The 207,840-nt window shown below is 55.9% G+C and overlaps 8 protein-coding genes, 1 long non-coding RNA gene and 2 other non-coding genes across 24 annotated transcripts; 4 read left to right on the top strand and 7 right to left on the bottom strand.

Moving 5' to 3' along the window:
• The first annotated feature begins 29,684 nt into the window (after positions 1-29,684).
• On the top strand, positions 29,685-37,869 carry LOC122487123 (cartilage oligomeric matrix protein). Its single transcript, XM_043587114.1, has 19 exons — positions 29,685-30,373; positions 30,617-30,702; positions 31,105-31,156; positions 31,615-31,784; positions 32,475-32,612; positions 32,872-32,946; positions 33,044-33,202; positions 33,301-33,405; positions 33,493-33,600; positions 33,829-33,988; positions 34,562-34,680; positions 34,870-34,922; positions 35,026-35,207; positions 35,371-35,549; positions 35,660-35,708; positions 36,014-36,210; positions 36,834-37,006; positions 37,436-37,575; positions 37,665-37,869. Exons 1-19 carry the CDS (start codon positions 30,295-30,297, stop codon positions 37,709-37,711), a joined length of 2,271 nt encoding a protein of 756 aa, XP_043443049.1. The 5' UTR covers positions 29,685-30,294; the 3' UTR covers positions 37,712-37,869.
• A 448-nt stretch (positions 37,870-38,317) lies between these two features.
• CRTC1 (CREB regulated transcription coactivator 1) lies at positions 38,318-114,793 on the bottom strand. Its single transcript, XM_043587112.1, is given in 16 exon segments — positions 38,318-44,030; positions 45,400-45,580; positions 46,203-46,289; positions 49,330-49,434; positions 51,608-51,759; positions 51,762-51,918; positions 55,166-55,299; positions 60,027-60,247; positions 60,735-60,775; positions 64,714-64,799; positions 66,811-66,905; positions 68,744-68,805; positions 69,808-69,945; positions 71,471-71,518; positions 72,712-72,828; positions 114,631-114,793. Coding segments are annotated over 16 exon segments (1,962 nt in total). The 5' UTR covers positions 114,757-114,793; the 3' UTR covers positions 38,318-43,818.
• Positions 64,426-64,527, bottom strand: LOC122488807. Its single transcript, XR_006298730.1, has one exon. It is a non-coding gene; the product is annotated as a U6 spliceosomal RNA (small nuclear RNA).
• An 8,941-nt stretch (positions 114,794-123,734) lies between the features above and the next one.
• On the bottom strand, positions 123,735-152,226 carry KLHL26 (kelch like family member 26). 2 transcript variants are annotated; one of them, XM_043587111.1, is made up of 4 exons: positions 151,957-152,226; positions 150,216-150,313; positions 128,820-129,002; positions 123,735-126,635 (listed from the first exon to the last, which is right to left on the bottom strand). In XM_043587111.1, the coding sequence occupies exons 2-4, from the start codon at positions 150,245-150,247 to the stop codon at positions 125,054-125,056; spliced, it is 1,797 nt and encodes a 598-aa protein (XP_043443046.1). In that variant the 5' UTR covers positions 150,248-150,313; positions 151,957-152,226; the 3' UTR covers positions 123,735-125,053. The 2 variants fall into 2 exon arrangements, with proteins under 2 accessions (XP_043443046.1, XP_043443045.1); XM_043587110.1 differs by lacking the exon at positions 150,216-150,313.
• Positions 152,227-165,075: 12,849 nt separating this feature from the next.
• Positions 165,076-170,201, bottom strand: TMEM59L (transmembrane protein 59 like). Of its 2 annotated transcripts, XM_043587108.1 has the most exons (8): positions 169,921-170,188; positions 168,791-168,947; positions 168,580-168,689; positions 167,280-167,432; positions 166,596-166,698; positions 166,177-166,294; positions 165,958-166,075; positions 165,076-165,710 (listed from the first exon to the last, which is right to left on the bottom strand). In XM_043587108.1, the coding sequence occupies exons 1-8, from the start codon at positions 170,086-170,088 to the stop codon at positions 165,582-165,584; spliced, it is 1,056 nt and encodes a 351-aa protein (XP_043443043.1). In that variant the 5' UTR covers positions 170,089-170,188; the 3' UTR covers positions 165,076-165,581. The 2 variants fall into 2 exon arrangements, with proteins under 2 accessions (XP_043443043.1, XP_043443044.1); XM_043587109.1 differs by lacking the exon at positions 167,280-167,432 and having other exon boundaries at positions 169,921-170,201.
• A 6,033-nt stretch (positions 170,202-176,234) lies between these two features.
• On the top strand, positions 176,235-189,387 carry CRLF1 (cytokine receptor like factor 1). 5 transcript variants are annotated; one of them, XM_043587102.1, is made up of 9 exons: positions 176,235-176,392; positions 181,016-181,297; positions 181,595-181,724; positions 181,899-182,068; positions 183,101-183,258; positions 183,335-183,503; positions 185,599-185,786; positions 185,900-185,942; positions 186,483-186,820. In XM_043587102.1, the coding sequence occupies exons 1-9, from the start codon at positions 176,281-176,283 to the stop codon at positions 186,494-186,496; spliced, it is 1,266 nt and encodes a 421-aa protein (XP_043443037.1). In that variant the 5' UTR covers positions 176,235-176,280; the 3' UTR covers positions 186,497-186,820. The 5 variants fall into 5 exon arrangements, with proteins under 5 accessions (XP_043443037.1, XP_043443038.1, XP_043443034.1 ...); XM_043587103.1 differs by lacking the exon at positions 186,483-186,820 and adding an exon at positions 189,304-189,387 and having other exon boundaries at positions 176,248-176,392; XM_043587099.1 differs by lacking the exon at positions 186,483-186,820 and adding an exon at positions 187,077-187,389 and having other exon boundaries at positions 176,248-176,392.
• TRNAK-CUU lies at positions 183,776-183,848 on the top strand. The gene has a single exon. It is a non-coding gene; the product is annotated as a tRNA-Lys (tRNA).
• On the bottom strand, positions 187,122-190,232 carry REX1BD (required for excision 1-B domain containing). Of its 5 annotated transcripts, XR_006298311.1 has the most exons (6): positions 189,733-190,232; positions 189,556-189,638; positions 188,968-189,196; positions 188,496-188,590; positions 187,978-188,057; positions 187,122-187,362 (listed from the first exon to the last, which is right to left on the bottom strand). XR_006298311.1 is itself a non-coding variant. In XM_043587107.1 (5 exons), the coding sequence occupies exons 1-5, from the start codon at positions 190,102-190,104 to the stop codon at positions 187,344-187,346; spliced, it is 783 nt and encodes a 260-aa protein (XP_043443042.1). In that variant the 5' UTR covers positions 190,105-190,215; the 3' UTR covers positions 187,122-187,343. The 5 variants fall into 5 exon arrangements, 3 of the variants coding, with proteins under 3 accessions (XP_043443042.1, XP_043443039.1, XP_043443041.1); XM_043587107.1 differs by lacking the exon at positions 188,496-188,590 and having other exon boundaries at positions 189,733-190,215; XM_043587104.1 differs by lacking the exon at positions 188,496-188,590 and having other exon boundaries at positions 187,122-187,343; positions 189,733-190,196.
• A 1,586-nt stretch (positions 190,233-191,818) lies between these two features.
• UBA52 (ubiquitin A-52 residue ribosomal protein fusion product 1) lies at positions 191,819-195,081 on the bottom strand. 3 transcript variants are annotated; one of them, XM_043587096.1, is made up of 5 exons: positions 194,968-195,081; positions 193,764-193,877; positions 193,406-193,492; positions 192,112-192,214; positions 191,819-192,015 (listed from the first exon to the last, which is right to left on the bottom strand). In XM_043587096.1, exons 2-5 carry the CDS (start codon positions 193,864-193,866, stop codon positions 191,922-191,924), a joined length of 387 nt encoding a protein of 128 aa, XP_043443031.1. In that variant the 5' UTR covers positions 193,867-193,877; positions 194,968-195,081; the 3' UTR covers positions 191,819-191,921. The 3 variants fall into 3 exon arrangements, with proteins under 3 accessions (XP_043443031.1, XP_043443032.1, XP_043443033.1); XM_043587097.1 differs by having other exon boundaries at positions 193,764-193,874; positions 194,968-195,056; XM_043587098.1 differs by having other exon boundaries at positions 194,873-194,972.
• A 50-nt stretch (positions 195,082-195,131) lies between these two features.
• On the top strand, positions 195,132-199,512 carry LOC122487116. Its single transcript, XR_006298310.1, has 3 exons — positions 195,132-195,254; positions 195,737-195,921; positions 199,324-199,512. It is a non-coding gene; the product is annotated as an uncharacterized LOC122487116 (long non-coding RNA).
• On the bottom strand, positions 195,753-203,596 carry KXD1 (KxDL motif containing 1). 2 transcript variants are annotated; one of them, XM_043587095.1, is made up of 5 exons: positions 203,460-203,596; positions 200,794-200,915; positions 199,674-199,826; positions 198,039-198,085; positions 195,753-197,095 (listed from the first exon to the last, which is right to left on the bottom strand). In XM_043587095.1, the coding sequence occupies exons 2-5, from the start codon at positions 200,892-200,894 to the stop codon at positions 196,866-196,868; spliced, it is 531 nt and encodes a 176-aa protein (XP_043443030.1). In that variant the 5' UTR covers positions 200,895-200,915; positions 203,460-203,596; the 3' UTR covers positions 195,753-196,865. The 2 variants fall into 2 exon arrangements, with proteins under 2 accessions (XP_043443030.1, XP_043443029.1); XM_043587094.1 differs by lacking the exon at positions 203,460-203,596 and adding an exon at positions 202,789-202,908.
• Positions 203,597-207,840: the final 4,244 nt, after the last annotated feature.

Below are 207,840 nucleotides of genomic sequence, written 5' to 3'. Positions count from 1 at the left end.
CAAAGGTGGTCTCGGAACACCCAGTTGCGGTATACCTCAAACTCTGGGAGAAGCTTCCTGGGCCTCAGTTTCTCCATCTGTGAAATGGGGGGGGGGGGGGGAGGGGAGTACCTGGCACAAAACAGGTGGTCAGCATTCATTGGTTGAATAAAAGAATAGGGACAGCCCTTATCATGGAGGCTGGCCCAGGGCAAAGGTGGTTGCTGCTGCTTTTTAGGACAGTAATCATCATAACAATAATGTTAATATATTAGCTATACTAACGTTATAATGCTATATTGCAATTATTAATTACATTAGTTATAATTACATAATTGTAATCGTTATTCAGAGGTAGTATATGGCAAAGTTGATCGGGAGCACTTGCTCTGGGGTGAAATCCAGACCGAGACACCTTCTGGCTGTGTGACTTTGTACAAGTGACTTCAACTCTCTGAGCCTAGAGTTTCCTCCCTGGGGAAAGGTTAAATACTATCCATTATGATAGGATGAAGAGGAGCCCCGGGCTGGCTCAGTCGGTGGAGCCTCCGAATCTTGATCTTTGGGTTGTAAGTTTAAGTCCCACGTTGGATGTAGAGATTGCTTAAAAATAGAAACTTTAAAACATATAATAAAGCAGATGGGATGAAAACTACATTAAGGAAAATTCCACATGGACAGGGATTGGCTTTGTTCACATCACACAGTCTTCCCCAAGGGGATAATAATAACCCACACATGGGTGCTAAGTAAAAGTTTGTCCCAGGCTCAGCTACTGGTTTATGAACTTAACTCCAAGCTTCAGCTTCCTTGTCTATATAGTATCTCAGAGAACCTCCCCACCTCCAATTCCCTATTTGTCCCGAGATTCTGGGGCTCTCCAAATGCTTGAAGTCAGTTCATAGGGCTCCTGGTTTGCACAGCTACACTAAAAGTTCCTGATCCTGAATGGCTCTTCATTTTCCAATACTCCTGTCACTACATGATAAGAGGTTCCTTTTTCTTTCTTTACATTTTTTCTGGCCTCCTACCGTGCACTAAAATGTGGGAATACAGAAATTGAATAATTAGGTCCCCTCTCCAGGAAGACACAGTTGAAGAGGAAATCCCAACAAGCCAATGGATGGTTTCAATAAAGCATAAAGCCCTCTTTGGAAAATATCCAACTGAATTGGTAGAAGCATTTAAGACCAATCTGGTAACACCCATCAGAGTTTTAAACACATCCCCTGCCCCTCGTCCTTTGACCTCCCAATTCCACTTCTAAGGATTTCCTCTTATTTTCTACATACAGTCACATCTGCAAAATGACATTCGGATGGTACACTCAAACATTATTTAACACAAAAGAAGTTGGTAATGGAGGAATTGGTGGAGGGAGAGACACAGACACATAAAGAGCCAATAGCCACATGCCAGAAATAAGTACTTATCGGTAATTATTTAAATGTAAATGGATTAAACTTTTCACTAAAAGGGCAGAGATTATCAGATGGATTTTTTTTTAATTTTTTTTCAGCGTTTATTTATTTTTGGGACAGAGAGAGACAGAGCATGAACGGGGGAAGGGCAGAGAGAGAGGGAGACACAGAATCGGAAACAGGCTCCAGGCTCTGAGCCATCAGCCCAGAGCCCGACGCGGGGCTCGAACTCACGGACCGCGAGACCGTGACCTGGCTGAAGTCGGAGGCTCAACCGACTGCGCCACCCAGGCGCCCCAGATGGATTTTTTAAAAATGATCCAGGGGTGCCTAGGTGACTCAATTGGTTAAGCGTCTGACTTTGGCTCAGGTCATGATCTTGCAGTTCGTGAGTTCGAGCCCCACATCGGGTTCTCTGCTGTTGGCACAGGGCCTGCTTCAGATTCTCTGTCTCCATTTCTCTCTATCCCTCACTGTGCATGCAAGCTTGTGCGCATGCGCTCTCTCCCTCTCTCTCCAAAATAAACATTAAAAAAACACATTAAAAAAATGATCCAACTATATGCTGTCTACAAGAGACTCACTTTAGGGGTACCTGGGTGGTTCAGTCGGTCAAGCCTCTGACATCGGCTCAGGTCATGATCTCACGGTTCATGAGTTCGAGCCCAGTGTTGGGCTCTGTGCTGACAGCTGTCAGCCCTGGAGCCTGGAGCCTGCTTCGAATTCTGTGTGTGTGTGTCTCTCTCTCTCTGCACCTTCCCCACTCACGCTCTCTCTTTCTCTCAAAAATAAACATTAAAAGAAATTTTTTAAAAAAAGAGATGGGGCGCCTGGGTGGCGCAGTTGGTTAAGCCTCCGACTTCAGCCAGGTCACGATCTCGCGGTCCGTGAGTTCGAGCCCCGCGTCGGGCTCTGGGCTGATGGCTCAGAGCCTGGAGCCTGTTTCCGATTCTGTGTCTCCCTCTCTCTCTGCCCCTCCCTCGTTCATGCTCTGTCTCTCTCTGTCCCAAAAATAAATAAACGTTAAAAAAAAATTTTAAAAAAAAGAGAAACTCACTTTAGATTCAAAGACACAAATAGGTTGAAAGTAGAGGGATGGAGAAAGACAAAAGACAGTCCATGCAAACAACAACCAAAATCGAGCTGGATTGGCTATACTAATATCAGATAAAATAAATGTTAAGATTAAAATTGTTACTCAAGACAAAGAGCACCATATAATGATAAAAGTTTCCATCTATTAGGAAGATATAATAACTATGAACATATATGGACCTAACAACAAAGTCCCAAAACGCATAAGCAAAATGTGATAAAGTTGAAAGGAGAAATAAACAATGTAGCAGTCTCTATGGCTTAGAGAAAAGAAGTCAAAGGCTTACCAGAGGTTAGAATGTTAGAGTGGATTGTAATTTAACACAATCCTCAGAGGGTCCAGAGGACACACCTTCCACTGGGACTTTGAGAAGTGAATTTGCAGGGAGGTGGGGGAGGGGCCCAGCGTCCTTGAACTCTCTGATCACTCATTTCTGCAGACCAGAACTTACAGTGGTGACTGCTGCCACTGAATTGAGAAACCTAAACGAAATGAGAGTAACTGGACTCTAGTGGTAGGGGCCAAGTGGTGGCACTCAACCACCAAAGGCAAGGCAGGATGGTTACCATAATGGATAGCAGAGTCGAAGCAGCCATGAGAAAAGTCTGACCCACAGACTATTCTGTGGCTTTAGCTAGTTGATCATTCTACTCCCAGAAGTGAAATAAATGTGAAGCTTACTCAATTCTTATTTGCTCTGTACAAGCAGAAGAGTTCTAGATCAAGTGAACAAAAGTCCGTCTTGAATCATAAAAAACAGAGTCGCAGCCCCTCAATCAACTTCCAGACTTGAGCCAGTTCACAAACCCAAGTCCTTTGAATGAAGGGGAGGCTGGGTCACCTTGAGGAAGGACGCCAGCACACTAGTGAAAATTTATACTGTTCATCTTTCTCTCAGCCTTCCACCACGGGACCTCTGGCCCTTACCAGGGTGACTGGGCATTGGGGAAAAGGCAATAATCAGACCTTTCAGGGATTACTGGACGTTGGCTCTGAACTGACATTAGTTCCAGGAGACCCGAAATGTCACTGTTGTCCACCAGTCAGAGTGGCCCTCCATGGGCCCTTAGGGAGGTGAGATATGGGTTCAGTGGTCCCCAAAACCATCCTGTGGCTCTTCACCCGGTTCTGGAATGCACAACTGGAATGCACACTTAGCAGCTGGCAGAATCTTCATATCCGTTCCCTGATCTGTGGAGTAAGGGCTCTTATGGGGGGAATAGCAGAGGGAAAGCCACTGGAACTGCTTCTGCCTAAGAAAATGGTAAACCAAAGCAATACTGCATTCTTGCAATTCCAGAGATTAGTGCTGCCACCAAGGACTTGAAAGAGGCAGGGGTGGTGATTCTCACTACATTCCCATTCCACTCTCCTCCATGGCTTGTGCAGACGACAGATGGAGCTTGGAGAATGACCGTAGATTATTGCAAGCTTAACCAGGTGGTAACTCTAATTGTAGCTGCTCTACCAAAGTGGTTTCATTGCTTAAGCAAATTAACACCCTCCCCTGGTACCCGGTACGCAGCTATTGGGCTGGTAAATGCCTTTTTCTCCAGCCCTGTCCATAGGGCCCCCCAGAAGTAGTTTGCTTTCGGCTGGCGAAGCCAGCCATACACCTTCACTTTCCTATCTCAGGGGTGTAGCAACTCTCCAGCCTTATGTCATAATTTAGGTATCAGGAATCTCGATCGTCTTTCCCTTCCACGAGATATCACACCAGGCCATTACCCTGATAGCGTTACGTAGATTGAGCTTTGTGAGTAAGAAGGAGAAAACGCTCTACCCTTATTGGTAAGACAGTTGCATGTCAGAAGATGGGAAATAAATCTGACAAAATTTCAGGGACCCTCTCTCTCTGTAAAGCTTCTAGGGGTGCAGCGGTGTGGGGAACGTCGAGACTCCCCTTCTAAGGTGAATGATAAGGTGTTGCATCTGGCCCCTACCACAAGCCAAAAAGAAGCACCATGTCCAGTGGGCCTCCATGATTTTGGAGGCAACCGATTCCTCCTTTGGGAGGCCCACTCCGGCCTGGGTGACTCAAAAAACTGAGTTTTAAGTGAGGCCCAGAACAAGAGAGAAACCTAAATGACGGCCCCAAAAGTTGGCCTGCCACTTGAGCCATGAGATCCAGCCATCTCGATCACTCTGGAAGAGGCAGCGGCCGATAGAATTTGCTGTAAGCAAATCGCAGTGCAGGCCCTTAGGATTTGGGGGAGAGGCCTGCCGTCCTCTGCTGATAGCTACTCTCCTTTTGTGAAACTGCTGTAGGCCTGCTACCGGGCCTTAGTAGACACTGAATGCTTCACCATGGAGCCACCAAGTTGCCATGTGACCTGAGCAGCCCAGCATGAACTATATATTGTCTGACACATCAACCTGTAAAGGTGGATGTACACGGCAGCCCTCCACCGTCATATGGGAGTGGTATATACACGATCTGGCCCAAGCCGACCCCAAAGGCACAAGTAAACGCCACAAAGAAGCAGCCGGTTGGGGCACCTGGGTGGCTCAGTCAGTTAAGCGCCCGACTCTTGGTTTCAGCTCAGGTCATGATCTCATGGTTCATGGGTTTGAGCCCCGTGTTGGGATCTGCGCTGACAGCACGGAGACTGCTTGGGTATCTCTCTCTCTCTCTCTCCCTCTGTCCCTTCCCCACTCACTCTAAGTAAATAAATAAATAATAGGGGCGCCTGGGTGGCTCAGTCCGTTAAGCATCCAACTTCAGCTCAGGTCATGATCGCATACTCCGTGAGTTCGAGCCCCGGGTCGGGCTCTGTGCTGACAGCTCGGAGCCTGGAGCCTGCTTCAGATTCTGTGTCTCCCCTCTCTCTGACCCTCCCATGCTCATGCTCTCTGTCTCAAAAATAAATAAAAACATTAAAAAAGGTTTTTAATAAATAAATAAGTAAATAAACTTAAAAAAAAAAAGTGGCCCAAATGCCCCTGGTCCTCACCTCTGCTATATGGTCTCCTCTCGCCTGTAGCGGTATCTACGGCCTCATATGAAGTTTATTATGGTCAGCTGGCAGAGCAAGTGATCTCGGGTCTGGATTATACAATTTGCAGGCACCACCTAAAGGGGACAGCTGCAACACTACCGTCCCTCTGGGACATCCCTTAAGGACAATGGTGAAGGGCAGTCTGCCCAGTGGCAAGACTTCAAGCAGTGTACTTAGTTGCTCATTTTGCTTGGAAGGAGAAAAGGCCAAACATGCAATTTTATGCTGATTTATGGGCTGTGCGAATGGTTTGCTTGGATGGTCAGAGAATTGGAAGGAAGACAATCGGAAAATTGGTGACAAAGAAATCTGGGAAAGAGGTATGTTAATAGGCCTCTTTGAACAGGGGACATGTGAAGATATTTACGTCCCATGTGAATGTTTACCAAAGGGTGACCTCAGCAGAGGAGGCTTTTATTTTGTTTTAAATGTTTATTTATTTGAGAGAGAGAGAGAGAGCGAGAGAGCAGGGGAGGGGCAGAAAGAGAGAGAGGGAAAGAGATTCCTAAGCAGGTACCACAATGTCAGCACAGAGACCGACGCAGGGCTCGATCTCATGAACCGTGAGATGGCAACCCGAGTGGAAATCAAGAGTCAGATGCTTAACTGACTGAGTCACCCAGGAGCCCCAGCAGAGGAGGATTTTAATAATCAAGTGGATAGGATTATGCCTGTTCTGTGGATACCAGGCAGCCTCCTTCCCCAGCCACCCCTGCCCCTTATCCAGTGGGCTCATGAACCATGGGGCCATGTGGCAGGAATGGAGGTTATATATGGGCTCAACATGAACTTCCACTCACCAAGGCCGGTCTGGCTTTAGCCACCGCTGAGCGTCCCATCTGCCGGTAGCAGAGACCAACGCTGAGCCCCCGATATGGCGCCATTCCCCGAGGTCATCAGCCAGCTACCTCGTGGTAGGTTGATTACAATGGTTCCATTATGGAAAAAGGAGCATTTTGTCCTTACTGCAATGATACTTACTCTGGATACAGAATTGCTTTCCCTGCATGCAACGCTTCTGCCCAAACTACCATCTGTGGGCTTCACAGAATGCCTTATCCACCATCATGGTGTTCCACACAGCATTGCTTCTGACCAAGGAACTCACTTGCCAGCGTACAAAGTGCAGCGATGAACCCATGTGTATGAAATTCGTTGTTTTTTTCCCATGCTCCCCACCACCGTGGAACAGCTGGTTTGGCAGAGCAGTAGTGGAACAGCCATTTGAAGACTTGGGCGGCGGGGGGGGGGGGGGGTGCCAGCAAGGTAGCAATACATTTCCGGGCTGGGGCACGGTTCTCCAGGAGGCTGCATGTGCTCTGAATCATCACCCAATATGCGGTGCTGTTTTTCCCACAGGCAGGATTCACGGATCTGGGAATCAAGGGGCGGAGATGAGAGTGGCACCACACATCTTCACCCCCGGTGTCACCCTCGCAAAGTTTCTGCTTCCTGTCCCCGTGACCTTCCGCTCTCCTGGCCTAGAGGTCTTCATTTCTCTCTTTCCTTTTAATGTTTATTTCTTTATTTTGAGAGAGAGAGTAGGGGAGGGACAGACAGAGAGAGACAGAGAATCCCAAGCAGGCTCCGTGCTGTCAGTCCAGAGCCTGACGCGGGGCTCGAACTCAGGAACTGTGAGCTCATGACCTTGAGCCGGAGTCGCAAGCTCGACTGACTGAGCCACCCAGGTGCCCCTAGAGGTCTTCATTTCAAAGGGAGGAATGCCTAGACCGGGAGAAACAACAATGATTCCACTGAACTTGAAGTTAAGATGACCACCCAGCCACTTGGGGTTCCCCGTGCCTTGGAGTTAATAGGTGACGAAGGGAGTTACTCTCCTGGCTGGGTTATTGATCCTGACCACCAAGGGGAAACTGGCCAGCTACCTCACAATGCAGGTAAGGAAGAGTGTATATGGCATGTAGGAGATCGCTGAAGTTTTCTCTAAGTATGACCATGCCCTTAGGATCACCATGAAGGTCAATGGAAAATGACAACAACGCAATTCAGCCAAGACTACTAATGGCCCAGACCTTTGAGGAATGAAGATTTGGCTCATCCCATGAAGTAAAGAACCATGCCCACTCAGGTGCTTGCTGAGAACAAAGGGAATATGGGATGGGTGGTGGAAGAAGGTAGTATATACCAGCTATGGCCACATGACCAGTTATAGAGATGAGGACTGTCATTGTCATGAGTATTTCTAACTTCTTTTGTTCCGCATGTGTGTGTATAATGTATACAGCAAATATCTTTGTTTTCTTCCTTATCTCCTCATCATGTGATGTGATGTATTGACTTTATATCATAGTATTTAAGTATGGTTAGCTTCTCGTCACAGTAATCAACTTACAAGATATCGAGGTCAAGAATAAACATCCCCCAAAGACTTTGCATTCTTTCTGGAGAAAGGATTAGTTCATTCTCAGTTGTACTCAGGAGAATTGTATCATGTTTTGTGGTAACAGCCCAAGCAGACGAAGATAGCACCCTTCTTGAAAATCAACGGATCACGAACTTCAGGCTTTATTTCTGGATTCCCCAGCCTATTGCATTAATACATTTGTTTGTTCTCATGCTAGTACCCCTCCATCCTGATTACCGTGGTTTTTTAGTAATTTCCAAAATCAGGAAGTGTGAGTCCTCCAATTGTTTTTAAGGTTGTTTTCTGGAGGAGGAATGTCTACTCAAGTCCTTCGTCTCTTGTAAATTATTTATATTTTTATTAGCATTGTAAGAGTTCTTTCTGTATTCTGGATACAAGTCCCTTGTCAGACACGTGCTTTGCAAATGTTTTCTCCCAGTCTGTGGCTTGTCTTTTTCACTCTCCTGACGGTATTTGTCATAGCAGAAATGTTTTAAATTTTGGTAAAGTCTACCCTACCTGTTTTCTGTTTTGTTGACTGTGCTTTTTATAACCAACTAAGGGACTAGTGCCTCATCCAAGGTCACAGATATCCAAGGTCTATATGGTAGGGGTCCAACCTCATTCTTTTGCATGTGGACATCCGGATGTCCCAGCACCATTTGTTGAAAAAATTGTTCTTTCCCCACTGAATTGTCTTGACACCCTTGTCAATGTTTTTTTTTAGTGTAAGTATGTGCCATGCAATATTTGGAATACGCTTAGGCTAAAAAAATTGTTATACGTTCATCGGAAATTCAGATTTGCCCTGGGCGTCCTGTATTTGTATTTGCTGAATCTAGCAACTCTACACTGGCATCTAGTGGGTAGAGGCCAGGGATGCTGCTAAGTGTCCTACAACCCACAGGTCAGTCCCCTCAACCTCAACATGAAATCTGGCCCCAAATGTGAAAAGTACTATTCTCCTGCTGTGAAACAAACATGGGGACAGCATCACCTGACGACCAGCGAGTTGGTGGCACTGGCCCGTTTTTCCGGGAGTGGAAACCGAGGCTCAGAGCAGTGAAACACACTGCTTTAGAAATCCAACGCTAGGGGAGTTGGGGGTGGGATTTGCCTGGATAGTCTTTTTTTTTTTTTTTTTTAATTTTTTTTCAACGTTTATTTATTTTGGGGACAGAGAGAAACAGAGCACGAACGGGGGAGGGGCAGAGAGAGAGGGAGACACAGAATCGGAAACAGGCTCCAGGCTCCGAGCCATCAGCCCAGAGCCCGACGCGGGGCTCGAACTCACGGACCGCGAGATCGTGACCTGGCTGAAGTCGGACGCTTAACCGACTGCGCCACCCAGGCGCCCCTGCCTGGATAGTCTTAAAAATGGTCCAGGAGAAATTGGCCCAGAAGGGAACCATGAGGCGTTTCAAAGGGGCTGGGTATCCCCCTTGCTGCAGGCATCTCAGATTTGAAGGACTCGATCTCCAAGGAGCCCACCCCACCCCCCACCAGGCACTCAGATTGAGAAGGTTCTGGATGGTCCCAGATACCTGCATTGTTAACACTGACCCCTCCGCGCCACCCCCCCCAACCCCCCGCTGAGGGCTTTTTTTTTTTTTTAGGATGTCACATGGAAAGGATGAGAAAAAAATAATGCTTGGTTTGGCCATATTCTCATCACTGGGAGTCCTGCGACCACTTTTGTTGACTTGGTTACTGGTTGTTTAAAAATCTAACAAGCGGGGCGCCTGGGTGGCTCGGTCGGTTAAGTGGCTGACTTCGGCTCAGGTCATGATCTCACGGTTCGTGAGTTCAAGCCCTGCATCAGGCTCTGTGCTGATGGCTCAGAGCCTGGAGCCTGTTTCAGATTCTGTGACTCCCTCTCTCTCTGACCCTCCCCCGTTCATGCTCTGTCTCTCTCTGTCTCAAAAATAAATAAACGTTAAAAAAAAATTTTTTTTTTTTAAATAAAAATCTAACAAGCAAAGGATGCCTGGGTGGCTCAATCGGTCAAGTGTCTGACTTGGGCTCAGGGCATGATCTTGCAGTTCATGAGTTTGAGCCCCGCATCGGGCACCACACTGACAGTGCAAAACCCGCTTGGGATTCTCTCTCTCTGCCTCTGCCCCGCTTGTGTGCACATCCTCTCTCTCTCTCTCAATAATAAATAAATAAACTTTAAAAAAAAAACCTCTAACAAGCAAAAATTAACATTTGCTTCCTGTAATAGGTTGAATGGTGTTCCCCCAAAAGATATGGCCAAGTCCTGCCCCCCCAGGACCTATGGATGTGACCTTATTTGGACAAAGGGCCCTTGCAGACCTACTTAAGTGAAGGACCTCTAGAGGAGATCGTCCTGGATTTAGGGTAGTTTCCTGACTCCAATGACAACTGTCCATATGAGAGACAGAAGAAGAGGCACACATAGCGAGAAGGTCATGTGGACACAGAGGCGGAGTTTGGAATGATGGGACCACAAGCCGGAGAATACCTGGGGCCCCCACAGGCTGGAAGAGACCACGAAGCATCCTCTGGCTTTGGCAGGAGCACGGCCCTGCTGACACCATGAGAGGATAAATTCATGGCCTAAAAGCCACCCAGTCTGGCGTGACTGGTTACAGCAGCCCCAGAAAACTAATACCCCCACCAGGTACCCCTCATCTAGAACACTCCATTCAACTTATGCTCTATTGGGGGGGGGCGGGTAACTCTATGTGTTACTACAAATGCATGTCCATTTTTAGCTGGATTGTGTTTAACTTTATAAAGGTCATCATGCTATCTGTGATCTTAGGGACACTTACTCTTTCTCACGTGGTGATTCTATTTCTGAGCTGTGGCCATGTTGGGGCCCATTTCTCAAGGCTTCTGATGGCTTTCTGGTCTCCTCTAATCAGCATTGAGCCATGTGTTGCCCAGCTGTGGACACCTCCAACATATCCAGCAACTTCTCTCGGCCAAATTGCAGGGCAGGTGAATATTCCGCTGGAAGAGGGGGAACCGGCTCCTGGTTCAGCACGGCCACCGTAACACCAGCAACCCCTTCCGGCCCCATCTGTGAGGTTCCCCAGGGCCCCCATTCTCACCACGCTGGGTATCATCTCACTTGGTCATTTTTTCCAAACAGCTGGATGCGAAGTGGTATCTCACTGAGATATTCAGGTTATTCTGACGCAACTTTTTAAAAGATTGAATTGAAAAAATTCACATAACAAACTTTACCGCCTTAGCAATTCTAAAGTGGACAATTCAGTGGCATTTAGTGCATTCATGACGTTGTGCAACCATCGGCTCTATCCAGTTCCAGAACATTTTCGTCACTTTAAAAGGAAACCCTGGGCCTTTCATGCAACTTTCAAGTAAAACTAAGCAGCTGTTCAATTGGCGTTCAATCTTTGTTTGTTTTTCCTGTTTGGGAGAAAACCAGGTTTGTGTGTATGAGACAGAGGGTCCCTGACTGTGAAAGTAGCATATTCTTTTTTTATTTTTATTTTTATTTTTATTTTTTTTTTCAACATTTATTTATTTTTGGGACAGAGAGAGACAGAGCATGAACGGGGGAGGGTCAGAGAGAGAGGGAGTCACAGAATCGGAAACAGGCTCCAGGCTCTGAGCCATCAGCCCAGAGCCCGACGCGGGGCTCGAACTCACGGACCGCGAGATCATGACCTGGCTGACGTTGGACGCTTAACCGACCGCGCCACCCAGGCGCCCCTATTCTTTTTTTAATTTTAATTCTAATAGTTTAAAATTTGTTTATTTTGAGAGACAGAAAGCGAGCAGACATGTGAGCAGGGGAGGGGCAGAGAGAGAGAGGAAGAGAGAGAATCCCAAGCAGGCTCCACGCTGTCAGCACAGAGCCCAATTCAGGGCTCGATCACACACACTTTGAGATCACGACCTGAGCTGAAATCGGGAGTCGGACACTCAGCCAACAGCCACCCAGACGCCCCTAAAAGTCATTCTCAGTATATTCTTTTTTTTTTTAATTTTTAAAAAATGTTTCTTTACTTTTGAGAGAGAGACAGAGCACAAGCAGGGGAGGAGCAGAGAGAGAGGGAGACACAGAATCTGAAACAGGCTCCAGGCTCCGAGCTGTCAGCCCAGAGCCCGACGCGGGGCTCGAACTCACAGACCGCGAGATCGTGACCTGAGCTGAAGTGGGACGCTTAACCTTCGACCAAACCACCCGGGCGCCTCCATTCTCAGCGTATTCTTGATGCTGACAAAGAAAGAAAAAATCAGACAACACAAAAGAGTGGAATATAAAACCACCTGGAGCCTCACAACCCAGGACACAAGGTCGACCCTGATCTCCCGCCCGGACGGTAACATGAAAAAAGCTGACACGAGGAAGTGATGGCAAAGATGAGGAGAAACCAGAACTCTCTGGCACGCGGGCTGCTAGAAACGCAAAACGGCCCAGTGGCTTGAAAAGGCAGGTTGGCAATTTCCGCAAAAGGTAGTGACGGACGCACCACGGGGCTCGACTCTTCCCTCCTTGGTGTCTCCCTGACAGAAACGAGAGCGGGTGCCCATCAGAGATCTGGGACGTGAATGCTCACAGCATCGTCCCCTATGGGAACAAGCCCAATGTCCGTCATCCGGGCAATGGATAAACCACAATGAACTAGGGACACTCACCACAGCGCAGATGTGCCTTCAGGGCATTACGCAGAATGAAAGAAGCCAGGCCCAAAAGGTCACGTACTGCAAGGTTCCGTTTATTTGCCATTATAGAAGGTGGAACGTGATGTCAACCGCCAGAAAACAGATCAGAGGTGGCCCGAGGAGAGGCGAGAGAGAGGCACGACAAAGGGCAGGAGGGAACGTTCGGGAGTGACGGCTGGGTTCACTGTCTTCGCCACGGGGACAGCTACGCCAAAGGCATCAGATCGTTCACTTTGGCCACGGAGGGCGGCCCGTCGGTGAGCTAGCTAGAGCAGGCCCGGATTCACATCCCTGCCCCGCCACTGGCTTGCTGTGTGTGTGACCTCTCTCCGATGTCTCCGCCTCCCGATGCCTCACCTGTGAAATGGGATTCTGGTGGCCCCAACACCCCACGGAGTATAACTTAGGGCAGCCCCCAGCCCGCAGCCATCAAGCACTGGCCCGTGGCGAATGCTCAGCTCTGCTTTGCTTTGTCCACATTTTAACAACTCATCATTGAAATTAAAAAAAAAAAAAAAAAATTCATTTCAGACCATGCCAAAGTCCCATCGGGTTTCCACCACGGGTGCGTATGGTGTCTCTCTCTCTCTTGACCCCTGGCTGGGTCCCCCCCCCCCCCCCGTAGGTCTTGGCCGGTCCGGGCCCATCCCACTTGGTGACTTAAGCCAGCGTGGGCTGCACTCCTGAATCCGCCCGCCAGTCTCGAATTCAGAGCTCTGCCCCACATCCTGGTCCAGCCCCTCCTCGAGTTCCCTGCCAGCCTGCGAGTCCAGGAAACTGGAATTCTTCTCTCGCACCAAGAGAGGTCCCTCAAGGGTAAGCAGCGGCCGTGGCCACAGGGAAGTTCCACAACTCCGGGGGAAGGCTACTTGGGACTGCAGCCGCTTCTCCCAGCCCAGCCGCCAGCCTTTTTTGCAAGCCCCTCTCATTGGGGTCCCGGCTTCCGCAGATGTGGCCCTCACCCTGCCCTTGTTGAGACGGGGCCAGCTCCGGCAAACCTGGACCCCAATTAGGGCCCCCCCAAGAACAGTGGGCTCTTGTGGGTTTCTGTGGGCGCCCCTCTGGGGCCCCATTCTTGCTTCAAAGGAGTTCTTTGTGAAACATGGATGTGTGGCCAAGGCCCCAGCGATGCTGGTGGGGAAAAATAGACATGTGTGTGTATTTTATAGCTCTTCTCTGCTCCCTGAACGGCCTCTTTGAAGGTGACGATGGGTCACAGCAGGCCTCGGGTGGGAGGACAGCTAGAGGCCACCTTGATTCTAATTTGACCATACGTTGCTTTTTTAGGGGATGTGCTGGGGTGTCTGGAGAGGTGGGTTTTGGCTTGGCCTCGAAGCTCGGTTCCCACAGAGACTCAAGGCTCCGATTGTGGGTGGCAAGGCTCCGAGGAGGAAAGGCAGTCCCTGGGGACCCCCTTCGAGCCTCGCACGAGGCTGCAGGCTGGGAAATGTCTGGGCTGGGATTCCGCTGTGGCCATTTTAGAAGGTGTCGGGGTGGGAAATTAGCCCCTTCTCGTGGGCCCCGACGGCATGTCGCTGCCACCGGTCCCCAGAGAGCTGTGTGGCCTCTTCTAGCAGAGAGATGGACAAGCAGGGTCCTCAGGAGCCAGGAGCTGGGGTATTGTGTTTGAGGGGTTACCAAACGAATCAAAAGGAAAACGGACCACATCACATCCACTAGGACGATCATCATCTAAAGCGGAAAAGACCCAGCGTTGCCTCCCGGAAGTTTGTGTGTTGGTTGGTCGGTTTTAACATTTATTTATTTTTCAGAGACAGAGAGAGACAGAGCACGAGTGGGGGAGGGGCAGGGAGAGAGGGAGACACAGAATCGGAAGCAGGCTCCGGGCTCTGTGCCGTCAGCACAGAGCCCGACGAGGGGCTCGAAGTCACGAACGGTTAGATCCTAACCTGAGCCGAAGTCGGACGCTCGACCGGCTGGGCCACCCAGGCGCCCCTGAATCTTCTGCTTTAAAATGGTGAATTGTGGGGCGCCTGGGGGGCTCAGTCGGTCGAGCGCCCGACTTCGGCTCAGGTCACGATCTCACAGTTCGTGGGTTCGAGCTCCGCATCGGGCTCTGGGCCGACAGCTCAGAGCCCGGAGGCCTGCTTCGGATTCTGTGTCTCCCTCTCTCTCCGCCCCTCCCCCACTCACGCTCTGTCTCACTCTGTTTCTCAAAACTAAATAAATGTAAAATGAAAAAAAAAATTGTAACGGTGAATTGGATGTTATGTAAATATCATCTCAACAAAAAGAGGACAGAGAGTGCTCGGAGAATCGATAAGGTGTTACCTGCGGGATATGTTGGAAGTGAAGAAAGGGTCACGGGGCATGCCGGAATAGAGGAAGTGACCCCCCCGCGGACCCCATGTGCCCAGAGGTGTGAGAGGTGGACACGGGTCATTCCGAGAATGGATGATGTCTGTGGAAGGACCTTATACCCAGATGCACCTAGAAGGGAGTAGATGGGCTAGAGGTTTGTGGGAGCTGATGGAGGCTGGCAGGGCCATCAGACCACTCAGCTGCCACCCCGAGAAGGAGGGGAGGAAGGGGGGTGGGGAGAAGCTTGGGGTGGGAGCCATGAGAAGGTTCAGGCCAGGTTGAAGGAGTGCTCCTATTCCGGCCCTGCTCTCTGTCGCTGATAAGCAGGACTATTCCAGAAGCAGTGGTAGCCGGATCATCATTGTAAGCGGGAGTGCCTGCTGCTGACCTATGCGTCGCCCGTTTCTGCCCCATGACCCCTCCGTTCAGGAGCCTCTCACGTGACAAATGATAAAGGCAGCCAACCTCACCTGGCTGAGTCATGTGGTCTGTGTGGCTGCTCCGAGCCCCTTCATGGTGGATGCTTTCCGGAAGGTGTTGATGCTGATACGAAAATCCTCACGCCTGGTCCAGTCCCGTTCGCCCGTGGATGCCTCTACCCCTGACTTCCGTGTCTCTGTCCTTTTCCTTATGGCCCCGGCCCAGGAATCCATGTAAGCTCTCATCCTAGGTCACCTCCCCCTCCCACAAAGTGGGGGGCTCAGGGGCTCCCTCACAGATCTGCTTACGGGGAAGGGTGCCTTTCCACTGTCCTTCAGGCCCCCCTGCACGAGGCTGGACAGCAGCCACTGGCTTGTGCCTATGTGCTCAGAGCAGGCTCCAGGCTCTGAACTGTCAGCACAGGGCCCGACGTGGGGCTTGAACCCACAAACCGCGAGATCATGACCTGAGCCAAAGGCAGCCGCTTAACTGACTGAGCCACCCAGACGCCCCTCAATTTTTTAATTTTTATTTATTTTTTTTTTAAGTGTGTATTTATTTTTGACAGAGAGAGAGAGACCGAGTATGAGTGGGGGAGGAGCAGAGAGAGAGGGAGACACAGAATCTGAAGCAGGGTCCAGGCTCTGAGCTGTCAGCCCAGAGCCTGACGCGGGGCTCGAACTCACAAACCGTGAGATCATGACCTGAGCCGAAGTCGGACGCTCAACCGACTGACCCACCCAGGCGCCCCTCAATTTTTTAATTTTAAAGGCTGCTCAAGGAACCAGCCCTTTGTTCCAGCAATGCCCGAAGGCAAGCCCCGTCTCCCAGCCTCTGGGGGGTGTAGGAGCGAAACTTCAAGAAGCATCCCTTAGCAAACGCAGATGGGTTTCACAAGGACCAAGCCCTCCCTGCTGTCAGCTTTTTGCTCATTTCTCTATGAAGCCCACTTCCCTGTTCCCCCAATCTCCCTGTGAAAGCCAAATTGATGTTGAGGTCATGCCACACTGGGCCCTTTTCTTCTTGCAAGAGTATGTCCTGACTTTAGCTAGGGTCTGGCTTCATCTCGGACAAGAGGGAAACTTCAGTTTTGCCCTTGAGACCTTTCAGCCTACTGGATGAGGCCCACCCCAATTCCTTAGGGCCAACTGGTGTGGATGTTAATCACATCTACCAAAATGTCTCCACGGCGACACCCAGGCCGGTGTTGACGACTTAACAGCTTAGCCACGTTGAGATGTAACAATGTCCATTGAACTGTCTTGGGATCATCAAGGGCTCTGGCAGGATGAGTCCCTTCTTCTTCTTCTTTTTTTTTAAAGTTTATTTTATTTATTTTGAGAAAGAGAGAGAGAGAGAGAGAGCGCACAAGTGAGGAAGGGAAAGAGAAAGGGGGGAGAGAGAATCCCAAGCAGGCTCCGCACTGTCAGCGCTGAGACCTATGTGCGGCTCAAAGTCCTGAACCATGAGGTCATGGCCTTAGCTGAGATCAAGAGTCAGATGCTTAGGAGCCACCCAGGAGTCCCAGGACGGGTCCCTCTTGTTCCCACTGTGTCCCCAGCACCTGACAGGGACCGGTGCACAGCGGGAGAAAACAGGTGTTTGTTGAGTGAATACACAATGGAAAATATAGCAGCTCCCGCCTTTAGCCCAAGCCTCTAGGGAATTGTTCCCCAGTCTGGGGGACAGGGGTGAGGGGGGTTTGCTTAGCTGGAGAATCTGCAGAACCTGGGCCTCCGAGGAGGCCAAAGGAGGGCGGGTGGGGGTCTGAGCCACTCTGCAGAAGGAACAGTGGGGTGACAAGGCCTTTCCACTCTGCGGTCAGACTCCTGGCCTCGAGAGCCATAAAACAGCCCTGCTTGGGCTGGAAACATTTTCCTTTAATATGTTCCTGGAGGCGTTGGCAGGGCCTGTAAGGAAAATTCCAGGGGAATAAGGAGAGAGGTCTTCAGCATCCACCGAGGGCTGAGAGGTGGTGGCTAGACCCGGGGCTTTGGGGGGACCCAAAGGGACCTGAGGGGTCCAAGGGACCCCGGGCAGAGCCAGGCAGCTGTCAGTGCGTTATCTGGGTTCTGGGAGGATCCCTCCGACTGGCGGACCTCCCTGAGCCTTGTGGTGGCGGCGACGGCGGGTGGCCTCACCGGCGGGTGGCCTCACCGGTCGGAGACAGCTTTCCGCAGGAATTTGCATAAGGCTGCTTGGAGATGTTCTCAGCAAGCATGAGCATGTTGAACCCACAGGGTGCTGAGGTCTGGGGAGGGAGCCTCCCAGGGCCCGGCACAGGGCCACGGGGGTATGGGTCTTATGTGCCTTCTGCTCATTTACCTCCTATGGCTCCCCACTGCCCTGGGATGGAATCCAGACACTGTCATTCCGCGTGCTGCCAGACCATCCGGCCCCACTACCCCAGGTGAGCTGGGCCCCACCAGATCCAAGAACGCTTCCTTGTTCTCTGTCACCTCCAGGCCTCTGCTCACACCGACGCCTACCACCCCAAGCACCCTCTGTGGCCTCTGACCTGGCTTACCCTCACCCTTCCTTCAACTGGAGCTTACAGGTGCCTCTTCCTGGCCCCCCACGGCTACCTGTGTATTCCCCATCACAGCTACACCCTCCCTGGCCAGTACTGAGAGCAGTTCTTGGTTATAAATCCTGGGGTGTTGCTGCGGGGAGTGAGGGGACCTCGGAGGGGTAGATGCCTCTCCAACTTTGTCACTGGGGCCGGTATGTCCCTTTGTGCCCAGGAAGACACAACCCCACCTACAACGTGCCAGGCACAACGGGATGCACTTGGGCGGTGGCGGGGGGGGGGGGGGACGGTAAAACACAGTGTGTGTCGGCATGAACATACAAAGATGATAATTTCAAAGATTGGAGAGTATTTGGAAGAAAGTTGGGTGGTGGTATTTATGCGCAGGGGTTGGCGGAGACCTCCTGAGGTGGTAACATTTAAGCTAAGATTTGAAGGGTGATAGGAAAGTATCTTGTAAACATAGAGGATGAGGATTCCAGATAGAAAGGATGACTGGCTCGTGGGGCCCCGGGGGCAGGAAAGGGCTTGGGAGCTGGAGGAACAGGGAGGGGGCTCGTATGGCTGGAGCAGAGTGAGTGAAGGAGGAGGAGACAGGCCAGAGGGATGGGCTGAGGCCACGTCACGTGGGGCCTTGCAGGCCACAGAGAGAAGGTGGGTGTTATTTTGAGAGAAATGGGGAACCATGAAGGGTGTGTGAGCGGGAGGGAAACACGATCCGATTCATGATTTTGAGACATTCCCTGTGGCTGCTTTGGGGAGGAGGCTGGGGCAGCGTCCAGGCAGGAGTCAGGAGGGCAGACACTGGGGCCGGACGGCAGAGGAGAAGTGGTTGGATTTGTGTATTTTGGAAGCCGAGGGGACAAGAGCTATTGAGGTACTGGACAGAGGGGGCCAGGGAGGAGTCTCAGACACCACCCAGGTCTCAGGCCCAGCACTGAGTGAATGGTGGGGTCGCTGCCTGAGACAGGAAGACTTGGAGAGGTGACGTCAGGGACCAACAGCCCCACCTTGGCCGTGAGCTTGTGGTGTCTGGTTGGACCCATGTGCCTGGGATGGCTGGCCAGACTCCAGATGGAACCGTGGGCTTTGCAGGCAAAGAATGGCCTTTGATGTCTGGGCCTGGATGGCGTCCACCGGGGAGAAGCAGGCAGGGGGCACGGGCCAAGCCCTTTACGCCCAACTTTTGTGCAAGCAGGCAGGGCCCGCCCCGGGCCCTTTTATTCCAGCTGGAAACCGGGACCAAATTGAAAAGTCCAGATGTGGAGTTGGACGCAGTCCCGTGACCGTGCGGTCTGGGGAGGCCCAGCGGCCAGGCGTCCAGTGGGTCAGGCCTCCGTGTGGCCTCGCTGGCCACCGCCCGGCCGGGTGTGGGGGGCAGGATGGCTTCGCCTTGAGTCTCTGGCTGCAACAAAGGTTAAAAAAATAATCACCAGGCCCGAGACCTCGCCCCTCCCGTCATCAACCCCAGCGCCGGGTGGAAAACTGGGCCCCGGGACCCCCGCCAGCCCACAAAGCTTGAGACTTGCCCAGGGGCCTGTTCAGGAGCAGGGGCAGGGGTCAAGAGGGCAGAAAGCTGGATCCCAGTCTTTCTGTACCCATGAGAGGTGATTCAGTTTTCCATCTGGAAAACGGGGCATTGTTCTAGAACCACATCATCCTCAAGTTCTGAAACACCTACTGTGCACTAAGCCCGGGGCCAAGTGCTGGGGACTTGAATGTTGGACAAGCCAAGGCCAGTTCTGCCCTCACAGCTTCCTAGGTGGGCTGTGGAGGATTCGTTGGGGCACCTGGGGGGCTCAGTCGGTTGAGCGTCCGACTTGGGCTCAGGTCATGATCTCAGGATTCGTGGGTTCGGGCCCCATGTCGGGCTCTGTGCTGACAGCTCAGAGCCTGGAGCCTGCTTTGGATTCTGTGTCCCTCCCCCCCCACCCCCGACCCCTCTCTGCCCCTCCCCCACCTCTCAAAAGTAAATAAACATTAAAACAATTTTTTTTTTAAGATGAAGGATTTGCTGGACAAGGGCTGTCACACCCTTGGGACTTGGTTGTTCCATCTCTATGATAGGGATAAGAATAGCCGTCACCTCTGAGAGCCACCATTATTCCTGGGACAGCTTCTTCTTGCTGGACTGTGTATGACCCAGCTTGGAGCACCACGGTTAAGACCCCCATGGTCCCAAATGTTCCAGGCCAAGGGGGCAAGTTGACTGTTGAAAATCAGGTCTTCTGCAGTGCCCGGCTGGCTCAGTCAGCGAGCATGTGACTCCTGATCTCGGGGTTGTGAGTCCGAGTCCCATGTTAGTTATAACGATTACTTAATTTTTTTTTAAATTTTTAATACTTATTTACTTCGAGAGAGACACAGACAGAGCGTGAGCGGGCAAGGAGCAGAGAGAGAGGGAGACACAGAATCCGAAGCAGGCTCCAGGCTCCAAGCTGTCAGTACAGAGCCCGACGCAGGGCTCGAACTCACAGACCGTGAGATCATGACCTGAGCCGAAGTCAGACGCTTAACCGACTGAGCCACCCAGGCACCCCAAAGCTAATTTTTTTTTTAAAAGGGTGGGGTGGGGTGGGGGTGGAAGGTAGAGATTGGAATCAGATCCGCCTCGTGTTGACTGTGTGGTCCTGGGCAAGTGTCTTACCCTCTCTGGGCTCCCTGCCTCCCTCCCTCCCAGCTCTGGATCATGGTCACCAACCTGATCTTAATGATTCCCTTCAATTGGACATTTTCCCATTTCAGCCCTTTGGGGCTTGAGGCAGGGCTGGGAGCAAGGGAGCCAAACATCATTTGAGCTGCCTTGGAACTGGCGATGGTGTGAGGAGGCCCCTCCTGTGGGCTCCTCCACTATTCGCCAGCCATTGGGAAATAACAGGCTGGCGGTGCAGCCGTTCTGGGCGAAGCCCGTTTCCGGTGATGTTCAAGGTTGCCTGGTACCCGGGAGAGGTCAAGAGGCCACCAGAGCAGGGAAGGGCCTTGACGGGGCCTGGAGCCGCCCTCGGCGGCACCCTTCCGGCACCCTTCCCGGGTCAGATCTGGGACTGTCCCCCTTCCCAAGGGCAGAGGACAGCAAGAAGGGCTTCTGACAGCGATTGGAGATGGAGGTGGAGGACGAGGACTTGGCACACTGCCAGGGTCGTCCCCATTAAAGCAGGTCAAGCCTAACAGCCTGGGATCCAGAAAGCCCACGGAGGCAAGAGTGAGGGGTGGGGGATCCCGTCTCTACCGTTTGCCTACTCAGAGTGGCGTCCAGGAGGGGCTCACCGCCACCCCTAGGAACACACACGCACACCTAGAGAGGCCGGCTCAGCCCAGACCACAGTGATTGGCTCGGGGAGGGGCGTGGGACGCGAGCTGGGCCAATGAGAGTCAGCCCTGAGACCCGCTGGGCCTATCAGAGGAAAGATGCTCTGTTTCCTCCAGACCTTGGCTGGGACCAATGTAAGCCTGGCCCACCTTGCTGCCCCAAGGGGCCTGAAGAGCACCGACCAGGGAGGTGCAAATCAGAGCTACGAGGAGATACCACCTCACACCCGCTAGGATGGCCATAATCACAAGCCTGAAAGCGAGTGTTGGCAAGGAAGTGGATAAACTGGAACCCTCGCGAATGGCTGGCGGGGCTCGTCAAGTGGCGCGGCCACTGTGGAAAATAGTGTGGAAGCTCCTCGGAAAATTAAGCATCGCGTTGTAGAACCCAGGAAATCTCACGCTCAGGCAGGAGACTCAAGAGAACTGAAAACAGGTATCCAAACAAAACTTTGCACAGACACGTTCCGGGCATTCGTTATTCGCAATTGCAAAAAAAAAAAAAAAAAAAGGTCCAACAAACCCAGACGTCCTTCAGCTGGAGAATGGATAAACAAAACGCGGTCTATGCGGACGATCAAATGCTATTTAGGCATAAAAAGGAATGAGGTTCTGATACCTGCCGCAACACGGATGAATCTTGAGGACGCGCTCAGTGAGAGAAGCCAGACACAAAAGGACACATGTTGTATGATTCTGTTTATAGGAAATGTCTAGAACAGGCAAATCCATAGGGACAGAAAACAGATTAGCGGTTGCCAGGGGCTGGGAGAGGGGTATGGGGGGAGGGGTGCCCGCTAATGGGTACCAGGTTTCCTTTTGGGAGGAAATGAAAATGTTCTGAAATAGATAGAAGGGATTATCGCGTGGCATCGTAGAGGTACGAAAACCCACTAAATTGTACACTTTAGAACGTCGAAATGATACATTTTACATCATGTGTATTTTACCACAATTCTTTTTTTTTTTTTTTAAGGAAGAAGAAGGCAGCTGGCAGAGAGATCCTGGAGGCTTGGTTTGGGGCTCTAGATCCAGCCATGCCTGAAGGCAGCCCTGCCGTTGAGGTAAGGCAGCAAGAAATGGGTTCTCTCTCTGCCTAAAACTTGGCGTTTCAGAAAGTCAGCTGTGTTTGTTCTTGCCCACGTCCCCATCAGGAGGAGAAGAGCCTCACCGAAGGTGCTGGGGGCCTCAGGAAGGGCCAAACCCCACTCCCTGGCCCTCTGCTGTCCCATCTATAAGAGGAGAGGGGGCAAGGTCCCGCCATGCCAGCAACAACAGGTCCCAGTAGGGACTCACTATGGGGATGTTTCATTGCCCATCACAGGCCTGTGAGCAAGATGTTCTGAGCTCAGCGAAGGAAAGAAATGGAGGAGGCCCACGTTCCTGCCTTCCATGCGGGGCCACTTTTGGAAGCAGACTGCTGGGGCCTCAGGAGGAGGGTGGCTGGGGCCCCAAGAGGCAGCCCAACTGGGTGCTTATGAGCTCGCACCTAGCCTCTGATAGCTGTGGGTTCAAGTCTTGGCTCCGGCCCTCTGTGATCCTGGTCCTGCGGTTTCTACTTCTGGGCCTCAGTTTCCCCTCTCCAAAACAGACTGGCTGTTCTGGGTATCAGGTGCAGCGTCTGCTGGGTGCATAGCTGCTGTCTCAGGGGAGCTCATTAATACATGGATGTGCCTGGTGGAATCCGAGCTGGGCTAGGACTGCTGGCATGGGCAGAGGTGGGTGCTGGGGGGGGGGGAGGGAGGGGGGACAGCTTACCAGTTTACTGCCACCCGGAGGGGGATGCAGCCAGGGTACAGGGTACAGCCTCCCCTCCATGCCGTGTTGCTGTTGGCTTCCGAAAGGATACGGATGTAGAAGTCACTCCTTGACTCTTTTTCCACTTGTTGCCCAGCACTCAGCGTTCCGGCGCGCCTGGCCGGAGGCTGGCACTGTTTCTGGGCACCTGGACAGCCTCACTTGGCCCTGAGACAAGCACTCACTGAGTGGCGGCTGGCGGGCTCCGGGCGTCGGCAGTGGCGTGGCCCTTCTCTCCTGTGGCTGCTCCAGAGCTGGGGAAGAAAGGGCCTCGGAGCTCCCGTGGCCTCCCGGGGCATCCTTGGGCAGCCGACAGGTGAGGGTATGGCCAAGAGGGAGGTTCTGTTAGGGTCAACTCGGAGACTCCTTCCTGTGGCACCTCAGATGTGGGATGCCCCAGTGCCATGTCTCAGCCTCCCTGGGGTCCTGTGGCTTCCTACGGCTCTGTGTTTTCATTGAATGGTAGCCACGTCACCCTAGGTCTGTGGCTCCGCACCATCTTAGCCCCGTGGCTCGAGGGTCCCCACGATCCGACGGCTTTAGCAGACTGTGGTCCCACGGCCCCATCAACCCATGCTGTTATGACTTCGTCCCTCCTCAGTTCTGTGTTTCCTTGTTCTGTGGTCCATGACTCTTGGATTATTTGCAACTTCATGGCTCTAGGAAAAGGTGAGTTATTCAACCCAGTGGGAAATAGACTCAGGAAGCCTCAAGGGGTGGGTGTTCCAGTGACCCCCCCCCCCGCACTTAGCACCATGTGGACCAACAGCAACACTGACATCACCCCTTTTCCAGAAGGCTCCATGTGCTTGTTACTGTTCTACAACTCCCGTTCAGAGTATGCTGACGGTTGCTATGGTCTGGCCGTTCCTGGAGGGTTTTATTAAACCTCAGTCTCCCTCTGTGGCGCAGGAATATGGACACACAGAGACCCTGGTCTGGCCTAAAGGAGTGACCTTTAAGTCAGGGTAAGAAGGGGTCAGCCATGTAAAGGAAGAGTGCTCCAGGCAGAAGGCACAGCCTATGCAAAGGTCCTGAGGTGGGGAAAAGCCTAAAAGTAAGAGGCACAGAGAGGCAGCCAGTGAGCCTGGGCTGAAGGCTAACTGTTCACCTCCCCTTTGTCTCATGTAAGGCAAAGGGGGCAGAGAATGGACAAAAAGCTCCTACTGTGTGCTTCAGTTTCATTCTCTCATTGACTCATAGTGATCTCTGAATGGGGTGGCCACAGAGCCAGAGAGGTTCCCGGGGGTCCAGCCCGCCAGCCACCCACCGACCCATCCAACTATTCACCCACCCACCCACCTATCCACTCACTCCTCCATGCATCTGCCCACCCATCTGTCTGGCAATCTATCCATCCACCCAGTCATTCCATCCATCCATCCATCCATCCGTCTACTCATCTACCCGCCCATCCACGCATCATCCTTCCTATCTGCCCACCCATCCATCCATCTATCCATCCTTCCATCCATCCACCTATTCACCCATGGACTGCAAACATGGCTCATGGCTCTGTCCCTGCGCAGGGACACCACACCCCTTCCTGTGTTCCAGCCCTCCTCCCCCTCCACTGCTCCCTCACCCCTCTGTTCCAGCCACACCTGCCTCCTCCGTGAACCTCCAGTGCATCAGGCTCGTCCCACCTCTGGGCTTTTGCCTCTGCTGTGCCCTCTGCTGGGTGCCCCTCATCAGCCGGAACCCATTCATCTGCCCCGGTCTTGGCACCAACATCCCCCCACGGTGGCTTCCCTGACCCCTAGGCTCCGTTTCCTCTGGCCCACCCGGCTCCTACTTCTGTGTGGCAAGCGCTCCGGGCCACTGTATGCACTTGTCCACCCTCAAGGCCGCCCACCTCGGGGCTGAGAATCAGAGAGCACCTCCTCCCTGTTGGCTATGAGGCAAAGGGTCTGTATGGTGGATGAAATTATTTGCTTTCACCCCACTGATCGATAATCATTTATTTGGCCCCCATTGTGTGCCAGTCTTCCCACACTGGGGCTGGGGCTCCTCCCCTCCCAATAACCTCCCTCCCCCACTGGCCCAGGCCCTGGTCTGGGCCTCTGCCTGCCAGGCAGCCGGTGAGTAAACACACCCCGCCCTCGGCCTCCTGCCCCATCCATCACTGACCTGAACAAGGGCCTCCTGTTAATGAGCTGGGGTGGGGGCCAGAGAGGGGCAGGAGGACGGAGAATGAAGAATCGGGATCAGGGCTCTGGTTCCTGTGCTCCCTGCTGCCCACCCACCCATCGTCCCCAGACAGCTGCAGAACCCTGGGTGGCGGACCCTCTCCCTACAGCCTTCACGGGGAGGGGAGCGTGTGACTTCCTTCTCTGAGCATCCAGTGCCCAAATCGAGGCGACAGGACAAACCTGCCTCTCTGAGCCTCCGTTTGCCCATCTGTAGAGTGGGGGCATTAATGATTGCCACCGTGGAAAAGTCTTCACTTTTTATGGAGTAACTTACTCACTTCTGGTGACGACCCTAAGATGTGGGGGGGCTCTTGTCCCCCCATCTCATCTGGGTTTTTACTGCTCCTGTTAAGGTGTGCAAAACTTTAGGTATTTCCATCCGCCACTTCATTAAACAGAGAGAGAGAGAGAGAAAGAACAAAACTTGTGTAGTTAGCCACACAGGCGGTCTCTCTCCCCGTAACACAGACACAGGTTTGTTTTACTACTACCTACAAAACTCTCATTAAATGTCAGAGGAAAGGAGAGAAGGGCGGGGGGGTCATTTGCCCCTTCCACAGCTATCTCTGGAAACTTATGAAAATAACGCCTGTGTAATTTCATTCTCTAAAATCAATACCCATTGAACGCCGCCATTGGTAAATTCCAGTAGGTTCTTAGTGACGCTCTTTCTCTCTTGTAGCAACTCTTCAGTACGCTGGCTGACCTTGAGACTTAAAAATGTACATTATTTTTTTTTTCAACGTTTTTTATTTATTTTTGGGACAGAGAGAGATAGAGCATGAACGCGGGAGGGGCAGAGAGAGAGGGAGACAAGAATCGGAAACAGGCTCCAGGCTCCGAGCCATCAGCCCAGAGCCTGACGCGGGGCTCGAACTCACGGACCACGAGATCGTGACCTGGCTGAAGTCGGACGCTTAACTGACTGCGCCACCCAGGCGCCCCAAAAATGTACATTATAATAAGCGTTTGAACGTGGCTCTTCTCCCTCTCCGCCCCCACCCCGCCTCCCCCCCCAAAAAAAGGAAAGGAAAAAGAATAAACTGAGGCACAGGCAGGTTAAGCAACCTGCCTCAGGCCTCACAGCAGAGCTGGGGTATGAAACTCACGGTCCCCATGCCAGAGAACAGGACCTTCATCACTGTGCCCTGCTGCCCCCTATGGTGATGAGTTCCTGCCTCCCGGGGCTGGGAAAGGGGGAGCAGAGAGGGGAACCCCACAAAAGTGGCTTGGCAAGGCTTTTGAACGTTTGGCACCTGCTCAATAAAATTGTAGCCACTCTATTTATTGTTCTCTCCTTTATCGTCACCTTCCTGGGAACCTGGGATGGTATGGGGACCGGGTTGGGGCAGATGGAAAGTGGGAGTGTAGGCAGGGCTTCTTGAAGTTCACAGTGCAAGTCAGGGTGGGTCTGCCCGACTCCAGTGCCTGAATATCCCCCCCCCCCCGGCGCCCATTCCCACGCCCCCAACTCCTTGGTCCTTCTGGAGAGGTGGGTCCAGGGGGGCCGTCCGAGGCAGGCTGGGTCAGGCTCCTCAGTTATGGATGTAGCAGTGGCCAAATGGCTTCCCTCACTGCCCTGATGAATTCCCCAGACCCTGGGCCTGTGGCCGGGGCCCGCCCAGGGCAGGGCAGCTGCCTTCCCGACATACTTTCCCTCTGGATTCACGAGGAGAGGCGGCTGGGTGAGCTGGGGGCGCCCGCATGTCTCCTGGCCCGGCAAACCCCTGCCAGGAAGGGCCCCGGGGCCCCATCACACAGGCACCAGCCCCTCTGCCCCAGCCTGGCCAGGCTCCCGGAACCACTGGGTCTGGTGTGATGGGAAGGGGAGCTGGCTGGGGCGCCAGCCGAAGAAAGGCTCGGGCCAGGAGGTCCTGGGCAGCAGAATCTTCACAGCTAATGAGGGGCCTGGGCCAGCATTTCTCGTCTGGATTCTGTGGCCAAGGGCAATGAGGGGGGTGTGAAGGCCTCAGGGGTCCCGCCTTCCCCAGTTCTAATTCCTGCTGTGTGACCTCGAGCTGTCTCGTCTCTTTTCTACGGAAAATGTGAATAAGGACAATTTGAGGTATAAGTGACAGTGTGTAAGTTCCATAGTGTATGGCAAGGCTAATACCGCAGCCAGACGTCGGGCACACGGTAGCTCATTCAATTCTCTCAACAACGATCGCTCCCGTTTTCTAAGCGAGGCACAGAGGGATCACGCAACTTGCCCGAAGTCACACAGCAAGGCTGTGCCCAGCCAACGTTTGAACCTAGACCATGTGTCCCCCAAGTCTGTCCTAAAGTACAGTGGTGGCAGTTACAACTATTATTAATGGTAATGATGTTCCACTAATGATAAGGAATAAGAACAGGATATGCTAATCCTAGTAGGTAACTTCACAGCTCGCCAGCCCCTTCTCTCTCTGAACCGGGAGATCCCCAGGCTGTGAGAAACAGAACAAAACACAATCCCGGGGCGCCCGGGGGGCTCAGTCGGTTACGCGTCCAACTTCGGCTCAGGTCGTGATCTCACGGTTCGGGAGTTCGAGCCCCACATCGGGCTCTGTGCTGACAGCTCAGAGCCTGCTTCAGATTCTGTGTCTCCCTCTCTCTCTGTTCCTCCCCAGCTTGGACTCTCTCTCTCTAAAAAATAAACACTAAACACACACACACACACACACACACAATCCCAGTTCCCAGAGTCAGGGCATCCCAACCTTCTCTGCCAAGAATAGTCTGCCAGGGGTCCCAGACGGCTGTCATACAGCCAGCCGCCAGCCCCTGAGCCCTGCCCAGGAAGAGCTGGGAGGGCTTCACGGAAGAGGGGGCATCAGAGCCCAGACTTGAAGGATGGAAGAAGGAGCCCAAGCGTCTTTTTTTTTTTTTAATGTTTATTTATTTCTTTTTGAGAGTGAGAGAGAGAGAGAGAGAGAGACCGATTGTGAGTGGGGGAGGGGCAGAGAGAGGAGACACAGACTCCAAAGCAGGCTCCGGGCTCCGAGCTGTCAGCCCAGTGTCAGGTTCAAACTCGTGAACTGTGACATCATGACCTGAGCCGAAAGTCTGCCGCTCAACCGACTGAGCCGCCCAGGCGCCCCCGGAAGGATGGAAGAAGGTATTTGGGGCCAGGGGGAGCAGTGGGGGCAAAGACTCGGAAGGACACGTAGAGAAAGTTATTCTGTAACGTGAGGCCGTGTGTGGTGTGCATGAGAGAAGGAGCCACTGCCGGACAGGGGATCTCAGGGTTGGTGAGATCCAGGAGGTAGGAACACGAACCCAGACTGCTCGCCCCTGGGCCCCCGTGGTTCGATCTGCAGGCTGGGACATCCTCAGGACCTCTGCCTTTGCTGTTCCCCCTGCCCGGAATGCCCTTCCCCGCATTTCCCCGTGGCCTGGCCATGAACAAGGCCACGTGTGTCCAAGTCTCAGCCCCGTGCCCAGCCTGTGGCAGGGGCCTGGTTTCCATGTGCCCTTGTCTCAGCTGCATGAGGCGCACGCAAGCCCACAGGCCCCGCCGGAGTTTGTGGTTTTCCCAAGAATTCCAGTGCCGGCCAGGAGCGGCCCCCAGGTGTGCTGGACGCCAAGGAAAACAGGAGGTGAGCTCATGGCCCGGCCGCAGGCAGCAGGCAAGGTGGGCACTGTCAGGGCACAGGCTTCGCTAGAAATGCCCAGGTTGGAGCTGACTGTTCCCACCCAGCCTCCCCACCAGGCCCGCTCCTCCTCCCTCACCCTCTGTGGCTCCCTATTGCCCTCGAGGACAGCCTGAGCTCCACACCACTGGCACTGCATCTCCTGACCCCCAACATCTCTCCACCCTGAGATCATTCCTGGTAACAGACCAGACTCCTCTCTGTCTCAGAATCTTCACATATTCTGTTCTACCTGGAATGCCTACCACCTTTTTTTTTTTTTTTTTTTGCCTGGCCATGTTCTCCTCACCTTCCTGGTCCCAGTTTAGCATTCCCTCCTCCTCTGAGAAGCCTACCCAGATTCCCCCCACACACCGGGCTGGGTCCAGCACCCTGGTGGAGCTCCCACTGCTCTCCGTGTATCCCCATCACAGCTCTGGCCCCTTTGGGTGATTATGCAAGCGGCCTCCCCACCAACCTGGGCTCCCCTAGAGGAAGGGGCCCCCTCTGGCTTGTTCGTCCTGTGTCAAGAGTCCAGCGCAGGACGTGACACACGGTAGGTGTTCAATGTGTGTTTGTGGAGTAAGTCGATGTGTCTGAAACGCCCCCCTCCCCAAGCCACACGTGCTTCGCTATGTCAGAACTGTCTTCACTTCGCTCTGCTGAGCTGAGTCCTTCTTTTCCTTTAGCTTTCCCTTCCACCTCCTCCGGGAAGCCCTTAGTGACTTCTCTGGAACCTCTCTGATTTCACCCTTGCCCCTTGCGGTGGCCTTGGGCTAGCCACTTCCCCTCTCTGGGCCTCAGTGTTCTGATCCATACGACAGAGGCTTTGAGCACTTGGAAAGCGGGTGGAGAGGGTTAACTCCAGAAAGTCAAAGTGTTTTGTAGCTCAGGAGCGAGGCTGAGCTGGGAGGGACGATTTTCCTGATTAGAAGTAATTTTTATTTTTATTACAGGCTGTTCCCACAGCAGCTGGAGCGGAGCTCGGAAGGTATGGCGAAGTCTCCCCAAACAGAAGTCCCGGCCACCCCCCTCAGACCTCCTCCAGCTGGAGCCCTTTAATTTGCGCACTCCTCTGCTGGGGATGGAAACAGGCACAGAGAGATGTCATTTGCCTCATTTTGAAGCAAGTGAAGAGGGAGTGGAGGGCCAGTCGGCCTGACTGAAAGCAGAGTCGGGGGTGGGGGTCCTAACTTTCAGCGTCTCTTGACTGGTTCCCCAGCTGTGAGCTGAGGGGAGCCGCTGTACGGATCGCTTCGTACTCAGTTAGGTCCCAATCTTGGCATACAGCAGGCACTCAATAGAGAAGTGAGAGAGAGGGCTGGAGGGTGGTCCCACTGGACTCCCTGCCCTATCGACCCCTACCCCGGCTCCCCGTGACTCAGTTTCCCCGCCGTGTCCGGGTTCAGCAACACCGGGCGGGGCCTCGAACGCAGAGGCCAGCGCCATCTGTTTACCTTGCGGCTGGACGCTGGGCAGGGCCGCGGGTGGGCCGTCCCCGGAGCCGGCTGAGCCGCCGGGATAAATACGCCCCGCGGGCCTCGTGGGCAGCAGAGAGCGAGCTGCAGTCCAGCTCCCCGCCGCCGCCATGGTTCCTGCCGCCGCCTGCGTTCTCCTGCTCACCCTGGCAGCCCTCCGTGCGTCGGGCCAGGGCCAGATACAGATAGGTAAGCCGCCCCTTCCCCCACGCGTGGCCTCGACCCTCAACCGTACCGGAGGACCCGTGAGGCCTGGGGTCGCGGCTTCTTGGGGGCTCAGGGACTGCTCATCGGGGCATGCAGGTCGGAGAAACCAGGCAGCAGGGCTGACGCTCAAGGAATGAGGGAGTCCCAGGGCCCTGCCGCGGTAAGGACTGGTGTGGCGGGGGTCCCCAAACCCCGACGCCCCACCAGCGCCCCCTGTCGGCACAGGTGCAGATCTGGGCCCGCAGATGCTTCGGGAACTTCAGGAAACCAACGCGGCTCTGCAGGATGTGCGGGAGCTGTTGCGGCAGCAGGTGCGGACGGGGGGGGGGGGGGCGAGGAGTGCGGAGGAGGGGAGTGAGGCCTGGAAGAGGAGGAGAGGCAGGGGGATGGGAGAAGGAGGTGCCGGTGGAGATGGAGAGGATCGTGGGTACCAAGGTCCAGGGAGGAAGTTGTAGAGAAGAGGGAGAAGGGAGTCCCAGGGGTAGAAGGTTCCGCGGGAGATGACAGGGGTCGGGGGGGGGGGGCGGGGAAGGGAGTCCCAAGGAAGGAAGAGAGGTGCTGGGAGGATAGGGAGTCCGAGGGGGTGGAGGGAGGGTCCGAGGGGAGTGGGTGGGTCTGTGGGGAGGGAGTCTGGGGGAGGGGAGAGGAGACTCAAGGGAGGAAAAGAGGGATGGGGCCTCGCTGACTACACCCCGTCTCCCCCTGCACCGCAGGTCAAGGAGATCACGTTTCTGAAAAACACAGTGATGGAGTGTGACGCGTGCGGTGAGCACAGCTGGGGCGGCAGAGGCGCGGCAGGCGGGGAGATCGAGAAGAGTTGGGGAGACAAAGACGGAGACAGCGAAGGAAAGACCGGGAGGAAAAGGGACAGGACGAGATGGAGGCTGCCAGATGGAGAGACTGGATGAGGGATGGAGAGAGACGAACAAGGAGGGGGAGACAGGGACTATGGGAAGGGAGAGGGGGACACACGAAAAGAAGCAGAGGCCGTGCGAGAGATGGAGGGAGATGCAGAGACGCTCTGGGAGAAGCAGAAAACTGACGCGCGCGGAGATGCAGAGACTGGAAAAGCCTAGCGGGCCTGGAGCGGGGTCCGGGGCGGGGTCGCAGAAAGCCCGGGATCTCGCCACGCCCCCAGGGGCGGCCCTCCAGGAAGGGGCGTGCTCCTGATAGACTCCGCCCCCGGGGCTGGGCCCTGACCAGCCCCACTTCACCACCCGCAGGGATGCAGCCGGCGCGCACCCCAGGTCTGAGCGTGCGCCCCCTCTCCCAGTGCGCGCCCGGCTTCTGCTACCCAGGCGTGGTTTGCACTCAGACGGCAAGCGGCGCGCGCTGTGGACCTTGCCCCGCGGGCTTCACTGGCAATGGCTCGCACTGTGTCGACGTCAACGAGGTGCGCCCGTCCCCCACCCCGCCGACGACCCCCCTATAACACCGGTCCCTACAACTACCGACCTCCCCAACGATTTCTTCCTCGGCTGAAAGTGCTCACCCGGAGGCCCTCTTCACCTCCGGGGGCGCCCGTCCGGACGACCCCCTTGACGCCGGGGCGGGGGGGGGGGCACTCATCCAGACCACTTCCCTTACCACCAGTGACGCCGGTCCCGCCAACCCCCTCCGTAGCCAGTGACGGCCGCCCCGACCACTCTCCTACAGCCGAGAGTGGTCCGCCCCAAAGGCCCCCCTCACCTCCGGGGCTCGGAAGCCCCAACGACCCTTCAACCACCGCGAGGAGCCCGCTCGGACGACCCTCCCACGGCCGGGCACGCACGCCTCGACGGCCACTTCCCCCCTCTGCTGGGGACGCCCGCCCTCACAATTCCTTCCCCCGCCCTTGAGCACCCAGCCCTTCGGCTCCCAGGAACAGCCCCTCTCTCCGCCAGGTCGCTCCCCTGCCCCCATCAAGGCGAAGTCGCGTCTGACCCCTGGGATAATGGCCTTTGCCCCACAAGCCCCCCCCCCCCAAGTGCTGGCTAATGGCCCTTGAATTTTCTAAGTTCAAGCCCCCAAAATCTTGAGGCGCCGCTCTCGACGGGGCTCTCCTCCTGCGTCCTCTGACCCTCCGTGGCCTTTCCTCCCCCAGTGCAACGCCCATCCCTGCTTCCCGCGCGTCCGCTGCATCAACACTAGCCCCGGCTTCCGCTGCGAGGCTTGCCCGCCCGGGTTCAGCGGCCCCGCCCACGAGGGCGTGGGGCTGGCCTTCGCCAAAGCCAACAAGCAGGTGAGGGCGGTGGAGGGGTGGGCTTCATCAGGGAAAAGGCCCGCTAGCCTTGAGGCTATTTTCCTGCCTGGCTTCAGTGGGAAGGGGTGGAGCCCGGGGCCCGGGGGATGGATAGAGGAAGGGTCCTCATCAAGATGGTGGAGGTTGGGGGAGGAATGTAGGTAGGGGAGAGGTAGGATGCAGAGGAGACGTGAACCGGGTGGGAGGTATGAGGGTTTTCTGGGCGGGGGCGGTGACCTCTGCGCTCCCTGCCATCCAGGTTTGCACGGACATTAACGAGTGTGAGACCGGACAGCATAACTGCGTCCCCAACTCCGTGTGCGTCAATACCCGGGTAAGGCACGGTAGGAGCGGGGGAAGGATCGAGACACTGGGGGAGGGTGAGAAGTGGCAGGCAGCCCGAGCTCACTGCCCGCGCGGCCCGGGCCCAGGGCTCCTTCCAGTGCGGCCCTTGCCAGCCCGGCTTCGTGGGCGACCAGGCATCCGGCTGCCATCGGCGCTCACAGCGCTTCTGCCCCGACGGCACGCCCAGCCCGTGCCACGAGAAGGCCGACTGCATCCTGGAACGCGATGGCTCGAGGTCGTGCGTGGTGAGTGCGGGCGAGCAGAAACGACCTTGGCATGGGGTACGAGGGGGTGGGGCGGGTGGCGAACACGCCGGGGCACCTACTCACCACCCCACCCGCAGTGCGCCGTTGGCTGGGCCGGCAACGGCCTCGTCTGCGGCCGAGACACGGATTTGGACGGCTTCCCCGACGAGAAGCTGCGCTGCCCGGAACGCCAGTGCCGCAAGGTGGGCGGGGTCTGAAGGGCCAGAACGCGCGGTGGTGGGCGGGGCTCCCTAGCCACGCTCCTCACGCCGGCCGTGCCCTCCCGCCAGGACAACTGCGTGACGGTGCCCAACTCAGGGCAAGAGGACGTGGATCGCGACGGCATCGGAGACGCCTGCGACCCGGATGCCGACGGGGACGGGGTCCTCAACGAGCAGGTGGGGCCAAACGTCGGGGCCTAGGTTAGGCAAGGTGGGGCTGTGGCTTGGGTGAGGGAAGTGGCCTCAGAGGATGTGGACTGGGGGCGGGGGGGGTGCCCAGGAAGGATGACCGCTGCTCTGCGGAGGAGGCGGGGCCTCGGAGCGGGTCTGGTCTGGGCAGTGACATTTGCCCCTCCAGGCCTGACCGGCCCCCCCCTCCCCCCGGTAATCGGCCCTGTCCCCCAGGACAACTGTAAACTGGTGCGGAACCCAGACCAGCGCAATGCGGACGGCGATAAGTGGGGTGATGCGTGCGACAACTGCCGGTCCCAGAAGAACGATGACCAAAAGGACACAGATCAGGACGGCAAAGGCGACGCCTGCGACGACGACATCGACGGCGACCGTGAGAGCAGCAGAAGGGAGGGGGGGAGGGAAGGGCAAGCACCGAGGGGCGCGGCTTGCCTGAGGGCGGAGCTCGGCTAGTTTTTGAAGCTGCTGCGGGTGAGCTCGGTCCAGGGCTCCAGGGACCACGGACTGTGCTCCTGCGGGCAGAAAAATAAGGCTGGGACACGACGCGAAGGGGAAGCGGCAGGAACATTTGGAGGAGGGGAGGGGGGCCCTGTGTCAGATGCTGCAAGGAGTAAGTAGTTGAACAGAGACGTGAGCCTGCAGTTTAGGGCCAGGGAGGTGCCAGGTTTACACCTGGGGCAGACACTCAGCATGGTGCATTCCCAGGGCCAGCGGAGGGTCCAGGCTGAGCTTCCTCTGTGAGTGAGAGCCAGTCCCTTCACCCGCCGTCCACCAAGTCTCTGAGGCTTGGGCCAATGCCCTACTTGATTTAACTTTGTAGCGCTGGGAGCCCCGAGAGGCGCAGGACTGTGTCCCAGGCCAGCCCCAGGTTTGCTGCTGCCTTGCCGAAGTTAGCCTGGTCCCGCCCCCAACCTGGGATCCTGTGCTGTCCCCCTGCTTCTCGCAGGGATCCGAAATACGGTGGACAACTGCCCAAGGGTGCCAAACTCAGACCAGAAGGACAGCGATGGTGATGGTGTAGGGGATGCCTGTGACAACTGCCCCCAGAAGAGCAACGCAGACCAGGTGAGCGCCGGAGGCACCCCAGCTGGGTCAGATCCCTGAGGTGAGCTCCAGACTAGTTAAGGAGACTGAAGCGTGGTCTAAGCATGGTTCCTTGGGGTCAGGAGGACCTTGGTTCTGGAACTCGGGATCGGTGGGAGGCTTCTGAATTCCTCTGCCTTGATTTCCGACTCATGCATCCACCTTCCCTAGAGTGATGTGGACCACGACTTTGTGGGAGACGCTTGCGACAGTGACCAAGACCAGTAAGGAGGCCATCTGGGGTGGGGGTGGGGACTGAGGGTGGGCGACCCCGACGCAGCCCTCTGGGAAATCTCACTGTCTCTCTGTCCCACCCACCAATTCTAGGGATGGGGATGGGCACCAGGACTCACGGGACAACTGCCCTACAGTACCAAATAGTGCCCAGCAGGATTCAGATCACGATGGCCAGGGTGACGCCTGCGACGAGGATGATGACAACGACGGGGTCCCTGACAGTCGGGACAACTGCCGCCTGGTGCCCAACCCAAATCAGGAAGATGTAGACCGTAAGGGCAGGGGGCAGGGCCTGTGGTGGGTTAGAGGCTGTTGTGGAGACCTGGGCGTGTATGGGAGGGGCTGGGACGTGGTATGGGCGGGACCTATGGCAGATGTGGGCGTGACTAGGCCCTGGGCGGGGCTGGCGCTGACTCCACCACGGGGGTCTCTCAGGGGACGGAGTGGGCGACGTGTGCCAGGGCGACTTCGACGCGGACAAAGTGGTGGACAAGATCGATGTGTGTCCGGAGAATGCCGAGGTCACCCTCACTGACTTCCGGGCCTTCCAGACGGTCGTGCTGGACCCCGAAGGCGACGCTCAGATAGATCCCAACTGGGTGGTGCTCAACCAGGTGGGGACAGGGCCCCGCGGAAGGTGGTGGGGTTGGGTCCTCAGCTGGGGGCGGGGGAACCGAGGACCCATGCGGCCGACCTGAGGCCCTTCTTCCTTTGACCCCATCAGGGTATGGAGATCGTGCAGACTATGAACAGCGACCCTGGCCTGGCTGTGGGTGAGACACGGAGAGGGGTCCAGGCCGTACAGCTAGCCAAATAGGGGGCGGGGCCAGGGGCGGGCCTGAAGTTAGGAAAGGCGGAGCCAGGTTGAGTCTGGGCTCTGGGGTCCAACAGTTCTGGACTCTGAAGGAGCGTGACCCAAGGCATGTCACAGGCCCAGGGATGTGGTCGTGGCTGGACTCGGGGGCGGGTATATGGGTGGGGATCTGGGCCTAGGGGCAAGTTGGACTCCAGAGGGGCGGGGCCGGGGGGAGGCAGGGCCCCAATGGGGAGAGCCCCACCGCTCCCTTCTCTTCCCCAGGTTACACGGCCTTCAATGGCGTGGACTTTGAAGGCACGTTCCACGTGAACACGGCCACGGATGACGACTACGCAGGCTTCATCTTTGGCTACCAGGACAGCTCCAGCTTTTATGTGGTTATGTGGAAGCAGATGGAACAGACGTACTGGCAGGCGAACCCTTTCCGTGCAGTGGCTGAACCCGGCATTCAGCTCAAGGTGTCCGCGGCCCTGCCTGACCTCCCTCAGTCCCTGAGCTCTCTAGGAGGCCCCAAATCCTCCCAAGGTCTCCCAAAGCCTTTACAGCCCCCTAGCGTCATCCTGTGGACCTTAGAGTCCTTTCAGCACCCCCTGGATTCCTACAGGCCCTCAAACACTCCCCTAGGGCCCCCAAACTTCCTTTGGGCCCCGAAACCTCACGGAGACCTAAACTTCCCCTCGGGTTCCAAATCCTCCTGCAGAACCCCTAGACCCCAGTAAGTCACTGAAACCCTCCAGCAAATTCCCCAAATCCTATAGAGCCCAGTTTATCCCATGGACACCCAAAACTTTCTATGGGTCACTAAGTCATCTCGCAGACCCCTCCAAATCCTCTCAGACTCCAAACCTGTCCACGGACTCCCAAATCCTCGCGTGCGCTTCCAGACCATCCCTGCCCCCCCCCCCATACCCGACCCACAAATCTCCACGTGGCCCCCAAGAAGGCTTCCTTGCAGGCATCCCATCCAGGCACCCGAGAGCCTCCCACCACTGCCAAAACCTGTCCCACCAGGCAGGGTTCTGCAGGGCTCCGATAGCCTGGGCAGTCTCTGACTCTGTTGCCCTGTCCCTGGGCATGGCAGGCTGTGAAGTCCTCCACAGGCCCCGGGGAACAGATGCGGAATGCACTCTGGCACACGGGGGACACAGCGTCGCAGGTGCGGCTGCTGTGGAAGGACCCCCGCAACGTGGGTTGGAAGGACAAGACGTCCTACCGCTGGTTCCTGCAGCACCGGCCTCAAGTGGGCTACATCAGGTGGGGACCTCGCCCCTTGCCAGTGGACCAGAAGTCCCTTGCTCTGTCCTGGCTCCTGGAGGTTCAGGGGACCTCGGTACCCTTACCTGTAAAATGGGAATGATACGGGCAGGTAGAATTAACTGTGTCTGGCTCTGGGACATGACACTTCTCCTAGGACGCAGGACACAGCAGGTCCTCAGACGGTGGGGTCCTGCTTGTTTCTCAGTCCCCACTGCACTGCCAGGAAGTCCATCCTGTCACACAGGGAAGCTGAGGGTCAGGTCAGAAGCCCCACCTGCCCTGAGAGTGGCCCAGGCGGGGGGGGGGGGGGGACACACGGCCTCCACTCCCAGAGAGGAGGGGACTCGTCTTCCAGGGCAGACGCCAAGGCCTCAGAGGGGAGGGCCTAGCCCAGGGCCCCACCTCGCTGTCCCATCCTCCCCCCAGAGTGCGGTTCTACGAGGGCCCTGAGCTGGTGGCTGACAGCAACGTGGTCCTGGACACGACCATGAGGGGTGGCCGCCTGGGGGTCTTTTGCTTCTCCCAAGAGAACATCATCTGGGCCAATCTGCGTTACCGCTGCAATGGTGAGGGGAGAGCCCTGCTTGGGGGGCGGGGGTGGGAGTCCATCCTGCCCAACCTCACCCCCTCTCACTCGCTGGCCCTTTCTCCACAGACACCATCCCTGAGGACTACGAGACTCAGAGGCTGCTGCAGGCCTAGGGACGGGCGTGGGGACCCACTGCTGGAAGAAGGTCACCCCCAGGGCTGCCCTCAGCACGCCAAGCAGGGAGCTCAGTGCCCGGCTCCGAGGGGTGGCTGGACTGGGGGAGGGAAGGCTGAGGGGCTCAGAGAGGACAAAATAAAGTATGTGCGGTGGAGTGGCTGGCTGTGGTCTCTGCTTCAGGGAGATCGTGGGGTGGGGCCAGGAAAGGCTGGGCCGGGGACCCCAGACCTGCTAATGACTACCCGTCCCCTTGCCCCGAGTGGCTGGGGACCAGCGTCCTGACTAGGAGTGTCCAACACTGACTGGGGAGGCCCCGGGCCTGCCACTGCATCCTACCCACTTGAGGTCACAGGGCTGGATCCCCACCACTGAGTGCCTGCCCCCAGGATCCTGGGGTCCTTCCCCTTCCAGGCAATAGGCCCAACTAGCTGGCTAGGGGTGGGGGTGAGGGGCTCACACCTGGGTGTCCACGTTCATGTGTGTGTGTGTGTGTGTGTGTGTGTGGCGGGGGGCCTGTGTGTGGCTCCCACTTGATATACCTACTGGCCCACGTTCCATCCCCAGTGTAGGGGAAGGGGCAGGAAAAAAGGAGAGGAGGCAGGGACGAAAACATTGGATTTTTATTATGTTTCATTACAAAGGATGCAAAGGTACAAAGACAAAAGCGTCCACGCCAGAGAAGATGGGCAGGGGCCGGCCGAGTGCGCCCTGAGCCGCCCGCCCCCACCCACCGTGGGCACCCAACCCACGGCCCACGGACATCCACAGCAGAGTGTACATGCTGGGGGCAGGGGCAGAGCCAGCCTGGGGACAGAGGGAAACAGGTGGAGCAGGGCTTGGACCGGCAGGTTTGCATATATCAGTGGTGCCGCCCAGCCCCTTGGGGGGCAGTTTCCTATGGGGGGGGGCACAGCGGGGCCAGTGGACCTTGGCTGCCAAAGCCCTCCCTCTCAGGGACTGGTGGCAAAGGCCACAGCTGTGTCCACTTGTCCCGAGTGGACAAGAGGTCAGAAGTGATGGGCTAGGATGGGCTGGACATTGATTGGCCCCAGAGTCCAGAGCCCTGCGAGATGGGGGCAACACCACGCCCTGCATGTGCCACATGTCCCTGGCATCTTGGGACGGGGTGTTGAGGGCTGGCCAAGAGGGCAGGTGGAAAGAACTATTTGGAGCCAGCATCACTCTGATGTCCAGACCTTAGCCCCCACCCTGTCGGGGAGGACCCTGAGGCCCGAGACCCATGGGTCTGAGTCAGTGACAAGAGGGAAACTGAGGCCCAGGTCACGAGGGTCTTTTTCTCACCGCCGCCCCACCCGCACCCCCACCCCCCGCCAATGCCTTTGAAGAGCATCCCGGCGCCCAGGCCTGGGGATACAGGTTGCCCCATCTCCCTCTCCTGGGAGTGGCCACTTTGGAGAGAATGTGTCTGTGGCCAGTTGCCTGTGGCTAAGGGATATGAAAGGGCACTGAGCCCCACCCAACCAGGAACCTTGGAGGCCAAAGGCCAAGAGAAACCAAGGAGAGTCAGCTCAGGCTGAGATGGTAGGGCAGGGCCTGATGGAGGAGTGTACCAGGAACCCCTAGTCACACACTATGAGGCCCCCAGAAGGTGGAGGCACAGGTTCCAAGGAGAACGGGAGCAGAAACAGACCTAGCTGCCCACTCACCCCGGGCAGGCCTCCAGCAGTGGGGGGAGGCACACAGTCCTCCCCACAGTTCTGCAAGCCAAGTGGGAAGGGCTCAGGGGGCCACAGCTCCCTCTCCTGGAGCATCACCTGAAGGGGTGATGGGTCAAGACCAGGGGCACCGGATACCCTTGACCTTGTGGCCCCCCTACCCTACCCCCACAATGAGAGCCCCTGTGGCCTCTACCTACAGGTCCATCAGAACCCAGTGAGGGTGGTGGGTGCAGGTGCTGCTTTGTCAGGACTGGGGGTGGGGAGTGGAGGGCTCCCCAATAACCGCCAGGCCTTACCACACCCAGACTGTACCTAGGAGTGGGGATGCTTTCTTTGGAAATGCAGAAAACCCAGAATCCAGATGGGGCTGGGAGTTTGGAAGGATGCTTGGTTATGAACCAGCTCAGGGTCGGCTGAGATGTGGAGGTCTGGGGAGGGGGCACGTTCCCATGTGTCCTCGGCTGCCCTGGGGGCCCCTCTAAGGATAGTCCCTCATGGGGGCTCATTGGGCCCAGGATGCTGGACGGTGGGGAAGGCAGTCTCTACTGCTTGAGCCCCACTCAGCCCCCCAAAGACCCGGCGCCTGCTCCCATCCTGACCGGGCCACAGCTAGCACCTGGCATACAGCTCAAAAACTGGACACCCACCGCTGGACATACGGATGGACACAGAGCCTCTCACCCTCCATGTGGGGGTCTCAGAGTGTTCGATGTCCGTTCTCATCTGCCCCACTATGACACACGGGCCTCACCACAGGGCCCACTTGGCTAGGCATCCTCCGGGGAGCTCAGCCACCCAAAGAAATCATGCCAAACACACAGACATCAGAACCCTCCTTTCCCAGCCCCCCAAAAGCCACAAGTAGACAAGAGCAGAAAGAGGCTGCAAAGGCCAGCCTGAGTGTCTCGGGACCCCTGTGCTCAGTGCACACCCTTGGGGCAGGCAGGTGGCTCAGAAGCCAGCAGGGAGGTCTGGGTGGAGGTGCTGCTGGGGAAAGGCCCCAAACACACACGGCTGCCCTCCCCTTAGGCCTTGCTAGTCCCAGGGAGTCCTATGGACAGCAATGGCAGGGGGGACTGGACCCACCACAATTAGGGCTCCTTCTCTGGCTTATCCCCCACAGGAGAGTGTAGACAGTTTTTGGATACTGTCAGCTGTGGCCCCTAAATTTCGCTAAAGGGTCAGCTTGCCCCCTGAGCTTTCCACTGAGGGTCTCAGGGCCTCTTGCCCCAAGGGGCCGCCCCACCCCACCCCCACCGCTTCCTGCCCAGAAGTATGTCAGAAGGAAGCAGGGCATGTGAGGAGAATGGCGGGGGTGGGGGGAATGCGGGATGCCCCCGAAGAGTGCTGCCTGTTTTCTCCCTGGTAAGGACATAGCGGGGAAGGAGGTTGGCATGGGTACCTGTGACAGGGAACACGATCCCGACAAGACCCCTTCTCCTCCCCCACATCAGCCCTGGACACTGCGTGTGGGGGGTGACTTTGATGGGTGGTGGCATAAACCCTCTTCTCTGAAGGACACAGAGAGGGGCTGATCCCGGGCTCTACTTTGGCCCACAAGCCTCTGTGGGGGTAATAAACTCATTGCCCTGGGGGCTTGGAGGACAGAGGGTAAACTGAGGCAGGTGGGAACACACTGTTCGGTTTGTGTTCCTGGGGCAGAAATTCGCACAGCTGTAGGGGACTGAAATCAGGAGCACTCGGGGGGCAGCAGTGGGGGGACAGACAGGCCTAGCCTCTGACTTCATGTGGGCTGAGCATCCAGGCCTGTCCAGAACGAGCGAGCGAGGACACAGGCGGCGGGGTCTATATACAATATTCAGGGGCCCCGGCCCACCCCTCACGGCGCAGCTCGCCTGAAATCACAGTATTTTCACATCACAAGTTAAAGGGCTGGTTCCCTTAGGCTGTCCTGTTTCAGGAAGTCTTGGCAATTCAAGAATATTTAGTAGAGAAGCAATATTTAAGAAATAAACAAAATCCCCTGTTGCAGACCTCAGGAGGCCTGCCCAGGCCCAGGCAGGGGTATGAACCCTTTGAGGACACAGGGATGCCTGGCCACTGGCTCCTGGCTGGGACCCCCTCCCTGGGAAAACTGCACCTATGCCCCTCATGAGCCGAAGTGGCCATGTAAATACAATGTCACCTGTGCCCCTGGCCAAGAGGATGCTGGAAACAGGCTGCAGGGGTGGACACCCTCCCTCTCCTGCCCATCTGCACTGAGAACTGGGTGCCGGGCAGACAGGAAATACGGGCTGACGAGGCTCCCACATGGGGTCCACGATGCCTTGTTTGAAAATTGCATCCAGGAAGGTTTATAATTTTATTAAGGCCATTTTTTAAAAAGTTCTACATACAAGTCTAATGGTAATCAAACTCTTCTATGTACATGTAGTTTTCTTAAAAAAAAAAAAAAAAAAAAAAAAAAAAAGTCTCACTCTTTGCTCCCAGCCCCTACCTCAGTAAGAGGCTGGGCCCTTGACCTGGACGGACTAACCCCGGACTAACCCCGTGTCCCTTAGCCCAGACGAGGGTATCAGGGGCCAAATGACTGAGGAGGGGGCCTTCTTACACCTGTGGCAGCCCAGTCACTTGGCCACGTGCTAACAGCCCGGCCCAGGAACAAGAGAGATGGATGTCATTAGATCAAATCTGGCTCCCACGGACAGAGGCGAGGGCTCTTGAGACCCAGAGGCAGTGGCTGCGACGCCACAGAGAAGAATCACACCGGGCAGAAGGTGCGGGCCCGGCCTGCAGGCCAAGGAGCCAGCAAGAGCTCAGGATGCGGCTTCGGAGGGACTGCAACAGAAGTTCCTATTTCAAAGCAGCTGACGGGAAACAAAGACAGCCCCGTCACCCCTCCTGGGGCCTGGAGGGTACAGGGACAGCCCCCGGCACGGTGGCCGAGCCCTGATGGTCACCACGGCCTCCGGAGGCACTTCAAGAGGCACCTGGAAACCTCCCGCTACGACAACACTGCTCTTTGCCCCCCGAATCCAGCCCTGCCGGGAGGAACCATGAAAGGGGTAGCTGAAGGGGACGAATGTCAGCTGGCTCTCGGGGTGGGGGGCAAGAGGACAGCCTCATCTTGGGGATGTCAGGACAGAGGGGCTGCAGTTGCCACCAGTCTCGGGGTCTGGGACTAGTCCTCCCTGAAGACCAGCGGGCACCTTGAGGATGGCCAGGCAGAGCTGGGTCTCGGAGAGACCCTTAATAAAAGCCGTGGCTCCCTCCTGGAATTCTGCCTCTCACGCGGCTGGAGCGGAGGCACCTCTAGCCACCTCAAGCTTCTGCCAGAGAGCCTACGAGGCCCAATCCGCCCTCACTCAGCCCTTCCGTTTTGAGATAATGTGGGCCTTAGCTAAAACGGCCAGAGACACAGCTCAGATCCGGGCAGGCAGCAGACTGCTTCCAGTTAGCTTAAAAAATATATAACATGGGATTTCTGGAATAAAAACATGCTCTCAGGCAAGTATTGGATCAAAAGAGTCAGCTACTTGTCTACAACCAAAGTGTAAATACAAACCAAAAGAAACAAACAAACAATAACACAACAAAAATGCCCTGGCCGCCCCCTCCCCACCCCATTCTTTAAATAACAGTGACAGTGACCAAGGTACAGGGAAGAAAAGATGAAAACAGGTTGAGAGATGAAAACAACCCCCAGAAACAACCCCTGCCCCCACATGCATCCCCTGGAAGGCCCTTTCGTCCTGGCCGGGGGCTTCACTTTCAGGGCAAAGGCGGCCACAGAGGGACCTGGCTGGGGGTGGGCAAAGCGGGAGCAAGGGCCCCAGGAAGATTTAGCTGCTTTGCATGCTCTGTTCACACCTTTTATATTCTACCTCCATGGGATGGATTCTAGCATTCTCTGAATGTGCTCAGAAATATAAAAGACAGCAGTCAAAATAGTGTTTATTTCGCTTTGTGTCTGCCCCTCTCTCTGGTGCCTTCTCCCCTTGGCAGGGTGGGGCTGGCTCTCTACCTAACCTCGGGCTGGGGGTGGCGGGCAGGTCGGGGGACCAGGAACGAAGGAAGGCAGTGAGAGCTGGACAACAGTCGGAAAATGCACCTCAGCCCACCGCCGCCGTGGACCACAGCGCCCCCTCCAGGCCGGCGGCCCTCCCCAACACGCTTTCCGCATTTTACAGGGGGACGGCTCATGGCCCAGGGTGGGGGGCGAGAGAGCACGCGCAGGGAGGCTCCGCGGGGGTGACACGCGGCCTCCCAAGGGAGGTGGACAGCTGGGGGGCGGGCGGGTGGGCAGGGGGCGCTTGGCGGCATTGCAAGCTCAGAATCACAAGCTCGGCCGTTTGCGAAGGACGGAGCGCGGCCGTCCCTGGGCTCAGGGAGACGCCGTCGGGACCACTGACCGGCGGGGTGATGGAGCCGGGGGCTGGGCGGCGATGTGCCGGGTGTGCAGCTCACAGACGGTCCATCCGGAAGGTGTCCTCGGTGGCCGGGTCGGCCAGGACCATGTCGGGGTCGTTGAGCATGTGCAGTCCATCCAGGGTCAGGGGGTCAATCTTGAGTTCGTCCAGGGGGAACTGGTTGTCCGAGTCGAAGCTGACATCACCGACCCCGGCCAGTGTGCTGGTCAGTTCTTTAGAGAGGCTGGGAGGGGACTCTCCTGTCACTGGAGCCGGGGGTAGAGGGGGAACACAGGACAAACAAGTCTCAGCGTGGCCCTGGCTCTCTGACCCCACGTCCTGTGCCTCCGTGGCCCCTGTCAATGCTCAGGGAAGAGGGGCTTGGGCCACACCAGGGGTGCTTACGTGGGGGGTTGCCCTCTAGGGGACACTGGCAACGTCTAGGGACATTTTTACTTGTCATGACTAGAGAAGAGGGAATGCTACTGGCATCAGGTGGGTGGAGACCAGGGATGCTGCTCAGCACAGGATGGTCCCACCACCCCAGGGAAAGATCTAGCCCCTCGTTATCAGCAGTGCCAAGGCTGGGAAGCCCTGAGCTAAGAGCCAGGTCAAATGTTTAGTGTGACCTGGCAGGAGCAGGGGCCTTTCCTGCTCTGCCAGGAGGTCTCCTCCACGTACGCCACAGAGAAGCAAACCGGGGTGTGTGTGCACGTGTGTATCAGGGACCCTCCCTGTGGGTTGGGGGGATGTCTGAGTTCTCCCCAGAGAGACCCGGATTCAAACCTAGGCTCTCTCCTCTACTTGCAATGAGACCTTAGGCCTTAGTTTCCCAGTCTGAGACAGGGGTATAAAAGTCCTTCTGGGCTGTTGTGGCCATCACAGGAGCCTGATCCTTCTTTCGAGTCTGAAGCTTCCACCCCCAGAGCATCTCCTGCAGACCACTGCTCACAACCCTGGGGTAGGGAGGAAGCACTAGGCCTCTAGGGGTCCTGGCCACGGACTTCTCCGTCCTGGAGATGTCAGTGGAACCACCAGGGGGTGTCACCCTCAATCCTGAGACAGTCCTGGCTTATAAGGAAATTGCTTCTTTCTTCAATAAAACCCACAATCTACAGGGTGGAGCAGAGGCAGCAAAGGGTCTGGGTTCTATGCCACGTGGAGCAGGGACTTACTCACGTGTGCTATGCATGTCCCTAGGAGCCTGGGCGCTGTGCTCGTTGGGATGCTCATTGCCGTGTGGCCTGCCGCATGTATGTTGGCTGCATGTGACAAGCCCTGCCGTGCAGGGCCCACCCCCTAGTCACCTGCAATCCCACTATTCTCAGCTAATGGGGTTCAGGGACCTGGGGAGCAGATGCGGGGCCGGGTGAGTGACTGGCTCTGTCCTGTTCTTGCTCTGAGCATGGGACGCTGGAAGCCTGGTTCAGGGTCCGGCGTGTGTCCCCCTGGCCTGTCCCACAACCCGGCAACGAGTCAAAGTTGGTGGGGTCTGGCCTCCTCTGGCCCAGTCCTGTCACGACTCATCGTGCAGGGCGGGGGCGCCGTCTCTCCCGGGGATGAGGCCTCTCGCAGCTGCCGGGTCCCCCACTCTGCCCAAGACCCCCGCCCGGGATGCCACACACGTGGCCTCACCTGTGAGGATGATGTTGGGGATGCTGCTATGGCTGGGGTAGCCAAGCTGCTGTGTGTCTGGCAGGCTCCCGTGGCTGCCCGTGAGGCCCATCATGGCCGCCTGCGAGTAGTTGAGCGTCGAGCCCGGGCTGTACAGGCTGCTGGAGCTGATGGCGTTCTCCATCATGTTGAACTGCTCCAGCTGCCAGGGGAAGCACACAGGCGTGAGGCCGGCCCTGCTGAGCCCCTGGCTATTGCCGGCTGGCCTGCCCTGTGGCAGCCGGGACCACCTCCTCTGCAAGACGCCCAGCACCCACGCTCAGACACTCGGGGCTGCTGAGCATGAGATTCTATGCCCAGGGTCTCCCCCTCCGCCCTCTCTGAACCTGCCGAGGCCTGCCTGCACACGGCCCCCTCAGGGCTCACTGGATGGATGGATGGATGGAAGGAAGGAGGGACGGGTGCGTGACCTGCTCCAGGAAGCGGCCAACCCTTCTCATGCCCACACGCCCCAGACCCTGGCCTCCACGCGGAGCCAGCTCTACCTCCCGGCAAACCCACATGCACGGCCCACGCTGAGGCACCGATGCTACAGCCACTGCCTGTCCCTGCCAGTGTTCACCGCCCACCCTTCCTCCCCCTCTGCTGTTGGCCTCATTCTGTGGGCCAGGCACAGATGCCTGGGGAGGCAAAGCCAAGCCACCCCTTCCAAGGCCTGGAGACAGGAGGGAGCCTTAAGAGCGAAGCTCACGCCCGAGGGGCGGGCGGGGTCCGGGTAAGCGTCCGGGTAAGCTGTGGGCGCTGTGACCCGGGCACCCGCTCACCTGGTGGGACAGAGCATTGGCCTGCCTGGCCGCCATCTGCTGCTCATAGTACGAGTCCCCAAACACGCTGCCCAAGGTGGAGGAGTGCTGCAGACAGAAGAGAGGCCTGCTGTCATCACGGTCCCCAAGACCAGGTCGGGGGCTTGCTGGGGCTCAGGCTGGTTGTGCCCACAGGGAGGCCCCTGGAACTTCCTGGAGGATGCTCAGGATAAAGAAGGCTGAGCATCTACCTTAGGCCTCTTGGGAAAGCCCACAACTTCCAGGATGGAGGGGTGCCTGGCTCACTCTGAGCAGAGTGCTCCCCAATCTCAGGATGTTTCTTTCCGCCACCTGCTCCTGGGGGGCCTCAGTACCCCAATAGCCCCCAAAGAGCCATCCCCCATCTCCTCTACTTGAACCCAGGAATGGGTGACCTGGTTTCCATCAGATGGAAGACAGGGGGGCCACAGGGATTGGGAACCCCGCCTGAAGGGTTCCAGAGTAAAATATGTGACCGGGGCCAAGGCAGTAGGTGCTCTGAATTTCAGGATGAGAAGCGTACTTGGCGAACCTTGTCAGGCCCCCAGGGAGACATGGGACATGGTAGCAGGCCATACATGTGGACAGGACAGGCGCACAGAGCCAGATGCTGGCCAAGCGAACATGAGACAGGCACACAGAAAGCCCCGTCTACCTATCTGTCCATGGCTGCCTGCCTGGGGGACCTGAGGACCCATGGGTGGGCAGGCAGCCCAACTCCCATTCTTCCACGGCTAGCCAGGAGACAGGTCTGCTCCCAGCAGAAGAGCAGGGGACTGGGGACCCTCATAGGCAGAAGAGATACCAGAAACAAGAGCTTGGAGCCCCTGCTTATTCCTATGATGCCAGAGAGAGAGAGCAGGATGGAGCCCGGTGGGACATGGACGGGAGGAGGGACAGCCAGTGCATCGTGGCCAGACCTCACATGAGGCACCAGGCCGCAGGAAACAGATCCCCAGCCCGGACACAAGTCTGTTTCCTCATTGGTCAGTGGGCTGAGAGCAGAAAGAAAAACGGCCAATGTGGCAAAAATGCCACCTTTGCCCTAAATATAGCCAGCTTCAGGTTTGGAAAAGGGGGCTGCAAGGTCGTGGATGGGTTTCCCCATAGAAGAAGCAGCAGGTCTGTTCTGGGGTACCTGTTTCCAGCCCCGTGGCTTTGGACCCAAAGAGGCCCAACACAAGCAGGGGACCCAGGCTAAGGTTTAGTTTGTGAGGCTGCCATCAGAGTTTGCCAGAAAGGTCTGCTCAGGATGGAAGGGAGGAGCACAGCACACAGTACCAAAGGCCAGCTGCCTAAGGCCCGAGGTGCAGCCAGACAGACACAATGTCCACTCGAGGCCGGGGAGGTGAGGGGAGGCCCCGGCCCACGGGGCCACTGAGTGCAACCTAGGGATCCAGGTGCAGCATGAAGCCATGCCTGGCGCCGCCCACCCAGCATGGTCTGCCCCCTAGTGGGCCTCTTGGCCATGTCAGGCCCATGTCTGGCTCGGTCCAGGTGACGTGACAGCCCTGACCTCACAGCCACTTGAGCGGCCCACCTCCCTTGCCAGCACCCAGCGGATGGATGGACAGACCAACACACAGACACGGGCTTCACAAGACGGCAACACGCTTTCTGCCGAGGATGGACCAACCCGCCTTGGTCTAGGCAAATCTCTACTGAGAAATCTGCTCCACCCCCGAATTCCTCTCCTGCCTCCTGTACAAAAAGAGACATTATTCAAGGACCAGCCTCAGGAATAGGCCCCACTCACCATTTCCCCTGCCTGGACCAGCTTCTCCCCTCCCTCGGCATCCCATGACGCCACGTGACCAGACTAGACACTTCTCGGGAGCCACCAGGGCTCAGAACCGGTGTCGATGTATCCAGAGCCCACAGATACCAAACTGACCTCTGGCCTGCCCTGAGCTCACTGGTGCCCTCCCCACCTGCCTACGGAGCAGGAAGCTGCACACAGATGGTCCCAGCAGGACCCAGGCCACTGTTGGGTGGTGGGGGAAGGATCCTAGGAGAGCTCCTCCTGCAGCAGATGCAACCATGAGAACAGCCTTTCCTGAACAGGACACCTGCCATCTCAACACACAGGGGCCCATGTGGGCGTACTTCTGAGAGCTGGGGAAATGGGGACAGCGGGCCACACGTCCCCCGGACCAGGGAACTCAACACTGTTCTTGCATGGTCCTGCCTGGTGAGACGGCTCTTCTCCTTCTTTAGGAGGGGAGGAAAATCCTTTCTCTTTTGTGCCCTGGACCAAAAATGAGGCTTCAGGGCCTCGGGCACTGCTAAGAGGCTCCTAGGAGCTTCTCAGCTTGGTGACATTTTGGGGACGGCGTGGTGGGGTCCTAAGGAGGCTCTACAGCCTGGAAATTTCGGGCCCTGATGTCAGCTCTGTGGGCACCTCTTCTCTGGTGCAATGTTGCAGACAGAATTTGGTTATAAGCTGAGAGTTGTGCTAAGGGGACTCCTGAGGAACCCAGATGGGGGTATGTTGCATGTATGTGTGTCACAGGTTGGGGTCCAACCGCGTTGGGGAAAAAACCCAAATCTGATGGATGTGGTCGAGTCCTGCCTGTTGCCTGGGGCAAGCCGCAGTCTCCTCATCTGTGAGATGGGGACATGGACCCCACTCAGAGAAGCTTCCTGTGAGGACACACCCTTCTGTGAGGCAGAGGGAGAAGAGTCTGAGGAGTCAGAGCCCCAGTCACAGGCCAGCCACCGCCTCAGCTGTGCCCCAGAGCAGGTGGAGCCCTCCTCCACTCTGGGGAGCCTCGGGCGGGCAGGCCCGCGTGGGGATGTGTGCACAGGCTGTGGGACCCCGGGGTGACCCTGGCAAGAAGCCTGGGGGTGTGGCCAACACCGAGGTCACGAAGGCAGGCGAGGAGCCCACCGCCTCCAGCTCGGGCTCCGCACCGGCCACAAAGACACGGTGGGAACGTGGCAGCTCCTGAGCCGGGCCTGGTGGGGCGGCGCCTTCTCCTCCCCGCCCCAGCGGAGTGGACGAGATGGGATGGAGCGAGGCACAGATGGTGGGGGACGCGGGGGGGGAGGGGGCGCGAAGCAACGCTGGGGCGCGGGGTGCCGGGAGGGGGGAGGCGGTGTCCCTTACTTGCGGGGAGCTCCCGGGGGAGAAGCCTTGATTGGAGACAGGTGAGGTGGGAGACTGGTTAGCCGGGGAGCCGGCACTAGTGCGGTACTGCTGCAGAGCCGGCGCCTGCGACGACAGACAGGTCAGGACGCGCGAGGGGCCCCGGGCCTGGCTTCCTGGGACTGGCCGTTCCCCGCCGAGCATCCCCCCGAAGACCCCCCGCCCAGCGGGTGAGCACGGTACCAGGAGCACCTGCAAGTGGTGCGGGTCCCTGAGCCCTGTCGGAGCCCGGGGCCTTTCGGGCACATGTCTCCAAACCCAGCTCCCGGAGGCTGGGGGGGGGGGGGGGGGGGCGTGGTCAGAGAACCCAGCTTCACGGAATGGCGCCGGAGGACCGTGGCGGGGGGGGGGGGGCGGAGGGGTCCACCTTAGCTTGGCAGGCTTCAGAGCACCCACACGAACACACACCCGCACCCACATACACACGTGTGCACACAGCCATACCTGTGTACACACAGACACACCCACACGCACGTGGGCAACACAAGGCCCAGGGCCGGGCAGGCAGCCGCCGCCTTCTGCTGCCGACTCTGGGCAACAGCACATCCTGCCCACCTCGAGGGATGGTGGGACCGACAAACAAGGCCATGCGGGGCACACCGCAAGACGTCCGGTACCCGGCAGTCACTACACCGGCACCACTTGGGACGAGCCTGATGCATTTGCTGTCCAGAGACCTCCCAGGGGCGGCCACCTCCTCACCTGAAGGATAGAGGGCCTTAGCTTCTCACCAGGGGCAGGACGGGCTGGGGCAGGACCTGGATTTAGCCCCTGCTCTGGTCCCAGTCCACCCAGGACCTGCTGTGTGCCTCTGGGCAAGCTCCCTGACTTCTCTGGGCCTGTTGTTCACTGAGGCCCGGCTGACCAGCCCAGGGCCCCATAAATGCTCGGTCTCCTCCATTTCCTCAGTGGCCTGTTCTGAGTAGTCTGGAATAGGGGTTGAGCCTGGGAGGGGCACCGGGGTACAATAGGCAAGGTATCAGTGTGGGAGGCGCCAGCACGGTCACTCGGCAATGACCGGTTCGGGCCTTCTCAGAGTTGGAAAGAGGAAACCGTCCAGAGGGATGTTCTCCTTGCTCATTGGAGGCTGCACGAACTCAAGAAAGAGGCAACCAGAGCCCTTGTTGCCCCCAAGGGGCACAAGGCAACAGAGAGCCCTGGGGGTGGAGGGGTAACATCTGTGCACCTGGCCCAGACATCCCTGCCTCCGTTGTCTGCCCAGCTCAAAAGTGAGGCATCACCGCTGGAGGGCGTCAGGGAATGAGGTACTCCAAGCAGGCTCTGCCATCAGAGCTGCCCCCACACCAGCCATGTTTCTGACAAAGAAAAGGCTTGTGCGCATTCTTGTCCGGGGGACCCCTGGGGTTTGCCCTCTGAGGGGTCAGAGCAGCTTGGAAACAGGTCTCTCTTCACCTACCCCACCCAGCTCAGGGGGCCTAGTCTCTGCAGAGCACATCATGTTTTGATGACACTTATCTTGGGGTTGGCAGCCAAGGGCTGAGTGGAGAGGGCTTGCTGTACCCTAAACGTAGTCCCCATTGCTCTAAATATAGTCAAAGATAGCCGAGACCACTCCCTTCCCACCAGGGCAACCAAGGTGAAAGTCTGAACACTCGAGAAGGTTTGGGGGTGCAGAGGTCAAAATCAAGCACCCATTACCCTGAGCCCAGGTCCAGGCAAAGGGTCCCATGGTCTGAGCTGTAGGACCCCAGGCCCCAAGCAGGGAGTCCCATGGTCTAAATTGCACGTCTCTGGCCCAGGGCACTGTGCTGCATGAACCACAGGGCTGGATTCATCCCTTCTCCTCCAAGTTCAACTCTGTCCTCCTAAGTCCCAGCAGTCTGTTCCCCAGGCCCTGAGAGTTCTGTGTCCTCCCTGCCTCCAAGGGAGCCGTTTTTGGATGGGAAGGGTTGAAGTACTGGGCATCAAAGGGTATGGGAGAGGCTTTGCAGTCAGACACAGTATAGTCCATCTTGAGTGAAGTTTGGGACAAATGATCCCTGCTTGTGTCCCAGCTTCCCCATCGGTACAAGGGATGACAACCTTGGCCCGGCAGTGCTTGCTTCAGCCCTGACCCCTGGCCAAGCTGGTCTTGAAGGGGAGCCTTGAGGAGGCTTCAGCCAGACACACCTGAGTCTTTGGGTCTTGGGAGCCCAATGAGGGTCTCCCACAGCCCCTGGGATCCATGAGCCACCCCCCCCCCCCAGCCAGGCCCCACACGACCCCATCTTAGGCTTACCGAGGTGATGTCGATCCCCATTGGCGGCTGGCCCGGGTTCTCTGGGGGGGACTGGGGGAGAGAGGACGGTACCGTGACCGCGAGCGGGGGCAGCTGGGGCCCCCGCGTCAGGCTGGCGCTTGGCATCAGGGGGCCGCCTGGGGGAGGCCGACGGGCACCTGTGGGGGTGGCGGGGGCGGCTGCTGCTGGGACGCAGGTGGTGGTGGTGGAGGGGGCTGTGGCTGTGGCGGTGGTGGCTGCTGGGAGCCCGCCTGGGTGAAGAAGGCGTAGGGCAGCTGCTGCTCCAGAGACAGGGCATCCATGGCCACAGCCTGGGGGAAGAGGAGGGCGTCACGTGGGAGGCCACTGGGCAGAAGAGGCCAGACTATGAGTACCTGGTCCCCAGGGGGGCCCCATGGCCTGGCATGCTCAGCAAAGATGTTATGGATAAACAAAGAGACATCCAGACCTTGGACCCCCTAGAGAGGACAGGCCTTTCCCAGGGCCACAGAGGGTTAGGCTGCACCTGGACAGGACCTGGGCTTCTAATCCAGCTGTTTGTGCCCTGCACCCAAGGAGCCTTTCCTTTGCCACACGCCGAGAGGCGGGCACTACCTTCCATACCCGCTCAGGCTCAGGGCTCCACGCTCCGGCAACCCGGCAGGCAGCCTGTGCCTAGACCACTCTGGGTGATGGAGATGGTGGTGTGGCCACTCAGTAATGATCAGCTCAGGCCTTCTTGGAGTGGAAAGAGAAATTTTTCCTGGTTAGAGGGAAGTTTTCAACATTTGTGAGTCTATATGGACAGTTCCTGGGGCAGGCTGGGGCTCCTGCCCTCTCAGGGAGGTTGGATGTGACCAGGAGCTACAGGATATAACACAGAACAGAAGGCCCAGCCTCTAATAAGTGGCGGTTACATGAACAAAAAACAGTTTCCAGAAAAGGCAGGCAGGTCTAAGGGAGAAGGCACAGGGGTCACAGATCGAGAGACTGAAGACACATTGCCAGAAGCTACCCATGGCTCTGTCTGGATCCTGATCTGAACAAGCAGGCGGGAGACACAGAGGGGAACGGGCTGAGGCCAGGCAGTGGAAGGTATGCCTATCAGTTGTGTTATAGGTAGATAGTGCCATTGAGGTTATGTTAAAAAACAGACAACAAAAATACTACCTATTAGGGATTTAAAAAAAAACAGGCAAAACGGACAAATTCCTGGAAACACACAAACTACCAAAGCTGATCCAAGAAGAAATAGAAAATCTGAATAGACCTATATAGCAAGAAAGGAGATTGAATCAGTCATCAAAAACCTCCCAATAGAAAATATGTGGAAATCACATACCCAATAAAGGGTTAGTATCCAGAATATATAAAGAACTTACAAAATTCAACACCCCAAAACCACACAATCCAATTAAAAAATGGGCAGAAGACATGCATAGACAGTTTTCCAAAGACATACAGATGGAAAAAAGACACATGAAAAGATGCCCAACATCACTCATCATCAGCGAAATGCAAAGATCTATCACCTCGCACCTGTCAGAATGGCTAAAATTAACCACACGAGAAACAACAAGTGTTGGCAAGGATGTAGAGAAAGGGGAATCCTCCTGCACTGATGACAGAAATGAAAACTGGTGCAGCCACTGTAGAGAGCAATATGGAGTTTCCTCAAAAAGTTAAAAATAGAACTAACTACCCTACAATCCAGCAATCCCACTACTAGGTATTTAGCCAAAGGATACACAAATACTAATTCAAAGGGATGCATGCACCCCAGTGTTTACAGCAGCATTATTTACAATAGCCAAATTATGGAAGTGGCCCAAGTATCCATTGATTGATAAATGGATAAAGAAGATGTGGGGGCTCCTCGGTGTCTCAGTGGGTTAAGCATCTGACTCCTGATTTTGGCTCAGGTCATGATCTCACAGTTTGTGGGCTTATGCCCCAAGTCAAGCTCCAGGCTGACAGTGTGGAGCCTGCTTGGGATTCTCTCTCTCTAGAGTCTCTCTCTCTCAAAATAAATTTAAAAACTTAAAAAAAAAAAAAAAAGGAATACTATTCAGTCATAAAAAAGAATGAAATCTTGGGGCACCTGGGTGGCTCAGCTGGATGAGTGGCCAACTCTTAATTTTGACTCAGGTCATGATCCCAGGGTCACAGGATTGAGCCCTGTGATGCTTAGCATGGAGCCTGCTTGGGATTCTCTCCCCCACCCCCAACACCCCGCTCAAGCATCTCTCTCTCTCTCTCAAAAAATGAAATATAAATAAATAAGTAAAAATAAATTTAAAGAAAGAATGAGATCTTGCCATCTGCAATGACACGGATGGAACTAGAGAGTATCACGCTAAGTGAAATAAGTCAGAGAAAGACAAATACCATTTGATTTCACTCATACGTGGGATTTAAGAAACAAAACAAACGAGCAAAGGAAAAAAAGAAGAGAGAGAGAAACCAAGAAACCAAGTGTTAGCCACAGAGAACACACTGATGGTTGCCAGAGGGAAGGCAGATGGGGGGACGGGGGAAATAGGTGATGGGGATGAAGACGTGCACTTGTGATGAGCAGCGGGTGATGTATGGAATGCTGGATCACTGTATCATACACCTCAAACTAATATTACACTGTACGTTACCTACCTGGAATTTAAGTTAAAACTTAAAAAAAAAACCCCTTGGGGCGCCTGAGTGGCGCAGTCGGTTAAGCGTCCGACTTCAGCCAGGTCACGATCTCGCGGTCCGTGAGTTCGAGCCCCGCGTCGGGCTCTGGGCTGATGGCTCAGAGCCTGGAGCCTGTTTCCGATTCTGTGTCTCCCTCTCTCTCTGCCCCTCCCCCGTTCATGCTCTGTCTCTCTCTGTCCCAAAAAATAAATAAACGTTGAAAAAAAAATTAAAAAAATTAAAAATAAAAAAAAACCCTCAAATTTCCCAACAAGGATAGGCTAAGACCCAGGGGCTTTGCTGGTGAATTCTACCAAATATTTAAAGAATCCGCACCAGCGTTTCTCAAATGCTTCCAAAGAAACAAAAGAGGAGGGAATGCTTCCTAATTTAGGGCCATAAAGGCCCTAAATTGACTAAGTAAAAAAGAAAAGAATCAAATTACTGAAACCAGAAACAAAAGTGGGAACATTACGACCAACTTCAAAGAACAGAATTAGGAGTGCTATGAATGATCATATGACAGCACACTGTACAATCTAGATGAAAGAGACCAATTCCTAGACACATATGAGCTACCAAAAAAAGCAGAGGAAACAAAATTATGGTAAACTGAAAAAATAAAAAACCTCTCTAAACATCTCATTTTGGAGAAATTCAACTAGATCCTCAAGAAGGGAAAGTGACATAAAGAAGGACACCCAGTCACACAAATCTGCCCATGACAGCTACAAGAGACTCCAGGCCAGTACTTAATACGTTTTCATGCGCTTGAAATTTTGACAAATAGCCAGAAATGTTGGGAACGTTTGTCTTCAAGGTTCTATAGGCCCCTGGAAGGAGAGGGAGGCTTCCCTGAGGGGCAGAGCAGGCCACGCCTCCCCGCCCCACCCCACCACGCCCTCACACCTGAGTGATGGGTGACAGCTGGGAAAGGGTGGGCGACACCTGCTGGGCCTGCTGTCTCCTTGCCTCTGTGTTCAGGGACAACGGACTGACGCCAGCTGGACGGTGCTGTGGTGAGGAGCCTGGCGTGCTCATTCCTGAAAGGGAGGACAGGAGAGAAGGGTGGGCATGACTCTGGCCTCCAGAGGGCTGCTCACACACCTTGGTCACTGCTGGGAGCAGCCCAGGCACTCAGACAGAATCCATTGTGTCCTAATCACCAAACCCAGGGTGCTCCCCTCCAAGGCCCCGATACCTGTGTAGACTCTGTTCTCTTTCCTGCTCCATCCCCATGCTGGCTAGCACTATCCCACTGATCCTGCCATCCCTCCCAGGGACGTGTCCCACAGGCCCTGCCAATCAGCACTTCCCTGCCTCTGCACCACCACATGATTGGCCCCCAGATGGACATGTGACCAGACTGGCCCAATGAGAGACTGCCCTGGGACTTCTGATGGAACGCCAAGAAGGGAGGTCTGGAGCTGTGTGAGGAGAGCACCATATGGCCGCAAAGGGAAGAGCCAGCTGGAGAATCAGGGGCTGAGGAGAGGCAGCACCTGAGCTCTAGATCCAGCCACAGTGGTGCTTCCTGGTTTGGGGAGATGATCGGTGCCCCTTTTTTTGCCTAAACTGGCTTGGGTTTTGGTTAGCTTCCAGCAAGCTGGTCCTGCCCAGATGCTTCAGTTTCGCCTACAGCTTCATGCTCTCAAAATTGTACCACCCTGTAACGAACTATTCCTTCAGCCAGATCTCCTTTCAGCCCCAGACCTGTGCATCTGGCAGCCCCTCCCCCATCTCATGTCCACAACCTTCTCCTCTCACCTCATGTGCTCTCCGTGCTGGACCATCAGCCCTGCTGGGCTGCCCAACCTAGAAACTCAGTTACTCTCTCTCTACTTCCAACACCCTTGCTCCCGATCGAGCTCCTGTCAGGAGGGCTCCGTGTTGCCCCTTCCGTCACCCTGGCCCCCTCCCCCTGGAATCCCATCCCTGGACGTGCCTGTTGTGAAGGAGCTGAGTGAGGTCAAGTTCAGTATGGAAGCAGTTGGGGCCTGCTGGGTTATCCTGGGGCATGGTGCCAGGGAGAGGCCTCCTGATGCTTGTGGGAGCCCTGGGGGATTGGCTTGATCTCCCAGTCGGTCTCCTTGTCCTTGAGATGGAAACGATAACAGCCACCCTCAAGAGTTCACTGTGAGGCCCTAATGAGGTTGGGAGCAGGCTCTCAAGACAGTCTGCCCTGCAGTCAAGGCCGGTGGTGTAGAAGCCTGACTCACCTGGGGTAGCTGGCCCCATTCTGCCGAGGGCCGTCAGATTAACCTTGTTCCAGCAGGTGAGATGGCAGGTTCACACGCCAGTGTGAATGCGCCCAGCACACACTGAGGGGAGATGACGGGCGGCCTTCTCTCCGCCCAGGGCGGCTGCTCACTGGCTGTGTCATCTGTGCGAGGCAAGCCTGGTCACGCCTGCACTTCCCCTCAGCCGCCCTGGCAGCTCCACTTAGCCGTGCACTGCAGGAGGGCCTGGCAGAGTGCTCCCAAGGCAGAGCCCCGGGTTCCAAGTTATACACAGAACTTGGGCCCCAGAATCAAGCTGCCGCAAACACAGCAGCGTCAAGGGGGGCACGGACAAGAAGCCTGAGCAGGAAGAGTCCGGGAGATGCCTAGTCAGGGAACACAGTCGGGACCACAGGCTGCTCCCTCCTCTTCTCTGAGCATCCACTGCCTCTGACATCCTTCGGGTTGTGAGCACTCAATACCCCGGGAGCAGATGTCAGGGCTCAGTGAGCAGCAGAGGCAAATACCAAGAGAGGGTCAGTGGGGCAACAGGGGCAGGAGGGGCCTGTGGCATACGAACTCGACCCACCACTGCTGGACCTTCTGATTCTTCAAGAGAAGCCAGAAGTCTAGAGTTTTACACACACTCTCCTGATTTTCGGATGTTGATTCAAAGCATCACGCATGCAATCATGGGCCAGACAAAACACACCGGTAGGCTGGATTTGGTGCTTGGGTTGCCAGCCTCTGTCTATCTTGAGTACAAGGGAGTTTTTAATCCTCCACTGGGCTGCAGAGTGAGCTCCTGGTCTCACACTGGGCGGCCACCACCCCAGGAGAGGCCAGTTGGGCTGGGAGGGCGGACGGACGCCTTGCTGTTGAATTCCTTTTGGCAACCTGGATCACCTTTGGGAAAAGGAGTGAGGCCAGCTGGAAGGGAAGTCTGGGGCGGGCAGGGAGAGCTGCCAGGGGAGGGCAGGCCAGGTGGCAGGGGCCCAGCCAGAGGCACGCAAGCCTCGTATGCGGGGCTGGCAGGCCTTGGAGCTGTGCCAGGAAGGAGGACCCGGGCCTGCCCTCCTCCAGGTTCTGGCCAACGACCAGGAAAACGACCTCAGCAAATGTTTAAGAGAACGAGAGGGGCCGCTGTCTCCTTGGAGGCAGAAGCCTCCCATTCTTCCTCGAGGGGCTCACGTTCCAACTGGCGGGTGGGCTGGGGGGGCCATCTCCACGTGTGCCAGGGGCCAGCGGCTCGGCTTGATTTAAAATGCGCCCAGAAAGCGGAGCCCCTGCCAGGCGAGCAGCTAGAGCGGCAGGTTCGCAAACAACCGAACACATGTCAGACATTACTGGGCTGACGCTCCCAGCCAGGCGGGCCAGGGTCTGGGCCCCACGCTCGGGGTCTGCGCTTGTTCCCGCGTCTATGGCTTTCACATGTGTTGTGTTTTCCTGTGCTTGTTTAGACTCGGCATGGGCTGGAGGTGCACAGCTCCTGGGCGGGTGCTGGGGGGCTGCCAAGGACCCTCTGGAGGAGGGGGTGGTGCTCTGGAGGCCACAGCAAGACGTGAGGAGAAAAAGGGGGGCCAGGAAACAGTGGTGCCTACAAAAGGGGGCCCCTCCAGTGTCCCCAGAGCCAACCTGCTGGTTTCTTGCTTTGCATAGGCCTGTGTGGACCCTCCCTGCCCACCCACCTCTCAGGGGGCCATGGGTCTCAGGATCCCCTGAATCTGTTCACTTTGTCCCGGGGGTGGGGGGGACAGTGGAAGCTGACGCCCTCTGCCTAGTGGCTGAGCCTCGGTGGGCACGGGGCCAGGTATGTACACGCAAGAACAGAGCCTCAATGCTCTTAGGCCGGGGTCCTGCCCCGCTTTTCACTGTTCTGGCCTCTATTTCCTAGTCTAGAAACCTACGAACACTTGCACTGTCCTTAACACCCCTCACCTGCCTCTGGTCCTGTCAGCACCAAAGCCCGGAACAACTCCGGCTCAAGTGCCTCTGTTCCCTATAACGTGGGCCAGACAAGTTCACCTGGAAGTCTCTCTACAGTGTTCAGTGGGGCCCTGCCCTGGCACTGGCACCCCTCCTGATAGCCTATTCTCCCTGGGTGGTTAGAAGGGCTGTGGCAAATGTGAATTAGAGCGTGTGATTCTCTCTCAGAAAACCCTGCATGGTGCTGCCCACCACGCTTGGGACAGAGGTAAGACAGGCAGATGGACTGGGCGAGCATCGGCTCCTGGGCAGGATGCAGGGCAGCAAGGTAGCGCTCTCACCGGTCACCAAGTCCTGACATGTGTGGACTCACAGAGGGGTCCACATTCTGCCCATCCCACCATGAGGCTGTTGGGGCTGCCTTGTGTCCTCCCTGGATGCAAACCCACACATCCCACAGTCAACATGGGTGCAAGAATCACACTGGGGACATGCGGGTCATAGTGGGGACGTGGGAGAGCCAGGCCTGGCCCAGGGAACAGATGAGAGCAAAGTAGTGACTCAACAGCAGCAGGGTAAATGAAGAAAAGCAAGAGTGAGAGGCTGGAGGTAAGAGTGTGGGCAGGGGGCCACAATGGCTCATTGAGAAGAGGTGTGAGCAGGGATGGGGTGGGCGAGGGGTCCTGCAGCCACCTGGAGGAAGAGGACTGTGGAAGAGAGGTGGCACATGCCAAGGCCCTGAGGTGAGCTCGCTGGCCAGAGAGGAGATGGTGTGGGGGGCGGGAGACAAAGTCAGAGGGTGAACTGTAGTTGATCTCCCGGGACCCAGGGGTCTCAGGTTTTCACTGGGAGGGAACCGAGGACCCGTGCAAGATCCTGAGCAGACGAGAGCCATGAGGTGATGGCCATCCTGGCTGAGAAGAGGCTGAGAGCTGGTGGGGGAGGTGGGCAGGCAGGTGGAGGCCATGTAAGGTAGAGAAGGTCCAGGTTGGCCCGGGTCCCAATGGTGGGGCTGACGGGATGCATTGACAGGTCAGGGCAGGCAAGAGAACAGAAGAGGCAAGCCACTGGGAAACCGTGCTGCTCGTCCCCAGAGAAGCAGGGTTGGGCAGCACTGGGAGATATTAGGAAGGTGAGGGGCCCATGGGATGTCCCCATGAATGTGGCCTGGACTGGAGTGTCCCAAGCAGGTGGAGTGTGGGGGGAGCAGGTCAGGACTGGTCCTGGCCCTCCATGAAGAGCTGAGGACAAGGAGAGGTGGGGGGGAAAGCCTGGCACACCCCGGCCGGGTCAAACTCTTGGGGGCTCCCCTCCTAGAATGTTCTGGACTCACCCAGACTCTCTGAAGCCCCCAGTACACCCTCAGAACCACTGTCTGATCCCTGGGGACACCGCTGAGTTTTCCCACCCCCAGGCCTTCACCAAAGCCATGCCCTCTGCCTGGGATGCCTTTCCTGGGCAATACTGGGAAAGCCCAGCCCCTGTGGTAGGTTCTGCCTCCCACTCCATGCCCAGCATTTTGGATGTCACCCTGCTAAATCTTCATCCAAACCCATGTGTTGTCTTCACTAGCTGCTCAGCTCTGCCAGGGAAGGAAGTTCTCCCGCCTTCTGGCCTGGCCTTACCCTGGTTGGCGCCGCCGATGCCCAGATGAGTCAGGTTGGCCGCGAGGTTGCCGGTGCTGCTGGAGCTGCTGAGCGCGGGGAAGGTGGGCTCCTCAGGGTCCAGTGGGGTCGGGAGGGGGGAGGGGAAGTGTATGTTGGTCAGGTCAGGCAGGGAGCCCCCTGTGTTGTGGGTGGCGGGGATCAGGGCTGTAGTGTTTTCCTGGTCAGCGGATGGAAAGATGCTGGGGGGAAGGCCAGACAGAGGGGGGAGGTGAGCTCTCGCCGGCCCATTCTTCCCCAGAAGCTGTGGCGGGGGAGCGAGGTGTCGGGGGAGACTGGTGTGAAAAGATTAGGTGCTGCCATGCTCAGAAAAGGACTGTCAGCCTACACCTCCAATGGGACCTTAGGAAGCAGCCTACCTATCTATGCAGGATAGGAGGCTGGGGTGAGGGTCCTCCTGCGGCTCAGGGACAGGGGGTGTCTGAGGAGCGGGCAAGCTGGAGCTGAGCAGGGGTGGTGGGGGCGGGGCTCGGCCACCTCAGGCAGGGAAGGGGAGCAGGGCCCCATATCCCCCCCCGCCCCCTGTGAGGCTCGTTGACTGGCGGCCAGCGGCGGGGCGCCCCTCTTGTCAGGACTTGCAGCCTGTGAGCTAGCGGACAGGAAGCCCTGGGGTCATCTGAGCGGCCCTGACAGCCCTGGGCATGCAGGGTGGGCCCTGCTGAGACTTACTTGATCCCGGGGACCTCGCAGGACTTGGGCCTGGACCCCGTCTGAAAGAGAAGACAGCGGACACTGAGCGGGCCTCCTGGCGTGCTGTGGCTCCTCAGGGCATGGCTGACCATGCCACAAGGGCCGGAGACGCTCAGCAAGAAGGGAGTTTATCAGGTCCTGGAACGTCTCACAAACCAGAACCAGGCAACCTCAAAGGCAGAGGGGCCTGTCCCAGACATGCCCAGGGGCAAAACCAAGAGTTATGTGCAGAGGGGTCTCTACAGCCCCCACCTCCAGCCCCTGCCCTTGGTGGCAAGCAGGCACATCCAAGCCTAGCTGTCTGCCCGTAAGCTGGGCACAGCAGAGGAGTGACATGGTCCCTTGTCAGCAGGCATTTGGGGAAGACGGTGGTTTGTCCGGTCTATACACCCGAAAACCCCAGGCACCACCTCAGCAGTGGAGCCACTGGAAACGTGGGCACCCCAAACCAATCCCCCATTCCATTCCTGGATCAGAGTGGGAGGGGATCCCGGGGCAGGGGCCACCTCTGCTCAGCATCCACTTGTCTACGGCAGGAAAGTACATCATGTGGGGCAGCATGAAGAGGCTCAGACTGGGCACCATGAACACACAGAGGGCGCTCCCCATGCCCCTAGCTGACCCACCTTCCTGTGGTCCCTCAGCTATGGCTCCCACAGGGACCGTGGTGCTGTGCGTGCTCCCACGCACCCACCACCTGAGGATGAAGACTTTGCCTGCCCTGTGGGGCTGGGAAGGGGGTCCCAGGGAAACCCTGTTGGCAGCAGGACCCTGGCTGGTTTCCTCCTCTTCGAGCTGGGGCCACTATGCCAGCCGAGAACTGTAGGCTCTAGGCAGAGCCCCTAGACTCTCATTCAAGGACAAAGGAGGAAACCCGCCGGATGGCGGCAGACATGACCGGACAGAGCCCGCGTGCTGACGGAGGACTCCGGCTGTGTCACCTTCCCTCATTCTCCATCCGCCTCACAGGCCCTCAGGCTGATGTGTTCTTTAGGGATTATCAGATAAGAAGGTGGATGCACTGGCGGAGGGCTGTAGACTCCATGTGCACACCCAGTGTGTGTGGGGGGCGGGGAGGGGCTGGGGGGGGGCCCACAGTGACTGGGGACCCTGAGGGGTGGTGTGCGACCAGCAGCATTAAGCCTCTGCAGAAAATGCCAGAGGGACAGGTTTGTACTTGGCCACTGGCTCCTTAATTCTGTGAGTAAACACTTGCTTCATTACCGGATTTTTTTCAAAGCGTGATGACAATGACTTTCTAAAGAACCTTTCAAAAGCATTCCATGAACATTATGGAGATAACCGTGGATTTCTTAACAGTATTAAAAATTCACCCATCGTTGCCCCCCCCCCCCAGCCCACCCCACTCCCCACAAATCCAGTGGAATTCCTTTACTGACATCCTTGCAGCCACATCATTTTGCGTGGTAGTTAAAAGTTTAGCCATGATGCTGGGCTCTGCCGCCCTCTTTTCTCACTCCCAGGATGTCGAGTGTGTTTGCACCAACCCCCACCATCTTCCCTGTCTTCATGGTTCAGCAGCACATTCGGCTGCTTGTAACCCTGATGTCTTTCCTTACCCACTCACCTCTCTGCGACTAGGTGTTTCAGTGGCTTCCCGATTTTGTTCGGGTTGTCAGAATTCTTTTCGAATTATTTTTCCCCCCGAATATGAAAATCCTATGCCTCTTTGTGCAAAACTGGAACATGCAGACACGGATAAAGGGCTGACAATGGCGCCCGCACCTGACACTCGAGGGGACACGCCCCGTTTGCATGTCTCCCCTGGGACTGGTCCTATCACACCCAGGCATCTGTGTGTACACCCTGGCATACCTTGGAGATACTGCAGCTTCAGTCCCAGAACACCCCAATAAAGCAAATATCACAGTAAAGCAAGTCAAGTGAATTTTTTGGTTTCCCAGTGCACAAAGAAGTTATGTTTACACTATCCTGCAGTGTAAGTATGCAATGACAGTGTTTTAAAAAAACAAGTTATGTGCCTTTAATTAAAATACTTTACTGCTGGGGCGTCTGGGTGGCTCAGCTGATTAAGTAACGGACTCTTGATTTTGGCTCAGGTCATGATCTCATGGTTTGTGAGATCGAGCCCCACATAGGCCTGACAGCGTAGAGCCTGCTTGGGATTCTCTTTCCTTTCTCTCTGCCCTTCCCCCACTCATGTTTTCTCTCTCTCTCTCTCTCTCTCTCTCTCTCTCTCTCTCTCTCTCTCTCTCTCCCCCCCCCCCCCCTCTTTCTCTCAAAATAAATAAATAAACTTAAAAAATACTTTATTGGGGTGCCTGGGTGGCTCAGTCAGTTAAGCATCCAACTCTGGGTTTCAGCTCGGGTCATGATCTCACAGTTTATGAGTTTGAGCCCTGCATCAGGCTCTGCGCTGAGACTGGAGTGCCTGCTTGGGATTCTCTCTCTCCCTCTCTCTGCCTCTCCCCTGCTCATGTTCTCTCTCAAAGTGAATAAATTAAAAAACAAAACAAAACAAAACAGTTGGGTGCCTGAGGAGCTCAGTTGTTAAGCATCTGACTTTGGCTCAGGTCATGATCTTACAGTTCATGAGTTGGAGCCCCGGGTGAGCCCCACTTCTCTCTCTCTGCCCCTTGTTCACTTGCACCCTCTCTCTCTCTCTCAAAAAAAAAAGAGTTAAAAAAATGATTTCTAAAAATGTTAATCATCTGAACTTTGAGTTGTGATCATTAATCAAACGTCACATAACAAATAATGAAAAAATATGAACAATTCCAAGAATTACCAGAATGTGACACAGAGACACAAAGTGAGCAAATGCTGTTGGAACAATGGTACTGATATTCTTGCTCAACACGGGGTTGCCACAAACCTTCAATTTGTAAAAAAAAAAAAAAGCAACACAATAAAGCAAAGCGCAATAGAATGAGGTGTGCCTGTCTATCTCGAAATGTTTGATGCTTTATCCTGTTCTTTCCACAGGACAGTACCATCATGAGTGTCACTCATGCCTTTAAAATTCCTTCAAAAATCCCAACTCACCATGTGGAGAACTTTCCGCATGGGGGACTGAGGATGTTTTCATCCTCAGTTATAAAACCCCCCTACTGTCGAACATTCAAGTTCTTTCCAGTTGATTTCGAAAGTTCTGAACACCTGCCTTTGAGGAACACATCGCTGTTTGTTCATTTGTCACCTCCCTACGATTTCCTGGGTGGGGGATGAGCAATGCATGTTGCTGCCCCTTTCACCACACCCTGACCAGCAATGGGTTTTTAGTTTTTTGTTGTTTTTTTAATATTCAAAATAGATTTGGTGTTAAGTGTATTTTGTTCTATTCAAATTCTTTGAAATTTGTACCCATGGCACAAATTCTATCTTACCACTAGACATCTTATAGGTTGTTGGGAAATTTGTTTCTGGACCTGGAGGTAATACAGAGATTTCAACTCAACTGAAAATTCCAAGTAGACTTAATGGAAGTTTAAGGATGACTGTAACCATGTATAAACAATGACAATTACCCAATACTATGGGTTAGCAGAAAGATCACAGGCTAAGAATTAGGAGGTATAGGTTCTAAACCCTGAGCATCTTCACAGACTTGGACAAATAGGTTCACTATTTGTATGTACTGTGAAATGATCACCACAGTAAGTCTGGCTCACAGCCAACGCCATACATAAAAATAACGGCGCACTTCATGAATCTGCGTGTCATTCTTGTGCAGAGGCCATGCTAAGCTCTCTATGGTTCCAATTTTAGTATAGGTGCTGCCACAGTGAACATGGGTTTTAATTCTTCATGGCTTCTGACCAGTATAGCAGGTCTATTTAACCCTAATGGCACGCCTGGTCAAATCTGAGTGAGGTTCACACTTCAGGGAAGGTGTGCTATTTCTCTACCTTTGGCTAGGCTATTAAAAAAAAGATCAAGAAGGAAAACCGTTTTTTGAAAGCCCTTAGACTCTTACCTTCTTGGTATCCCATGCTTGCTTGGGAAGATTCTTATCTGTCTCCGATGTGGTTTCCTCCATTCCTGGGACTGTTAATAGTAAGACTGGGGTGGGGTGGGAAGAGAAAGAAAATCAGAACCTTTTCACTTTGAAGCTATGTGGCACCAAAGTGGGGAGCTTCCCTGACATACACAGGGTCATAACCATGACACAAGTGTAACTGCCCCAACAGTAACTTCTGGGGACTGCACTAGAGTACAAAAAAGGGTTTTCATTCAAAACAAAACAAAAAACACTTAAAAAACAAAAAAACAAGCCAGAGACCCTGTGATTCAAAAAGAAATGAAAACGGGAGCTCTGGAGCTGAGGACATGTATCGATTCTGCCTCCCATGGCAGGTCCTGGAGGCCTCAGGTTGCAGAGAACAGCAGAGAATTTCTCCCGGCCTCCTCACCCTACCTGCCTCTTTGTGGTCACCTGCATCCATGCTGCTCAATATGAGCCGGGGCTGGCTGGTCTACTCATGGTAGCTGTGGCCTCATGAATTAGTCGCAATGCCAGCCAGCCCCAGAGGAGGAGCGGAGGGCAGGGAAGGTCTGAAGGACTGGATGGGCATCATTTAAGGCCCTGGAACCAGCTGTGCCTGAAGGCCCCTTTCTTAGGACCTTTTGGTTAAGGTGAGATTAAACACTTTCCTTATGAGACCCAGTTTCTTTACACCTATTGGAGGTTCAGTCTTTCACTTTCAATAGAGCCACATTGAACACAGCTAGATGGGTCAACTCCTCCTTCTTAAAAACCAGAGAGACTGAACTGTGGGGGGGTGGGAGAGAAGCCAGGCTAACCACCTCTTCCCCCCCCCCCCCCGCCCCCATCACTTCTTGGGCCCCTCGTGGAGAAACAGGGGCAGGTAACATGTCTCCCCTCTCCCCAGGCCAAGGACAACTGGACTCCGAGCTGCCAAGGGCCTCCTGGGTTGCAGCTCCTTTCCCTGGTCACAGAGTCCCAAGAGATGACACTTGCCCTGGAGAGCCTACCCTGAAAGCCCCATTTTCCTGGGGAACCCACCAAGGAGACGGCCCCTTCAAGAACAGCTCCCAACATTGGGAACAGGAGTGAAACACCAGATGCCCTGTTCTCTTCACCCCCGGACATTTGGAATCCTCACTTTTATTATAGAGACAGTTCCTTCTGCAATCTCACCTTTGCTGTCTGATGAACAGGGATCCCAGGAAGATGGCATGCGGAGAGCCCCCCCCGCCCCACCTCCCAAGGGGTGAAATTCTGGTTGATAATCCTTACTCTATAGCAGAAGCTCCCTGGTATGTTTACGCGTTCACACAGTGCAATGCTACTCCAAAATGGGTGTTTGGACCTTAACTGTATGTGATCAATTCTCTGGTTTCAGTGCCTCTGGGCAGATCAAGCCTGCTGGGGTTTCCTGAGGCCGGCCACACAGCACTGTCCTTCTCTTTAGGTGATGGTGCCCCAGTTTTTCAGATGGCATGCACCGTCCTAGAAGGTCCTGGGGACACCGCCCCAGTGCCCAGCTCTCCCTGAGGAGAGACCAGGGGCCTAGGCACCGATCTGCCCCAGGGGTGTATGCATGGCTCGGTCAGAGAGGAGCCTGGGGAAGAGGTGGGAAAGCAGCAGCCCCTTTCCCACCCACAGTAGGCAGAATGGGCACATTCTGTGTGAATCAAGAGGGTTCTGAGCAGCAAAGCCAGGAAGTGTGAAGCCCTGGATAGAGCTGCACCTAAAGCCGAACCTCTCTAGCTCCGGACTGCTTGGTCATGAGCTGATAAATGCCTCCTTCTGCTTGGCTTGCTGCCCACTACAACTGACAGAACGTGGAAGGCCCCCATCTGTGGGGCTATGGCCTGAATCCATGAGTGTTTGCAGAGGCTGTTTTCTCTGCCTAGAAAACTCCTGGGTACTCTTTAAAACCCAAAGCAAGCAGCACCATCTCTACAAGTTTCCACACCCCTCCCCTTGTCCCATAGCACTCACTGACTCTTCCTTTGCAGGTCTCTCCATCTTTGAGTTTGTGACCTCTGGGAGCATAGGGGCCACCCACTGGACTCGCCTGACCCAAGGAACGATGCCCGTCAATACCTCTTTTCTGGTGTGCATCCTGGGACCCGCCCGTAAAGGGCTCTGGTTGGGTGGGTGTCATTGTGCTCTGGTGCAGGGCAGAGTCAGAATTGGTCCTGAGGAGAGGAGAGAGACAGTGAGCCTTGGCCCCAAAGCGGACGATGGGACAGTCCTGGCTCCACTCTATCCAGGACATGATCAATGGGACAGGGTGGGAATAGTGGGTCATTTTTGTGAGCTGTTGCACCTGCATAAAACCCTAAGGACATTGTTCTCAAAAGAACCACAGGAGTGACCGTTACTTTGATCTGCAAAGCCGTTGAAGACAAAAGCTGCAGCAGAGATGTCCCTCCGTTCCTAACCAGCTCCTCCCTACCCCCATCCCCTCTGTAGGCTTCTCAGCTTTAGGGAAAGGATAGTGCCTTCCTGCTGATACTCTCTGGAGAGGGGGCCCAACGGTCCCACAGTGGCCCAGTCTTGGGGGGTACAAGTCCCCAGGCCATCACTGGGTCTCCTTCTGGTGACAAAGACCAACGGGCAACCCTGCCCCCGAGGATAATCAGTTACAAACCAGGTGTAATAGGCAGGAAGGGGAGGCAGTGATATGAGGCTCAGAGAATGACCCAGAAAGAATGCAGCCTCTGGGGAGGGGAGGTGGCATGAGGCAATATTTGAGGGGCAAGGTCTTGGTTCAACCAGCCCAAAGGCTGCCAGGAGCCCTGCCTTCTGCACTGGGGACAGAGTAACTCAATGTGCTTCCAGCTGCCAGCTGCAGGTGCCTGCAGAGAAAGTCCCAGAAGACCGCCTCAGGCACCCAGGAAAATGTGGGCACCCACGGGGAGCTGAGCAGATGAGCAAAGGTGGATCCAGCCACATGGCTGGCACTCTGGGGATGAAAGTAAGAGCAGCATGAATCCAAAAGGGACATGCCAGCCGCTGAGAGTGACATGGAGGAAACAATTCAAGGAGAAGAGCAGGCTATAAAGGACTAGGCTGGCTGAGTCTCTGACCCTGGGGCCAGCCCAACAGTGAGAGGCTGGTCTGGATCCTGGCTCCCCTACCGGCTGTGTGTCCCTGAGCAAGTATTCTGACCTCTCTGTGCTCAGTTTCTCTATACTGAAAATGCAGAGAATAAAAGCTCACCTACTCCACAGAGCTCTGTGTGTTTTATGTTACTAAATGAATATGATGGTTGAAATATGGCCCGATATATAATACATGCTTGGTAGGAATTTAATTACGTTATTGAATTACACATTACATTATATATCGTATTTCATACTTTTTTTTAACAGTTTGCTTACTTTGGTCTTTGTTTAATGAAATCATTCATATATATATATAGATATATCTATATATATACATATATATATACATATATATATATAGATATATATATCACAAAATCTACCATTTTAACCATTTTTAAGTATACACTTCTCTGGTATAATTGTATTCAGACTGGTGTGCACCTATCACCCATTATTTATTATAGGTATTAACTATGGTATTATTATTCTAGACCTCTGCAGACGAGGACATTATTTTTTTTTCCTCTTTCAGGTACATTTTTGTGTATTCCTAATCTTCTGGTAATAAATATAGAATACTTTTATAATCACACTTTCAATGACTGTTCAACAATGTGGGAAACCACTCAATATAGTATGAAATGGAAAAAGGCAAGTTACAACACGGACTATCTAATGTAATCTCAACTCTGTCTATGAAAGAAAAAAAAAAAAAGTCATGGAAGGAGGAAAAAAAATTCCTGGAAGACTCCAAAGCTATGACCTTGGTGTTACAGGGATAGAGCTGATTTCTAGAAACTTCTGGATACTTCTTAGTTTTGTCATCTTAAAGTGACTGCATATTGGTTTTCCAAGCACAAGCATGATGTAAGTTTGTTTTTGTTTCCAACAAGAGGGCTGAGGGCCGGCTCTGGGTCACTGACCTTCTCCAGCTGGTGTCCGCGGGCGGCGAGAGGTACACGGTGCCGTATGGGCAGCTGTCCGCTTGAGTGTGAGTTAAGGGGACAGCGCTGTTGGCTCAGGCCCCACCCCGAGCCCCAGGAACCTCGTGGCCAGGCTGCTGGGAGCCTGTGAACAGCTGGGGCCGCAGGGCGGGGGCCTTTCCTGCCTGGCTGCGAGCAGCCCCCGGGGTTCAGCCCTATCCACCTAGCACTCAGCACTCACCCCCTGCAAGCACACGTGCAGGCTGCACCCTTTCCAAGAGGGGCCTCGGCTGTGAAACTGGGGCCCATGGGGGGCAGTGGGGAGTCTGGTTCAGTTGACCTGGGTCTTGACTCTTAATTCTAGGCTGACAGGGCGGCTCCCGGGGCCTGAGGGCTCTGTCTGAGGCCCAGCTGGTCAGGCTGCCCCAGCCACGGAAATGAGAACCGGGAAAGAACAGGCTTCTCTGTTCTAGAATGCTGGGGGTCCCGAGAGCAGCCACTCAGGCTCCAGTGATGGTCGGGGGCGGGGGGCCTGGCTGGCCAAGCACCAAGGGGCGGCCAAGTCTTAGGGGGTGGGGGAGAAACTCCTGACGATCTCTGCTTGGCCAAGGTGCAGAGGCGAATTCTCTGTCTTCAGATGGAGCCTCCCTTGGATGGGTCTGGGTCTGGCTCAGACCCCCCTCAGCCCCACTGCCTGGGCTGGGCTGCCTTCCACATGGCCCCAACATGTGGACACCCTGCTCACAGCCTTTCTGGGTTCCACTGCCCAGACAGACGTCCAACACAGTGTGGTCCGACCTCACGTTACCCAATCCTCGCCTCACGCTGCGTGCTCCAGCAGCCTGTGTCCCCGTTCCCTGTGTGCCCCCCAGCCCCCAGCCACAGGCTCTTCAGCCAGCCACACTGCCTGCCTCCTCCAGGGTGGCCCTGCAACTGCGCCCTCTCCTGGTGCTGCCTGGGAGGGCTGGGACAGCCCTTACTCCATCTCCAGAGCTGGCAGCTCAGTCAGCTAGACTCAGGGTCCTGCAGTCATCCCCCACTCCCGTCCTCTGGGTAAAAGATATCTGCCGTCCATGTTTGTCCACTGACAAGGGCCGGCGATGTGGGGAGCCGAGCCGGCCACGCTCTCGGTATACTCTGTCCACCAGCCCGTGGTGCCGGGTGGTTCGGCTGGTGTCCAGGCCCGAGGACTGGAAGGGTGTCTGGGCGAGGGGAGGGGTAGGGGAGAAGGAGACCAGAAAAGAGAGAGAAACCCAAACAGTTATCAGCTGTGGCCTAAGATCCAACCCAGCTCTGCCCCCAGGATCTGACCTCAGGGCCCCCCGCTCCTGAGACACCCTTTGTCACCACTCTGCAGCCCAGACGGGCTTCCTCCTGCAGCCAGGGCCCCCAGCCTTTAGCACTGCCAGGGTAGGGGCGAGCTGGGGATCCTGGGTGCCGGGTGGCAGGCGTGCAGTGCGGCCGGCATGCACGGGCCAGGCAGAGCAGCACAAGCTCGGGGCCCGGTGCCGGCTGGGGTGCCAGGGGTGCAGACGGCCCAAGCGCCCCCCAGCCTCGCCAGGTGCAGACAGGCCTCCGCCTTCTCTCTCTGGGCCCGGCTGGCCTCCTCTCCCCACCTACGTCATCCCCGGAGGGGCCTGCCAAGAGACAGCCCCCAGGGCTTCCAGCCGAGGACGTCAAGGGGCCCACCTGGCCAAGTGCTGGCTCCCCAGAGGCTCCTTATTGAGCCCTGGCCGGTTTTGATTGAGATAAGCCCCCACTCGCCCTCCCCCAGCACCTCATCCCTTTACCACTGGAGCCAAGTGCAAGCACTTTCCGGAGCCCTGGCCCACGGCTTGGTGGAAGGGGCTTCCTTCCAGCACCTGGGGCTGGCACGAGGCCCCCGGCCAGACCCTGCTCTCTCTCCCAGCTCCATGCCCCTGGGGCCCCTGGGAGCCTGCTCCCTGCCTTCCCTGGTGCCACGGGGCTCCTCACCACCTGACTGGGGCGAGACTGGCAATCTTAGCCAGCTCCGGAGGCAGCCGGTCCCCCCACCCGGCCATCTGGCCCTTGAGCCCTTCTGTCTTCTCTGGGCAGCCAGGCAAAAGCAATTTCCTTCCGGAAGACTGCCACTGGCTGGAATCACTGCTCTTCCCTACCCGTCCAAATGCCTGAGCCAGTGTTCAGGGCTGACTGCTCTCCCTGGAGTCTGGGGCCCCCTGTCTCTCTCTGACCCAGAAAGGACCCTGCCAGCTTGGGTCTTTTTACACTTTTTGCCGCCAAAGGGCCTTGGGCCTGAGAGACTTCAGTGGCCGAAGGAAGGTGGGAACCTTGCCATCCAGGCACAAACAACAGAGGGCAGGGGCTGTTCATCTCCTCCCAGAGACGCCTAGAAGGCCAGAGGGGAAACCAAGACAGCTGAAGCAGAGCCAGAGGCAGAGAGAAGCTCGGGCCCGGCCACAGCCCAGCTCACCAGGCTGCACCTAGGATCCACACACACGTAAGTGTGCATGTGTCACAGGAACGAACCATGCAGCATTGATGCCCATGCTCGGATCCCCCGGGCGGGGGTCTCTCGACGCAACCACACGCACTTCCCCATACGGGGCAGGGGGAGGTGCAGAGTGGATCCACTTCTGTTTGGCGGACAGGACACATCCCGCCAGGCCACTGGGGGACCACGCAGTGATACCCAGCACCCGCGCACGTGCCAGGGACGCCGAGGCCTCAGCCCAGGGGCTCATTTACCAGAGAGACAGGAGCCGCTGCCAGGGCCTCCCCCAGATATCCGCTGGGCTGAAAATGCAAAGAACCGAGACTTTGAGACACTCCTGCCTCATCCGGCCCCCCAGTGGGATGCCCGCCAGGCCCCAGTATACCCTTGGCCCGAGGGGGCTCCATGCCAGCCCTAGGCAGGGCCGTACTGGGGGGCTGCCCAGAGAGATGCTCTCCTTGAGGGAGAAGGGGATGGGGGAAACAGAGGAAGAGGAGAGGCGGGAAGAGGGGAGAAAACTCGAACTAGGAAGGGCCTTGACAAAGAGGTCAGGCTCCTGGAGCACGTTCAGGATCAGCACAACGGCTCCACGTGTCTGCTCCAGCGAGGAGGCCATCTGAGGAGGGTCATGCTCCGAGGTGCCCAGGGGAGGCAGAGCTGAGCCAGGTGGACCCAACCTGAGTCCAGGTGCCCTGCTGCACTCCAGCAGCGTTGTGGGAGGAGTAGGAGCTGGGGAGTGACTCGGGTGGGTGGGGGACTGAGCTCCATGAGGGACGAGTCTGGCTACACCTGGCCTGTCAACACATGGACAGACGTGGCTGTTTCTGAGGCCCTGTCCCAGCAAAGGGGCGGGTGTGTGGCCGTCTGATGGACCTGTCCCTACAGAGCCCAGACAAGCGGGGGATGGCCCCGGCTCTTGGCCCTGCTCCCAGGCCCACCTTGCCCCTGCTTCCACCTGCAGACCAGGGTCAGGGCAGAGCTTGGGATAAGAAGCCAGCCCTGAGCCCAGGCAATGGGCCTTATCTCTCATTATTTATGATAAGGACGTGCACAGCGGCTGTGTGGCCTCCGGGAGCCGCGTTGTGTGCGCCTCTGCCAAGAAACGTTCGCAGACAAGTGGGGTCAGGCCACAGGGCCTCCTTCTGAGAATTGCTGGGCTTGCGGATTAGTGAGGCAGGATGGAGCCAAGCCCCAGAGGCCCCGAGCGGTTCCCGATGCCGCACAGCCGGCCAACAGGTGTAGCGGCTGCCGAAACACTCTCGGCCAGACCACAGCCTTGCTGTGGGCTCTGCTGACAGGGGACAGGCAAGGGCCGGGCCATCTCGGGGACAGGAAAAGAGTAGGTGGGGGCAGGGTGAGGCGGGCTGCGGCAATTATTTGGTGACCCCAGCTATCCACTGCGGCCGACACACACGCTTTCTTGCTCTGTGACCAGGGTGGGGCCCAGATGTGACACGTGCCAGGTGGGAGGCTGTGTGGGGGCGTGGGGGCTCACCTGGAAGGGCAGATCCACGGTGCCACTCCCGATCTGGTTCACGTTAGGCAGGGACCCGCCGTAGTACTGGCCACGGCTTGGGCCCAGCTGCAGGTACTGAGACTTCTGGAGCTGGAGCTGCAAAAGAAGCCCGCAGCTACAGTGGGGGCTGGAAGCCCACCCGTGCAAATCATGAAGAGCGCCACCCCAGGGGCCCAGAAAGGAACCAAGCGGTGGGCCAACGGCAGCAGTCACAGAGGGCGCGGGACCCTTTGACTCTGATACGCAGAGGAGCCAGGTGTCTCTCCACCCAAAATGGCAGAATCAGCAACCCAGGATGCCCCAGGCAGCTCTCCCTAGGTAGGGGAGTGTGCCCTGTGGGCGGGGGGCTGCCTCCAGGAACTTGGGGAACCTTGCTGGTTCACTCGCACGATTTGTGAATGAGCAAGAGAGTATCGGGCAGATCTGGAGCCTACAGCCTGTGGAGGAGGCCCCTCACCCACCCAGGGGAGCCATTTCTCATCACAGCCAAAGGCTGCATTCCCGGGGCGCGGGCCAGAGGCTGCGAATTGACACCCGGACACAGGAGAAACTGTCTTTCCAATGGCCTGAATCAGAGGGGCCGTCTCAGAAGCACAGCCCTGGCTTTCAAAGCGCAGGATGTGTGATCCCTCCGGCAGCACACACAGGGCAGGCAGGTCTGCCAGACCCCGCCTGAGTTCTAAGGGGTCCTGCCCAAGCCCCCGGGCTCCATCTGCCTGTCTCGCGGGCCTCGCCGGAGCTGGGGCCAGTGGAGGGCCTTCATCTGGGATGGCCGAATGCCTGCACGGGCCTCTACCCATCACTCACGTGGGGATCTGTCCCACTGGGCCACACCTCAGAACCAGCAGCCCAGCCCCCTGGCCAGCCGTGGCTGCCTCGGAGTGAGGCTGGGACCTGGCCTCGTCTCCCTTGAACAGCCGATTCCACTTTCCTGGGAATAACAGCAGATGCCCCTGACATGGTCAGTGCCACTCATGGCCCCCCGGACTGAAGGCTGAAGGTCCACGACGCCTGTCACGCCCGCTCTGGGAGACAGACGTCATGTCCGAGGGGTGGTGGCTGGGCATGCAGGGAGGGTGGGCGTCTGCTCCGGCCCCGGCTGGGGCGGTTGCTAGGGTCGACACTGTGTACACAACAAGGCCGGCTCACGTTCCTTCACAAACGGCTCCTGGCAGCGCTCCGTGAGCTGGCTGCCCGCGCCGCCCCGCTCTCCCACGCCGGCCCCTGCTTCCTGGGGGGCCTGGGATACTGGAGAGGGAAGCGAGGCTCAGGAACTGGCCGCCCGCCCAGCAGAGCACCTCACCCAGGTAAACAGCTGTTTCCTGCAAGCTGTGGTGGGGTCAGAAGGGAGAATGACCTTGTTCCATCCTTCGCGGGTGGTTCTTGGGGTCTGCGGGGCCCAGCCCAGGGTCTGTCTCCAATGGCTGGAGACGCTCACCGTGAATACCCCGCTGTGTCCCTCTCACCCCACAGTCATGCAAGATGAAACAGGCCAGCCTCCAGCCAGGGGGAGAGGGAGACTAAATACAGGGGGCCCCCACTCCCGCCTAGGCACAAGTCATCTCAGACCCAAGACACTCCACATGCTTCCTTGTGTCTGAGCCTTATGGCAGAAGCCTGCATTGCACCCACCTCTCAAGAACCATGTGGCCCCCTTCTTGGCCTTGGTTTCCCCCTCCCTCCTTGTCCAAGAGTGTGTAGGAATGCATGGCATGTGACACAGAAGTGCTTACACTACATGCATTTTTGTCACAGGCTGAGCTGCCAGCTCTGGGACCCTAGCATCCTGTCCAAGCACTCCACAAAGCTGCCATGTTCCAGGCCTCTAGAGAGCCTGGCGTTGGGGATGATCTACAGGACTGGGAACTGACAGGATGCTCTTGACTCACATGCTGCTGCAACACCAGTCCTTCCAGGCCCCACCTCTATCTGAGTCTTTCTTTCCAGCAGTGGCCTCCCCACCCAACTCCCCTTTGCTATAGGACTGTCAGGCTTTGGAGTACAGCCTCTGGGTTTGGAGTAGAAGCTGTGTGGGGCCCTGCTCTTCCTTTGGGGGACCTTGTGCCTGTCCTTGGTTGCATATTGGCTATGTAGAAAAGGCCTAGAGAAGTCTGACCTTTGTCCCCAGCTCCTGGGAGGTGGAAGCCCTCTGAACATCCTGCCTGGCAGGACTATCTTTGTTTGCCTGGGGTCTTGGGCCACACCGGGTGGTCTATGCCAACAGTGTGATGTAGGATCTTGCGCCATGTGGAATCAGCTCGCCCTCTGCGAGGACTAGACGTGGAGGTCACCCATGTGGCAGTCAGCCAGGTCGCTGTGAGTCCAATAAAAACCCTGGACACCGAGGCTCAGGGGAGCACCCGTGGCTGGCAGTACACCATGCGTGTTGTTCACACTTTGGTGCTGGGAAAAGTACAAGCTGTCCACACGACCCCACAGAGAGGGGACGACTGGAAGTTCCATGCATGGAACGCTCCTGGATACCACCCCAGACACCCCTTCCCTCTGCTGACTGTAATCTGTGTCCTTTCACTCGTAATAAACCGTAACTGTGAGTGTTAACAGCTTGAATCCTGAGTCCATCCTCCCAGTTGACCTGAGTGTGGTCTTGGGGACCCCCTCACTTTGCAAGAGCTGCCTGCCCTCCTGTGCCTGGCCAGGAACTCCAAGGAGCAGAGTACTGAGGTGCGAAGATGCCAGCCCAGGGCTCTGCCCCAAGGACCTGCTGCCTCAGAGGGTGCAAAGGAAGGAAAAACAGCAGAGTGAAACCATCAGGCAGGACCTGATGAGCTGCTGAATGTTAAAGCTCATGCCTCTTCCTGTTGCCAAGCCAGTCTCTCATGCGTCCTTCCACACAGCAGCCCTCACTCTGTGCCCCCACAACAACACTTGCCCCCGACCTCGCCAAAAGAGCTCTATAAACCCAGCATCCAAGCCAGGGCCTGTCGCTCAGCAGCACCTGCTCATGGAACACACAAGTGTACGAACATGTTAGGGAATCAATGAATACCACTGTTCCTGCTCTCAGGGGCTGCCTTTCACAAGCCAGGGGACAGCCCATCTGGAGGCACATAGGACTTTTCAGAAGGCCAACACAACTCCCCAAACTATTAGAGACTCAAGGTCAAAATAGGACTTGGATGCCTTCTTCTCCCCCCACCTCATCCTCATGGCTGTTGGAAAAGGGCAGTGCAGACAGCGAACTGAGGCCCAGACAAGGCTGTCATATGCTGGAGGCCACCTGCTACAATAGGAGACCTGCATCTCCCAGGGTTCCTCCCTGCTTATGGCCTGTGGGTCAGATAGCCCAGGGTCTGAGTCCAGGCTCCCCGATTATGAGTGGACCCCATTCCAGATATAGAGAGCCTGGGCTGAGGGTGTGTGGGTACCCCATTACCCATGCTTTTGCCATAACCTGACCTCTGCTCTCCCCACTCCTTGGTCCCAAAGCACCCTGAGTTTGTACACCCCCAGGGCCTTGGCCTGTGATGGCCCCCCTTCCATGCCCATCCCACAGGGCCTCCCTGACACCCCACTCAAGGAGCTGTCCCCCCTCCCCCCACCCCAGTCACTATCACATCAGCCTCTGGTTTTTTAAGTTTATTTTGAGAGAGACAGAGTGCAAGTGAGGGTATGTGGGGAGGGAGGGGGGAGAGAGGGAGAGAGAGAGACAGAGAGACAAAGAGAGACAGAGAGAGAGAGACAGAGAGAGAATCGCAAGCAGGCTCCATGATGCCAGCACAGAGCCCAACATGGAGCTTGAACCCACGGAACCATGAGATCACGATGTAAGCCGAAATCAAGAATCGGACACTTAATTGAGCCACCCAGGTGCCCCTGTTTTTGTTGTTTTTAATAAAGTTTTCATTGTGGAAGTTTTCGATTTACAGAAAACCTGCAAAGATGATACATAGTTCCCCAACATCCCTCACCCAGCTTTGCCTAAAAGCCATCCTCCTGCCTTACTGGGGCAAAATTAAGAAAGTGACAGTGGGGCAGCACCCCTGGATGACCCAGACCCCACTCATGTAAAGCCTCCCAATTCATCTAATAGTGTTTGCTGTATTGGAAATGCCCTTGACCCTGTCCACCACTCCCTCTGGTCTCCACCAGACAGCAGGTACCCAAGACTCATGGTCTGCTGGTCACACTGTGTCCAGTGCCAGGCCTCTGTGTAGTCATGCTGGACCTCCAGTAAGTACTGCCACATGTCTGCCTCACCTCCCACCATCACTGGTCCTTCCAGAACAATATTCCAAGACCAGGGCTCTCAAACCCTCTTGCTCTCAGGTTTGAACCAACTGACCAAGCAGCATCAGGCCCTGGGGTCAGAGGTATCTCAGGGCCGAGGCCAGCAGGGCCATGATGGATGGCCAGGAAGCACAGTGCAGACCTCGGCTACCTTGTGCTCAGCATCTTCCCACTCCAAGCATTTCAGATGGCACCCCAGGGGTCCCTGAGCCCCCCTCATGGGCACAGAGCCCTTCCCAAGTCTCAGCACACTTGCTATCACACGAGTCCTACCTTCCGTGTCCCGGGGCTACCATAACAACTGACCACAAACAAGGTGGCTTGAAACAGGGTAGCTTAGAACAATAGGAATTTACCGTCTCACAGTTTAGGGGGTAGAAGTGCAAAGTCAAGGGGTGGGCAGGGTTGGTTTCTTCTTGAGGCTCTAAGGGAGAGTCTGTCCCAGGCCCTGGTAGCTCTGTTGTTCCTGTGCTTGTGGCCACACATTCCTTCGGTCTCTGCCTTTGTCCCCATGTGGCCTCCCCCAGTGTCTGCCTCAGATCTCCCTCTCCTTTCTCTAACATCTGTCACCAGATTCAGGCCCCACCCTAATCAAGAATGATCTCGGGGTGCCTAGGTGACTCATTCGGTTAAGCGTTGGACTCTTGACTTTGGCTGAGGTCATGATCTCATGGTCATGGGATCGAGCCCCACATCTGGCTCTGCCCTGACAGCGTAGAGCCTGCTTGGGATCCTCTCTCTCTCTCTCTCTCTCTCTCTCTCTCTCTCTCTGCCCCTCCCCTGCTTGCTTGCATGCTCTCCCCCCCAAAAAAAAAATAAATAAACATTTAAAAAAATGATTTCATTTTGAGTCCCTTAATTGCATCTGCAAAGACCCTCCTACCAATAAGGTCACATTCCCAGGTTCTGGGATAAACATACAGACACACCTTTTGGGGGGACGCAATTCAGCCCTAAGACAAGTCCTCTGAGGGGAGCACCAGCACACTCCGCTTTCCGGATGTGAAAAGTGAGGCTTGGCAGGCAACGGGACTGTCCGAGGTCACCCAGCTTGGAGGCGACTGAGGAGGGCACAGACTCTACTCCTGGAACTTAACCCCTGCATGACCCTGCAGACCAGCAGGTGGCTGGCACCACGGAGTGTCAGAGGCCACGTGGCATCGTGGATGAGAGCACACCAGCTCCTCGAAGCTTCCAGTCAGAGCATGAATCGCAAGTCCACACACTGACTCCGCCAAGGTGGGATCCAGCGCAAACTTCTCTGTAAAAAGCCCCTTTGGGTCCTGCCTCAGCCCAGGGCCCCTCGTTTCCAGGCAGGGCACCCCCACCTCCTGATACAGCCCGGGCCTGGGACACCTCACTCCACTAGCCCACACAAAGTCCTCTCCCCTCTCTCCCACACTGACACCCATTCCCTGTGCAGAGCCCTATGTAAATGGTGGCTTCTCCAGCCTCTCCCAGCCCCATCTTGCTGATCCTCGGGCACCGCGCACGTCCCCCACCTCCGTCCATGCCCACACCCCTGCTGGACGCCTCCCCTCATCCCTGGCAGAGTGGAAGCCACAAAGCTGGGGAACGGGGGCGGCCAGGAGCCCTGGGAAGGTGTGCCATGACAAACACAGACACTTCTCCAGGGCAGCCCCCAGGCCTCCAGGGCCCTGCAGACGATGCAGATGCACCCCTACCTGCCAGCCCCTCCCGTCCTCTCTAGATGAAGCTGGCCTTGGCTCCCCCCACCCACCACCCCTCCCAGCAATTGCCATGGCAACAGGCTGGCCTTCTAATGAGATTAAGGGGAGCGGGCATGCTGAAGGTTGAGCTCTGTCCTCCTGCAAAGCCAAGCAGGCTTGGGGGCCATACTGCCGAGGGCCAGGGAGGAGCTGTGTGCTCTGAGCAGACCTTAGTTTCCCCCTCTCACCAAAAAAAAGGCCTGCACAGTCTGGCCCTCTGCTCGCCACCAGCCAAGTAGGACGATGCCTCAGGCTGTTTGCAGTGGCACTTCCTCCTCCACTGGGCCAGCCCAACACTACGCACCTCAGCTCCGCCTCCACGGGGATCACCTCCTCCACAGTTCACTGTCCAAAACCTCCTGATGGAGCACTGCCTGTCTCCTCTCATCAGACCGTGGTATCCACATGAGGAACCTGCTGTCTGGATGAACATGTGAGTATACAAACAGCTGGTGGATGCACTCAGAGTCCCAGGCAGGGATGATTTTTCTCCTGCATCCACATGGGGAGTACCTGCCCCCTCTCAGGGAAACTGAGGCCCAAGGGAGAAGGGCCAGCTGCCCAAGTGCGCAGGCAAGGAACCACCCACGCGAGGAAGGTAGCGAGTGAACGCCTTCTCGAGTGCAAGACACTTCGGGGACCAGAGCACAGAGCAAGACCCCAGGAGGTACACACACCTGGCCCAAAGTCCTGCACCTCAAGCCTCCCCTGGTGGAGCCTTCAGAAGGCTGCCAGCAGCAGAAAGGCCCCTGAATGGGCCACCTGTAGGGGATGCTCCCTGAGACGAAGGGACCAGAGTTTTGGCAGGTTCTCCCAGCAGCCATGGTGGCATGCGGACGGAGCCCCCGAGAACCCCTGAAAGGATGTGATTCTGAGTCACGTGGAGCTGCCAGTGGGTTTTCTGGGGTCACGGCTCCCTGACACGTGTGCACACCCCAGTCTGTGTGGCTATGTCCCTCCAGGTTCCTTCCAAGGCCTGACCCCAAGAGGCTCCCCAGTCTCAGCTCAGGCACGAGGCAGTGAATTTGGGGAGGGCAGACAGCCCCTCCCAGGCTCCACTCATCAACCTGGGCCCCGACGCTGCACAGATGATTTCAAGTGACGTGTGCTGTGGACACCTCATTGAGGCCACAGAGGATGGACTCCAAACACCCCAGGCAGAGTCACCCCGGGGAAAGAAGAACCAAGGGCCGCTCGCTCCAACCAAGGACTCTCAGCCCCTGCCCTGTGGCCACTGAGAGACCAGCAGTGTGACCACTCATGTCACATGTCCATGGGACACACCATCTCTCCCACGGCTCCCCACGCCTCCCCAGCCCTCTCTGGAAAGGACCGGAAACCTGGGGTTCTGAGGGAGACAGCTGTGCACGCGCAGGTGCCAAACCAAGAAGGCCCACGACTGCTTTTTCTGTCTTCCTGAACTTTTTTATCAAAGTAAAATTAATATAACGTAAAATAAACCATTTTCACATGTACGATTCAGTGGCACACAGTTATATGTTATATATGAGGTCATACGCAACCATCACCTCCATCTAGGTCCAGAACACTTCCATCGCCCCGAAAGGAGGCTCCATCCCGTTGCCTGTCATTCCCTCTCCTCCTCTCCCTCCCCCACCCCGTGGCAACCACCAACCCGCCGTCGGTCTCTATGGATTTGCCTGTTCTGGACGTTTCACATAAGTGGAATCACATAACGTGGCTTTTTGTGACTGGCTTCTTTCACTTAACACAACATTGCTTTTGTGTTTGTTTTGTTTTTTAAAAAATAATCTCATGCCCAACATGGGGCTCAAGCTCATAACCCCAAGATCGAGTCACTCACTCTGCTGGCTGAGCCAGCCAGACGCCCTCACCCAGCCCAGTGTTTCTAAGGTTTATCCATGTTGTAGCACGTGTCAGTGCTCCGTTCATTTTTGTGGCCGAGTTATAGTCCATGATACAGATGGACCCCATTCCGTCCACCAGTTCAGCTGTCGAAGGACATTTGGGTCATTTCTGCCCTTTGGTGATTGTCGACTGGCACTGCTGCGAATTGAACAGGCGAGTACAAGCGTCTATTTGAATCCCCGTATTCAAGTCTCCAGGTATATAGCTAGGAGTGGAGTGCCTGGGTCACATGGTAGTTCTGTATCTATCTCGTTCAGGAACTGCCAGACTTGTCCACTGCACCATTTTACATTCCCACCAGTAGTGGTCAAGACTTCCATTTCTCCACATCCTCACCAACACTTGGTTTCTGCCACCTGATGAGTGTGAGGTGGTCTCTTGTAGTGGTTTTGATTTGCATTTCCCTGATGACTAACGGTGTGGAACTTTGCATGCACTTACTGGCCATCTGTGTATCACCTTTGCAGAAACGTCTATTTGAGTCTTTTGCCCATTTTAAAACCGGGCTGTTGGGGTGCCTGGGTGGCTCAGTCAGTTAAGCATCCGACTCTTGATCTTGGCTCAGGTCATGATCTCAAGACTCATGGGTTCGAGCCCAATGCCAGGCTCTGCGCTGACAGTGTGGAGCCTGCTTGGGATTTTCTCTCTCTCTCTCTCTCTCTCTCTGCCCCTCCCTCGCTCATGTTCTATCTCTCTCAAAGTAAATAAATAAGCATTAAACAAAACAAAACAAAACAAAACTAGGCTGTCTGTCTTTTTCTTGTCGAGTTCCAAGAGTTCTATATATATCCTGGATATTAATCTCTCATTGGCTACGTGGTTTGCAAATATTTCCTCCCATTCTGTGGGTTGTCTTGTTACTTTCCTCGTGGTCTTCTGACACACAAACATTTTTAATGTTGACAGAATCCAATTGGTCTATTTTTCTTTTGTGGCTTATACTTTCAGCGTCCTGTCTAAAAACCCATCACCTTATCCAGGTCCGGGACTATTTACACCTATGCTCCCTTCTAGGAGTTTTAGAGATTCAGTTCTTACGTTTAGGTCTTTGGTACGCTGAGAGTTAATTCCCGTGTAAGTCTCCTGCTGCCCCACTCTCACCCACTGCCGGCCGAGAGGGCTCTGCAGCAGCGAGGAGCGCCAGGCTGGCCCCGCGGAAGCGTGCTGGTACGCTGGAGTTGCTCATCAAGCGTCCGCTGGGCGCGGGAGGGAATGCTGAATGAATGAGGGAATGAATGAAAGCGTCACAGGCGTGTGGCCGAGCGTGGATTCCAGGCTGAGTCACCCCTGCCCCCGGCCCCCTGGCCGACTGAGACACTCCCCAGCTGCCTCCTCACTCGTTCCCAAAGTGTAAATACAGACCCAGATACACAAACACCGAGTGCGCCTCGGAATGCCTTTAATCAGGCTCTGTTGCCGCTGCCAAATTCCCAACCCTGGCTGAATCAGAGGGTCCTCTGTGAGCACGTCTTGTTTCCCTTGTTGGTGGCGGTTGTTGAGCACAGACGTTCCGGCTGGGATGTGTGAAGGGTCTCTCGGGGCCTGCGCGCAGCACAGCTGGCTCACGGGGGCCTCTTTCCCTGTGAAGGAGACCCCGGCCCTGCCAGCCGGCCGCGAGCCAGACCTGGGTGGGGACTTGCAACCGCTCTGAGACGGGGAGACACGGCTTCACCTCCATTTTGCAAGTGGGGGAACTGAAACACTGAAGGAAGCACAACGGGCCTGTCCCGAGGTCACCCAGCAAGAGGAAGGGGCCTCGGTTACAAGCCAGGGTCTTTCTCCTGCAAATCTCAACCTCCCACGGGCGGCCCGCAAGGCCCTCCCCTGCTTTCTGCCCCCGGACCCTTGCACCCAATTCATTCTTTTCTGGAACCTTCCATGGAGCTCCTTCTCATCATTTAGGTTTCAGCTCAAATATCGCTTCCCCCAAGAAGCTCTCCTTGACCCCCGACTTCTAAAATAACCCTGTGTATTAACTCTGACCACCATAACTAAATACCACAGACTGGGCAGCTTAAACAAAAGACACTTATTTCTTCCAGTTCTGGAGGCCAGGAGTCCGAGATCAGGGTGCCGTCTCTGTGAGAGCCCTCTTGCTGGCTTGCAGAAGGCCCCCTTCTCCCCTTCTCCCTGTGTCCTCACGCGGCCTTTCCCTGTGGTGCGTGTGGGTGGAGAGAACTCTCTCTTCCGCTTCTCACAAGGACGCCTGTCCTATTAGATCAGGACCCCACACTTATGACCCCAGTTCACCTTAGTCACTTCCTCCTTGCAGACCCCATCTCCACACACACTCACACTGGAGATGAGGGCTTCTAATAAATGTGAATTTAGGGGACACAATTCAGTCCACAGCACCCTCTCATGGATATGTTGTCTGCCTGTGTCTGTCCAGCGGGCCGGCTTGCCCAGACAACTGGGGTCCTGCTTGTCAGGTCTCTGTGGGCACCTCAGGGATGAGTGCCTACCTCCAGGAAGTGACCGGGGAGAGCTATTATCTGGAACTGGAAAACTCAGCCTGAGTCCTCTGGGAACACCACCGACAGCCAGTCAGTCCCAGGCAAAGCCCAGGGGCCCCAGGAATGACCCAGCAGGAGCCCCAAAGGTCCCGGGGGGGGGGCCTGTGGGGAGAAACCTTCTCGGGGCCTGGCCCTGGAGAGCCCAAGAGTCAGTGAGATGAGGGTGACAAGCAGTGTGTGCTCCTCCAGGGCTACAGGGCTACCGGGCTACCAAGACACGATGGGTGGAAAGTCGAGGCACCGTTTCCAGAATCAGTTGCCCAAATACAAAATAATGCACCTGCTCACCAGGGTTGCGGGCTGGCAGATGGACGACAGTGCTGGACAGCATCTCGGGCGGCTACAAGGGAATGTGACAAAGCAGGAACAGCCCAAGGTGAATCAGCTCAGCCCCTGTACTGGGCTGACCAGTGGCCCCCAAAATTCACACCCACCCGGAACCTCAGAGTGTGATCTTGTTTGGAAATAGTTTTTGCAAATGTAATCAGGTAAGACTCTTGAGATAAGGACACCCCGGATTTAAGGAGGTCCTTAAATCATACTACCAGAGGGGCACCTGGCTGGCTCAGTCGGTAGAGCGTGTGACTCTTGATCTCGGGGTGGTGAGTTCAAGCCCCACAGTGTGTGTGGAGATTAGTTTTTCAAAAAGTCTTGAGAAAAGAAGAGGACACAGAAACAGGGAAAAAGCCATATGAGGACGGAGGTGGAGAGTGGGGTGACACAGCCACAGGCCAAGGAACCCCAAGGACTGCTGCAGCCACCAGAAGCTGGAGAGAGGCCTGGGACAGATTCCCCTCCGGGGTCCCCAGGAGGATCCAACCCTGCCCACGCCTTGATCTTGACTTCTAGACTCCAGAACCGTGAGAGAATAAACTTCTGTCGTTTGAAACTTCCTAGTTTGTGGTTCTTTGCTATGGCAGCCCCAGAAAACTAACCCACTGGGGCTCCGGGGGAGGCAGGGCCAATCAGAGCCAAGCCCACAGCAGGTGAAGACCCTAAAATTAAACAGTTGGGGAGGGCCGACCATGGGGACCCTCAAAGAACAAGCTAGTAAGGGTCCGGGTAGAGGGAACAGCAGGGGCAGAAGTGGAGGCCCAGGGAGAGAGGGACAAAAGACAAGGCCAGGTCAGCTCTGGGAGGAAGTCACTGCAGAGGGGCAGGGAGGGCGACACTGGAGCCCAGACCAGGACAGCACAAGGGGTGGTGAATGCCCGGCTGGCGGCTCGGGGGCTGATGATACCACAGTGGGCTCACCAGGCAGGGGTGGCTCACCACAGTGGCAGCTGCAGAAGGGCCCATCCCCAAGACACAGCTCCCTGTCGGCTCGTGGGAGGACTCATCGTGACCTCACACCAACCCCACCCCCCCCCCGAGATCCTAGGGGTCGCACCACGTGGAGCAACTGACCAATACCAGAGCTCAGCCCTGGCTACACATGCCTCCCTCTGGCCTGTGTCTGGGCACCACGTCCTACGGGGCTGGGGTGGGATCCAGCGAGCAGGGCCCGGGCAGCACGACTTGCCCCCCGCCGCAGCCCCTCACTCACATACCGACTGCAGGGCTGCGGCACATCAGTGTCGGACCCACAGGGGGCAAGGCACAGCAGGCCAGGAGGCTCCGGTGCCACTCACACACCTCTGCCTTGTATGAGGCCAGGCAGGCCCAGGGGAGGCGTGAGGGCCCCAAGTGGGAGACGGGGTGGTACTTTGCGGGGTCCACACACGGCCCAAAAGCAAAGCCCAGTGCGGCCAGCAGAGCCAACTGCACATGCAGGCTGCCTGCTGCCGTCATCTGGTGGAGGCCATGGATGACCCTGGACTGCTGAGGTGGCTTTTTACATTTCAGATTATCTGTTCCCCCTGGTTCCACGTCATGGTGTCCACGGGAGAGGAGGCCGACTGCCCCACAGGGGACAGGATGACCAGCACATGAGAGCCACCCCACACCCCATCTGTCTTTTCGCCAGGTTCCCACAGCACAACGGCGCATGCTCCTTGTTGGCCAGCATCTCCGGAGACAGGCGGCCGACCCTGGCACACATCAAGGCCCCGTCCAAAGGGCCAACAGCAGCTGGCTTCACCTGTGACTTCTGGAAGCTCTCCCGGCCTCCCAGGGCCTGCCCGGCCCTGGCCCAGCAAGAGGCTCCGGGGAGGTCACAGGGCTAGAGGGCTCATGGCCAGAGGGGCTTCGAGAATGAGGCAAACACACAATCAAGTCAACTTCTAAAGAAGATCAGGCTTAAATAAGTTACTTGGAGCTGCCAGTTATGACTACGTTCTACTGTTACTTGCTTTCTGGTGCTGATAAGATCTAGATCTCTGATATTTTTAAGTCCAAACCGCTTGGACACTGCAGCTCTTTCCGGGTTTTGCTTACCCACAATTCATTCTGTACAGCTAATTAAGCTGAAGAAGCCTGGGAATAAAGTTTCGAACAAGGTTAATAAAGTTCCTTGCCTAATAACAGAGGGGCCGGGGGGAGAGAGAGGGGTGTCAGGACAATGTGGGTGGCAGGGCACCAGGGGAGGGGGTGCTTCTCCAAGAGCAGAAACCCTGACCCCAGAGGCTCTCTCCATCCACCCCCACTCTTGGACACTGTACAAGTTTTCTGGGGCTGCCATAATAAATGACCACAAACCAAAGAGCTTAAAACAACAGGAATTTATTCCCGCACCATTCCAGAGGCCAGATGACTGAAATCAAGGTGTGGGAAGGATTGGATCCTTCTGGAGGCTCTGACGGAGAATCTGCCCCAGGCCTCTTTCATCTGGCTGCTGGTGGCTGCCGGCAGCCCACGGTGTTCCTGGGCTTATAGACACGCCAGTCCAATCCTGACCTCTATCTTCACATGGCCTTCTGCCTGTGTGTCCCTGTTTTGTCTTCTTGTAAGGACACCAGTCTCTGGATTTAGGGCCCATCCTACTCCAGGAGGACCTCATGCTGACTTGATGACATCTGAAAGATCCTATCTCCATAAAGGTCTCATTCACAGGTTCCGGCTGGACATAAATCGGGGGGGTGGGGGGGGGGACGCACAGAGGTCCCATGCTAAGAACCTCCCACAATGGCCACACCTTAAACCTCAAGCCCCAGTCTTTCTCCCATAGCCCTTGGGCCCCCCAGGTGGCACTGTCCCCTCCTGAGTCTCCGTTTCTCCCACTGTCACCTGAGAGCTGAGGGGTGAAGCCAGGTGGCACATGGATCCACCCAGCACACATCAGCCACAGCAGAAACAACTGGGATCTTGACAGGCAGGTGGTCAGCAGCATCTGCGGAGTCATTTGGCAGGGTCTGTATGGAGCCTGAACAACGTTCCTGCCCTCTGACCCAGTAATCCCACTTCTGGGAAGCTCTCCTGAGGGAGATCGTCCAAATAACAGATTTATGCGCAAAGATGTTCCTGCATCATCAGTCGTCAGAGCAAGGAGCTAAACTGTGCTGCAGGATCAGGCCAAGCCAGGGCGTAGCCTCTACTCTGGAGAAGTACAGAGGACATACACCCCCGAGCTGGAGATGGATGGTAGGGAAAGCGCCCTCTGCTGAGATCAGTCCACGCGGGCACAGGCAAACCTAGGATAAGGCTGGGCCGCCCCCATCCCAGGACATCCCCTAGTGGGGCCGGACACTGAAGTACAGGGGGCAAGGCGGGAGAGCAGGGTAGCCGGCAGCCCCATAAATGCCCCCTGTAACAGGAAAGGAATTCTCCAGAACAAAAGAAGGGCTGTGGAGAACCATGTAACAGGGGTGACAGAGGCACCTGAGTTCAAAGTGGGGCCCAACACTCCATGTTATCCCCCCAGGACAGAGACTGACACAAACCCAAAAATAAGCCATTGCAATGATCTGGACAGTGAGGGGTCCCGTGAGAATGGAGAAGGCTCCCTAGAGACCATGGGGAGGGACACGCCAGTTGGATGGAGCCGGGAAGGCGGTACTTGGGGTGCAGAGGCCCCACAGAGTTTAGAGAGGAAGTTCTCCCTACTCAGGCTGAGGGGCCTAGGGAGTGGTGGGTGATCTCACATATGGACAACTGCTCACAGACATCTGCCTGGCGTAGTCAGGACAGAGGGGCACCCCACGCTCTGGGTAGCCCTCTCCCCAAAAAGGACACAGATATCATGGGATGAAGAAATCTTCCTGTGTTGTGGGGGGGGGCACTCAACCAATGGCAAGTGTCCTTATACGAGACACACAGGGACGAGGCCATGTGGAGATGGAAGTAGAGACTGGGGTCACATGTCACAAGCCAAGGAACACCAGAGCCCCCAGGAGCTGGAGAGGCCAGGAAGGATCCTCCCCTAGAGCCTTCAGAGACAGCAGGGCCCCGCTGACACCCTGACTTCAGGTTTCTGGCCTCCAGAACGGTGGGAGAATAAACTCCTGCTGTTTTAAGCCCCAACGTCCCCACCCCTCCCTCCCCCCCGCCCCCACTCCGGTCTCTGGTCCTTGTCACAGCAAGCCCAGGACGTGCAAACCACGGCTCCCCTGAGCCAGGACAGATGTCACCATCTCCCCTTCCCAGGGGAAGCTGAGGCCAAGTGAGCGGTCTCTGAACCCCAACCTCATACCAGGAAACCCACTCTCCCCACCCTCCCCGCCCCAAGCACAGAGAGCACCTCATTACCTCTTTCTTTTCATGTGAAAATGAAATTGAATTCCAGAAAGCACAAAAAACAACATACCTCCACCCCAGCCCAAGACCTAACAGCTGTCACTACCTCGTCATCTCAGACGCTCCTCCTGCAAAGTGGTGGACGAGGGGCCCTGAGAATGCCGCCAGAGGCCTGTCTGTGCTTCCCTCCAGGTGATGCTGGATGTCATTACTGTTGATGCACTGACTCACGTCCTGCCTTCCAGGGGTTCTGAGGGGATGGTGGCCAGGTGGCAACCCTCTCACTCCATCTGGGCCCCGCATCCTTCCTCCTCAGGAGCCCCTCTGACCATCCAGAGCTCACAGCTCTTTTAGGCATCCCCAATTCCAAAGGGCCCTAAGGCAGGAAACACCAAACAGATAAGCACATGTCCCAGGGTTCCCCCACAAGGTCCTCTGTGCAGCCGGCACCAAGCCTATTGCTGGGAACGCTGCCCTGCACCTGCCACATCACAAACATCAGACACTTTAAACTGCAGTGTGGTGGCGCTACACGTCCCCAGGGGCCAGACAGCCCCACAGCTGGGTAGAGCTCTACACTTGCTGGCCTTGGTAGGATGGACGCCTGCCCTTCCCAGGGCCTCTTGCATCCATTCCTGGCTCACAGGAGCTTCTGGGGCAGGAGGACTGGGGCAGACAGGGATAGATGTGGGGAGACTGAACGTCAGAACGAAACCAGTGTATAAACTGTAGAACCATTCGTAACTGCCCAAAGGCAGAAGCAACCCAACAACGAAGGGGTAAATAAAACATGGTCCGTCCATACAGTGGAGTATCACTCAGCCATAAAAAGGAAGGAAGCACTGACTCACGTTACAATACGGGTAAGCCTCAAAAACATCGTGCCGAGTGAAAGAAGCCAGACACAAAAGGCCACGCGGTGTATGATTCATTTATATGAAATGTCCAGAACAGGCAAATCCGTAGGGACAGAAAGTAGATTAGTGGGTGCCAGGGGCTAAGAGCGAAGAGGTAGGGGGAGCGGGGAGTGACTACTAATGGTGACGGGGTTTCCTTTTGGAGTGAAGAAAATCTGTAACTAGCCAGACATGGCTACAACACCATCGTGAATATACTAAATGCCACTGAACTGTTCACTTCAAAATGGTGCATTTTATCTCGGTTTAAACATTGGTGGCTCTTGGCCATCCTTGGTGTTTCTTGGCTTGTGGCTGCATCACTGTAATCTCTGCCTCTGTCCTCATGTGGCCTTCTTAGAAGGACACAAGTCACTGGATTCAGGGCCCGCCCGACTCCAGATGATCTCATCTCCAGATACTCAACTTAGTCACATCCTCAAAGACCTTTTTTCCATCACATATTCTAGGGGTTAGAACCTGGACATATGTTTGGGGGACACCATGCAACCTCCTCCACCAGGGTTGCTGTAAGGATGTTGGGGAAGGGGGTGCCGAGCGGACATATGGCCCGTGTCTGTGGAGCACAGCCCAGTTCGTAATCACTTGGGCTCAGTTTCCCCAGCTGCAACATGGGGCCGGGAGTGCCTCCCTGGCAAGATGGCGGGGCGGTCAGTAGGATTCTCACACAAGAAGTGTCACACGGTGCCTGGGACACAGAAAGCCTATGCACAGACACCAGGGGCCCGCCGTGCACGTCCACAAAACCCACAGCTCTGCGCCCAAACACTAGAGACCCCCACCCACCTTCAGCTGAGCCCCTGGCCTCACCGTGACCCAGGTACACTCGTGTGCTTGAATGTAAGGTGGGGTACGTCACTGCACCTCTAGGGGAGCTGGAGCCTCACTGATGGCCAAGGGACCTGCCTGGCAGAGGGTCTGCAGTGGGCTGAACGGTGTCATCCCAAAATATGCATCCACCTCCTAACCCCTGTACACCTGGGAATGTGACCTTATTTGGAGATGTCTTTGAAGAGGACGTTAAGACAAGATCACAAAGGAGTCGAGTGGGCCCTAATCCCATCACTGACTGGTGTCTGTAGAAGAGGAGGAGAGGCTGACACAGACGCACGGACACACAAGGAGAAGACCATTTGGAGGCAGAGGCAGAGGCAGAGGCAGAGATTGTAGTGGAGCAGCCACAAGCCGAGAAACGCCAGAGCTCCCGGAAGCTGCAAGAGGCAAGGAAGGGTCTTTCCCAAGGGAACCTTCAGAGGGAGCGCGGCCCTGCCAACACCTTGATTTGGGACCTCTGGCCTCCAGAACTGTGAGAGAATATGCTTGTGTGGTTTAAGCCCCCCGCTTTGTGGTTATTTGTTACGGCGGCCCCAGGACACTAAGATGGGCACAAGACCCTACCCATGCACGCGTAGAGAAAACTCTGAAACGTGTCATTTCTCCGCCCTGACTCTGAACACGCCCCTCGGTGTAGGCAGCCCCTGAAGCGGGCGAGCACACGTCTCTACCTGGAGCCGAGGGAACAGACCCCTTGCAGCCTGATGCTGAATCTCGCCACCAACTGGGTAACACAAATCACCAGCCGGAATGCCGGTCACGAGAAGCATCAGCCCAGGCAGGGAGCCGGACAGGGACACCTGCCTCCATAACAGGTCCTGCATCCCACCTTGAAAACCTCAGGCTGAGTTTCTGACAGGGGCCCGACGTGCCTCGGGGGAGTGGGGTCCCAGACTCGGCAAGGAAGCCAGCATTTCTCTTGCCAGGGGGTCAGAGCCCGCGGGCCTCCGGTATCACAGGAGCCACAGGGCGGTCTGCCAGCAGCTGCCTTGGGCTGATGGCAAACAAATGCCTTTCGAAAATGGCATCCACATGCTGACACACGGCCTTGCTCGGGTTCTGGGTTGAAACCACCTCTTGCGAGCAGCTCCTTCAATGCTGCCTCCCCCCAGGATGGCTGGCAGGGGCCCCGGGAAGATAAGACAAAAGCGAGATGCCCTCATTACCATGGGCCCAAAATAGCTTTATGCTCCATTTTTTAGACATAGCACAACTATGGAGTTACATAATAACAATGAGAGCCATTTTGTGGTCCAGACCCACTCTGTGCCCCTTGGGTGCCTGCCCTGAGCCCCCCAAGCCCCCACATATCCTGGGCAGCAACTGCTCCAGGCATGGGGACAGGGCAGGGTTGGCCCCTTCACTGCCTCACCGCCCTCAGACCACATGCTCGGCTTGGTGAGTTGGGCCCTGCACAGAACCGTGTGTGGCCCAGTGGACACTTCCCACAATAGGCCTCACCATGGAGTAACTGTGACCTGTCCAGGGCCATGCCCCCCAGGGAAGAGAAAGCAAAGACGAGGATTCAGAAAGGTGAACACCATGGTCTTATGGGGAAGAGACCACTGGTGGCTCCGGTGGCTGGACAGGTGACATGGCAGAGAGACTGTGAAGAGGTCAGGCCACAGGGATAGCCAGGACAGTCTGGAGCAAGGCCTGAGTGCTGGACTGAGGAGCTGAGGCCCTGCCAGGGGGACACTGCAGAGTCTCCTCAGACCCCCCTTTCCCGCTCCCCCTTGTCACTTCTGTGAGAAAATCCCAGCAGCTCAACCTCCAGGGCCGTGTGTGACCCTCTCCCTGGTCCCAGTCCGTGTCATCTCACACCAGGACACCCACACGGCCTCCTCCCCAGTTCTCCCGCCCGAAAGCCTTCTCTGCACACGGCTGCCAGGAACCCTTCCTTTCCTTTTCTCGATTAATTACGTTCAAGTCATCTCACCCTCCTGTTTTAAACACACCAGTAGGTTGCCATCCTATTTAAAATAAAACCCGACCCCAGTTTGGAGGTTCTGGAACAAGTTAAACTGAGTTACCACAGGACACAGCAATTCCACTCCTCGGCATACATCACAACGAAATAAAGACTAATGTCTACATCCACACTTCCACACACGTGTTCACAGCAGCCAAAAGATGGAAACAACCCAGGGGTCCATCGATGGAAGAACACATAAACAAAACACAGTCCATCCGTACAACGGGACGTATTTATTCAGCCATGAAAAGGAATGAAGCTCTGAGACACGCTACAATGCGGATGAACCTCGAAAACATCGTGCCGAGTGAAAGAAGCCGGTCATAAAAGACCACGTGCTTCATGATCCCATTTATACAAAACATCCAGAACAGGTAAGTTCATAGAGACAGAAAGCAGATTCGTGGCTGCCAGGGGCTGGGGGTGGGGGGTAAGGAGTGACTGCTCAAGGGGACAGGGTATCCTCTGGGGGTCACAGAAATATTTCAGGATGAGATAGTGGTGACGGTTGCACAACACTGTGAATGTACTGTCATTCAGTTGCTCACTTTAAATGGCTAATTTTATGTTATCTGAAACTCACCTCCGTGATAAATAGATCATCAATGAAAATCAAACCTGACCCCACCGCCAGGCTGGCTGGGCCATGCCATCCTCTCCCTTGCCCCCTGCCCCACCTCCTGGGTCGTCTTCTTGCTTCCGGAGATGGCCAAGTCCCTCTCCCCTCAGGGCCTCTGTCTGTGCCAGCCCCTCCTCCTGCCTGAGCTCCCCCCAGCTCTGGGGATGGCCACACCCCATCCTGGGGTGGCATGCCGAGCCCCCTCCTCCAAGAAGCCTTGCCTCACCCCAAAGCCTCATCTGCTCCCTACCCAGTACGCGGCCCTGACCCGTCCCTTGGGCCCAGGAGGACTGGAGCAGTGTCCACAGCTACCTGGGGTCTAATGGGGGATGCCACCGAAAAGAGGAACACGATGTGTTCAGACACACCCAGGTGCCCAATGCAAACACACACACTCTTGTGTGCACAGCTGCTCACAAATACGTGTGCTCACTCACTCGTGAACATGGACATGCGCGCATTCACGTCCTCCCCCAGGACTGCGTCTCTCACTGTCGCACCCCCAACTGGCTCCCACATCTGCTCTAGCACCAGGCCCAGCTGTCACCTTCTCCCACCTCGATCCACCTGGTCCAAGCCCCACCATCTCTGGCCCCACAAATGTATAAGCCTCCTGCCTGCGTGCCCAAATCAATTCTGCAGCCTCCAGTCCTCTCTGCAGCTGGCAACCAGAGTCTCGCCAAACCGCCAACTTGAGTAGGTAGGTCCTACAGCGCCTCTCCTCACTGGACCTTCTGGTCCTCACTTCCCTAGCAGCCTCTACCAACACACAGGCCCTGCTCCCCACCACGCACCCCTGCCCTAGGCTCCAGAGGAGCTGCATCCCAGCACCACCTCCAACAATGATCCTCAGACCAATGATCTGCAGGACCCACGAGGGTGGGCCACGGCTCACCATGGAATGAAAAATCCTCAGCGTCCCCAAGGCTTCTCCCTGCCTGCAGCCCGACATGGGACCTGGCCCTCAGCATCATTCCCCCTCGGTGACCACCCCCCCCCCCATCACACAGCTGCACACGTGCCCGGGGTTATGACTGCAAGAATTCAGGTGGCAGTTCCAAAGAGCAGCAAAGCGGAAGCTACAGTAGGAGTATCAACCAGGGCAAACCCGACTAAGGAACGCGATACGGTGCTGAGCAATGCTGGCTTACTCACTCCTCTACTGAGACAAACCTCAAAACCCAGTCCAACTCAGAGAGACGCCAGCCCTGAGGGTCCATGTGAACACAGGCAAATAGCACTCTAGTCTGGGATACAAAAATACCATGACAAGAGCAAAGGTGCACGGGTATCCTGGAGGGTGTCAGGTGATCGAGGGGGAAGCGGTATCCCCCGTGCTGGGATCAGAGCTTTCACTGAGGTGTTGCCTCATGCACGTATCTTTCTGTTGGGGGTTGAATTATGTACCCCCAAAACGAGACATCCAAGTCCTAACCACTGTACCTGGAATGTAACTTCGAAAACGGGGTTATTTGCAGACGTGATCAGGTTATGACAAAGCCATGACGGAGTGGGGTGAGCACTAACCCAATGATGGGGGTCCTTATAAGACAGGACAGACATGGGGCGCCTGGGTGGCTCAGTCGGTTAAGACTCCAACTCTCGACTTCGACTCAGGTCATGATCTCACGGTTCATGAGATTGAGCCCCGCGGCGGGCTCTGTGCTGATGGCATGGAGCCTGCTTGGAGTTCCCTCTCCCTCTCTCTCTCTGCCCCTGCCTTGCTCATGCTCTCTCTCTCTCTCTCTCAAGATTAAACAAATAAACTTAAAAACAAAACAAAACAAAAAACCAAAAAGGATGACAGGACAAAAAGGAAGGCGGAAACTGGAGAGATGTGGCTACAAGCTGAGGACGCCCAGAGCCACACCAGAAGCTGGAAGACACAAGAAGGCTCCCTCCTGGAGTTCCCAAAATGAACCAACCGGCCCTGGTGACACCTTACTTTCAGGCTACTGGCCTCCAGAATATGAGACAATAAATTCCTGTTTTAAATCACCGGGTTTGTGGTCATTTGCCGCGGCGGCCCCAGGAAACTAATAAACACAGTGCCTGAACTGTCCCTGAACACTCCCAGGGGACCCTCCGCAAGACTGCCCTCCGCCTGTGTGCCCCAGAGCACAGTGGGAGCAGGAGGGGCCCTGCCCTCAAAAGGCACTGAAGGAGGGTAAGGAAGGTGCAGGCAGCAGGCAGCAAGAGGTGGCCAGGGGGACGGAGACCCCTGAGGTCATCACCACCTCTCAGAGCTGGGAACGATGCCCCAATCGTGCCACCCTGAAAAGCTGAGAACTCTGCAGAAACCCTTCTGATGAGCGTGGTACAAGCCCACCAGCAGTGACATCTGATCTGTGGATGGAAGGCTGCCTCGGTCTGTTCTCAGAGCGTCAGTTTTGCTGCAAACAAATTACCAGGTCCATACCATGAGGCTGCCCAAACTCTACTGAGGGTGTTCCCTAATGTCTGCATGTACACTATGCCATCGTCCTAGAGATGGAACCAGTATGATTTCTGGAGCACCCGTGACCCCTTGCTTCAGGAGGTCTGCCTGCGTGAATGGCTTGCCTAGCATCGTGGCCCAGGCTGGAAGCCAGTGGGGAGTCGTGTGGGCCCTGACGAGCACTTCCACTCCGAGGCCTCTGGGTGGGCCCCAGTGCAAGCAGAGGAAGCCAGCACAGGCCGCCCACAGGAGGCACATGGCTGCTATTTTCAGGGTGGGTTTCCACACTCACAGGCCCTCCCTCTAGGACAAGGAATGGACTGTGTGGATATGGGGCACAGCTAAGCTGGGGACTCACGGGCAGCCATGGCACAGGCATCCAGGAGCAACCCCTGGGTACACAAAGGGGTTCCCCACTCTGGTCCATGCCCTGAGGCTCTGCCCTGGGCGTACTCTGGAACATCCCTGGGCCTTCGCTTCTTAGCACACAAATGGAATATTCCAGATGCACCAGGACAGAAATCCCAGCCTTGGGGCGCCTGGGTGGCGCAGTCGGTTAAGCGTCCGACTTCAGCCAGGTCACGATCTCGCGGTCCGTGAGTTCGAGCCCCGCGTTGGGCTCTGGGCTGATGGCTCGGAGCCTGGAGCCTGTTTCCGATTCTGTGTCTCCCTCTCTCTCTGCCCCGCCCCCGTTCATGCTCTGTCTCTCTCTGTCCCCAAAAAAAAAAAAAAAAAAAAAAAAAAAAGTTGAAAAAAAAAAAAAAAGAAATCCCAGCCTTCATCGATTCCTTGGACACTGAACTAAGACTAACCAGCAGCGAGCTTTACAGTTACAGGGCCATGAGCAAATGCCACAAACCTCGACAATGTAAAGTAGTAACACGGCCAATAGAATCAGGAGTGAGTGGGGAGTGGAGGGGAGACCCATAAGTGGGCACAGAACCCCAGCTCCCAAGGAGGGATGCAACCAAGAACACGGAAGAAGTGGTTTACAAAACCAGTCTGCTCTTGGAAGACCCTCAAAAAGTGAAAACACAGAATTACCACAAGACCCAGCATTTCCACTCCTAGATATAGACCCAAAAGAACTCAGGCGTCCAAACAAAAACTTACACACACATGTTCGCAGTAGCACTCGTCACCAATTGTCAAAGAGTGGAAACAACCCAAGTGTCCATCCATGGATCGGTGGATAAACAAAACGTAGTTTGGCCATGCAATGGAATATTACTCAGTCATAAAAAAGGATAATGAAGCCCTGACACAGGCTACAATGTGGACAAACCTCAAAAACATCACACTGAAAGAAGCCAGACACAAAAGGCTGTATGTTGTACAATCCCATTTATGCGAAATATCCAGAACACACAAATCCATACAGGCAGCAAGTGGTTTCCAGGGGCTATGGAAGGGAGGAGGGATGTGACTGCTAACAGGGACCAGGTTCCTTCTGGGGTGATGGAACTGTTCTGGAACCACAGTGAGGTGGTGGTTGTACAACGCTGTGAATGTACTTAATGCCACTAAATTGGGTCACTAAAAAATGGTGAGTTTTATGTTACGTGAATTTTACCACAATAAAAAAATACAAACAAGAAATGAAAAGCATCCTCAACGTCCTGGCTCAGGACAAAGCACACATCAGCGTGAAGGTGAGCAGCAGGCAAGGCCCAGAGTGTCTCATCTCAAGTCTGTGCCTTTGGGACAACAGCATAGGTAGGGAACTGTCACCGAGCACTGAGCAGTGTCCCTGCCCTCAGAGCAGTATCATCAAACTGGGAAGCCACTATGGCCCTATGTGTGTACCCAGAAGAAGAGCATGGCCTGTCAGAGACCCTCGGCCACGTGGCTTCTTGGCCACTGCACATCCCCTCTGCAGGCAGCCCAGGAATGGGCGGATCCACACGGCACCCATCCCAGGGGTGGCGCGGCCGCCTGTCCACTGCAGCCCAGACAGCCTCGGGGTCCACTGGCCCACATCAGAGCCTGCAACCTGGCAGGCAGGAGCACGGTGGCCGCAGCTGCGGCCTTCCTGAGGTCTGAGAAGCATTTTAAAGAATGTGAACTGGTGGCCAACTTTTAAAATTTTTTTTGAAATTAACTTAAACATCAGAACTGCTGGCTTCTCCTGAAACACCAGAAGTGCCAACAACTTGGGGCCTGGATTCCTGGCTGGTGAATTTTTATCAGACAGAGCAGGGCCAGGCATAAAGGCACCATGGGTCCCCTCACACCCCACACCCAACCCCAGGCCTCCAAGAGGGTCGGCACAGCCTGAGGTCACCCAGCTGGCCGCAGACCCAGGGCCTCCAAGCCTAGCTCATCCCTGCTGCCCTCACTCCAGCTGCGCGGCCTGACCCAAGGCCTGGAGGGAGGAAGCCCCCACCCCACCCTAAGAAGCAGGCCAACTGGGACGGGAAGGTGTGGAGCTAGGATGCTGCATGTGGGCCAAGCAAGGCCCGGAATGCAGGTCTCACCCTGAGCCAAAACCCCAAAGAAATCCACTGTTGCCTGTTCAGCATTTAACCATTAGCAGCCCAGCCCTGAGTGGATGCCAAGAGGCCTGCAAAGCCCTAAGGAGGGGACAGCAATGAAGGCAGAGGGGTCAGCAGCCAGGCCTAGGCAGAGGCTTGCTCAAGAGCCAGAGGTTCCTCAAGGGCAGCCCACACTACACCCACACCAAAGCACCCACCTGAGAATAGCTCGACACAGCCCAGGAGCCCAGGCTGCTCACACCGGCTCCTGTCTTTGCCCTCCTGCAGTCCCTGAAAATCCTGCATGTCTGGCCCAGCCATCAGGGCCACTCCCCTCCAAGGAGGGTCCACAGGGCATTGCCTGGGGCCAGCAGGATGGGAGACCTGGGCAGGCAGTTGGAGACAGAGGGAGCCCATCTCCCAAGGGTGCTAGAAAGGAGGCTGGCAGGGGAAGCCAGCAGGCCCATGCTGGCTGGGGATAAGCTCTGCAGGCTCATGAGCTTGCCCCAAGCATAAAGCACAAACAGGTCGTGGTGTGCTCCAGGCAGAGAGACCAGTGGAAAAGAAAGAAGGCTGAGGATTTCCGAGTGAGAAGGCCTGTGTTGAAAACAAGCAGGAAATGGGGGGGGGGCGCGTGGGGGGAGCAGGCAGGTGGCCAAGGAGGGGACACTGGAGCTGGGAAGAGGACTCCAGGCAGGAGGCCCAGCGAGTGCAAAGGCCCTGGGGTCAGAATGAGCACGATGGGGGGAGGACCAACATGGAGGGGACAAGGGGGCCAGACCGCCCACCAGTAAGCAAGGAGGTGGGGGGAGGAGGGCTCAGAGCCTTGTGAGGCCTCACTGAGTATGATGAGAAGCCACTGCAAAGATTTAAGCCGAAGTGACCTGAACCACCTTCCCCTGCATAGAGTCCTCTGTGCTGGGAGGAGCTGGATTGAGGGGCCAAGTGGGGTAGGCAACATGGGAGTGGGTGGTCCATCCTTGGCCGATGGGGCACAGACCAGATGGGGGTGGGACCCCTGACCCCACCGCCTCCCAGGATGGGGCCCAATGAGACATCTGGACAGGTAGTTACTGTCTAGGTACAAGGAAGACTGCCTAGGCAGACAGAACCTGGAGACACTGGTCCCAGAGACTGAGTACTCCCAGGTCGCACCCCTGGATGTACTTACAGCTTCCCAAAGGGTCCGAGGACGGTGTCCACAGCCTCTCTGAACACAGCCCCTGCCTAGGACACTCTGTCCCTCTCTCATCCCCCATGCAGGTGCTAGACATCCTTCCTCCTGATGTCTCCCTCCTTCATATCCAGCCCCAACTCAGACCATGTGGCTAGTAGATAATTATGAAAGGTGCTGCAGCTCTTCTCAGTTCCTGTCACTCTACCTGTCCCCTCAACCGGAGGCTGTGCCCACTGCTGTAGGCTTCCCACTGCCACACTCGGATGAAGTCCATCATGCCTGCAGGAACATGAGGCCAAGCCAGGGGCACTCCCAGCATCCTGTCCCCTTGGGCTCTACCTTCTCACGCCCACGCACCCCACAACAAGCCTCTGCAGCTGCCGTGCCCCCTACCAGGTGCACCTTCTCCTACTCCCTGGGCAAACCTCAGGGTACCGCTGTGCTCAATATGGCTGCCCCATGCCCCATCTGGCACCTACTGCTCCAGAAGTGGCTGCCACACCTGAACCTCCAAGCACCAAGCAGGCTCGGAGCAGGTACTGGTCAGACGTTTGTTGACCGGAGGAGCCTCTCCAGCCTGGCACCCGTGGCTGCCCTCATAAGGGACGCCCTCCCTCATCCTGCTGCTCCTCCTCCAGCCTCTGCCTTGTGATCCCCTCCTAGCTCTTTCGAACATGAGTCTGCGTGGATTCAGGCCTCTGCGCCCCTCATGTGTCACCCCACCTGGGGAGGCCCCGAATGCCAAATCAGCCAGCAGCTCACGAGCGCCACCTGCCCCTGCCCTCAGAATGCTCTCCAATGCTGAGGAACCTCCTCTATCCCAGCAGTCCCCACCAATCCTCCCCTCCACACTCCTGCTCCTCCTGGCGCGGGCCAATGGCACCATGGTCTTCCTGTGTCGCAGCCTGTGCCTCCCTCAGGCTTCCCACACTCACTGGCCTGGCAGGCACCTCTCAGCTCCTGAGCCCCCCAGCACCCTATGCCTTCCAAAGCCGGTCTCTTGCTCCCCCTGACCAATCTTTTCTCAAGCTCTGCCTAAGACTCAAAGCTAATCTTGGGTCTGCCCCTCCCTACCCCATCAGCTAGTTTCTGGATCATGTCCAAGCTCCCCAGCTTGGCTCTTGAGGCCCTTCCAGATCTGACTCCCACCCCTCTCTCTCTCTTGCCACTCACCCCCTACCCAGATTCACCTTATAGAACAGTCATGCCCCTGACAATCCCCCTCCAAGCTTCTGTGCCTCCATACATGTCATTCCTCCTCTTCCCAAAGACCCTTCCCCTCTCTACCTCCCTCCTGTCCCACCACAGAGCTCTCCTCTTCCAGGCAGCCCTCCCAGCTTGGCCCCACCCTCCTGCAGCCTCTTCTCTCCTCTAAGTTGGTAGCCTCTGCAGGGCAGTCAGCAGACACAACTTCCTACATAGAGCACCAACTGCACACAGGTATAGTCCTAAGGGCTATCCATGCACTGACACAGATGACCCCCTCCACAAGTGCACCTGAGGAGTCACGATGGGGAATCTGACAGGACCCGGGTATATGCTTGCCCAGGGTCACACAGCTGGGAGGAGGACAGCAGGACTTCATGTTGTTAAGAGGCAACACTGCCCAAAGTAATCTAGAGTCAATGCAACCCCTATCAAAATCCCAACAACGATTTTTGCAGAAAGAGAAAAATCTACCATAAAATTCATATGAATCTCAAAGGACCCTGAATAGCCAAGACAACCTTTAAAAAAAAAAAAAAAAGAAAGTTGGCCGACTTACACTTCCTGACTTCTAAACTTACTACAAAGCTACAGTGATAAAGACAGTGTGGTACTGGCATAAAGACAGACATAGAAACCAACGGCATAGAAAGCCCCGAAATAAACTCTCACATACATGGTCAAATGATTTTTGACAAGGGAGCCAAGACCATTCAAAAGAGAAAGGACGGTCTTTTCAACAGGCGGTGCTGGGAAAACTGGATCTCCATAGGCGATGAACGGAGTTGGACCGACACCTTATTCCATATATAAAAATCGACATGGATCAAAGGCTGAAAGCTAAAACTATAAAACTCAGAAAAAAAAAAAAAAAACAGAGGAAAGACTTAATAACATTAGATTTGGCAATGACTTCTTGGCTATAACACCAAAAGCATACTCCACAAAAGGAAAAATACATAAATTGGACTTTATCAAAATTAAAAACACTTGTGTAACAAAGGACACAATCGACACAGCGAAAAGGCCCCGTTCTCATGGAACGCGAGAAAACATTTGCAAATCGTAAATCGGATAAGGGATTAATATCCAGAACGTCTACAGAACTCCTAAAACTCAACAACAAAAAAACAAATCAAAAACGGGCAAAAGCCTTGAATAGCCGTTTCTCCAGAGAAGATCTACAAATGGCCACAGGCACATAACAAGACGCTCAATGTCACTAGTCATTAGGGAAATGCATATCAAACCACAATGAGATACCACCTCACCCCCATAACGATATAATAAAAAACACTATAAAACAACAAGTGGTGAGGATGTGGAGAAACTGGAACCCTTGTACCCTGCTGGTGGAAATATAAAATGGTGCAACTGTCGTGGAAAACGGGGCAGTTCCTCAAAAAAAATTAAACAGGGAACTGTCATATGATCCAGCAATCCCACTTCCGGCTATATATACCCTGGAAGCAGGGATTTGTTCACCCGTGTTCACAGCAGCCAAAAGGTGGAAGAGACCCAAGTGCCGACCGAAAGGTAAGCGAATAAACAAAATGGGACACATACATACGACGAAATATCATTCAGCCTAAAAAAGAAAGGAAATTCTGACACCGATGCGTCCTGTAACACTGAGGACAGCATGCTAAGTGAATTAAGCCCATCACAAAGAGACAAATACTCCGAGTCCACTTATATGAGTGGTCCGATACACAGAGACAGGGAAGTAGAAAAGCAGGAGCCAGGCGCAGGGGGAGAGAGGACGAGGAATTAGTGTTTAATGGGGACAGAGTTTCAGTTTCGCAAGATGAAAAAAGTTCCGGAGATGGGGACGGTAGCACCACCACAATGTGAACGTGTTTTATGCCCCTGAACCACACATTTAAGAAGAATTAAGATCAGTAGGCCCCTGGGTGGCTCGGCCGGTTAAGCGTCCAGCTATTGATTTTGGCTCAGGTCATGATCTCACAGTTCGTGAGTTCAAGCCCCGCACCCGGCTCTGCACTGACAGTGTGGAGCCTGCTTGGGATTCTCTGTCTCAAAATAAATAAATTGACTTAAAAAATTAAAGTAAGGGGCCCCTGGGTGGCTCAGCTCAGATCATGATCTCACTGCTCATGAGTTTGAGACTCTGCTGACAGTTCACAGCTTGGAGCCCGGAGCCTGCTTCAGATTCTGTCTCTTCTCTTTGCCCCTCCCCCACGCGTGCTCTGTCTGTCCCCCTCTCTAATATAAATAAACATTAATTTTTTTAATTAAGATAAAATAACAATTTTTAAGATGATGAATTTTATGTATGTTTTAGCACAATTTAAAAAAAGGAAAACTATAAAAAGACAATTGGCACTATGGGATTCCTGCCCAAAACCCACCACCTCAGCTCAACTGCAAGAAAATACCAGAAAACCACCCCGAGCAACAAAAAGATAGAGCAGTTCTCATCAAGGGGTTGAAGGTCACAGATGACACAGAAACCCTAAGCAGTGGCCCTGGATCAGAGACCAAGGACACACGACGACCAAATGCGACACGGGAGCCTGGACGGGATCCTGGGCCAGAAAAAGGTCACGCTGGTGGACATCTGGGGAAATCCAAAGGCAGTCCAGAGTCTAGTTAATAGAACCGTGCTGACACCCTCACTGACACGTGACATGTTCAAGGTGGTGAGGAGGTAATGAAATGGTCTGTGCTTCTCGCTGAATCCAAAACTATCTCAAAAGAAAAAGTGAAGAGAAATGAATAAGCCCACAGCACCCCCCCCCCAAACAAATCTGAACAGCCATGTGGTGGCATCTGTCACATGCCAAACCATGGCCCATGGGTGCAAAGGGTGAGACCCTGCCCTCACAGCTGTCCCACGGGGCACCCTGATGCCAGTCAGGCACAGAGCTATGTCCTCATCTGTACAACTCTACAGATGGGAAACTGAGACACCGAGAAGTGGGGTCATTTGAGGGAAGCCAGCAGAGGCAGGGCTTGAGCCAGAGAGAGCCACTTGGCTAGTCGCTGGGGTGATAGCGGGGGACACAAGTGGTCCCCAGCAGGGCCCTGTTATGGACCCTCAGGGCTCCTCCCTCTGCAAGTGCTGAGCCAGCGGTGAGGGAATTAGCATCTCCTTGCCACCTGCAGGCAAAGACTGAGGCTGCCGGGCCTACAAATCACTCCCGGGGCTGTGCATTGATTCCGTGATGATTTAATGAGCCGCTCCCGTCCTAATTACAGCTATCAAACCCCGCCTGCCTGGGAGGACAGAAGGAATGGAGAAGGCACGATGCTCACAGGTGCAAAAGGACCCATAGAAGAGGGCAGCAGGTTCAGTTACTTGAGAAACACTGAACTTACTGAGAAAAGCTTTTTAGCCAGGCTGGGCGTGGACACAGTGACCCCTTTGCGAGACACGCTCTGTTGCCCCATGTCCCCAGCCCTCGGGTCCGAGGACTGGCTGGCCCTGCAGAGCTAGCCCCAGGCACTCTGCCTGGCTGGGCCGACACTTCCTCCCAGAGATTTCCAGGCAAATGACCAGCTGGCAGTCACCCCCCCTGCGCCCAGGTGAGCCGTTTCAGATGCACGGAAGAAACAGGAAGTGCTTTAGGTTTTCTGTTTTCAATTTTCATCAGTTTTGAGACACAAATGACTTTTTTTTTTTTTAAGGGAAAAAAAGGTGTGGTGGAGAGCTTCCCTGCAAGCCCAGCAGCAGGGAAGGCAGGCTGCAAAAGTTCTCAAGGGACTCCACCCCTGGACAGGGAGCCCTAGGCAATGAGGGAGAGACCATGGAGCATTTAGGCTGTATCTGGGAATGAGTGCTGGTCCACTAGCTGACTCAGGAAGTCTGTCCTTCCAGGCAGAGACTCACCTCTCTGGACAGAATGCCACATCCCAGCTTTGGGTTGAAGCCCCCATGACCAGTGGGGTGTCAAGCTGGGACCACAGAAAAAGAGGAATTTACGTATGAAATTAGGACTCCGGGTCTCTTGCAAAAATGCCTTTCCTCAGGACAGGGGCCCCCAGAGCACAAAGTCAAGGCTATTTAATATACGCCCCCCCCCCACACACACACCTCATCATCTGCCTGGGGAATCAGATTCCTGATTCTTAGATGAAAGAACATGTGCCAAGTCAGCAAGTCCTGGTTTGTAATGAATCTAGCACCCATGACCTCTGGGGGGCGTGCGTGGAGGGAGGAGACTCCTGCTCCAGTCTCCTCTCAGGTCCCTGCAACCCTTCATATGGCAGTCAGAGGAATCTTTGCTAAACCTACATCTCACATCACAGCCCTGCTTAAAACCTTCCTAGAGCACCCCACTACCAGACCCTGACCAGGGCCCACAAGGTAGCATTCCCTGAGCTCGATCAGGTCGGGATTCCCCTCTATGACAAGCTTCAGGGTCTCCATTCCCATGGCTCGTCCTCATCCCCCTGGCTCAGTTCAAACATCGCCTCCCCCAAAGGGTGCGCACCCCATTTCACTCTCTTAGAGCCATGACCTGAGGGCTGGGGACCAGCTGGCCACTGTTTCCAGTGACTTGTTCAGCAAGGCATCCCCACAACACAACACCAGGTAGGTGCTCAATACATACTGACTGGAGCAATGGACCTTCCAGTCCAAACTGTGGCCACTGCAGGGAGACCTCACTGGGCAACCTTGACACTTCTTAATGCTGTTTCTCAGGGCATCATGCTGCCCCAGGCCCACTGGCCCCAAGCCCACATGCATCTGCAGTCCATCCCATAATACACCACGCATGGTCAATACTCAAACCTTCTCCCTGAAGTTGTTCAGGCAGACTGAAGCTCCAGAAAGACCACCATGTTCCCACCTGGGTCCTTGGCCCCTCGGCACCATGTTACGTGTTCCAGATTGATAACAGGAATACACAACACATTCTTGGTATTTAAGGGGGGTAAGCCTGACTGTGTGGTGGGAAGTTGGCCCTTTTAAAGGACGCTTGCACCTAGGCAATTCCAGAATGAACTGGAGACAGGCCTGCCCTCAAGGAAGTCACAGTCCAGTGTCTGCTTAGCACCTGCTGAATGCCCACTACGTGCCTGCTCAGTATCTGCTGAGCATATCCTGTGTGCCTGCTGAATTCCTGCCGAATGCTTGCTGAACACATACTGTGTGCCTGCTGAATGCTTGCTTAAGTACTTACTGTGTGCATGCTAAATGCCTGCTGAGTGTCTGTGGTGTGCCCACCAAGAGTCCACTATGTGCCTGCTGCCAGGTACCTGCTAAGCACCTGCTAAGTACACACAGTGTGCCTGCTGAACACCCGCCATCTGAAAAGTGCCCACTGAGCGCCGCCATGCGTTCACTGTGCACACACCTCCAGAAGCTCAGCAGCAGCGACCACGCAGTGAGCATCTATGTACTGGCCCGATTCTGGATGCCTTACGTGCATTAACCTAAATCCGACCACAGAGCGACCAGAGACCACCGTGACCTCTGCTTCACAGAGAGGAAGTAGAGCACAGAGGAAACTCACCCGGATCTAAGCTCACCCAGAAGGAAGCAAGGAGAAGCCTAGCAGCCATGGCCCTGGCTTGGCACCAGGTGCTACAGAATCCCCCCACATTTTCTGTACTTTGTTTCCATTTGGCAAATAATAAATATTGACTCTATGTCCCTGGCCCGTGAGGCAGGCAGTGGCTTCCTTGTTTGTGCACCTGGACCCCCATCCGACTGGCAGCACCATGGCTACGCCCAGCCGGGGCTGGGCACCCACCTCTGGCATTGGGCTGGATGTGGTAGCAGGAGGAAGGAGAGGGGGTCAGAGACACCCCAGCCAGAAACAGGGGGCCATTCCATCCCATGAGCTCCAAAGCAAAACAGGACTCTCCCACCCCCACCCCTGGTTCTCTGTGGTTCCCCCATCACAGTGAGCCCCACCTTGCCCTCCTTCCTCTGACCTCCTGATTAACTCTGTCACTATTACCCCCTACATGTCCCAAATCAGCCCTCCCTTTGTCCTCACCATGGCCCACCCTAAGCTGCTGCATACCCCCTCCCTGCTATGGAGCACAAGGACACACAGGTAAGGACACACAGGTGAGGCCACACCTGGTGCGTGCATGCATGGGGACAAATGTGATGAATGTCTGGTTTGCAAAAACCCAGGGACAACCTTCATGATCCTCAACAGATGGATATGAACTAAAGTCCAGCATACAAAAGGGTCCCTCTATGCCTACGTTAAGAAAAACATGAGCCCCAGAATCAGGCATGGGTTCAAACCTGGCCCCTCCACACACAGTGAGCCATATCACCTCTCCCACCAGTTTCTCATATCTGCAACAGGAAAAGCAGCAGCTCTTTCTCGTGGGTTACTGCAACAACCCACTGGCCATACACACGTGGGCTCTAGCAAGTCTGGCTCCTGCCACTCCCTGCATCTTCATGTCACTTATGTTGTCATCCTGCTGGAACCTTCCATGGCTCCCCATGGCCCACATGCAGGGTCTGGCCCAGGGCTCTCCACCACCTGCCCCACCTCCCTCGCCGCTGCTCTGCCCATGAAAGTCTATGCTCCTAGAGCACAGGGTTCTAGGAGCCCGGAAGGCTCTGCTCCACCCTGACCGGCTGGCAAACTCCCAGAGCAGCGTGAAAAGAAAGAAAACATACAGGACACTGGGTTAGTCCAACTCGGATCGAACCCCAACTCACCTGTTTCTAATGCTCTGTGACATTCTCCAAGCCTCAGTCTCCCCCTCTAGAAACTAGGGAGGATATCATCGCTGCCCGGGGGTGGTGTTACCTGTTGCCAGGCTTGACGCTCGTATCTCATGGAACCGGGGCTCCACCCAGCCCTTCTGCGCCCGCACAACCCCAGCATATCGAGGGCTGCAATAGCAGGGTTGCTCAGCCTTAGCACCGCAGACACCTGGAGCCAGATTATCCTCTGGGAAGGGGCTGTCGGGGTTGGGGGGGGGGCACCACAGGTGGGGTGGAGCTGTCAGGGCACTGCAGGGTGTTGAGCAGCATCCCCACTCCACCCACCAGATACCAATAGCATAGCATCCTCCGGCTCTAAGTCCTGACAACCAAAAACATCCCCAGATGCTGCCAAATGCCCCCGGAGGCAGAAATGGATGGGGTGAGCACCCAGTAGGTACCACACATCTTTGATGCTTCCAGGCCACATCCCACCCCTGACATCACCACGGCATTTTGAAAAAACTCCCTAGCACCAAGTAAGTACTCTGAATCCTGACCGCTGAGCCTGCAGAAACAGAAATCCCCCAGCACCGGAAACCAGAAAGCCCCCAACACAGAAAGCAGCAGAAAAGAGCTGACACTTAGCCTCCCACAATACCTGCAATGGCCCAGCTCTGACCCAGAGATATCTAATTAACTCCAACCAGGACCAGAAGGCCCACTGCAAGGACAGGAGTCACTTTGCACTGTACCCCTGGCCAGCTTTAGGAACAATGACGGTGGAACACCTTCCTTGGCTCTATGGACCAACAAATACCACTGTGCCACCAACCTACCGCCAGACAGCTGGTTCACACCCCTGACCAAGGCTGGCCCTCTCCCTCTGCTTGGCACAGCCCTGGTGACCACAGTGCACAGGCCTCTTAGAAAGGCCTGCACGACAAGGTCTTCAGGTCCCCACTCAGAATTCAGGCTCCCACAGTGGATCTTCAGAAGCAGAATCTGGGAGGAGTCCAGGAGTTTGCATCCTTCATCTCCAAGGTGGTTCAGGGGCCCCGGAAAGTGAGAGAACAACCGCCCACCATCTTCCCAACCTTCCCTGTTGCTCTAAGTCAGCAGGTCTCAAACTGCAGGACAAACCCATTGTCCTGGGGCCCGCAAACTCCTTCTACAAAGCGCCAGACGGTACATATTGTCGCCTCTGCAGACCAGGTGGTCTCCGTCAAAATGACTCAACTCTGCCACAGATGAGACATAAACGAATGGGCGTGGTCGTGTTCTAATAAAACTTTATTTACAAAAACAAGCGCAGCTTACCGATCCCTGGATTGGCAGGTTAAAAAATCAATTCAGCGGGTCCCCACTACCATTCTACGTTAAATAGAAGAAAACTGATTAGATCTACTTTCCCCAGGTGTTGACAGGGTCAACAAAGGGAGGGCTGGACTCCTTGGAGAAAGTTGTTTTGATTTTATGTTTGCTGCTGGGTGCTGGGAAGCCACAAGACACAGATTTCTAATCATGAGTCAGTCAAGGAAGTGAGCAGGTATCTTCGGGACTAGCCCTCAGCTCTCATCCTGTCCCTCGGCCGGTCACACGCTCCTCTTGCCCAGCAAGTGTTTGCTTGAGCCCATTTTCACTGTGCGGGCACATGCTCAGGAGCGGAACTGCCATGTGTATGGATTCAGCAGGTGGTGGCAGGTGGTGACAGGGTGCTGTGGTAGGGTCCACCTGTTCTGGGGAATCCAGGAGGACTTTCTGGACCTGTAGTGTGCATGGAACCAGGGGTGTCTGGGACCGGGCATGAGCTCTGGGAAGGGTTCTCTGCCCAGGACCTCAGGCTAGTGGGGGACACTCAACAGTCACCTGTGGGAAGCACGCATGGAAAGGCTGGAAACAAGGCTGGGGCTCCCTCCTTTCAAATGACAACTTAGAAGCTGGTCTCTTGCAGGCTGTGGAGACTGCAGCTCCCAGCCTGATCTAGGAAATGACTTTCATAGGGAGAAGAGCCATGGGTCACACACAAAGGGCCATGTGATGCACCCCAGAGCCACCACTTCTGTAACAACAATAGTTAATGACAGAAAACATGTATTCCCGGGTCTAAGCCGCCAGAGGAACGTGGGTTTAGCTGCAGAAACAATCACATCTCAGAGAAGCCAAGACCCAAGTGGGACCAAGCATGCTCTGGCAAGCGATAGAAGGTTCTAGTTTATGGTTTTAATTCCTTGTTTTGGACACGTTCTGTGCGATTGTCTCAGGGCTGAGCAGCAACTCTACTTCCCAGCTAGGACACCACTCTGGGCCTCAGTTTCCCCATCTGCACAATGGGGAAGACGACACCTCCTCTCTGAGGGGGGCTGAGCATCAAGGATCAGGGACTGAGTAAAGGCCACATGGTGCCAGGCAGGGATCAGGAACCAAGGGTGCAGAGGGCAAACTCTACCCACTGCCTTAGGATACGACCCCAAATACTCATCTCGCCCCCCGGGCCTTGCTCCTGGTGTTATCCCTCTGGTTCAGTCACCACTGGCCTGGGGGCCAGCAACGGACTGTGGGTCTCCAGTTCCTGATGACAGGCGAATGAAGGGTGCGCTCTAGGCCACACGGCCTGTGCCAGTGAGCCAGAGGAGGACAGATGTGTGCATCTGCGGACAGCCCCCAGGCCCACTGTCCCAAGGTGGTTTCAACAAGGCACCCAGACTCTGCCTTAGCCAGGGGAGAGAGTGACCTGGGGCCGCCGTCACAAACGACCACAAACTGAGAAGTGTAAAACAACAGGACTTTATTCCCTCACAGTTCTGGAGACCACACGTCTGGAATCTAAGTGTCAGCAGGGTCGCATTCCTTCCGGAGGCTCTAGGGGAGGACGTTCCTTGGTCTCTTCCAGCTCCCGGGGGCTCCAGGCATCCTCGGCTCACGGGTGCAGCACTCCCGGCTCTGCCTCCGTCATCACATGGCCTTCTCCCGTATGCGCCTGTGTGTTCTCCTCTTATGAAAACACCAGTCACTAGATTTAGGACCACCCTAAATCCAGTATGATCTCATCTCGAGTTCCTTACCCTGATTTCATCTACGTCTTTTCCAAATAAGGCCACAGCCACAGGTTCTGGGGGGCAGGACGTGGGCAAATCGTTTTAGAGGCCCCTATCCTGTTCAACTCAGTGTGCAGCTCACAACCTGGAGAGCAGGAGACTGCTGGGGCTTTCTGGGGGCGGGAGATGGCTCACTCCATCCTCTCAAACAGAGCAGCTCGGGGAGTCCTGCGTGCGTGTGTGTTGAGGCTGCAGATGGCACCAGACACTTGAAGCAGCCGGCACAGAGGCAAACAGTGCCAAAGCCAGGACTGGGGCCAGGACCGGGGGCGGCCTTCACGCTCAGCTAACCCGAGCCACCGCTGCGCGATGCCTGCCGCCCAGGGACCCGTTTTCCTCCAGCCTGTGCAGAGCCACCCCCATAACAGGGTAGGGCCAGGAGAACACCCTCCTTCGGTGCAGCCATAACTGGCAGCCCTGGCTGGGCCGCCACGGACTGCTTGGCGTGTGGGCTTTCTCTGGCCCAGGTGCTGCTCCCTGGGATGCTCAGTGATCAGTCACACGCAGAGCCTGCTGTGTCCTGAGTCCCGGGCAGGCAGGTGACACACCCCGTTCCTTCCCCTGGCTCCCGCCACGAGATCTACCCGCACATTCAGACGGCTCTGTTGCCGAAATATCACCAAAAGCCACCGATCCTGGTCACTGCCACAGACACCTCCTTGCTCAAGTCACCTCTGTCCAGTCCCCGACGTAGGTGCTTAAGCAGCCTCTCACCAGCTGCCTGCCCTTGCCCATTCAGCTCACAGCCATCTTTGTGAGACACGAAGAGTCCTCGAATGGTGAAGCGGGGAGTTACTCTTCGGCCTAGCACCTAGTTACTCTCCGGCCAAGCACCTCCGTTCCTTGGTACACACTCAAGGGAGAAGACCCGCAGCCACACAAGCTCCTGGGCGCGTATGTCCGCGACAGCGATACTCACAATGGCCAAAAGGCGGAAGCAACCCAAATGTCCCTTGATGGATGAATGGATATATGGAAAGGAGCGGAGCCACAAAATGGAGTATTATTCAGCCTTAAAAAGGAAACGACGCACAGGCCCAACATGGTGGATGTACTTAACGCCGCTGAGCTGTATGCACAAAAAGGGTGAAGGTGGTAAATTTTATGGCCTGTGTATTTTACCACAATTTTTATAAAAGGAATGAAGCACTGACACACACGACACTGTGGATGAACCTTGAAAACATCGTGCAGAGTCAAAGAAGCCAGACACAAAAGGCCACACCTTGTGTGATTCCATTTACATAAAAAGTCCAGAACACACAAATCCATAGAGACAGAAAGCAGATTAGTGGTTGCCAGGGGCTGGGGGAGGGGGCATGGGGTTTCCTGCTGGAGTGATGGAAATGTTCCCAAGTTGACTGGCGATGGCTGCACAACTCTGTGAACATACCCAAAACCCCTGAATAGTACGCTTTAAGGGAGTAAACTGAATGCACCGGGAATTGCACCTCAATAGGCAAAGGCTCGCCATTCACCATCACAAACCCTCCCGGGGCCCCTCCCAGGGCCCCTCCCTTGGTGAAATCCAGGGCTCGACAAGCCACTCCGACCTCACCTCAACTCTTGTTCTCTCTACATGCCAGCCTCACAGTCTTCCCATGTGTTTTCTCAACCTCACCAAGCCCTTCCCACTCGAGGGCCTCTGCACCTGCCTGTCCCCCACCTGGGGAACTCTTCCCCAGTGTGAGGGGCTCCATCTCACCACCAGGATGTCAGCCCCCCACCCTAGCCAGTACTGGCACATCACTCTGTTGCCTCTCTCCAAGAACATATGTTTTTGTTCATTTGCAGGGATTCTCCTATCCCCCTTAAAACCACACTCGCTCCCCCAAGAGCATGGCCCTCACATGCCTCGTATGCTGCCGGCTCCCCAGCACCCGAGATAGTCCCTGAACAGTCCCTGAAATGTGCCGCTGCAACTTTACAGGTCAGGATTCTGAGGCCCAGAGAGGTTAAGAGACCTGCCCAAAGTCACACTGCAGAGCACCACCGCCCTCCCTGCACCTCGGGCTGCCCCAAGTCTGAGGACAAGAATGGAATACTCATGCACCCACCCCTCTACCCTGCGATTTCAACGTTTATTTATTTTTGGGACAGAGAGAGACAGAGCATGAACGGGGGAGGGGCAGAGAGAGAGGGAGACACAGAATCGGAAACAGGCTCCAGGCTCTGAGCCATCAGCCCAGAGCCTGACGCGGGGCTCGAACTCACGGACTGCGAGATCGTGGCCTGGCTGAAGTCGGACGCTTAACCGACTGCACCACCCAGGCGCCCCTACCCTGCGATTTCAAAGTGGTCTCCCTGACATCACACCCCATGCCAATACCAAATCTGGTCCTCAGGGTCCCTGTCCCCGGGTGAGGTGACAGCATGGATTTATACAAAAAGGCTGCATGCCTGCTTTCACACGATACTGACATGCCTACCATCACCAAGGAGTGTAGGCTGACACATGGGAACTTAAGTAGCCCTGCTCATTCCAAGAGTGGACATGCTGTCAAAGAATTCACGGGAAGGAGCAGGTACCAAACTGGCCATGTGCCGCCTGTTCACACGTAGAGGTGAAACTTCAGCATCTATCACAGGGGAAGGCGGTGTGGAAGGCTGCAGCCACGGGCGGGCAGAGGGGGTGCCTGAATCAGGTGTGTTCACTTCACCTGCACCAGGCACCGCAGATACGCCACTCATCACATGCAATGGCCAAACGGGGTTGGAAAGACTTTGCTCATCCCGGCCCCAGGTGTGGGAAAAGCCATCAGCCTGTCCAAAATGGCACAGCCATACAGGTGGGTAGAGAGCTTTGAACTCTATCTGCCCAGGTGCAAAGGTTGCACCCCCGTTCATTCAACCTTTCCTCCAAACTGAAGGATTTTTAGCCTAAGCACTGCTGACATTTGGGGCTGGATCACTCTCTGTGGTGGGGGACATCCATGAATTTTGAGGTGCTGAACGGCATCCCTTCTTTACCTACTAGATGCCAGTAGCACCTCCTCCCCCAGACGACACGACCCAAATGTCTCCAGACATTGCCCAATGTCCCTGAGGGACAGAATTGCCCCCAGTACAGAACGGTGCTCTGTCTCACAAAATCCAGTGTAAGCTCACCTCCACCCAGGACTCACACCCAACTCCCAACGTAAAAGAAGACAACAGAGAGGGAGGTGGCAGACAGAAATGGTTCCCAGGACCGAGAGAACTCCTATCCACGTATCTTAAAAATCTCTTCTAAATCCATCAATAGATGACAGAAAAATAAACGTGGCCCTCCTAGTCAATGGAGTATTACTCAGCCATTAAAAGCAATGAAGTTTTTTTTGATAATACGCTACACTGTGCATGACCCTTGAAATTATCGTGCTGAGTGAAAAAAGCCAGACACAAAAGGCCACATGTCGTATGATCCCATGTATATGAAATGTCCAGAACAGGCAGATTCATAGAGACAGAAAGCAGACTGGTGGTTGCCAGGGGCTGGGGGAGAGAAAAATGGGGGGCTGGGGGAGAGAGGAATGGGGAGTGACTGCTGGTGGGGATGGGAATTCTTTTGAGGGTGATGAAAATGTTCTGGAATTCGCCACCGGTGATGGTTGCCCAACTCTGTAAATACACTAAAAAACACTGATTTTTACGCTTCCAACAAGTGAATTATATAGTACGCGAATCAATAAAGCTGTTATTTTAAAGAAACCTTTTCAACAACAATAATACATTTCCAACCCCGACACAGAACCCAGACCTCCAATCATGAAGACAGACATCAGCCTTGTGTGACCCCCTTCTTCTTCCTGCCACACTACATACAGCTGAATGCGAACACATGCTACATGCTGGAGACACGACGAAGTAGACATTCCTGCCCTCAGAAGCCCTGATTTATGGGGACACTCGAGGCGCAAGCTTGCTTGCTTGCTTGCTTGCTTGCTTTACTTCATTCATTCATTCATTCATTCACCAATTATCTCTTCTTCGACATCCTAAGCAAAAGCACCAGTGGCTGGAGCAGGAACAGGCAGTACCCGGTCAATGGTGGGCACCCCGTCAAGAGGTGCCAAACAAATACACAGAAATAGAGATTCGCATTCTAGCCCACACAGTCACGACCTCACAGACAAACAAGCAACTAACTGGTAAATAACGTGACCCGAAAGTTGCACCTGAAGAATCAGAGACTGAGGCTCATGTCACAGAGGTATGTCTGCCTGGGACGGTCAGATCAGAGGCCAAATCCGGACACCGCCTATATAGGGGTCTGCAGCTCCCATCCACACCCTCCCCAAGGCCCCAGGGTGCAGGACAGGGGGAGGGTCCCACCACTCTGCAGGAAGCAGCAGAGACTTACTGTCACCTGTGCGAAGCGTGCTCTCCTCCTTGAACCAGAAGGAAGGACTTGCTAGGCACCCTTGACAAAAGAGGATACTGAGGCCCGAGGAGACTGGCACCTCAGTGCGGTCATTGGGCCGGAGAAACGGGCCCAGGAGAAAAGACAGACCTCCAGCTCCAACCCTGCTCAGGGCCCGCAGTGGCTTCCCAGGTGAGGTTAGTAACCTGGTCTGCCCCTGCGTGCCAAACACACCCATCAACCTGAGGAAGAACTGTCCCTCCACCCTGGTCCTGACAGGCCAGGAGCCATCCACGGCCAGCTGTCTCTTGTCTCAGTGGGAGGAACACAACCTGGTCCCCACCATATGGGCTACACGGGGAAGGGGTAGCTGTCTCCACTCCAAGCTCTAGAATGGAGCACAATCTGCCTTCCTGACCACCCTCAGGTCCCCACAGGAGAGGACGCCAACAAAACTTTCCCTCGGGTAACCCAAAAGAGAGAGGTACCGATCCCACCTCAAGTCTGCAAATGGGGATATACCTGTCCTTCCTCCAACACCCAGGGAGTGAAGGCACAGGTGACAAAGATGCAGAGACACCTGTCCCTTCAGATAGCAATGATGTCGGGGCAGCTGTTCCCCTCAGGCGGCAATGATGTGGGGGCACTGGTCCCACACCAGGTACCAACGATGTGGGAGCATGTATCCCCCTCCCCAGGTAACAATGATGCGTGCAAGCAGCGCCCAGTTCATACACCTCAGTGTCCTCCTGCCTCCCCTAGGTAGCAGTGATGTGGAGGCACCTGTCCCCCTCAGGTAGCAAGGATGTAGGGACACCTGTCCCTCCTCAGGTAACGATGATGTGGTGGCACCTATTCCCTCCAGGTAGTAATGATGTGGAGGCCCCTGTCCCCTCCAGATAATAATGATGGAGTGACACCTAGCCCAACCTCCAGGTAGCATAGATGTGGGGGCACCTGCACCCTTTCAGGTATCGGTGATGTGGGGGCACCTGTCCCGCCCACGATGCCCGGGGCGTCGGGACACCTGTACCCTCCGGCTGTGCCAAGCCCCGCCCCACGGCGCGCGCCCCGCCCCCGCGGCGCGCGCCCCCCGCCCCGTGCACACGCCGGACACGCGCCCCCTCCCTCCCTTCCCGGCCCCGAAGGGTCGACGCGGGCAGCCCCCTTACCCGCGCGGCCCGCGTCAGGCTCAGGTCCTTCATGACCTCCTCGAAGGCCGCCGTCTCCTCTGCCTGCTTCTGGTTGTGCAGCGCGATCTTCTCGCTGAATTTCCGCGGATTGTTCGAAGTCGCCATCTTCTCGCCGCCACCTCCTCCTCCTCCTCCTCCTCCACCTCCTCACCCCCCCCCCCACACACTCGCCAGTGGCACCGCGCAAGCGCCGGCTGGGCCCGCGGGCGGCGGGCAGTGCGCAGGCGCCTTAGCGGTCGTGAGTGCGGCGCAGGCGCATGGAAGTAGCGCGCGGCGCGGGGGCGAGAGCGCATGCGCACGCCCCTCCGGCGCGTTCGTGTCCAACAGAGGAGGCGGGGCGGGGGGGGCGGTGCGGAAAGAGTAGGATTTGAGCACATGCGTAGTGTGCAGACTCCTGGCCCGCTGGACAGCGGCCGTCTGGCCATCGGACGTGCATGGTTCGGGGACGGGTCCAGGCGCTGGAGCCCCCAAGAAGGAGACCGCCGAGCCCAAACCCTTCCAGTTGACAAGGATGGGGCCAGCAACCCATAAGGACAGATAGCACCCCGAGGCTTGCCGGGGCTCGAACTAGTTCAGCTTTGAGACCAGTTGAAGGAGTTGCTCATTCATGCATTCATTCATTCTACGAATATTTATTGAGAGCCTGTATGTGCCAGGCACACTGGAGAAAAGGCGGGAGCAAGCAGACGTGGTCCCTGACCTGACGGGGTGTGCAGTTGGGGGGAGGGGGGGGCGGGGACAGACATAGCCAATAAATGACCCAAGAACATTTCTGATGGAGATAATTGTGATGTGGAAAATAAAACTAGCGATGGACTGGCAGGATATTGATGTTAGGGAGGGAGACTCCTACCGCCACCACTGTCAGGGAAGTAGGGGGCGTCTGAACTGAGCCCTAAACCTTGAGCTCAGCCCCCAGCCCCAAATCCCAGGCATCATCTTTAACACGTTGCTTTCCCTATCACCTTACATTTGACCAGTTTCTACTCTCTCTATCCTTAAGCCCAAAGAACCAGAACTACAGGGCTTCAGCCTCTCTCTGCAAATTCCTCCAGTCTAGTCTTACTGAAGGAATGCAGCTTTGCCATGGAGTGCTAAAGGAAAGGTCCAGAAATCCCACCCAGACCAGACCCGGCAGTGAAAAGGGTAACAGGATCTTCCCAGTTGGCAGAAGAGTGACCCAGGGAAACGAGAGGTTCTGACATCTAACTGTCCCTTCCCAAGCAGAGGGACGACAACCACCAATATCAAAAGGTTTATATTCGGGAGGCTCCAGGAGTTTCCCATCATGGACAGGGCGGGAGCCAAGAGGGGCAGCTGGAGGAAAGTGGGACAGCTCTCATTGCACGGAAGTACTTTTTACTAGGGCAAGGGATGGCTGGAGGGGATGCTGGTGGTGATCACAGAGGAACATGAGTACTTTCTGAACATGCATTTATTTACACATGACAACAGTTTAGTGAACTGTCCATATTAAATATATATAAAACAGGATTTTTTAAAGTTTATTTATTTTGAGAGAAAGAGAGAGAGAGAGTGAGCAGGGGAGGGGCAGAGAGGGGGAGAGAGAATCCCAAGCAGGCACTGCACTGTCAGCACAGAGCCTAATTGGGGGCTTGAACCCACGAACCAGGAGATCATGACCTGAGCCGAAACCAAGAATCAGACACTTAACCAACTAAGCCACCCAGGCTCCCCTCTATATAGGTTTTAATTTTGAGTCTCCTGGGCACTGCCACTACTTTATTTTATCCTTTTTGTTCGTATGGTTTTGAGCACTTTCGTGGACTTCTAACCTTTTCCCCTAACAAGCATCTGCCATCCCCTTTTGGGTGCCAACAACCAACTGCCCTTCATGGAACACTCTGTAATTTTCAGTCCATGATGTGGGGATGAATTCACATCATTCAGTCCATGTGTGGGCTTCACTACCCCCTCTCCCCACAAATACCCCATCCCAATTTGGAAGTCTGCCAATCAACAGAGCACATTGCTTTGCTCTCACGATTGGTTCAGGGCAGGCGTGTGATCCTGTTTATCCAATGAGATCCAGTTCTGGAATTTTTGCTTGAACCACGAGACAGAAAAGCATCCTTTTTGCTTGGATGGCTGGTTTGAAAGAAAACACAAATTTGCCATTCCCGAGGCCACCTGAAGAGAGATGGCCCAAGAGAGTGATCCCACGCAGAGCAAAAAGAGCCAAAGATAGAGAGACACTGAGGTCCTGGATCCGGCCATGCCTGAAGCCAAACACTCTGGCGTTACCATTTATATGAGCCAATAATTTATTCTCCTTTTTGCTGAAGTCGATTTGAGGTCCATTTTCTGGTCTCTGGCACTGACTGAGACTACAGCTTCTGTGAATCAGGTGCCGAGCTGGGCGTTCTACAGATATGGTTTCCAGTTCCTGCCACCATCCTGTAAGATTGGAGAGGAAATAGAGACAGAGCAAGATGGCAGCTGTCTGTAGCAAGTTGAGTGCCAGAGCCAAGCCTCAACCCCAGGGGTTTGTAAGGTTTAAATGATGTTAATACATGTCAGGTGCCTGGCTTATAATAAGTGGTCGAAATTGCTGGTTACTCTGATCACTTACATACATGCCTGCACCAAGCCAGTTTCCGGGCAGAGAAAATAAAAAAATCAAAAAGATTTGGTAGGTAGCAGGGGTTATCAGGTCACCGAACCGGGCCATGCCCACAGAACAGAGGTGAAGAGCCAGTGCTCACCCCCAGTCACCCCACACCCAGGCAGTAACTCAATCCGTCCTAAACCCTGGTGATGAGTCAGAGGAAGCTGTGAGCCTGCTTATTGCGCAATGGCCGGACAGTGACCCAAGCCCTCCTCCGGCTCCATTGACCCCCAGCCCCGAGGAAGGCGAGGCTGAGGCGTCTGGTGACCAGGGTAGAACCCAGCCCTGCCGTTTTTGCTTTCCTCCCTCATCAAAAAAAAAAAAAGCTGCTAACACTAGTGTGGTCTGGATGGGCTTCTCAGAGCAGCCCAGGGTCTCTGTAAATCAGGGCGGATCTCATGCTCCCCATCACACTCACGAAAAAAAATCCACCCTCCTCCTGGCGGCTCAGGAGGCCCCCGTGCCCCTTTCCCCCTCCCTGGCTTCTCACTGCAGCCACTCTCTAGTCTCCTTGCTGCACCACCTCCGGATCTTGACGTGTGCTGTTGCCTCTGCTGGCTGCTTTTTCATTGTTGTGGCACCATCACAGTTGGCGCCTTCTCATCTTTCAGGGCTCTCCTCTGAGAGACCCTCCCTGAGGGTCCATCTGAAATATGCCCCTGTGTGCGTCCCATGACCCAGGAACATCCCACTCTCTGAAGGCAGCTGTTTCTAGGGTCCTATCTGCTCCCTGCTAGATCGACTGAGATCAAAAGCTGAAAGTATGTTCACCCTACCCGAACATTCCTGGGCTCAAGTTCCCTGTGTGATGCACAAAGGACACAGACACACCAATTCCTTACTCGTAAGGCTTATTCTCTATCCCTTGAAGGTTCTGAGCACTTCAAGCCTCATTTTATTTTTTTTTTAAGTTTATTTCTTTATTTTGAGAGAGAGTGTGTGCGGGAGGGGCCAAGAGAGAGAGAAAGAGAGAGAGAGAGAGAGAGAAAATCCCAAGCAGGCTTTGCACCATCAGCATGGAGCCTGATGAGGGGCTCGAACTCACAAACTGTGATATCATGACCTGAGCCAAAATCAAGAGTCGGACGCTTAACTGACTGAGCCATCCAGGAGCCCTAAGCCTCATTTTATACTTGCCTGTTGATTCTGTTTTCCTGGGTCCCCAGAGCTAACATAAAACTAAGCACAGAGGGAGGATTAGGAAGTGTTTGTTAAATGAATCGTTTTCTGCCTGGGAAACTCCTATTCATCCCTCAAAACCCACCTCAAATGCCTCCCCACCACCCCCCCCCCCCCGAAAGCCTATCCTCACCCCTAAGGAGAGCTGTATTCCTTGCTCTAGGGTCACCCAGTCCTGGGTCCTTCTCCAGCCAGTCCTGACCTAAAGGGGCTGGGAGTGTCCAATTGTTGGATAGTTTCACTTTATTTACAGAGCACATCCAAGTGTGAGCTAAGAAGTGAGTCCTTTTAAGCCACTTCCTGCTGGCTGCAGGATATAGTTTTCTCTCTCGGCTTCATAGCTCTGTCTAGCTCTCTTTGTTCCCAGTCGGCTTCTCCAACGTCCTCTCCCACTCTTCCCTTTCTCAGGTCCGCCACTCCAGCCTTGCTGCATTCTGCCTCAGGGCTTTGCTAAGGCTGCCTCCCTGCCTAGAATGCCCTTCCTCTGCATCCAGACCATAGCACCCCTCAACATAAAGCTTCTAAATACAAGCTAAATTAAAACCTAAACTCTAGGGGCACCTGGCTGGCTCAGTTGGAGGACCACGGGACCTTTGGTCTCAGGGTTGCGAGCCCCACGTTGGGTGTGGAGATTACTTAAATAAATAAAACTTAAAAAAAAAAAAAAAACCCAAGGGGTGCCCGGGTGGTTCATTTGGTTAAGTGTCCGACTATTGATTTCGGCTCAGGGCATGATCTCACGGTTCATGAGTTCGGGCCCCACATAGGGCTCAGTACTGACAACGTGGGGCCTGCTTGGGATTCTTTCTCTCTCCCTCTCTATGCCTCTCCCCCTCTTGGCACTGTCTCTCGCTCTCGCTCTCTCTCTCTCAAAATAAGTAAATAAACTTTAAAAAAAAAAAACAAAACTAAACTCCTGAACATTCCTGTGTGGTCCAACCCTTAGGAATTCTCCAGCTCTGTGAAAAGAGGAAGGTAACTTCACCTCTCTGAGCCAGGCTGTCCTGTGTTAAATGTGGATGGTGGTACTCTTTCCCGCAGGCTCTTGGGAAGATTAAATAGATAATGCACGTAAAGCACTTAGCTCAGCGCCTGCTTCCTCGCAAGCATTCAATAACTGTTAGGAAAGAAAACCCTACCTCGAGATGTTAGTTTTCATGCCTTGCTTTTCTGCACTGCCTTATATGGAATCTTAGTCAATCCGGGGTACCCACATCGGGTAGAGGTGAATTCGGGCCATCGGAGCGGGAAGGCAAAGAGAAAAACCATCCAGGGCCCGTCTTTGACTCCCAAACCAGGCCCCCATGAAAGTTTTGAAAGGCAAAGCAAGAGCCAGGTTTGATTATAAAGCAAGAGGGGAGAACCCGAAGGCAGCCAGAAATGCCAGATGTGGGACTCACCCTTTACCCTTGAATAGGAAGAGGTTAGATGAAGAGCCGGACCCCTTCTCCCCCCATCCCGGGCTGAGTTAGGTGAAAGGGGGGGACAAGGTGGGGTTGCCAAAGACCGAAGGAAGAAGCTGGAGCTGAGGGGCAGGAACTCCAGTCCCTCCCTGGTAACCACCCATGCTGAGGGGATGCCTGGTGTAGGTCTTCCGGTGACACCTTAGTGCCCTGCGACTTGGACAAGCTCCCACCGAACTCCCACACAGACCCCCTCGTCACAGTCCAAAAGAACAGCCCCAACCTACCTGACAAAAAAAAGGAGGGCTGGCCACCAGGGGGTGGATTGGCTGCAGGAGTCGTAGAGCAGGCTTTTCTTTTTGGTGGCCCAGCATCTGAGTCCCCATCCAAGTCTGGGGAGTCCCCATATGCCAAGGTAGACCCTCCCCCAGCGACACCAGAAGCCTCCGAGCCAACAGTATGACTGATCAAACTACGGGCCTCAGTTCCCCCTCGGTCTCTGTGTCCTGCCCTTTGCAACACTACTTCATAGGTCGTCCTCCTTAAGCCGGAGGCTGTTTCCCCAGTGCTGATTTTGGACTTGGCCATGTCAGTTGCTTTGGCCAGACAACGATTTCCAAACCTGGACCTTAGAAGGCTCCCACGATTCCACTTGTCCTCTGGGACCACTGGAGAACCCATGTTGGCTAGCTGCTGGTCCGGGGATGTGAGACAGGGGGATCTGTGCCTCCTGGATATTCCACAGCCTCGTACCCAGAAGCAAAGCATGCCCAGCCAGCGGCATCCTAGAACAAGCACCCTTCAGCCGAGTCATAGACAACACGAAAAATAAACATTCGTTTCTGCATGCCATTGAGGCTTGGGGTTGTTTGTTACCCAGCAGTAGCAGCTAATACGCCGATGTACTCTTTTCCCAGGCAGCTAGGGCATACTGACACAGGACGTGGGCTAGGCCAACAGGACGTCTGCGTTCTGGAACAAGTGGTACAAAGAAATACCATTGAGCATCTGGTTTTCAGGGGCAGCTACGGCTGAGTGCCAAGGGCAGATGGCAGTACCAGCTGAGGCATCTGGATTCTGTGCTGAAGGCAGAAGTGTCCTCACCAGCCAGTTCCCTGGCATGATTTCAGGTGATCACTCTGGCTGCCACCCCCCCTTGACCTCTACGTTTTCTGAGCCTGGTTTTGCGGCCCTCCTGCCACTTCCGTGAACAACTGAATGGTCTTCCAGTACACGCTTTTGCTAGTTAAATTAGCCAGAGGCAGTTTCTGTTGCTGGCAAATAGAAACCCTGACTTACATAAGATGGGGAACTCCCAGCATGTTACATTTATAATATAATTTTGAAACTGTTTGGGGTACAACTATCAGAATTACCTGAGCACTAGTATCTTAAGCGACACAAACATCGTGATTTCTCATAAAAAGGAGTCCGGAGGTCAGGAGTTCCAGGGTGGGACAGGTGGCCCTGTGATTTCAGGGCTTTGGGAGGTGGCATCTCTGCACCTCGCTTAACGTGCTCCTCGTGGCCACAAGATGGCTGCAGAAGCTCCTGGCATCATGTCCTCACAGGAAGCAGTAAGGGAGGAAAGGGGGCAATAAGGCCTCTCCCTTGTCCAGAAACCCCCACCCCGACCTCCCCTTAAAGCTGGCTGGCCAGATCTGGGAAATGTGCCCAGATCAAAAACAACCCCGGCAAAAGGCATTGCCAAGAGTGGCTCAGCCAAATCCTAAATTAACCCCCGAGGCTGGGCACGCTGTTGCTGGCACCAAATCAGGGCTCTGTTGGTGAGGCGGGAGAAATGGCTGCCGGAATGGCAATAAGCAGGGTCAGCGACAAGACATAAGCTGGGGCCTTGTAGGCAGGAGCACGGCTTCGTGGCCCTCTTGCCCTTGGGACCCACAGGCAGATGGTGCCCGGGGACACTGGAGTGGATGAGGCTCTGCTCCCACCTCCCCATCCCAGGACCTCTCATTTGTGCAGCGAACATTCGGGCTGCGCTTCCAAGGCCAGGTGCCCCTAATAAAACCCGTGCACTGAGGCTCCACCATGAGAAGCAAACTCTCCGGGGCCTGTGAGAACACAGGAGATGGAGCTACGTTCTCGGAGACAAAGCCAGGGGCGGGTTTCCAAGCTGGCCAGGTCCGGGGCAGATTCCCACCTCACAGAGCTCCCTGGAGGCCCCCTTGGCCTCGCTTGCTGCGAGGCCCCAGAAGTCACACTTGGCCTGCCTCTAGCGGGCCTGAATCCCACCATCCCGGGAGACAGCGTTTTCCCACAGCCCGAGCCCAGGTGTGGAGGGAGGCTCCTGCCGGCCGCATCCAGGGCCTTGGTGGGGAAATGGGACATCTGGAAGCAGACGGGCTTTCCCCAGGCTCCGTCCCTACACGCAGTGGCTGGCCATTCGTGGCCCAAGCCATCCTGGATGAAAGGTGAAGGGAGGAGATGAGCTGACAGGACCCAGAACCCTTTAGGATACCATGCAGAGAGGCCCGGGCAGGTCCAAGGACGAGTGTGGGTGTATTTGTGTGAGCAAGTGCGTGTGCATGTCACTCAGCACACGAGCAAGGCTGCGTGTGAATACCAGTGTGACCATGTCAACGTGCATGTCACAGTGCACGAGTGCAGGTGTGCATGTGAGCTTATATGCATGTGCGTGCATTTGTGCAAGCATGTGTGTGCAAATGCATGTTCCGCCTTTCTCTGAAGGACACAAACGTTCACCAAGTGAAGATTCAAGCCAGTTTCTGCTAAATTAAAAACAGCTTTTTCGTGTTTAAAGTTTACAATACGAAAAATAATTTTCCTTTCTTCCGGGGGGGGGGAGGTGGTGAAGAGGGAGGGGCAGGGGGCCCCTGAGAACATTCCATGAACCAGCCCAGACGGTTATGCACAATCGACCCGGTTAGATACGGCGCACACCCCCCCCCCCACAACCCCACCCCCTGCGCCGGCACCCCTGCCAGCTCATTGGGGACAAGATGTTCTGAGGTGTGAGCTGATCTGGGGGGACTTGCAGCTGGCAAAAGATTCTCACTGCCCCCCTGAAGGGGCCATGCCTCTAGCAGGGAAGGGTTCTCTTTGGGGGAGCTCAGGTTGGGGAGGGGGGTGAAAAGGGACTGGAATGTTCTGGTAAGTCCCCAAGGGCTGCCGCTTTTATTTCAATGCCCCTGGCAGCATGGTCTCCTTCCTGGTTCCCAACCAAGTTTTTATTTCAACACTGCCCCCCACCCACACATCCAGCTTCGCTCTGGGGCCCCGAAGGCTGCTGCACAGGAGCACCAGGCCTGTGGGTGCATTTTGAGGGTGATCCGGGAAGCCTCCCATCTCAGAAAGCTGTCCGTGAACAGCAGGCATCCTCCACCAACATACAGCCTGGTCCGTGGCGAGGCCAGGCATGAGAGCCGGGGTTGGGGGCGATTCACGGAGCTCTCAGGCCCATATGGAATGGTGATGATTTCATGCTTCCTTTAGGACTGCCCTGCGTCTCCCCCATCATGGCCTCCAGGGAGAGGGGCTCCCTGGCTCCCCAATCTCACACCCCAGGACTGAGCAGATGGAGACAACCTGCCAGGAGCTGGGGGCTGTCTGGTGGCCGGGGACGAAGCCAGCAGGCGCATGGAACAACCTGGAGAGAGTCTCACCGAAGGCCACCCAGCCCAGGGCGGATCTGTCTTCTCCTCCAGTCCCTAGGTGGAAGTTCTGGCCACACTTCCCACTGCCCCACGCCGCTGAGCCAAAGGCCAGCCCCTCTTCCAGCCCCTCTGCAATGCTGGAAAAGGGTGAGGAGGGGAGAAGAGCCCCTAACCACACAGAGGACGTGAGGAATCTGTGACCCATCAGGCCCCACAAGCTCAGCGCTGGGCCCTCTCCATCTCTTCACCATAACATTTTTATTAAATGAAGGAAAATATTAGGAGACGACATCTGCTAAGATATGAGGTTAATTCTTTACACGGTGAGTGGGTCACAGAGACACAACATCAATCGTCCGTTAGCAGCAGAAGAGACACTTTAAGTTGCCCCGAGGGTACAAATCCCATTTATAAGATAGCAATGCCGGTGTCTTAAAAGAAGCAAAACAGAACCAAAGGAGAAAACAAAAAAAAAAAAAAAACAAAAAGAACACTAAAACAGCAAAACCAGACCAAACCAGCTTTAGAGGTTTGACACCAAATCAAATGTGGCCAGAGATGCCGCAAAGCCCTTGAAGGGAAGAGCCTGCACCACCCGCCTGACCTCCCTTGCTGAGGGCACAGGCCCTGTGGCCTGACAACCGGAACATGGGATGGGTGGGGCGGGGGTGGGGGGGTGGGGGGCTGGAAAAAGGGAGAGAAATAAAAATCATCAGACTTGTGGAATGCAGACACACTGAGAGATTCTAAAGGTGTCCCCCTAGCGTGTCGGCCCGCTCCTCACTGAGGACCCCTGAGACGCCCGGCACCAAATAGAAGGCTGGGAAACCATATGGACCCTCTCTGAGAGCCGGCTGTGTTTTCTCCTTCTGAAAGTGGACGACAGAACACGTTGAGGGAGTTGGGACAGGAATGAAGATAAGCGCGAGACCCTCGTCCAAGGCCATCCTCCCCACCCCGGCGGCTCAGGCTTATTGGGGGCAGGAACATGCCCGCCCTTGAAGTCAACCCTGAGCAGGGCGCACCCCTGCCGCCTTACCAGCTCCTGGAGGTCTGTGTGTTCCAGAGTTTGGGGGGTGTTTATTTTTTAAAAACGCACAGTGCAAGAAACTTGGGAGGGGGCAGGGTGCAAACCATGGGTTTGGGGCTCGACGCTAATGAGCTTGCATCTGAGCGTCTGAGACTGCCGAGCTGGGGGAGGAGAGAGAAGTGGGACGTAAGCCACACAACAACACCCCAAAGGAGACCCCGATTCCCTCCATGAGCGAGGATGTGGGGCGGGTGAGGAAACCCCCGCTGCCGTGACATGTCGGCCTCAGGGCCGGCAGGCTCCCTCGGTGGGCACGAAGCCAGGATCTGCTTCGGGAAGGAAAGAGGGAGCCCAGGGGGAGGGGCCTTATCGACGCAGCAGGCCCCAAGATGTCAGGCCGCGGGCCGGGGGCGGGGGGGGGGGGGGGGGGGAGGGTGGTTCTGTGGTCCTCAGCCCCGGTGTGCGCTCACCAAAACCCCTGGCAGAGACGGCATGAGGCTGGGCCAGGTCCCACGGGTCCCGGGAGCTACCTCCTGGTCCCTGACCGGGGCAGCAGGACGGGGGCACAGGCGATGCCCGCGAACGACTCTGGGAAGTGCAGGTCGCGCTCCCACTCGTCCGTCTCTGTGTTGTACACCTGCACGATGCCCGTCACGTTGTTGAGACGCCAGTTATAGCCCCCCACAATGTAGATCTTCCTGTCCAGCAGGCAGCAGCCGGCCTCTGACTGGCCAGCCCGCATGGGGCTCACGCTGGTCCACTGGTCTGTCTCAGGCACGTAGTACTCCACGGCCAGCACGTCAAAGCAGCGGTCCACGTGGTCCATGCGGCCCCCGAGGGCGTAGATGCGGCCGCCGGCACCCACCATGGCGTGAAGCACGCGGGGCTCGCTCATGGGCGCCTTGAACTCCCACTGGTCAGCGGCGGGGTCGTAGCAGTGCAGCGCCTTCTTGTCCTCCACCGAGATGCCGTAGCCCCCCGAAATGTAGAGGCGGCCCCCCGCCGAGGCGCCGGCATGGCCCCAGGTGCGGCGCTTCAGAGAGCAGGCGTAGCCCCACTCGTTGCGGCGCGGGCAGTACCTCTCGACGGAGGCCAGGCTGCCGGCCCGGTTGCGGCCACCCGTGGCGTACACCATGCCGCACAGCACGTTCAGCTGGAACTGGATGCGGCTCTCCTGCATGGCCTGCAGCCGCAGCCAGCGGTTCAGGTGGGGGTCGTAGCGGTAGCAGGCGTCCACCGCGCCCTCGCCGCTGCGGTACTGCAGGTGCTGGCCGCCCGCCACGTACACGAAGTTGTCCAGCACGGCCACGCACGTGTGGCTGCAGCCCACCTCCATCTCCGTGAGCTCACGGAAGTGGCGGGCACCGGGCTCGGGCAGCTGGTACACCTTGCTGCTGACGGAGCGGTCACTGTCCGTGTAGGGCGTGCCGCCGAAGGCGACCAGGGAGGGCACGTCCGAGCGCACGGCCGTGCGCGGGGACTGCATCTCGTGCTGCCGGAAGGGTAGCACCTGGTAGTTGAAGGCCTCCAGCAGGTACTGGCGGCACAGCACATCCTCCACCATGATGTCCAGCGGCTGCACGCTGTCCACCAGGTCCGACGACCGCATGAGCGGGAAGCGGATGTGGCAGAGCACGTGGCTGGCGCGCGGCCGCCGGGCCGGGTCGTGCTGCAGCCAGCGAACCGCGGCGCGGAACAGGTCGATCTCGGCACAGCTCTGCAGCCGATTGCTCTGCAGGAAGAAGACGAGGCGCTCCAGCGGCAGGTGCAGGAAGTCCTCCTCCTCAGCGATCTGCAGGAAGTGCTGGAAGGTGAAGGCATCCACCGACTCCTTGAGCGAGGCCAGGCTGAAGGTGGTGGCCATGTGGCCGATGTTCAGGCAGGTCTCCACGCTCATGGCGGCCTTGAGGAACTCCTCGCACAGCTCCACCACGGGAAGCATCTGCAGGAACACGGCCGCACCCAGCACGTCCTGCACGCAGTCCAGGTCTAGCGTCACCTCGGCGCTATAGGCAAAGTCGATGATGTGCCGCAGGCCGCGGGCCGACACGCCTTTCAGCTCGATGACATCCTGGCTCGCCTCCCTCATGCCACCCGTGAACATGGCCCTGAAGTTCGGAAACACAGCATGTAGGCTCGGGGCTGCCAAGGGGCATCGTGGCCACCCAGGAATAGCCTGGCCCCTGGACACCATGAGCAGGGCACGGCCAGCCAGGGGAAAGAGGCCAGATGCTCATTGAAGACACGCAAAAACAAAAAAAAGAAAAGAAAGATTTTTAACCCACCCGAGCCACATGCCTTCCTACAAACGGCAACTCCCCACTCTGCCCCTCTATTTTGGGGCCGGGCTCAGCCCACCCAGGGGTGTGGAGTGCTAGGGCCCGCTCATGGCGGGGCAGGTACGGGTGGGCAAAAGAAGGCAAAACCTTGGTTTTGACGCTGGAGACAGGTGCAGCCCTACCTTGGCACCCGGCCCTGGAAGACCACACACACAGCAGGCTCAGGAAACAAGGTGGGGACCCCAAGAACACCGTGCACCATGGTTCTCAGAGCCCAGCCCCTCACCAGCAGGCACACGTGGGCCCGTGGCCCCACCTTCCCCAGCCTGAATCTCAGCCCTGTCACACGGGGACGGGGAGAGGGTTAGGGTTCCCCGGTCAGAGTACACGCTAGGAGGCCCCACCCAAGGTCACTGTCATTTCCAGAGAGAGGCCAGACAGTCAGGAAAGCACCCTCCCCCCGCCCGCCCGAGGTTGACCCACAGGAGCCCTAGCCCACCGTGAGACTCCCAGTGAGTGACACCAGCTGTCAGCCTTTCTGCCTGCTCTGGAAAGCAGTGCTAGTGTGAGCACCAGTGACAGAAACAGGACCTGGGTCAGAGCACCCCGTGGCTTTTGGGGTCCCCCGTCAGGAGGAGGGGAAAGAACCCCAGCACCTGCTGGGAGTTCATCGGAGGTTCCTCTCACGGGGCAGATGTGCACTGTGACGGCTGACCAAGGAGAAGGAACTCCCCTCATCCATTCACCCAACGGATACCTGTCCTGAAGTCACACAACCAGCGTGGTCTGGGGTCAGGTCCCAGAGTAAAGACAGTTGAGCCACCAGCTAACAACTGCCCGCCCCTGTGAGCAGCAGCGCCATGGAGCCTTCTAGGAGCAGAGCTCGGGCAGCCCCCCGGACCCTGCCTCTTCTTGTCCCCATGAGTCCCATCAGCCCATTGAAGACAGAGGCAGCCACGGCGACGGGAGGGAGCTTTGCCTTTTAAGGCCTTGCCGGCTGCAGTGCCAGCGCAGAGGAGCCTTTAAAGGGCATTTCTGGCTGGGCCGGCCCACCCGTCCCCAAATCCAGAATAAAAATAGAAACGGCGCCCCAGATGGCTTGGCTGCTCCGTCTCCCCAGAATGGCCTTGTTGGGCCGGGGGGGGGGGGGGGGCGGGCAGCTGGGGGGCGCACCGGGCAAGCCATCCCAGCCTCGCCACCCTGGCCTCGAGGACCGTACGGGCCTCGGAACACGCCGAGGCTGGAGCTCCGAGACGCAGTCTGCAGGGGCACTTCAACCACCACTGGCAAAGTGGGGCCAGAGAACCACCCCAGGACAGCGCCCCAGCTCTCTCTGGCAGGGTCACAGCCTGGCAGGAGGAACCGGCCAGCTGGTCACCGAGGAAATGAGGAGACTGTCCTCAGCCCGTGACAGCCCCCAGCTGGTGAGAATGGCCCTCGCCCTTCTCCAAGGGGCCCTCACCCCCCTGCCCAGCCCAGCGTAGGGAAGGAGACTTTAGGAGAAGACCCTCGCAGCAGACTGACCAGTACACCCAGCAAGGCCTCACCCGGCATGAGGGGACTGCAACACAGTCCCAGGTACAGGCGGGGACCCCCATCTAGGCATCCCTCCTATCCCTCAGCCTGAGTAGAGGAACCACGAGGACGGAGACTTATGTCTGTCTTCTCCCTGCTGGAACGCCAAGGCCAAGCATAGTGCCTGGGACACGCCAGTGTCAAACAAAGACAGAGTGAAAACTTGGCCAAGCCCTGCCACTCCCCCAGGGCAGAAATGGTTAATCCAGTGCCCACGGGCCACCTCCATCCCCCAGGCCTGTTCTGCTTGCCTGCACCATGGGCCCCAAAAGTTTGAGAAAGTTACAAACCTAAACAAAGCTACAGGTTTACCGAATGTGTGGCCAACGCCAGCCATTTTCCCTCAGCGACGTGCTGGCTGGCTGGCTGGCACTGAGATCACACTCCCTCTCAGTAGGGTGGGCGCTCTCCAGCCTGTCCCCCGAGACCTGTGCTCACCTGAAGTAGTCGCTGCAGGCGGCCAGGACCACCTTGTGCGCGTGGAAGGTCTCTCTGTTGATGGTGAGCACGACGTCCAGGAGCTGGCCCTGGGCACGGAGGGCAGCGAGGCCCTGCAGCAGGCTGGTGCTATGGCCGGGCGCCGAGAAGGTGCACTTGAGAGCTCCATTTTTGTCAGCCATGCTGCAGGAGAGCAGAGGTGGGGGCTCAGCTCAGCGGCCACAGGTCTGTCTGGTCTCTGCCCGGGGACACTGGGCTGGCTCGCCTGGGCTCTAAAGATGCCTGAGGCGCCAGCTCGCCAGGACCAGCCCCGGAGAGGCAGAAACAAAACCTGGGTCCCGGCCGCGTCTGCCACCTGGCCACCAACTGGCCTTGGCAAAGGACACCGCTTCTCCAGCCTCCATTTGCCACCTGTGAAAGGGGCAGGGTTTCTGCTCGAACTGAGGAGGCTCCAATGTCCCTTTTGTTTTTTCATTGAGATAAGAGTCACATAGCATAAAATGCACCATTTCAAAGTGAACAATTCACTGACATTTACTACCGTCGCCTCTATCTAGTGCCCGAACATTTTCATCCCCCGAAATGAGACCCCGTCCCCAGCAGCAGTCACTCCCCCTCCCCCGCCCCCTCCCCCAGCCCCTGGCAACGGCCAATCTGCTTTCTGCCTCTGGATGTGGCTCCGCTGGACACTTCGTGCAAATGGAATCACATGCCGTGTGGTCTTTTGTGTCTGGCTTCTTTCACTCAGCATGTTTTCGAGGGTCATCCACGTTGCAGCGTGAATCGATGCTTTGCTCCTGTTCAGGGCTGAGTAATGTTCCGTCGTGTGGCCGGACCACAATTTCTTGATCCCTTCACCCATCTGTGGACATCTGAGTTCCTTCCACCCCTCCTCTTAAACTTTATTTCATTATTTTTCATTCTCAATGTGTCTCCTGAGTGCACGTTCTGCAGTGCAGGACTCTTCATGTCACATCACTGTCCCCCATACCCTAGCAAGCTGCCCTCCCCCCCCACCGAGGGCAAACCTCTCTTCTCTCCCCTGCAGGGGCTGGGGGTGGGATTACGGTGCCGGCACAGGGCCCCAGCACAGGCGTGGAGGAGGAGCTCTATGACTGACAGCTTCCAGGGCAGCTCTGGTCCCCAGGGTTGGGGTGTCGCAGGCCAGGAAAGGCCAACCTTCTTGGAGGCCCAGCTACTCTGACACCTGCCCAATGAGCTCCTTGTGCCCAGCACCCCAGGGGAGGGCAACCACATGACCACAAAGTCATTTGCTGAAGAATTTGCTTCTAGGCTATGGTGACTGCCCAGTCTTAGGCGAAAGGCCCATTGGTCCTACTTTCCAGGGACAGGGACACAATGAGTGGCTTGTCCATAGTCCCAGAGCTGTAAGACAACACAGAAAGATTTGAGCCCAGGCCCAGGACATGACAGAGTAGGTGGGATCTCCCTGTCTGTCAGGGTCAATGAAGCACAGCAAATTGTGGGTAAGTCATAAAACCAAGAACATCTGCCCTACAAGGACGGGTTTACCTGTGGGGGTGGTTCGATGGGGGGGATGGGGACAAGTGAAACAGAGGTTCCTGCACCTCAAAATAAGGACTCAGGAGGCAAAGGTCATCTTAGAACGAACAACAAAGCTTTAAAAAAGAAAGAGGTGGAAACAACCCAAAGGTCCACCAAAGGGCAAATGGAGAAACAAAATGTGGCCATCCACACAATGGAATATTACTCAGTCACAAAAAGGAATGAAGCTGAATCACGCTACAACGTGGACGAACCTCAAAAACATGACACTGAGTGAAAGAAGCCAGTCACACAAAGTCATAAATTGTATGATTCCTTTTGTATAAAAAGTCCAGAACAAGCGAATCCATAGACACAGAAAGCAGATTAGTTGTTGCCAGGGGCTGGGCGTCAGGCGTACGGGGGATGACTGCTGACAGGCACAGGTCTCATTTTGAGGTGATGGAACTGTTCTGGAACAAGTTAGAGGTGATGTTTGCACAACACTGTGAGTGCACTAAATGCCACTGAATTGTGCATTTTAAAATGGTGGATTTGGGGGGCGCCTGGGTGGTCAGTTGGTTGAGCGTCCGACTTCGGCTCAGGTCATGATCTCGCAGTTTGTGGGTTCGAGCCCCATGTCAGGCTCTGTACTGACAGCTCGGAGCCTGGAGCCTGCTTCAGATTCTGTGTCTCTGCCCCTCCCCTGCTTGTGCTCTGTCTCTGTCTCTCTCTCTCTCTCTCTCTCTCTCTCAAAAGTAAATAAACGGTTAAAAAAAATTTTTTTAATAAATAAATAAAATAAAATGGTGGATTTGGGGCACCTGGGTGGCTCAGTCTGTCAAGCATCCGACTCGTGGTTTTGGCTTGGGTCATGATCTCGTGGTTCATGGGTTCAAGCCCTGCACTGGGCTCTGCACTGACATTGTAGAGACTGCTTGGGATTCTCTGTCTCCCTCTCTCTCTGCCTCTCCCTCTCCCTCCCTGCCCCCAAGATAATTAAAAAAAAAAAAAATTAATGGGGCGCCTGGGTGGCTCAGTCAGTTTAGCGGCCGACTTCAGCTCAGGTCACGATCTCGCGGTCCATGAGTTCGAGCCCCGCGTCGGGCTCTGGGCTCATGGCTCAGAGCCTGGAGCCTGCTTCCGATTCTGTGTCTCCCTCTCTCTCTGCCCCTCCCCCGTTCATGCTCTGTCTCTCTCTGTCTCAAAAATAAATAAACGTTAAAAAAATTTTTTTAAATTAAAATGGTAGATTTTAGGTTATGTGAATTTCTCATAAAATTTAAATAAATAAATAAAAATAAACAAAAGGACATCTGGGCCTTCTCGGGTCCTGCATAAAACCCTGCCGTAACCACCAGCACCCCCACAGTATACGAGGATCATTGCTTCATTCACCCCCACATCCCCTCCCTTCCAGCATCACTGTCCCCTCTGCCGTCTCATCTTAGAAAACTTGTTGAACGCATTAAAGAATGAATGGCTTAGGCGGCCCTACTACATCATTTCACCTCCCAAACATTAACAGGAAGGAATAATGCCATCACCTCTAGGGTCAGGCCCCTGTAGGGTCAAGAACCCCTGCCAGGACTCTCCCAACCCATGCTTCACCCCACCCACCCCAAGGCAAGGCCAAGTATTCTGCTCTCTCCCCAAGGCCCCCAGCTCTCTGGAACTTGCTTTCCCATTCCTGGGACTAACGCCTGCCCACAAATGAGGGCCAGGAATGTGGGCACTGGTCTTTCCAAGAAAGCAGGAGAAAGAAGGCTCCTCAGCCCCCACTGTCCAGCAGCTCCCCAAACAATACCACGGATAAAAGAGCTGATGCCCAGCACGGGGCATACTGTCAGCACTCGATCAATGCAACTGCTACCAACTGGAGGCCTCTGCCCTGGCACAGGCTACAGCCTCAGTGGCCCTTCCAAGAGAGCCTCAGGAAAGGGAGGCAAACCAACCAAGGGGCTGCAGGGCCCTGGGGTGCTGGCAATAGGCCTGCAAGGTCCCAGACCTTTGGGGCCCGGTGTGTGGGAGAAAGGGACATAAGACACAGCATAGGGGACATGGGACACGGCAGGGAGGACATGGGGAAGTGGAGGGGATACAGGACACGTCTGGGGGACATGGTCTGCACTTGGCAGAAGGCTTTCCCATCCCGGGAGGAGGGAACGCATGTTTCAGAACCCAGCACCACGGTCATCTGGGCTGGTAATGCTGGGATGCCGGTGGTGCCCGTGGCCAGACCCTGGGTTTGCCTGCGAGGTTTGACACGCAGCCCCGCTGAAGGCCACGGAGGGAGGGAAGGAAAGGGGCCCAGAAAGACCCCAAGTCTCTAGCTTGGTCTGGCCACCTCTCTCTGCCAGGTCGAAGGGATGCCCATGTCACATGCCCTGTGCCCCTCCCACATTGCTACATCTAGCCCGTCGTGCCTGACCAGGCCACTGCTGGGACTTCAAGTCTCTGTTCTTCCAGTTTCCCGAGACCCCACAGTGGCCCCAAGTTCTGAGGATCACAAAGAGAATGTCACTGGCTCACAGATCCACCGGCTTCAAAGTGTGGCCATCCTCTGGCCAGGGCTGCCCGATGGGGTCTCACTGTGCCTTCTCACTGACATCCTCCAAGGCCACATGGCGCATGAGCCTCTAAGGACCCTTGAGGTGCTCAGATCCGTGCATCCTTCCCCTGACCCTCCTCTCACCTCACTGGCCTGTCAGCCCCTTGTCCCTTTCTGGTGGCAGGGACCATACAGAATGAACAAGATGGAGAGGGCTTGCCCTCGCTGGGTGCACAGTCTGGGGAATGGAGACCCAAAGTGGTCGAACCGTCCAGAATCAGCTTCGCACTGCAGCTCTGAGTACCTCACAGCTGGGGAGGGGACAGGAGCCTGCAGCAGAGATGTGCAGAGGATAGGGTGCCCCTAGCCCCACCACATCCACAGTTAAGACAGGGACACCCAGCCTCTCCCTTGGAGCAGAGGGCTTGGCCGCATCCTGGGGATTGGCCCCAAAGTCCCAGCTTCCACAAAAGGCCTGTCCTGAGAAGCCAACCCTCTCCCTGGGGCCCCTGGGGCCCAGACAGCACAGGGAACCTCCTTTCCCCACAATACAGGGCCCTCTGGCCTGGGGCCAAGCACTCTACCTCTCTGTGGAGCAGAGTGGCCCAGGGGTCAGGGATAGCTGGTGTGACCCCTCAGAGCCTCCCTCCCAGGGCCAGGGAGTGGAGAAGAGGCGCGTCTCCAACTTCACCACGCGTGTGAACAGGGACTATGTCGAGACACAGACTCACACTCAGCAGCTAGGGGCAGCCCCGGGGATGGCAGTGCCACTCTGTGGACACCTTGCCTCACAGACTTTGTACATGTGTGCCCCTACCCCAGCCTTTGCCGTTACGCTTCATTTTTTTCTTAGAACCTGCTGGGAGATTGTGCGGTAGGGCAACAGGACTTTGTGTGCTTCCTCTAAGCCCTAAGAATTGTCGTGCCAATGCATGCTTCCAGCAGAAGAAAGATTTCACACCAGGGGCAAGTTCATCCTGGAACTGGTCGGTTCCTGGCCGTACGTATCTACTATGGTTCTTCGTATATAAAGAGCACCAAAAAATCAATACAAAGTCAGCAACCTCACAGAAAGATGCACAAAGGATGGTTCATAGGAAAGGAAGCGCAGCTGGCTGGAGAGACCTAAGAGTCAGAAGGGCTCACGATAAAATACGTGCACACAGCAAGGGACCGGCTTCACCCTTCACGTGAGCAGAAGCATTGTGTCTGGTCGCAAAGACTCACATCAGTTCCCAGTGGGAATGTGAAGTGAAACGACACCCAGGAAGGCAGTTCAACAGACCTAGCAAAATTCTAAAGGCTCACGTCCTTGACCCAGCAACTCTACTTCTGGGATTTATCTGAGATATACTTACATGTGCAAGATGAGGGACGCAGGAGGATATTCACCAAATACCGTCTCTGGGGGCCACAGATGAGAAACCAGCTAAACACCTTCCAAAGGGGTATGAAGAATTATCGGACCTTCTGACCAAGGGCTGCCCTCAGCTGAGCACAGAGTCCGCGTGCACCTCAAGCATTAAAATGCTCCTACACAGGAGTTAGCCCAGAGCCCCCGACCAAGCCCACCGCACAGCTGCTTACAGGGTATGAGACCTGAGCTGTGCTGAATGGGGGGGGGGGGGGAAACGGCCCCTTTCTGCACACACCTCGTCCTCCTCCAGGCCCTTCTCCTGATGCCCCTGGCAAGGCTCACAGTGCCCTCCAAGGCTGTTTTCCCCCTCTCATCTCGTAGATGGCACAGCTGTCCCTGAAGCCCCCATCAGCACCCACCACACACACCTCACAGCCTCTGGGGAGTTCGGAGAAGGAGGGAGAAAGCCAGCAAGAGCTGGAGTCCCCAGGACAGACAGGCTCGGCTGGGCGGAGGTGGGCAGGAGGAGGAGGGAGGGCTGAGGCCTGGGACCGATGACTAAGGGTAGGACCCATTACTCAGGCCAGCCCAGACAGGGGGCGGCCGGCGCGGCGGGGCCACGGGCCCCCAGGAAGGCGGCGGCGGCGGCCCTGAGCCTGTCCGAGTCTCCAGACGGCCACCCGAGCCACGGTCACCCGCACTGAGTCATCGGAGCCAATGCGTCAGCAGCCGGGTCAGGATGTCTCTGGAGGCCGCTTACTGCCGCCCCAGCTGCACCCTTGGCCTGGATCTGGCCTCTGAGGGGCTACACATGCCCCCCTCAGGCCTGGCCTGAGCTCAGGGCTGTCCTGACCCCATACTCCCACACTGCATCCCCCAGCACTGTCACTGGGCACCTCTGGCCAGGCCTAGGCCTGTACCGGACATGGGGACACAGCCACTGCCTCCCTTGGAGTCTCCCCTACCCCAGGGCTAATGTAAAGTGGGACCGGGCAGGGTGACGACCCCAGGTGGACTATCTGTGGCAACATCTCCACAATCCCCTGGGGGTCCACGGCCAGCCAAGCCCTTTGCCCACCTCGACTCCAGCTCCTTGCTGACACCCCCCCGTGTGGTCTCCTTCCCCCCACAGAGCAGTCCTTCGTGGGGTCACCCCCAGAATACATCATGGGCTGGAATCCTTGTTTGAGAGTCTGTTTTAGGGGGACCCAACCCAAGACAAGATGGCCAAGCGGGGAAGGCCACAAGAGGTGCAGGACCACACCAACTGCCGTCCCCACGCCCCACTGACAGGGCCCCACAGTGGACGTGGGGGCTGCCCTGGAAGTGACACCTGGTGGGGTGGGTGCTCCCCAACTCCTGCCCTCATCTGGCTGCTGGCCCTGGTCCCCATAGTTGGTTTCCCGACCCTACAGGAGAGATCTGAAGCCCCGGAACAGTTCTTTTCATTGGAATGTCAAAAAAAAAAAAAAAAAAAAAAAGGAAAGGCAAGGCAAGGCAAGAACAAGAAAGAATTTCATGGAAACATTTCTTTGGGGTTTTGTAAAATCCTTTCCCACCCCCACATGGAGCCCAAAGCTCGGGCCAGAACAGAGTCTGACGGTATTGCCCCTTTAACATACTGTTCTGACATGCAAATTCCCTCACTTCCCCTCAAAACGGAGAGCACTTCCACTTTCAAAGCCAATTTCGGTTTTATTGTCCATGTGGCTCGACAGAGCGCAGCAGCACAGCACAGCTGGTTGGCTCACACCCCGGCCGACGACGTACCAGGGAGCTGCAGGCCACTCCGCCCGAGGGTCCCGGGTGCGTCGGCAGGGAAGATGCTGCATTTCACAGGAGAGAGGGGGACAGAGACTCAGAGAGGGGGACAAAGACCCAGAATGAAGGGGAGAAGGAGACTTGTGGGGGGTGGGGTGGAATAGAGACCCAGAGAGGGAGACAGAACCCAGGGTGGGGCGGGGGGTGGGGGTAGTGTTGGGGAAGCTCTGGCGGCCAGCTGGTCCACCTCTCTGCCCTATTTCACACAGCACCCTCCCCTACCCCCTGTCCTCCAGCCATACCGGAAACTTCTCTGCCTTCTCTCTCCCGTCCACCTCTGACTCTTTACAAGGCAGGCCCACTGACTGAGCACATGCCGGGCCCGGTTCTTCACACGCAACCTCATGAATCTCCCTTCAAGACAGGGAAACTGAGGCCCAGCACAGCCCTGTGCGCAAATGTAGTCGCAGGCGACTCCAGCTTCTTGCTATACCGCAGCCTGCCGACTGCCAAGGCCACAGCACCGGCTCCTGGACATGCAGCTCCGTGGGTAAAAAGTGCATCTAAGCCAGAGGCCCACATGCCCCACAAAGGCAGACGCCCCCAGCTACTGTTGCCATGGTTCCCACAATATTTCACAGCTCCGGGTACTGTGCTCCCAGCCCAAAGGATAGAGTCACCGTGTTTTGGCACCTTGCACGGGCCCTCAAATGCTGAGGCTGGCCAGCAGCCTCCATGCTCACGTCAGTGAGCTTTCTCCTGGGACTGCTCGCCAGAGGCCAGCCCGCCCTCCTCACCCCTCAGGCGGCAACAGGCCCATTCCTGGGGCTACCCTTCCTGATAAGCTCCAAAGGAGCTGCCCGCAATTGTCTCATGAGGCTTGACCCCGGGGCTCCCAGGGGAGCAGACAAAAGACCAGAGCTTCTGGGTGGACAAGCGTGGAGCCCAGGGGTAGATGCAGGTCCTTCACTGCAGCGTCCCAGCAGGCCAGGTCACCAAACCACTAACAGAGACCCAGAAGGGACAAAGACTCAGAGGGAGAGGGAACAGAGACCCAGACAGAGGAGGACAGCCAGCCAGGGAAGGAGACAGAGACCTGGAGAGGCAGAGAAGAAATCCAGCCAGGGCCCCCGGACCCCACGTGCCCCCACCAAGCCTGGGCCCTCTCCATGCCACCAGTGGTTGTTTATTTCTCACTCCTAGTCATCATGCTGGTTTTTCTCCCATGTCTGCTTCAATTATATAAAACACGATGCCCAGAGCCAAGGCCTACTATCTGTGCACCCTGTGAGTAAATCTGTCTATCCCGGGAGGGCAGGTGCACCAGGCCAATGGGGTCTCACCCACTGCCGCCTACCCAACCTGCCTCCAAGAACGAGAGGCGTGGGCATGACTAAGGCCCACTGTGAGCCCATCCTGGAAGCATGTTGCCTGTAGAGATGCCCTCCCTGAGCCCTGCAGAGGAGCCCCAGGCCACACCAGCCTACTTCACCTTCTTCATGGCATCACCATCACAGCCATCTCCCTATGTGTATATCCTTACCTCCCGTCCGTCGGGGTTCGTCAGGCAGTAACAGGGTGACAGAACAGAGGGGTTGTCAGGGAGCTCCCAGCAGGAAGTGACCATGCAGCCTGCAGGCCCCTGGGGCTGGCCAACTCCTGAGAGCCCCCACGTGACAGCCAGGGAGGCTGAGGTGGGGAGGAGGTCATCGAGGCAAGCGGGCAGAGGTTCCCACATCCACCTTGAAAGAACCATCCTGAACCTCCCAAGGGCCCGGCAGGGGGAGAGAAGTAAACTCCTCAGTAAACTTGGCGTAGAGGCTAGGTTCTGCCCCCACACAGCACAAGCCTGCCAGTCAGAGCCCCGCAAGCCCACATGGAAGCCCCCCGCGATTCCAAGTGCACAGAGCCCGGCATGGGGTGGCCACGCTCAAGTGCCGGTTCTACTCAAGGCGGGCCCTGACAGCTTGGCCATCCTGCCCTTCTACGACAGGGACAAACCACATGAACCCCTGCCTCCCCAAATATTTACTGGGTCCTTGATGAGAACTCTGCAGACACTGCCCACCCTCCCACCGGGGTAAGGCAACAACATCAATCCCCATCTTTCTCCTGCCTAAGCCCCCCATGGCCCTCCACAGCCTCATTCTTCATGGGCCGCTGTCAGCCCAGTGCCCCTCAAGCTGGGCTGTGACCTCCTGCCTGGACCCTGGGCCACATCCCAATCTCTGAGTGAGCCCAGAACACATGGGGACCTGGCCACTGCTGATCGGCCAGAGGACCCTGTGGGCGGCACCCCTCTGATCCCATACCTGCCCAATTCTGGCCCTTCTCAAGCCTAGAAAAAAGAAAAGGGGACGCCCAGACCCTACTTCCCTCACCAGCAGCAAGCTCTCTGCCTTCACAGTACCTCCGCCCCTCCCTGTCCTGGTGAGTGAGCACCCACTCCATACTGGGCTGGAGTAGGTACAAACCTGGCTCCCAGCTCACCTCTCGGTAGGCAGTTTGGAAAGGAGGATACCACTATTATCTTACAGATGGGGACACCGAAGCACAGAGAGGTTCAGGCACCCAACCAAGGCCACAGAGCACACAAGAGGCCTGGTGTCAGCCACTCCATAGCCCCAGGTGGGTTGCCCCGTATCAGCTCCATGATACAGATGGGGAGACCAAGGCTGGGAGAGCTGAAACCACTCCCTAAGGACACTGAACCATGCGTGAACATAGAGCTGGATAGCGGGAAGATCCAGATGTGGCTCCTTAGTGTTGGCCAGGGCCAGGGTGTAGACTATCCCACTAATCCTCCAGCCACTACAAGGGATGTAATCCCATCCTGCCAGGTCACTGGGAGAGTGGGAGAGCCCCATCCAGGCCCCGAGGCTTCTCTGACCCCCAACCCAGCTCTATTTGCCCCCTGACTATTGCTCCATCGGGCACACCACCCATCTGTTCCCAGCCTATCTCCCTGAGGCCGAAACAGGAACCTCACCAGGGCAGGGCAGGATGGGTTCTGTCTCCTGCTGTGTTCCAGTACCTGGCACCGTGCCCAGCACGTGCTCAGAGCTCAGTCATGCTCATTGGTTAGATGGCTGGATGGCTGAGTGGGTGGATGCGTGGGTGGATGGATGGATGGACGGACGGACGGACGGACGGACGGACGGGTAAGTGGGTGGATAGGCAGGTAGATGACTTGGTGAGGTGGCAGGTGGATGGCTGCCAGGTGGCAGCATTGGCTGGAGCCCGACTCATATCTTTGCTTGCTGCAGATAGCTACTGCATACGTCTGCCCTCTTCATCCCATTCATTCAACCTCCTGGTCCTAGTTCTGGGACTATGTTGTCCTTTGATTGGGCTCAATCAGGAAGCCCTCAACAGGACGTTTTCTGGAATGTCTGGCCTCCACACTCCGCTCATACTGTCCACCACGTTGAAGGGCTGACTCCTCCTGCCTCCCCCCAACCCTCCTCCTTATGCCACCCTTCCAAGTCCACCAACTCTTCCATGCACTCTGGCGCATTACCCTCCCGCCTTCTGAGAGTAGAAGGTCTCCCCATGGCCACGTTTGCCCTCGCGCCCCAGCCGGGGTTCTCCACAGCCTCCCTTTCGCCTCAAAGCCCAGCCAGGGCCTCCAAGGTGAGGGGCAGCAGGGGCAGACTCGTGGACAAGTCTCAGGTTGAGGCCATGCCTATTTCATTCCCACCCACTGACACAAGGCTGATCCCAGTCCGAGCCCATCCCCCCCACACACATATTACCCCCACCACACTGGGCTTGACGATGGAGCCACTTAAATAAGCAAAACCTCTGCAGATCAGGCAAGCAGGTCCATGGCTCCATGGCCCCAAAGCACCACTCAAAAGCCCAGTGAGATTCTAGCACTGCCAAACCCCAGCATCTCAGTGCCAGCCCAACCACCTCCCCTGGCAGGGCAGGTGTTAAGGCCCTAAAAGGGACAGTTCTGCCAAATGGCACATGCTCATGACCAGCGGTGCTAGGCCAGACACAGGCAGATGCAGACATGGAGATGGCTCGGCCTAGACCTTCCAACAGCAGCACAAATTTAGGCAGCAGAAGGAGCCTGTCATGAATACCTCCATTTTAGGGGGTGCCAACATCCCTCCCCTCTTCAGATAAGGGTTTCCTGTTTTCCTCAGGGAGCCTCCTATTCCCCGGTGGTAGGAATCAGGAGACCCGATCCCTGGGCTGAAAAGGGAGACTGATGACCAATTAGAGCCTCCCAGATCCCTGCCTACACTGATTGGTGCCAGGCTGGGGGTGTGACCCATGTGATCCAATCAGAATCCTCCCTGGGACTTTTGCTGGAGCCACCAGAATGGAGATTTGCCTTCCCCCTGTGATTGCTAGGATGGTGGGGAGCAGGAGGGAAGGCAGGGCTGAGAGAAAGGAGTCACAGATTCCAAGGGAATCGTCTGAGCCCTGAATCTCAGTGTACCTAAAAGTAGAACTCTCTCTGAACGTTTTTTTTATGTGAACAGTGAGCTTTTCTTTTTTTTAACGGAACACTTTATTATCTATTTAATTTTTTTTTTCTTTTAGAGAAAGAGAGAGAGCACATGCAAGCAGGGGAGAGGGGCAGAGGGGAAGGGAGGAGAGAGAGAAACAGAGAGAGACAGAGAATCCGAAGCAGGCCCCATGCTCAGCACGGAGCCCAATGCAGCACACGATCCCACAACCCCAGGATCATGACCTGAGCCGAAATCAAGGGTTAGACGCTCAACTGGCTGAGCCACCCAGGCGCCCCTGAACTTTCATTTTCTAATTGAAGGCAGAGAGTTGAGTTTCTAGACTTCATAACCAAAGGGGGCTTTCGACGTCAGAAATCTCTGATCCAGGGCTCCTGTCCACCACATTGCAGATGAGCCTCTAAGAAAACCACCATGGAATTAACACTTCTCCAGCTGCTGCCTCTCCCTACCCTGCATTTAATCTTCCCACCCCGGGGGTGGGGGGGGGGGGATGGGAGGAGCCTGGGGCGTTGAGGAAGTCCAACCTGGGCAATTGGCAGCAAGTGGGTAGTGGCCATACTCAGCCTGAGTCCTGTCTGCCTGTGACAAGACAGCTGGCTCCCCACGAAAGGTCAGCAAGCCACCCGTGGCCCCCACTGCGAAAGTTCAGCAACTCTAAATGCTAAGATGCTGGCGGCAAGCCTAAGGCTGGAGCTGCAGGGCGATGCGAGGCCATCAGCCTCGGCAAGAAAAACACCACCCATTGCTGCTGCAAGTGACTCACGTGGAGCATGAACATTTGTGTGCTCCCAACTGCCCTGCCTTGCCCCCTTACAGGACAGAGAAGGGGAGAAAAGAGAGCGAGAGATGCCCTCCAGGGACCCACCAGACTTCACCAAGGCAAGCACGTGGTTACCACTTTTAAACACAGTCCTGTAAGTTGTCCATGTGGAGGCTGCCTCGGGGATCCTCAGTGGGGCTCCCGTACCCCCCGTCCCGTGGGGCTCACTGTGTCCCTTGAGCCTCAGGCCTGAGGCCTCAAGGGACACAGTGCCACCCCCTAACCCCCGCCTTGGGAGAGTGCCCTACTCTGGGCTCCGGTCTCGGAAGATTCTGGTGATCACGTCTCTCTGCTCTGCTTCCTTCAGCAGGCTGCTTCAAATTCTAACATCCCGTGGAGAGGAGAGCTCTCCGGATATGCAGCCCAGCCCGCTCCGGCTCCCGGCCGATCCGTCTTTGACCCCTGTGGAATTCTGCAGTTGTGGCGTTAGAAAACATCTTCGGCCTCAACTCGGGTGACCCCCCTCGAGGCCTTTAAAAGCCCAAAGGTCCACCCCTCAAGATTTCCTCCAGGCTGAGCTGTTCAATTCCGGAAGCTGCTTCCCTCACAGGAAAGGTCTGCGATTCCCCAAAGGTGCCGGTTACTTCCTCCCGAATCACAATATTTTCAGTGTGCGGTGAGGCGGTGTGCGCGAAGCAATCGGCCCCTCGGCTGCTCGGGGTCTGAAACCACGCTGGCTGTGCCCCAAAACCCGCTCCGCTGAGGAGGAATGCTAGGGAAGCGCTCTCGTAGCCGTGGGGGATGAGTGGATGAGTTCTGCGAATCCTGAGCGGTCCTCTCTGGAGAGAAATGGGAAAGGGGCGGGGGAGGAGGAAGAGACTGGAGACTCGGGGTTAACAAGTGTTAAGAGCTCGTCTGCACAGCTGCGGAGCGGCTACCACAGGAGGAGGGCGGGGCTGCCGGCAGTGGGGACCCTGCGGCCCGGGCCCCCACTTCCCACTGCAGGCAGCTGGACAGGGAGAGCGGCCGGCCGTTTCCCGTCCTCCGCACACAGCGCTGAGATCCTGTCCGTTAACTAAGTGAAGCACACGCAGAAGGGGACCGCTCACTGGCTTCTCTCTAACGGGCTGATTCACTGACCGACAGGCCCGCTTCTGGTTCCCTACCCAGACCGTGCCGTTAAATAAAGCGAGGGAACGGAGGAGCCTCACCCAGCGGAGTGCGGAAGGCTGTTCCAGAAGCCTCTGGGTCAGGCCAGGTCCCCTCGAAAACCTATCCCAGGCTATGTGGGGGGTATTTGCTGGAGCAAATCGGAGCCACCACAGGGAGGCTCTGCCCTTAGGAAGCATACATTCTAGGGGACACGGGTCTTTAAGCACACAGAATGTACTGTGATCACAGGGCGCGGGATGCAGAAAGGCAAGTGGACAGAGCCACCAGGCCCCAAGAAGGCCACCCGGGGGCTGTGCAAAGCATAGGGACGGGACACTCCAGCCAAGGAAGAGCCAGGTGGAAGGCCCAGGAGGGGTGGCAGCAGAGTGCTGTTGGAAACCAGCAGGGCTGCAGAAGCACAAGGACACAGCGGGTGGGCAGGGCCTCACTGTAGGGTGGGGGTGGGGGTGGGGGTCCCATGGAGAAGTAAAGTTTGTTCTGAAAGTGAGGAAGCCCCCAGGCAGGAGGCAGGCAGAGCCACATGGTCTGATGCCTGTCTTGGGAAGGACCCCCTGGAGTGCAGGGCAGCAGCCGCTGGGAGGGCAAGAGCCGACGATGGCGGCTCAGAGCAGAGATGAGGAAGAGATGGAAGAAGGGGCCAGACAGGGATGTGGCTCAAAGGTGGAACCAACATGGTGGGCCAAGAGATGAGGGGAGGAGACAGCAAATAAACGTGTGCGGGGTGAGTGCTCTCAAGGCGAAGCTTCCAGCAGGGGTGCAGAATCCAAACTGGAGAGACCTCCCTGGGTGGCTAAGACTAGGCCAAAGCCTCTTCTCAGGAGAAGGGACATTCCTGGGACCAGCAACTGCTCGCTGGAAGACCTGGGGCCCTTGAGCAAGGAGAGGCACAAGGGCACAAGGGCTTTCCAGAACAGAGACAAGCCCTCAAGCCCTCCGGGCTGCTGTCCGCCTCTGCCCCCCATCTCCACTGGATGCTCACAGGCAGCACATCCTCAGGCAAGTGGGGCCTCATCCTACCTCCTGCCAGCTCACCTGCCCACCTGTCGATAACCAGTACTCACTCCCCGGTCTCTGGAGGGAACCTGAGAGCCAGTGACTCCGTGCCTGGCCTCCACCGTCCATCAGCACACGGCACAAGTTCAATCTCGACTCTTCCCCAAACTCATGCCCACCTCACCATCTCCACGGCTCCTAGCTAGGTCCAGGCCCCCTTGTCTCTCGAAAGAGGGATCCTTCTAAAACATACATCTGACCCAGGCTCCCCTGACTCAAATTTTGCACCCCCTGAGTCTCCTGGCCTCCTCCTTCCCACTCTCTCCAGCTCCTCTCTGCCCTCATGACTCCTGAAAAGCCAGGCTGCTCCTCCTTCAGAACCTTCACGTGCCACTTGCCCACCCCCAGAAAATAGTCTATCTCCCACGACCCCCTTCCTCTGAGCTGATGACACTAACCGTCAGACTCAGCTCAGCCACATCCATGAGGCTCTCAGAACCTTCCAGAAAAGGCAGGAACCTCAGGATCATTTATGGCAAGTGCAAAGAAACGACTACACAACTGTCCTGCTAACCCTGCTGGCATGCGCCACGTGGGCAAAGCCTGTCTGTCCCGGGGGCCCAGGGCTAGCGTCAGGCACAGCAGCAGGCACACAGGAACCATACGACAATCACCAGAGGAAGAGAAAGGCGTCAACCGAGTCCCGTCCGCGAGAGAAAGGAGCCAGAGCCAGGGATGCCAGAAGCCGCCTATGTGGAGGAATTGTTTCTATCTGGGCCTTCCTCCCCTCCCCCTCTCCAGGGCCTTCAACCCCAAGTCTGTAACACGCCCTAAGGCCAAAGGGTAGCAATGCAGAGAAAGCCCCGCTTTTAAAGTGTCTGGGGTGGGCCATACGAGCGCAAACCTCCGACCTGGTCTCGCTAAGCTCTCCCGCGTGGATCGGCAATAAAAAATAATCGGCGTTGAGAAAAGTGGGATGACACACCGCATGGGCTCCCTGGAGATGGCACTATGATAGCAGAGGCTAATAAAACCTTTCTACCCCTATGGCCGACGACAAGAAGGCCGTCCCCCGGGGGGGTCGCAGCTACCAGGCGGAAGCCGTCCAGCTGTGAGACAAATGCTCCACAATTCGGGGTGAAGCGCGTGGTTTTCAGAGCAATTTCACATCGTGAGCTTGCAGGACCCTGCTGGCGAGGCGGTGAGGAAGGGGGCGGTGAGGAAGGGGGCACCTCGCTGCCTGAGGAGGAGCTGAGCTTCTCGGCCCCGGCCCTCCAGCACCTCCAGCCCAGCGCTCCCTCCAGCTTGCCTCAGACTCCACTGCCCCCGCCCCAATACTCTGTAGAGACCCACAGAGCTGTGCTCTGCCCTCTGTTGCCGGGTGCGAGGCTCGCCTGGAAGCGCCTGCCCTCTCCATGTTGCAGAAGCAGCTTGGACTTGATGTGTTCCATCCTCCTACTGCCCCTGCCACCGACCCTCTCACGGCCACCAAGTAAGAGTGCCACCATCCATCCTCCCAACCGCTCAGGACAACTGCACGTTTGTGTCCCCCTAAAGTTCACATGTTAAAAGTCTAACCCGTGATGTGATGGTATTCAGATGGCCGAGGGGGGTGCTTTGGGAGGTGATTGGGTCATGAGGGTGGGGCCACGAATGGGATCAGTGCCCTTATAAAAGGGAACCCAAGGGTGCCTGGATGGCTCCGTCGGTAGAGCATGCGGCCCTTGATCTCGGGGTTGTAAGTTCGAGCCCCACGTCGGGTGTAGAGATTACTTAAAAGTAATAAAAATCTTAAAAAAAAAAAAAAGAAAAAGAAAAAGGGGTCCCAAAGAGCCCCCTTGCTTCTTCCATCATGAGACGACACAGTAAGAAAACAGCCATCTGTGAGCCGGGAAGTGGTTTCACCAGACACCAAACCTGCCGGTGCCTTGATCTAGGAATTCCTAGCCCCCAGAACTTTCAGAAATGTGTGCATTATTTGTAAGCCACCCAGTCTATGACATTCAGCAACCAGGATGGACTAACACACCAGCTTTCTCTTTTCCCACCTGCCACACTGACGCGTAGGCGAGACTTGCCCAAACCCCACAACCCCCTCGTGCCCCCTGCGGCTGCAGCGGCCAGAATGTTGGCAGCCATCAGGACTGCAGGGTGACATCGCCATCTCTACATTAACATTTCGACGCACACGCCACATCCAGGTGCACCCTCACATAGGTCACTTCGTCCCAGATGCCCTTCCCAGTCGGCCTTCCCAGATGAGCGATTTAAGGCACGAAGGGTTGCAGACATGCCCAAGGTGCACGGTGGGTACCTGGGGCCGCCCTGCTTGCCAGAAGGAGGGACCACAGACACAGGTGGCTCTGATGAGGCCCCCGATACCACCAGATCTCCCAGAATTCTCAAGAGGAGGAGCTGAGGCCCCATCTCTGAAGAGTCAACACTCCCTCTCTCCCTCCTGGCTGAAAAGAGGACAAAGCCAAAGGAACAAGAACCTTCTCAAAAGGCCAAAAGGTCCCCCAGTCTTTCACACAACGGTTGGGGGGCTGGACTCTCCTAGGGCCTCGGGGCTGAGTGGGGACAATCTAGGGCACAGGCAGAGAGGGCTTGGTAAGAACGTTTAAACAAGCAAAGGTCACCAAGCCAGAAGCAGATGCCTCGCTGAACTGCCAAACCCGCTCACGCTGTGTCTGGGCCATAGCTTCCCATGCAAACACCTGTGGCCGGCACGTCCCTTACCGGATACCCTCGACTCAGCCCCCGGGAGCAGCGTGAGTCAGCGAGACGGGGCCCCATCCAGACGCTGTTAGGGAAGATGGGCCGAGGGCTGAGGATGCCAATGACCCAACATCTGAAGAGCCTCCGTAGCAAGAAGGTCCCTCCAGAAGTCAACCGGCCCGGTACCTCACAGTCATGGAATTTTAGCCGGGGAAGTGCAGCTCCCAGGAGAATTCCTCCACCCCCTCACAACACCCCGAGTGGCCACAAACCTCCTCTCCCTCCCGAAACCCAGGCCTTCGTGGAAGGCCTGAGGTGGAGCTGGGAGGGGGCCCACTAGAGAACAAGTGTCTTTTGTGCGAGTGAGTCTGCAGCTAGGACCCCACCTCCCGTCTGCAAGCCCTCGGCTGAGACAGCCACGCTCCATCCATCCCGGAGGTTCAGCTTGGTTATTAACGACCATCTCTACTAGGCAACGAGTTTTTTGTTGATCCCTCGAGATGGGAAGGAAGGAGAATAAGCTTTTCTCTTTCTTTTTTTCCCCCTTGGTTGCAGAAAAGTGAAGTTGGAACAAACAAGTTATATAATGCTGGGGGCGGTGGGGGGTGGGGGAGCTTAGTCCCTCCTGAGGACAGTTTCTTGAGTTGTGGGACCGTTGGAAAGGCCAAGGGGAAGACAGGAACCACCCCCACCCCTGGCCAAATGACAAAACCCTTCATGGGACAAAAAGGCAGATGCAGGCGCCTCCTGGCAGACTGGAAAACCACCTCACAGACAAGGCTAGCCTCCCCCAGCCTCAGCAACCCCGCGAGTCTCCCTGAAAAGGCGAAGGACTGACCCAATCCCACGGAGGGGACTTCCTTCCCGCCAGACTGCAAGCTCTAGAGAGCTTTGCCACACCCCTTTCCAACCCATCCCTTCCTCTCTCCCTCCCCGCTCCCGGCCATATTTCTCGAACACTTACTTCCTCTGTGCAGCCTTGCTCCAGGCATACAAGACAGCATAAGGCAGACATGCTCTCCAGCCTCAAGGCGTGCCCACTAACAAACATACCAAGTAGTGGCAGGTGGTGACAGCGTGATCGAGGACACACCACAGCCATGAGACCCAGCGACTTCACCCCTGGTATATGCCCCAAAGAGCTGAACACAAGTGTTCCGACAAAAACTTGAACGTGCATGTCCACAGCGGCAGTATCCAAAGTAGCCAAAAGGTGGAACCAACCTAAATGTCCATCCATTGGTGAATGGGTAAACCAAATGGGCTATTTCCACATGGCGAAATATTATACAGTCATAAAAAGGGATGGAACGCTCATACACACTCCAATGTAGATGAACCTGGAAAACGTGCAAAGTGAAAGAAGCTAGACACAACAGGTCACATGTTGTACGACTCCATTTACAAAACAGGGAAATTTATAGAGACAGAAATTGGATGAATAGTTGTGGGGGGCTGGGGGGGGGCAACGGGGGGGGTGTGACTGTCAATAGGTACAGAATTTTCTTTGGAAGTGATGGAAATGCTCTGGAACTAGGCGGATGTGATAGTTCCTCGACATCGCGAAGGTACTAAATGCCATTGAATTGTTCGCTTTAAGGGAGTGAGTTTTATGCTATTTAAACTTTACCACGTAATACGAAGTGGCCAGAAAAAAGTGTCCTTGGGGCTAACTGAGCTCAGGTGGTCGGGCAGATGGCTCTGAGAGGCCATGACCTCGGAGTGGGGAAGTATGGAGAAGATGAGGCACGGGCATGTCATACACTGGTCCTCACTGGCCCGTTTGGAATAAATGAAGGAACGAATAAATGAACAATGCTACAAAGGCCATTAACCTCAAGGGAGCCTTGGCAAAACACTGTATATGCCACAATCTCCCTCAAAACCTGATCTCTTTCTACACGTTCCTTCTCACCATATGAGGGATTCTGGCCCCTTCTCCCCATACCAGCACCACAGGGATAAGAGCACCTTCCCTATCAGTTACTCTAGACAATGGTAATTTTTCACTGGGATGGACAGAAGGGGGCAAATGGGCATCTCAGAGGTGGGGGGGGGGATGTCTTTTTAAAAAGTGCCTCCATTGGGGCGCCCGGGTGGCGCAGTCGGTTAAGCGTCCGACTTCAGCCAGGTCACGATCTCGCGGTCCGGGAGTTCGAGCCCCGCGTCGGGCTCTGGGCTGACGGCTCGGAGCCTGGAGCCTGTTTCCGATTCTGTGTCTCCCTCTCTCTCTGCCCCTCCCCTGTTCATGCTCTGTCTCTCTCTGTCCCAAAAATAAATAAAAAACGTTGAAAAAAATTTTTTTAAGATTTCTTAGATATAACACTAAAAGTGTGATCTATAAGAGAAGAAAACTGATAAACCAGACTTCATCAAAATGGCAAAATTTCCAGGGTGCTTGGGTGGCTCAGTCGGTTAAGCATCCAACTCTTGACTTCAGCTCAGGTCGTGATTTCACTGTTCGTGAGACAGAGCCTGTTTGGGATTCTCTGTCTCCCTCTCTCTCTGCCCCTCCCATGCTCACATGGGCATGCGCACATACACGCTCTCTCTCTCTCAAAAAATAAACATTTTCTTTAAATGACAAAATTTTGCCCCGTGAAAGATATCATTAAGAAAAAGAAAGAAAGCGGGGCTCCTGGGTGGCTCAGTCAGCTAAGTGTCCAACTCTTGGTTTCAGCTCAGGTCATGATCTCACAGTTCATGGGATCGAGCCCCAAATTGGGCCCTGCACTGACAGCGTGGAGCCTGCTTGGGATTCTCTCTCATTCTCTCTGCCCTTCCCCTACTTGTGCATGCGTGCACATTCTCTCTCTCAAAATCAATAGATAAAAACTTTAAAAAAGAGAGAGAGGAAGGAAAGGAAAGGAAAGGAAAGGAAAGGAAAGGAAAGGAAAGGATGAATCACAGAGAGGGAGAAAATGTTTGCAAATCATATATCTAATAAAGGACTTGTACCCAGAATACATAAAGAATTCTTTTTTTTTTTTTTTTCAACGTTTATTTTTGGGACAGAGAGAGACAGAGCATGAATGGGGGAGGGGCAGAGAGAGAGGGAGACACAGAATCGGAAGCAGGCTCCAGGCTCCGAACCATCAGCCCAGAGCCCGACGCGGGGCTCGAACTCACGGACCGCGAGATCGTGACCTGGCTGAAGTCGGACGCTTAACCGACTGCGCCACCCAGGCGCCCCCATAAAGAATTCTTAAAAATCAACAATAAGAAGACAGCCCAAATAGAATACGGGCAAAAAAATCTGAAAAGACATCTTACCAAAGATATGAATAGCCAATGAGACCATGAAAAAGTGTCCAACATGAGTATTTATTAGGGAGATGTAAATTAAAACCAAAATCGGGGGGTGCCTGGGTGGCTCAGTTGGCTAAGCATCTGACTTCGGCTCAGGTCATGATCTCACAGTGTGTGAGTCTGAGCCCCACATCAGGCTCTCCGCTGTCAGCACACAGCCTGCTTGGGATTCTGTCTCCCTCTGTCTCTGCCCCTCCCCCGCTCACGAGCATGCACACTCTCTCTTAAAAATAATAAAACATTTAAAAATAAATAGGGGCGCCTGGGTGGCGCAGTCGGTTAAGCGTCGGACTTCAGCCAGGTCACGGTCTCGCGGTCCGTGAGTTCGAGCCCCGCGTCGGGCTCTGGGCTGATGGCTCGGAGCCTGGAGCCTGTTTCCGATTCTGTGTCTCCCTCTCTCTCTGCCCCTCCCCCGTTCATGCTCTGTCTCTCTCTGTCCCAAAAATAAAAATTAAAAAAAAAAAAGTTGGAAAAAATAAAAAATAAAAATAAATAAATGAAAACAAAATAAGATACCAGCATATATACTGAAAGCGGCTAAAATTAAAGACAGGCCACATCAAGTGTAAACCTACACCTACCATCCACTCCTAGGTATTTACCCTGGGGGATGAAAGTCTACGTCCCCGCAAAGACACATTCCCGGATGTTCACAGGGACTTTATTTGTAATTGTCAAAACGGAAACCCAAACGTCCACTAACCAGTAAATGAGTAAGCAAGTCTGTTCATCCATATAATGGAATACTCTGCAGCAATGAAAAAGAACAACCTGCTGATACCTGTGACAACACGGATGAACTTCCAAAAACATTCAGTTAAGGAAAAGAAGCCAGACGTAAGAAGCCACATATTGCAGAATTCCATTCATAGAAAATTTCTAAAAGGGCAAAACCAGAGAGCAAAAGCAAATCAGGGTGTGTTTGGGGCAGGGGGTTGGCAGTTTGGTTGACCGCAACAAGCTTGAGGGAATTCTTGGGGGTGATGGAGGCCTTCTAAAAACCGGATTGTATTAAAGCATGCACAACTCTGTGAACTTATTAGAACTCAATCAACTGCTCAGCTAAAATGAGTGAATTATGTGGTATGCAATTCGTTATACGTTGCTCTTGCCCCCCAGGTTATCCCCTCCCTGGGCCCAAGGCAGGGGCCCAGAATTAGCTGCCCCTTTTTATGTGTTTCTTACATGTCGCCTCATGCCTGGTCAACAAGCCCTGCCAACTCTACCCCCTGAGTGTCTTACAAATCTTCTGAGCTCTCCTCGCTCCCCACTGCAGGCCTCTAAAGCCCAATTCATGCGCCGACCCATCAAGTCTTTCGGGTCAGCACCAGCCCAAGTCTCCCCAACGAGGACTGCCTCCACAGCTCACAAGTAGTGAACAACTTCAGCACTTAATCACACTGAAATTATTCGCTTCCATAAGCTCACCATCAAGAAGAGCCCAGACTTCCTCCTCGGCCAGCCAAGGGTGGTAGGGGTTCCCAGGGGGCCAGGATGGGAGGATCCGGGCCACACTGGCCTTGTGCAATGGGAAGAGGGAGGTTGTGCTACTTAAAGCACGTGTTTTCCCCCTCTGAGAATCCAAAACAATGCATACAAACACCTGCCATTTTTACACCAGTTCTGGGATTCAGGCAACCAGTCTCAGGACTCGGCCAAGGGGGGGGGGCCTCCCTGTGACCAAAGAGGGTGAATTCTGCCCCCTTGGTCTGTGGGGAAGACCTTGCTTCAAGTCCTTTCGCCTGCGGGAGGATTTGAACCCCGCAGGGATGGGAGGAAGGAGCACCCAAGATGCATGCTCCTTGTGTTTTCTTTAGACCAAAAGCTCCCCAAGACGCACCCCAGGCCCTTAGGACCCCGGGGAACTCCAGACCCCTCCTTGCCCATCAGAACTCACTGGGACCTGGGGAGGCAACCTCAGCCTCCCCTCTCAGGTTCCAAGCCCTTTAGGCCTCTTTCGGGCCCTCAGGTTCATTTGAGCCACCACCTCCGGCCTTCCACAGTCCTCATCCCTGCCAGGACCCCACAGTACGCCCCCAGGACCACATTTAGACACCTCAGGGTCCTACAACACCCTCCAGTAAGCCTTGGACCTCAGCCCCTCAAGCTCCACTCCTAAGGGTCCCCAAGACTGCCTCAACAAGCTCAAGACTGCCCACGGTCCTCTGCTGAGGCCCTCTCTGCCTGCCAGACCCCTTGGCATGCCCAGTTCCCCCATGACCCCATCACAGCCTGGAGTCCATGAATTTTCCTTCAGACTCCCATGCCCCTCAATGCCCCCGCAGACCCCTAGGGCCACAGGCAGATGCATCGAGGTCCTGCGGCCCCCAGCCTGCCCTCACCTGCCCCTCAGCAGCCCTCGGTCCCCCTCAGTACTCCATGACCCCCTAAAGCCCGTAGTCCCCCGCAAAGACCCTCGAATCAGCCCAGGAGGCTCCTCAGCCCCTCAGGATCCCCCGGACTCCCCACACGTTACCCTGGCCCCGGGGCAGGTACCGGCCCACCTTGCGGGCGGGTCTCACCTGCTGGGGCGCTCGGGGCCCGGGCCCGCTCCGAAGCCGCCGCCACCAGCGCCACCACCGCCACCGGACTCCGCCATCTTCCCGCCGCCGCCGCCGCGCGTTCAAGTGACGGGAGCCGCGCGCGCCGGCCCGGGAGACAGAAACGCGGGGGTGGGGGGACGGGGGCGGGCGGCACCGGGCCTGCTCTGCAAGGAGCGCGGCCCTGGGCGAGGGGTGGGGCCCAGTCTAATGAGGGGGTGGGTCTTGGGCGGAGAGAGGTGGGGTCTGCGGAAGGGCTGGGGCGGTGAAGGCATAGACCGATTCAACACAGGGTAGAGGGGCGGGGCCTGGGTGGGGGGCGGAGTCTGTAAGAAGGGGTGGGGCGTGGCCTAGGTGGCTGGGCCTAGGCTGGGAAGGGGCGGGACAAAGGCGAAGAGTGAGGGGTGGGTGGGACCCGGGAGGGGGCTCGGAGAGTAGATGCTGGCCCGAAGGTGAAGTTCGGCTGGTCTGGGGCGGGGTCTGTTCCAAAAAGGGGGAGGGGCGGGGCCGAGATGGGGAGGAGCATGGAGAAACTGGTCCAAGAGCTCTGAGAACTTCCCCTCCCTTTCCAGGGTCACTCACTCCCCAAGACCTCCCTCAAACGTGGGAATTCATCCCCTGCCCCGGCCTGAGACTGCCAACCAGGCTTTGGGTCCTAACTCTCCTCTGACCCTCCCAGAGCCTCCACCCTCAAACCCAAGAACATCCACCTTCAGACTCCAGTCACCGGCCCTCATAGCCCCAAACCTGCCTCACCCACATTTCTGGTTTTGACACCCCAAAACCCCTGTCCTCTACTCCAATCCTAACTCCCACTCCCCCAAATCCTTGCCCACAGACCCTTCAAAAGCACACTTATACCCCCAAAGTCCATTCCACCAGACCCAAGGCCCTTGGACCCCAAAATTCCAACCCCCCCACAAATACCTAATCTTCAGCCAAGGCTTAAAGCTGTGCATCTGTGTCCCTCCTTTTTCTCTTTGTTCTCCTTCCTTCCTTTCCTCCCCTCCCTTCTTCCATCAACTCCCACTGTAGACTCCATGGAGCCCAGGGCCAGCAAAGCCTTTGTAAAGCTTCCAGAGCCTTCAAGGACAGCCCCCAAAGTGTAGCCTAGAAAGCCTAGAATCTCCGCCCCTCCAACCCTCCCTTGTGCAGCCCCCAGCAGGGTCCAGGGGTCCAAATGCAGTTCAGAGCTTTCCCTGTGCGATCAGCGCGAGGAGAAGGGGGTACACATGCAAACGGCAAGGAGGAAGCAAGGGGCCTGCTTGAGCAGGCTCCTGCAGTTAGAACCACACTCTGATCCACCTGCAGCAGAGGATCGGGTGGGTACACAGTAGATACTCAGTCATTTGTGTTAAATGCTCAGGAGTTGACATTGTGCAAGTTGACAGATATCAGGTGCTGAGAGGTCCCGCTGACTTCTCTAGCACACAATAAGCGCTCAGTAAATGTTAAATATGTGCACGCATGACCAGCTCAAGTTCTGGCAAGCTCTGCACACGCACACACCCTTGCCCGCCCGCGGTCGGCCTGCCACTTGAGCCTTTGTTCCAGATGAACCACATGCAGGCATCAAACCCTGCTCAGCAGAGACCTACAGCTCGCACGCCCGCCACACATACGGCTGCAGTCAATGGCATCCATATGCACTCACACTTCATAAACACCAAGATCCGCCCCACATGTCAGACATACAGACATACAGCTGAAGATAAGCGAGAAGAGGTTCACTGGGCCCCTGGCACACTACAGATGCGTGGTACGATGGACATACCAGGCATTCCAAGATCGTGTGGCACCGGACAGCCAGTGCAACAGCCCCGAGGCAGGATCATGCTTGGAGTGTTTTCTGGCGAGGGAAAATTGAAGGAGACGGAGAGGGGAGGAGAAGGCGGGGTGGGAAGCAATGAGTGGTGCTTTAGGTCACAGAGAACCTTGTGGACCATATCTTGAATTAGGGACATTATTTAGGAGGCAAGTATTTAGTCCAAGTGATGGGACTCATCCCAGGGAGAGGTGGGAAATGGTCCTAGCTGGGATGTACGTTGCCGGCGGAGCCAACAGAAGATACAGCAGATAGAATGTGAGAGTGAGGCAGAGCGAGGCCAGGGACCTCCCCCAGGGTTCTTGACCTGAGTCTGATTGGCTGCTGTACCGGGGAGGGGACACAGGCAGGTGGAAAACCTGGCAGGTGGGGGAACTGGAGGGCCCGCGAAGGTTACCGCACACCCTCATCCAATAATGCTGACCTGTGGTCTGGCAGAGCTTGGAGGCAGGACACGGCAGACAGCGTCCACAGGCCTGGCCGCCATCTGGCCCACAGCTGGCATTGCTCTCCCAGAGGCGGGGGGCCTCACCACCTGCTCCCCTGCTCCGGACCAGCTGTGGGACTCGCGGCCCCAGGTCAGAGCTCTGAGGCCTCCTTGTAACCCCCAGGTGTTGCAGAGGAGGAACAGGAAGCCTGGAAGCCAGCCTCGGGCTGGGGCCAGCGTCCACCCTGTCTGCCCTTCACCACTGAGTGGTCTCAGAAACAAGCTGCTGATGCGCCCAATGCCTCCGTTTGCTTCTCTGTAAACTAGACAGTCAACATCGAATAAATGTCACTAACCTTTGTTGTTACCCTTAGTTCTGCACCTACTTCTTATAAGCCTCAAGGCCTTGGGCGGGACACTGCAGCACTTTACCCCTCAGTTCTCCCAAGTTTAAAGCGTCCCTGTGGGACAGAGCAAGGCCAGGATGAAATAAACAACACACAGCACTCAGGGCAGCTCAGGTAGTGGGCTTCAAGCCCAAGGCAGCTCCCAGCATTTTTCCTCCCCTACTCTGGGTCCCCAAGCCCTGCTTGATTTTTTCCCCCTATTTTAACAAACTCTGTATGGTAGTTCAGGTTTCCCCTGTTTAAAATTGAGACAAAGGGGCATCTGGGTGGCTCACTCTTGTGTCTGACTCTTGATTTCAGCTCAGGTCATGATCTCACGGTTCATGAGTTCGAGCCCTGTGTCGGGCTCTGTGCTGATAGTGTGGAACCTGCTTGGGATTCTCTCTCTCTCTGTCTCTCTCTCTCTGCCCCTCCCTTGCTCATTCTCTCTCTCTCTCAAACTAAATAAACTTTTTTTAATTTTTCTTAATGTTCATTTATTTTTGAGAGAGAGACAGAGTGTGAGTGGGGGAGGGGCAGAGAGAGAGGGAGACACAGAATCCGAAGCAGGCTCCAGGCTCTGGGCCGTCAGCACAGAGCCCGACGCGGGGCTCGAACTCACAAGCTGTGAGATCATGACCTGAGCCGAAGTCGGACGCTAACCGACTGGGCCACCCTGACGCCCCTAAATAAATAAACTTTCAAAAAATATATTAAGAAAATAAAATTGGGGGGCGCCTGGGTGGCGCAGTCGGTTAAGCGTCCGACTTCAGCCAGCTCACGATCTCGCGGTCCGTGAGTTCGAGCCCCGCGTCGGGCTCTGGGCTGATGGCTCAGAGCCTGGAGCCTGTTTCCGATTCTGTGTCTCCCTCTCTCTCTGCCCCTCCCCCGCTCATGCTCTGTCTCTCTCTGTCCCCAAAATAAATAAACGTTGAAAAAAAAATTTTTTTTTTTAAATTGAGATGTATTTCCCATACCATAAAGTTCACCATTTTATAGTGTACAACTCAATGGCATTTAGTGCATTCACAATGTCATACAACCATGACATTTGCCTACTTCCAAAACATTTCCATTGTCCCGAAAAGGAACCCCCATCCCCATGAGCGGTCATTCCCCATCCCCTTCTCCCAGCCCCTGGCAACCACCCACCTTCTTTCTGTCTCTACGGATTTGCCTGTTTGGGACGTTTCATATAAATGGATCATACAATATGTGTCCTTCTAGGCGAGGCTTATTTTACTTAGTATAATGCTTTCAAAGTTCCCCCACTTTGTAGCGAATATCAGTGCTTCATTCCTTTTAATGACTGAGTAATATTCTGTAGTGCGGATGGCTTACATTTGCATGTATTCATTCATCCATTGATGGACATTTGGGTTGTTCCCTTTTTGTGATTGTGACTAGCGCTACTGTGCACATGTGTATACAGATATCCTGTTTTCACTTCTCTTGGGCACATCTCTAGGCGTGGAATTGCTGGGCCAGAGGGTAGCTCTATGAGGAACTTTCTGGGGAATTGTCATCTATTTCCATCCTCCCCCTAGAATGCCGACTCCCCAAGGGGCGAAGACTCTCTTCTCTTCCTAGCTATGGCAGTTGCATAACACTGGGAATGCCACTGAATTGTCCACTTTATTTTTTTACGTTTATTTATTTTTGAGAAAGAGAGAGAGACAGCAAGCAAGGGAGGGGCAGAGAGGGAGTGGGGGGCACAGAGGATCCGAAGCAGGCTCTGCGCTGACAGCAGCAAGCCCGAGGCGGGGCTCAAACTCACAAACCGTAACCTGATCTGAAGTCGGACGCTCAACCGACTGAGCCACCCAGGTGCCCCTGAATTGTCCGCTTTAAAATGGTGGGTTTTACATCACCTTTTACCCTTGGTCTCGTGATGACCTTGCAAAACAGGGAAGGTGGGGCCCAGACAGTGGAAGCAGCCTGCCAAGGCTCAGGATCAGGAAATGGGAACCCCGCTCTCCAATCTGAGTCTCAAGCCCTTTCCAGGGACCCATGCTGACTCCCTTTCTCCTTTCTTTTATTCAGGCATTCAGCGAGTACCTATTGACGGTCTGCTGTGCACCAAAGGCCATGGTGGGCATGGGACACACGCGCCAGACAAAACTAAGAGAGCCCTGCCCCTGGGTGAACAGTCTCACTGAAAAGGCATTGAACAAACTCTCAGGAGTTGCATGGTGTCCTCCCCAAAAGACATACCTAACCTGGAACCTCAAAATGACCTTCCTTTGGAATAAGAGTCTTGGCAGAAACAATTAAAGTGAGGATCTCACACTGAGATCATCCTGGAGTAGGGTGGGCCCAAAATCCACTAACTGGTGTCCTCATAAAGAGAGGGAAACTCTTGGGGCGCCTGGATGGCTCAGTCGGTTAAGCGTCCGACTCTTGATCTTGGCTCAGGTCATGATCTCGCGGTCCGTGAGTTCGAGCCCCGCATCGGGCTCTGTGCTGGCAGCTCTGAGCCTGGAGCCTGTTTTGGATTCTGTGTCTCCCTCTCTCTCTGCCCTCCCCTGCTCGTGCACTCTCTCTCAAAAGTAAGTAAACATTAGGGGCGCCTGGGTGGCTCAGTCGGTTAAGCGTCTGACTCTCGATCTTGGCTCGGGCATGATCTCGCGGTCCGTGAGTTCGAGCCCCGCATTGGGCTCTGTGCTGACAGTTCTGAGCCTGGAGCCTGTTTCGGATTCTGTGTCTCCCTCTCTCTGACCCTCCTCCGTTCATGCTCTGTCTCTCTATGTCTCAAAAATAAATACACTTTTTAAAAAATTTAAAAAAAATAAGTAAACATTAAATAAATAAACAAACAAACGAACTCAGTCCCTTTGTCAAAAAAAAAATAGATAAATAAACTAAAAAAAAAAGGGAGGGGAATCAGGGGTGCCTGGCTGGCTCAGTTGGTGGAGTGTACAACCCTTGATCTCAGAGTTATAAGTTCAAGCCCCACGTTGGGTATAAAGGTTACTTAAAAATAAAATATTTTTAAAAAAAAGAAAAGGGAGATTCAAACAGAGAGAAGCCCGTGTGAAGACAGAGACAGAAATTGAGGTGAGGCTGTCACAAGCCAAGGAACACCTGCGGCGACCAGAGCTGGAAAGAGGCAAAGAAGCATTCTCCCCTAGAGCCTTCAGAGGTAGCCTGCCTGCCAACACTTTGATTTCAGACTTCCGGCCTCCAGGACGGTGAGGGAATAAATTTCTATCGCTTTAAGCCACCGGTCTGTGGTCGTCTGTTATGGCAGCCACAAGAAACTGTGCACTCAGGCATGACAGAGGGGAAGGTCAGAGGGGTCTCTGCACATCCTTCCACATTTTTCACGTCCGCTGCAGGTCTCCTCCTCCAGGGAGCCTTCCTGGCCGCCCAGCACTTAGGGTGATGGGATGTTCTGCTATCTCGGTGATGGAACAACAGGGAGGTTTACGTTGTCAAAACTCATTGAACTGGGTATTTCAGAACGGTTGTGTTATTGGATGGCGATTATGCCTCATTAAAGCTGACTTATTAAAAAACAAACAAAACAGGAAACTGGTCAGATGGAGCCAAGGTGGTAGAGGTCAAACCTGGGGCTACCTCTAGGGGGTAACCAACTGGAAGGGGGCGTGAGAGGGGCCCCCCTGGAGCTGGGGGTGTTCTGTATTTCCGTCACAGGAGAGTGTAAACGTTCATGGAGCTGTACAGTGAAAATGGGCTCACCTTGCCATTTGTAAACTACACCTCAATTAGAAAGGAAGAGGGGCCCCTGGGTGGCTCAGTCATTTGAGTGTCCAACTCTTGATTCAGGCTCAGGTCATGACCCCAGGGTCATGAGATCGAGCCCTACATCGGGCCCCACGCTCAACATGGAGCCTGCTTAGGATTCTCTTTCCCTCTGCCCTACTCTCTCTCTCTCTCTCTCTCTCTCTTTCAAATTAAAAAATAAATAAATGGAAGAAAGACCCTGTGGCTCACGGAGATAAGTAATTCTCCCAAGGCCCCAGCAGGACGGTGTCAGAGCTGTCCTACTTTGGAGCTCAGCACCAACCCCTGGTCTCATCCGTGACCCCCTCCATTCAGTCAACACACGCTTATAATGCACCTCCTGTGTGCCAGGTACTGGGAATTCAACTGTATGCATACCAGACAAGATCCCTGCCCTCATGCTCCAAGATACTCTGCAATAACATATTCTTTTTTTTTTTAATGTTTATTTATTTTTGAGAGAGACAGAGATAGAGTGTGAGTGCAGGAGGGGCAGAGAGAGACAGAGACACAGAATGCGAGGTAGGCTCCAGGCTCTGAGCTGTCAGCACAGAGCCGGGCGCAGGGCTTGAACTCACAAACTACGTGATCATGACCTGAGCTGAAGTCGGACCCTCAAGTGACTGAGCCACCCAGGTGCCCCTATAATGCATAAGACACACCTGAGACACATGAAAGGATCAACGACCAAGGCCTTCCCAGATGATGGTAACTGTCATAAAGGCAATGGGCTGAGGGTGACCAGGTGAGGTAGACTGCTTTAGCCAGAAGGTTAGGGAGAGCCTCTTGGAGAAGGTGATGTGCCAGCTCTAATAAAAGCCGGGGACAAAATGTTCTAAGATGTTCTGGGACATTCCAGAACATTGTAGAAGGGCCGAGGATGTTTCAGAACATTCCAGGTGGAAGTGATGTGTAGGGCCCAAGCCTGGTGCCAGAAGGAGCCTGGGGGACAAAGATGAGACCACATTGTCTGGGGTGATGTGGGCAAGGCTTGGAGTGAGAGGGAGAGTGTCGACAATGATGTATTGAGAGCAGCCTCCTTGGTGTGTGGGACACAGCTGTGACTGAGGCTGCTAGCGCGTCGCATCTGGCAGGGGGAACATTTATTAAACCAATCATCACACAAGCAAAGAAGCAATAACTTAATTGTCAACATGATAGAGGCTTGATTTGGGGCGTAGTGACTTAGAGGGGCCAGGCTGAGCCAGGAGGTCAGAGACGATACTCAGGCTGAAGAGTTGGCCAGGAGGAGAGCAGAAACTTTTAGGCAGAGGGAACAACGGATGTGGGGACCCTGAGGAGGGAGAGTGCCGCGAGCTGCACGGAGCCTGGCAGGACCAGGTGTGAAGGGATAGTGGGCAGTGTTACGTGACATAGGACTTCTCGAGGCCCCTCGGCTTCCCCACTGGGCGGGCGCTTGGCTCTGAGAAGGAACTTGGGCAGCCCCTAACTGGGGCCTGCCCTGAACTCACACCACTACCCCTACCCCAAAGGGGAAAAGACACGAGTCCCCATTCTTTCCTCCAAGTGTTTATAAATGTTGCCAGGGACACCTCCCTCCCTTCCTCCCTTCCTCTGCAGATTACCACTTCTGGGCCCAGAACTCAGGCCGTCACCAGGGAAGCAGGACCACCAGTTGCCATGGCAACACTGCACTCCCCAGACACATGGGTGCTCCTGCCTTTTGCCATGATGCCAGCCAGCCACCCACCCTCCATCAGGTCTGTATCAGTGCGGGAGGAAGGCAGAGGAAGGGGCAGAGGGGGCAGCTTCCCAGATGACTCACAGACCTGGGGGGGGGGGGTGGGCACAGACAAGGGAACTGAGGCTCAGAGAGCTATAGAGAGTCAGAGCTCTTCCACGAGGTCACTCCTGCGGGCCTGTACTCCTTGGACGAACCCCGGACAGAGGCAACGGGCCCTCTCACTCCTGAGACTCCGAGAAGGGGACAGGGGTGACTTGGAAGAGGGGCCCAAAGGCGTTTGTCCGGCACTTGACGTGTCTCCCCCAGCGATTCCAGGCGGCCCTGCTGGGGCATCCCTCAAGTCAGCCAGTAGGGATGCTGGGGCCACAGCAGACCCAATCATGCGTCTGAACAGAGCCTGGAATGTCGCAGCATGTCCAGTTTGGGGTGGGGGAGGAGACAGATCATGAAGCCGTAAGCAAGTCAAGGAAGGAGAAAGACTCAGCAGGTGATGAGCTGAATAGGAGGTCTCAGGGAGGAAGTGCTATCAGATTAAAAAAAAAAAAAATGAATCCAGGGATAGGGCCAGATAATCTAGGGAAGAATTCTAGATAGAGGGCACACCAGTGCAAAGGCCCTGAGGTGCATGTTGTAGCAAGGAGAGAGGAAAGCAGAGGGAGAAGCAGGGAGGAGGTGGCAGGGGCCAGGCCATGCAGGCTTTGCAGGTGGTGGACGAAGCCCTCCAAAGGGTAGGTGCATATAAGTGAACATCGCTTTTCTCTGCACATGCACACACTCACACACCTCCCATATACACGCGCACACCCCTGGGACACCTCTAACACACCCACATATCCAGGACACCCTCCCTTCTCAGATTCCACCCATCCCTCAAAGCCCAAGTCAGCTGCCGCCTCTTCTGGGCAACCGCCGCTCGCCACATATTTGGAAGGGACTTCTCTCCCCACACCACACAGCACAGAACTCATAGTTTCTACCCACACCACCTGGCATTATTCATGCCACATCTCTGAGGCACCCACTCTGGGCCCAGCCCTAGGCTGGTCACCAGAGCTTCGAGAATTGACACACTAGACACATGGCATCGAAACATACCAAGAACCTCGAGCCCTCGGGGGCTCAGACTTGAGAGGGGGGAGGGAGGACAAAGAGACTGGGACCAGTCACAACTTTGCAGTTTCAACGCAAACCGGCTTAAGGCAAACACGAAGGGACGGGGTGGACTTCAGGCACATTTGATCCAGGACTTCCCGCGATGGTGTGTAGAGACACGGTCTCTCTCTGTCCCTCTGGGCGGCTCTGTTGCTGTGGTAACAAATGGCCCTCGGCAGCTCCAGACTCACATCCTCCTCCCCGCTCAACAACCCCAGCTGACAGCGTGTGTGTGTGTGTGTGTGTGTGTGTGTGTGTGTATCTCTCCCAGTAAACCCCACCCGCGCCTGGGAAGGCTTGGGTCATGCTGCTCAGCTTGCCCGAAGCCACATAATCTTGATCAAACCAAGCCGGGGCTCTGTTCAGAAGCAAGAAGGGGGCGACGTAGGGTGCCAGGTAGATTCCTACCAAATCCACAAAGGTGCTCCGAGCAGAAGGAGCAGCTCTAGCAAAGGCCCGGAGGTTAGACCGTTGACTGATGTTACTGCAGGGAACCGTGAGGGTAGGACCCATTTTGTCTTCAGACCCAAAGGTAGGAAGTGGTGGCTGCCAGGCTGGCGAATATTGAAAGCCTTTGAAAGGTTAGGCAGGGGTAAGGGCGCCTGGCTGGCTCAGTCGGTGGAGCACGTGACTCTTAATCTCAGGGTTGCGAGTTCGAGCCCCGCGATGGGTGTAGAGATTACTTAAAAACAAAAATCTCAAAAAGAAGCAGATAAGGGCGCCCGGGTGGCTCAGTCGGTTGAGTGTCCAACTCTTGATTTCAGCTCAGGTCATGAGCCCAGGGTTGAGGGATCGAGCCCTGTGTCGGGCTCCACGCTGAGCACAGAGCCTGCTTGAGATTCTCTCTCTTCCTCTGCCCCTCTGCCCCACCCCTCTCTAAAATTAAAATAAATACATAAATAAATGATAAACAGAGGAAATCTGGTGATGTCTGAGGGCAATAACGACTCATGATGAGGGGGTGGTGATCAGCAGGGGAGGGAAAAGGTCTAACCCCATGCACGGAAGGGACTTGACCAGATGAGGCTGCTTCTAGGGTCTGAGAAATAGGGAGACATTCCAACAAAAACAATTGATACCTACTCCATGATGCCAGGTCACACACGAGCCCCTCAGGAGCTGCCTTCATTGAGTTTATGAAATTATGTTGAAGAAGGCCAACATTGAAATAAGTGATCATCCATCAACTAGAAATGTGGTGAGCGCAGGTGCAGGAACTGAACACAGGTGTAACAGGGGCTTCTGGAGGAGGAGTCTGAGGAGGCCAGGATGTCCTTTGCGGAGGAGGAGCCCTTTTAGATGAGGACTTGGGCAGAGCAGGGCCATGAGGGAGTTCCCGGCATAGGCCCATGCAAATGCAAAGGCCCTGGGGCGGGAAGGAACAAGGTAGGCTCCAGGGATCCAGAGAGAAGCAGTGTGACTGGAGCATAGGAGAGCCTCCACGGAAGTGATGGGAGACGTGATTGGGGCCAGATGGTGGGTTGCCTCCATGGTACATGTGGCTGTTTGGACTCCTCGTGGCAGCAGGAAACCCCAGAAGCGGGTGATAGCTGGGATCAGATCGCTTTGTCCTGGCAGCTCCAAGCTGCTGCATGGACCTGGAGGGGGGCTGGAGGGGAAGCGGGGAGCCCCAAGGGGAAGCAGGTGCAGTGGTTGGTTGAGAAGTGGTAGCGGCTTAGACCTTGCTGGTTGCCATGGAGATAAAGAAAAGCATGTGGGTTGGAGGGGTGGGGGAGACAGGCTCTGCCGATGGGATAAGGTGGAGGGAGGACAGGGAAGACTCAAGATGCCACCCAGGTGTTTGGCGTCAATGAGACGGGAGGCCGTGGACAAGGCGGAAAGGACCACTAGGGTCCCCTTTGCACTGGACTGAGCAGTTACGGTAGCCTTTTTTTTTTTATGTTTATTTATTTATTTTGAGAGAGAAAGTGCAACCAGGGGAAGGGCTGAGAGAGAGAGAGAGAGAGAGAGAGAGAATCTTAAGCAGGATCCGCATTGTCAGCGCAGAACCTGATTGCTACAGGGTTTGAACTCATAAAGCTGTGAGATCATGACCTGAGCTGAAATCAAGAGTCAGAAGCTGAGCCGACTGAGTCCCCCGGGCGCCCCTACAGTAGCCACTTCAATAGTGGTGATGGTCACACGACATTGTCGACGAACCTAATGCCACGGAATTGTACACTTAAAAACAGATTAAAATATGTGATATATATAGTTTGCCACCACACAAAAATAGGGGGAAAGCCTTAAATGTACACTAACTCTAACTAAATGAGAAATGAAGTCTTCAGTCTCGCTGGCCACATCGCAAGGGACCCATAACGTTATGTGGGTGGGGGGGTGTTGCAGACAGAACGTTTCCATCATTCCAGAAAGCTCTACCGGGCAGCACGGGCCTGCTGTTGCTTCTTACCCTCTGCCCAGGTGTCATTTCTTGGCAACGTTCCAAGGGGCTGCCTTGAAACCCCACCGGGACCCAGAACAATCCCTTGGGGGCTAAATTGTCTATATGTTGAGTCCTGATGTTCATGGTGTTAGGGAGGAAGGTGCAGGCAGGAGCCGCTCAGAATGGATGCTTCAGGAGTTGTAGTAAAGGGGCTATCTGCAGAGGTGCGGGCAGGGTTGGGTAACCGACAGGAAGTGGCGCAGCGCCCTGGGAGAGCAACAGCGAGGAGCTGTGACCACGCACAGGCTGGAGGTTGGGGGATACAGAGACCGACACCGGAAGAGAAACACTCGGACGTCTCGCTCTTTCCTCCTCCCACCTCCCACCTGTGGTGACTCTAGCAAAAGGCAGAGAGCCCAAGTGGATCGCCACCTCCTGGGACACAAGGTAAGGTGAAGCATGGATGGGCTGATAATCAGCCCCACACCTTGTTCCCTCTAAAGCCCCTCCCCCAGCCCACTTGTCACCCATAGATGTCCATCAGCCCTGGGAAACCGCCACCCCATTGACCACCACCACACCCCTCGTCCCAAACTCTCCCCAGCAATCTCTGGTTGCCGGCAATAGAAACGACTCCAGTTGGCTGAGGCTAAAAGAGGATGTATTGGAAGAATCTCAGGGAGTCAGCAGAATGGACAGGAAGGATGGAGAGCCATGGCTGTGGCCTCATGGGGGGAGGCTGCTCTTGTCCTGCAAGCCTCCTGAAATGCAAAGTATGGGGTAAGCGTGCCAAGTATGGGGGCGCCTGGGTGGCTCAGTCAGTTAAGGGTCCAACTTCAGCTCAGGTCATGATCTCACGGTCCGTGAGTTTGAGCCTGGTGTCGGGCTCTGTGCTGACAGCTCGGAGCCTGGAGCCCGCTTCGGATTCTGTGTCTCCCTCTCGTTCTGTCACTCTGCCCCTCCCCAGCTCATGCTCTGTCTCTCTCTCTCTCTCTCTCTCTCTCTCTCTCTCTCTCTCAGAAATAAATAAACATTAAACAAATTTTTTCATGCCAAGGATGGATCCCTTGGATAGGGAAGGGGATAAGACCCAAGGTCAGTGCCCTGAAGCTGCTCCCAGTGGAGCAGAACTCCATCCCCAAAAGAAAGGGCAATGGAACCCTGATGGCCACAACATTAACAAACATCCCCCCTCAAGCCTCTACCTGTGCATCTCACAGAAGGGACCCTAAAAGGGAGGCAAGAAAGGGTACTGACCCATCCGGGCCAAGCAGGTAGCAAAGGCCACTTTTCTAGGGACATCCCTAGTCAGAAGCGTGATGTGGGCTGGGCAGCAGAAGGGCTGTCCTTCCTTAAGCCACGGGGAGTTGCCAGGGCTGTCCCCATCTCCAAGTGGACCGGGGTCCTGGCCATGCCCAGGCTATTCTCCCAAGGACAGATGGAAAGACAGACAGAAGCAGGCTCAGTCCAAAATATCTTTTATATACATGGTTTATTCCTCCCGACCCCCATGCTGCAACCCCAGTCTCAGCCACCCTCCCAGCATGGAGCTGCCCACCACCTCCTCTCTCAGGGGCCTCCTCTCTTGGGACTGGATCTCCGGAGGTGAGGTGGGTAAAAGGAGGGGCCCTAGCACAAGGTGGCTCCCCTGTGCCTTCAGCCCCCACCCCCCAAAAGGGGAGGAAAGAGGAAAGAGGAAGGCAGCACAGAACTGGGGCTCAAATACTCAAGAAGCTACAAGATAGAAGACAGAAGTAGCACGCTCTGCGGAAGGGGGGGGCAGGGAGGAACCAAGGCCAGATCCCACCCCCCTATTGGGGGCGTGGCAATCCCAGGGCCTGGAGGTGGGACTGGGGAAAGAAGAAGGATCCGGGGTAGAGGAGCCCAAGGATGGTCCCACCCTGGCCTGGACTCCTGCGCACAGGGCAAGCGAGGCTCGCGGAGCCCCTGCACTTGGCAATGCATGGGTGGATGGACACCTACAGCTTGGTCAGGTCCAGCTTCAGCTTGTAGGGTGGGGGGCTGTCCCCAAAAGCATGCGACGGGGGAGGGTACAGGGGCCAGTCTGGCTCTACCATGAAGCCCTTGTGCTGCTCCAGGGTCAGGGGCTGCAGGGGGAGGAAGAGGGATGGAGGGAGGGCTAATGAGCTCCCACCCTGCCAAGGCTCCTTCCCACCCCTGATCTCAGGTCACCTCAACTATGGGTTGGCATCGTTCCCCCCATCTCATAAGGAAGTGAAGAAACTCGCCCAGTGTCACACAGCAAGTCAGGAGACCCTGCCTCCAGGGGAGAGTGGGTGGCCCAATTCAGGACCAGGCAGCAGTCCTCCCACCCCTCCACTGGGCCCCGCCCACCTGAAACTTGAGGTGTTGGCCAGGTGCGGTCACCAGGGTGGAGCAGCTCAGCCACAGCATCACCAGCACAGAAAGGAAGAGGCAGCAGGCCAGGATCCAGCGAGGGAGCCCTGAGCGCCTGACCCACCCAGAAGGCATGCTCAGCGGTCCTAGTGGGGGTTTGGGAGACCCTCCCTTCCAGCTCCACTCCCATCCCACCCCCGGGGTCCTGTCACCCACCGGGACATGCAGCTGAGGAAGTCGTTGTCCTGCAGCTCGTCGGCCTCCACCTTGGCCTTACTGCTGGTCTTGACTCGGATCTTGGCCTTCCTCACTTTGTCCAAGGGGCCTACAGGGTCTGAGACAGGTCTGCTCTTAGCAATTCCCGGACCTCCCCCAAGAGATCCAAGCAGCCATGGAGAGGAGAAAGGAAGCCAGGACCTAGGGCAATGGGACATAGAGTCCTGGAATAGATCAGAACCCGGGAAAATGGACCATGGAACTCTAGGAGATGGATCATGGAATCCTGGGAAACAGACCAAGCAATTCTAAGAGTTGAGAGACAGAAACCCCATTCCTAGAGGTTCATTTTCCAGGAGGATGCCTTATGGCAGTGGAGCTGCCTATGGAAGGAGCAGGGGTCTAGCCTCAGAACTTACCCACGTGTACCTCCAAGGCCTCAGGGTGGGATCCCCGCCAGGTCACCTCTACTCGCTGCAGACGGGCCCCTTCATGCCCCAGGTTCTCTACCACAGGCTGGGTCTGGGTCAAGAACAAGACAGCACAGAAGAGCCACTTAGAAAGTCACCACGTCAGCCCTGGGAAGCACATCTCTGGCCCATGAAGGCTACGTTGTCCCATGCCCAACTGGCACATCGTTCCACTGGGTGCAGAGAGGACACCCTTCTGTGGGGGCTCTGGGCTGTGACATCAGGGATGTGATTCCCTGCTATTGTGGGCATCTCAATTCATCTTGACCCCATCCTTTTTCGCTCCTGACCAAGCCAATAGAATCACGGGGATTGGCCGAGAGATGGTCACATGACCCAGCCAGGGCCAATCAAAGTAAGTCCCAATTTAGTTAAAACTTCAGAGAGGTTATAATCTAGAGCCTTGGGCATCTACCCAGCTATCAGGAGGGAAGAGCTTGCCTGGAAATGAAGCCACCGCAGAAAAAAGCAGAGTCAAGGAGGGGAGTGAGACAGTGAACCCCTGAATCTAGCTGTGTCTGAACCTTGACCGCCTGAGGACTTTGCATCCCATGAGCCAAGAACCAACGCATCCCACCTTCTTACCCGGATCACCCACCCACCACGCTGGCGTGGCCCCTGCCAGACCCTCACCTGGAACACCACCACCTTCCCATTGTCAGTCTGCAGGTAGTATGTCCAGGTGGAGGAGACGAAGCCCTGGGCCGAGTTGACAAGGTCATTGCAGAGGGTGGAAAACAAGTCCAGGAGCGAAAGGGCCCCACTTGGAGCTTCCAGGACCTTTCTCTGCCAAGGGAAGGCCCAAGGCACAGAAATGTCACCAAGGTAGGGCGTTCACCAATGGGAGGGGAGCTGGGAGAATTCACTATGATTGGAATTTGCTAAGTGGTTTGGGGGCAACAGGGCTTCGCACAACGAACACAGGCCTTAGGAGCTGCATTTGGCTTCCTGTCGCCCTCGGAGAAGTGGATTGCCCTCTCTGAACCTTCAAATGGGGATGATTCTCTTCCCTCATGGGGTTGTTAGGAGAGTTCAACTAGACAACGGTACAGCACAAGCGCCTAATGTGTAGTAGATGCTATGATTAAATTTGTCACCACCATCCTTCTTATTTTGACAGCATCAGCAGAGAATTCAGAATAGGAAGGAATGATAGTGCAGTGGGCTTTTATGAACAGTGAAGGCCTGGAGGGGGTGGAGCAAAATGGGTGAAGGGAGAAGAGCTTTCTGGGGAATCTCGCTCCATGGGTCTCTGGCTGTGATGAATGATGTCCTGTGCCTTAGTTTCCCCAGATATAGGGTTTCCTAGACTCACTTATGGACATGACAGGTGAGCAATTATTATTTCTCCCTGCAGTGGGGGTGGGGGGTTGCTCCTCCCTGAAACTCAGTTCTGAGCCCCCGCCCCCGTGACAGTGGCCACCTGTTCCTCACAAGGAAGGTGCTCGGACCAGCACCTGGCATGTAGTAAGTGCTCGATAAAGTCAGCTCTAATAGCACAGAAGACGAGTGAGGGGAGAGGTGTTCATAAGCCTTGGTGGCACTGGCTTTAAATCCCATCTCGTACAGCCCTAACTGTATGAACTCAGGGTAGTTGCTTCGCAGGCACGAAATGGGAGTGGCGCTGTCCCAGGTGCCTCTAGGTAGCCTGAGGAATTTGGGACAGGCTATGGCTGAGCCTGGATCAGGACAAATGACTGACAAACCGTGGCTGTTTTCTTACTCCTCGTAAGGTGGTGGGAGGAGAGAGAACTTCCCATATCACAGAGGTGATAACTGAGGCTTGAGACCAGACTTGACTCCATCGAGGGCACCCGGTCAGCCCAGAATGGACTGCAGAGCCTGGGAGACTCTGGATATGAGTGCAGATTTGCAGGGAGGGGGTAGAGAAGAGTGGTGACAATCCCAGGGCCACAGGTGGGAGGGTGCCCACCTTCTGCTCTGGCTCAGGCTCGGGTTCAGGTTCCGGCTCCGGGTTCTGGCTCCAGCAACCCTCGCTGCAGGCCTGCTGCTCCGTCTCCTTCACATAGGCCTCCACACAGGCTGGGGGATGGGTTGGAGTGGGGAGGGGGCAGGAGGGGTGACTAAAGGCTGACCCTTCCCCCGCCACCCCTCCCCACCCTGGCCACCCAGTCAGCCCTCACCTGCTTCACACTCAGTCTGGGTGGCATTGGGCTTGGAGCTCCTGGCCACAAATCGGCAGATGGAGAAGAGGCGGCAGCCACGCTCACAAGCACTGATCAGGACAGCCCTGTCATACTCATATGGGGACTCCGTGGGGTCCTCCTCCTCCAGCTCTGCCTGGGAGAGGGGACACTGGGCTCAGGCCAGGGGGAGGGGCAGGAGGAGATCTGCACTGGAAGCACACGCTCAGAGCAGGAGATAGAAGATTTGTGGTCCTCTCCCTCCTCCTCCCCCCCCCCCAAATCCAGAGAGATTGAGGTGGGGAGAGGAAGGCTAAGAATATTAGTGGGGGTTCTTAGCTCTGAGGAAGAGAGAAGGGGAGGGAGCTTGAGAAGGGGGATGGACCGTGGAGGGCACTGGGTTTGGGCAATGGTTGTAAAATGCATAAGAGGGAGAGAAATGCTTTCCCCCCACCAAGGCTCCAGGGAGGAGGGCAGAGATTGAGGGGGATTCTCAGGCCTCAGGAAGGAGGGAGGAGGCTAAGAGGAGGAGGTTTTGTCGTATTTTCTGGCCTGGGAAAATGGAGATCCAGCTGGTGGGGGGGGGGGGCGCTGAGGATGTGAATGAGGGCTGGTAGCTCTTGGGGGGGGGGAGGGAGGAGGATGTGGAAGTCGCTTAGGTGGAGGAGGAGGAGGAGGAGAAGAGGACCGTCAGGCCTGAGGGAGGTGGGGGATGGGCGCCCCGAGGAGGGTCTTTGCGCAGCGGACTAAGACACCTCAGTCCCCCTCCCAGCCCCTCCTTTGGAGGGGAACCCCCCCCCAGCTCCGCATTCATCAGAGGGACTTGCATCTCCAAACCCTCCCTCATCAGAGGGACACCACCACCCCCCCTCCCCAGCCCTTCCTCCGCGGGAGGAGCAACTCCCAAGCCCCATCGGAGGGACACCCGACCCCTGCGCTCGCCTCAACAGAAGAGACTCCAGCCCTTCCCTCACCAGAGGGACCCATCCCCATTGTGGAAGCCCCATTTCCGACTCCTTCCCCCTCCGAAGAACCCCCGTCTCGCGTTCCCGACGGTGGGAACCGCATCCCCAACCCCTCCCCCACCAGGGAGGTCTCGGGTGCTCCGGCTGGCGCCGCATGCGTTTCACCTGCGAGAGCTGCGGACCGGGATAGCGGTCGCGGCACCGCAGCTGGCAGCTCTGCGTGTCCCCGAGTTGCGGGGCGAAGGGGTCGCGGGCGGAAGGCGCGGGGGTGGCAGGTGGAGGCTGCAGCAGCAGCAGCAGCGGCAGGAGCGGCATCAGCGCCACCGAAGCCATGGCCGTGCCGGGCGCGAGGGGCTCGGGGGACGCCGGCTCCTGGCAGGCACCGAGGATGCAGCGGCGGCGGCGGCGGCGGCGGGGACCGGGTCGCTGACGTCACCCGAGCGAGGCAGCCTGGGAAGGGGGGGCGGGGGATGCGGAGAACGGGCGGGGGAGCTGCGCTGCGGCACCGTCGGGGAGCGGGTGGGGTGGGGCAGGTGGACCTCCTGTCCCATCTCGGGGGTGCCATGACACCTCCCTCGTATGCAGGCTGGAGAATCTCAGCCAGCGCTTTGGGGCCAAAAGGAAACAAACTAACTGGGTGATGGGCTGGGGCGTCTCTGTTCGCCAGGGGATTCAGCGAGGGCCTCCCCAAGGAGGCAAAGTTTGAGCTGACCAAGCGGGGAGGGCAGTCCAGGCAAAAGTAACCGAGAACCCGGAGGCGGGTAGGAGGGTGGTGGTGCTGAAGCCAGAGAGTGGAGGTGGAGGGACGTGAGGATCACAAGACTGGGTCGGTGAGGGCCTCGGGAAGGTCTGTGGCATCCAGTCCTTCGCCATCCGAGTGAGAGGGGTGGTAACTTTGTAACTGGTTTGCCTCTTGTAGGAAGCCTTTCCGGGGCCCTTCGGGGTTCCCCCAGCCTCGCCCCCTCCTGGCCCAGCCCTGATCCACAGGCTTGGGGGATCTAGCACTCTCTCCCCCAGACGGGGAGCCTCTCGGCCCGGCGCTGAGTGAGAGGGGGCACAGACGTGCGTGTAGGTGCTGCTCAAATTCCTAATTCTTGTGGGAAAACTTGGGGCAAACAGGGACACTGCTGCCTTCCATAACTGCCACGCTCCAAGGTGACAGATTGAAACCCCCTGTATCTCGGTTTAAGAGGTCTCCCTAGCTCCCTCTCGGTCAGGCAGGGTAGCGTGGGAGCCCCTCTACGCTTCGGTCCCCTGCAAAGATGACCCCTCCATCCCTCGCTAGCATGCCCGGTGCAGGTGCCTGCGGAGGTCGCGCAGCCGTCCACTTGGCTTCCTTCCATCAACGCTCCACCCCCACAGACGGGCCCCGGCAGCCACGCGGGGTCGGTGGGTCAAAGGGCGCCGCAGGTTCCGGCCGAGGAGGAAGGGACCCGGGGGGACCTGGCGCACCCCCTCCCCGGGCCGGCCGCGGCGCTTTCATCTCCGCGGCCTCGGCCGGCCCCCACGTGGCTTAATCAGGCGCGGCTGTGCCTGGCGGACCCTGAACATCTGGATCCCGGCGCGGCCCCTCCCCCGCCCCGCCCCGCCCCTCCCGGGCTACGCCGCGGCGACCCTGCGGCAAGGGCCTCCAGCCCGCGGTTTCCGCGAAAGCGAGGGAACCCCGGGGCTAAACCCCCGCGCGTTGGGCCCTGTGCCTTGGGAAACAGCCATTGGTTAAGACTGATACTGTCCCCCGCCTCACAGGTGGGAAACTCGGGCCCCAGGACCCCTCGGCAGAGCTAGGATTCAAGCCCACACATGTCAATTCCAGAGCCCCGCGCGCTTAAACCTTCCATAGTTACTGTACTTCCATTCATTGCAAACAAAGCCCCTCCCAGGTATGTTCTCGCAACAACCCTGTAAGGAAGTGCCGGTAGCGTTGTCTAATTTACAGATGAGGAAACTGAGGCTCAGGGTGGGAAAAGGCGTGGGCCCAGATACAAGCGAGAGGAGCAAAGAGACGCGGGCCGAGGGTGGGGCATCAGGCAGAAGAGGCGTCACTTAAAGAGCAGCAGGAACGAAGGACTCCCTGCATCCTTTTGGGGAAGGGGAAACTGAGGCTGGAGTGGTTGGGGAGCTGGCGTCGGTTGCCGGAGAAGAGCGAGAGGGCTTGGTTGCTGCCCACCCACCCACCCCCCCCTTTCCGCTCCACGAGGCCGCTGGGGGCGGGAGCGGAAGGAGGACTTGACCCTGGCCCCCCAGGTGAGCCCCCGCGCCCCTCCTGCCATTCCCGGGGGAGCAGGTCCAGGTGAGGGGCGGGAGGGCCGGCGGGCGGCCGGGGTCGGGTTTCAGGAAATCCGCCGACATTCCTTCGGGGCTTAAGAGGGAAAGTTGACTCGGCGCCGCCCCTCGCCCCCCCCCCCACTTCCTACCCCCCGGGGCGGCCCGGCCGGGGGCGGCAGGCGCGGGGCGCTGCGGCGGGCCTGGGCGTGAATCAGCGGCGGGCCGGGCGTCCGGGAAGCGGCGGCCGAGGTCAGGGCGGGCATCGGACAAGCGCCCTTTGTCCCTTGCCGCCCTCACCACGACCCCGCTGACCCCCACCCCCAAGCTGGGTACAGGCTGAGGAGGAGGCACGGCACCGTGGCGCCGGCGCTTGCTGACGGTGGGGGGAGGAGGAGAAAGGGACCCAGCTGTCCGTCCCCCCCCCCCCCGCCCCCCCCACCGCAACTTTCTCCTCTTGGAACCCAGACATCCGAGGTTCTCCAGGGTGTCCAGGGGCCCTGACCTGGACCCAGGCAGCACTCCTGAGGCCCCACCTCCAATGCCTATGGGGTCTGAATTTTTAAAGTTCAGCGCACAAAGCTTTGAACCTAGGCATCCCAGCTACCCAGGCGCAAGCTCCAGGGTAGCAATGATAAAGCCCCACCTTCTGCTGTCCCAGCCTCATATGTCCAGGTCCGGACCCTCACTGCCCCTGCCTCCTGGGAACACAGGCCTGGAACACAGGCTAATCCCATACTGAGGGCCCCTGAGCACTGGGGTCTCAGCGTGGGAGAAGCATCTCTGCTCTGCTCACTCCCACTGGCTCTGGGTTCCTCCGGGCCAGTGCTGTTACTGCTGCTTCCTCCCCAGTGTCCCCTCAATGCTCTTCAATTACATGGGGGGCTGGGGCTGGAGGGTCTTCCCCGACCTAATCCTTAGGTACAGAGTATGCAGACTAAGGAGGAGTCCTCCCCCGGCCCACGTGGGGCCCTCTCTCCATCTGCCCCCTCAGTACATTCCCAGACACCTTCAAGGACTTGGGTCAATATTTGCCAGAAGTGCCGTCAATGCTGGTTCCTCTTCCTTCGCGAAAGGCGGTGGATTGGGAAGGAAGGGGTTAAACCTCTGGGAGCGCCAGGGCTGGGAAGTGTGCACCCAGGGGTCAAGTCTCTTTCCTTAAAGTCAAAGGTAATGAAGTAAAAGTTACCCAGAGGGTAGAGGGCATGCTCCAGGGCAGGACTGGGCAAATGATCCCTACCCTTCTATTGGTAAGGACCAGAGAGGGATGGTACCAGTTTGGGCCACACAGCAAGTCAGGGTCCCAGCGTGGGACTCACTGAGACCCCAGGCATCATGATTCACTGGGACTGCGTTTTCTAGCCACTTGGAAGGGCTGAAACTTCTCCATCCTTTCATTTTGCAAATATTCATTGAGCTCTTCTCCTGTGGCCCTCACTGGGCCCAGCATGAGGTCCTAATGGCTCTCAGGGCGGTCACCGTCTAAAGAAAATACGTCTCAAGAGAAAGACAATGCTCAAAGAGTTGTGTTACAAAGACAACTTGAAAAGGTGAGGGGGTAGAAGGGTGCCTTGTAAGGGCGGGGGGGGGGGGGGATGCCCTCTGAGGTGACACTTGACCTGTGACCTGATGGAAGATAAGGTGCTAAGTGTTTGGGGCGGGGGGGGGGGGGAGCTTTGGGAGGAATCGCATCCCTGTAGATGGAAAAGCAAATCTGTAAAGACCTGTGATAGCAACAAGCCTGATGTGTTTGGGGAAACAGGGCTGCAGTGGCTGGAGCGAAGTGAGGGAGAGGAAGGGGGAAAAGAGAGTGGAGGAGAGGAAGGGAGAGGAGGGGGGATAGGATGGCCGGGCAGAGAAGACCTGCTTTGCTTCTTTTAAAAGCTCCTGCCTGCCGTGCAGACCAGGGCAGGAGGGTCACCGGGGAAGCCCAGGAGGAGGCCGAGCAGTATCCCAGAGGGAGATGGTGGGGCCTGGACCGGGATGGGGTGGGGAGAAGGGGTCAGAATCTCAGAATGGGGATGTGTTTTGGAATCAGAGCCAACAGGATTTGCTGATGGATTGGACGTGGGGGATGAGCGAAGGAGAGAGTTGTCACGCACGCCTCCAGGTCTCTGGCCTGAGCACCTGGGTGGATGGGGGAGCCTTTTCCCAAAACCCAGGAATGACTGGGGGAGGAGCAGAGATAGGGGGAGGGGATATCAAGATCTCACTCGAGAAGTCTTAAGTCCTCCTGGAAGGAGTCAAACTTTGCAGGGCAAAGATTGTGGGGGAGGGGTTGCGCATATCCTGCAAACAATTCCAGTGACAAACTGCCAATGCCTCTTAACCATCTGGACCACCTGGCAGGTGGAACTCTGGCCCCCTTTTTCAGAGGTGACAAACTGAGGCCTGGGGACCATCTTTGCTACAAAAGAACACACCTCCAGTGCCAACGGCCATGCCAAGGGCTTAGATTGTGGCACCTTCTGTAGCAATGCATTTTCTCACAGAAGACCTTAGGCTGTCTGAGAGCTACCCATTGTACAGAGGATAACACTGAGGCCTGATTGCATCAGTGAACGGCAGTGTACTACTCCCGGGCTTTACTCTCTCATCAACCCACCCAGAATCCAGAATGTGCGTGTGCAGAGCCCCCAGGATCCTGTCCTCCAATCCTCTTTTCTGACAGTCTGGGGTCTGAGTTGGGGATCCAAGCAACAGGAGTGGAGGGTAGCTTTTGAGCAAACAAGGTGAGGACTCCTGAGCCACGCTCAGAAGCTTTTACCCCTCTGGATGGTTAGGGACATGGAGAGAGAGGGTCCAGGCCTCTAAGGGAACCCCTCTGTAAGGGAAGTTAGAGCCCTTTCTCTCTCTGGGCACACCGCTGGGGGCAGGGCTGAGACTCAAACCTCCGGGCTGGAGGTGTCCCTGGAACTCTCATCTCAAGCACCCCCTAAACCTCCGGAGAGGCCAGGAGCCCTTCTATCTTGGGCACTGCATCGGGTGCTGACCGACAGGAGGGGAGTGAGGCGCCCGGGCCAGGAGGGGTCCCGAAACCCAAGCAGTGGCCAAAAATAATAACACGGAGAAGGCGCAGAAAAAAAGGAAGACAAACTATGCGTCGCTCCGGGCAGCCGGCGTTACCTGGAGTCGGCGGGCGGCGGCCGCCGGAGCTATTACTCACTGCGTGGCGCACCCCACCCGCGGGCCGCTGAACTGATTTTTCCGTGGGGAGGGGTGTCAGTGAGTCGGGGTGGGCCTCCTCACCACTCTCCTCGTGGGTACCCTTCCCGTCCCGCTTGCGGGACCGGGGCAAATCCCCGTCCCCGCTCCCACCAGGTCCCATTTCTCCCAGTCTGTCCGCGCCGGAGCTCCCTCCTAAGGCCCCCAGAGCCCCCTGAGGAACCTCAGCCCTGTCCTGCGTGAAGGGGACAGCTGAGCCAGGGCAGGGCCGGGGACTCCGTTGGCTTCCAGCTTTTTCTCAGTCTTCCCTCCAGCAAAGCCTGGGACCGAGGCTGCGCGCGGAGGACCGAGGAGAGGCGGGATGAAGTGGGAGGCGGGGGGCACTGGGCCGAGAGCGGTGGGATCCGCGCGCCCAGGGCGTGGGGCCGGGGGGTACGACTCTTGGGCCCCTGGGGAAGAAGGAGGGGTGGAAATGGGAGCAGGCGGGGCTCAGGGACCACTCAGTGGGGGGAGAGGGGGCGGGGCTAAAAACCGGGGTGGGGGCTGAGGCAGGATGGGGGGGAGGAGCGGGCCAGGGCTGGGGGCCGCAGGGGACACTTAAGGGGCAAAGGGCTGAGAGCAGGGTTCAGGGAAGTGGGCAGAGGTATGAAAACGGGGTTGGGGGCGCCAGGTCCCAGATTGGGGGTGGGGAGCCTGGAGCTGGCGGGGTTGGAAAGAGTTCTCAGGCTGGTAGGGGCTGAGCGGGGGCTTCCGGGCCGCGGGACAGGGCGCGCGCGGTGTGCGGCGGGGCGGAGGCCGGACGGGTGGGGCGCGCGGTGCCCGCGGGCGGGCGGGCGGCGGGGAGGCCGGTGCGGGGCCCGCCGCCCCCCCGGGGCCGGGCCGGGCCGGGGGCGGGGCCGGGCGGGGCCAGCGGCGCATTAGCGCCTTGTCAATTCGGCTGCTCAGACTTGCTCCGGCCTCCGCGCCCGCGCCCAGCGACGTGCGGGCTGCTTGGCCCGCGCCCTCCCGCGCCGGCCTCGAGCCCCGCGCCCGGCGCCCCGCGCCGCCGCAGCCGCCGCCCGCCGCCTCCTGCCGCGCGCCCCCGGCAGCGCCGGCCCCATGCCCGCCGGCCGCCCGGGCCCCGCCGCCCAATCCGCGCGGCGGCCGCCGCCGCTGCTGCCCCTACTGCTACTCTGCGTCCTCGGGGCGCCGAGAGCCGGATCAGGAGCCCGTGAGTACCCGGCGTCCTGTTCCCTTCTTCCCGCCTGGGCCGAGAGCGTGCGCCCCGGGGGCAGCTGCGGGGGGAGGGGGGCGCGGGCGCCACCTGGACGGCCCGGGAACAAAGGAAGGCGCCCCCGGCGCGGCCCTCGGGGCGCCCTCACCTGCGGGGCGCACGGCGCCGCAGTCCCCCGGCCAGAGGGTCTGGCTTCCACGCCCTAGGCCTTCTTACCTGGGCCGCCCGACCGGGGACACCCGGCTCTGCCCTGGGGGTCGGGGGTGCCGCGGCCTGGGACTCGCTGAACTCCAGGACGCGGCGGGTGCACGCAACAGCGCCCGTGGACTCGGAGCCGTGGAGACCAAGGGGCACCGCTCCCAGTCAGGGGCGCACGCGGTAGGCGCGTTGGGTGCTGGCTCCGGGCGCCCCCCCCTCCCTGAGTGGAGGGATGAGCCCCGCGAGGAAGGCGGGGCGGCGGGAGGGGGGCCGCTCTGGCCGCCTGGCGCGCGGCCCGGGGTCCCCGGGGACGCGCCTCTCCGCGGGCCGGCGCCGCCGCCGCCGCCCTCCCCTAGCGGGACCCCGCGCTCGGGGGTCCGCGGAGTCCCAGCCACCGGCGGGCTCGGAACCATTCCTGGCCAGGCTGCGCGGGGCTGAGAGTCTCCACCGAGAGAAATCTTTGTGAGCGAGTGGGTGAGAGTGAGAGGGAGCAGGAGCCAGCGAGTCCGGGCACCAGTGGCCCAGCCTTGGTGGTGTTGGGGGGGTGGGGTGGGGGGGCAACAGGGAACCCACGGCCCGCAGCCCAAGACCCCCACCCTGTCAGGAGCTCCTGGCCCCCGGCACTCTCTGTCCCCCCCATCAGAAGCACACCCTCTCCAGGACACCGTCTCTACATCCAGACCCTCTCTGGGACACACCCAGAGACACACAAAGACACACTGGCTTGTGGCCCGTCACCCTCGCCCTCAGATGAGCGCACACTGCAGCCCAGATGCACATTCGCACACCATCGGGGCGCGCACACACACATTCCATCCCTGACACACACACATTCGTGGTCACACACATTCCTCCGGGGGAGGCAACACAGGGGTATACACGCAGGCACAGCCTGCCCTAGACGTTCCCAGTCATTCCCTGCGCCCCATCCAGGCGCGCGGGTCGCTGGGGGCCCGCACACACTGCTCCCCAGGCCATCCCACGCTACACAGAGCCATTTGCAAGCTTCCTGTGGTGCTCTTCCAGAAAGGACGGGGTCTGGGCACCCCCTGGGGACACTTGCTGAAAGCCCCGCATGCCCAAGGTGCCTGGGCAGGTGAGGGGCTGACCCAGGCCCTCCCGGGTTCCCTGGCAACTCTGCTCTAGGCCGTGAGCAGTGCCTGTAAGTGCCACTGTTAGTGGCTGGCTTTGTTTCCCAGTCCGCAGAGCAGCAGGCAAAGGTGGTGCTGGTTGGGGGGATTGTTGTGCGTGTGTTTTTTCCTTTAAGAGGGAAGAAATTAAATAAAAGATTCTCACACCTCAGCAATATGTTTCTACTTACGGTGTGTCTTAGCACCTGACCAGCAGGCGGGTGGGTCGTAAAGTGTCTGCAGGTACCAGCGGGACAGGAGATGGGGACCCCTGTCGGGACCCCGGGATGGAGGCCACCCTCCTGCCTTGCTTGCAGAGAATCTCACACTTTTCCCTTTTAAAACACATGGTGTTCCTTTTTAATAACGGCAGTGGCTCCAGATTGGGAAGGGAGAAGGAAAAAACTTTTAAAGGCCCCAGCTCTGTGTGAAAGGCAGGGAGGCAGGGAGCAAGGGGCGGGGGGTGGTTGTCCAAAAGCTTAGCTCAGGGATATGCTTTGGGGAGCCTTCTAGGAGGCCCCCCAAACCAGGCAAGGGCCCCTACGACCTTCGTGGGCTGTTCCCAGCTGCTTTGCCTGGCCTGAAATGTGTGCGTCCAGGTCCCAAGCGCCTTGGCCCATTGTTTGGGGAGACCTGAAGGGAGCTGGGAGCCAGCTGGGACCTCAGAACTGGGACGGGTTGTAATCCCCATAGTTCCTAGGTGCTGCAGTGTGCTGGGCCCTCTGGACATCATGATCTCATCTCATTAATCTCCCCAACAGGTAGAACGTATTTTCCTCCCATTTTATGGAGGAGGAAACTGAGAACAGGAGAGGGGAAGCCAATTGCTCAGGTGCTCCAGCTGGGATTGGCACCGACGTCCCAGGAGAAGTCCTCATTCTGACCTTTTCTGGTGGAACTTGGGGTGGGGGGGGACTGGCCTGTCCAGGCCCGCCTGGCCTTGCCCTCTCGCCCTGTCCCCCGCCCAGCCCCAGGAGGGCAGCTGCAGCTGCTGGCAGGCAGGCCACGCCAGCCCAGGCCAGGCGGGTGTGGCAGAGGGGCAGTGCCCCCCAGCCAAGACCCCCCAGAGAGCCCCTTCCTGGCTAAGACCATGCTGGTGGGTGGGGGGCAGGAGGGGCGTGACCTACCCCCAAACGGTTGAGAGTGGGCCTGGGGTCCAGGCAGGCCTGGCCGTGCCTCCCACCCTGGTGGGGGGGCCCAGGCAGGAAGCGGTGGGTGGGCCGGGGCAGAGACGCTGGCACGCCCGAGTTCATGCCGAAGGAATTCCGAATTAGCGGGCGGCTGGCTGCCTGGGACCTCCGGGGCGGCCCCCTGGCCCCCGCCCCCGGCCGCCCCCGCCTCCTCGGCTCTGGCCCGCTCAGCCGGCTTCTTCGCACGGACGCTGAGACCTCCGGCGAGCCCTGGGCCAAGCCCCAAACGCAACTGTGATCCCAGGCTCCAGCAAGAAATGGCCCTCAAGCCAAGTTTGCCCCGGAAAACCGTCAGGGCCAGCGGGGAGAACCACGTCCACCCCACCTCGCCCATCTGAGGCAGTGAGGGCCAGCAAAGGGCAGCCGCTGGCATTCAGGGTGCCTCCCAAGGGGCCAGGATCACCCTGTCCTTGGCTGCCATCTTAGGGAAGCTGGGCTACCCCCACCCCGCTGCTCCCCTGCAGTCCCTTTTTACAGCTGCCTGGGAATCCTTTTAAAATGTAAATCTTCCCCTGTTAGGAACCCTGGAATAACCCCTCCCTGCAGGTCTGGCACTGCTGACCTCCCAGACCTCATTCCCCACCACTCCTGCCCCAGGACCTTTGCACTTGCTGCTCCCACTGCCTGGACACTCTCTCCCAGATGTTTTCTTGGTTACTTCAACCTTTTTCAGGTCTCAGCTCAAATGCCTCATCAGATAGGTCTCCTGGGGGCGTGCTTCACTTTCTCCCTTATTTATTCTTAGATATTTATTTGTACTTTTTCCTGTTGCTCCCTTGGATTCAAGGCCCACGAGGGCAGGAATATTGAGTATCTTGGTCACCATTGTGCCCTCAGCTCCTGGCAAACTGTAGATGTTCCATGCATGCATGCATGCATGCATGAATGGACAAATGAGTGAATGAGTCCTCACAACTGCTCTTGGTGGAGGGAGAGGCGCCTTCCCAGAGGCTCAAAGAAATAAAGTGAATGGGCCAAGCTTCCACAGTCAGCTGGGGGCATTTGAACCCAGGTCAGCCTGGCTTAAACATCCCGCAGCGTTGTCCTTAAGACAATATTTTCACTCCTCTCAGACATGTGGTTTATACCACGATGCCCATTTTCCAGATGGGGAGACTGAGGCTCAGAGAGGGGGGATCAGGGTCTTGGACTGCACAGCCTCTCACCCTGATCCGGACCTTGGTTTCTCCTTGGATAAAAACAGACTCTTCTTAGGTTCTAACCCCAGCAGGAGACAGGAGGGAGGACATCAACCATGGTATCCCCGGGACCCTTGTGCCCGGCACCCAGTTCCACACAATCCTGTTTAGGAAGTCACTTTGCATCTGATCTTCCCAACGGCCCTAGGGATCATGAGCTTTCTTGCTCCCCGTCTTGCAGATTAGGAAAAATGAGTTGAAGGAAAGAGCAATGAGGGCCAGTCCCTCTGGATGGGGGTTGGGGGCCTAGAGTTTGCCCTGGCCTCCTTCAGTTTCAGCAGCACAGAGCAACAAATCTGGGTTTCAGTAGCGTGCCCTTCTCTCATTCAATGACTTTGGGCAAGAGATGATGACTCAGAGCCTCTGTTTTTTTTCACCTGTAAGATGACCAGGATTCTAGGAGGCGTCGGTACACTTTTTTAGAAGTGTCTCCCTCCCCCCACCCCCAAAGACATACCTACCATGCGTGTGCCCGTAGGGATATCAATCTTTTACTTCTAATTGCCAAAAAGGAAATGAAGAAAAGAAAAGGAACGAAAAGGCGAGAAAAAGAATGTAAGAGTTGTCAGGACTCTGTGCGAAGCCAGATTTACTTGAGTCTGAATGGGCGTTTATGCCTGCGGTTTGTGACCGCTCCCAGAGCCTTGGGCACGTCCGTGAAGACGCGGCTTGGAAGGACCTGAGTTGTGGGATCACAACGGTCCTGAGGCTAAATCTTGGCTTTGCCGCCAACCTTGGGCTGGTCACTTGGCCTAATTGGACCTCAGTTTCCTTATCTGTGAAATGGGAGACAAAAATAAACAGCTCGTTTGGAGGATTGCCATGAGTCCAGAAGTCCTAGCATGGCGGGGGGCTCAGGGCAACTCCATCTCACGCCTGACGGGCACTCCTCTCTGACCCCAGACACGGCTGTCATCAGCCCCCAGGACCCCACGCTCCTCATCGGCTCCTCCCTGCAGGCCACATGCTCAGTGCACGGGGACCCGTCAGGCGCCACAGCTGAGGGCCTCTACTGGACCCTCAACGGACGCCGCCTAGCCCCCGAGCTCTCCCGTGTGCTCAACGCCTCCACCCTGGCCCTCGCCCTGGCCAACCTCAACGGATCCAGGCAGCAGTCAGGCGACAACCTCGTGTGCCACGCTCGTGACGGCAGCATCCTGGCTGGCTCCTGTCTCTATGTTGGCTGTAAGCGGGCCCCCAGGATATCCACGGGCAACTCCTGGGAGAGGGGCATGCATCACGGGCCCTCTGGCCCAGGACAGAACAGTGGGCATGCTGGTTGAGAGGCAGGGACTTCTGGGCGTGGGCATGAGAGCCTAGAACCCCCGAACCTGTCCCCAGGAGGTTCCAGGCAGACAGCCTTGCCAACAGCCACTCTGGTCACTCTCCTTCTACTCCAGGATGGGGGCCCAGCTGGTGGCTAGGAACCTCACCTATCCAGGGCTGGTCCAGACCCTCAGTCCCCTGCACCCCCTTCCCCAGTGCCCCCAGAGAAACCCTTCAACATCAGCTGCTGGTCCAAGAACATGAAGGACCTGACATGCCGCTGGACGCCGGGAGCCCATGGGGAAACCTTCCTCCACACCAACTACTCTCTCAAGTACAAGCTGAGGTTGGTGGTGGTGGTGGCCCTTGGGTGATGTGTGTTCCAGCCTGGCTGTGAGGTCTTGGCAAAGCCCACCCTCTCCAAGCCGGGTGTCCCTTCTGTCCTCCGGGGCTGCCGTGGGGAGGTCTGGGGGGTCTGAAGAGACTCTCCTGTGTCCTCACACCCCCTCCTGCCCTGCAGGTGGTACGGGCAGGACAACACGTGTGAGGAGTACCACACGGTAGGGCCTCATTCCTGCCACATCCCCAAGGACCTGGCTCTCTTTACGCCCTATGAGATCTGGGTAGAGGCCACCAACCGGCTGGGCTCGGCCCGCTCCGATGTGCTCACCCTGGACATCCTGGATGTGGGTGAGCCCCCCCCCCCCCCCGGCTCCTAGGCCCACGAGGGAGCCTGCACCTCCTCTCGCGGCTCAGCTCATGGCTGAGGCTCCAGCTCCGACCCTGGCTGGGGCCGGGAGGAACTAGGCATCCACCCATCGGTCCCCAGTCCCCTAAAGCAGCCAGGATACCCCCACTCTGTGGAGAACACCTGGCCTGGCTGCCTCCCCCTCGGCAGCCCAGGTGTGCAGGAGGGGGCCCCGGGGGAGCTGGGAGGGGGCGCCCAGGTCGGGAGGCGCCCCAGGAAGCCTCAGCCTGGAGCTGGGGGGGGGGGGTGTGCAGGCGGGAGGCAGGAAACGGATGATCTGCGAGCAGAATTGGGCCTAATCTAATTAGGGTGTTTCTCAGCCCCTAGCAGGCCTGTGCCTTAACCCTTTCAGACCCTCACTAAGGCCTCAGGGGGAGAGGCCAGACCTCTCTGCTGCCCACAGGGCTCCCAGAAGGATCCCCAGAAGGCTAGTAGCCATCCCCCGCCCCAGTCGGCTTCCTGCCTTGCTTCCTCAAGTCCTGAAGGTGCAGTGGGCAGGTTCTGAGCCTCAGTCTTCCCTCTGCACCAGGAAGGCTGTCATTTGAAAACTTTTGCAAAGAAAGAAGGTCCAGAGGTGCAGGTGGGCAGTGGAGGGGGGGTGGGGTGAGGTCAGGAGGAGCTTCCCAGGGGTCTGGCAGCTCATGGCCCCCTGGCCTCCTGGGCATAATAATAACAATAGCATCAGCCAGGCAGCGTCTGCTTTTACATAGTTCCCTGAAGATAGGATTATGTTTCTCCTGTCACAGATAATAAGGGTGATAACAGCTAACATTAATTGAGTGCTTCTAGGTGCTGAGTGTTTCCCAAATATTATCTAATGTAATCCACCCGTCCTGAAAGGGTGAGGGGGGTGGGGGGGAGAGGGCAGAACCCAGGCAGGTGCCACCAAAGCCCTGTGCGCTGAGATTTGAGCCCACACGGGGGCCAGCCCGGTTCTGGGACAGCTGAGTGATTAAGCCCCGCCCGCCCCACAGTGACCACCGACCCCCCACCCGATGTGCACGTGAGCCGAGTTGGGGGCCTGGAGGACCAGCTGAGCGTACGCTGGGTTTCCCCGCCGGCCCTCAAGGACTTCCTCTTCCAAGCCAAGTACCAAATCCGCTACCGAGTGGAGGACAGCGTGGATTGGAAGGTGCCTGACACCCCCACCCCCCCCCACCCCTTGCGCCTCCCCCGCCCCCGGCCTCTGACCCTGCCACTGCCGCCAGGTGGTGGACGATGTGAGCAACCAGACCTCCTGCCGCCTGGCCGGCCTGAAGCCAGGCACAGTCTACTTCGTACAAGTGCGCTGCAATCCCTTTGGCATCTACGGCTCCAAGAAGGCAGGGATCTGGAGCGAGTGGAGCCACCCCACGGCCGCCTCCACCCCTCGCAGTGGTGAGCACCCTAGCAGGGCTGGGTGGTCAGGAGACTTCTCCCAAAGCAGCGAGAGCCTCTGTTTCTTTGTTTCCTCCGAGAGAGCAGAGGTCTCAAGTTGGTGGCTCCTGGGGCCAAATGTGGCCCTTGGATCCATTTTCTTTGACCTGTCATTTGGGGTGGGGGTGGGGGTGGGGGAATTTGACCTACCTGCAGACATTTAAAGACAGGAAGTTCTAACACCAATATCTTAGGTTTCCTGGACAAATTAATTGTCTAGAAAATGTTGGGGTGCCTGGCTGGCTCAGCTGGAAGAGCATGAGACTCTTGATCTCAGGGTTGTGAGTTCAAGCCCCACGTTGGGTTTAGAGAGTACTTAAAGATAAAATCTTGAAAAACGAAAATGTAACAGGGCCCAGCCAGAGTTGCCCCACAGCCCCCATCAGCAGAGGTCAGGGCCCTCACTCTCTAGTGGCCCCATCCCCACCAGGCCCATTTTGCCCATCTGTACCCCCTCCCTAATCCCTAAAGGCAAGTGAGTTTGAAACCTCTGCTTCTGAGGCTGATCAGCTACCAACTCTCCCTCTAATGGGCCTTGGTTTCCCCTTCTGATCAAGGTAGGGGAATGGGGACCATCAGGGGCCCGAGTCTGACTTCCCTTGCCATCTGGGGCTTCTCTAAGCCCATGAGCCTCCATCCTCTTTGCGAAATGGTACGAAACATGTTACATGAAATGTCTGCCCTCAGCTTTTCCATCTGGAAAGTGGGGACAATGATCATACCCACCTCAGGCTATTGTTAGGGTTAGATGAGGTAATCCAAGAAAGTGCACTCGCGTGGTGGGCGCCATCTAAGTGTTTGCAAGTGGTACTTACTATGGTTCCCATCTCCTGCGCCCCCATCGTTTCACCCCAAGGGAGCCTCCTCTTCTCAGGTGAGGACACAGAGGCCCTAGGAGGTCCAGCCAGCCCCCAAGGTCACACAGGGATCTGAATTCAGTTTCCTTGAAGTCCAGGTCCATCCTCGTGGGATGATGGGAAAACTGAGGCCCAGAGGGTGTTTCAAAGCGGGGCTGGGGGTGGGGGGCAGAGCCAAGCTCCAGCCAGTTCCCCAGCCCCCATCCTGGGCCCCTCCAGGTTCTGGGGGTGGGCGGGAGTGAACACGGCCGGGAGGGGCCTGCGCCTTGGCCCCTGCTCGTGCCCAGCACCTGCGATTCTTGCACGGGAGCCAGCAGGCGGCTGCGTCCGCTGGAGAGGCTAGGGAGGCCGGGGGAGGCCAGCAGGGGCGGTGGGGGCCGTGGCCGTGCCAGGGCCTGTCAGCGGGTTCCCGGCGTTATTTATGACGTGAGGCCGATGTCCTTATCTGCCGGCCTGCTAGGGGCTGGCTGCGGCCGGCAGCTGGACAGACAGGCCGGCCTCCCACCTGGCCCTCCCAGCCCACTCCCCATCCCACTGGCTCCTTCTCTCAGGCCTGTCCTGGGGACCGTCCCTCCCCCTGGCCCCCTTGGGGTCTCGTCTCACTGTCTCCCTCCATCCCTCTGTCACTCTCTTCCCCTGTATCTCTCTGCATTTCTGCCTTTTTTGGTTTCTGTGTCCCTACATCCCCACATCACTGTCTCTGCCCACTCCAGTCCTCTCTTGACCTTGCCCTTTTCTGTCCCTCTGCATTTGCTGTCCCCTGTTGCTCTGGCCCTCCCGACATCTCCCTGTCTCTCCTTGTCTCCATCTTTCCATCTCTGCCTCTCTTTCTCCAGCTCTCTCTCTCTCTCTCTCTCTCTCTTTCTCTGTCCCCTGCTCGGTGTCTGAGTCTCATGTCATCTGGCCCTGGCTTCGCTCCTTCTCCCCCTCCCTTCCACTCACACCTGGCTCAGGCCACGGGAATCAGTTTCCTGGAGGAGACATGAAGGAAGACCTTCTCCTTCCCCTGCCTCCTACCTCCTCGGGGGCTCAGCTGGGCTGCTGTGCTGGGTGGTAGACAGGACCCGGTTCCCGGAGAAACCGGGAGGGAGGCGCCCAAGGGCAACACGGTCCCACCGAGGCGCGGAACCTCCCTCTGCTGCCCTCGCGCGCCCTCTGGCGGGCGCGTCATGACACTGCGGCTCCTCCCCCCACATCAGAGCGCCCGGGCCCGGGCGGCGGGGCTTGCGAGCCGCGGGGCGGCGAGCCGAGCTCGGGGCCGGTGCGGCGCGAGCTCAAGCAGTTCCTGGGCTGGCTCAAGAAGCACGCGTACTGCTCGAACCTGAGCTTCCGCCTCTACGACCAGTGGCGAGCCTGGATGCAGAAGTCACACAAGACCCGCAACCAGGTAGGAAGGAGGGACCCGCGGGCGAGGGATGGAGTGGTGGGGGCTGGGAGGGAATCGGGCTGGGGAGGTAGGTCCGCAGCCCCCAGACACTGCCTCCTTCCTTCCAAGCACAGGACGAGGGGATCCTGCCCTCGGGCAGAAGGGGCACGACGAGAGGTAAGGGGGGCCCACCCCAGCTGCCTGGGTGGGTGGGCGGGCAAGGGAGGGAGACAAGGGCCCCTCCTGGTGGCCACAGGCCCGTGGGCCCGCCACCCTCAGCCTTAGAGTTGCTGAGATGGAATCCCTTCCTCCATGTCTTATTCATCAGCATTTACCTAACACCTAGTGATTACCTAGTCCTGTGGCCTTTAGCCTAGTAAAAGCATCTGACCCCGGAAAACGTCCAAAGTGGAATGTCATCTTCAAGAATGAACATACCCCAGTTAGCATATATGAGCACCTACTGCATGCTCGCCCTGTGCCAAGTGCTTTACCCACAGGACACCCTTTGGGACGAACAGATAGTCTTACTTCTCAAATGGGGAAACCAAGGCCCTGAAAGGGGCAGTACCCTACTCAAGGTCACCAAGCTGAAAGTGGCAGGGCCCCGACCTGAACTGGGGCCTCCTCAACTGCTCTGTAATTGGCAGAGTACCCTTGGAGGGTACTGGCCCCTCCCAGGCTCCCTGCTTAGCTTGGCTTCCCCTCTGCCTGCAGGTCCTGCCAGATAAGCTCTAGGGACTGGGGCCACCCTCCCTGCTGCGTGGAGACCTGGGGGCTGCACCCAGACTGGGGGCTAACTCTGTACCCTCACCTCAGGGCACCGAGCACCCTCAGCAGGAGCTGGGGTGGGTGTTCTGAGGGTCACAACATCCTTGACCTCCATGTGAGGCCACTCTTGGGTGCAACTCCAGTGGGGGGGTGTGTGAGGATTGGCTAAGCTGCCCAGAACCCCTACCAGGGCTGGGGGTGAAGAGGGGTCATTATTCCCCCACCCCCACCTCATCCAGGACCCCTGCAAAGAATCTTTTTAAATAAACAAGCTATTTAGGTGCCCTGATTGTGAAGATGTTTGGGGCTCGATTGGCCCAGGGTAGGGGCTGTGGGGTTTAGGGGAAGCACGAGGAATCCTAATGACCCACCCTATGGGCTTGGAATCTTTGCCTCCCAGAATTTCAGACTCTGTCTCCAGGATGTGAAATATCTCATTTTATACTCACTGGAGGGTGTGATCCAAAACACCAGCCCTACTGTCCAGGAGCAGGGGGAGTCATACCTGCCATCCCTGGCCTTGTGGGGCCTCCTCCCCAGGGACACCCACTCCAGCACCCCAGGACACAGAGACAGTGGAGCAGCTACAGACGAAGGGTTCTTTATTGTGGGAGGTGCAGCAAACTCAGGGGCAGTCGGCGACCTGGTGGAGCGTGACCCCAGCCAGCTGACAGTCAAGGGGTAGGCTTGGGGACATTTCCCATATCCCTTGGTGTGTCACTGGGGAGCCACCATCACTCGGCAGATTCTGCATCAAACCTAAGGTCCTGAAGAACCTCGCTGATCGCTTCCATGGTTTTAATTACCCTACAAGAGTGGATGGGAACTATAAATAAAACCCAGATGGGGCGAATTAGCTGCCACTGCGAAGCTCCTAGGGGGCCGTGGCAAGCCCCGGGCCCTCCTGCCCGCCGCCAGAGTTCCAGGCAGAACTAGTGGCCGAGAGAACCATTTGGGTGCCTGGGAGAAGGGGTGGTCCTGTGGGTGCGAGTGGGCAGAGAGAAAAAGCCATCTTGAGCAGGTGCCATCAGAAGGTTGTGCTATGTCACATAGCAGATATTGAGTGGGTGTGCACTCGTTCGTGGGTGCTTGCAGGGGCTGGAGGTAGGAATGTGCAGGCCCGTGTCCGGTGGGCAACCGTGTCCAAGCTCTAAGTCCAGCCATGTGAGCAAGATGGGAATGTATGAGGTGCCCAACTGTGTCCCAGAAACGTGAGAGTCTGGTGTGAAATTGTAGGGTGTGTGCACCGGGACAATGTGTGCTGTATGTCTGGGAACCACCAGGTAAGACCCCAGTGTGCACACCCTAAGGGTTGTGTGCAGGTCCAAAGGGTCAGCCCAGTATGACTGTGCCAGCCTTGGGGCACACCTGGCTGAGAGTGGGTGCCTGAAGGTGCACGTGCAAATCTAACACCTCCAGCCCACTGGGAGTAAGCGCTCACTTCATCTTCAGCTGGTGCGTCTCCAGGGTGTCTTCCTGCCCAGTCAGCTCTGGCGTCCCCATCAGCTGCAGCAGGGCCACCTGATGTGGGCAACGGGAAGGATGTCACAGCTGGCAGGACCCCCCCGCCCTCCCACACAGATCAGGCAGGGAGACACTGAAGCACCCAGAAAGGCAGCACAGGATGGGGGCATGGCAGGGTTTCGAGAGGGGTGGTGCTTCGCACGCACGGAGCCTGCGAGTCAGTTTCAAGGCCCCCCCCCCCCCCACCAGAAGGATCCAGTGGGCAGGCCCTAGATTAGTGGGTGGCGCAATGTGGGTGTGGTCGCGTGAAGGCGTGGCATGGGCATAGCGGCACAGTCTCAGCCAGGAATTGGTGACAGGGGTGGAGTAGGTAGGACCTCATAGTCCCCAGAACGCGTGTGGAAGTGGGCCAAACACATAGACGGGGATTGGGGTCTCCTAAAGCAGCGCGGCCTGGGAATCCCACTTTAGAGAGCGATGTGGGCGTGGCCTCACGTGGGCTCGGCCTGGGAAGTGCGTCTCGGTCGGGATTGGCTGTAGGGGTAGAGTAGGCGGGGTCTTGGAACCCAGGGGAAGAGTAGGGCCAGAACCTAGCCAGGGATATATATAGCGTTACCCAAGAGGGTGTCTGCTGTGGAAATTCACGCTCCCCAATATGCACCGGGTTGAGTACCAGACCTGAGGCTATGGGAATAGCCAAAGGGGTAGGAACGTAGTGGGGTTGGGCACTGGGCACAGCATTGGGGCTCCGGGGAAGTGGGCGTGTCCTGGGACTACGAGGGGCCAGGGCGGGAGAATCCCAAGTGAAACCTTAGTGGAGGATTGAGGTGGGGCAGGGAGAAGTGGGGTCTGGGGCGCCGGGGCTGGGGTTTGGGTGGCCGGATTCTGGCTGTCGCCTATGAGGTGCACAGAGGGCCACGACAGACCAGGCGCGACGAAGGGGACAGGGGCCGAGGATGGGGCTCACCGTTGCCAGGCGCGTCTGCTCCAGCTGTTGCAGGCTTCGCACGTGGCTCGCGAGCAGCGGCTGCCCTCTGGGCCCAGACAGCTCGGCCTCCACCGCCAGCACCTCCCGCGAGGCGGCGGCGAAGGCCTGGGTCACCTCGTGCACCGTGCTCCGGTAGCGGGGGAAGTCGTAGGGCGGGCCGCTTCGCAGGTACTGGAGGTGGCCTCTGCGGCAGGTGGGGGTCCTGAGGCTACGCCCCCAGGCTCTCAGGCCCTGCACCCTCACTGACCACCTGAAAGTCCCCCAGGAAGGGTCCTTGGACCCCAGAGTGTGGAGGACACTCTCTGACTCCCGCAGGGTAAACGGAGATGGGCGCACTCCTGCGCTTGGGGAAGGGAGAGACGCCACGCGGAGTGGCCCATCGGGCAGTGGGGACGCGCCCTGGGTCCCAGCAGGGGAAAGCAAAGATCTGGTCCCCCAGCGAACCCCTCCCCACCTCTGACAACACAGCCGCTCAGGGACCCAGTTCCGCCCCCAGGCACGCCCATCCCCGGAGCTGGCTTGGGGCTGAACTCTGCGACCCCTGCCCACCCCTGCGCCCGCACTTACTCCTCCAGCCGGCGGAAGGCCTGCGCGCGCTCAGCCTGCAACTGGTGGATGCGCTGCACCAGCGCCCGGATCGGGGCATCTTTCTACGGGGCGGGGGGCATGGCTGGGGCATGAGGCCGGCGCCCCCAAGCCTGCACCGCCCACCCCGCGCCTGCTCCTGCTCAGGCCCGGGCTCACCCAGGGCCACTCTGGCTCCTCGCGCTCCGGGACACCGGTGGCCACCGCAGTACCGTGCACCGAGGGGACGGCGGAGTCCGCCGAGGCCTTGGCAGTGATCATGACTGCGCAGCCCCGGCCCTGCCCGAGATTAGGGCGCTCCGCTGCACCAGGCGCCCCCTGCAGGCCCGGAGGTCTCCGCACCCCAACCTGTGGCCGGCCAAACCGGAAACCTGGAGATCCAGAGGAAGAATGGAGGAAAGACCAGAGTCTTAGGCCCTGTACCCCCCCATCCACCCCGTTTGTCTCCGTCGAGCTCCTGCTTCCTATCGTGTTTGTCCTAGAATGTACAGCTCTGTAAACAAGGCCATCCCTCAGTTTGTTTGTACACATTTATCTCAACATCTTTCACACTCCCATCCCATTTCCCACTCAAATAAAAAGAGCCCAAGAGGTGATCTTTTGCTATGATTGCTGTGACATGAGGATTTGATCAGAGGTTCCAATACTGGAGAGTCCAAAGGCTGGAATGCAGCTTTTTTAAAAAAAATTCTTGAGGGGCGCCTGGGTGGCGCAGTCGGTTAAGCGTCCGACTTCAGCCAGGTCACGATCTCGCGGTCCGTGGGTTCGAGCCCCACGTCGGGCTCTGGCCTGATGGCTCAGAGCCTGGAGCCTGCTTCCAGTTCTGTGTCTCCCTCTCTCTCTGCCCCTCCCCTGTTCATGCTCTGTCTCTCTCTGTCCCAAAAATAAACGTTGAAAAAAAAAAATTTATAAAAAAAAAAAATTCTTGAGGGGCGCCTGGGTGGCTCGGTCAGTTAATCACCCGACTTTGGCTCAGGTCCATGAGTTCGAGCCCTGCGTCAGGCTCTGTGCTGACTGCTCAGAGCCTGGAGCCTGTTTCAGATTCTGTGTCTCCCTCTCTCTCTCTCTCTGCCCCTCCCCTGTTCATGCTCTGTCTCTGTCTCAAAAATAAACGTTAAAATTAAAAAAAAAAAAAGCATATTAAAAAATGCTTGAGAGGGAGAGAATCCCAAAGTAGGCTCTGCTCTGTCAGCACAGAGCCCCATTGGGGCTTGATCTCACCCATGAGATCTTGACTTGAGCAGAAACCAAGAGCCGGATGCTTAACCAACAGACTCACCCAGGAGCCCCCAGCTGTTTAACAAATCCGGCAGGTACTGTGTGCACTCCTCAGAAAGGAGCTAGCTGAAGGGAGCCTGTGCAAAGGCCCAGAGTCTGGGGTAGGGGTGAGGCCAGGAGGGCTTCATTTTAAGTGCACGGGAGGCATTGGAGCTTTCTGCTGAGGATACACTACCTTGTTTGAGCTTTGGGAAGCTTCTTTCTCCAGGGATAAGTAGATGTTGGTAGCCTAGCCTAGGAAGCAGGGGCCAGCAGTTAACAGGGTTGAAACCCATGAAACAACAGAGACATTAGCCTTTAGCTGGTACTCCAGATCTGAGTCACTGTCCAGGCCTGGGTTGTCACCTGACACAAAGCCCTAGTCATCTAAAGACAAATAAAAGCACGGCCTTACCGGGGCCAGTCCAGGGCACTCCGAAGCTCACCTGATTCTCAGGAGCATCAGCACAAGTTTTATAAACACCAAGGCCTGCCCCTCCAAGACTGAGGTTAGAGGGCTTAGGTGGGCCCAGGTGCTCCTCATATTCAGCCAACGGAGAACATGTTTTACACTAGGTGCAGTTTTTGTCTACCCACCCACACCTGGACACCTCCAGGGCACAGGCATGAAGTCATCCGAGTGTCTGAGTAGGGCCCAGGCAGTGACATGGCTGACCTGCAGTCTGGCAAGAGCCTGGGCTTGGGGGGGTTGGGGGAGTCTTCATTAAGGATGACAAAACGCAGACAGGCAGGTTCATGAGGGTATGTGGCAGAGGGCCGAGACTGAAACCTGTGTGCACTGTGGCTGTGAAAAACCCTGTTAGATGTGAAGGGCAGGGACCACGGCACATTTTATAGCTGAGACAATCAAAACCCAAAGGACACGGGACTCTCGAGGGCTGTGCAGAATCAAGTGATGGAGTCCCTCCGGGAGATGCCCACAACTCAGCCAGCTCCTCCTTGGACACACCAGCCATGAAGACACCAGTTACTGCTCCAGTCAATGAAAGGGAAACTTTATTGAGGCCCCAGGGCCTTGGGGCTTGGGCAGGAGGCCGTCCTGCAGGCAAAGAAGAGCCGGTGGAGGGGCCTTATTTGACCTTCTTCTTGGGGCGCAGGTTGTTGGTGTGGCCGCACTTCTTCTTGCGGCAGTTGACTGCACGGGGGTGCAGGCGAGCATAACACCTGCAGAAGGACGAGAGACACTGGTGAGGACACACCCCAACCCAAGCCCTCCCCACCGGGGCTAGCCACCCCCTGCCACCATCTGAGAGTACTCACTTGCGGCAGATCATCTTGTCGCAGTTGTATTTCTGGGCCAGCTGGCGGAGGGAAGGCTCAATGATGCCACCCCGCAGGCGAAGCACCAAGTGCAGGGTGGACTCTAGGAGAGGCAGGTCAAAGAGAGACAGTGACCAAGCCTGGCCCCAGCACCTCAGGTGCAGGGTAGGGCCCTCCAGAACTTCCTCAAATGAGAATCCCTTGGGTACTCTATACGTAGATGGACATACTGGCCCAGACCACCCCACACAACCTCCATCTCACTTCCCACCAGCCCAGGCTTTGGGCAGTCTGAGACTAATATATGCTAACCATAACGTGCATTGGGGTTCTCAACAGACAAGGTAATTTCTGAGGGATGTAAAGATGATCTTTCATTTTGCTGAGAAATTAAATCTAGTTGCTACAGAAAGTGACAAGGATTTCCTTTACGATAGCGACAAAATTTCTCTTATCACATTTTTATACATATTTTTAAAGATTTTGTTTTGGGGGGGGGGGGCACCTGGGCGGCTCAGTCGGTTAAGCGTCCAACTTTGGCCCAGGTCATGATCTCACGGTTCGTGGGTTCAAGCCCCGCATCAGTCTCTGTGCTGACAGCTCGGAGCCTGAAACCTGCTTCTGATTCTGTGTCTCCCTCTCTCTCTGACCCTCCCCTGCTCACGCTCTGTCTCTCAAAAATAAAAAATAAAAAAATAAAAAATAAAAAAAAAGATTTTATTTTTGGGGTGCCTGGGTGGCTCAGTTAAGCCACCGACTTTGACTCAGGCCATGATCTCACAGTTCATGAGTTCAAACCCCATGTTGGGCTCTGTGTGAACAGCTCAGAGCCTGGAACCTGCTTCAGATTCTATGTCTCCCTCTCTGCCCTTTGCCTGCTCACACGGTCTCTCTCTCCAATATAAACGTTAAAAAAAAAATGTTATCTTTAAGTAATCTCAACACCCGATGAGGGGTTTGAACTCACAACCCAAAGAGCAAGAGTTGCGTGCTCTACTGACTGAGCCAGACTAGTGTCCCTCTTAACACATTTTTAAACAAAACAGTCTTTTAAAGAAAAAAAGGTGAGCAAGAACAAGAGAAACCACTGCCACATTGGAAACATAAGTGGCGACCAGGAGATGCTTCCCCCAATGAAAACATTATTTTATAAAAGACTCCTTTAGCCCCATCTGATCACCTCCCCCACCCTCCCCAATGCTGCCAATGAGACCATCAAAGCTTCATCTTTCCAAAGCCTCTTCCTTGGCTCTAGGCCTCACGGGCCTCTGTCCAGCCACTCAACTCCCAGTACCTTTCTGGATATTGTAGTCTGACAGAGTGCGGCCGTCTTCCAGCTGTTTGCCCGCGAAAATCAGACGCTGCTGGTCAGGAGGGATGCCTGGGAAGAGGAAAGCTCAGACTAAGACTCTGGCAAGCACATTGCTGGCAGCTTCCCTTCTCCCCGCAGGGGTGTTCTGGCATAGCCTCCAACCTATCAAAGGGGAAACTGAGGTAGAGAGAACAAGCTGTCCTCTTAAGATCACACAAGGGAAGCACTGGCCAAGGCTGAGGTCTATACAAGCCCAGCACCCATCCTGCACATGACAGTGTCTCCTCTGGGCCGAGAGGGACTGCTGCTGAACAGAACCTCTGGACTCCGCTCAACTCACCCTCCTTGTCTTGGATTTTGGCTTTGACATTCTCAATGGTGTCACTGGGCTCAACCTCGAGGGTGATGGTCTTGCCCGTTAGGGTCTTCACAAAGATCTGCATCTCTGCGACTGCTGGAGGGTGGGGAGGAGTAGGATGAAGAGGTTAAGAACTGCAGGTCTGAGCAGCTTGAGCTCAGGGGCTGGCCAGCCCCGTGCCAGTATCAACTACAAGTACAGGCCCACCCCAGCGCCTGTTTCCTTCCACCTCTCTGAAGCTACAGCCCAAATATCCTATAATCAAGGATTGTGCTTTCCAAACCTTACCCCTGGACCCCTGGGGCAAAGTGTGCTTCAAGGGAGCAAAGATAGTGGTTATCCTCCTTGGGCCCAGCAAATGAAATACTGGCAACTTTGAAGACAGAATGAGAAGTACGTAGCCGGGGCACGTTTTGGTCAGGCACATTTTCTTCGAGGGTGGCCGGGAGGTCCCATCCTCCCTCCCTTCCCTACCCCTCTGTAAGCCGCATTTGCTCCACAAGCAGCCCTTCCTGCAACCTGAATGGGAATCCCGTTTTGGCAGCCACTCCTCCCACACATTTTCCTCGGTGGCAGTTCTCTCCAACTCCAAGCTCCGACATCCGACACCCTGGCTTCCCTCTAAGTTATACCCAAACTCGCCCACACTTCTTGCCTTTGCGCCAACCCATAAACAGTGCCTGCCAAGCACGTGTCAGGTACTTGTTTACACATATTTCATCTCCCCCCCCAAAAAAAACCTTGTAAGGAGGATGCTACCACCCTCTCCTTACAGATATATGAGAGAAGGCAAGTAGTGAATCACCCTGTGGGAGGGGAAAAGGACTTAATATTTTCAAAAGGTTTGGCGCATTGTAGGACACCAAAAACAAAACAAAACAAAACAAAACAAAACAAAACAACTTGCGCTTAGTACCCCCTCCCCCTTGCCCAGAAAGTTCATCCGCGTCCCCAGGCCTCCTGGGATAGCTTGGGCCGGAGGGGTGCATAGGCTCCTCTCCCAAAGACCCGTTCGCCACCCGGGGCCCAGTCCCGGCTGGGAGCCTCGGCTCCACGCGCCCAACTTAGCCGACCCGGCCGCCCTGCCGAACCTGGCCCGCGTGGACGGGTTCCGGGCTGTCCCTTCCGCCACCGGGACGCCCGCGGCCTCCCACAGCCTCCCGCCCGACCCCGGCCTGGAGCGAACCCGCAACGCCGCTACCACCAAACCGCTCGGGAACCTCGTTGAAGAGAAAGAGGGCGACGGACCGGAAACCGCCGAGTTGCCGCCGAGAGCGCCTGCGCACCGAGCACGCTGCGCGCTTGCGTCACAATCCGCGCCGCGCATCGTACCCCACCCCCGGCCCCGCCCCGCCGCCGTATTGGGCGCGGGCTAACGAAGCCGCAGCCCCCGTGGGCGAGTGTCACCAACCCGCTTCCGGGTGCATTCCCCTGTCCTCCAGGGCACGTGAGGGGACGGCCTCACCTTTCCAGGTTGTCTCTCGGTTGGCTAAAAACTGCACGTAACGGTCACTCGGGGAATGCTTGTTGACAAGAGTAGAGGAGACAATTTGTGCTAAAGCGAAGGACTTAAGCAGAGGGTCAACGGGTCCGGGACTCAGGGCTCAGGACGGGAAGGTGGTAGGCGGCACAGGGGTGGGACGTGCCCGAACCCTCGGGATCCACCTATCACCAAGGAGTTAGATATTTGAAAACTTTCTCGCCGCTGTGCCTGGAGGAATTTCAAGGCGGCGCCTATCAGAGCAGTGAGGGAAGGTGAAGCTGACGCACTCACTCAAAATGGGGTGCGACCCAGGGTCAGTTTGGGGCCAAAGAGGACTTCTGTTAGGACCAAGGAGTCGTGGATGGCTAAACAGTGCCAGGAACGGGAAGGGTGAGGACTGAGAAGTTACGTGTAGGTTTGGCAGGGTTCCTCTTTATTTCCTTGAACACTTACCAGCGCCCCCTATTAACAGGCAAAAGCACACACTCTTGGATCTAGGAAGATGTCTTTAATAACGTAATTTTTAAGTGCTTAAAAGAACTCTACAGGGAACTCTACACAGTGTCTAATGGGGAAAGGGACCCGGCCTGCCTCCCTGAGGAGTCCATCCTGAGACCGATCTGGAGAAGTTACTCAGAGATAAGGGAACCGGCACGTGTGAGTACATAGGTAGTGATAGGAACTTGGGTTATTACGGTTGCTACCACTGGAGACTGCCACCAAGAGCAGCCACGTCTCTACCTCAGTGGTGCCTGGCCGTCCATACACCCCTCCTGTCTCACGTCCTGCACTTATCCCCCTTATGGCATCCTGGGCCCAAGGATGGAAGGAAGCCACCGCTAAGTACACCCTTCCCTTTTTAGTAACAGAGTCTTTTTATTGATAACTTCCCAACAGCATCTGTAAACATCGGGTACAAAAATATTCCGTTTAACTCTGTTTTCCAAGGTGGCTCAGCTTGCTCCATGGAGGTCCTGGGAGAGGCCTGCTGGGCCCTGAGGGTTGACACCTCTGGCCAGAGAAACACGGACCTCATCAGGCTTGCAGCTGAATGGCCCGCCTCCCTCTTGAGCCTTCTACAACTGTCTCAGAAGCCTCCTTGACATGCCAACTGGAGACAGCATTCAATACTTTTGTTGGAGGAAAGGGCAGGGAGACCAGAATTAGTAGGTACAGGGATGGGTTGGGGTGAACTGAGACATGACAGTGCTGATCCACTTTGAGGTGGTCTTGACCAGGGCATCGGGGCAGGGGCCTTCTGGCTCCGGTCTCTGGGAGCCTTTAAATGTTTAGAGCAGACCTCAAGCCTGGCTCTGGAAAAGCTCCCTTATGCCCAACCCGTAACTCCAGCTGAGCTGGTCATCCCCTGGCCTGGCAGAGGGGTCTGCAGAAGACAGATGTTCTCAGTGAGGAGGAATTGGGAATGATAGACCCCCCAGGAACTCCACACCCCTGGAGGGAGTCTTGTCCCCCAGGAGCCCTGGGTGACAGAACAGGGTGGCAAAGCTGTTGATCTCCAGGCAGGGCTACGTACTGCCACCTCAGACACCTGGGGAGAGCTGCCACTTCCCTGAGACCCCTCGGGGCGCCAGGGAGTAGGGTTACTCCCCCGGTGTCTCCTCATCGTCCGTCTGGCTGCGGCCATTGATGGCAGGAGAGCTGGACCGGACATGGGAAAGGTCCTCGAAGCCAGGACTGAGGGAGGGTGAGACAGTGTCAGGGCTGGTGTCACATGAGCCCGTGCTCTGTTCTGAGGTGGCAATGGTGGTCGTGGTGCTGGGTGGTATGGGATCTTCATCCTCGTCCTCCAGGAGGGATGCTTCTGGGATGTCTGGGGGAAGGAGGCCAGGAGTTGGCTTAGTCACTGTGGCGGGCACCGTGATGAGGGATTCACTGGGCCTATGACCCCTAACAGCTCCCCTGCCACCCCGTGGGGCCTAACTTGGCCCATTTTACAGAGGAGGAAACTGAGGCCCAGGCAGAGGAGAGGTTTCCCTTCAGGGTATAAGGACCCAGGTTCTCGGGAGTCAGGCCAACACAGGCCTGAGCCTAGCTCTGCCCTCCTGTGTTGCCAGGGCCAAGCCTCTCACTACCCTTGCCTCAGCATTCTGCTCTATAAACAAAGCAGGCCTGATGATAGCATTGCCTTGTTTGCTTTTTGTTGTTTTTGAAGCAAGCACTACATTCAACAGGGGGCTTGAATTCAAACCCCAAGATCAAGAGCCGCATGCTCTACTGACTAAGGCAATCAGGTACCCGACAGCACTGCCTTTGTGCCTATGGTTGTTAGCAGCCCTGAGGTAGGGAGATGTTGGCCCGTTTGGCAGAGGGGGTAAACTGAGAGTCAGCATAGGGGGTGCTGCACTTCCTCTGAGAAGTCACTGCTCCTTAGGGCTACAGTTTCCCCCTGTATGAAATGGGACACTCACAGCCCCCACTCTCATGGGTGGTTGCAGGTAAGAGCCTAGCTCATAGAGCTACACTACATCCACTTGGGCAAGGACTGTCATTGTTCTTATCCACATTCCCCTGTGTAACCTCCCCCAGGGAGGGGATCCTAGTCCCAGCACCTGCTCTACAGATTGCCAAGACCAGCCAAGCACCCATGCCCCTGCCCCCTGCTCCAAGTCTCTCTAGATCTACAGCCCACCAGGACCTGGGCTCAGTGTCAGCCCCTGAGGTGACCTTCCGGAAGCCAGACCTGGGGTGAGGGTGCTGGCATCCGTGGGTGCAGAGGCCAGACGTGGGGCACAGGAGCCCTGGGTGACACTTACGGCTGAAGGCCTCCGGGTGCTGCCTGGCCAGCTTCCCTTTCAGCGTCCTGCAGGGGAAGGGAAGGCATACAGGGCTGAACCTGCCAAGCAGACAGGCTGGGCCTGGTGCACGCCAGGAACCCTTGCTCCAGTTCCAGGTGGGTGGGGATGGGAACTCCCCCCAACCCTTTACTGCTTGTCACTCTGCTCCTGGGCTGGAAGGAGGCCCATGTGCTCAGCCCTGCGGACCTCCCAGCCCTAGGATAGATGGCAGCTGCTCAGCTGTCAAGAGCTTGTGCGTGTCCTCCGTGCTGGGTCTGGCTAGGCCCTCTATCTGCAATGCCTTTCTTAGGTCTAATCCTTCCCTGCCCAGATAACCCTCCAGGAGGCTTCCTCACCCCTTCCTCAGCTGTCGCTCCTCTGGGTGACTTGTCCCATCCTGCCCCCCACCACTAGGATGACAGTGTCTGTGTGGGGGCCAGGAGTGATTATGCACACCCCAGACACTGAGTACTTGCATACATTGAACTGGCGTTCACAGAGAAACGCCTCCTTCATTTTTAATCAGCTGTTTTTCCTTTCTTCCTAAAGTAATGAAGTCACCGGGGCGCCTGGGTGGCTCAGTCGGTTGAGAGCCCAGCTTCGGCTCAGGTCATGATCTCACGGTTCGTGGGTTCGAGCCCCGCATGGGGCTCTGTGCTGACAGCTCAGAGCCTGGAGCCTGCTTCGGATTCTGTGCCTCCCTCTCTCTCTCTGCCCCTCCCCCGCTCATGCTCTGTCTGTCAAAAATAAATAAGCATTAAAAAAAAAAAAAAAAAAGTAATGAAGTCACCTTTACAAAGAATAACAAAGGGGTCTTCGGGGGGTGGAGTCTCATCCTTGACTGTGGTGACCCAGTCCCCACCAGAAGCACCACCGTTGCTGGGTCCCCACCCACGAGGCAACTGGGCAGACACAACTATCCCCTTCCTGGGTGATACAGATATGCACAAAAGATGCCAACACTTGGGGTTCCTGCTCACCCCCAAAACCACGCCTGGGCAACCAGCCTGATGAGACACCTCAGAAAATATGTGTTTTTATACGGGATTTAATTGGCCTGTCTCATGATCTTCTGTTCCTGAGTCTGCCAGTGGGTGGGGCTGCCCCCAGGACAGAGTAAGTGGTGCTGTCAGCTGGAAATACAGCTGCAGCTCTGGCTAGTTCCAGGCCCAGGCATGTGGCCACAGTGATGCAGGCTCTGGGTGCTGCGCTGAGCATTCTACGTGCTTAGGGACCTGAACGTCATTCTTCTCTGTCCTCACAGAAAACAGCTCAGAAAAGACCCACCAAAACTGGCAATCTCAGATGCCTTTTGAGAGAAGACCTGGGCCAGGGGCTGGAGGACCAGAGACTTGCCTTTCGCTGTCTGCACTTGCCTGCCTTTTGCATCCTGCATCTGGTACTACGTTGCAGTTATTGAAAGATAAATAAAATCTAAATCCAGAAACTTCAAGATTTTTTTATCCCCAACTTCAGACCTTCTCAGACGCTAAGCGAGCAATGAAGCCTCAAAGAACAAATTAGCAGAATCTCTGTTTTGCAGAGTGGATGATCCTCATCGAAGAGGGGAGAAACCTGAGGGGGAGGCAGAAGCTGGAGAGGCTGGGGACCCACCTGATCCTGCGGAAGATGCTGTCCAGGTCCCGCTTCATCTCCACCAGGGTCCTTGTGTGGTGCAGGAAGCGCTCGCTCATTTGCTGCAGGCGGGCGCTTGACAGGTTGTTGAAATTCAACAGCATCTCATTGGTCTTCTCAAAGCGGTCCAGCCTGGCAGCAAAGAGAAGGCACCAGCCCTGCAAACCATGCCCTACAAACTGATCGTGCTAGGCCCTTTCCTGCTTCATGACCTTTGCATGTGTTGTTTCCTTGCCATGTAGAACTCTACCTGCTGTTTGAGCCATCTAGCGAACTCCTACTCAGCCTTCAAAACCCTACCCAAGTACATCCTTCTCATGTATAAACCCTCCCTCAAGCAGACTCTGACTCCCCTGAGTCCCTAGACCCAGGTTATTCCCCTGGCCCAGCCCTGACACCATGGGGCCATGGTGTGTGTCTGGTTGTGTCTCCCCTCATTCTGGGAGTTCACCAGGCCAGGCCTAAATCTGACCCAGACAAACCCAGTACCCCCGTCACAGGTGGAGAGAAATGGAAGGGTATCAGGTCGCTGCTGTGTCATAAATGGAAGGAAGAGCCTTTGGCTTAAATACACAAAAATAAAGCCACAGGAGGCTGTGCTTCCATCCCAAGATTGTGTAAGCCTCTCTTCCCCACAGAGCAGGCTGGAATCGGTCACAGTGGTCACAGTGCCAAGCCCTTAAGGAGGGCAAAGGTGTTGACAGCCCCTCCGAAAGACCACAGGTCCTCTGCAGAGACAGCCTGGGCTGCGAGAGACTAGATTCCCAACAGGAGATCAGCTCACTGGCTTCCTTAAATCCCCTCCCGCAGCCCCTTCCTATTCCCCCAACAGCCCACCCCGGGCCTTGGGATAGGAGCTGCTACAGCCCCTGCCAAGCCATCCACAGCTGCGAAACCATCCCAAAGCCCTGCTTCCTGTGCCAAGGCCTCGCCTCCAGGCCAGGAAGGAATTTACTTTGGAGCCAGCCGGCAGATTTGCTCATTTCCTTCATTTTATCACCAGTGTGGGCCCAGGGTAAGGGCAGACAGGGCAAGAATGCTGGCCAGCGAGTGGATTCCTTCCCACGCCTGGGGCCCACAGCCCTTGGCTACCACTCACATGTTCTTCTGAGCCAGGATGATAGCATTGACGTCGTCTGTATTCACCATGCTTAGGATGCGGCTGCAGAAGACCCTCGAGGCCGAGTCCGGGGGGTCCATCTCTTCCTCCTCCTCCGCTGCCTAAAACAGGCAAGACGAAAGAGTCTTCAGTCTGCACTAGGCAGTGGGGTTGCTGGGACAGAAAGGAGGGGCTGGGAACGCGGGCCATGAGTTGGTCATGCCACCTGAGCCTCAGCTTTGTCATCCTGAGAATCCAGGGATGTTGGGAGGACATATTTGTAAATTGCACCCAAGCACATCAGAATCCCATCACCCACCGACCTCTGTGGCCCCCACGCTCCATGTGCCCAAGGCCACGGCCACCTTCCACCTGCATAGATTTGCCAGCCTCTTCCTACATCCCCCTCAACTTTGCTCATCCCACCACAGGGCTTTTGCACCTGCCGTCCTCACATACATGACTGCCCCCTCAAATCATCACCACCTCCAGTATCTTTTCTCCCGTGATGACTGCCCCTCCTCTCGACTCTGATCACTTTTATAAGCACTTCGCCTTATTTTATTCAACGACTCATCTCTTCCTGAAATTATCTTAGTAATCATTTGACTTTTTTGTCCGTCGCTACCAAAGCAACGTCAGCTTCGAGAGAGCAAAGGCCTCCAGAGCCCAGCCCAGAAACCGGTTCACAGCATGGGGTCACCAGAACTTAGCTTGGTGGAGGCAACCAGAGGCTTTCAAACTCCGCTCTGACTCTAGGGTTTTATTAGCACATTAAAGCCAAGAATTTCAGCCAGGCTACGGGCCCCAGCAACCCAGATGGCTGTGTGGCTAGGTAGATGACCATCATGGCAGGTGGGGGGCCTCCTGGACCCTGCCAGGGCAGGAAGGGCCACAGGTTCGGCACTCACCCTCAGGGGCGGGGGTGTCAGGTAAAACCCAGAATCTTGACATAGCTTGGCTCTGGGGTCCACGTATTTAACTGCTGACAGAAAGGCCCATTTGCAATTGGTTGAGATTCACATGCAGAATCACAAAGGGCTTTCAGAGCCCTTAACCCACTCTCCTCTTTATTGAGCACTTACTGTATGCTAACCAATGCACTAACTTTATACACCGGGAACTGTTACCCTTACTTACACATTAGGAAAACGGAGACTCAGAAACTGAGAAACTGGACCATTGTCACATACTCAGTAAACCCGAGTCACAATTCAAATGCCCAGTCTGCAGGACCCACGAGTGTGAATCTGAACGGATGTTCAGTATCCACCTCTGCCAGGACAGCGGCTTCTTACAGTAACTGACTACTACCAGACTTCTGAATTTTTCCAGGAAAAAAAAAAAAAAAAAACCTCAGAAATGTGGACTTTTATGTGTGTGCAAAATTACCTCATTTACAAATGTTAACAGCTAATACTTTTCTTCCCTCAAACACCATGGAGGCCAAGACTTATCTATTTGCAGCCCCTACATGCCTTCTGGAAATAAGCTGCCACACCTGGTGAAGTCCGCACCCCCCCCCCCCACACCAGATAATCACTAGGTTTATTGAATTCCTACTATGTGCCAGGTACCAACACCCACAGTATCCACTATCCACGTTTCCAAAGAAGCATAATCATGTATGATGAGGACACTTGGGCCCAAAGGGCAGAGTCGTGTGGCAGGAAGCCCACAGCTAGTGCTTGGCAGGGCACAAGATTTGGACCTGTGTAAAATGGTTCTGCTTCAAGGGGCTCTTTCCAGTCTCTGGCTCCCAGATGTGAGGGCTGATGCAAGGCACGCTCCCCTGCCTCAGGAAAACTTCCCTAACAGCTAGTCTGGCCCACAAACAGAGTAGAAATGACCTAGCACGGGCTCTGGTCTCTGCTCCAAATATTACTTATGAGGGAAATACGCAGAAAAGGAGGCTGTGTGACCTTGGGAGGGTCACCGCACCTCCCTGAGTTTTCTCATCCAGACAATGGGAGTAATAAAGAATCAGAATCTCACAGCGCTATATGTGATAGTGATAACGAGCTGGGTTCGGAGCAGGCTGCTTCTCCATGGGGAGTATGAAGTCCTAGGGCGGGGCCAGGGAATCAGCATTGTAGCAAGGGGTTCCCTGGTCCTTCCAAGAACAGGAGCCAACACTTGTACAGCACTTCATTTTATCCCCAATCATCCCTATGAAGCAAACACTATCATCTCCAAGGGCAACTAAGGCTCACAGGGGTTGGCTCAGTTACCCAAGGTCACTCGGCAAGGCGGAGGAGCCACGATTCCACCCAGTATTTAACAGAATTTAATTTGGCGGCCCAAGCTTAGCAAAACCCGCGAGAGAGGCGGGACTCGCCTATCCCCTCACGCCCCGCCCCTGCAAAGCGGGGAAACTGAGGCCCAAAGACTGCAACGCCCGGTTCCGGGTGACACTGCAGACTGAACACAAGCAGCCCCGGCTCCGGCGCCCTGGCTCCGGAATCGGCCCGTGGCGCCGCCGGCGCACACATTGCGCGGACGGGGAAACTGAGGCCTGTAGGCAGGGGGAGTGCCCAGATGTGGCCAGCGGCGCGCCCCACCCCGCAACAGCCCGGGGGCCGCGCCCGACCCGGCCCGGCTCCCCAGCGGCCCCGGCATTCCCAGCCCCACCCCGAACTCGGCCCCGGCGTCGGTGGCAGCAGCACCTGCACATCTGGCGGCCTTGCTCGCGCTTCCGGGATGGCGCCCGTGCCGCCACGACGTCACCACGCAACACGCGTGCAACCGCGCGTATAGGCGACGTGCCCGGAGCCCATATGCGTGCTAGGAGTCGCGGCAGGAAGGGGTGGGGCTTAGGCGCTGCCACAGTTAGCAAGTGCGTCACAACGAATAGCCAATCAAGCCGTCCCTCTGACGCCTGCGTAGTTTCCAAGGCCCGAGATGCCCAGCAGCCGGAAGGGGTTGGGGGTGTCTAAAAGGCGTCCTACTTTGTAGATGTTGAGACTGAAGTTGAGCGGCAGGGACTCCCTCAAAGTCATGCGATGCTCAAGTGGCCTGTAGTTGACCCAGACCCAGGCATCCTGCTTCCTAGGTGGGAAATCAGATTCATCCAGTTCGAAAATCCCTGCTCTGCTTTTGGTGACCTTTTTCTGGTCCAGGATCCCACATTATGTTTAAGTGTATCTCCTTAGTCTCCACTCTGGGACAGTTCCTCAATCTTTCCTAATCATTTATGACCTTAGTATTTTTGAAGAGTGCTGGTTTTCTAGACTACTCATCAATATGGGTTTGTCCAATATTTCCTCATAATTAGACTGAAGTTTCTCACTTTGGGCAGGATTCCCGCAGAAGCGATGTTATAGCCGTCTCGATGCGTCATGTCTGGCGTCACAGGATATTGATGTGTCTCACTACTGGTGATGTTGACTTTGCTTACTTGCTTAAGCAATGTCTGTCAGTTTCTCAACTGTTAAGTTACCATTTTTCTCTTTGCAATAAGTATCTTACGGGGAGATACATAGCGCAAATACCCTAACGCTTTTTTTTTTTTAATATATTTTCACCCACTAGTTTTTGCACCCATCCATGGCTCTTGCCAGCAACAATTACTATGGTTATTTTCTACTTACTAGTTTATTATTTGGAATTCTATTGTAAACAAGAGCTGTCCATTCTTCACTAGTTATGCACTTATTCAAGTATTTATATATTTATTATTGGGGGGGGGGCGGCGCCTGGGTGGCTCAGTTGGTTAGGCATCTGACTCTTGACTTCAGCTCAGGTCATGATCTTGCAGTTGGTGAGTTCAATCCCTGCATAGGGCTCTGCCCTGACAGTGCACAGCCTGCTTGGGATTCTCTCTCTCCTCTCTCTGCCTCTCTTTCTCTCTCAAGGTAAATAACTAAACTTTAAAAAAAAAAAAAGATTTTAGGGGCGCCTGGGTTGCTCACTAGGTTGTGTCCGACTTCAGCTCAGGTTATGATCTCAGGGCTCATGAGTTCGAGCCTAGCATCAGGCTATGTGCTGACAGCTCAGAGCCTGGAGCCTGCTTCAAATTCTGTGTGTTCCTCTCTCTCTGCCCCTCCCCCTGCTCAGGCTCTCTCTAAAATGAATAAATGTTTAAAAAATTTTTTTAAAGATTTTATTTTTAAGTAATCTCCACACCCAACACAGGGCTTGAACTTACAACCCCAAGCTCAAGAGGCACATGCTCCACCAACTGAGCCAACCAGGCACCCCCATTTATTCATGTATTTATATCACCATGAACTCATGACTATTTATTCTATTCTGTGGGTTACAATTAATTTCTTTTTTCTTTCTTTTTTTTTTAAGTAGGCACACACCCAATGTGGGACTTGAACTCATGACCCTGAAATCAAGAGTCACATGCTCTACTGACTGAGCCAGCCAGGTGGCCCTATAATTAATTTCTATTATTTACTTTGCTGCTCCTTTGTAACTTCTATGTTCTTTTAATGTCTCCCATCTTTCTCCGAGCACTTCCTTACTTTAGTACAAGATGTTCCATGCCATTTCTCTAGGGATCCTGGTTCCTTTTCTAGATCTGGGTGCTAGGTGTGTGTTCACTGCTATTGGAGTATCATTGCTCAAAGACCCCCTCAGCAATAAGAGTTAGGAGATATATATGCTAACCAATGCATATACATTTATATTTCCTTCTATATCTGTCTCCTTTATAATATACTGAAAACCATGAATTCACTCACACTGATACAAAGATGCACTTTAAGTGAGATAATTCAAGTTAAATGCATGAACAAAACAGGGCAAATAGTACTGGCTCAATAAATGTTAGCAATTAATTATCGCTAATTACTGAAGTCTTATGTGTATTGTTACACATTATAGATCTAATTTTTCTAGGTCTCAGTTTGTTAACTGTGAGTGATCATAGCATCTGCCTCTTAAGGTTGTTGAAACCTTCGAAGATACATACATGCCTTTGGGTACATAAAGGACTCTTTTAGAGCCCTGAATTTGGACATATCTGAGTTCTAATTCCAGCTCTGTCACATCCTAGCTGAGTGGACTTGGGCAAATGGCTTAACCTTGCAAAATCATACAGATTACTTCCTTACAATAAGGCTGGGCCCACTAATAAGCCCTCAGTAAACTGACGGCAAACTTTTTACTCCCACATTCTGCTGCCTTCATTCCCTGAAAAGTTAATGAGGATCAGGATTCTTATATATTTAGTTCAGCAGTTTTAAAAATTGTTCAGTAAACCCTCTGGGCGCTTCCTCTGGGTGTGGCCCATATTCTGGAGATCCAGAGAGTATTCAATCCCTGCCTAGCCCTGGAGGATGAAAGGAGACAGTATCTGACACAGACAATGCCAATACCAATAATGCAGGAAGATAGAGAGGAGAGACTTAAACTTGGAGGAACCTGAAGAGTGCGGTATGAGGACTCATTCGGGGGCAAGGAAGCAGGTACATCTGGATGGGGTTTTGAGATAGGATTAGGAGTTTTCTAGGTGTTGACAATCGTTCAGGGCTGAGAGAATCACAGAGTGTAGATTTGATTTCTGTAAGAACTGTGGAGTTCTGTGAGCCAGGCAGCAACCAGTACTAAGAGAAGAGCCTGGGTTGGGGATGCTGAGAACCATGGCTCTGTCTGCAGGCTGCAGCAGAACGGGCCCAGGCTGGAGAAACCAACCTTTTTAATGGGTACCTTGGGCTCTGTTGGAAGCCAGGAAACCTTTATGAGGGTACTGGCGGGGGTAGAAGCTACAAGTCAAGGCTAAAAGGGACTTGGTTGGCCCCAAATGTTTGGTGCACAGTGGATCGGAGACAAGAAAATATTTAACCCCTGTGTGTGTTCAAGGGAGAGGGTGAAAAGTGATGAGAACAGTCAATCCAGTGATGGGGACATTGTTGAGGGGACGCCACAGTCTAGGGACTGGAAGCGTCTCTCTGCCACTTTTTTAGTTTTATTTCCTACTTCGTGCTTATCACAGCTGCAATTAGATACTTACTTGCATCATTGTGCAATATCCAGCTCCCGAGGTGGAAGAGAAACTCAACAGGGGAAGAGACCCGGCCTATATTGTTTTTCATCCCTGTGACCTTGAACAAGGTAATTACTGTCTCTGTGCCTCAGTTTCCCCATCTGTAAGACGAAGATAGTCTTACCAAAAAAACATGCATCCAATCCTAAGAAAGGCCATAAAGGAAAGAGAAAAGGAGCACAGAGCAGGTGGGTCAGAGAGAAAACACACAGGAAGTCAAATTTAAGTCCCAAAAGGTCTATAATTGCATTGAATGTAAATAGGCCAAATGCCCCAGTTAAAAGGCAAAGACAGGCAGACTAGATCAAAAAGCAAAACCCAATTCTGTGCTGCTTATAAGAGACACATGTACAACATAAGGATACAGAAAGGTGAAAGGTAAAGGTTACAAAAGGATGGAGCATTTTAAAACTGAGCCAATGGAGTGCCTGGGTGGCTCAGTTGGTTAAGTGTCTGACTTCAGGCTCAGGTCATGATCTCAGGGCTCGTGGGTTCGAGCCCTGCATTGGGCTCTGTGTCTCCCTCTCTCTCTCTGCCCCTCCCCTGCTTGTGCTCTGTCTCTCTCTCAAAAATAAATAAACATTAAAAAAAAATTTTAATGAGCCAATAAAAAAAAAAAAAAGAGGGGCTCTGGGTGGCTCAATCAGTTAAGCATCTGACTCTTGATCTCTGCTCAGGTCACAATCTCACAGTTCTTGAGATCAAGCCCTGCATCGATCTCTGTGCTGACAGCATGGAGACTGTTTGGGTTTCTCTCTCTCTCTCTTCCTCTCCCTCTGTCCCTACCCTCCCACTTCTCTCTCTCTCTCAAAATAAATAAATAACCTTAAAAAAAAAAAAAAGAGCTGGAGGCACCCAGGTGCCTTAGTCAGTTAAGAGTCCGACTACTGATGTCAGCTTAGGTCTTGATCTCAGGGTCATGAGTTCAAGCCTCGCATTGAGCTCCACGCTGGGTGTGAAGCCTACTTTAAACAAACAAACAAACAAAAATTAAAAGTGAACCAAAAGAGAACAAGCGTGCCATCTTAATATCAGACAAAGCCCACTCTAAG

Source organism: Prionailurus bengalensis, chromosome A2 (assembly GCF_016509475.1).
Source record: "Prionailurus bengalensis isolate Pbe53 chromosome A2, Fcat_Pben_1.1_paternal_pri, whole genome shotgun sequence".
NCBI classification, from domain to species: domain Eukaryota; kingdom Metazoa; phylum Chordata; class Mammalia; order Carnivora; family Felidae; genus Prionailurus; species Prionailurus bengalensis.
The sequence above is the reverse complement of the archived record's forward strand: the minus strand, read 5'-3'. Positions and strand labels throughout refer to the sequence as shown.

Bases quoted from the DNA above. Each gene is read 5' to 3' on its own strand.
- LOC122487123 (XM_043587114.1), top strand. From the start codon at position 30,295: ATGGTTCCTGCCGCCGCCTGCGTTCTCCTGCTCACCCTGGCAGCCCTC. The intron at 32,613-32,871 runs GTGAGGGCGGTG...CCTGCCATCCAG, and splicing joins TCGCCAAAGCCAACAAGCAG to GTTTGCACGGACATTAACGA. The intron at 33,601-33,828 runs GTGGGGCCAAAC...CCTGTCCCCCAG, and splicing joins ACGGGGTCCTCAACGAGCAG to GACAACTGTAAACTGGTGCG.
- KLHL26 (XM_043587110.1), bottom strand. From the start codon at position 152,033: ATGGCGGAGTCCGGTGGCGGTGGTGGCGCTGGTGGCGGCGGCTTCGGA. The intron at 129,003-151,956 runs GTGAGACCCGCC...GCTCTCCTGCAG, and splicing joins GGCCCCGAGCGCCCCAGCAG to CATGGCTGACAAAAATGGAG. The intron at 126,636-128,819 runs GTGAGCACAGGT...TCCGAACTTCAG, and splicing joins GCCTGCAGCGACTACTTCAG to GGCCATGTTCACGGGTGGCA.
- TMEM59L (XM_043587108.1), bottom strand. From the start codon at position 170,088: ATGGCTTCGGTGGCGCTGATGCCGCTCCTGCCGCTGCTGCTGCTGCTG. The intron at 168,690-168,790 runs GTGAGGGCTGAC...CCCATCCCCCAG, and splicing joins CCAGACTGAGTGTGAAGCAG to CCTGTGTGGAGGCCTATGTG. The intron at 166,699-167,279 runs GTGAGGGTCTGG...TTCTTGACCCAG, and splicing joins GGAAGGTGGTGGTGTTCCAG to ACCCAGCCTGTGGTAGAGAA.
- CRLF1 (XM_043587099.1), top strand. From the start codon at position 176,281: ATGCCCGCCGGCCGCCCGGGCCCCGCCGCCCAATCCGCGCGGCGGCCG. The intron at 181,298-181,594 runs GTAAGCGGGCCC...CCCCTTCCCCAG, and splicing joins CTCCTGTCTCTATGTTGGCT to TGCCCCCAGAGAAACCCTTC. The intron at 183,259-183,334 runs GTGCCTGACACC...CACTGCCGCCAG, and splicing joins AGGACAGCGTGGATTGGAAG to GTGGTGGACGATGTGAGCAA.
- REX1BD (XM_043587104.1), bottom strand. From the start codon at position 190,104: ATGTGTACAAACAAACTGAGGGATGGCCTTGTTTACAGAGCTGTACAT. The intron at 188,058-188,967 runs GTGAGCCCCATC...TGCCCACATCAG, and splicing joins AGCAGACGCGCCTGGCAACG to GTGGCCCTGCTGCAGCTGAT. The intron at 187,344-187,977 runs GTGAGCGCTTAC...CCACTCTTGTAG, and splicing joins ACGCACCAGCTGAAGATGAA to GGTAATTAAAACCATGGAAG.
- UBA52 (XM_043587096.1), bottom strand. From the start codon at position 193,866: ATGCAGATCTTTGTGAAGACCCTAACGGGCAAGACCATCACCCTCGAG. The intron at 193,493-193,763 runs GTGAGTTGAGCG...TCCTCTTCCCAG, and splicing joins CAAAATCCAAGACAAGGAGG to GCATCCCTCCTGACCAGCAG. The intron at 192,215-193,405 runs GTACTGGGAGTT...TGCCTCTCCTAG, and splicing joins AGACTACAATATCCAGAAAG to AGTCCACCCTGCACTTGGTG.
- KXD1 (XM_043587094.1), bottom strand. From the start codon at position 202,884: ATGCTGATTCCCTGGCCCCGCCCTAGGACTTCATACTCCCCATGGAGA. The intron at 199,827-200,793 runs GTGAGTGGTAGC...CTTTGCTGCCAG, and splicing joins ATCCTGGCTCAGAAGAACAT to GCTGGACCGCTTTGAGAAGA. The intron at 197,096-198,038 runs GTAAGTGTCACC...TCCTTCCCCCAG, and splicing joins GCACCCGGAGGCCTTCAGCC to ACATCCCAGAAGCATCCCTC.